The 232340-nt window shown below is 38.3% G+C and overlaps 1 protein-coding gene and 1 long non-coding RNA gene across 2 annotated transcripts; both read left to right on the plus strand.

The window, feature by feature from the left end:
- Window positions 1–30537: 30537 nt before the first annotated feature.
- LOC144002601 (ephrin-A5-like) lies at window positions 30538–197438 on the plus strand. Its single transcript, XM_077497987.1, has 5 exons — window positions 30538–31240; window positions 184756–185048; window positions 194466–194531; window positions 194618–194698; window positions 196633–197438. The coding sequence occupies exons 1-5, from the start codon at window positions 31116–31118 to the stop codon at window positions 196755–196757; spliced, it is 690 nt and encodes a 229-aa protein (XP_077354113.1). The 5' UTR covers window positions 30538–31115; the 3' UTR covers window positions 196758–197438.
- LOC144002371 (uncharacterized) lies at window positions 38472–40112 on the plus strand. Its single transcript, XR_013278715.1, has 3 exons — window positions 38472–38896; window positions 39600–39843; window positions 39944–40112. It is a non-coding gene; the product is annotated as an uncharacterized LOC144002371 (long non-coding RNA).
- Window positions 197439–232340: the final 34902 nt, after the last annotated feature.

The raw sequence follows: 232340 nt of genomic DNA on the forward strand, positions 1-232340 counted from the left end.
GTTAAAAGTACTTTTATATATATTTTTTTTTTTACACACTATTAAACTTGGCGTAAAAACCAAGCAGTTTTTACACGTGTATCCATCTCATGCAAGTGTGCCAGCCCTCATTTGCCCCTCATCCTGCTGGGCTGTTGGCGAGTCAAACTTTCATTAGCTTGACAACCAGTGGGCTGGATCGTTTGGCCCATCTCCTCTTCTGTTTCGCTCGGTGACAAGTGTTTGCGGTGGCATGCTGACTGACAGACCAGAGTGTGAAAAACAAATGAGTGCCCTTAGCTAAAAAAAAAATAAAAAAAAAATAAAAATAAATAAATTTTAAAAAAAATCACGAAGGCGGTCATTCATTCTGTGCCTGTAGCGCATTGACATTTCACCAAACACAAATGCTCCCTCATACAGCCCCCTCACTTTGTCAATGTGATTAAGTGTGATTTATGACAAGCTAATGCTGCTAATCAACATTCATCAACAAGTCACAACAATCATTTTTAGAGTTGCCAACTACCTGCAAAATAAATAATCGACAAGGATGGCCTTCAACCTTGTTGGTGTGATTTTTTATTTATTTATTTATTTTTTGGACTAATTTAAACCTGAGTTAAAGTGGATGCATATTTTTGAACGATATAAACGCGTGGAAAAGTTATTATCCAGAAATTTACTTTAATACAATTTAGGGGTGTGAATTGCCTCGTACCTGACGATTCGATCCGTATCACGATTCATAGGTCACGATTCGATTCGATACCGATTAATCCCGATATGAATTTACAAGTCGATTGTTGTGATTTTTTTTTACTCAATTTAGGAAACACCATTCAGTAAACTTGTACATGTACACTGTAAGATTTGTATGAAAAATTATTATTTATTGATCTCAAACTTCAGTGGTATAACTATGAATCACTGTATTTAACAAACAGGTTGTGACCTTTTTCATGTTAGAACAGCATTGAAATAAAATATTAAGGCTTAATGTTCCATTAATATAACATTCTTCCATGCTTAAGGTGTGAAAGTTAGACGTTTTGTTGAATATTTTTTCATCAAAAATTGATGTTAAAAAATCGATTCGGCTGCCTATTGATTCGATTTGAAAATTGCGTGCTGTAGTATCGCGATATATTGCCGAACACCCCTAATACAAACTAACAATATTAACTTTCCATATATCCATTTTCTGAACCGCTTTCTGAACCAGGGGTGCTGGAGCCTATTTCAGCTGGCTTTCATCAAAATAAATATCTCGCAAACAAAAAACTTTCCTGCTTATCTTAACTGTATAAGTTAATACAAAACAATAAATAATAAGCAGAACATTCATCCTGTAACTTATGAACAGCTCAATGCCACATTATGTGGAATATTTTGCCAATGATTACATTTATGTACTTATTTAACGCACTTGTCAATCAACTATGTTTTCCATTAAACAAAAATATTCATTGCCCATTTCCAAATTAACTTTGATCAGAGGGTTAAAGTGTCATACTTTACATACCATATCTATCGCTGGCATTGCCTGGTGGACAACAATTTTTTTCAGTTCCATTAATTTAATTTTTGTCCCTTTCAATGTGACTCAGCTGGGTGGGAGTGTTGGCATCTTAGCACTCTCTGTTGATGAGCGGCCGCTGCATGGTTTCCACTGGTGAATACATCTGCTCTCCTGTCTGGCTTGTTGTGCTTCCTGTGTTTGTTTTGGTCCAACAACACTATAAGAACTCAGCCAACACAGGTGATTCAAATGATCAGCTAATGAGCGAGCTCTGCATGAAGCTTGATAAGGATCCTCTTCTGTGTTGGCTGAAGGAGAAATGGCTGGATAGGGGTCCCAGAGGACCAGGGTTGAGAACCACTAGTGTTAAGTGTGTATTATTTAGTGCCATCTAGTGGTGAAATAATATAATGCTATCATTTTGAGCGGCAGGAGCCCGAATCACAGGACTCAGCGATGACCAACTGAAGGCTCCAGCTGTAAAAGGTAAGCGATGGTTCATATATTATGTCAGAGACTAGCTGCAAGCACCACCAGTGGCTAACTACGTTCACAAATAAGTGATATAACTAGCGATTACGAGACCTACGATTATATATATTTTTTTAAAAGGGTACATTAATGTGATATAACATGTTTTTTGCATATTACTGAAATAAACAGTGTTTTCTTAACATGAATGAATTATTAGTTCACCACTAGGTGGCACTAAGTATTACCCACTGTCCCTTTAACCACCTTCTTGTTTCACTTTTGACCGTAAGCATGTGCTTCATGTTTACTTCTTAAAAGGAGAATTTTATTCACTTTAATTCAATCTGACGTTCTTTCCCACCGAACTTAATCTGCAGTTATTCTATCAAGTAACAGTAGACACATTAACAAATTCCAAGCTTTATTTGAGAGAACTCTCCGTCCTGTTGCTTGCTTATATTAGGTAACTTCATCCTTGTATTTACATTCTCTGTTCTTTTCACGTGTGAATTTCTACTTGGTCTTGATTCTACTACTGAAGCTTCCACACTTAGACTCATAAACCAAGTGATGACGTCTTGTAGAAAACCCTGACTTTTCTCCTAAACATTTACTGATAACTTCCAAAATAACCCGTCCTAGTTTTTTTCATAGTGTGTTAAATACATGGTGTGTTTTTCTCAAAGTATATATACTCACTCTGCTAGTTGTCCTTCAAATATCTATACATTTTTTTTCTGTTATGATGAGCTCTTATACATAAAAATGACTTGATATTGGTTGCTGCATCTGCAGTTTTACAATTATAGTAATAAGATAATTGTATTTTTATCCCATTGACCGACACACTTGATAGAATATGTAAGTAATAAAATTACAGCTGCCTTATTTCCTACTCGGCCATTTCTCAGGATGCACAATCAGTATGGTTACAACTGATGTATCTGCTGAAAAAGAAAAAAAAAAGTGGGGGGTGAGTCATCCTCTTTAAAGCCTTCGGCTTATGCGTAAGGTCGTGTCCCTCTCCTCCGCTCTAAACAGAGCTGAGTGTTAAGGTTGAGTAAACTAATAGACTCTTTTGAAATGAGGTTGAGCCCCGGCTTTAGGTTCAATCACCAGGATATAAAATGTAACCAATGTCCTCTCATGGAGCTAACGAGAGACAGGCCACGACCCTTGACCCCCATATTCAAAAGGTCACCACGCTCATGTGAAATTAAGAGCTATTAAGAGAAAAGTTCCTGCTAATGAGGACCCCTGTTTGGAGGTCTGTGGCGAGCCCGGCCAGTGGAATGCGGACTCCTCGTGTGAGCCGGGGGGGAAGTTAGCACAGCTTTGCTCTCGTAACGCGAGATAAGGTGACATTACATCGGTACGATTTCACAGGTGTGGAGGGGAAGGGAGCTGACGTGGTATAATTTGACAAACAGCAGCAGTTGGCCGTGTGGTAAGAAAAACTTACTTTTGAATTTTCAATTTTTTATTTTTTTTTGTGAGCCTTCAAATATTTTAAGACTCTAGATAAGCGGTGTGCAAATTTTCTTTCGAGGACCACATACAGGAAAAAAAAAGGTTTTAAGGGCCACTTGGATTTTTTTATTTTTTATTCTAATTTGCCAACTATAGAAGCGTATTGCATTCATTTGAAAAATTAATATTTTTCTGTTCTTCTGAATATTTTTTTTCTGTCATAAAAAAAAAAAAAAAAATTCTTTTATTTTTTTTTATTTTTTACGTGTATGTGTGCGTTGGTGTGCGTTGGTGTGCGTGCGTTTGTGTGCGTTTGTTTGCGTGTGGGGAATTATTCCAAAAACAGAAAAAAAAAAAAAATTCTAAAAAACAGAGCACCGACTTCTGTTTTTCAGAGTATTTTTTTTGGACCTCTGAACTCCAAATGACTTGTTGCAGACCACTGATCTGTATATATGACAGGATAGCCAATAGCCTATACACGCCAGTCGAGTTGAAGCCGTTGAAGTCACAGGGCGGCCATCTTGTTACTCCCACCTCACAAGCAGACTACTGTATAAACTATACGGTATAAAAGATGAGAGATATACAGCTCGTAGGCACTTAGTATAAGGCCAGAGGCGGAGTGGGGGGTTTGTGCTGGGGTGGTCACTATTTTTTTTAAAGAGGAAAAAAAAAAAAAAACGCTATCGGCTTTCCAGTCATATACAGGTCAGTGGTCTGAAACAAGTCACTTGGAGTTCAGAGGTCCAAAAAAATTACTCCGAAAAACAGAAGTCGGTGATCTGTTTTTCTGAATATTTTTATTTATTTATTTATTTATTTATTTATTTATTTATTTATTTTTAAATAATGTTTTCCCCCTGTTTTTCTGAGTACAGTCTTCCCTCGCTATAACGCGGTTCACTTTTCGCGGTCTCGCTGTATCGCGGATTTTTTTTTTAAGTGCAATTTTGCATATTTTTTTACAGTAATATACCCATTTTATCAAAATTTATGAAGTTTTGAACATTATCAATGTTTGAACAAGAGAGAAATGGGAGAACATGTAAATGCCTCAATGAGAAAAGTGTATAAATTGTGCGGTCGGGGATTTTTGAGCCTTAAAACATTTATAAGAGTTGTAAAACATAAAGCTAACTACTTCGCGGATTTCATTTATTGCGGGTATTTTTTGGAACCTAACCCCAGCGGAAAACGAGGGAACACTGTAATTTTCTGAGTTTGTGATAGTGGATGGCTGTAACGTGTTCTAAACTTACCAAGCTTTTATGTAACATTTTTAACATGAACATCAAGCAACTTGTGATTGTGATTGGTTAGCTAGGATCCAATCATGAACCAGAAGTGTTGACATCATCCAAATTATGTTTTATTGGTTTAGACATGCAAAATATGTCATGACCACTGCAATCATCCATGGGTCTGAAGGGGTTAAAAATAAAACTGTTATCTGAACAGATTTATTTGACTTTAAGGCATATAGATCAAGATTTTACAATATTTTGGAGTGGTTGAGACCCTGTAATCCACCAGAACAGCACCCGAATCCCATCTCTACATTCAGAAAAAGAAAAAGGTCATAAGATGACCATTTGTAAAGCACCTACTTGGGTATCATTCATGTTCATTTTTTTTCTGTTTAGTGCTTTTGGATGGTCTTCAATGCTGGTGAACTACACTGCATCATACTGTCATATTTTATATTTTAGTTGCCTTCTCATCAAATTCACATGTGCAAGGAAACCATATGTTCAGACCAAACTACATACCATAAAAAAAACTGGCATACTGCGTGGTTCTTTTATCTGTCTGTGTTATATATTTTCGTGTGTATGTTGTCAATGTAAAAGTGCGGAGTGATGTTTCCAAGCATGTGCGGTTCTGATCTAATTCTCTCCATCTGAGGGTGGCCACTTGTTTGCCTTGCTGATCTGAACTAACAACATTCCACGTGTTTCACCATGAGTACTTAAATTTGTTATCCTGTGTTTTCACAGGCCTATGTACAGAATATGTCACATTAGTTAGGTGCAGATAGCAAGTGATATTGACATTCAAGTTTGATTATTTGCAAACCCACCTTACACATAGAGAAGGCTGGTGGTAAAGTGACTGTGATAGACTGCTTGCCTTGCACCCTGTCTCTTCTTAGTAGGTTAGAACAGCACATGGGTGCTGGCTCAGGGAGCATATGTTCTGATACATTTTCTGATGATATATTCTGTCACTCAAAATAAAACTCTTATTTTATATGTATTATATACTTTAAATCATGCCACCGGGTGGCACAGCTATGGTGGAGCAAGGCAAAAAACAAAAAAACAAACAAAAAAAACAATCCGGTGTGGTTGGATGGTCTCCAAATGGCCACTTAATGGTACAGCTGGTCTTTCACAATGTTAAGATGCTAGCGTGTGACAAGAGCTCCACATTTAAAAGAAATGAAAGTAGCCACTTTGACTGGATATGATTGAGATTGGCTGTGTCATCTCCTACAGCGGTGCAGACCTCCTCACAGATTTGTCAACCGGCATTCATCTTCAAAATGATCAACACCAGGTTTAACCCACCTCTGCACAGGCACATGCCATACGCCATGCAGTATTTACACCGGTCACAAAAATCAAGCCCAAAGTCTCAGCGTATGACAAATGTCATAGACAAAAAATTATTCCAAAATGTTAAATATTACTTTAAAATGACCTGTAAATTAAAAACACTTGTACACTTTAAACTGGATGTGTTTGTTACTTGAAATAAACTAGCATGTTTTTTTCACTCAGAAATTCTAAGTAAATATTACAAGGAAAGTTTTGAGTTCATTTTACCAGTTTATTAAAGAAAAAAAAAGTTCCTAAAGCTTTGAGGAACAAACTCATGACTTTCAGCTTGGGAGACAGCCACTCTACCACCTAAGCCATGCCACTCTTGCTGTTTGACACTACAGGTATACCACATTGCTAGTGTGTCCAAAATGAGAATTAAAAACCTGGCCCCTTGGCGGTACTAAAAATTTCTCAAACACCAGCAATATACAAACATATTGTGTGTTCATTCCTCAAACCTTGAGTAGCTTTTTGTTGTTGTGTTTAAATATACTGGTAAAATGTACTCAAAACTCCCCTTGTAATATTTACTGAGAAATTGTAAGGGGAAAAAAAAACTTTACTGTTTTTTTTTCCCAAGTAAATATTACTCTTTCTTTAAACATTGCATTTAATAGAAGTGATCTTTTCCCAAATTTGGTGAATCGATTTGGATTATTAAAGTAAAAAATGTATTTATGTAGACCTGCTGTTCAAAGTATTCATCAAATCAGTATTCAAAAAAGGTAGCTAGACAATGGAGTTGTTAGGAATAGCATGGAAACCCTTCTCTTGAAATAGTACATTTTCATTGTTTTCTATGGACAAATATTTGACAAGTCCCAAGAAAATGAAAGTCAGCAACATGCCGGAATGGGTTGGGTTCAACCTTGGAATAGTTTATGGCCCGTTGGATAAAGTTAACATGTTGTCCCTATTCAAAGCAAACAGAAAGCTGTGATTTGTGTTTTTTGTCGCTTCAGGTCTGTTCAATAATGGCAGTAAGGCATAAAGTCTCTATCCTTCAACCACTCAATAAGACAATATTTACACTGCCCTTTTTTTTTTTTTTTTTTTTAGTTTTGTCCAGTTCTGAGAGGTCAAAATTGCTTTAGTTATTGTTTTAACTATTCTGGGGTCAAAGCAGATCCGACCTCTGAATGCCCTTCTTTCAAGGGATATGTTAGAACAACAAATTAAAACATAATTTGATTTTTGCCTGCAAAAATAAGAAAACTACTCATCTGTTAAAATAATAATAAAAAAAGCTTATAGAATATATGAAAAACAATATAGGAAATTACAACTAAAAGGGAATATTTGGTGTACACTGTTTGTCGCAATTGTCTCGTAATGGATAGTCGGGCATTAGAATAACCAGTTGAGGGTGCGAGTTGAGTGCAGGGGAGGTCACACATGCTGATTTATGGCCTCTGTGATAAATCACCTCCTATTTCTGGGAGGAGGCCACCATTGGATCCTCCAGTGTGAGGAACATCTGTGGATTCAGCTGTGGCCTCCCTGACCTGCAGGCAGGGCTGCCTGTTGAATCCTCTTCCTCCCACTTGTCATTCATCTCCTACCTATCCTTCTTTGCCATCTATCTGTTGCCGATATTTCTCATGTTCCTTAAGTTGTCGTTCTCTCACATTTCCCTCTTTCTCTCTCTAATTTCAGCAAAACTTTTTTTTTTCTGCTGGTATTCTGTTCCATATCTTCTTACAGCGCTTCATCTTATCTCACTGGCCATTCTTTTTCCAATTATTCGTGTTCCCTCCACCCTCTCCTCATCTTTCTCTTCACCTCTCACGTCTTTTCCATCATTCTGGCTGACATTATAAGATGCTAAAGTCCTTCATGTAGTTCAAATTGGATGTCAATAAATGTGTAAAAATTGTGTTTTTAGCTGTTTTATGCCGTAGATACTCATCACGTTGTTTACGTTAAAGCAAATGTAATTACACCCATCTGTTGAAGGGGAGTCTGTTGGCCAATTACTGCCATTCCTTTTTTGTTGCACCACAAACAACACATATTTGGTCTGCAGGCAGTTGCTGCGGCCACTTAGCAGGTGCACCCAGCATACACCTTGCTCACAGTACTGGATATTTTATGACAAGTTTATCTTGTAAATAACTACTGTATGTGTATTAGTTTTTACACAACTGTATTTGCTTAAACACGAGCAAAAAAAACAATAATAATAATCTTAATTATTTTTTGTGGAATATTTTTGTAACGTAGCAATTTGCACAACAGATATCACCCAAAAAACAAGAAAAAAAAAAACTCCTTAAAATGACACATAGGTGTGAGGAGGTTTTCTGTATCAATTATACAACCTTAAAACATTCAAACCCCCCCTAAAATTAACATTTTTGGACTGGTCACAAAAAATAGCAATAATTCCTCGAAATAGCGAGGTAAAACTGCAATAGATGAAGTTATGTGCACAAATGAAAACCAGTGATGGAGTGAAGCCACAATCACCGAACCGCAAAGTAACGAGGAAACACTGTAGTTGTATTTTTTTTTTGTTTTTTTTTGTTTTTTTGTGTAATCAGATTAATCACATTGTAGAATTCTGATTAATTGCTTAATTAAAAAAGCTTTTTATCAACATATTTTGCCGGCCAAATTTAAAGATCACCTGAAATGAGCTTTGCAGCAATGACACCAAACCATCCTCTGAACGCCCTAATACTGTATCAAAAGAAATGTTCACGAAATTGTACCTTGTTGTAGAGTTGCAGTCTCCACTAGGAAGGTCTACTGTTAGCCTAGCATTAAAACAGCGGATTTTGGTGGGCGTGGCGAAGGCTTGCCAGACTTCCGTGTGTTTTTGACTACAAAATGAGTTGGGTGTGGCCAAGTCTCGTCTTTTCCGTTTACAAACGGAATCTTCACGTCTGCACCTGAAGGAATATTGGCAATGCTTTAGTTTCAATAGTTTGTACCGATCCGGGTTAAGGGCAAGATGTTCTGATAATCCATGTTTTTATTGTCCCAAATTCCTGAAGCAGTCGTCAGTGAAATGTTTGCCACAAACTGTCAGGGCTGCTAACCCTCCGGGTACAGGTATGGGGAGTGACGCCCCCGTACCGGTCGAACCATAAGTCCTACGGGGAAAATGAATACATCCTCAGAACCGAGTCGACCTCGGCTTTCCATCGGTGTTGGTGTCGGGCCACTGCCGGCCCTCCACGACCCTCCGGGCAGGAGATACGGGCCTGCGAAATCGGCCACCTGACTCTCGGGAGATAGATTGACGCCACCGTACCGGTCGAACAATAAGTTCTACGGGGTAAATGAATACATGCCCGGAACCGGGTTGACCTCGGCTTTCCATCGGCGTTGGTGCCGGCCCTCCATGACCCTCCGGGCTGGAGATACAGGACCGCGAAATCGGCCACCCCACTTGCGGGAACTAACTAACAGTTGCTTGGGAGTTGCTTGGGCATATTTAATGCATAAATAAAGTCCAACCACAAGCCTTTCTGTGGCAGAAGAAAAATGTTTTTGTTGTCCTCTGTACAATCTGGTTCAGAGCAGTTCCTATGGGGTTGTTTTGCTGCCATGCTGTCCTCCTGCTGTGAACATTTCATACGAGGGCAACTTCAAAGAGCACCTTTTGTGTTTTAATTCTTTTTAAATTTAATGTTATGAGAACGTCTTCAACATTTTTTCATCCACTGCACACGCTCATCCTTACGGAGTCCCTAAGGTGACATGGTAGAAAAAAACAAAACAAAAACTTTGCGTTCCCTCGCAAAACATTTTGCGTGAACGCAAAGATTGCGTGCCCTCGCAAAAAACTGTGCGTTCCCTCGCAAAACAACTTTGCGTTCGACGGCAAAGATTGCGTTTGCGAGGGAAGGCAATCTTTGCGTTCGAACGCAAAGTTGTTTTGCGAGGGAACGCAAAGTTGTTTTTTTCGCTTACCATGTCACCTTAGCTGCGCTGTAAACACTTCCGGGTCATCTTCCATGTGAACAAAAGCGACGAGGATGGAACGTTTGTAAACATGAAACAAAACAGTGTGAAAGCTTTCCCAAAGCGACTAGGATGGAGCATATATTTTTCCACTGCTTTGTTTACACGTCGCTTTTGTTCACATGCGTTCGAACGCAAAGATTGCGAGGGAACGCAAAATGTTTTGCGAGGGAACGCAAAGTTTTTTTCTATCATGTCACCTTAGGGTCTCCGTACATCCTCCTCTTTTTCTTATCAATTAATTACTTGCATAATTCAAAATGGAAAAAAAAAAGACCCAACAAATATTCTGAATGTCATATGCAAACATATTAAATGCACTTTAATGCATGCAGTATATGTTTATTGCTCAAACACAACCCGTGCTACCTTTAACATAACCATCCGCTGTCAACTAAAGGATCATCTGCGGTCAAAATTGATAGTGTGGTTAATCTGTGCTAATACATGATTAATGCGCTAATTTTTTTGTGATTAATTAATTAGTTTACACACTTTAATTAGTTTACACACTTTATCACTTTATCTTTGACAGCACTTATTATTTTTAAATTAAATAGCCTTACTATTCATTCTTAATGTCAAATATTACAGATGCAAACTTATAGAAATAATGCAAGGCAAGATAAGTCATAGAAGATATCCAATCGATTTGTGTCTCATGCTTGATATTTATCTGGTAGATTTGAGCATGTCAGGAGTAGGTACACGCGTGGTTGTGATGTAAAGCCAAGGGCACAAGCCACCTCCAAACTCTGTGTTTGTATGTTTGTGTGTCAGCAGACCATATCATTGGATTACAGGTCACACCAATCTAATCACCCAGCTGTGAGCTCAGTGAGAAGGCATTTATGAAATGGACTGTAGCCGAGGTGAACACGGATCTCAGGCTGTCACCATCTTACCGTTTGCTCAATGACAAGCTGTGTCTGGCCTGATTCTGATAGCCCGCAGTCGCATCCCAGACTGACTGCAAAGGAAGGAGAGGTCTTCGTTTCATTTTAGACACCTTGCCAGCACCTGTTGGAGTGCTGTTGTTGTTGTCTGCCCAGTCACTCACTAAAAAAAAAAGTCGATTTGACACCTGGAAGGTGTCCAAATAGGATGGAGGACAGAAATGTCTCAGAGATAAAGCTGTTATCAGTGTGGCATAATAGGAATGGATAATGAAAATGACTCCTTGACTTCCGTTCATCGACGTTAGAAGGACATGAACTGTTGCTAACCTTAGGTGAACTGGGCTCTTCCATCATTTTGTGAAATTGCGTGGCTGAAAGTATATTTTCACGGGCTCAATCAGTTGAGCAGCTTGAGGTAAAAAAAAAGATCAATACTTTTCATTTCTAACACCGAGGCAATATGGAGTGCTTGAAACACTTTGAAGTGGGCACAGAGAGGGAGATTGTGTCATATCAAGAAGCTTATTGTATTAATCAACTTAATCTTATCTGTTTGATATGTCGCAACCCTGGGGTTCTTACACATTGGTGTACTGGCTTGTTGGGTTACTGACATAGGACAAGAAGATTCTAAAATATGAATGTTTTTGCCAGGCCTTATGTGTATACAAACTCTGATGAGTATTTGCCCAGCTTTAGGCCCTCAAAAACATTTTTCACATCATTTTTCATTGCAAACGGTGCATCGCCGCGGCAAAGAAATAGAAAGCTTTCAAACACTTCATTTGAAACATCTTTAGAAGATAAACGGCAAAAAGTTTATCCCAGGTTTTAATCCCTCAAAAACAGTATAATCTTTCTTTGCAAAAGGAATATCGCCATGTCAACAGCATGCAAAATAAAAAACTTTCAATAATTTTTCATCTTAAACATGTGTAGATGAAACACCAAAAGTTTGAAGACAATCTGATAATTTGACCTCTATAAATGGCCAGAATTGGCGTGAAAAATACAAAGTAAAGTAAAACTGGCGAACTTCCTGTTAAAGTTTGCCTCCGTATCCAAAAAGCTTTTTTGTTGTTAAGGTCTGTTTTTTTTGTTTTTTTTGTTTTTTAATTTATTTATTTTTTGTGTCTTGTCAAGTTTTGTCATGTCCACCTGTGCTTGTCATCCTGGTCCCTCATGTCATCCAATCAGCTCCCTCAGCCACATGTGTCATATCCAGGTGTCTACCGTTGTCTCGTTAGTATGTGTTTTTTTAGTTCTCTCTTTCTGTTCAATCCGTTTTGGTTAATTGTCCAGTCTTGTCTATGTCACGTCCTTGCCATATCTCCCTCTTTCTGTGTTAATTTTGTTACTTAATATCTCGTTTTGGACTTTTAGAGATTTTTGTGTTTGTTGAATACTCTAGCACCTAGTTTGCCTTTTGTTTTGTTTTTAATTAAATTGTCTTTTTGACTTCACGCCTTCCTTGCGTCCCTCCATTTGGATCCACCACAACTAGAAACTTCACATTGTTTTTACAGACCTGGTGAAAGGTACATCCAAGAATTAATTAATCCGTTTGCACGAACTGCTCCTCGATTACACAAAATGAACAAACCAAAACAAGAACAAACACATGCGATATCTAACTGTTTATTGATCATACTAAAATGCAGCAACTACATTGACATGTATTCAATCATACAACCCCTAGCAAAAAGTATGGAATCACCAGTCTTGGATGAGCACTCACTCAGACGTTTTATTCTGTAGATCAAACTCAGATAAAAAGCATGAAACAGTTGTAAGGTCATTCCGAAGTGCAACATCTTGGCTTTCAGAAACACTAAACGAAATGAAGAAATGTGAATGAAAGAATGAAATGAAAGAAATGTGATGTTTTGATTTTTTTTCTTTGTCTGTTTTTCATGACTCCTTGTTTTGTTTTTCTCCTCAGAATGAGGTGGCTCCATATTTATTTCCCTGCACTTGCTCTATAAAAGTAACATTGACTGACCAGCACAATGATTTTTCTTCATTTCTTTTAGTGTTTCTGAAAGCCAAGATGTTGCACTTTGGAATGACCTTACGACTGTCTCATGCTTTTTATCTGAGTTTGATCTACAGAATAAAATGTCTGAGTGAGTGCTCGTCCAAGACTGGTGATTCCATACTTTTTGCTAGGGGTTCTAAGACCGCTGTGTTTTTCTGAAGTGTCTCTTGACATGACCCATAGAATAAGACACCAATCTGGTTTGGCTGCAAGGCACATACAGACATATGGTGTCATGGCTGGTGAGCTAAGCAGAACATTTAACAGCTTGAAAGCTATCTATCCCCTGTGGGTCAATAGAAAGCCAACACATAGCTAAAAAGGAGTGAAAACTAGACTGGCATGTTACAAATATGGAGACACACAATAAATGGAAGAGTTTGAAAAAAACAAAAAACAAATACTGTGCATTAAAAAAAAAAGTCATTTCAACATTGTTTACCTTTAATTTATACAAGCTATCCATCAATTGTCTGTATTAGTTGTCCACCATTAGCGTTGCTGAATCCGTCCCAGCTGACTGGGTGATGAAATTAATTGTATACTAGGAATGAATTAATAAGATCTTGACTAGTTAGTTTGTTTCAAATCTGGGCACTGGCCTTCCTGTGTGAGGTTTCCATTCTTTCTTCAGTTTCCGTCCACATTCCAAAAACACACAACCGACTGAAACCCGGATTCACCAAAACCGCATTCGATCAGCTGCACCACTATTTAGACATGGTCCAAGCATGGATAACTTTAGATCGACTTTCTGCTATCAAACTGTCAATCTGCCAGGTGTATCTTCAAGGACACATTTTCGCTATGCCAGAATGCCCAGCATGGCACAAAACCATCTGCCAAATTGGCAAACAAACCTTTTTCCACATGTACCACCAATTTCTTCTTTGAGAGACGCCAATGACCATAACAATTTAAATAAATAAATATATAAATTTGTCATAACACTATGCACCATTAATCAAAGAAGCAAACCAGTCTCATGCATCAGTTCTTGATCTTTATCTTAGCATAAAACATGTATATTTATGACGATACGATATGTATTAAAAATCTTTTCTTTGACTCATTTCCGAAGAGAATGTGGCCAACTGTGCAGCACTGCTGGGCTGGCACAGACAACTTGTGATCCATCATTACTAACCACAGCTAATGCCCATCAGTTAAATCTCACACTTCACTGCAGGCTGTCTGCTAATTAGGAGAAGCACCGTTATGCTGTTTTGGTGGTTTACTAAGGCAATGATTCCCAAGCACGGTGTGCTGTGAGAAATCATCAAAGCTGCCACGGGAAATTATCCAGTTTTATTTAATTTGGCTGGAATTAATATATTTTAAATACAAATTTATCTTTGTCCATCCATTAAATTAAAAAAAAAAAAAAAACTGATTTCCATTTGAGTCTATTTGGAAAATTCCACAGGCTTAACTGGAAACAGGTGTTATGATTGGGTTTCACTATTGAATATTTTTTTTTAGAATCGATTAATCGACTAATCAGATTCATTTGAATTTTGTCTTAAGTGTTTTACAAACATTAAAAACAGATTTGGATTAAACACATCAAGAACTACAGAAATCGAGGAAAAATTACTGTTGATGAGAGGTGGACGGAACGATCCAAATATCGATATTATCGATACTGAGTCGGTATCGATATCGGATCGATACTGGCACTAAAATAGCGTTCTAGTAGTTTAGTTACTGTTTGGCTCTTTTATGCCCTGCTTGCAGTTTGGTCAAACATAACGGGCACGTCACAGTAGTGTGTTTCGATCATGTGACAACACGTGACTTAGTATCTTATCTTTGTAGTAGATTGCATGAACATATAAATTATTGTACTTGAAAAATATTATTATATTATTTGGTATGTTCTTTTATGGTTTATATTTGTCGTCGCATGATAATCTTTAACATCTTGTTTATTTAGGTTGAAAAAGAAGTGTTGACGGCAGCTTTTTTAGTAAATTTTTGTATTTGTAGTTTCTGAACAGTATATGATAAAGTATTTGTTTACATTTATTTTCATATGATCACTTTGTGCAATTTGTTTAAGAACATTACAAAATATTTTGTCATGGTTGGAATGTTTCTGGAGGGAAACGATAAGGTATTTTATTTTTATCAATTTTATTTTTATTTTTATCAATTAACTTTTTTTTTTTATTAATTAACAATTAACACAAAAGCACTTAGGGTGAAATTTGATTGAGAATAAGCAATTCAAAGATACAGCTACCATAATTAAAAAAACAAAACTATACTTGTCAAAAAGATATCGGTATCGGCGATACTTGCCCTGTATTTATTTGGTATCGGATCGATACCAAAATTTGCAGTAGCGCACAGTACTACTGTTGATATGCTGAAATCACAGCATTTTAACAATTTTAAATAACGAAATGATGACGAAACGATTACTTACTTATTAAAATGGATCAGATTAATTTAATAATCAATTACTTGTTGATTAATCAATACATTTTCACAGCTCTAATAGAAAGTGCATTCCCGAAAACCTCAGTTGTTTACCAGTTTTCATGTAAAGTGGAAACGTGTGCTGTGGTCTGACGAGTCCACATATCAAATTGTTCTTGGAAATTATTGTTATCAGTTATCAGCAAGTTCAACAAGGGGGAGGTCAACAATCAGCTGGCTTTGTGTTTTTTTTTTCCAAACTTTGCCAATTCTGCATATCCCTGTGTTACAGTCTGTTATTGTATTCATTAATGGAGCTTCAGCCCTCTGTATATTCTATGCCACTACACACTTCAAACAGCTGAAGGATTCTCTGCATCATTTGCAAAATTGTCGCTGTATCATAATTACTACACTACTGGTCACTTTAAATTGTGTGACAACACTGCATCATCTGCATAATTGTCTTTGTATCATAATTACTGCACTGCAGGCCACTTCATTTTGCCCTCCACTCGCCACATCATTTGCATAGCTGTCATTGTTTGATTATTGTGTGTTTTAGTTTGATGTTACATTTTACTCAAAGTGGCTGTTACACAAGTAATTCATTTTCAAAACCAACATTTAAAACCCACCAATTTTATTATATTTTCACTCCGATCTTCCCAGAGGTGGATCAGGTATCTGTTGCAAACACAGCATGACTGACCTGACACTGCCCCGCCGCCCCAAAGCTTAGAGCATGTCAGGTCAAAATCTTGACCTTCCAGAGACATATGAGCTGATGACTCTATCCATCTTTAGGTTTCAATCTATCGTATATTACTTTGCTCTAAATGACCAAAAGTCTAGCTTGAAATTCCTCAGATGAAAGTTGACTTGATAAACGTTCAGACTTGTGTTTACTTTATAGAGGATATCATGTATGAGCCCATAAGAAGTACTTTGAAACGTCTACGTACTGTTAAAATTATCCATCTATTTTCTATACCACTTGAGCTCAGGCATGAAAATTGGCCAGGGGTGAAAAAGGTGAGAAGCACTTGGACCAAAATTTTGCTCATTAACTCTTTGACCGCCAAAAACGTTTAATAAGAATCAGTAAAATCACGCGTATATTGCCATAAACGTTAAATAACGTCAACAATTTTTTTTTATTATTAGTTTTTCTCTGTGCAACGTCCAAGTGCAGCACTGCCTGGTCAATGGGTTGTGGAATCTAAACCACTCTAAACTTTGGCCAGCAGATGGAAGCACTGTATCTCTTTTTGTCAATGATCAAAGCCTCTGTCATATCAAAGTTTTTCTTTGATAACGTGTGGCAGTAAAAGAGTTAATATTCGTCGGGCACTCGTCAAACAGGTTGAGGGCATGCAATGGACAAAGGGAATGGTGAATTTAAATGTTTAAAATTTTACGCCGTTAAGAAATCTTTGGACAACGGATGGATGTTGGAAAAAACAGCATATGTTGTGTTCAAGTACCTTTTGTATTTGAACCGGTTCAGTTCCAATTGTCAGTATTGGGGTATCGATACAGTATTGAACAGTACCGATTTTCGGTACTTTTGTTCTATTGTTTGTGGTAATAAATGTCCATTTATTTAATCATAATTTTTTTTTAAATAATTTTATAAAAGAACATTGACTTTAACAGTTATTTTTTCATTAAATAAAATTCGACAAATAATAAAACATGTTTGTCGAGTAAAAAAAATTAAAAAATTAAAAATCAAGGTTTAACATTAATAAAGTATAAATAATACCAAAAATAAATTAGTACAAAGTGAGAAGCAAAGTTTGAATACAAGAACAGAAGATAAACAATTGTATTAGTGTAATTATTTAGGTTCCTTGTGCAATTGTTTAAACACATTTTCAAGAACGTGGCTGCCGCACATCGCGTGATGAATTCGAACCCAACTTGGAGTAAGATCTCGCGAAAAATGACACTTCCATTCCGACGTGGATCGTAATGCTTGCTAGTGCTACGTTGGCCACAAGATACCCATGGTGAAATTGTAAATATGGGATAAGTATGTGGTAAGTATTCTAAAATTCTATAATGTAAAGATAGTAAAGCCACACACCTTACAACACGTGTCAAGACATTTCGACGTTTCTCTACTTCAGCACACCTGATTCAATGATCAGGATCATTATCAGGCTCCTGCAGAGCTTGCTGATGAGCTTAAATATGAATCAGCTGTGTTGAATGTGGGAATTCCTTTGAAAACGTGCAGGAATGAGGCCCTCGAGGACTGGACTTTGACACCACTGCCTTGCAACATGTTTCAAATCGGTGGTTGAAGACGGACATCTGCCGTGTCTGCGCCGGGGAGAGGCGGGCGACGCGGCTATGCTCCCCGCATGTGGCAGTCGATGTCGCCGACATCCCAGTTGCTGCTCGGCCTCAACACCAACATCAAACCTCGCTTGCTTCCACCGTCCACCCAAAACCGGATATGTAGTGTGAATGAAACACTGCTCTGTATTCGAGGATGGTCAGAAGTCGGACTTTTCCAAGTTCAAACCAGGAAGTGTGTATGTTGAACTCGGAAATTCTACTTGCAAAGTCAGGAAAAAAGAAGGACCCCGACTACACCGACGGACTACAAGTAACGTTACTCTACAATCGCGACTCCTTCGGAAAAACAGGCCGAAAAAGGTAAAACACAATTTACTCAAGTGTAAAACTAGATAGCCTTCTTCATTCATAAATATTCTACATAATTTCACGTAACACAATGTACGTGACAGTATGCCGTGTACAGTTATACAGTGAACTACTGAACTGCATGGAATGCTTATGAAATAAGATAAAAATAATAAATGAAGCAAAATGACAAGAAAGTAAGTTTGCTGGAGTTCAAAATGAGTTTTAAGAACCAAAATAAAAAACATTTACCACGATCCGCCATTTTGGTTGTTTACTTTCACCTCGACCGCTTTCAGGTTGGAACTGGGAAAAACCAACTCGGATATATCCGACTTCCGACCATCCTTGAATGCAGCATACGGAACTGAGCGATAAAAGAAAAAGGGGTTCTTCAAAGCAGCACATACCGTTCACTTGTTTTGTTTTGTTTTTTTAACTTGTTAAAAAATAGTGACCACCTCGGTACAACCCCCCCACCCCACCTCCGGCCTTATACTAACTGCCTACAAGCTGTATAGCGTCTCATTTGTACATATACCGTATAGTTTATGCAGTAGTCTGCTCGTGAGGTGGGAGTAACAAGATGGCCGCCCTGTGACGTCAACGGCTTGCACTGGCGTGTATGGGTTATCGCCTATCCAGTTATATATACAGGTCGGTGGAATGAAAGCCAGCGCGAGTGGGTGACGTCAGCACGCTGGTTGCGCGTACGTTGCTGCGTTTAAGTACGTCATAGAAAATTACCAACACATCTACTTCCCGCACAACTGATGACGTAATTTGGAACATGTTACCGTCTGATTTCATGTGAATCGATGCAGTCTTTGGTAGCCATCCCAACAAGAGTTCACTGACTCTCCAGTCACCGACCCAGCCCAGACGAAATATTTTATCAACAGATCTGCACGATTCACGGAAGTGACCTATTTTGGAACTGTACCCCTCTCATCAGAATTATTATGGAAAAAAAAAAAAAAACTCTTTTAAAAGGTAATAGCTTTCAGAATGCTAAATACTATTTTGAGCCAAAGTGGTTGACTCGTCAAGGCTGATTTGGTTTGTTCGACTGACAACCTCTCATTCTGTCTCTGGAGAAGTCACCCGCAGCTGTGACTTTGGGTCAGCCTGGTTCAGTTCTGCAGGAATTCTGGGCCACACAGATCCTCTCTGGGGGGGTTGAGAAAGGTCATAGAATCCTTGGGCAAATTTGGAGTTTATTTTCAGCTAAGAGAAATACCAAGTGTGAGATAGTTTTGTCAACCAAGGGGGCACTTGGGCTGATCACAAGACATTTACAGACACTTCCTGGATGATGTCAGGGTCACTTAAAGCAAACAGTGAAGGGTTCGGGGAAAATGCTGGTCAACGATAGGGCGACGGCCTCATACCTGAGGACAGATTTATTGATTGAATGATTGGTGGTGTTACCAAGCAAAACAAATTGAGGCCAACTTTTGACTGCTGCAGATACGAGTACGACTTGAAATGAGAATTTTGTCAATCATCAATTTTGAATTCAACCGTTCTTCATCTTGATTTGTGGATTCTTGTGCAATATTATTTTGCTATGTGCAGCACTTTTTTTTTCCAGAGTTCTGTTAATAACAATCACAAATACTCAAAATAGTTATCATACAGTTTGACTACTGTCATTGAAGACAATTTTCTATTTTTCTAATTTCTAACTTCGAGTTCATGATCGTAAAATTGCCACAAGGGGCAGCTGATCTGTGGTCATCATCATCATCATCATCGTTATTATTATTATTATTATTATTATTATTATTATTATTATAGTGGTTTAAAATATCAAATATAGTAAAGGGAATTTGTGTAGCCAGTAGTTTAATGAAAGTCTCGCCCAAATGTCATGTGCCAGCTTTTTGAAATGTTTTGTTGAAAGTAGTTCCATAATACTGCAACCCACAGGTGTCACTAGATTTTATGGACAGGGGTGATTAGCCCCAGGATATCCACAAGGTGCAAACGAATGCAGCGTGCGAGCATAAATATTCACAAGCACCCAACGAAGACAGGTAGCAGTGTGTAAAAGTCAACATTTGAATTGTTGTGTAGTGTTTTTAGTCTTTTTTTTTTTTTAGTGCTACAACCATAATGATAAGTAAGGATGGGAGAGTACCAAAAACAGGTATCAGTATCGGCCAGATTTATTCCAAGGTATCGGTACTGACGACAGGTCTGATACCAGCATCGAACGCTCTCTTGTGGCCGTTTTACAATCTGGAACTTGAAATTAGAAGAATAGAAATTGCCATTAATATTATGCATTTTTAAGGAAAACATTGTTCTATTGTCTTTCTTTAAAATTATCTGTCATTGTCTTTTTGGGGGAAATTTTATTTATTTGTTATTTTTAATTATTAATTTGTGGCATCGGTACTGGTATCGGTGACTATGCATGATTTGAGTACTGGTACTGGTATTTGGTCTGAAAAAAGTGGTATCTGTTGTGTGCTGAAGGGTTGGATCCCAAAGCGCAGACACAAATAAGGTTTTAACTATTTATTCACATAACTTGACTAAATGATAAACAACGAGAATGCTTCGAGAATCACGAGATGCCCCCTTGGGCTGCGGAGAAGCACAGAGGAACAGAGAGCAATAATCCGGCAACACACACATTTCTCAAACAGCTCATATAGACAGTGAATCGATCTCATTGGTTATGGCTCGACATGTGGGTACCAGTACTAACATGGAATTATCTGATTGGCTGTTGACCTGTTGACCCAGTCACGCGATTAAAGATTCTTGACATCACTTAACATCACATAGCATTAAATATTCTTGCCATCACATAGCCTAAAACTAGTTGAAACTAGATGATAGTTACACCAGTACAACACAGACACTTAACCTCATACCCAACAGGTCTGAACTCAACTCAAACTTAACCCAGGCGTGACCCCAGACATGAGACAAGTCCCTAACATTACTCCTCCATGACCCGAGTCATGACAGTATCAAACATCCCTAATAATAAGTTACAAGAATATTTATTAAAAATGATTTTGTGGGAACTTTATATTGGTAAAAAAAAACAAAAAAAAACGCAGCCAAATTATTCAGGACATTTTAGTGGGACTTCAGTTACCCTATAATAGGCATACCAACGCCATTGCTGCAACCTATCAAATCATCCTAACAATACCTCTTGCTGTCCACATTTTCATACAAATGAGTAAGTCTCATTTTCATAGTGCTTGTGATGAGAGGTAAGAACTCATCCATTCAAAATGAGTTGGATGTTTTGGTCTCTGGTTGAGTTTGAAATGTGTAATTGTGCTGCTTTTACTGGCATCGATTGTTTTCATCTGTAATTTGTCTGAATGCCTAACTCAGCTATCAGGCAATCATTTTCCAACATGTAATGAGACGTTTTGACACAGCAGAATTGGAATCGGGCCACCCTGGTTGACCAAGTTGACGTGGCGGCAAAAGGATCAGCAGAGCCAAACGTTGCTCCAATTGGACACAAGACATATTCTACATGCCAATGATCAAAATGTACAAATCTGGTGGTGAAACACCACCCCCGGAAAAACTGCATAGCTAACATTCCGCTGTCCGCAGCCCTTAGCGGTAATGTCATGGCAAGCCCCGTGGGTCATTACTCGGCTACAAACAGGCCCACATTGCGATAAAAAACATAGATGAAGCTAAGAAAGGGTCACGTGAGGTGTGCGCGCATGTGAATTTGCCTGTCGATAGCTTTTGTGTGGATGCGTGGGTTTGTGTGTTTGTGTTTGCAGGAGGTCATATATACAAAAAGAGTTCAACCAGGTGCCGCACACAAACCCACAAGTGCAGATTGGACAAGAATATCTCGGACCTCCCACGTCTTTCTGGTCTCAATCATCCTGCCGTCCTTCATCCTGACCCCAAATCACTATTCCTCATTAATCTGTATCTTTCTATCACTTTGACTTTTTTTTTGGTCTTTTATTTATATTGCCGTCTTCTGAACAGTGCGTCATTTGAGACCAGCTGGGAAGTTTCACGCTGCAGTTTTCAACATGAGATTGAGGGATAAACTAATCCCATGTGAGCGCGATGCACATTTACTTTTCCATGAGGATTTGGCAATAGTGTCTCAAGCAGTTGGAAAATGGGGAACTCAATACAGAGAAGTAAATATAAGGAAGTGAAAAAGGATTGGAAGTAAAACGGACATAAAGGGAAACACACGACTCATCAGACTGTAGCAGACATGCAGCCCATTAGAAAACTTTGATTTGTTTCTCCCTGGAAACCTTTTCAAACCATCCAGTCAACAAAAAGTCAACTGATCTTCAGTTCAGGCTGCTTACCAACACAGATGTCTCTATGGAAGGCATAAAGGCAGCAATATTTTCTTATTAGTTGTCACTGCATTACCGTATCCTCCCAGGGTCACATCCCCAGTTAATATACTGACTCAAATGTTTGTGCCCGTTAGCCTCAATGAGACTAGCGTAGATTTTGTGTTTATTCTTGTTAAAAGAAAACTTAAATGATACTTTTTTGACTTTTTCTTGGTATTCAGTGTTCTGTTTTGTACCTGACTTGACTAAGGGTGTCACGATTTCGATTTTTTATCGAAATCGATCGAAATTACGTCACGATTTCGAGCATCGAAATAGAAGAGAGGACACTCGATTCGATGCCCCCCCCCCCCCGCCGGCGTGCCGCAAGCCTTCCGCAAGGATAGACCTATTTTCTATTTTTGCCGGACGCCGCAGCGGTAGGCCTCCGGCAAATGGCAAGCTAGCACAAAACACATCGAGCGGGACAGGAAGACAGAGGCAGTTTCAAAATAAATTTCCGGTTACCTTTCAGAAAAAAACACTCGCCAGCTCCTATTTCGCAAGCTTATCAGCAGAACGTGACGTGGGCGTCGCCGGGCCATGTGCTCATTCACGGTTTAGACACCAGCGAACATGGACGCGGAGAGGTTTAATAAATTGGAGGTGGAAAACCACAAAATAATATATGACACGGCACTTCCTTTTATAAAGACTGTAATGTATTGTGAGTTTGATGTTCGCGATTGCTTGTTGTGCCCGTCTCGCTTGCCGTACTGAGCGGCAGCCGGACGCGGAAGACAGAAATAAAGAGTGGCGCTCGCCTTGAGCACGCACTGACCCGACTCTCGTTATTAATATACTTTACAAGGACAACCAAAAAAAAGATGCTGCATGGAATCTCATCGCAGAAGAAGCACAGACTTTCTGTATGTTTGTCGTTGTGAAATGCCACATGATCGCGCGCGCGCGGTCCCGCGAGATACGTTGGGAAGTGGGCGGCGACGGAGCTGCCGGACCGCAGCTGTGCGGAGCCGGTGTGGATTGACAAAAAAATTGACCCGTCCGGAGCACGCAGTCAAGACGCACCGCAGCGCAACCGCAGGCAGTGAAAACCCGGGGTTAGCTGACTTCTCCTGCAGTCATGATGGCAAGCGCGGACAGACACAGCAATGGTGCTTCAAGCCGCTCCCGCTTCTCTCGTCACCAGTTTGGAAACATTTTGCGTTCCCGGTGAGTTATGTCGACAACGTTCACGTTGTCGATAAAAAGACCACAGTTTGCAAGATATGCTATGTGCGCGTACTGTACTCGGCCACGGGAAACACGACAAACATGACGGGACATTTACGCAGGCATCACAAAGATTTAGATTTATCAAATTCAACTAGAAGTGGGAAAACAACGGTCCAACCAACTATTTCATCCTCATTTACAGTGAAACTTCCACACACTTCAGCTCGCGCGAAACGCCAGATCCATAGGTCTATTTATAGCAGCAGACCTGCAGCCTTGGAAAACGCTGGATTCAAACATTTAATTAGTGTACTTGAACCACGCTACAGTATGCCCAGCAACTGTAAATGTTGGGATATAGTTTGTTCAGGCTGTATTTGTTCCATGACTTTGGATACAATATATTTTTTGTTGTTGTTGCACATTGCACATTATTTTAAGAGGAACGCACAGCACACTGTTGTAACCAAAAACAGTCAATAGATGGCAGGCACCCACTGTGACTTTTTGTTTTTGTTTTTTTATTTTTTATTTTACACTTCAGTAAGAACAAGACGGTTAACTTTATATTGTAAATAAATTCTTTGAATTTGATCATTCCTGCCTAATGTCAATTATCATATATTACATAAATTTACACAAAAATAATATGGAAATTGCATCACCTATATGTAGCCGATCTTTTGAAATAAGATTTACTGTACAATGAATAGAACCAATGATCATAGACTAGCCTTAGCCTACAGAAGCATATGCCTCTGTGTTATAAAGTGGGGGAGCGGAGAAAAAAAAAAAAAAAAAATCGAAAAAAAAATCGAATCGTGACCCCAAAATCGAAATTTAAATCGAATCGTGGAGTTGGCGAATCGTGACACCCCTAGACTTGACTGATTTCTGCATCTTAGCTGCTGAACTGCTGAGCTATCACAAAATGAATAATATATTTTTAATGAAATAATTTTAAAAAGCATCCCTTTCCAGATTATTTTTGTAGTTGATGTGTTTATTTTCTATAGCTCATTATGGGCGTTACCACTGACATTTAAGTGAGCATCATGCAGTCCATGTCACATATCGCAGGTATCTTTGTTTACTCTAAATTAGCCTTTAGTATGACTTCAAGAAATTGAAATCATGTTAAGAAGCCTAATCGTATTACTGTTGAAAAAAATAAATCAAAGGAAATAATAGAAACATAAATGTGAGGATGGTATGGCCATGTGTAATTTTACAAGTTTCCTGAATGGCCAGTCCACCAAAACAACCAACCCCACCATCATGCATATAAAAGCATAATTTAAATACATCATACATAAATTGGAAGGAACAATGGCATTCCAGTTATTGTACGTCACGGCCATGTTGTGAGTGTGCATGGTAATGAAGCCAGGCCATGGTCCGCCTCCAGTGTCAGAGCTCACATCAAAACATTCACACAAGCCAAACATACTGGACTTTATTGTAGGTGTCAAGTGGGCTGAACACCGTATTGTGAATGTATTTCAACTTAAGACTGATACTATACTTACAACAAGGTAGTAGAGCCATGTAAAATTTCCTAAGCAATCAGCAACAACAAAAAAGTAATATAATAAAAACTTGTTAACAACAATGTTATTACACTGGTATATCATTGTTTTAAATTACTACTAATAATGTGGGGTGAATGTCTCAAAAATTGCAATTGTTTTGAAACAATATGCAGTGCGAGTATAGCAACTTCACATTCAACCACATCTAATATATTAACTCATTTCCTCCCAAAAACTTATAAATACGTTCTATTTTAAATATTACCATGCTCCCAAAGATGTATTTATACGTTTTGGCTTTGATTCAGCCTCTGAACTGAAGAGAATGCTTGACGTAATGGTAGTTATTACAAAAACGGCCAGTAGGTGGCAGCAAAGTATAAGAGATCAAAAAGCTCTTTTCCCCATTATTTTAAACAAATTTGTGAATAATGATGAAACTTAGCCATATTCTAATGCTAATTGATGCAAAATGGAAACAGATAGAAACATGCTTTTTTTCCTGATGAAAGAAAACGCTCTAATCCTTCTTTTGGTAGATTCCATGTTTTTATAGCAATAGGACACAATATTCTATGGGCCTTGCAAAATCAGTCCAAATCCAGTAAAACAGCGAAAATGTCCTCGGAGTGAATGAGTTAAACTATATAATCTCGTTGTAACATTGTTATTACAATGTTATTACAAACTGCAATTCATTAGTAAAACATGACAACTTGTTTACTTTTCTGAAGCTTTTGTGTATTAATTAGATTGGGAATTTTGTTTACAATTATTCAAATTCCAAAACCTTTGCCATATATTGAAAAGTACTATTTAAGCAACCAAGTGGTTCACCAAAATCAATACGAGGCATCATATGACCAGAGAGATGCTGCTTGACAGTTTTTACAGTGTCCTGTTTTCCTAGAGTTTTTAAACAATTGTGTGAACTTACATTATATGTAACTTGTAATCATGCAGTGGATGCACTTGTGTTTAGATATACAGGACTGTCTCAGAAAATTAGAATATTGTGCTAAAGTCCATTATTTTCTGTAATGCAATTATATAACCAAAAATGCCATACATTCTTTTTTTCATTACAAATCAACTGAAATGCAAGCCTTTTATTGTTTTAATATTGATAATTATGGCTTTTTTTTTTTTTACTTGGTCTGAAGAAATATTCTAATATTTTGAGATAGGATATTTGAGTTTTCTTAAGCCATAATCAGCAATATTAAAATAATAAAAGGCATACAATATTTCAGTTGATTTATAATGAATACAGAATGTATGGCATTTTTGCTTTATTAATTGCATTACAGAAAATAATGGACTTTATCACAATATTCAAATTTTCTGAGACAGTCCTGTCGTCACAAATAATATATCACTCTCAGTTCAAAACTGATTCATTAAAAGTACACATTGTGCTTTTCAACACTGAATGTGATGACATTTGGCCTACAAGTAAATAATGGCAGTTAGATGATAGTGTGACAATATAAATGTCTGATAACAGATTGCATTTGAAAATAAAAACAAAGGGACAGTAAAAAGATCAATCTCTCCTGCCACATGGCTTCCCTCACTCCTCAACATAATTTCATATGTACTTCATCTGGAGATCTAATTGCTCTTGTGAGTGTGACGCCCCGATCATGAGAAACATTGGCATGCACTGCTGCGGTTTGTGCTGGCGGACCCACTGACCCTAATTTCTAACGACTCCATTGTCTTGGGGAACACAGACGTGTATCAGGCATAAATGAAGTAGGACAGCCAGTTTGGAGAGGAGATGAGGTGATTATTGCTCATGCAACAGTCTGCCATATCCAGCCGGGTGATCAGCCCCACCTTCGCACACAACACGCACTCCCACACAAAAGAATCACGCATGCAAGCTCATCAAGTGGCGGGGCCGGACTCCATTTATGCATTTACGTGACACGCGCTCATCTGCAAACTGGCCGACACCCAAACAAACACGATGTGGAGTGTAATTTACTGTAAACAAAGCACACGGAGTTCATGCCAGCTTTCGGGTCAGCGGCACACTTTTTTGGCTCTGTGATTGAAATTATGTAAGCGTATTAGGGGTCAGGTGTTCATATGTGAGGTGATCTGAGACACGTGTGGATTCACAAACATTCACAAAAATACTCACCCTAAAAAAGATGGATGTCTATTACACTTGAAAATATTTACAAACTAGCCAGTACTTGTCACTACTGTTATCAAACAATCCAAAACAATAGTTTTTATGGTAATTGGTTCATTAGGACTGTCAGCCACAAGTAGAACTAAAAAAAAATCTAGCTTTATAAAAGTTTTTTCTGGGAGACATTTGTGGGAGTTTGAGACTTCAATGGTAACTGATGTGGGATAAGAAGACTTGGCTGACAACCTCTGAGTGTTAATAAAGAAAAGATGTATCATCTATATCTTTATAGATGGGGTAAAAATAATAATAATGGAAATAAAATTCCCAATATTTTAAAAGTAGAAAGCTGATTCATCACTTTGCAACTAGTGATAACTGAGCAAGCTCAAACCTTACAATCACTTGGCTGTCAGAGTTCTATTTGTGGATATTTATTAGTTTTCATTTTCATTCATTTTTCATAGACTTTTTAAAAATCATTATTATTATTATTATTTAGTTTTTAGAGCAAGTTTTTTTATGGTCTTGTATAAGTTCAGTTTTTGTTAGTTTTTGTATTAGTTTTATTTTTTGTGGCATATTTGTTTAGTGCAAGAGATTAAAAAAATGTCTCTGTTGTGTAATAATAGCAAACTACAATTCTTAAACAACAGATCTTTCTTCAGTTATTTTTTTTTTTAGTTTTTAGAGCAAGTTTTTTTTTTTTAATGTTTTGTATAAGTTCAGTTTTTGTTAGTTTTAGTATTAGTTTTATTTTTTGTGGCATATTTGTTGAGTGCAAGAGATTTAAAAAAAAAAGTCCCTGTTGTGTAATAATAGCAAACTACAATTCTTAAACAACAGATGTTCCTTCATTTGTAGATACAGATGCATTTAAAAAAACAAACATTTAAAAAAAAACTGAAATGTAATATTATAATGTAATACTAATTGACCAAAATGAAAATTATAACTATAAGTAATTTTAGTTAGTTTTATGAACATAAAATGCAGTTTGGGTTATTTATTTATTTTTTTTAAGCATTTTTATTTTCGATTTATTTTGTGAAAGAAGAAGTCAATCCATTTTTTTCCACAATAAAATGTTCTATGCAGTCCAATTAGTCTAAAGACGGTATTCTGATTAATATTTAGTATGTGTAGTTTGACTTAAGCATGAAAATCCACCTGTTTCCATCCATCTCAGAAAATGAAAATGAAATCACAGTTGCACAGGTAACAACTAATCACATCTCACTTGTTGTCTGAGTTTGGTCATGTGATGTTCACAAGATGAGCCATGATTGGTCGTTACATGATGTCATTTTCAGTCGACACCAAGGGACAAAATGAGTTCCAATTCCCATTGCAGCTGATTCCAATGACAGCTAATCAGCCAGCTCTGGAGAAGCCTGATAACGATCCTCACCTGCGTTGCAATTGGGAGACATGGAAAACAAGCTGGCTCGGGGGGCCTGAGGACCGGAATTGAGAAACACTGCTCTAAACCAACATATTGTAATCTACTGTAACACCTCTACGCATGATGCATCACTGCAAAATCACAAAAACTCACTAAGACTGTCAAGTGAAAATGACTTTTAAAGGCCAACTTGATGTACAGCTCTTGGACCGGATATCATTTATTGTATGTGTCTGTGTGCGGCAAAGAAAGTGGCAACTGAGTGTCACAGATCTACCAAATCCCTTTCAGTTTCATTTCACATTGCTGGAACTTGCCCTTAAATATGAAATCTCATTTTCATAATCTATTTTGGTTCATGCGTTCAGTCAGCCCACTTCTGACTGCTAAAACGATGCCACTGGAGGTCATCAAGTGCTTTATTAAGGGTCACCAACATTACTTGGAAGATATTTGGGGGAGAAATTGGTTGCTTGTTGTTGAGGATTAACCAATAAACTGAGTGGTTTATCAATCTGTCCATTTTATACTGCTTGTGGTTGATTAGCATCATTGGTGCGCTAAAGACAAGCTTTATTTGGGCACACCTTGGTTTGGTCACCAGTAAGGTGATTAGACATCATATTCACACCTATTAGCAGGTTAGAGTCTTCAATTAATCAGCATGCTTTTGGAATATGGCAAGATGGCGGACTGCCCAGAAAAAAATATCGATAACATGCAAACCTCGGAACTGTGAAGCGGACGTGCAAACCACCTCCCACTGTGCTGCGTTTATTTTATTTTATTTTATTTTATTTTATTTTATTTTATTTTATTTTATTTTATTTTATTTTATTTTATTTTATTTTATTTTATTTTATTTTTCCGAACCTCACAAATGAATTTGTTGTAGGCTGTTTTACAATTTAATATATTCTACAAAACACAATTCATTACCCCATTCATCAAATCTTGAATTATCCATTTTAGTGAGGAGACTGAATTCATGCAAAAGGCAACTTGTGGATTGTCACACACACGATGCTGTTCCGATGGTCACCACTGCGCGGCGCAGTGAGTCACCAAGCAAAATAGCTGCGTTGCAGTGACGTTCCAGTTCCACAGATATGAAACCTATGGGAATATATTATATTGCATGCTGCAAGGAAAAGAAAAAAATCACAAGGGAAAGAGCAATTAATAAATAAATAAATAAATGTAATTGATTATGTTTGTGTGTGTGTGTTGGAAATGGTAATTGCAGGATGGAAACAAACATACGTAAATATAGTAAATAAATAAAACAAGTTGTTCGTCAGATTCTTGACTTTCATTCAGCTTTACAACAATAAGTGAACATTTAAAAATATGCCAGCGTGGAACCTGTAAATAAAAGTAAAAGCAAACAAATAGAATGGAGAGCTTTGAAAACGAAAAATAGAGCTTACCTCATTTGTTGTGCTATATGAGGCTGTCAGAAGAGTCTCGTTGTGCTTCCATGTTTAGGATATGATCAGTTCGGGAATCTGAGACGCACCCTGCAACGAAGGATGTTCTAGTAATTGAAACCGCCGTAATTCAAAATCTAAACTAGACTGTATACGCTGCAAAAAATAAAAAATAAATCACCGGGGATGCTTCAAAACATATATGTGCAACTTGTGGAGAATGCATTGATTGTACGTGTGGATTTTCAATCCTTTAAATTCGCATTGCTGTATTTTCATTGGCAAACTTTCCGTTTTAATTCGAGGATCCTAATTGAGGAGTGAGACGGTAACAACCACTAGAATGTGGACACTTTTTGCAGCGGGCTATGGTGGTACAACCGTGAGGAGGGAGAGGGATTGTGAAGGTGGGGGGGGGGGGGGTTGGTCCGGGGGAGCATGGCTGCAAGATCCAAAGCGCACACTTGGTCTGCTTCCTTCTGGTTGCTAACACTGCTTCTCGGCCGCTTTCGACCGTGTGACACGGACCGTGGACGTTCCAGCGGGGAGCCTGCGTGCTTGTGAACCATCTCGGGGGACTCGTTTCAGTTGGCATCCGCGCGTTTTGCCGCTTTTCGTGTTGCTCTCGTCGGCTTCTTGGTGAGTAACATCGGCTCGAGATCCACAGCTGAGAAGATTCCAGCTACAATGGCAGCATAAGGACTATTTCCAGTCTAGATTACTACCCAGTGGATGATTAATTGTGATATTCTGTTTTTCGCTCACAAGTGTGCGTCCTCTCAGGGAATTTCGCTGCGCAAGTTGGCCAAACTGAGTTGACTTTATAAACTGGACTTCTCCGCGAAATTTACTTTGTTTCACTTTTCCTGAAGAAAATACAGCAAAGTATTGCTTTACCAGCGAGAGAGAGATTTATGAACTAACTTGAGAGGAAACCGGACTTGACTTCCAGCAGCATCCATCAGAACATTTCAATCAAATCAGGACTGTCGTCGGTTTGGCTTCATTACAAGCATGCCGCAGGTGGAAATGATGTTCTTGCTCGTCCTCATCGTCGGGGTGTGTGTGCACGCTCAGGACCCGGCTTCCAAGGTGGTGTCCGACCGCTACGCCGTCTTCTGGAACCGCACTAACCCCAAGTAAGTGCTTGTCCGTCGGCTTCCCTCGCACGGGCAACACCGGCTTACAGAACTGTGACTTCTGACTTCAGACTTCATTGCAAACAAAACTAACTTGCAACAACACAAAACAATGGTACATTTTGTTAATTGAAGATGCGTCTAATTTAAATTAACATAATGATGAAGCCAATACTTTGAAAACGCGTTACTGCTGAAAAAAAAAAAAAAAGACTCATGAATCGTATTTCCCAACCACTGTTCTTTTTGAAAAGTGTGCATATTGTTAACAGCTGACCCGCAATACTTCTCTCACACTGTGCGCCATTACGCACCATTACACACTTAATATTATGCTTTGTATCGATCACTTCGATCTAATCTATCTATCTATCTATCTATCTATCTATCTATCTATCTATCTATCTATCTATCTTCAATTTTTTTTCCATAAAAAGGTGCTATATAAATCTAGTCTAGCCTAACTTAGTAGGGCATTATTTCTATTGTATTTAAATTTAATTTCCACATTTTCTTCAGAATAATAAATGTATTTTTCTAAGTTAAAAAACTATCCAACAAGGCATCTGCTGTGTGTTTTTAACTAAGACAGGAGAGCTTGATTCTCAGCCCATACATTGACAGGATGTTTGAGATACAAATGCAAACGAGAGTGAGATCAAAGGTAGCCGGTGGGCTGCTAAAAGGCAGATATCTGTGGCTGATAACAGCTCTCGGTTCCTCTCACTGGCTTTCGTCCCATCTCTTGGCCTTCAAACTGTTTCCCAAGTCTGGTTTACACCCCCCTGCTCCCATACCGCCTTTACCCCCTCCACCCGGCTCAAGCTGGGGCAGACAATAAGGGGGCATATAGGGGTATTTTAGTAGCGGCCAAGACACAGCATGATTTTGGGTCTTGTGAGAGATTCACACATGCTGAGGTCACACACTTGGTAGTAACTAGGCGAGCTCCAGGTTAAGCAGCGCGAAGGGGACCCGTTGTCAGGGTCAAAACCGGGGCAGTGCCGCCAACTATGGGGGGGCCCAGTGACGGTTTCTTCACGGCACCCCGCCTGGGCTTTGTCCCGATAGAAAGGCAGCTAAATAAATGAGTAACTCTAAATGACTGTGTCCCTTTCTCATTCATGACTTTAATCTAAATCTGACCCGAGCTGCATAATGTAAGCAAATGCCATTCTAAAAAGCCCGATTCCCTTCTGACCTTCAGTATTCCAAGCATGCTTGCGTTGCCCGTAACCTTGCTACTTAATGTAACCACAGCCGCTGCTGGAGCTCTGAGAACCTGCTGCGTTTGAGTCCCAACTTCTAGATTAGCTTTCTTACCCCCTTCTTCCGCTATCTCTGCCGCGCATTTGTCCAAAGTGAGGAGGAATGGCATCCAGAACAGCAGTCCACACTCAGCCATTCATGAAATTCCCAACAGGAGCTCCGGAATTGAAATGGGAAGTGATTCGTGAAATATGAAAATACAATTTTTTTTTTTTTGGTGTTTACATTGTTTCAAAGGGGGCAACAAAGAAGCCTTATTGTAATTTTGATAAAAATCCATCTTTGTTTGTGATGTTTTGATATGTGGGAAACATCTTTCCCTGTGCTGATGCATGCTGCTGATAAGTCTCAGACAGCAAGACTCAGCGTGCTAGAGGAGGGATTTACAACCCGGGGATGATTCCGCTTTGCCCAGTGTTTGAAAAGCTACCGCAATGATGGCGGAGCTCATAACTGAATGGAGTTATACTGTGCAGAACTCTCAATATCTGGGAATGTTGTTGGGAACAAACTCATGAGACTTGAGTGATGCGACTCTTCATGTTTTTTGATACCAAATGGCCCAAATATAGACTTATTAGACTTTGCTGAACAGTTTGTTCTGTCCACAGGCAGCAAGATAACATGATTTGGAACTGTTTAACATTGTTTGCTCCCCTCAGAGTTGATCTGCCACTCGAGGGATGCCGCACGCAACCGTATGCTTCGCTTCTACTCTAGTTGCTATGCAGATTTCGAAAAGATGGAGATGGTGCTCGTGCGGAAATGTTACAAATGCCGAATGTCAAGAAAAGCTCTCTTTAAAGATGTATTTTCCGTCAAAAATTTGCTTTTACTCACACACACATATTAGTAGAAAAATGTAAATCGTATAATCAAAGAAGTTTTTATTTGTTTTTACATAATTTCAAGTCAATTTGTCTTTATGTTTGTGTTTGAACTCGAAAACATGACATAGCTTGCCAGCTCAATTGTCCTCATTTTAAACACCCTTTACAAAACACAAGCTAAAAATGGGCTAAGATCTTCGTTAAAATCTTTGAAACATTTTTACATAAATGACAGACAAAAATAAGTCATTAGTTGCTCACATCTCAAACGTTTTTGTAAGCGCGTCCTTATAGATCCGACCGAGCAGAAGAATCAAACGCCGTCTTTGATGTCTGACCTACAAAGCAGGTTTTGCTTGCATTTATCCCCGTTTCATTCGGTACAAGTTCCAAACGTCATATTAATGGCCCACCGCTAGAAATTGGAACAAAGACATAAACATCTCAATCAAAGCAATGGAAATAAAAAGTGTTACATTTTGTGGCGGGAACGCTCATGCGAGAAAAATGAGCCGCAGATGTTCCCAGTCAGTTTCGCCGTCTGTTTCAGTAACCAAACGATGGAAGAAATTGTGTGAGTCGGGTATTTACTGCTGCTCTGACAAGGAGCTATTAGTGAATTCCCCTCTCAGCCGCTATTTAGCTGCTTCATTAAAACCCACCTGGGTCCATATGGTCCGCACGTAGGCACCGATGTGACCTAAGGTGTTTATTTGTTGCTGATAGGTGGGATCACCAGGAGAATTCGGGGCCGGGTTCCGTTCCTAATCTCTCAAGCTGTTTGTGTCTCGGACGCCATAGAAACTGATACCGGTACTCATCAAAGAAGCTCATTGGGTGGGACTAACAAGATGACAGCTGTGGAGAGAAGGTATCCCAGCATTCTGTGGGAGCACCGTCACCCCAGGGGTTTTCCCTTAATCCGTGACAATAGTCATCCAAAGCTTTCTGCAGCAGATGCAAGCCAGATCTCGATCCTGTAATCAAAGAATCTTTTCAGTGGCTCGTTTTCATGTTTGATTAGGGCGCTTATTGACCGAAATGACCTCTGATCATGCACTGTTTATTCCCGCTGTCACTCTCAGTGCGGACTTGAGGTTTGTGTTTGTTTGTGTTGGAGCTAATACCCCCACAATGTGAGTCCCTCAATATGACACTCGTTCACTTTTCCTCTCCATCGCGCAATGACCTCCGCTATTTGTTTTCTCTTTTTAATCTTCACTTAAAAGAACAATACTCCACTTTTCACTGGGTGACAGAGTGATATTGTGATAGTTTCCCAGTGGTATTGTGAGTTGGCCCGTTTGCATTGTGTCAAGTGTTTACCCTCGCGTTCCCCCTCTCAGCCTTTCCCCGGCTCCCCGCCGCTTGGTTCCGCTTGGATTAAAAACGGACACAAAAAGGCAACCACGTCCAAATATTGACTGGGTCTCAGGACCGAATCTCGCTCCCAGGGCCAGCACAGTCTGCTTGAAAGACCTCTATTGTTGTCTCGGCAGCCCATAGCCGGCATTTCACTGCGCAGGGAGACGGACCGGGAGAAGGAGACAGCGCAGAGTGTGAATGTGTTATCCGAGGTAGAGAAGGGGAATTATAACAACAGGACAACACAGTCATGGGGGTGAGAGGAGCTTCCTTGGAAGAGGCCAGAGGCTACGCGACGGGGCTGAGAGTCACAGGGTGTGGTCAGAACCAGCGTGTCCACCGAGAGGAAGTGTCAATCTGACAAGGAGGATCAAAGAGATCTGAATGAATGTGATTTCCTGCCCAGGAGGTTTAGAAAGTATCAATAAGTGCAGGTCAAAAGGATAAAGGATTTTTATCTGGGGTTTATCTTCCGTTTTATTAACTTAGTGAAGCGCCATTAATACCCCTCGCTGGGCTCCAGTCTTTTAGGCCCCCAAATTAAAGGCTATCGCATACTTACACAGGGAAAGATTTACACGCATGAGCTTCATTTGAATAGACTGCAAAAACCCGTCTATGAATTAAAAAGAAACTCTGTTTCTATCATGTATTGAAATACATTTCTTATAGAATCATAGTCCAGACAGAACATAGACCAAGTACGTAGTCCATAGTATCCCCACCTCAAATAATCACCATCCTCTAAATGATTATTTTTCTTGGCAAAGCAGTTTTGCAAATATGATGACTTCATTTGAAGAGCAACATTCTAATCTTGTGAATTTATTTATTTATTTTTAATTTTTTTTGCAACCTGGGGACCCAAAGCAAGGATTTACAATAACAATATGATAATATAGCAAATGAACAATATATTTTTCTTTTTTAATATACAGGTATGATTATATATTGCTGGAGCCAAAACTTCATGAGTCACTATTTGGTAAAATTCAGATTTAAACAAAAAAAAAATCCTCACTATTAATCAGTCCACACTGTGTGGGTGATTTATTGACCAACCAATGAAAGTGAATGCAAATTTCTTGGTGTCTTTGATGACGTCATGTTAATGGTTGAACAAACATGCAGTTTATACAATTGTGTCTAACAGCAAACTGCATATTCTTGTTTCAAAGCAAAGCTAAATTAATAGAAAAAAAAAGAAGAACCTACTGTAATGTAATTTGAGAACATTTATTGTGCAGACCTCAAAGGACCAATGCAAAACTCGGGACTCTATTGTCAAAACAAACAAATACTATTAGTGATATTGTAAATACTTTATACTTCTTGTATATTATACTTTCATTCATTCATTTTCTGAACCACTTATTAACATATTTTTAACCTTATAGGGCGCAGCTCTTTGCTTACATACAGCGTAGCGTAGCGTAATTTGTTTCCGGTTCATGTTTAGCAAGTAGACTTTCTCTGCGGAGTCCAAACACTTTTTTGCCTGCTATTTTGTTGAATGTTCTCCACTTTAACACGGTTCCAGCTGGATGTGTGCGAAAAAGGGAGTCAATCACCCCAAATACTAAATCTCAGTGTTCAACACGCTAGCCGTCCCAGCCTTGGGTTAGCTTAGCAGTTAGCATGGCTTCGCCATCTTTTCTCATCATCCCTTCTTGAGAACAATATTTGTTAGATGTGCAGTTTATTTGCCGTCATGGAGGTTGGTGATTCGATTACTGACTCAGGAGTGATTCCAGAATGCGTTTAGCCACACTAGTAGCCAGCAAAGCTTGTTGCTAGCTAGTAGCACCGAGCTTGCCTTGACGGTCGTGCGTAGGTGGCCTTGACGTTGTGGAAACTTTAACGTGTGTCTAGCCCAGTGAAGCTTTTGGGGAAGTTTCTGCATTTCGGAAAAACGTGATTTTCAGTTTTGCTATTCAATGTGTTTTGATGAGGTGTAAATTCCAAATTTTGACTTCAAACTGCATTTCGAACCTTGTAATTTATCGTTAATGCTGCTTTCTAGCACAATTACATATTTGTATCATCTTCCTACAACTTGGTGCAGCGAGCACAATAGTATCTATATTTATTTCGACAGAATTAAACACCATATGAGTTAAACAGTGAATTTCCATTCTATTGGCAGTGTCTGATTTGTAACTCCTTGCAGAGCGGATATCAATGGTCCTGTGGAGACGCCCGTCATTCCTCATGCTCTCGATGACCCTGCCTGCAGAGAGGAGTGACCCCAGCCCTCTTTTTTTACGCTCTGACTAATAAGGCGAGGCCCTCAGGCAGCAAAGCTTTGATTGACAGCCACTAGTGATGAGAGGTTACTATCATGTGTGGCAAGAGTGCAGGTTTACCATAACAGCACTTTCTGGTCTCTTTTTCAGCACATTTTACAGATAGAACTACATTGTAACTTGGAAAAAAAAAAATATTTTTTTTAATTATCTGTTACATACATCGAGAGCAAAAATATATGCAACAGGATTTATACAATTATAATTTTTCATATTTTTTTCAGCAAACTCCAGAAATGCTTGTCATTATCACCTGTCACCTGATAAAACATTAAGCTTCAAATAATTATCTCATCTAGTCAAGACTTTTAAATAATGCCCACTAATTATTTGCAAGAACCATCGATTGTAAATTTCCAGTCATGCAAACTCTACAAACTTTCTTAAACAAAAATACAGGTTGTATCAACAGTTATATTTATCTATAAATGAAAAGTGACATCACAGTAGGTAGCTGCAAATGTGTGAAATTGCTTGACCTTTTCTGATGTGTGAATGCTCCAGTTAAGGTCTGCTGAACTTTCAGTGCACTTGGAAAAGGCAAATTCTTACTTAGACAGAAGTCGAGCGTCGTCCTGCTGCAAAATCTGATTGTCTCATTGGACCTTTTGGACTTGCATTTGTACACTGGTCCTGTATTCACTTTTCTTAGGAATGTAGGGAATGAAACCTATTTTTGGTATATTTGTAGTAACATAATGTAAATATTATCATTTTATTGCGACTGGGCCGATCTGAAGTGTTAGTGTACTGAATCTAGAAAGTGAAAATAAGTATCTCTGTATTTTCTCTTAAAGGAAAACTCAATCCCAAAATGTAAATTCTTTACTAAAGTATGTTCTATGTGGTCCCATAGTCTAATAATGTCATTGTGCTTAATATTGTATTTGTGAAATATGACTTAAGCAGGAAAATTCAACATCTCAGGGGCGGCCATTTTGCCACATTACCGTTTCTCAGGGCTCAGGGAACAACCAAGCACAGCGCACCTGTTTTCTATAGCAGAGCCGTGATTTGTCTTTAACTGAGCCCTGAGCAACTGTGATGTCATTGTCAATCGTCAAGAAGTGGCAAAATGGCTGCCGCCAGAGATGGAAAAAATGTTGCTGCTTAAGTTATTCATATTCCACAAACGCAATGTTATTCAGAATGCCATGATAGGTAAGCTATGGACACATAAAACATTATTGTGAAGAAAAAAAAATGGTTTGACTAATTCCCATTTAAACAATATTGCGGACAAAATCTACTACTCACACTTAATTTTGGAAAAACAGCTACAGTTGTATGCAGTCAACCATTTGTATTCATACCTGGAATCATCAAGTTTCGCATATGATTCAATTTGATGGGACATTCAGAAAAAAAAAAAAAAGAAACGTTAACTTAAAGGTACACTCAGTATTATACAGTGGCATCTAGTGGTGAAACAATAAATCATTCGAAAAAAAAAAACAATTGTTTGTTTTAGTAGTATGTAAAAAGATATGTTGTATCGCATAAACGTACTTTTTTAAAATATAACGGTTAGTCTAGAAATCGCAAATTATCTTACATGTCCGCGCCTCGCCTGCTAGTGTCTGCCATGTTTCGCCGCCATCTTTCTGCTACGGGTGCCGTCAAAGACAAATTTCAGCGCTCCATTTCTTAACGCGTTTTTGGAACGCACTTCCGGTTTGTATGGCGACCGCATGTCCACGAAGAAGAAGAGTTTCCGGTCCCCGAAGAGAGCATTATCAAGCATCACACTTACTTTGGGAATTTATTTTATTTCAGCGCGACAAAACAAGAGTTTATATTGTAGCCGCATTTGCCAGATGGAGAGAAATGAGGAACAGACTAGGTTTGGGACGTGCCGGTGCCTTCGACTGCTTTCTACTTGACCGGTAAGTAAGAGTACATTTGTGTTTACGTTTTGAGAGCGAGAGAAAAAGTATACACTGTACTAATTAATACGATGTTCGTACCTTTGTTTTACGATCACTGTATCTGTTGATTAGCAACTCCGTACCACTCGAACGAGTTCGTTATGTAGCTACTTGCTTTGAAAAAAAAAAAAGATTCCCGCTGGCACGTTATATTTAGAGTAAATGCGCAAGTTATTGTGTAATGTAATGTAACTGTGATTTCGGAGGTATATTTGCCCATAACTTCAATGGAGAATCTAAAGCATACTGTATTAGTGGAGGAGTTGAAAATTATTTTCGTTGTGGTTGGTGAAAATAGTGTTCTCGAAATTAATTTTCGGCAGGGAATAACTTTCTGGACTTAAATGCTGGCTGTACCGTAAGCACTGCTAGAGTCTGAACTCTCTCACTCAAGTGTGTACTGGTCCATTGTGTAATTGGGTGCACAAGAATTTACAGGCTGCCACGTTTTCCACGGAAATTCGACAAGCAAGCAGCCTTTGCATATTCTATGCAGTATGCAGTCAAGTTACTTTTATCTAGCTAATACAATGTTTTGGGCCCAAAAACTAAAGATCTTACCTCTATTTTGGGGGCTTTGTTGGAAAGTTGGTGACATATAGTAGTATCATCAATTATTCTATTTTATTTTATAATTGTGTTTTTGTTTGTGTCACACTAGATCAACAGCCAAACTTGAGGGGTTCCAGAACCATATTCTGATGTATACAAGCATTCATGCACCGTTTAAATACATCACCGACCTGCAAGAAAAAAAAATATCAAGGGGAGAGTCAGCAGCCATATTGGAATGCCCCGAATGAGGACACTTGAATGGAGGACCCCAGAAGGCTTCGGTGTTGTACCACCAGTATCTCCACCTACCATATCTGAGCTGCAACAAACTGAAGTCAGCCGACGTCTTGGTATGTCATTTACATATGGACGGCATTGCACACTACATGAACTTTTTGTGTGAAGCAATACGGAATGGTCACATGTACAAGCACCACTTGTTTTACACAGGACCTGCTGACCAGGTGTCTGAAGCCATGGAGTGACTCCTCCCTCACTTTCCTCAGCAAGCCTTTGAAGAATATGATATCATCGTTGGTGGGAACATGCCCTCACTCCATAACATGTACTTGTGCAGTCAAGGAGCATGTCAAACTTAATAAAACCAGCAAACATTGAAGTGACTTCATTTTTACTGCAGTCTGTTCACGCAATCAATGGACAAGCCTTCCTTAATTTTGCCCCAATAACATCATAGAGTGGGCGAAAAGTAGTGTTACAGATCATACTGTGTTCGGGAGAGTTTGAGGAATGTTGCAATGTTAATGGGGGGCAATGTCAGCACACACACACACACAAAAAAAACAAAAAACATCATGGTATTGAGTTAATCAGATATTTTAGCTGTGTACAACACATACCTGCTCTGTAACACTACTTTTGGCCCAAACCTGTATGTCTCTTTTCCATATTTTAAAATGCACAGCGTATTGGTAAAATTCTGGAACAACTGCAATTCATGTAGCTCATTATATTCTAACAGCATTTTTTTTTTTTTTAGTTAATATGTTCATTTCATGTAGACTTTTATTTTACTTTATTTTATTCATTCATTTTCATGTACTGTACCTTACATTCATTGGCCAATGAAGAATTCCTTGTCATTGCAAGCATTTATAATAATTCTCCAGGCTTTTGATGTTTTACATTTCTGGTCATGTAAAATAGTGTTAGGTTAGGTGTCGAATGAACACTGCATGTTGACGCCAAAGGAAATAGTATTTTTTTAGTTATTCAAAATGTACAAATTAACACACAACAACAATATACAAGTTATACAAACTACAACAACAAGTGTCAGACATGGACTAATTATATGTCAGGTAAAAAACCTTTGTATTGTCCTCAAGGATCTGGGAAAGTGTCACTTATTTGCTACAAGTCCACCAAGGTGCTGCAGTCTGGGATACAGGTACAGGAAATCATGGTGGTGCTGATGTGGGATCCAGGTACAGGAAATCATGGTGGTGCTGATGTGGGATCCAGGTACAGGAAATCATGGTGGTGCTGATGTGTCAAAAAGTATTTCTTGGTGTCAGTCTATCAGCTGGACTTGGATATCTTCATGTTCCTCCATGGTCATTTCCTGTACGAGTCTCTGCAAGAAGGTAACAATTGTATGTCAGATGAGGTACCAAACAATTAACTGAAAGTCACTGAGCCAATGAAGTACATTATTACATGAGCAAGACTATTTGTGAAAGCCATGTAAATTCCTGCACATCGAAGTACAAGGAAGCTGTTGTATCTTCAATCAAAACTAATTAAGTTGCTTAGTGATATTTATTAGGTAAAATTGTTCAACATGGTGACAAATCGATATCTGAGTAAAGGGTTTCAAATGTTTTTGTAAGCAGCACTTTTCTGAGTGGTTAGTAGCAACAAGACACGGGGGGAATTACGAGTCTGAGTTGCAGGTGTGTAGTTCAGTTAACACCATTATTTTTGTACGATATACTAAACATATCAGCAAACGATGTAATCTAAATACCACATATTCCAAGCAAAGGTATGTTTTGAGCCATTCACATGCATGCTCGAATGGAATTATTTTTCCATGATGACATAATTGTACGTTACGAGGCACCGCGTTCTCTTCCTCGTCGTTTCTCTCGCCCCCTTTGAGATGGTCCACATGTCTATAAAACGTATAACATAACTGTGTATTCTCTGTTGCATGGTTTAGTTGCACTAACAAATATGAACATAGATAGCCATTATCATTAGCTGACGTACAGTATTTCCAAACAATGCCGACAAAAATATTAATTCTGAAATTAAATGACTAAATCACAATTATTAGGGATCTGTACAGTATGTCTAACAAATGCAATTCACTTACGTCATCACTCGAGGGAATACCAGAAGTTGTTTGCGTTCTGTTCCGGTGAAATTGGTGGTAGGCTGTTGAAGTAGGGTCTCTCTGGGACGCCGTAGTTCGTGTGCTTAAAATCATTGCATTATCTTGTTTGACCGATAGATGGCGGTCGTGAGCTACACACTGGGGCTTTAAGCTGACTAAAAAAAACAAACAAACGTCTTGCCCTCATTAGTGTCGCAACACAAATATTTTTATCGTTTATTCTTTTGACTCTGATACATCCATGCACAAGGTTGTGTTGAGAAAGAAAAAAAAAAGGTTATTGTTTGTTTGTTCTTTTCCTGGAAGATTATTTATGCTACCAAAAAGGTCTCCTAAGTCCCCCCATGTGTTGTGATAAGAGATTGTGTGACTCCAGCTTTCTTCTGTTTGATATGCGCCCCAGTCAATGGATTAGCGGGAGACTCTTCGGGCCTAATCTCGGTTTCACTCCGCTGCACAGAGATTCGCTTTTCTGCTGTTCGAATCTCTCGGTGAGGCTTTTTGTGAATGCTGTTTAAATGTGAGTGTTGAAATGGCATCCCCTGTGTCTTTGTAGGCACCGGTGAGGGTATTAGCAAAGAGGCTCTAAGGGGCTTAAGAGGTCAGCCCTCCTTTTGTGCGGAGACACAAAACACTTCCTGTGGGACCCTTCACCCCTCTGTGTTCCTCCTTCAGAAAGCCAGGTCCTGCCTGACCATTCACATTAATCAGTCTTACCTCCTAATGACTGCAGTAAAGCTCCTAAAAACTGCTTCCAAGACACTCCTAAAGAGCCACTAAGCTGCTAACAGTTTGCACGATCCTGCTGCACTTTGCAGGGCGGGTAGCGAGGTGGCTGCTTTGCCCTCTCTCGCCCTCACCTTATGTTCTAAAATTGCAAAACATTAGTTTAGATTGTTGCTGAAACTACAACTACAATGTCATTATGTTCTGCGGTTTGGTTTTCGTAGCTTTTACTGTAGCATTAAAGTGTAATGATTGCGCCTATATGTTGATTTGTAAAAAGAGAGATTGCCTCTGGAATGTGAAATTTCTTTAAAATACAATCTCTTGACCTTCATTAAAAGCACAGGGCCAGCTAATTTTATAGCTGGTGAGTTTCAATACAATAGACAATCTTTTCGCCGAATATATCATTTGGTTTAATGGACCACCGTAATTTAGCTGTCTGATTAATTTTCGACCGGAACGTGATTCGTCAGTGTCAGGTGATGAACTCGGTGTGACTTTGTTGGACCTTTCGTGTGACTCCGAGACCCCATTGAATGTTTCCTCCTGGAGGATTTCTGCTCACTTGGTGCTTTGGGACTTGTGAAATATTAAATAGGCTGTTTGTGATCTCACGATAGAGCTTGGACAAACCTTCACACGCAACCAGGAGAAATCCAGGTCAGGACCACCATTACGTTAATCGAGGCTTTGCCGTTATGTCGCCTTTTCTTTTTTTTTTTCCTAACACAAATACTTTTCCGGAACTGTTACTTTGATTCAGGGGATTAAATAGTTATTTTATCGCTAACCAATTTAAGCGCAGGTTCATTTGCTAAACTTTCAGACTGTCAAGAGCTTTTTCCATGACGTCTGACGTCTCTGCTTTGCCTTTTTCTCCACACGGTGCGGCAGAGCCCCCAGCTGAGGCCGCCATTTTCCGACATGGACTCCATTTTGTCTCTAAGAATAAAAAGTAGGTTACGAATCATGTGAGCATTTTAAGATCTGACACTCAACCTAATGCATCTTTAAGTTAGTTATGTAGGACTCCTCTAGTTTTCTAAAATAGTGATACAATTTCTTAAACTAGCCGTGTAGTTTTTAATCTTTATAGTTTGTTGTATTCAAATTGCCATGGATTTTGGTGAGGCATTTTATCATTGATTTTCTTTTGAATTCCTGAAGTAAACTTTCAGCACACTTTTTTTCCCCAGAAATATATATATATATTTTATTGTTTTCATTAAGATTCTAATGCCCATCATACAAACCTAAGTGACTTCACTTATACAATAACAATTGTTTGATTAACTAGAATAAGTGCAATTTCTGGAGAAATTGCGTGGAAATGCTGAAAGCTGAATGCTAATAGCTGAATGCTAAGATTTGAATGCATGTGAAATACTTATGAAGTAAATTGAGAGATATATTATGAACTTATGACCTGCTGGTCACTGAACAATGCACTTTACCAACTGTGCCACCGAGCAGTGTAAGACACCTGGTAATGATGATAAGTTATATGTATGGAAGTGGGCGTGGAAAGTGATACTTAGAAAAAGTTCAATGTCCCATTGAAAATGAATAGGGAAAAGTTTATATTAAATGTTAAATTGTGCAAATACTGTAAGTAATGTGTAATCAGACAATATATACACCGGGAGACATCAATTTTTGAAGCTCGTTGAAATTGGAACAGTGTAAATCGGAAGTATTATGTGAGAGTTGTTATGCATGTTATTGATTTTTTTTTAATGATACAAGCTCATACACGTTAGCACACATGCAAGTTGTATATACACTGTTCAAAAACTTCAAAAGTCAGAACTGTATGTGATGTTTTGTACGGTACAGTTTAAAAACAACAAACGGTGGAGCTAAAAAAATAGTTGTAAATGCTATAAAAATAGTTATAAATAAATGTTATAAAATTGGAATAATCTGGAGTGACTCAGTGACAAAATCTACTGAAAGTTGGTTGGTGTTTTGAACTTACGTTATTGTATTTATATAATAATAACAGAAAATCAATACTAGTTAGCTGAAAAATAATCTTTTGTAATGACTAAAAGAATGCTGTCTTAATTTACGTTCCATTATCTCAATGACATTGTACATGCTGTTTTTGCACAAGCTGCTGTGCGGGTACCTGGTGCACCTATTTGAGTTGGTACCTTGGTGCTCATATCAGTGGTCAGGGCAGCAGCGCAACGGCAGCACGTGGGCCAACGCTACGAGCGCTCACATCCATGATCCCCTTTTATGTCTTGGCTCCATCAGGGCCCAGAGTTATTCTTGTGCATAATTGATGGAGGAGTTAGAATAGCAGAAGTAATGCGATGAGAGGGTGCAGCCAAGCGGAGCGAGGGATCGCGTGCGTGGGGCTGCAAACATTGCAGGGGACGAGAGGAGGGCATCTGGCGGAACAGGTCCCAGCGCTGAGTCGACACAGAATATGTCATCGCGCTAGCCAACCACAGCGCTCCGTTCTCCACCAATGAGAGGCTTCTACTCCAGCGGAGTACTACGGCCTCGGACAAGAGACCCGTTCATTCTCTGATAGTATAATGTTGGCTTCCATTGCCACTTAGTTGTGCCAGCAAGGCTTCGCGGTAGATTCAGAAGCTCATTCACATTTGACTAAAGATTTTGAACAGAAAGCTGAAACGTCAGAATTGAAGTTTTGTTGCTCATAAAGAATTCTTAGGAGGCTTCTTTTTTGTGTGAGTGGTGACAGGGCGGACATCACAGCTTCCACAAAGAGAAGCTAATAGTTCAACAAGCCTGCATTGTCTGTTTAACAAAAGAGACAATGTCACAGAGAGCCAACCTGATAGCAGCAGGGGAGACAGGTTTCACTTTCTGCTCATTTTACAGAAAACTCTTGTTCTGTGTCGCGCTTATCTTTCAGAGAATGTGACATAGCAACGTAACAAGGAATGATACTGAATTCCTCATTTGCTAATTTGAATTTGAATGAAATGGACTTGCAAGCAGGCATATACTCACTATATCATTAACAAAAACAGCTACGGTAACTCATTTTAGACACATGAATTTGATTCCAAAAAATGTCAGACAAAAAAACAAAAGCTTACATACATAAAGTGCTGAAAATATTTTTAGTAGTAAAGTATTACGTTATTTGGAATAAAATAAAAATAATTCTTATTTTTTTTTATTTTTTTTTTAGGGCATAATCATTATTCATATTTATTCTTATCTGTAATGAAACAATAAATGCATGAAAAAGTTCAAAACTAAAAGCAAAATTTACTCTATATATCATTATAATAAATTAGTTGTGTATATATCTGTGAAATTAATATTATATATTATATATCAAATAGTTGTAGAGATTTCAGATTTAATATATTTTTTAATTCAGGAAATTACTGTTTAGTATATTAGAAAAATAAGATCCCCTCACATAATTTCTCCGAGCAGATCAATGCGGGAAAAGTAATGATCATATAAAAAAAAAAAAAATCAAGTATATCTAAAATTTTGCTGTTATAATGAGTCATAATTATCATAATTTAAAAAAAAACATTTAAATAGTAAAAAAACAACAACACTAAACTATTGTATACTTCTATAATTCTTGTACAAGATTTTAAATTTCTAACTTATTGAGTGTCTTCCCAATAATGGTTTAATGATTTGCTACTGTTAAGATATGTAACAGTTCATGTATTGTTTGTTTTTTATTTGATGCCCTTAAGAGTAAAGTACACATTAAATACTGCTAATGAGAATTTATTGTCATTTTGTTGGCAGTCTAATGAGAAGAGTAAAAAAAAAAAAAAAAAAAAAAAAAAAAAAAAAAAGTGACGCTGTGCAGACTTGCAGAAGAATTTGTGTCGACAGTAGCTGGTGTCTAAAGTCTTTTGAGAAAAAGCGACTTGTCCAGCCGAGCACTTAGAGGTCACTGGACCTTGACTCAGCCTATTAAGGTCATAAAAGCAAACTCATAAAGATGTTTTATTTGTTTCCTGAGTATGCTGGCTGCTTAGGTTTCCATCAGTAGTCTTTATGGCTTTGCTGCTCATATTTCTGTCTCGGGAGGGAGGACGAAAAGGTTTCAGTGGACTTTTGTAAGTTGCAAAAACATGGTCAATAATTTTGACAAGTGATTTTCTGTGCCACTTTGGCATGAATCTTGAGTTTTTTTAAAAAGAGAAAGTGTGTGTATTATTCATTGAAAAATACCAAATGTGTGATATTATTTATTTTATTATTATTTTAGTTAATACAATTGTTAGCATGCTTATATAATTTTGGTTTGAAAACATATTAGCTGTATGTTCCACTTGAAAAAAAAAAAAAGTAATTAGCAAATTGTATTGTATTTAATTTCAGGGATCAACGACAATCTTTTAAAAATTTTTGTGAGTAACCAATATTTATACTCATAATGTTAAAATGTTTGAAAAACGTTTATTTAGTGTATTCATTATTTTACTATGAATAATTCTGTACATAACATTTTTTTTTCTGATTTGATTTTCATTCATCATTTGGCCAAACGTTTTTTTTTTAATCATTATTATTTATTTTATTTTATTTTTTTAAATACACGGACTCTTCAGGCAAATGAATCCTCTTTTTTTTTTTTGTCTTACAAAGAATGATATTGAATTTAACAGCAAAAAAAATCTTGTAGGCAAAAATGCCATTTGCATGTGTGGACCTTGCTTTGATAGCACCATGTGTCACTGGCCCGAGGTTCCAATTCTGTCACTCGCCCTCAGTTTCATGATTTCAGTCTGTTTGGTTATGGGCTTGACTAAAGGGGACAAATTGATCGACTGTAAAGATACTCGCGGTCGTTTGGCCGATCGTCGGGTTCGCGTGGTCCTTGAAGAAGTAGTGCAAGTGAGGTCTTGACACACGATACGCTGTGGCTGTGGGGGTGCTTCAAGAAACACGGCAGCTAAGACGTCACACACGTTTACCATACGCCAAGCCATTCCTGTATGGAGGCAGAGCCACTGGAAAGTTTGCCCAGCAACCCAACCGTGTGTAGCGGGAGATGCGGCGGCGCTACGATTGTTTGACACAGTTATGCGGTCAGACCGCAAGAAACTCTATTTAGAATTACAAAAAATAGTATAATTGCCTTTTTAGACAGCACTATATTTTGTCAAGTAGCAAAATATTTTCAATCTGTTTTTTAATTGCTGTACAGTATGAACTACAAACAGTAGCAGTTACTTATATTTACATCGTGTAAAGACTTTACTATCTGGCTCTCAAAATGTACCAAAAAAAAAAAAAAAAAAAGTTCCTGCCCCTCAACTCTGCTGTAAAAAGGGATCGATATGCAAATGATTACCCTTCACTTAAGGGGGGCGAAGGAGTGCCGCGTCTTCTCCGAAAGTCACCAATCAGGATTTAGCTTGCACCCCTAAAAGAACCAATGAGCCATGAAGCAGCTGCACTGTCATTGGCCCGCTCAGGCCGGATCACCAAAACTATGCCAGATACACCAGGGCAGAAATAACCCACAATTCCTTTTGCCCTCCGGGAGCAGGCAGATAGATTCATCCTTGCCGCTTTTCTTGGAGATGGAAAGTAAAAAGGCAATAAACTTTTTCAGTAATTTGTTATTTGTATCATCTGTGTGTGCATCCTGCCAAGGACTTTACAAGGTTACAAAGAGCCGCGGTTTCTTACTTTTCATTTAAATGTGTCGTGGTATTCCCTAGTCCTCCCGATTCCCACCTATCTAGTCCTGATCTCTGTCTCTTACACACACACACACAGACAGAGGAAGGTAAAAAAAAAAAAAAAGAAAGAAGAAAAATAATCTGGAGACAGTTTTATTTATATTCATAGTAATATACTTTTTTTTTTTTTTTTACAAATCTAAACACATAAATAAATAAATAAATAAATACATAAATAAATAAATAAATATGTGTCGATATTATTGTACAGAATATAGTTTGACAAGTTGTTCTCATCCCATTAAATACCAATATTTTGATTTATTTATCTATTTTTTTGTCATTTTGTGAGGCTGACACTGTTTGGCATTTTTATTGTAATTATCTAAGTTTTTGGTTAATGAAACAAATGAAGCATTTAAGTGTAAAATGCTTTTGGTTAATCTATTTAGGTTCAAATTCCTCTGCTTGATTATTGTCACACTGCTGATAGCATCACCATGGGGACCTCTACCCAACTATGCAGCTAATAAAAGTGCTGCTTCTTCAACTCTTTTATTTCAAGTCACACAATGTTTACATACTTTTATCATTAATCCTTTTGAGCCTCTCACAACTTGGTTGTCAATATGTCAGCCACAAACGTCGTGCATACATTATTATATTATATTATATTATATTATATTATATTATATTATATTATATTATAGGAGTGTGAATTGCCTAGTACCTGGCGATTCGATCCGTATCATTATTCATAGGTCACGATTCGATTCGATGAATTTATAAGTCACTTATTGCAATTTTTTTTTTAAACTCAATTTTAGAAAATACTATTCAGTAAACTTGTACATGTACACTGTACATTTGTATGAATTGTATTATTTATTTATCTGAAACTTGTGTCCTAATTGTGAGCTACTGTATTTAATAAACAGGTTGCAATCTGTTTCATGTTTGAACAGCATTGAAATAAAATATTATGGCTTAATGTTCCATGAATATAACATTCTTCCTTGCTTAAGGTGTGAATCCTAACCCTAAGTAGGACGTGTTGTTGAATATTTTTCCATCAAAAATGGATGTTTAAAAATCGATTCAGCTGCCTATTGAATCAATTTGAGAATTGCGATCTGTAACATCGCGATATATTGCCGAATCGATTTTTTTTAACACCCCCATTATATTATATTATATTATATTATATTATATTATATTATATTATATTATATTATATTATATTATATTATATTATATTATATTACATTATATTATAAAACAGTACAATTCTCAAATCTAATCAGGGTAATTCTGCATCTTGCAGTCATACTTACTGTATTGCTTACACTATAACATAATTAAAAAGGACAGGTGAATATGTACTATTTGGGCAGTAGCAAATATGACAACAAACAACACATTGAAAGGCACACAATACTCTATATGAAAAATAATTTATGGTCAAAAGTCGATGTTATGAAACCAACATGAATCCAGAAAATGAGCACAGTTGTAGTCTGAAATAAAGCCAAAAAAAAAAAAAAAAAAAAAAGACATTTTAAATGTCTAATGTGGCGTGCATGTCGCATTGCCCGCCATCCAGATGCTGACTGCTGCTGCTCTGCCATCAGATAGGACAGACTGATTAAGGCTGCTCCGTCTGAGAATTCGCATAGCTCTGAAGAAAAAACAAAACAAAATCCTTCACCCCTGACTGTTCAGAGGACTCTCTGCCAATTCTCACTTGACTAAACCTTTATTATAAGTATTAACCGCTGCCTGATGACACAAAGGGATCAGTTCCACCACAGAATTTGGACCTCTGTGTGACAATAAGATGGGTTTCATCTTTTAAATTAACTGTTTGGGTCAGTGGAATGTTTGATCTTATTCTAGGTCTTTTTAATTATGTCTGCCGCTATAAGGAACAAGAGTGTTTAATGGAACACAAGACACTCATTTGCATATTTTGGTGTCGACACAAACTTTGGGGAGACAGTGTGACCCAAACATGTCACTCGTGCCTGCTCACAAGAGGAAAACCCGCATGGACTCGTGAGCAGGGTGTCATTTGTTGATCCTGTAAGTCAGCTGTTTGATCATAAATTGTGATTAATCAGCCATGAGACAGTCGGAATTAAGCGCGGCTTTTCATGTCAGGAGTAAGTGCAGCTTGAGCCGTCTGGCCGGCCCAAAATGCTTTCTAGTTTAGCCGAGCAGACGGTGACAAGAGGAGGCTGCACGGTGGCGGCCCGTACCTGGAATGTGGCAGGGTTTAGTCTGCCGTTTCTTGAGAACAATCCATTTTTGCCCCTTTGATATGTGCAGCAGACTGAGGGTGAAAAAAAAGAATATCTATTGATATATGAGTTATTCCTTTGATGGAACTTCTTTGTACAATTTTTTAACATTATCCGAAAACAAAATCTGTACCATTACCCAATTTTTGAGTTGCTTGTGTTAAAATTGTGATTATAATATTATTACATTTTGTACTCATTATTCAGTTTAAAAATCATTTTCAAAACATTTTATCTCCATTTAAATGTTCACCAACATGGTTATCGTCATGTTTGCCTTGGATGCAGCATCTGCTTGGGGAATCAGACTTGCAGCTGTTCGTTCAAGTGTAGCCATTTGCCAGACCACAGGCTTTTTCCGCTGAAATACTCCCAGATGAGCAATGGAAATCAAGGCTTTAAGCAAACTGGAAGTCACATTCCTCAACTGGTACACAAACATTCAACTGGATCGTCAAAGCTGTGTGACATCATTGCAGCACAAGACAATGCAAACTTGGAATCAATTAAGAACTTGATATATACATACATTAGGGCTGGACGATATTGGAAAAACATGCGATATGCGATATAGTTGCTGAATATAGCAATATCGATATTATTGCGATATTTAACATGCATCTAAAGAAATAACATTTTTATTATCGAATGAAAGAATTACATTTTTTCATACGGCAAAATAATCTAATTTAATGTATTCTTAATTGTAATTACCTCTCGATAATGTTCAACTATTGGATGGCAGTGCACATTTTAGTTAATTACACTGTGTTCCAACTATTTTTTGCATTATTAGGGCTGGAACTAGGGGCGTGGAAACCAAATAAAAAGAGGGTGAAGATGGATTTTTTTTCAGAGAGTGCAGTAGTGAATTGTATCAGTCGTTTCCTCTCCTCACGAGCTTTGAACTGAGTGTCTTCTCTCCTTTTTTGTTATGTTTAATAAATGTCAAACGGGTAAACCTGATAGTCTGACTGGTCAAATTCAGATAAAAGCATAAAATTCCATTAGCCCGACCGATATGCAATTTTTGAGGCCGATGCGGATACCGATTTGTGGCAGAAAAAAATACCGATTACTGATTAATCTGGCGATTAGTTATTAAAAATATATATAATACAAATAATGCCAGCTAAGGCTGTTTGAAAGTGCAATATAAATCAAGATAACTTGACTGCTCCTGTGCGTTTTGGCCTCTTGAGGGCAGTGTGGTGCCATGCATCCATGGCGTTCACACTTAAAAGTGAGTACAGAAGAAGGTTGCGATTGAATTCTATTAAAATAACTCGTTTTTCACACATTGGGAAGAATTTGTGCCTTTGCGTCTTGTTATCTCATCTGTATGTGTTCCCACAAGATTTGTGCTATTTGAAGGAAAAACACTGTTTTTTTTGGAAGTCAATGCTAACTTCTTGTCTTCCTTTTAGCATTTGCTAACTTCCTGTTCGTGCTAGGCTAGGGATGTTTTAGAAACGAAGCATGTCTTGTATTTAAATATACAGCAGATGTAATTCTTTACGTTGTGTGGTTAGTTTTACAGTTAACTCCAACTGCGCTGTCATTAAAAAGGACACTTAAGGATAACAGAATAACCAGAATAACATACGCTACACACTTGCTAGTTGCTAATGCTACGAAAGCAAAATGGTGCATTCAGGGCACTTTCACAGTGTCGGAAACTTCGATTTTCTTCGATAATGTTTTAAGGGGGAAATAATCGGCCATTTGGCCCAATTCGCCGATTGTTTTGGTCGATGTTTGAAGGCCAATAATCGGCCTATTATAATCGGCGGCCGATTAATCGGTCGGGCCCTAAATTCCATATCAAACTTATTGCATGTCTTTGCGATATGCATATGGCAGAGGCCAATATCGCGATATTGATATTTTTTCGATATATTGTGCAGCCCTAACAAACATACATACAGCGATTAATAATTTATGCACCATATCGCTTTCTGGGACATTTGCATTTGCCAAAACTGGTCTGATACTTACTTTTTATTTAGGTACCATTGACATATTCACTTTATGACACTGGAATACACTAAATTGTAACGCAAACAATTGAAAACCTCATTATGGGGTTGAACTGTAAAGCGTGATAGAGATTTTGCATAAGAAAAAAAAATAGCAAACTGAGAGGGTTGATTATCCACGGGGCTAAATATGAACCTGAAATGTTTCACATAGGACATTTACCAGTACATAGTACCTATAGGGATAAAAAAAAATAAAAAATAAAAAAATAAAATAAAAATAAACTTAACTCAATACTCTTTGCATATTGTAATTAAAAACACATTTACAAGCAGTTAAAAAATAGCTTACCAAACTTACTAAAAGTGCGTACAGTGCAAGATTTCTGAAAACACGATTTTAAAAATACTTTGAAAGACCTTAATCATCACAGGTACAGTATTTATTAATGTTACAGGGGAGTGTATTAGTACAGGATTTTATGGTACATTTCTTCTATTGCTTTGATGCTGAGTTTTAAAAACTAAATAAATAATATAACAGATACAAATGAGGAAAATCAGCTCACATATAAAAAAAAAAAGTGATTTTTTTTTTTTTATTAACGTGTAAGCGAAGAAAATTTGTAAACTTTGGCTTGTGCAAAAAATGCTCAGTCTTAGGTTTAAACGTGGCTAGTTTTGTGCTACATGTACTCACAAGATGAGCTGTCTTCCTCCATCTTGTATTTGATGAGCAACTCAATGACTCCCTACTGGTCAAGAATCATCGTCACAGTCATATCAACTGAGTCAATATGAAGATATTGGGTGGAAACGGTTGTGCACTTATGAACGTCTGCTTTTAATTATATCGCTACAAGTTACACAGTAACCCATCACATCACCTCAGATGATTTTTTTTTTGTTATGTCTTATTTGAGCGAGAAATATTATGAAACAGCATACAACGCTAGCACAAACGCTTTAAAATGAGGTCGACTCACCCGGCACGGCATGTCCAGCGCATGCCGCGCCCTCCCCACCAATGTTTCGTCTACCGCCCTTTTGTTCCGCTCCGGAATGGAGTTGACGCGCGCGAATCCGAACGCGGTGCGCTCGGCAGTTCATTATTTGCCGCTGTTCTCACGGAGGCGAGTGAAAAATCACTCCTTTAATGTCAAAGGTTTGCAGGGCGTAGCCACACCCACTGTTGTCTACAACCGGGTTCCCTTCGTCTCACAGAGCGCAAGGGGGGAAAGAAGCAGCCTTGTTGTAAACAAATTTCCGGCTTCCACCTTTTTATACAGCGCTAATTGGACACTGGCTCCTAAGAGGATCTTTTCTTTTTTCTCCATGTCCACATTATGCATGTTCCATACACTTCCAAACACGCATTCTCTCCAATTAGGCCTCCTTTTAATGGCACTTTAAAGATTCCTTGCATAGAGTGATGGCTCGGGTGCGTCACAGGGCTGTATCGACAAGTCGTTTCCCGACATCACACCTCACATCTGTCTTCAAACGCGTGTTAAAATTCATCTACAGATAGCTGCTCCTTAGCGTCCAAAGGCTAACCCATGACATAATCACCCAGACGAACCTTTTGCGTCGTGTAGCCAAAAATGTAGTTCTACCGTCTCTCTTATCAAAGGGGACGTTGCTATTATTAAGTCATGAGCTATTTTATTTCATTGTAGAAAGTAGTGCGGTGCACGTATTAAAGTGGCTGTTTAGATTGGGACTGTTGGGTCTCCTACTGAGACCGCCGTCGCTAAACAATCAAACAGAAACTTTCATGAGGCACTTGAAATAAAAATCACAAAATGTAGCAGCACAGATTTGAGGATTTTGTCTTCCATTTCTAGAAAGTTTTTGTTTTGATCTATCAATTATTTTGTCTGTTGCCTCATCAATCATACAGATGCATTTTGAAAAGGGAACATTTATAGTAGCTTGTTTGAATTAAATATAATGAGGCTCAATAGTGTAGCACAATTAGATTGAGATGTATGATAAGCCTGACTCGATCACATAATGGAGTTTGGATGGCAAATCCTCCAAACTGTCTGGTATACAATAAGCCACTTTAAAATAGGGATGTAACGATATCCAAACGTCACGATATGATATTATCACGATATGAAGCTCATGATACGATAATTATCACGATATTGTGAGCAGTTTGGCGATATTTAAAAATGGTCACAATATTGTAAAAAAAATGGGCTCATACTAAAAAAAAAAAAAAAAAGTAAAATATTGTGCTTTTGTACATAACAGCAATGTTATGTACAAAAGCAATATTATGTTATTATTATTGTTATGTTGTTAAAGGGATAATTCTGATTTTTTGACATGAATCTCAATTTGATCCTCACCTCCCGTGTGTGCGATCATCACTGACTTACCCCTGACAGCGTTCTGTGACACGAGTTCTGGTCCGGTGTTGGACGAGAGGAAAATAGTCCAGCAAGTTGTCTGGGGTCAAAGAAATAAAGTGTTTTTCTTCTAAAAACAATTTGTGTTCAAAAGAGTGATACATTTCCATTCAAAACTCCCTTCGGAAAAAAAGTCAGACGCCATTACCACCGGGCACTATTTTTCTGTTCGTTTGCATCACTGCATACAGCTGATAGACGCGCACTAATCTACAAGTTGTCAAGCTATCTACAAGCTGTCTTTTCGAAGGCGGAAGGATCAGATGTCTGTAGCGCGTCGATTAGCTGTCTACAGTGCGAGGCGCAGAGATACGAACGAACAGAAAAGTAGTGCCCAGCGGTAATGGCGTTTTAATGGAGTTTAGTGTGCAAATGTATCACTCTTCTCAACGCAAATTGTTTTTAGAAAAAAAACACTTTATTTCCGTGACCCCAGCCAGCTTGCTGGTCTATTTTCCTCTCGTCCAACACCGGACCAGAACTCGTGTGACAGAACGCTGTCAGGGGTAAGTCAGTGCTGATCGCACACACTGGAGGTGAGGGTGAAATAGAGATTCATGTCAAAAAATCCGAACTAACCCTTCGAAGTACGCATACACTGAGTTCCTCCACGTAATAACTTGCTTCACAGGCATATTACGTTCCCCTTCATCTGACAATTAGTGTCGATTTTAAACATAGAAGGGCCAAAACATCCCTAATGAAAATTAAATTGCACTAATGAACTAGCCACTAGAGGGTGCTAGAAATTCACAAATGCAAATCAACCTGAATTTTATAACAGATCCATCCATCCATTTTCTTGACCGCTTATTCCTCACAAGGGTCGCGGGGGGTGCTGGCACCTATCCCAGCTGGCTCTGGGCAGTAGGTGGGGGACACCCTGGACTGGTTGCCAGCCAATCGCAGGGCATTTATAACAGATGTGTTGCATTTAAATATTTTAGTTTTAATATCACAATATCGCGATATTGCGCTTATCGTCACATCCCTACTTTAAAACCCCTTGAGCCTCGAACGGCTTGACCAAGTCCATCCTTTAACAAGGCTGATTATGGATCTCTCGCTGATATTCTCGTTGTCCCACTTGATGTGAAACGGCACATTTCAGCTCAGCTCAACTTTCCATGGGAAATGGTGGCTTCTTCTGTAGAGGAAGAACCGTTAATGGATTAAGTTTCGCACCCGAGGGCCAGGCCTCGAGCGTAGCCCAGTTTATTCAGGTTAAAGCGCACCCACCCACCCCCCTTAATCTGAATGCTGGCTTATAGGCATGGCCAGCGTAGCTCAAATTTATACCCTGGTCCTCTGCCATGAACTTGGCTTTCCTGCCCCTCTTCACCCCATTCGTGTCAGCGGGCCCTGGCATTCTTCTTGAGCTTTTTAAGTGTGTTCACTTTGGATGGCGATGAAAGGAGTAGGGGGAACATGGGATCCTAAATCACTTAATGAGGGGAGACAGGCAACGCTTTTGTCCAGCTTGTTCTTTGGTTGCGTCCAGCCAAAGGCCTCTAACGGGCTCTGACACTTCGCTGTGCTGCAGACCTAAGTGCGTGCGCGCGCGCGTGTGAAATTGTGTCGGGGATTCGCCAGCATCCCTTCAGCTGTCGGCTTTCGCGTCCGTCCAATTTTTGCTTTGAATCTCAACATTTATTCGCGTTTCCGAACTACATCGGCGTATTTGTTTGGTCTCCGGGCAGCAGGAAGCATATTTGTGATTGTGGTGAGGGTTAAGTGGGAGGTGGTAAGAAGCTGCACAATGTGTAAAGAAGGATGGCGTCGCTCCCTGCGGGTGTTTGGCCTTGGCCTGCAGATAGCGTGTGAGCACGTGCTGACTGAGCTGGGGAATGAGGGGAAAACCATAGGGGAACGTATAAAAATGGAAAAAAAAAATCTTCTTATCTAATGCAGTGGTTCTTAACCTTTTTTCAGTGACAAACCCCCTGTGATTTATTTATTTATTTATTTATTTATTCCCAGCCAAGTACACACAAACCAGCGCAAAGCATTTCTGGTTGAGAAAAAAAATAAATAAATGGAACTCTGTATTTATGTGCTCTCCCAAACTGTTTGGAAATAAAAAGATATAACTAAAAAAAAAAAGAAATAATTAATTTATTTTTTCAACACAAAGTGTTCTCCTTAAATAATAAATAATTAACTGAATTTTGAAAGTTGGCAAATACTATTCTCATATTCGCATATGACAAGTTGGGTTTAACCATTCTGGTATGGGGGAGATAGTAGGATTTTAGGACACTGAAAAAGAATAGCCTACTGAATATAAAATTCACATTATGAACTTACATTTTACTCTGAAATATTTGCATATACTATACTTTTTAAATATATTTTAAAATCTCACATCCCCCTGGAGTGCGTTCACGTACCCCCATTTGAGACTGATCTAACGAACAGCTTTTAAACTTGAATTAATAATACTAAAAACTATCATAAAAAAGCATGGTAATTAATTACTCAACATTGTTAAACATTTATTTATTTTTTAACTTTATACATAGTCTACTATCATATTGAATTAGGTTGACTATATTACAGCACATTTCAAAATTGATTTTCCCTTTGCATATGTGACGTGTTTTCACAAAATCAGGCATATGTTAAGGAAATTAGTTTTGAGTAAATAAATAAAACATTACGTTTGGACAAAAATGTCATTTTTGAGATTTCACCAAAAGTAAACCCCTTATTAAATGACGCTTAAGGACGGCAGAATCACATTGATTCGCTCCGGGCTTGCTACAAGCAACATGGTGCATTCAGGGTACTTTAACAACATAGGGAACTAGTAAATGTGCCGCAGTGTTTTGCACATTAAAGAGATACTTCATTTATTTAGCCCATTATAGCAATAAAAAAAATTATATTTTGTCTCTAATTAATTTGATACTTTCATTATTTTTCACATACAATTAATACCTTTCAAAACACATTTTGCAATTTGCTGTCGACTGAAAATGACATCACAAGGGCTCAGGTAACCAATCACAGCTCTCCTGTTTTCTACATTTGGTCATGTGACATTCACAAGCTGAGCTGTGATTGGTTACCTGAGCCCTTGTGATGTCATTTTCAGTTGACAGCAAGTTGCAAAATGTGTTTTTAAAGGTGTACTAATTGTACATGAAAAATAATGAAAATATCACATTTATTATAGGCAAAATATTCATGTTTGACTGCCAAAAATGTAGGGGTGTGCCAAAAAAATCGAATCAGAAAAGAATTGAGATTCTCATTTATGAATCGAATTGATATTTAATATCCAAAAATCGATTTTATTTAAATTAGAAATGAAGAAGAAGGGGAAAAATGTTTTTGTGGAAAAAGGCACTAACAATACAAAATTAATAAATGTTTAAACAAAAAAAAGACACTTTAATGTCTCTCTTTGTCATTTTGTCTTGCAAAGCAGACTGGAGTAAATCATGACAATGTTGTGCATATATGTAAATTGAAGCAGAAATCATTTTGAATCGAAAACCGTTTGAATCAAGAATCGAAAATCGATTCTGAATCGAATCGTAGACCCAAAAATCCTAATCGAATCGAATCGTGAGACAGTCAAAGAGTCCCAGCCCTACAAAATTGGCTAAATAAGTAAAGTATCCGTTTAATTGTTTTTCTTCTATATTACCTTTTTCAAGATAGAAAGAAGCCAAAATCTAAATACCGATAACATTTCGATTGATCGCCCAGCCCGATGTTGCACCACTACTTGAAAGGCATCAGGCAGGCTGAGGCAGTCAGAGGTTAGCTTTGGTGAAAGGCCTCCCCCATCATGACACATTTCTCACCCTTGCTCGCATTAACGACTTGCTCTTTGTCACATGCTGTTTCTCCAGCATGTGAGGTGACCTGTTCCCTTTCTGCTATCCCCTTCATTGCTCGTTCCACTCACCTGAGTCTGTTCGGGATCACACACTGACCGTTCCGACTACTCCCCAACTCACTCTTCCCTCCCCGCTTGCCAATGACATTTCTGCCCGAGGTGCACATTAGTACGAAGATGGCGGTTTGGATTTGACGCTTACACTGCACCCTCTCTCCGTTTCCCTGCCATCGAACCTAATCTTACATGTGCACATGCTGTAAGACTTGTTTAATTACACAACCACCTCTCGTGTTTTCCCCCGTCCTCCGAATACATTTTATGAATGCTTCTTCAACAGAACTGGGCCTGGTGTGGAACCCTGGCACCAAAACTGGCCTCACATGAACCATTAACATATCAGCTGTGAGCAGTTGTTGCCGCAGAGCTGCAATGTGTGCATGCGTCTGCGTGTGTGTGTGTGTGTGCAATTGCGCATTGCTGCCGCACCCTTTAAAGCCAAGATTTATACGGCGCTCTCGATTTAGCTTCGCTGCTACCGCTTCTTGGCTGTGAGACCTCACTGTTCTTTTCATCTGGCCAGAGTCGGGTTCTTTTCAGTGTTGTCTAAAACCAGAAGAATGCAATGAAGTTCCCATGGTAAATCACATTCCCATTAACATTTCAAGCATCCCTTTGAATGCTAACTTACAGCAGCACTGCATTAAAAAACTATTTAAGACCGCCTGCGATGTCATCATATGTACAACTGCAAATGCCAAAGAAAAGTCTGGTTGCATATCAATCAGTTCAGAGGTTTGGCAGAAACAAATGAAAGAAATAAAATTCAAACACTTAAGTGGGACATTTTATGGAAAAGTGACTTTTTAATTGCATGTATACAAATCGCATGTGAGCTGTTTGGCGGGTATTTGACGGGGTTTTTGTGCCTGTTGTATTTGACACAAAGTAACCACGTAAAGGTTAACAAATGACTCCACATGATGATAAAGTGGAGTAAAAAGACAATTGGATGTTTTACGGTCTTTAGCCGCTCACCCTTGCTCAACCACTGGTTGCCAGGTAAAAAAATAAATACAATAAAAAGTATCACGGCAATGATTGAGCAGCGCGTGTGATGTAATACATATGTGGGAAGCGCAGTGTCTTGTGACGCACACATTTCGAGACCTGACAAGTCTTCCCCATGTACGACAACGCTTAACACATTCGTTGCCAGACCAGAAAAAAAAAAAAGCATCATTTGACGTCTTTTTCCGTCAATGGCAGTGAATGAGTTAACCGGGTAATGAGTATTATACTAAACTGCTAAGTAATCAGTCAATAAAGCCCATCTAGGCAGTTTATCAGCGCCCTTTTCTTTAACTTAGCTGTTGGCCTCTGATTACTTCCGAGGGAGCTTCCAAATTCAGACGCTGGACTGAAGAGATGGCAAGAGTAGTGCAAGCAGGCTGTTATGATAGGCACGACACGGTAGGATATAAACCTTTACGAAAAGTGGAAAAAACAAAAACATCCTCAATTCTGTCGTTGGCCAGTGTAAGGGATCCTTGAGGTCAATGCAAGTTATTTTAAATTAATAAGGAAAACCATTCTGTAGGGTGACGTGGCTGTGTTAGCGCATCAACCGCATATGTACGCTCCGAAATGTCCTCAAAGAGTTCTTTGGAGAGAACATACGGACCCCCTTCATGGCCTACGTCACGATGACGTCACGGCGTTAACTGGAGACAAAAACAACTGCAGTTGAAGGCAACAGAAGTGCAGTAGAAGTAAACACCGCTGGTTGTCTGTAGAAAATGTCGTTTTGTTGTGTTTTTGGTTGCCAGAACCGTAAAAGCACCAACAAAAATTTGAAATTCTATCGCATCCCAGCCTCTGCCAGTCAGAGTAATCGCAGACGGCTGTGGTTAAACGCGATTAGGCGAAAGGACTGGACTTTCTGAGACTATCATCAACATCATTGCACACTTCATATCAAGTAAGATTTAAACTATCAGCTTCAGCCTGGACAATGATGTGGGCTAGACTTAGTTGTGATTGAAATTACTTGAGTAAGTCATTATTTGTGGGATAATTTTTACATGCATGGACTTACAAAAAGTCCGTGTTCAGATGCTACATGCGCGAATGCTAACCGCTAGCTAACCAAACGTGAGCTGTATCTTTCAGTTTATATGTCTTGTATTTACATTTGCCTCAACCGCTTTAAGGTCGGAACTGACCCGGTCCGAGTGGGCTAAATCCGATTTCCCACTTTCATTGAATGCATCATTTTTTTCTTCTGTGAAAGGATGCTCTCCACTCATTGAAGAGCATTAGACTTTGGATTGTTGTAATTTGATTTGTGAGTTTTAATTAGGTTTGAAAATATGATAAACTGTTGTTTGACTACTATAACAATATGCCTGGTTTTAGGGCTGCACGATATTGGAAAAACATGCGATATGCGATATACTTGCTGAACATAGCGATACCGATATTATTGCAATATTTAACATTTACCTAAAGAAATTACATTTTTATTACCTAATGAAAGAAAAACATTTTTCATGGGGCAAAATAAGCAACCTTCATGTAATCTTAGTTAATTATTTGTAATTATGTCTTGACCATTTTCAACTATTGAATGGCGATGCACATTTTAGTTAGCATCTGACTGGTCAAATTCATACAAGAAGCATAAAATTCCATATAAAACTTATTGCGTGCCTTTGCGATATGCATATTGCAAGGGCCAATATCGCGATATCGATATTTTTTCGATATATTGTGCAGCCCTACCTGGTTTGTATGCCATTTACAGGAAATAAAAAAAAATAAGTAATATAATTCACCATGGAAATGAAGTGTTGGATTGCGGCAATATGAATAATGCTCGGATGTTCTAAATTGTCAATTCGAGGGTTAAATGGTAAACGAATATGCAAACATACATATGGTTAACATGTTCAGGCTCTAGTAGGCAGTAAATATCACAAAGTAATTTTTAGTGCGGACCTTTCTTCAGGCTGCTTGCCTCCCTCTGATTTTAAAGGCAGAATTGTTTCAGGGAAAAAAATCAAAAACAAATTATAACCATAAAACTGCCTTCAGAATGCATTCATAGTTGTTTTGTTTTTTGTATTTGATTTTTTTTTTGTCCGTGTTTTTATTGTAACAAACTCACCTCCTTTAAGATGACTGACACTGAGCAGTTGAGTAAGTACGTGAGGATGTAGTGTACAGTATACTTAACATAGGAATGTTTCAGAGCACTAAAATATCCCGTCTTGTAAGTCTTGGCATAGATATATTCATTCCGTGGACACGTTTATTTTGTGAAAAGCCCTTAATATAGCATCAGTGAGTGCAGACTTGATGGATACTAATCCTAACCATGTGAGGGTCTTTACTGTGATCATACTGTACAGCTGAGTAGAAAAGTGTATTAAAAGTCGAGGTCATACCATACCACTGTCCAAGCGAAGTGTCAAGATGACATGAGAATCCCCAGCTCAGTCCCAGACAATTAATCCACTGGTTTTACAAATGACCTGACCTCTCGGTTCCTTAAGCTTTCAAATCATCTCTGTGTGGCTTTTCTGTGAAACGAACCTTCCCCTACACAGACAGACATAAGTACAAAATTATTTTGCTGCCATACATACGGATTCACACTTGACCAGACTACACTCCAAATAGACATTGTGTACTTTGTTCACACTTGGTGTGGACTTGAAATGGGCAACTCGATAGTGCATGAGACCATGAGAAACCTCCGACATGAAAGGCGTCGTCTGCACACCAAAGAAAATTCTGCTGACACCTAATCACATAAAAAAAGAGAGAGGAGTGAAAAAAAATCTGTCCGAGCTCACAGCAACGCTGCGGGTTATCTTGAGGGAGCGTAACCTTCGTGACATTGATAGGATTTTGCTCAAAAGATGGTGTTTTTCTTGTGGGCGCCAGCACATACAACTTGACCAACCTTCTTTCATTACTTTTCTTTGGGCTGTGCGGATGCAGAGGGGATGGATGTCACATTGCCTTCTGTCTCTGTTCTACCACACTTGCCTTGTTGGACCTTTTGAAAGAGACTTGAGAAAAACTGATGCAAAATATGGAATTTAAAAAAAATACGATATAAAAAAAATGCTTTTGTGGTTTCTCTATTCTGTTCCCAACAACCACACAGCGCCTTATCAACACCTCATATTTTACACACAGTAAAACTTCCCGAGAAAATGTGGTTCTTTTTAAATCATCTTGCTGAACAACGGCCACAGTACTGGAGGTCAGAATTGGGCCATAAAGGCGGCAACAACTGAAAACAGTTTCTTCTTTCTCTCACACACTTTGTGCTCTTCTGACAGTTTCCTCAAGTAAAGCCAAACATGTGATTCCCTTTAACCGCTGCCTTGTAGCGTCTCAAAGAGTCGGTCTCCTCTAAACCAGCAGAGAGAGAAACATCTGCTTATTTTATTGACTATCTATGCAAAGTGTCTATTTTGTGGTGTTCTTATCACTAAGAGCTTATAGAAAGGAATGATGTGTAGAATATACAGTAAAGTCGCATGGTTTGCCGATCAAACAATTTGGAGTCCGATCTAATTTTCTCTGGGAAACGAAGGGGTACAAAAATCCACAGTCCAAAACCATCATCATCAATCTCATGTTTGGAACACAGCTAATGTACGAGACGCCTTTGCTAGCTAGCCATAGCGCATTTCTCATACCAAACGATTTGTAGCTAAAGTTGGAACGTGTGCTCAGGGATGAACTTCATGGGAGATTATTAATACAGTAATTGCGGAGAGTAGAGACTGAGGTCTGGCACTAATCGCGAAAAATCATTAGCTAATTGAGCCCCCAAAATAAAAGTAATAATTGCCTGTATTAATAGTTGAAACCACAAATTGTGATTCCAAAACAGTTTAATATCATTTCAAACTTTAGGTAAATGACTTACAGATGAATTGATTAAAAAAAAAAAGAAAAAAAAAAGTAAGTGCATATTGCGTTGAGAACGCAGGCTAAACTTCCCACACATACTGTATAAAGTTCTTAGTATCTTTTAGAAAAGCAAATAGATTCCATAAAAACATGACCGAATTTGAGTGAATTGTGAGTATACGGGGATTGCTGTACTCCCCGATGGCCTTATCTTCTTTTGTTTTCCTGCAATTAAACCCGATGACTTAATAATATGAAGATCTACACCTCAGCGATGATCTGTTGAGTCATGCTGAGTCAAGCTTGTATGTCTCGCCATGCACGCTGCTCTAATCTTGCGTCTATCATCGTTCGTGGACCCACGCTGCCGCTGTGTGTGCGCGCACGTGCGAGTTTGGTGACCATCTGTAACACGGCACATCAGTCTGAGGAGTTACATGAATTCTTGCATTTATACATGTGCTGTTATCTTCATGATCTGCCCCTGATTGTTTGACTTTGTAAGCTGGTTTGTCAGTGGCAAAACTGTAAACCACTTGACACTTTTGCAACAAACAATTTGACAGCCTGCGAATAATATTACTTCACCATGAAATGTGTAAGACCGTTTAATCAGCTGATTTTCAGCAACATCAGTAGACTGCAGTACTAAGAGTAGTGTTATATAACAATGTAACTCCATTATATTATAAAATTCTGTGATAAACATTACAGATGAAACTAGATGAAGCAAAAAGTAAAACATATCTACAAAAAACATCAATTGAAAGAGCAGAAGTGCATTGCAAGTGCATAGTACTAGTATTATAATTTCAAAATGTCAAACACTTCAAATGGCGATTAAAAAACATAATAATGCACAGTAAATTTGGTACATTTTACGCTAAAAAGAGTATTTCGTCCCACTCTAAACAGAGTAAAATATTCAGAGTAAGTTTTATTCAAAGTATTTTGTGTGTATGAGAGATTTTTTTTAATCTCCTTTTGGATAGTAGCAAAACAGTAGTAGTAGTAGTAGAGTGGGTGTCTCCCGAGCTGAAGGTCGTCAGTTCATTCTTCAACCCTTGTGTAACTTTTTATTTATTTTTTTAAATAAATAAACTAATAAAATGTACTCAAAATTCCATCTAAAATGTAATTGGAATTTCTGAGTGAAAAAAACTGTAACAATTTACTATTTTTTTTTCCCATGGTATAGGCCAATTCTCTTGTACACAGTATAAATACTTTGAGTAAAATTTAATCTGAATATTTTACTCTCTTCCAAGTGTAAAATTTATTCTGTTTAGAGTGGGTTCCAAATAGACTCTTTTTAGAGTAAAATGTACTCTACAAAATTTACTGTATACAAATTGCAGTTTCTTAGAAATTGCATTACAGTTTAATACATCATAGCCAATGTTGCCACAATTACCTTGAAAAAGTAACTTAGTTACTTTACTGATTATTAATTAGTTGCTTTAAAAAGTAATTAAGTTGGATTACACATTACTTTAATAGTTACATTCAGCAGATAGTGACAAAATGAACTCGATTCTTAAATGTGTTAAAAATAAAATAATGACAACCTTTTGACACGTATAATTATTTTTGATTTAAGAAATAACGAGTCTTTTCAGTAGACTTAAAAATAAATTTGCCATTTGTTTTAATAAAAAAAATAAAACAAAAAGTTTTTTTTAGATTTCACTTAAATTAAAAAAATATATTTTTTATTTGCCATATTAATGTTGTAACTTAAGAGTTGCGTACTCATACTGGTATCGGTCTGAAAAAACCCTGTCTCAAACTCTTTGATTTTTTTTTTTTTCTTTTATGTAGTGTTTGGATATTAGTAGTAGTATCCAGGTATACCACTTTGTCAACAGTACAGAGTGAAGAACAAATCTTAAAGGTACAGCATGTAATATGTGACCACTAGATGTCGGTATAGCATAGAATGCAGCTGAAATACATGCATTTAGAAGGTACCGTACGGTGGCTCACTTCGCAAACCTACAATTGTTATTTTGCATCAAAACCAGCATCTCGGCGAGCAACTGCGACCTGGCAGCCTGTGTGAAACCCAGCGAATTGAAGGAATTATTAGCTCACCACTAGCTAGCGCTAAAGCTTACACACTGCGTCTTTAATATTTGTGTTTTTAGCTAACAAACTCAAAATAGTGACTGTACTACCATCTTGAAAATGAGAATCGATCTTCTTCCTCTTGCTGTTTATAGAGACGTGAGTCATCAATGCTAAGGTATTCCCACAATGCATTTCACTATGTTCAATACCAGCGTTTCCCTTTCTTAGGTGTGCCATATTGTATAGTTATTTGCTTAGAGACTTTAATGAGTTAGTACTATAATGTTAGGAATCAAATTTCCTCCTGTACTTCATTATTCATTAACTATTAGATTTACAATACAATACATGACATGTGTGGCAAAGGCACTAGCCTGTGAAGTACGTGTTATTTAAGTTTAGCTAATTTCTATACTCACTAATGCATTCCACAGTACTGATCACACAATATCCATACCCAGGTACTTTGCACATATCTTGTTTTGGACTAAAGAAATGATTTAATGCCATTACCTCTTCACTGCTTTTCATTGTTTATCCATAGAGTCCAATAATAATTTGAACAGAGAACAATAATGACTTTTCTCTACGGAATGAACTGCACATTCGTGTTGTTTATTAGATTTTTAATCATTTTAGAAATGCCATTCCTTTCACTAAGTGTAAACATTTGGCATTTTATGTAGAAGATAAGCATTAACATGAAAGCAGGACTCTCACTGCATTCTGACAATAATGGGAACATCAGCATCTAGGAAATACTGTTTCCTGCTCATTATGTTTTGAGCCTTGATGTTGACCGTTTTTCACCTCCTGACCCTCTATTCTTCAGCCTTCCACAAAAGCTTCAGACGTTGCTCATATGATCGTCACCAACAACCCCCGTACCACCTCCCCTTCCCTGCAACCGCCCCATCGTCATTGTCTAAATGTCACCCTGCAAACAAAACACTCGTTCATACAGAGCCGGAACAAAACACAGAATCCTCCATTCACACTGCGACTGTCAAACACTTGAATAAACAGTCCAAATTTCTCTAAAAAAAAAAAGAGAAGAAAACCAGCTTGTCTCATTTCTTTTTTAGCATCGGGGGGCTAGACCTTCTCACCCGGGATCAAAAAGGGTATCATAGCAAACGTGGCAGCGATCCCGAACATGATAGCCGTCCTATGAGTATGTGTTGTGCCGAGTGATTTGCGAATGGAGGCCATGAAAAGGTCCATTGTGGCCTGGCCAGTGTGGCTAATTAGTGCGTATACAGCTATGACAGTTGTCCTGTGATCTCTCCTTGTCCTATTGTACGTGGGGCTCTATTGTAATGCGAGTATGAATGCCGCGTCAAATATGTGCGCTATGAGCAAGACCTTTATGAACGTGCGTGTTATTAGAGACACACATATCGGTTCCAGTTTGTGCTGTTGTGGTCTGGTCTCACAAACTGATCTCGGATGCTCTTGATTTACAGCAGTGACTTCCCACAGCACCAGGATCGGGTGACATAGATGCTTGGTGTGCTGCAGGAGTCGAGTTCTGTTTGGCTGTTTACTTCCTGCCCTTTAATAACTTACATGTATGCCCTTATCAACAGTTTGTCGGGACAGATTTTATCATGCAGCTCAGTTGTCTGGTTTTACAAAGATACAGGAGAGTCTCACCTTGGTCAAAACTTGCGCATCTGTTTCTGGGATAGCAATTTTAATATGGTTAAAGTGATGGCATGAGTTCAGTCATTGAAGTCATTGGTCCTTAATTTCCCACATCGTCATTCATTTTGGGTTTCTTGTCATATTTTTGGCATCTTTTTTTTTTTTTTTTTTTATCATAGTGTGCATACTGGTCACTTCCACAAATCAAATACAAATACACATAACAAGTGACTCAAAAATATTTTCATATTTTCATATTTCATTTATTTGATCCAGTGCTCTCCCTAGTTGTGTAACATACGATACTGTTTAAGCCGCTGTGTTACACCACAGTTAACAATCCATTGTTATAAAAAAAAAAAAAAAAAAAAAAAAGATAGACATGTTGCTAAAGAATGAAAATGTTAGCTGCTGTAAACCCATTAATATTATCTTCCATCCAATCCTAGCCTATCCTAGATGACTTGGGCACAAACTGAACTGGCCATCAGACAACTGCAGGTTGCATTTAGAAGATCACCCATTCAGATAAAAAAAATAAATAAATAAACCCACAAAAATATTGTCAGATCATTTTAGCCTGCAAAGTTTGTCCAAGCACTTTTACCATTCTGAACTGAAATTATACATTAGTGCTTACACAACACAATCCTGTCCGGTCCAGCTGTTTAATGCTCTTATGTCACCATATTGCTTTTTCCCCATATTAGAATATATTACAGACCACTTTGTTCTATTTCTAGCATACATGTAAACTCTTTGTCCCAATCCAAAGCACAATTAAAGTCCCTGCAAAGTGAATTTCTTCAAAACACACCACAGAGTATTGTTAATATTGACACATACTGTATATAAAGCAAGGCTTCAAAACTGAAAAATCAAGCTATTTTTGTCACTGTTGTTAGCATGTCCATTGAATATGTGAAGCTATACTCGCTGAAAAACGTCTTCTAGCAACTTCCCTTTGCCAAATATATTTCCTTAAAGCCTCCAGAGGCTCATCTTGGGGCTTTCCATGCTGTGAAAACAGGCACTAGCCACCAGCTAGCTTGTTAGCAAACAGGTTTCCAGGGCTCTTCTTAGTCGGCGAATGTGTGTCAGGCTCGTCCACGGTATTGTAATTGTAATTTGTAATGTGTTATGTATGTTATGAAGGCCTATATGTATTTATATACGAACACTGAGCTGTTCTGTGGCGTTTAGGGATGATGCACATTCAGGTGTAGGCATTGCTAGCTAGCTAAACTCACGCTGCAGTGGAAGAAATTATATTGTGAGGGCCTGGCGCTATGTCACTGGGCTGCTCAAATTCTTACATATTGTTAGTGGGGGAAGGGCAACTTATGCAAAATCAGAAAAATCAGGACAATTAAAATGGTGAAAAACTGTTTAACGTTATATGCAAATCACGCTTGTGCTTTGCAGTGGCAATTCACTTCACATGGGACAACTGAAAGTCACAACTTCACAATTCATTATTTTGTCATTTTCAAACATCTATCTAGAAACAAATCTCTAAATCCACTTACAGGGCCTTTAATGTTCATGATGTGAAGATAATCAATCTCAAAGACAATTGATGCCTTTAAACACAAACATAAAAAAAAAAAAAAAGTGTTGCGAAGATCCTTCAACAGGTGCTGTTTCAACAAAGCACGGCGAGTGAAAACTGTTCAAAGATTAACTTTGGCTACACCAAATGTTTTCACCACCGCCAGCCCTGTTTGCACAGATGAAAGCGTTGATTGAATGGGCTTTGCACTGAATGAGAAATACGACTTTTGTTGAGAGGCTGAAATTCCACCAAAAAAAAAAGTCTGAGATTCTGTAGGATTGTAACGAATGTCTAGTTAATATATCATCAGAATTAATCAGGCTGTACACTCAGGAGTCATTTGCAAACACAATGATGAAAAATTAAATCATTCTTGTGACAATCCAAAAGGATTTTAATGAGTTATTGGTACACAGTATCTCATTGCAAATAATGTAGCATTCAAAAAACAAAAAAAACAAAAAACACACCAGCCATTGCAATAAATGGTAACAGTCATTGTCATTGTGTTTGATCACTTTGATTTACACTGGTCCCATGGAAAAATGAGTACGATAAATACAAAGGTACAGATAAACTCAAGTGTGTTATCTGCCTTTTTGATGATTTGCTGTAGGTGTCAGCATGTGTGCTGCCTGCTTTATCAGCACATAGATGTAATGGGGGACGGACTTTATCAGGGTGTCTCTGCTTTCCATCCCCCCCAACACACACAGGCATTCTTCGGCACATGCAGCAGATGAGAGGAGATGCTCCAAAACAGCTCAATACAGCTGCCTGTGACACTCCCATTAAAAGGATAGCAATACGGTGTGTGGTGATCCATCCAGAGAGCCATCCAGACAAGTGGTATTGACTGGCCGGAACACTGGTCAATGTCAGATATTTGTTTGGGTTGGTGCAACGTGGTCAGCCAGACAGAACGACCATCTGTTGTCAGAGTTTTACTCTCATTGCAACACTGTAAATAAGGTTAAATTCGTGTTTATATCACTTTATTATCTAATACAGTGAGGTAGGTAATGTTCAAGAGTATTCATAGATTTATTCATTCATTCACTGCCCGCCCAGTAAAAATGAATTTTTGACATCTACTGCCGTCAATGGCAGTGAATGAGTTAGAGGAGTTTTACATGTTATGACAGTTGCACTTGTTATGAAATATGGCATTTGTGTTGTGTATTTCATTTCAACTTAAATGCACCCCAAACATGCTGATTTCAGCTCTACACTATAATTTGGTAATGTAATTTATACATGCTGTCAGACTCAACGTGGCTCATAAGAATGGTGATTCATGTCGATTTTAGCCTGCCTTCCTTTTTACATGGAAGCTCACAAATTGCTGTTTAACCGCAGTAACCGACCAAGATAGCTGGATGATTATCCCGGAAATGAGATGTGATTGATGAGAATGTAAATAAAACATTGCTGTATCCTTATACACATAGATTTATTTGATATGTTTTTGGGTCCAACTTCATCTCTGATATATATTGTAGAAGGGCAAAGTGGGTTGTTGCCAGAGTACATGAAAGTTGAAGTCATTTCCATGACTTGGTGTCATGCTTATGCTTATATGAGAAATGGATCCGAGGTTGGCTTGTTCTCATCTGTCAGGATTAACTCCTAGCTGAGCTTTTTGGGTTCCCAGAGTTTGTTCAAGATCTTTCCAAATTTCTTCTAAATCTTTAGGTTTTGTTTTTATAGTGTATGTGTCTGTTATACACTCACAGTGCTCTGTTTGGAAGTACACAGACTACGCTGAGTCAAAGGAAACAAATATGCTGTGTTAAAAAAAAAATAAAATAAAATAAAAATAATTAAAAAAAAAAAGAAGAAGAAAAAAAAACTAGCGTATGTGATTGTATTCCGGACCAATAATTGCGGAGCTGAGCATTTTGTGCTCATGACTATAATTGTCTGCTTTCAAAAAGAGATGTCCCCCTTTGTCACTGACTCTTGATCAGCGTAAGATTTACAATTCAACCTAACTAGAGAAGGTCGTAATGAAGTGTCTAGAATTATACCTATTTGACTTTTCGTGGTACTGATTGCTGTAGGTCAGTGTGAGGGATGCAGTTTGTAATAGCTAGCGCCAAATGCTGTACATATTCTCCATTTAGCTAATGGGTGTGCTGCCATAACAGTCCTTTTAGGGAGGAAGAGTTATTGCCCCATTGTCTCCTTGCTGAAGTTGTTTGTGTGTTTTTGTCTTGGAATGCAGTGGGAGCTGCAGCGTTGCTGAGATATGGCGGATGATTCACAGTTTAGATCAGGGGTGTCCAAACTTTTTGCAAAGAGGACCAGATTTGGTGAGGTGAAAAAGTGGGAGGCCAACCATTTAGTTTAGCCTGACATTCTTTTTATTTAAATTCATTTTCGCTGTGAGTTTGCCTTGCCTGCAAGCTGATTTGTGAGTTCACAAACCCCCGAGAATCAATCTCATCGTGAATCCGCTGTTTTGCACCACTAGGGTTGTTGACCAATCACAAAGCAACAGTGTGCTTGGGGGCGGGATATGCGGCTGTGACGAAAACAAGAAGCCCAAGGCCGGGGGAAACAAATACGTTTTTCTTAGTCGACAATCGACTTGATTAAAATATCGTGTTATTTAAGATGCTGTTTACCTGGATATTTACATTGCAAAGGTTAGCTGTCAGTACCCCATCGTCCCATGCACGATAAAGAAGCGCATGAATGTGCAAAATCGAAGACGGTCACACTGGGTCTTGGAACTAGGTAGAGTGCTGCTTGTCTTCTTGTCTTGTCTTCAACAGTTCTATAGGGCCACATTATTAATTTTATGATAGAGGCTGTGGGCTGGATACATTTCGACCACGGGCCACATTTGGCCCACGAGCCGGACTTTGGACATGTCTGTTTTATTTATTTATTTACTTACCCAATACCCTTTGATGTAGTTATTGTTTTTTTTCCCACATTATTGTTCTTATTGCCAAGCATAGCACATAAAAAACATAATTTTAGCATTGGTAAAAATGAGGGTTCACTCAAATCTTAGTAGCACTACTCCCACTGCGGGGCGAACGTTTGTGAAACTAGCGAAATGCATGTTCAAAATTTCCTCGCGACAAGAAAAAAAAATAGAAACATTCAAACGCTAGGTGAACGTTAAGCAAACATTTGCGAAACTTGAACGAACCCTGTCGGGAGCACACATTCACTTACCTTGGCCAACACTCACAAACATTCGCCCCTCAGCTTATTTTCTTTTTGTAGTTTTCCAGAAATCACTGGAAAATAAGTTATTTTCCACCAAAAGGAACAAAGAATAAAACAAATGATACTATAGACTTAAATATTCAACAATCAACATACTTTATTATTATTTTTGGATGATTTTGGCGGTACTCGGTAGTGGTGTAGATTTGCAGTTTTGCACTGTTCTAAATTCAGTATGTTAATTAAAAAAAGACATAAGGCGCTTTTCCACCGCAGAAGCTTTTGGTAAACTTTTCGGTTTACCTTGGTAAAATTCAGTTTGCGTGTCTTTCCACCAACAACAATTCCCAGGGTAATTAAATTCCCCAGGGGCCGTCCAAGTACTACCTCGGCAGCAGGGTCTTGCTGAGCCAGGCTGGAAGGGGCGGGCTGCAATGACCACAGCTGATTGGTCAAAATTGGTGGAGTTGTTTTTACATCGGCTGGACTCAAACTCATTTGAATTAATTACCGAGAACTGTAAGACGCTGTGGAAACACAATTCTAAATTCCCTGCTGAACTTTTACAACCAAGAACTCCCTTTACACAGAACTCAAAGTTCCTGGGCTTGTTGGTGGAAAAGCAGCTATACACAATAAGGCTAAATATTATGTTTTTAGAGCTTAATTTTTTTGGGGAAAAAAACAACAACTTTGTTTCTCATTGTACATACAAAAATATGTTGGTCATAAAATTTGAATAAAATGAAATAAATTGTTTTATAAACAGGCAGGCAGGTGGACTGTACCACTTTCCCTCATGATTTAATGAAGCTTTTCTTTGATATGTTTCATATCAAATCCACAGAAGTCCCCTCTGCTGTCTGAGCCATTAGTGCATGTGGTCCAAGAGTCAAGAGACATCTGTGCCACATTCCACTCTCGTTCATACGTGTCTGGAGAAGCCAGCTTACCCCCAGCACTTTGCATTCGCAGTGCTGGGATCTCTGTTAGCTTGTATGTGGTGTAACACACTATTTATTGATTAATTAGAGTACACATTCATCATGGGCTCATCAAATTGCCACACAGGCACTACAAAGCCAAATAGGTGCTTATTGATGGAGACGGGCCATGTGCCAGCAGACTGCATGGTCATTAGTAGGAAGCAGACAGTGAAAAAAGATGGAAGAAAGAGGGAAACCTAATCCTCATGGGAGGCATTTCCTGTCTCTAGCTGTGTTTGACATTAAGACAAACATAAAACTTTGACTAGGATAAGGATTTCAACTTTGAATTCTGGCCTGGAATTAACCAGCGGTTTGTCTAAAATAGATCAGCTGAACTTCAGGTCTTTACAGAAAGTGACACCAATTAATTCCTCAGGTAGAGTGACATTGTACGTTCACATAGCTAAAACAGATGTATAAAGTACTTCAAATGTGCAGGTTCACAAAAAAAGAAAGCACTGATTTACCGTATTTTCCGCACTATAAGGCGCACCTAAAAGCCTTCAATTTTTTCAAAAGTTGACCATGCGCCTTATAATCCAGTGCGCCTTATATATGGATCAATATTGAGCCGCAACAGGTCTCGCTGTCAAGACGCTATCAGTGACCCTGCACGATCGGTGACGCGCATACGCAGAAGATTACGCCATCTTGGATCGCTAGCTAATACTAATACTTTACCTCAGAGAAAATAATAAAACAGCTTGTTATTCATTTTTGGCATGAATTGAGTTGTCAGAAAGCTGGTTTGTAATCTATTAAAGTTTGACTGACCTATCTGACTTTTGACATTTCCTTTAGCGCAGCACCATCTAATGGATGCATAACGTAACCCCAGCCTCTACTGTAGTGCCTTATATATGGAAAAAGTTTTGAAATATGCCATTCATTGAAAGTGCGCCTTATAATGCGTTGCGCCTTATAGTGCGGAAAATACGGTACTTCATACTTCTAAAATCATCATTTTTCAGGAGACCCCCAAAATACCATGTTTGTTCAACCATTAACATTGCATCATCAATGAGAGCAAGCCATTTTCATATTTAGATTGGTCAATAATTTAATAATAGTAGACGCCAGCAAAATGTAAAGGGAGACTCTTAAAAGCCAACATGGTAGCAGCTTCAGCTTGCGATCATTGCACATGGTATGTTGCATTTGTGGGAACAGAGATTTCACTTCACTTGGTCTTAAAAAAGAAGCAAGAATGGGAAAAAATACGTTTCACATGTATGCATCTCTTAGGCAACCATTTTGTTAAGGTGCGACCGGAAAGTGGATCCCAGAATCACAGAACACAGAGGAGTAAGCGAGAGGTTTTATTCACCAAAACACGTGAATATGAACATAAAGCGCTGGACACAGCCAGGAAAAAGGTTAACAGAAAGTGCTTGCAAATTGCAAGGAGGGAAATTAACACAACACAAAAAGACCCGAAGGCTACAAACCGCAAACACAAGAAAGCAACAACTTACTATAGCTATAAAACACGCCACATAAAAGTGGGAACAAACAGAGACGTAGCAAAACTTACGTAGATGAAAATCGAGAATCTTGGACTATAAAAATTAGCGAAGGCGAAAAACAGTAGAAACACTAGACGATGGCTGTGAGCAGACGGAGCAACGACCCGACAGTGGCTGCAAGGAGTCCCAGTCCTTATGAAGGCCTAATAGGTGATGCACTGCAGGTGTGGTGCAGGGGACACGCCCCTCTCATTAATCAGGCACTGTGACACAAGGAAACACACTGAGAGCCCAGCAACATGACACATTTATGTTGCCTGATCCAAAACTATTCTGATAGCTATAAATTAAACAGAAAGACATTACTTGACTGTCTCACTCAATGGAATATTGAATTGTGCTATTTGCTTCTGACAATCAGTCTGTAGTACAGTGAAACGTATCAAATTAAGAGGACTGGTTACAGATCCGTGTGCATTGCTTTGATTTGTTTGTGCGTAGAGAATTTATTTAGAAAGTAAATCCCCAGCAGGCAGGGCCGCGTTGTACAATGTGGCGATGTGTCGGTACTTACTCATCTGTGTTTGAGGAAGGGATTATGAGGGATGAGAGACCTACATCTGTGCAGAACATGAAGAAGGGGAGAACCCGGAAAGAGAGAGAGTTCATTTGCTATCAGCAGACGTGCTCTCCGCCTGTCCCTTTTCGTCCTTTCTTTTCCTGCTACATTGAGCCAGCTTTTATGCTAAGTGCTTCTCCATACGGTACGTGCATACATTTTCATGAGGGGGAAGCCCCAAGATCATCCTCACCTGCCCGAACACGCTGCTTGTCTGGCACGTATGCGTAACAGAGGGATGCACACTGTTTTGTCCAATTTTCATCCTAATTTTGACGCCCAGAGCGAAAATACAGACCTTGACATTTTGTACATATCTACATATACGGTGCACATCCACTTATTTGGGTATTTTTGTTATTTTTTTTTTCACTTCAATTTTATTTCCTTTTTGAACACACACTAACAACATTGTTGTATATAAAATACAAACAAACCTTCAACATTAACAGGGGAAGCCACTTTGCTAAACAATTCACTGACTACTTCTCATATTGATCATGTCCATCGCCATTTAAGTCCTTGTATGTTTTCCATTTCCTCCACTTTTGATCTCCTTGAGTAGCCTGCAATCTCATATGGAAAGTTAGTATCTCCATCGTATGGATTTCTTCCACGATTGCCTTCCATTGCTCTTCATTCGGTGGGTCCACTTTATACCATGTTCTTGTTATAGCTTTTTTGCTTGCCACAAGCAATATATTTACCAAGTATTTGTCTTCATGTTGTATCACTCCTTCATTAAAGTCATTCAAATAGAGAGTCATACAGTTGAAGGGGATTCCGTACCCCAGAATCTCCTGTACCAAATAGTGTATTTTTTCCCCAAAATGTCGTATTTTTTTACATTTCCAAAAAACATGTGTATGATCTGCATTCAATTCTCCACACTCTCTCCAACACATAACATTTGTTTTCGGGTATCTATTCTTAATCTTGGGTGTGACAAAAAAACGTACCAAGTTTTTCCATGAAAATTCCCTCCACTTTTGGGACATGGTAGTCATTTGGTGAGCCTTCCACATCCCCAGCCACTGTTGCTCTGTGATTTGTATGTCAAGTTCAGATTCCCATTTTGTCTTAATATAATTGGTTGAGTTTTTGTTTACTAACAAAGCCTTATACAATGTGGAGATAATCCTACACGATCCGCCCTTATACGTCCTGATCAAAAGTGGAGTTACCCCGCTTGTGTTTCTCGAGAGATCCATTTGGACCCTTTTCTTGTAATAGTCCCTTGCTTGTAAATATCTATAAAAATCACATTTCTCCATATTATATACTATTTTCATATCTTGAAAACTTTTCACTTTCCCTTTATCTAACAAGGTGCACCATGCCGTCAGTCCCATATATGTCCACTCTTTAAATCTCCTGTCATATTCATTTGGTTTGAAGTTTGTGTCATATGCCACCCACTTTAATTGATCAATATCTTCAATTTTTTGTTTTCGAATGACTGTGAACCACAACTTCAGAGTAAATAAAGTGATGGGGTCTAGCTTTTCCTGCACCTTCTCATATAATATTTTATCCCCAACTAGGCTTTGAATGGGGAGGCCACCAAACTCTCTTTCCATTCCTTTCCATTTGGCTACATAGTCTGTATTACACCAACAAACTATATATCTGAATTGAGATGCATGGTAATACTCTCTTAAATTTGGGAGACCCATACCTCCTTGTTCTTTAGGTAGTTGAAGGGTTACATATTTCACTCTGGGATGTTTACCTCCCCATATAAACCTTGATATTGTCCTATCCCAATTCACAAACTGTGTTTGTGGGATCTCTATTGGCAAGGATTGGAATAAATAAAAAAGCCTAGGCAGTAGGGGTGTGAATTGCCTAGTACCTGACGATTCGATCCGTATCACGATTCATAGGTCACGATTCGATTCGATACCGATTAATCCCGATACGAATTTACAAGTCAATGGTTGCGATATTTTTACTCAAATTTATAAAATACCATTCAGTTAACTTATACAGTACATATACACGGTAAGATTTGTATGAAAATGTATTATTATCTTATAACTTTGAGCCACTGTATGTAACAAACGGGTTTAACAACATTTTTCATGTTTGAACAGCATTGAAATAAAATATTAAGGCTAAATGTTCCATTAATATAATATTCTTCCATGCTTAAAGTGTGAAAGTTAGACGTTTTATTGAATATTTTGCTATCAAAAATAGATGTTAAAAAAAATCGATTCAGCTGCCTATTGAATCGATTCGAGAATTGCGTGCTGTAGTATCGCGATATATTGCCAAATCGATTTTTTTTAACACCCCTACTAGGCAGCATGTTCATTCTGATTGCTTCAATCCGTGCACTAAAGTCCATTGTTAAAGTAGACCACCTCTTTATATCCTCTTGAATATCCTTATTAATAATATCATAATTTACCTTATATAAATTGTTCCAGTTTTTGGTGATATAGACCCCCAAATATTTAATCTTCTCTTGATTCCAGTTAAACTTATATATGTCTTGAATAGGCTTTGATGGAGTGTAATTCAATGTAAGTACTTGAGTTTTTGATATATTAATTTTATATCCAGATAGGTGACCATATATCTCAAATAGCCTCATTAGTGCAGGTAAGGATTGCTCTGGATGTCTGAGATATGCTATAATGTCATCTGCAAAAAGCCCAATCTTATTTTCTTTATTATGTATTGTTACGCCAGTAATTTCCTCACTTTGTCGAACTGCTTGTGCTAGTGGTTCAATGAAGAGAGCAAACAAAGTGGGAGAGAGACAGCATCCCTGTCTAGTTGATCTTTGTAGGTATATTCTGCCTGTCAAGTTACCATTTATTTTAATTCTGGCATTAGGTCGATGATAGAGCGTTCTAATACATTGCACCGACTTATCGTCAAAGCCAAATTTTCTCATTACTTTATATAGGAAGTTCCAATTTACTGAATCAAAAGCCTTTTCGGCATCTACACTAATTAATAAGGTGTTCTGTTTATCATGATGAGCCTGATCTAATACATGTAGCGTTTTCCTGATGTTATCTTGAGCTTGTCGGTTTTTCATAAATCCTGTCTGGTCCTCATCTATTAGTTCCGTCACAAATTTGTTCAACCTGTCTGAAATAATAGATGTATATATTTTGTAGTCTACATTTAATAGTGAGATAGGTCTATAATTTCCGCATTGTTCTTTATCTTTCCCAGGTTTTGGCAGTACAGAAATTATTGCCTCATTCCATGAGGGTGGTATTTTATTCTCTTCAAGTGTCCAGTTGAATGCTGACACAAGTAAAGGTGTTAGTTCTTCCCTGAATGCTTTATACCATTCTGCGCTGTACCCATCACTCCCCGGACTCTTGTTGTTCTTCAATTTCGTAATTGCAATTTTCACCTCCTCTTCTGTTATTTTGGTTGTTAATTTTCTATTTTGTGAAGGGCCAATCGAAGGTAGTTCCACTGTTTTCAGAAAATTCCTCCATCTCATCTAATCCCACTGAAATGGTTTGACCATAAAGATTTCCAGGGTGGCACGGTAGTCGAGTGGTTAGCACGTCCGCTTCCCAGTTCTGAGGTCTCCGGTTCGAGTCCAGGCTCGGACCTCCATGTTCTCCCCGTGCCCGCGTGGGTCTTCTCCGGGTACTCCGGTCTCCTCCCACATTCCAAAGACATGCATGGCAGGTTAATTGGGTGCTCCGAATTGTCCCTAGGTGTGCGTGTGAGTGTGGATGGTTGTTCGTCTCTGTGTGCCCTGCGATTGGTTGGCAACCAGTCCAGGGTTGCCCCGCCTACTGAAAAAAAAAAAAACAAAAAAAAAAAACAGGTCCGGTGGCTCATGGGCTTAAGCGCTTGCGCCAGGTATTTTTGTTATTTGCCAAAAAACTCATCAATTTTCGATTTTCAGCTGAGTTGTATTTGTAAATGACAGTCACCAAGAACCTAGAATTTCTCAGAGAGGGGCGAATGGGGGAAAACACCATTTCCTTCATGTTTTGGGTGAGCTATTTGCATTTTAACACGGCTAAAAGCTCCAAAAAGTTGATTTTTCATGTTGCTGTCCATTTAATGTTTTTTCTTTAATTAATTCAAAAAAGATATGTGTGATGTACCATATTTTCCGCACTATAAGGCACACCTAAAAACCTTCAATTGTTTCAAAAGGTGACCCTGCGCCTTATAATCCAGTGCACCTTATATATGGATCAATATTGAGCCGCAACAAGTCTCTCGCTGTCAAGACGCTATCGGTGACCCTGCACGATCGGTGACGCGCATGTGCAGAAGATCCCGTCATCTTGGATCGCTAGCTAATACTAATACTTTACCTCAGAGAAAATAATAAAACAGCTGTTTATTCATTTTGGGAGTGAATGAAGTTGTCAGAAAGCTGGTTTGTAATCTATTAATAAAGTTTGACTGACCTATCTGACTGTTTTGTTGACATTCCCTTTAGCGCAGCACCATCTAATGGATGCATAACGTAAACCCAGCCTCTACTGTAGCGCCTTATATAAGGAAAAAGTTTGAAAATATGTCATACATTGAAGGTGCGCCTTATAGTGCGGAAAATACGGTAGTATCCGATCAAAACATGCAACATTTAGGCCTATCCAGTCTTTAACTCATTCACTGCCAGTCCAGGACAAAAATAAATAAATCTTTGACGTCTAAAACCGTCTATGGCAGTGAATGTGTTAAAGTTGGATGTCCGCAAGTTTTGAATATTCTTGGAGACTACACAAAAGTTGATTTTTTTTTTTTAACTGTGTAGTAAACGCTGCAATTTACTGTTGTTGCTTTAATACCAAGTTGATGCATAACGAAAAAGCTTTTTGCACATTGTTTTATTGCGTGTGCAGGAAAAAAATGAATCTTTGACGTCTAAAGCCGTCTATGGCAGTGAATGTGTTAATAAGTAGTTACTTATTCACCAAAACTGTTTCCATAGCCAAAATGCACATTTTCCTTTTTTCGATATGCTTCAAAATCCAACCCCTCCAAGAGTAAAAACGTTTTTGCAAATGTTGGTCCTTTTTTTTCGAATTCTGGCCTTTTTTTCATTCAGCCTCTTTTTCGCAATTCTTGAAAATTGGAATAAAAATAGGTGGATGGAAACCCCACTTATGTATGTTTTTAATACCCAGATTCGTAAAGCAGAGCCTAAAAATCAAAACTCTGGAGGTTAATTTAAATTATTTCAAGGGTTAAAAAAAATTTAACTGTTTTATTTAATTCCTGTTACGACCAATATCCTGCATCCAAACTTAGCCAGTGGCGAGCAGATGGACAGTTTCCAAGTCAGAATTTGTACACTTTTCACAGCCAAATTGAAATAGCATTTTAGACTATGTTATCGTGCATCTTTGGCGCATCATCTCTGCACAAAATACCCTTCTCAAGTTCCCCCCACAGCCCCTCGCAAATCAACCCTTCTGAAGTGTGCTGCTGGTGGGCACAACTAAACCTGGAAGTGAGAAGTTTTGAGAATCATTTCTAGGAGAAAAAAGAAAAAAGCCTGTTAAAGCTGACTCCATTTTGATCTTTTTTTTAAACTATATCTTACAGCAGATGAATGGATGGAATTCTACACAAGGATCAAAGAAAGCTATAGTCTTTGATTCTATATATATACTTTCTATTTGATGAGTTTGCATTCATTTCGAGATTTTACTCAAGAAATATCCGCTACAAGATTTATTGAAAAAAGTAGCAGCAGAAGTATAACAATGTGATTAATTGCGATTAATCATGATTAATTATGGAAAATTGTGCAATTAATTAGTTAAAAAAAAACAATCGCTTGACAGCACTGATTTCATTATTATTGTCCTTTTTGTGGGTGATTCTATGAATTTGGCCGTAGTTAGTTGTAAGAGACAAAAAGTCTATTGTTGATGCCTACTTTTTATAGTCACACCAAATCATAATTAGGGCCCGAGCAGCGATCGCTGCGAGGTCCCTATTGTTTTTCAAGGAATTCTTATTATTAGGGCCCGAGCAGCGACCGCTGCGAGGTCCCTATTGTTCCTGAAGGAATTCTTATTAGGGCCCGAGCAGCGACCGCTGCGAGGTCCCTATTGTTTTTCAAGGAATTCTTATTATTCTTCTTCTTTTTAGGGCCCGAGCAGCGACCGCTGCGAGGTCCCTATTGTTTTTCAAGGAATTCTTATTAGGGCCCGAGCAGCGGCGGCGGCGGTGCCGCTGCGAGGCCCTATTGTTTTTGTAGGAATTCTTCTTATTAGGGCCCGAGCAGCGGCGGCGGCGGTGCCGCTGCGAGGCCCTATTGTTTTTGTAGGAATTCTTCTTATTAGGGCCCGAGCAGCGGCGGCGGCGGTGCCGCTGCGAGGCCCTATTGTTTTTGTAGGAATTCTTCTTATTATTATTATTCTTATTATTATTCTTCTCCGCAAACGATCACATTTTTGAGACACTAAACGTGACCGAAAACTCACCAAACTTTACACGCACATCAGGCCTGGCGAAAAATTTGATATTTTAAAGTCGCCATACATGATAACAGAAAAATGGCTCCTTAGCGCCCCCTACATAGGTTAAACGGATCCCTGTCCCGCTACGATTGTCCGACGGCTATGAAAATTGTGTGGCACCTGTAGCACATCCCAATGAACAAAAACCTCTTTGAAGTGTGTACCCTAAAATAGACAGAAAGTGAGGTATGAGTATTTAAATGTCCAATTTTTGCCAATTTTTGCACATTTACAGGGGTCATACTTTTGCCCGCTTCTCCTACACGGTTAACCCGATTGACTTCAAACTTAGGATGGACCATCTCAACACCTGGGACAACATCATTGTGAAAAATGAAAAGTTTTTGATATAATATATGACGGCGGCGGCGCATCAAATTTAGAGTTTAAAAATTCTTACTTCACGAGGCATTGCCGGTTGTACGTTTAATCTAGAGCTACGAAAATTGGTACACATATGTAACAGACTATGACCTACAAAAAACTCTTTTTGAACCATATGCTAAACCTAACAGGAAGTCCACCATTTTGATTTATTTTGGAACGTGTTGCCATTTTTTTGGCCATTTCATTGGGGCCTTATTTTAACGAACTCCTCCTACAGTGTTTATCCGATCATCTTCAAACTTGGTGTGATTCATCTTAAGATGTTGAAGATGAAAAGTTATTGAAAGCTTTGTATTTCGTCGGACGCTGTTGTCATGGCATACACTGTTTGCAAAGGAAAAAAAATATCCTTAAAGAAGCATTGCCAGTTGTACGAAGCAGCTAGAGCTACGAAAATTTGTAGACATATGTAACAGCCCAAGATGTACAAAAAAGTCTCTTGGTGCCCTGTGCTAAACACAACAGGAAGTCCCCCAGGGGCCGGGCATCACATTTTGAGCTAAAAAAACTCCTCTTTAACAAAGCATACCCGGCTGTACGTTTCACCTAGAGTTACCAAAATTTGTAGAGGTATATAACAGCCCTCGAGGTACAAAAAACTCTTTTTGAACCATATGCTAAACCTAACAGGACGTCCGCCATTTTGATTTACTTTGGAATGTGTTGCCATTTTTTTTGCCCATTTCATAGGGGTCATATTTTAACAAACTCCTCCTACAGAGTTTATCCGATCATCTTCAAACTTGGTGTGATTCATCTTAAGATGTTGAAAATGAAAAGTTATTGAAAGTTTTTTATTTCGTCACACGCTGTTGTCGTGGCATGCACTTTTTGCAAAGGAAAAAAATCCTTCTTAATGAAGCATTCCCAGTTGTACGAAGCAGCTAGAGCGACGAAAAATTGTAGACATATGTAACAGCCCAGGATGTACAAAAAAAGTCTCTTGGTGCCATGTGCTAAACCCAACAGGAAGTCCCGTAGGGGCCGGTCATCACATTTTGAGCTAAAAAACTCCTCTTTAACGAAGCATTCTCGGTTGTACGTTTCACCTAGCGCTATGATAATTTAGAGGCATACATAAGAGCCCACGATGTACAAAAAAGTCTCTTGGAACCATGTGCTAAACCAAACAGGAAGTCCGCCATTTTGATTTATGATGGGATTTGTTGCCATTTTTTGTGGCCTTTTTCAGGGGTCATATTTTAACGAACCCCTCCTACAAAATTTATCCGACTGTCTTCAAACTTGGTATGTTTCATCTTAAGATGTTTAAGATGCAAAGTAATCGAAAGTTTTTTATTTTGTCACACGCTGTTGACATAGCAATGCATCGAATTGCACACCATATTTTGCGTTTTGATTAAACAGACAAAGCATTCCCGGTTGTACGTTTCACCTAAAGCTATGATAATTTGCAGGCAAACATAAGAGCTCAGGATGTACAAAAAAAGTCTCTTGGAGCCATATGCTAAACCAATCAGGAAGTCCACCATTTTGATTTACGTTGGGATTTGTAGCCATTTTTTGTGGCCTTTTTTAGGGGTCATATTTTAACGAACTCCTCCTACAAAATTTATCCGACTGTCTTTAAACTTGGTGTGCTTCATCTTAAGATGTTTAAGATGCAAAGTTATCGAAAGTTATTTATTTTGTCGCACACCGTTGTCATGGCGATGCATTGTTTGCCAAGTAAAATGCTGCTTTTTTGTTTTGGTCTAAACATGTGCAAAAACTCATGAAACTTTACACACACATCAGGCTTGTCATCAGCATGAATATTTTATAGATTTCTTATTCAATTTGCAATAAATGGTTCAATAGCGCCCTCTAGACATTTTTATGAAGCTTTTGCAAATGTTTTGTGTTTTATGATTCAGCTAGATTTGTAAAAATTGGGATACCTATCAGCCTAAGACTTACAAAAAGGTTTCTAAAGCCATATGCTGAATCAAAAAGGAAGTCTGCCATTTTGATTTACTTTGGTATTTGTAGCCATTTTTTGGGGCCTTTTATAGGGGTCATATTTTCAACAGAACTTATCAGATCGTCTTCATTCTTTGGCGTGTTTCATCTTAAGATATTTAAGATGAAAAGTTATTGAATTTTTTTATTTTGTCACACTCCTTTGCTGTAGCCATGCATTGTTTGTGAAGAAAAATGCTTTTTTGAGAGTCTAAATATGGGTGAAAACTCAACAAAACTTTGCACACACACCAGACCTGTCTGGAACATGAATATTTTATTTAGAGATTTGTTGTGCAATTTGTAATAAATGGCTCAATAGCGCCCTCTAGACATTTTTATGAAGTATTTCCGATTATATGATTCAGCTAGATGTGTGAATATTGGCAGGCATGCCGAATATATTCAAAAAGTATTCTATATAGCCATGTGCCAATCCATTTTGATTTTATTTTGTTAATTGTGCATCGTTTTTGGCCTTTCCATGAAACTTTAAAAACACAAAGCATGGCAAAAACGTTTACAATTTAGATGGTTTCCTATTTGACAGTACCCCAACATGCCAGTACCCCGACGTGCAAATACCCCAACGTGGCCCGGGTTGCGAGGGCCCTTTATAGCTGCTCGCAGCTCTAGTTATTCTTCTTTTTCTTCTCCGCAAACAATCGCATTTTTGAGACACTAAACGTGAACGAAAACTCACCAAACTTTACACGCACATCAGGCCTGGCGAAAAATTTGATATTTTAAAGTCGCCATACATGATAACAGAAAAATGGCTCCTTAGCGCCCCCTACATAGGTTAAACGGATCCCTGTCCCGCTACGATTGTCCGACGGCTATGAAAATTGTGTGGCACCTGTAGCACATCCCAATGAACAAAAACCTCTTTGAAGTGTGTACCCTAAAATAGACAGAAAGTGAGGTATGAGTATTTAAATGTCCAATTTTTGCCAATTTTTGCACATTTACAGGGGTCATACTTTTGCCCGCTTCTCCTACACGGTTAACCCGATTGACTTCAAACTTGGGATGTACCATCTCAACACCTGGGACAACATCATTGTGAAAAATGAAAAGTTTTTGATATACTATATGACGGTGGCGGCGCATCAAATTTAGAGTTTAAAAATTCTTACTTCACGAAGCATTGCCGGTTGTACGTTTAATCTAGAGCTACGAAAATTGGTACACATATGTAACAGGCTATGACCTACAAAAAACTCTTTTTGAACCATATGCTAAACCTAACAGGAAGTCCACCATTTTGATTTATTTTGGAACGTGTTGCCATTTTTTTGGCCATTTCATTGGGGTCTTATTTTAACGAACTCCTCCTACAGTGTTTATCCGATCATCTTCAAACTTGGTGTGATTCATCTTAAGATGTTGAAGATGAAAAGTTATTGAAAGCTTTGTATTTCGTCGCACACTGTTGTCATGGCATGCACTGTTTTTAAAGGAAAAAAAATATCCTTAAAGAAGCATTCCCATTTGTACGAAGCAGCTAGAGCTACGAAAATTTGTAGACATATGTAACAGCCCAAGATGTACAAAAAAGTCTCTTGGTGCCCTGTGCTAAACCCAACAGGAAGTCCCCCAGGGGCCGGGCATCACATTTTGAGCTAAAAAACTCCTCTTTAACAAAGCATACCCGGCTGTACGTTTCACATAGAGTTACCAAAATTTGTAGAGGTATATAACAGCCCTCGAGGTACAAAAAACTCTTTTTGAACCATATGCTAAACCTAACAGGACGTCCGCCATTTTGATTTACTTTGGAATGTGTTGCCATTTTTTTGGGCCATTTCATAGGGGTCATATTTTAACAAACTCCTCCTACAGAGTTTATCCGATCATCTTCAAACTTGGTGTGATTCATCTTAAGATGTTGAAAATGAAAAGTGATTGAAAGTTTTTTATTTCGTCACACGCTGTTGTCGTGGCATGCACTTTTTGCAAAGGAAAAAAAATCTTATTAATGAAGCATTCCCAGTTGTACGAAGCAGCTAGAGCGACGAAAAATTGTAGACATATGTAACAGTCCAGGATGTACAAAAAAGTCTCTTGGTGCCATGTGCTTAACCTAACAGGAAGTCCCCCAGGGGCTGGGCATCACATTTTGAGCTAAAAAACTCCTCTTTAACGAAGCATTCCCGGTTGTACGTTTCACCTAGCACTATGATAATTTGCAGGCATACATAAGAGCCCACGATGTACAAAAAAGTCTCTTGGAACCATGTGCTAAACCAAACAGGAAGTCTGCCATTTTGATTTATGATGGGATTTGTTGCCATTTTTTGTGGCCTTTTTCAGGGGTCATATTTTAACGAACCCCTCCTACAAAATTTATCCGACTGTCTTCAAACTTGGTGTGTTTCATCTTAAGATGTTTAAGATGCAAAGTAATCGAAAGTTTTTTATTTTGTAACACGCTGTTGCCATAGCAATGCATTGTTTGTCAAGTGCTGCTTTTTTTTTTTATACACATGAAAACTCATGAAACTTTGCAAACACATCAGACTCGTCATGAACATGAATTTTCAGAGATTTATTGTGCAATTTGCAATAAATAGCGCCCTCTAGACATTTTTATGAAGCCTTTCCGATTGTATGATTATGCTAGACCTACAAAAAAGTATTATGTAGCCATTTGCCAAACCAAAGAGGAAGTCCGCTATTTTGATTTTATTTTGGGAATTATACATCATTTTTGGCCTTTTTCATTAAACTTTGCACTGACAAGGCATGGAAAAAACTAACATTTTAAATGGTCCTTGTTCCATGTAACAGTTGTCAAGTGCTGCTTTTTTTTTTTTTTTTATACACATGAAAACTCATGAAACTTTGCAAACACATCAGACTTGTCATGAACATGAATTTTTAGAGATTTATTGTGCAATTTGCAATAAATAGCGCCCTCTAGACATTTTTATGAAGCCTTTCCGATTGTATGATTATGCTAGACCTACAAAAAAGTATTATGTAGCCATTTGCCAAACCAAAGAGGAAGTCCGCTATTTTGATTTTATTTTGTGAATTATACATCATTTTTGGCCTTTTTCATTAAACTTTGCACAGACAAGGCATGGAAAAAACTAACATTTTAAATGGTCCTTGTTCCATGTAACAGTTGTCAAGTGCTGCTTTTTTTTTTTTTTATACACATGAAAACTCATGAAACTTTGCAAAAACATCAGACTTGTCATGAACATGAATTTTTAGAGATTTATTGTGCAATTTGCAATAAATAGCGCCCTCTAGACATTTTTATGAAGCATTTCCGATTGTATGATTATGCTAGACCTACAAAAAAGTATTATGTAGCCATTTGCCAAACCAAAGAGGAAGTCCGCTATTTTGATTTTATTTTGGGAATTATACATCACTTTTGGCCTTTCTCATTAAACTTTGCACAGACAAGCCATGGAAAAAACTAACATTTTAAATGGTCCTTGTTCCATGTAACAGTACCCCAACGTGCCAGTACCCTGACGTGCAAGTAACCCAACGTTGTGCTCAATAGCGCCCTCTATGCATTTTTATGGAGCATTTCCAATTGTATGATTCAAGCGATACACAACTAAAGATGACTTGACCAATATTTATGAAAACTGGGAGGCATACCTATTAGCTTAAGACCTACAAAAGGTATTCTGTAGCCGTATGCTAAACCTAAAAGGAAGTCCACCATTTTGAATTTATTGTGGGAATTGCACACCATATTTTGCGTTTTGATTAAACTTTGCACACACAAGGCTTGTCAAAAACATTTTAGATGGTCTTGTCCTATCTGACAGTACCCCAACGTGCCAGTACCCCGACGTGCAAGTACCCCAACGTGGCCCGGGTTGCGAGGGCCCTTTATAGCTGCTCGCAGCTCTAGTTATTATTCTTATTATTATTCTTCTCCGCAAACAATCGCATTTTTGAGACACTAAACGTGACCGAAAACTCACCAAACTTTACACGCACATCAGGCCTGGCGAAAAATTTGATATTTTAAAGTCGCCATACATGATAACAGAAAAATGGCTCCTTAGCGCCCCCTACATAGGTTAAACGGATCCCTGTCCCGCTACGATTGTCCGACGGCTATGAAAATTGTGTGGCACCTGTAGCACATCCCAATGAACAAAAACCTCTTTGAAGTGTGTACCCTAAAATAGACAGAAAGTGAGGTATGAGTATTTAAATGTCCAATTTTTGCCAATTTTTGCACATTTACAGGGGTCATACTTTTGCCCGCTTCTCCTACACGGTTAACCCGATTGACTTCAAACTTGGGATGTACCATCTCAACACCTGGGACAACATCATTGTGAAAAATGAAAAGTTTTTGATATACTATATGACGGCGGCGGCGCATCAAATTTAGAGTTTAAAAATTCTTACTTCACGAGGCATTGCCGGTTGTACGTTTAATCTAGAGCTACGAAAATTGGTACACATATGTAACAGGCTATGACCTACAAAAAACTCTTTTTGAACCATATGCTAAACCTAACAGGAAGTCCACCATTTTGATTTATTTTGGAACGTGTTGCCATTTTTTTGGCCATTTCATTGGAGTCTTATTTTAACGAACTCCTCCTACAGTGTTTATCCGATCATCTTCAAACTTGGTGTGATTCATCTTAAGATGTTGAAGATGAAAAGTTATTGAAAGCTTTGTATTTCGTCGCACGCTGTTGTCATGGCATGCACTGTTTGCAAAGGAAAAAAAATATCCTTAAAGAAGCATTGCCAGTTGTACGAAGCAGCTAGAGCTACGAAAAATTGTAGACATATGTAACAGCCCAAGATGTACAAAAAAGTCTCCTGGTGCCCTGTGCTAAACCCAACAGGAAGTCCCCCAGGGGCCGGGCATCACATTTTGAGCTAAAAAAAACTCCTCTTTAACAAAGCATACCCGGCTGTACGTTTCACCTAGAGTTACCAAAATTTGTAGAGGTATATAACAGCCCTCGATTTACAAAAAACTCTTTTTGAACCATATGCTAAACCTAACAGGACGTCCGCCATTTTGATTTACTTTGGAATGTGTTGCCATTTTTTTTGGCCATTTCATAGGGGTCATATTTTAACAAACTCCTCCTACAGAGTTTATCCGATCATCTTCAAACTTGGTGTGATTCATCTTAAGATGTTGAAAATGAAAAGTTATTGAAAGTTTTTTATTTCGTCACATGCTGTTATCGTGGCATGCACTTTTTGCAAAGGAAAAAAATCCTTCTTAATGAAGCATTCCCAGTTGTACGAAGCAGCTAGAGTGACGAAAAATTGTAGACATATGTAACAGCCCAGGATCTACAAAAATGTCTCTTGGTGCCATGTGCTAAACGCAACAGGAAGTCCCCCAGGGGCCGGGCATCACATTTTGAGCTAAAAAACTCCTCTTTAACTAAGCATTCCCGGTTGTACGTTTCACCTAGCGCTATGATAATTTGCAGGCATACATAAGAGCCCACGATGTACAAAAAAGTCTCTTGGAACCATGGGCTAAACCAAACAGGAAGTCCGCCATTTTGATTTATGATGGGATTTGTTGCCATTTTTTGTGGCCTTTTTCAGGGGTCATATTTTAACGAACCCCTCCTACAAAATTTATCCGACTGTCTTCAAACTTGGTATGTTTCATCTTAAGATGTTTAAGATGCAAAGTAATCGAAAGTTTTTTATTTTGTCACACGCTGTTGCCATAGCAATGCATGGGAATTGCACACCATATTTTGCGTTTTGATTAAACACCTAAAGCTATGATAATTTGCAGGCAAACATAAGAGCTCAGGATGTACAAAAAAAGTCTCTTGGAGCAATATGCTAAACCAATCAGGAAGTCCACCATTTTGATTTACGTTGGGATTTGTAGCCATTTTTTGTGGCCTTTTTTAGGGGTCATATTTTAACGAACTCCTCCTACAAAATTTATCCGACTGTCTTTAAACTTGGTGTGCTTCATCTTAAGATGTTTAAGATGCAAAGTTATCGAAAGTTATTTATTTTGTCGCACGCCGTTGTCATGGCGATGCATTGTTTGCCAAGTAAAATGTTACTTTTTTTTTTTTGGTCTAAACATGTGCAAAAACTCATGAAACTTTACACACACATCAGGCTTGTCATCAGCATGAATATTTTAGAGATTTCTTATTCAATTTGCAATAAATGGTTCAATAGCGCCCTCTAGACATTTTTATGAAGCTTTTGCAAATGTTTTGTGTTTTATGATTCAGCTAGATTTGTAAAAATTGGGATACCTATCAGCCTAAGACTTACAAAAAGGTTTCTAAAGCCATATGCTGAATCAAAAAGGAAGTCTGCCATTTTGATTTACTTTGGTATTTGTAGCCATTTTTTGGGGCCTTTTATAGGGGTCATATTTTCAACAGAACTTATCAGATCGTCTTCATTCTTTGGCGTGTTTCATCTTAAGATATTTAAGATGAAAAGTTATTGAATTTTTTTATTTTGTCACACGCCTTTGCTGTAGCCATGCATTGTTTGTGAAGAAAAATGCTTTTTTGAGAGTCTAAATATGGGTGAAAACTCACAAAACTTTGCACACGCACCAGACCTGTCTAGAACATGAATATTTTATTTAGAGATTTGTTGTGCTATTTGTAATAAATGGCTCAATAGCGCCCTCTAGACATTTTTATGAAGTCTTTCCGATTATATGATTCAGCTAGATGTGTGAATATTGGCAGGCATGCCGAATATATTCAAAAAGTATTCTATATAGCCATGTGCCAATCCATTTTGATTTTATTTTGTTAATTGTGCATCGTTTTTGGCCTTTCCATGAAACTTTAAAAACACAAAGCATGGCAAAAACGTTTACAATTTAGATGGTTTCCTATTTGACAGTACCCCAACATGCCAGTACCCCGACGTGCAAATACCCCAACGTGGCCCGGGTTGCGAGGGCCCTTTATAGCTGCTCGCAGCTCTAGTTATTATTCTTCTTTTTATTTGTTATTATTCTTTTCCGCAAACAATCACATTTTTGAGACACTAAACGTGAACGAAAACTCACCAAACTTTACACACACGTCAGGCCTGGCGAAAAATTTGATATTTTAAAGTCGCAATAGGTGATAACAGAAAAATGGCTCCATAGCGCCACCTACATAGGTTAAACAGATCCCTGGCCCGCTACGATTGTCCGACGGCTATGAAAATTGTGTGGCACCTGTAGCACATCCAGATGAACAAAAACCTCTTTGATGTGTGTACCCTAAAATAGAAAGGAAGTGAGATATGAGTATTTAAATGTCCAATTTTGGCCAATTTTTGCACATTTACAGGGGTCATACTTTTGCCTGCTTCTCCTACACGGTTAATCCAATTGACTTCAAACTTGGGATGTACCATCTCAAGACCTGGGACAACACCATGGTAAAAAATCTAAAGTTTTCGACATACTATATGACGGAGGTGGGGCATCAAATTTAGAGTTTCAAAACTCTTACTAAACGTAGTATTGCCGGTTGTATGTTTAACCTAGAGCTACGAAAATTGGTACACATATGTAACAGACTATGACCTACAAAAAAGTCTGTTGGTGCCATATGCTAAACCCAACAGGAAGTCCGCCAGAGGCGGGGCATCAAATTTTGAGTTTCAAAATTCTTACTTAATGAAGCACTCCCGGCTGTACGTTTCACCTAGAGTTACCAAAATTTAAAGACATATGTAACAGCCCTCAAGGTACAAAAAACTCTTTTTGAACCATATGCTAAACCTAACAGAAAGTCCACCATTTTGATTTACTTTGGAACGTGTTCCCATTTTTTTGGCCATTTCATAGGGGTCCTATTTTAACGAACTCCTCTTACAGAGTTTATCCGATCATCTTCAAACTTGGTGTGATTCATCTTAAGATGTTGAAGATGAAAAGTTATTGAAAGCTTTGTATTTCGTCGCACACTGTTGTCATGGCATGCACTGTTTTTAAAGGAAAAAAAATATCCTTAAAGAAGCATTCCCATTTGTACGAAGCAGCTAGAGCTACGAAAAATTGTAGACATATGTAACAGCCCAGGATGTACAAAAAAAGTCTCTTGGTGCCATGTGCTAAACCCAACAGGAAGTCCCCCCCGGCCGGGCATCACATTTTGAGCTAAAAAACTCCTCTTTAACGAAGCATTCCCGGTTGTAAGTTTCACCTAGAGTTACCAAAATTTGTAGAGGTATATAACAGCCCTCGAGGTACAAAAAACTCTTTTTGAACCATAAGCTAAACCTAACAGGACGTCCGCCATTTTGATTTACTTTGGAATGTGTTGCAATTTTTTTTGGCCATTTCATAGGGGTCATATTTTAACAAACTCCTCCTACAGAGTTTATCCCATCATCTTCAAACTTGGTGTGATTCATCTTAAGATGTTGAAGATGAAAAGTTATTGAAAGCTTTTTATTTCGTCGCACGGTGTTGCCGTGGCATGCACTTTTTGCAAAGGAAAAAAAATCTTTCTTAATGAAGCATTCCCAGTTGTACGAAGCAGCAAGAGCGACGAAAAATTGTAGACATATGTAACAGCCCAGGATGTACAAAAAAGTCTCTTGGTGCCACGTGCTAAACCCAACAGGAAGTCCCGCAGGGGCCGGGCATCACATTTTGAGCTAAAAAAAACTCCTCTTTAACGAAGCATTCCCGGTTGTACGTTTCACCTAGCGCAATGATAATTTGGAGGCATACATAAGAGCCCACGATGTACAAAAAAGTCTCATGGAACCATCTGCTAAACCAAACAGGAAGTCCGCCATTTTGATTTACGTCGGCATTTGTAGCCATTTTTTGTGGCCTTTCTCAGGGGTCATATATTAACGAACTCCTCCTACAAAATTCATCTGACTGTCTTCAAACTTGGTGTGTTTCATCTTAAGATGTTTAAGATGCAAAGGGAGCGAAAGTTTTTTATTTTGTCGCACGCCGTTGCCATAGTGATGCATTGTTTGCCAAGTAAAGTGCTGCTTTTTTTTTTTTTTGGTCTATACATGTGTGAAAATTCATGAAAATTTGCACACACATCAGACTTGTCATGAACATGAATATTTAGAGATTTCTTGTGCAATTTGCAATAAATCGCGCCCTCTAGACATTTTTCTGGAGCATTTCCGATTGTATGATTCAAGCGCAATATAACTAAAGATGACTTGACTTGACCTAGATTTGTGAAAACTGGGAGGCATACCTATTAGTCTAAGACCTACAAAAAGTATTCTGTAGCCGTATGCTAAACCTAAAAGGAAGTCCGCCATTTTAAATTTATTTTGGGAATTGCACACCATCTTTAGCCTTTTGATAAAACTTTGCACACACAAGGCTTGTCAAAAACATTTTAGATGGTCCTTGTCCTATTTGACAGTACCCCAACGTGCCAGTACCCCGACGTGCAAGTACCCCAACGTGGCCCGGGTTGCGAGGGCCCTTTATAGCTGCTCGCAGCTCTAGTTATTCTTCTTCTTTTTATTTGTTATTATTCTTTTCCGCAAACAATCACATTTTTGAGACACTAAACGTGAACGAAAACTCACCAAACTTTACACACACGTCAGGCCTGGCGAAAAATTTGATATTTTAAAGTCGCCATAGGTGATAACAGAAAAATGGCTCCATAGCGCCACCTACATAGGTTAAACAGATCCCTGGCCCGCTACGATTGTCCGACGGCTATGAAAATTGTGTGGCACCTGTAGCACATCCAGATGAACAAAAACCTCTTTGATGTGTGTACCCTAAAATAGACAGGAAGTGAGATATGAGTATTTAAATGTCCAATTTTGGCCAATTTTTGCACATTTACAGGGGTCATACTTTTGCCTGCTTCTCCTACACGGGTAATCCAATTGACTTCAAACTTGGGATGTACCATCTCAAGACGTGGGACAACACCATGGTAAAAAATCTAAAGTTTTCGACATACTATATGACGGCGGTGGGGCATCAAATTTAGAGTTTCAAAACTCTTACTAAACGTAGTATTGCCGGTTGTATGTTTAACCTAGAGCTACGAAAATTGGTACACATATGTAACAGACTATGACCTACAAAAAAGTCTGTTGGTGCCATATGCTAAACCCAACAGGAAGTCTGCCAGAGGCGGGGCATCAAATTTTGAGTTTCAAAATTCTTACTTAATGAAGCATTCCCGGCTGTACGTTTCACCTAGAGTTACCAAAATTTAAAGACATATGTAACAGCCCTCAAGGTACAAAAAACTCTTTTTGAACCATATGCTAAACCTAACAGAAAGTCCACCATTTTGATTTACTTTGGAACGTGTTCCCATTTTTTTGGCCATTTCATAGGGGTCCTATTTTAACGAACTCCTCTTACAGAGTTTATCCGATCATCTTCAAACTTGGTGTGATTCATCTTAAGATGTTGAAGATGAAAAGTTATTGAAAGCTTTTTATTTCGCTGCACGCTGTTGTCGTGGCATGCACTTGTTTGCAAAGGAAAAAAATTCTTCTTAATGAAGAATTCTCAGTTGTACGAAGCAGCTAGAGCTACGAAAATTTGTAGACATATGTAACAGCCCACGATGTACAAAAAAGTCTCTTGCTGCTTTGTGCTAAACCCAACAGGAAGTCCCGCAAGGGCCGGGCATCACTTTTTGAGCTAAAAAACTCCTCTTTAACGAAGCATTCCCGGTTGTACCTTTCACCTAGCGCAATGATAATTTGGAGGCATACATAAGAGCCCACGATGTACAAAAAAGTCTTTTAGAACCATATGCTAAGCCAAACAGGAAGTCCGGCATTTTGATTTACTTTGCTATTTGTAGCCATTTTTTGGGGGCCTTTTATAGGCCTCATATTTTCTACAAAACTTATCAGATTGTCTTCATTCTTTGGCATGTTTCATCTGAAGTATTGCCGGTTATACGTTTAATCTAGAGCTACGAAAATTGGTACACATATGTAACAGACTATGATCTACAAAAAAGCCTGTTGGTGCCATATGCTAAACCTAACAGGAAGTCCGCCAGAGGCAGGGCATCAAATTTTGCATTTCAAAATTTTTACTTAATGAAGCATTTCCGGCTGTACGTTTCACCTAGAGTGACCAAAATTTGAAGACATATGTAACAGCCCTCGAGGTACAAAAAACTCTTTTTGAACCATATGCTAAACCTAACAGGAAGTCTGCCATTTTGATTTACTTTGGAACATGTTGCCATTTTTTTGGCCATTTCATAGGGGTCTTATTTTAACGAACTCCTCCTACAGAGTTTATCCGATCATCTTCAAACTTGGTGTGATTCATCTTAAGATGTTGACGATGAAAAGTTATTGAAAGCTTTTTATTTCGTCGCACGCTGTTGTCGTGGCATGCACTGTTGGCAAAGGAAAAAAAAATCCTTCTTAATGCAGCGTTCCCAGTTGGACGAAGCAGCTCGAGCTACAAAAATTTGTAGACATATGTACACATTTGTCCACATATATATATTTACATATGCATGTAAAAAAATTATGTCAGGCTAAACTAAATGGTTGATTAGGCCCCACACATTTTCACCTTACCATACCCGGCCCTCTTTGCAAAAGGTTTGAACACTCCTGGCCTAAACCTAGGTGTATACTCAAACTATGCACGCACATAAAGCCTGGAACAAAATGTGTAATTTAGAGGGTTCTTGTTTTGTTTTTTGTATTCCTTATATTTCATGTCATTATACTTGACACACTATTTTTACTACTCACTGAATCAGTTATAAGAACATTTAATTGATACAATCCAATCACATCCTAGAGAATTGAAAACACATTCAATCATGAGGTTGTTAAGACACATTTACTTCTGTAGCACTTAACCACAAACAAGTTGCGACATCCCCTGATCTAACCCTCCAACCGGGCAAGGAAAAACTTTCAGGGGTCATATTTTAACGAACCCCTCCTACAAAATTTATCCGACTGTCTTCAAACTTGGTGTGTTTCATCTTAAGATGTTTAAGATGCAAAGTAATCGAAAGTTTTTTATTTTGTAACACGCTGTTGCCATAGCAATGCATTGTTTGTCAAGTGCTGCTTTTTTTTTTTTTATACACATGAAAACTCATGGAACTTTGCAAACACATCAGACTTGTCATGAACATGAATTTTCAGAGATTTATTGTGCAATTTGCAATAAATAGCGCCCTCTAGACCTTTTTATGAAGCATTTCCGATTGTATGATTATGCTAGACCTACAAAAAAGTATTATGTAGCCATTTGCCAAACCAAAGAGGAAGTCCGATATTTTGATTTTATTTTGGGAATTATACATCATTTTTGGCCTTTTTCATTCAACTTTGCACAGAAAAGGCATGGAAAAAACTAACATTTTAAATGGTCCTTGTTCCATGTAACAGTTGTCAAGTGCTGCTTTTTTTTTTTTTTTATACACATGAAAACTCATGAAACTTTGCAAACACATCAGACTTGTCATGAACATGAATTTTCAGAGATTTATTGTGCAATTTGCAATAAATAGCGCCCTCTAGACATTTTTATGAAGCATTTCCGATTGTATGATTATGCTAGACCTACAAAAAAGTATTATGTAGCCATTTGCCAAACCAAAGAGGAAGTCCGCTATTTTGATTTTATTTTGGGAATTATACATAATTTTTGGCCTTCTTCATTAAACTTTGCACAGACAAGGCATGGAAAAAACTAACATTTAAAATGGTCCTTGTTCCATGTAACAGTACCCCAACGTGCCAGTACCCTGACGTGCAAGTAACCCAACGTTGTGCTCAATAGCGCCCTCTATGCATTTTTATGGAGCATTTCCAATTGTATGATTCAAGCGATACACAACTAAAGATGACTTGACCTAGATTTGTGAAAACTGGGAGGCATACCTATTAGCTTAAGACCTACAAAAAGTATTCTGTAGCCGTATGCTAAACCTAAAAGGAAGTCCGCCATTTTGAATTTATTTTGGGAATTGCGCACCATATTTTGCGTTTTGATTAAACTTTGCACACACAAGGCTTGTCAAAAACATTTTAGATGGTCCTTGTCCTATTTGACAGTACCCCAACGTGCCAGTACCCCGACGTGCAAGTACCCCAACGTGGCACGCCTTTGCTGTAGCGATGCATTGTTTGCAAAGAATTTTTTTTTTTATATGATTCAGCTAGATGTGTGAATATTGGGAGGCATACCTATCAGCCGAATACCTCGATAAAGCATTCCATAGCAATGTGAACAAACACAAAAAGCATGGCAAAACATTTACAATTTAGACGGTTTCTTATGATACAGTACCCTAACGTGCCAGTACCCCGACGTGCAAATACCCCAACGTGGCACGGGTTGCGAGGGCCCTTTATAGCTGCTCGCAGCTCTAGTTAGGGCCCGAGCAGCGGCGGCGGCGGTGCCGCTGCGAGGCCCTATTGTTTTTGTAGGAATTCTTCTTATTAGGGCCCGAGCAGCGGCGGCGGCGGTGCCGCTGCGAGGCCCTATTGTTTTTGTAGGAATTCTTCTTATTATTATTATTCTTATTAGGGCCCGAGCAGCGGCGGCGGCGGTGCCGCTGCGAGGCCCTATTGTTTTTGTAGGAATTCTTCTTATTATTATTCTTATTATTATTCTTCTCCGCAAACAATCGCATTTTTGAGACGCTAAACGTGAACGAAAACTCACCAAACTTTACACGCACATCAGGCCTGGCGAAAAATTTGATATTTTTAAGTCGCCATACATGATAACAGAAAAATGGCTCCATAGCGCCACCTACATAGGTTAAACGGATCCCTCTCCCGCTACGATTGTCCTATGGCGACGAAAATTGTGTGGCACCCGTAGCACATCCAGATGAACAAAAACCTCTTTGATGTGTGTACCCTAAAATAGACAGAAAGTGAGGTATGATCATCTGACTGTCCAATTTTGGCCCAGTTTTGCACATTTACAGGGGTCATACTTTTGCCCGCTTCTCCTACACGGTTAACCCGATTAACTTCAAACTTGGGATGGACCATCTCAACACCTGGGACAACATCATTGTAAAAAATCTAAAGTTTTTGATATACTATATGACGTCGGCGACGCATCAAATTTAGAGTTTAAAAATTCTTACTTCATGAAGCATTGCCGGTTGTACGTTTAATCTAGAGCTACGAAAATTTGTACACATATGTAACAGGCTATGACCTACAAAAAACTCTTTTTGAACCATATGCTAAACCTCACAGGAAGTCCGCCATTTTGATTTATTTTGGAACGTGTTGCCATTTTTTTGGCCATTTCATTGGGGTCTTATTTTAACGAACTCCTCCTACAGTGTTTATCCGATCATCTTCAAACTTGGTGTGATTCATCTTAAGATGTTGAAGATGAAAAGTTATTGAAAGCTTTGTATTTCGTCGCACGCTGTTGTCATGGCATGCACTGTTTGCAAAGGAAAAAAAATATCCTTAAAGAAGCATTGCCAGTTGTACGAAGCAGCTAGAGCTACGAAAATTTGTAGACATATGTAACAGCCCAAGATGTACAAAAAAGTCTCTTGGTGCCCTGTGCTAAACCCAACAGGAAGTCCCCCAGGGGCCGGGCATCACATTTTAAGCTAAAAAACTCCTCTTTAACAAAGCATACCCGGCTGTACGTTTCACCTAGAGTTACCAAAATTTGTAGAGGTATATAACACCCCTCGAGGTACAAAAAACTCTTTTTGAACCATATGCTAAACCTAACAGGATGTCCGCCATTTTTATTTACTTTGGAATGTGTTGCCATGTTTTGGGCCATTTCATAGGGGTCATATTTTAACGAACTCCTCCTACAGAGTTTATCCGATCATCTTCAAACTTGGTGTGACTCATCTTAAGATGTTGAGGATGAAAAGTTATTGAAAGCTCTTTATTTCGTCGCACGCTGTTGTCGTGGCATGTACTTTTTGCAAAGGAAAAAAATCCCTCTTAATGAAGCATTCCCAGTTGTACGAAGTAGCTAGAGCTACAAAAAATTGTAGACATATGTAACAGCCCACAGTGTACAAAAAAGTCTCTTGGTGCCATGTGCTAAACCCAACAGGAAGTCCCCCAGGGGCCGGGCATCACATTTTGAGCTAGAAAACTCCTCTTTAACGAAGCATTCCCGGTTGTACGTTTCACCTAGCGCGATGATAATTTGCAGGCATACATAAGAGCCCACGATGTACAAAAAAGTCTCTTGGAACCATGTGATAAACCAAACAGGAAGTCTGCCATTTTGATTTACGATGGGATTTGTTGCCATTTTTTGTGGCCTTTTTCAGTTGTCATATTTTAACGAACTCCTCGTACAAAGTTCATCCGACCGTCTTCAAACTTGGTGTGTTTCATCTTAAGATGTTTAAGATGCAAAGTTATCAAAAGTTTTTTATTTTGTCGCACGCTGCTGCTATAGCGATGCAGTTTGCCAAGTGAAGTGCTGCTTTGTTTTTTTATCTATACATGTGTGAAAACTTATGAAACTTTGCAAACACATCAGACTTGTCATGAACATGAATTTTTAGAGATTTATTGTGCAATTTGCAATAAATAGCGCCCTCTAGACATTTTTATGAAGTATTTCCGATTGTATGATTCTGCTAGATTTGTGAAAATTAGGACAGACCCCTATCAGCCTAATACCTACAAAAAAGTATTATGTAGCCATTTGCCAAACCAAAGAGGAAGTCCGCTATTTTGATTTTATTTTGGGAATTATACATCATTTTTGGCCTCTTTCATTAAACTTTGCACAGACAAGGCATGGAAAAAAATAACATTTTAAATGGTCCTTGTTCCATGTAACAGTACCCCAACGTGCCAGTACCCTGACGTGCAAGTAACCCAACGTTGTGCTCAATAGCGCCCTCTATGCATTTTTATGGAGCATTTCCAATTGTATGATTCAAGCGATACACAACTAAAGATGACTTGACCTAGATTTGTGAAAACTGGGAGGCATACCTATTAGCTTAAGACCTACAAAAAGTATTCTGTAGCCGTATGCTAAACCTAAAAGGAAGTCCGCCATTTTGAATTTATTTTGGGAATTGCACACCATATTTTGCGTTTTGATTAAACTTTGCACATACAAGGCTTGTCAAAAACATTTTAGATGGTCCTTGTCCTATTTGACAGTACCCCAACGTGCCAGTACCCCGACGTGCAAGTACCCCAACGTGGTCCGGGTTGCGAGGGCCCTTTATAGCTGCTCGCAGCTCTAGTTCTTATTATTCTTCTCCGCAAACAATCGCATTTTTGAGACACTAAACGTGACCGAAAACTCACCAAACTTTACACGCACATCAGGCCTGGCGAAAAATTTGATATTTTAAAGTCGCCATACATGATAACAGAAAAATGGCTCCTTAGCGCCCCCTACATAGGTTAAACGGATCCCTGTCCCGCTACGATTGTCCGACGGCTATGAAAATTGTGTGGCACCTGTAGCACATCCCAATGAACAAAAACCTCTTTGAAGTGTGTACCCTAAAATAGACAGAAAGTGAGGTATGAGTATTTAAATGTCCAATTTTTGCCAATTTTTGCACATTTACAGGGGTCATACTTTTGCCCGCTTCTCCTACACGGTTAACCCGATTGACTTCAAACTTGGGATGTACCATCTCAACACCTGGGACAACATCATTGTGAAAAATGAAAAGTTTTTGATATACTATATGACGGCGGCGGCGCATCAAATTTAGAGTTTAAAAATTCTTACTTCACGAAGCATTGCCGGTTGTACGTTTAATCTAGAGCTACGAAAATTGGTACACATATGTAACAGGCTATGACCTACAAAAAACTCTTTTTGAACCATATGCTAAACCTAACAGGAAGTCCACCATTTTGATTTATTTTGGAACGTGTTGCCATTTTTTTGGCCATTTCATTGGGGTCTTATTTTAACGAACTCCTCCTACAGTGTTTATCCGATCATCTTCAAACTTGGTGTGATTCATCTTAAGATGTTGAAGATGAAAAGTTATTGAAAGCTTTGTATTTCGTCGCACGCTGTTGTCATGGCATGCACTGTTTTTAAAGGAAAAAAAATATCCTTAAAGAAGCATTCCCATTTGTACGAAGCAGCTAGAGCTACGAAAATTTGTAGACATATGTAACAGCCCAAGATGTACAAAAAAGTCTCTTGGTGCCCTGTGCTAAACCCAACAGGAAGTCCCCCAGGGGCCGGGCATCACATTTTGAGCTAAAAAACTCCTCTTTAACAAAGCATACCCGGCTGTACGTTTCACCTAGAGTTACCAACATTTGTAGAGGTATATAACAGCCCTCGAGGTACAAAAAACTCTTTTTGAACCATATGCTAAACCTAACAGGGCGTCCGCCATTTTGATTTACTTTGGAATGTGTTGCCATTTTTTTTGGCCATTTCATAGGGGTCATATTTTAACAAACTCCTCCTACAGAGTTTATCCGATCATCTTCAAACTTGGTGTGATTCATCTTAAGATGTTGAAAATGAAAAGTTATTGAAAGTTTTTTATTTCATCACACGCTGTTGTCGTGGCATGCACTTTTTGCAAAGGAAAAAAATCCTTCTTAATGAAGCATTCCCAGTTGTACGAAGCAGCTAGAGCGACGAAAAATTGTAGACATATGTAACAGCCCAGGATGTACAAAAAAGTCTCTTGGTGCCATGTGCTAAACCCAACAGGAAGTCCCCCAGGGGCCGGGCATCACATTTTGAGCTAAAAAACTCCTCTTTAACGAAGCATTCCCGGTTGTACGTTTCACCTAGCGCTATGATAATTTGCAGGCATACATAAGAGCCCATGATGTACAAAAAAAAGTCTCTTGGAACCATGTGCTAAACCAAACAGGAAGTCTGCCATTTTGATTTATGATGGGATTTGTTGCCATTTTTTGTGGCCTTTTTCAGGGGTCATATTTTAACGAACCCCTCCTACAAAATTTATCCGACTGTCTTCAAACTTGGTGTGTTTCATCTTAAGATGTTTAAGATGCAAAGTAATCGAAAGTTTTTTATTTTGTAACACGCTGTTGCCATAGCAATGCATTGTTTGTCAAGTGCTGCTTTTTTTTTTTTTTTTATACACATGAAAACTCATGAAACTTTGCAAACACATCAGACTTGTCATGAACATGAATTTTCAGAGATTTATTGTGCAATTTGCAATAAATAGCGCCCTCTAGACATTTTTACGAAGCATTTCCGATTGTATGATTTTGCTAGACCTACAAAAAAGTATTATGTAGCCATTTGCCAAACCAAAGAGGAAGACCGCTATTTTGATTTTATTTTGGGAATTATACATCATTTTTGGCCTTTTTCATGAAACTTTGCACAGACAAGGCATGGAAAAAAATAACATTTTAAATGGTCCTTGTTCCATGTAACAGTACCCCAACGTGCCAGTACCCCGACGTGCAAGTAACCCAACGTTGTGCTCAATAGCGCCCTCTATGCATTTTTATGGAGCATTTCCAATTGTATGATTCAAGCGATACACAACTAAAGATGACTTGACCTAGATTTGTGAAAACTGGGAGGCATACCTATTAGCTTAAGACCTACAAAAAGTATTCTGTAGCCGTATGCTAAACCTAAAAGGAAGTCCGCCATTTTGAATTTATTTTGGGAATTGCGCACCATATTTTGCGTTTTGATTCAACTTTGCACACACAAGGCTTGTCAAAAACATTTTAGATGGTCCTTGTCCTATTTGACAGTACCCCAACGTGCCAGTACCCCGACGTGCAAGTACCCCAACGTGGCCCGGGTTGCGAGGGCCCTTTATAGCTGCTCGCAGCTCTAGTTATTCTTCTTTTTCTTCTCCGCAAACAATCGCATTTTTGAGACACTAAACGTGAACGAAAACTCACCAAACTTTACACGCACATCAGGCCTGGCGAAAAATTTGATATTTTAAAGTCGCCATACATGATAACAGAAAAATGGCTCCTTAGCGCCCCCTACATAGGTTAAACGGATCCCTGTCCCACTACGATTGTCCGACGGCTATGAAAATTGTGTGGCACCTGTAGCACATCCCAATGAACAAAAACCTCTTTGAAGTGTGTACCCTAAAATAGACAGAAAGTGAGGTATGAGTATTTAAATGTCCAATTTTTGCCAATTTTTGCACATTTACAGGGGTCATACTTTTGCCCGCTTCTCCTACATGGTTAACCCGATTGACTTCAAACTTGGGATGTACCATCTCAACACCTGGGACAACATCATTGTGAAAAATGAAAAGTTTTTGATATACTATATGACGGCGGCGGCGCATCAAATTTAGAGTTTAAAAATTCTTACTTCACGAAGCATTGCCGGTTGTACGTTTAATCTAGAGCTACGAAAATTGGTACACATATGTAACAGGCTATGACCTACAAAAAACTCTTTTTGAACCATATGCTAAACCTAACAGGAAGTCCACCATTTTGATTTATTTTGGAACGTGTTGCCATTTTTTTGGCCATTTCATTGGGGTCTTATTTTAACGAACTCCTCCTACAGTGTTTATCCGATCATCTTCAAACTTGGTGTGATTCATCTTAAGATGTTGAAGATGAAAAGTTATTGAAAGCTTTGTATTTCGTCGCACACTGTTGTCATGGCATGCACTGTTTTTAAAGGAAAAAAAATATCCTTAAAGAAGCATTCCCATTTGTACGAAGCAGCTAGAGCTACGAAAATTTGTAGACATATGTAACAGCCCAAGATGTACAAAAAAGTCTCTTGGTGCCCTGTGCTAAACCCAACAGGAAGTCCCCCAGGGGCCGGGCATCACATTTTGAGCTAAAAAACTCCTCTTTAACAAAGCATACCCGGCTGTACGTTTCACCTAGAGTTACCAACATTTGTAGAGGTATATAACGGCCCTCGAGGTACAAAAAACTCTTTTTGAACCATATACTAAACCTAACAGGGCGTCCGCCATTTTGATTTACTTTGGAATGTGTTGCCATTTTTTTTGGCCATTTCATAGGGGTCATATTTTAACAAACTCCTCCTACAGAGTTTATCCGATCATCTTCAAACTTGGTGTGATTCATCTTAAGATGTTGAAAATGAAAAGTTATTGAAAGTTTTTTATTTCATCACACGCTGTTGTCGTGGCATGCACTTTTTGCAAAGGAAAAAAATCCTTCTTAATGAAGCATTCCCAGTTGTACGAAGCAGCTAGAGCGACGAAAAATTGTAGACATATGTAACAGCCCAGGATGTACAAAAAAGTCTCTTGGTGCCATGTGCTAAACCCAACAGGAAGTCCCCCAGGGGCCGGGCATCACATTTTGAGCTAAAAAACGCCTCTTTAACGAAGCATTCCCGGTTGTACGTTTCACCTAGCGCTATGATAATTTGCAGGCATACATAAGAGCCCATGATGTACAAAAAAAAGTCTCTTGGAACCATGTGCTAAACCAAACAGGAAGTCTACCATTTTGATTTATGATGGGATTTGTTGCCATTTTTTGTGGCCTTTTTCAGGGGTCATATTTTAACGAACCCCTCCTACAAAATTTATCCGACTGTCTTCAAACTTGGTGTGTTTCATCTTAAGATGTTTAAGATGCAAAGTAATCGAAAGTTTTTTATTTTGTAACACGCTGTTGCCATAGCAATGCATTGTTTGTCAAGTGCTGCTTTTTTTTTTTTATACACATGAAAACTCATGAAACTTTGCAAACACATCAGACTTGTCATGAACATGAATTTTCAGAGATTTATTGTGCAATTTGCAATAAATAGCGCCCTCTAGACATTTTTACGAAGCATTTCCGATTGTATGATTATGCTAGACCTACAAAAAAGTATTATGTAGCCATTTGCCAAACCAAAGAGGAAGACCGCTATTTTGATTTTATTTTGGGAATTACACATCATTTTTGGCCTTTTTCATGAAACTTTGCACAGACAAGGCATGGAAAAAACTAACATTTTAAATGGTCCTTGTTCCATGTAACAGTACCCCAACGTGCCAGTACCCCGACGTGCAAGTAACCCAACGTTGTGCTCAATAGCGCCCTCTATGCATTTTTATGGAGCATTTCCAATTGTATGATTCAAGCGATACACAACTAAAGATGACTTGACCTAGATTTGTGAAAACTGGGAGGCATACCTATTAGCTTAAGACCTACAAAAAGTATTCTGTAGCCGTATGCTAAACCTAAAAGGAAGTCCGCCATTTTGAATTTATTTTGGGAATTGCGCACCATATTTTGCGTTTTGATTAAACTTTGCACACACAAGGCTTGTCAAAAACATTTTAGATGGTCCTTGTCCTATTTGACAGTACCCCAACGTGCCAGTACCCCGACGTGCAAGTACCCCAACGTGGCCCGGGTTGCGAGGGCCCTTTATAGCTGCTCGCAGCTCTAGTTAGGGCCCGAGCAGCGACCGCTGCGAGGTCCCTATTGTTCCTGAAGGAATTCTTATTAGGGCCCGAGCAGCGGCGGCGGCGGTGCCGCTGCGAGGCCCTATTGTTTTTGTAGGAATTCTTCTTATTATTATTATTCTTATTCTTATTATTCTTCTCCGCAAACAATCGCATTTTTGAGACACTAAACGTGACCGAAAACTCACCAAACTTTACACGCACATCAGGCCTGGCGAAAAATTTGATATTTTAAAGTCGCCATACATGATAACAGAAAAATGGCTCCTTAGCGCCCCCTACATAGGTTAAACGGATCCCTGTCCCGCTACGATTGTCCGACGGCTATGAAAATTGTGTGGCACCTGTAGCACATCCCAATGAACAAAAACCTCTTTGAAGTGTGTACCCTAAAATAGACAGAAAGTGAGGTATGAGTATTTAAATGTCCAATTTTTGCCAATTTTTGCACATTTACAGGGGTCATACTTTTGCCCGCTTCTCCTACACGGTTAACCCGATTGACTTCAAACTTGGGATGTACCATCTCAACACCTGGGACAACATCATTGTGAAAAATGAAAAGTTTTTGATATACTATATGACGGCGGCGGCGCATCAAATTTAGAGTTTAAAAATTCTTACTTCACGAAGCATTGCCGGTTGTACGTTTAATCTAGAGCTACGAAAATTGGTACACATATGTAACAGGCTATGACCTACAAAAAACTCTTTTTGAACCATATGCTAAACCTAACAGGAAGTCCACCATTTTGATTTATTTTGGAACGTGTTGCCATTTTTTTGGCCATTTCATTGGGGTCTTATTTTAACGAACTCCTCCTACAGTGTTTATCCGATCATCTTCAAACTTGGTGTGATTCATCTTAAGATGTTGAAGATGAAAAGTTATTGAAAGCTTTGTATTTCGTCGCACGCTGTTGTCATGGCATGCACTGTTTTTAAAGGAAAAAATATATCCTTAAAGAAGCATTCCCATTTGTACGAAGCAGCTAGAGCTACGAAAATTTGTAGACATATGTAACAGCCCAAGATGTACAAAAAAGTCTCTTGGTGCCCTGTGCTAAACCCAACAGGAAGTCCCCCAGGGGCCGGGCATCACATTTTGAGCTAAAAAACTCCTCTTTAACAAAGCATACCCGGCTGTACGTTTCACATAGAGTTACCAACATTTGTAGAGGTATATAACAGCCCTCGAGGTACAAAAAACTCTTTTTGAACCATATGCTAAACCTAACAGGACGTCCGCCATTTTGATTTACTTTGGAATGTGTTGCCATTTTTTTTGGCCATTTCATAGGGGTCATATTTTAACAAACTCCTCCTACAGAGTTTATCCGATCATCTTCAAACTTGGTGTGATTCATCTTAAGATGTTGAAAATGAAAAGTTATTGAAAGTTTTTTATTTCGTCACACGCTGTTGTCGTGGCATGCACATTTTGCAAAGGAAAAAAATCCTTCTTAATGAAGCATTCCCGGTTGTACGTTTCACCTAGCGCTATGATAATTTGGAGGCATACATAAGAGCCCACGATGTACAAAAAAGTCTCTTAGACCCATATGCTAAACCAAACAGGAAGTCCGGCATTTTGATTTAAGCCTTTTTTAGGGGTCACATTTTAACGAACTCCTACGAAATTTATCCGACTGTCTTCCAACTTGGTGTGTTTCATCTTAAGATGTTTAAGATGCAAAGTTATCGAAAGTTTTTTTTATTTTGTCGCAAGCCGTTGCCATAGCGATGCATTATTTGCCAAGTAAAATGCTGCTTTTTTTTTTTTTTGTCTAAACGAGCGAAAACTCATGAAACTTTACACACACATCAGACTTGTCATAAACATGAATATTTTAGAGATTTCTTGTGCAATTTGCAATAAATGGCTCAATAGCGCCCTATAGACATTTTTATGAAGCTTTTGGAAATGTATGATTCAGCTAGATTTGTAAAAATTGGGATACCTATCAGCCTAAGACTGACAAAAAAGTTTCTAAAGCCATATGCTAAACCAAACAGGAAGTCTGCCATTTTGATTTACTTTGCTATTTGTAGCCATTTTTTGGGGCCTTTTATAGGCCTCATATTTTCTACAAAACCTATCAGATTGTCTTCATTCTTTGGCGTGTTTCATCTGAAGATATTTAAGATGAAAAGTTATTGAAATTTTTTGTCACGCCTTTGCTCTAGCGATGCATTGTTTGCAAAGAAAAATGCTTTTTTTTTTTGAAAGTCTAAACATGAGCGAAAACTCAAAACTTTGCACACAGATCAGACCTCTCAAGAACATGAATATTTTAGAGATTTGTTGTGCAATTTGTAATAAATGGCTCAATAGCGCCCTCTAGACATTTTTGATGAAGTATTTCCGATTATATGATTCAGCTAGATGTGTGAATATTTGGAGGCATACATAAGAGCCCACAATGTACAAAAAAGTCTCTTAGAACCATATGCTAAACCAAACAGGAAGTCCGGCATTTTGATTTACGCCTTTTTTAGGGGTCACATTTTAACGAACTCCTACGAAATTTATCCGACTGTCTTCCAACTTGGTGTGTTTCATCTTAAGATGTTTAAGATGCACACTTATCGAAAGTTTTTTATTTTGTCGCACGCCGTTGGCATAGCGATGCATTGTTTGCCAAGTAAAATGTTGCTTTTTTGTGTGTGTTGGTTTAAAGATGTGCGAAATCTCATGAAACTTTGCACACACATCAGACTTGTCATGAACATTAATATTTTAGAGATTTCTTGTGCAATTTGCAATAAATGGATCAATAGTGCTCTCTAGACATTTTTTATGAAGCTTTTGCGATTGTATGATTCAGCTAGATTTGTAAAAATTGGGATAACTATCAGTCTAATACCTACAAAAATTATTCTATAGCCATGTGCCAAACCATTTTGATTTTATTTTGTTAATTGTGCATCATTTTTGGCCTTTCCATGAAACTTTGCAAGCACAAAGCATGGCAAAAACATTTACAATTTAGACGGTTTCCTATGAAACAGTACCCCAACATGCCAGTACCCCGACGTGCAAGTACCCCAACGTGGCCCAGGTTGCGAGGGCCCTTTATAGCTGCTCGCAGCTCTAGTTATTATTATTATTATTATTATCCGCAAACAATCGCATTTTTGAGACGCTAAACGTGAACGAAAACTCACCAAACTTTACACGCACATCAGGCCTGGCGAAAAATTTGATATTTTAAAGTCGCCATACATGATAACAGAAAAATGGCTCCATAGCGCCACCTACATGGGTTAAACGGATCCCTGTCCCGCTACGATTGTCGTATGGCGACGAAAATTGTGTGGCACCCGTAGCACATCCAGATGAACAAAAACCTCTTTGATGTGTGTACCCTAAAATAGACAGAAAGTGAGGTATGATCATCTGAATGTCCAATTTTGGCCCAGTTTTGCACATTGACAGGGGTCATACTTTTGCCCGCTTCTCCTACACGGTTAACCTGATTGACTTCAAACTTGGGATGGACCATCTCAACACCTGGGACAACATCATTGTAAAAAATCTAAAGTTTTTGATATACTATATGACGGCGGCGACGCATCAAATTTAGAGTTTAAAAATTCTTACTTCACGAAGCATTGCCGGTTGTACGTTTAATCTAGAGCTACGAAAATTGGTACACATATGTAACAGACTATGACCTACAAAAAACTCTTTTTGAACCATATGCTAAACCTAACAGGAAGTCCACCATTTTGATTTATTTTGGAACGTGTTGCCATTTTTTTGGCCATTTCATTGGGGTCTTATTTTAACGAACTCCTCCTACAGTGTTTATCCGATCATCTTCAAACTTGGTGTGATTCATCTTAAGATGTTGAAGATGAAAAGTTATTGAAAGCTTTGTATTTCGTCGCACGCTGTTGTCATGGCATGCACTGTTTGCAAAGGAAAAAAAATATCCTTAAAGAAGCATTGCCAGTTGTACGAAGCAGCTAGAGCTACGAAAATTTGTAGACATATGTAACAGCCCAAGATGTACAAAAAAGTCTCTTGGTGCCCTGTGCTAAACCCAACAGGAAGTCCCCCAGGGGCCGGGCATCACATTTTGAGCTAAAAAACTCCTCTTTAACAAAGCATACCCGGCTGTACGTTTCACCTAGAGTTACCAAAATTTGTAGAGGTATATAACAGCCCTCGAGGTACAAAAAACTCTTTTTGAACCATATGCTAAACCTAACAGGACGTCCGCCATTTTGATTTACTTTGGAATGTGTTGCCATTTTTTGGGCCATTTCATAGGGGTCATATTTTAACGAACTCCTCCTACAGAGTTTATCCGATCATCTTCAAACTTGGTGTGACTCATCTTAAGATGTTGAGGATGAAAACTTATTGAAAGCTCTTTATTTCTTCGCACGCTGTTGTCGTGGCATGCACTTTTTGCAAAGGAAAAAAATCCTTCTTAATGAAGCATTCCCAGTTGTACGAAGTAGCTAGAGCTACAAAAATTTGTAGACATTTGTAACAGCCCACAATGTACAAAAAAGTCTCTTGGTGCCATGTGCTAAACCCAACAGGAAGTCCCCCAGGGGCCGGGCATCACATTTTGAGCTAAAAAAACTCCTCTTTAACGAAGCATTCCCGGTTGTACGTTTCACCTAGCGCGATGATAATTTGCAGGCATACATAAGAGCCCACGATGTACAAAAAAGTCTCTTGGAACCATGTGCTAATCCAAACAGGAAGTCTGCCATTTTGATTTACGATGGGATTTGTTGCCATTTTTTGTGGCCTTTTTCAGGGGTCATATTTTAACGAACACCTCGTACAAAGTTCATCCGACCGTCTTCAAACTTGGTGTGTTTCATCTTAAGATGTTTAAGATGCAAAGTTATCGAATGTTTTTTATTTTGTCGCACGCTGCTGCTATAGCGATGCATTGTTTGCCAAGTAAAGTGCTGCTTTGTTTTTTTATCTATACATGTGTGAAAACTCATGAAACTTTGCAAACACATCAGACTTGTCATGAACATGAATTTTTAGAGATTTATTGTGCAATTTGCAATAAATAGCGCCCTCTAGACATTTTTATGAAGTATTTCCGATTGTATGATTCTGCTAGATTTGTGAAAATTAGGACAGACCCCTATCAGCCTAATACCTACAAAAAAGTATGATGTAGCCATTTGCCAAACCAAAGAGGAAGTCCGCTATTTTGATTTTATTTTGGGAATTATACATCATTTTTGGCCTCTTTCATTAAACTTTGCACAGACAAGGCATGGAAAAAACTAACATTTTAAATGGTCCTTGTTCCATGTAACAGTACCCCAACGTGCCAGTACCTTGACGTGCAAGTAACCCAACGTTGTGCTCAATAGCGCCCTCCATGCATTTTTATGGAGCATTTCCAATTGTATGATTCAAGCGATACACAACTAAAGATGACTTGACCTAGATTTGTGAAAACTGGGAGGCATACCTATTAGCTTAAGACCTACAAAAAGTATTCTGTAGCCGTATGCTAAACCTAAAAGGAAGTCCGCCATTTTGAATTTATTTTGGGAATTGCACACCATCTTTGGCCTTTTGCACTCACAAAGCTTGTCAAAAACATTTTAGATGGTCCTTGTCCGATTTGACAGTACCCCAACGTGCCAGTACCCCGACGTGCAAGTACCCCAACGTGGCCCAGGTTGCGAGGGCCCTTTATAGCTGCTCGCAGCTCTAGTTATTATTCTTCTTCTTCTTTTTCTTTGTTATTATTCTTATCCGCAAACAACCACATTTTTGAGGCACTAAACATGAACGAAAACTCACCAAACTTTACACGGAGATCGGGCCTGGCGAAAAATTTGATATTTTAAAGTCGCCATACGTGATAACAGAAAAATGGCTCTGTAGCGCCACCTACATAGGTTTAACGGATCCCTGTCCCGCTACGATTGTCCTATGGCTACGAAAATTGTGTGGCACCTGTAGCACATCCAGATGAACAAAAACCTCTTTGATATGTGTACCCTAAAATAGACAGGAAGTGAGGTATGAGTATTTGAATGTCCAATTTTGGCCCATTTTTGCACATTTACAGGGGTCATACTTTTGCCCGCTTCTCCTACACGGTTAACCCGATTGACTTCAAACTTGGGCTGTACCATCTCAAGACCTGGGACAACATCATGGTAAAAAATCTAAAGTTTTTGACATACTATATGACGGTGGCGGGGCATCAAATTTACAGTTTCAAAATTCTTACTTAACAAAGCATTGCCGTGGTACGTTTAATTGAGAGCCACGAAAATTGGTACACATATGTAACAGACTATGATCTACAAAAAACTCTTTTTGAACCATATGCTAAACCTAACAGGAAGTCCGCCAGAGGCGAGGCATCAAATTTTGTGTTTCAAAATTCTTATTTAATGAAGCATTCCCGGCTGTACATTTCACCTAGAGTTACCAACATTTGAAGACATATGTAACAGCCCTCAAGGTACAAAAAACTCTTTTTGAACCATATGCTAAACCGAACAGGAAGTCCGCCAGTTTGATTTACTTTGGAACGTGTTGCCATTTTTTGGGCCATTTCATAGGGGTCTTATTTTAACGAACTCCTCCTACAGAGTTTATCCGATCATCTCCAAACTTGGTGTGATTCATCTTAAAATGTTGAAGATGAAAAGTTATTGAAAGCTTTTTATTTCGTCGCACGCTGTTGCCGTGGCATGCACAGTTTGCAAAGGAAAAAATTCCCTCTTAATGAAGCATTCAAAGTTGTACGAAGCAGCGAGAGCTACGAAAATTTGGAGACAAATTTAACAGCCCACAATGTACAAAAAAGTCTCTTGGTGCCATGTGCTAAACCCAACAGGAAGTCCCGTAGGGGCCGGTCATCACATTTTGAGGTAAAAAACTCCTCTTTAACGAAGCATTCCCGGTTGTACGTTTCACCTAGCGCTATGATAATTTAAAGGCATACATAAGAGCCCACGATGTACAAAATAGTCTCTTGGAACCATCTTCCAAAACAAACAGGAAGTCCGCCATTTTGATTTACGTTGGGATTTGTAGCCATTTTTTGTGGCCTTTTTTAGGGGTCATATTTTAACGAACTCCTCCTACAAAATTTATCCGACTGTCTTCAAACTTGGTGTGCTTCATCTTAAGATGTTTAAGATACAAAGTTATCGAAAGTTATTTATTTTGTCCCACGCCGTTTCATGGCGATGCATTGTTTGCCAAGTAAAATGCTGCTTTTTTTTTTTGGGTCTAAACATGTGCAAAAACTCATGAAACTTTACACACACATCAGGCTTGTCATAAGCATGAATATTTTAGAGATTTCTTATTAAATTTGCAATAAATGCTTCAATAGCGCCCTCTAGACATTTTTATGAAGTCTTTCCGATTATATGATTCAGCTAGATGTGTGAATATTGGCAGGCATGCCTAATATATTCAAAAAGTATTCTATATAGCCATGTGCCAATCCATTTTGATTTTATTTTGTTAATTGTGCATCATTTTTGGCCTTTCCATGAAACTTTACAAACACAAAGCATGGCTAAAACGTTTAAAATTTAGATGGTTTCCTATTTGACAGTACCCCAACATGCCAGTACCCCGACGTGCAAATACCCCAACGTGGCCCGGGTTGCGAGGGCCCTTTATAGCTGCTCGCAGCTCTAGTTATTTGTTATTATTCTTTTCCGCAAACAATCACATTTTTGAGACACTAAACGTGAACGAAAACTCACCAAACTTTACACACACGTCAGGCCTGGCGAAAAATTTGATATTTTAAAGTCGCCATAGGTGATAACAGAAAAATGGCTCCATAGCGCCACCTACATAGGTTAAACAGATCCCTGGCCCGCTACGATTGTCCGACGGCTATGAAAATTGTGTGGCACCTGTAGCACATCCAGATGAACAAAAACCTCTTTGATGTGTGTACCCTAAAATAGACAGGAAGTGAGATATGAGTATTTAAATGTCCAATTTTGGCCAATTTTTGCACATTTACAGGGGTCATACTTTTGCCTGCTTCTCCTACACGGTTAATCCAATTGACTTCAAACTTGGGATGTACCATCTCAAGACCTGGGACAACACCATGGTAAAAAATCTAAAGTTTTCGACATACTATATGACGGCGGTGGGGCATCAAATTTAGAGTTTCAAAACTCTTACTAAACGTAGTATTGGCGGTTGTATGTTTAACCTAGAGCTACGAAAATTGGTACACATATGTAACAGACTATGACCTACAAAAAGTCTGTTGGTGCCATATGCTAAACCCAACAGGAAGTCCGCCAGAGGCGGGGCATCAAATTTTGAGTTTCAAAATTCTTACTTAATGAAGCATTCCCGGCTGTACGTTTCACCTAGAGTTACCAAAATTTAAAGACATATGTAACAGCCCTCAAGGTACAAAAAACTCTTTTTGAACCATATGCTAAACCTAACAGAAAGTCCACCATTTTGATTTACTTTGGAACGTGTTCCCATTTTTTTGGGCATTTCATAGGGGTCCTATTTTAACGAACTCCTCTTACAGAGTTTATCCGATCATCTTCAAACTTGGTGTGATTCATCTTAAGATGTTGAAGATGAAAAGTTATTGAAAGCTTTTTATTTCGCTGCACGCTGTTGTCGTGGCATGCACTTGTTTGCAAAGGAAAAAAAATCTTCTTAATGAAGAATTCTCAGTTGTACGAAGCAGCTAGAGCTACGAAACTTTGTAGACATATGTAACAGCCCACGATGTACAAAAAAGTCTCTTGCTGCTTTGTGCTAAACCCAACAGGAAGTCCCGCAAGGGCCGGGCATCACTTTTTGAGCTAAAAAACTCCTCTTTAACGAAGCATTCCCGGTTGTACCTTTCACCTAGCGCTATGATAATTTGGAGGCATACATAAGAGCCCACGATGTACAAAAAAGTCTTTTAGAACCATATGCTAAGCCAAACAGGAAGTCCGGCATTTTGATTTACTTTGCTATTTGTAGCCATTTTTTGGGGGCCTTTTATAGGCCTCATATTTTTCTACAAAACTTATCAGATTGTCTTCATTCTTTGGCATGTTTCATCTGAAGTATTGCCGGTTATACGTTTAATCTAGAGCTACGAAAATTGGTCCACATATGTAACAGACTATGATCTACAAAAAAGCCTGTTGGTGCCATATGCTAAACCTAACAGGAAGTCCGCCAGAGGCAGGGCATCAAATTTTGCATTTCAAAATTTTTACTTAATGAAGCATTTCCGGCTGTACGTTTCACCTAGAGTGACCAAAATTTGAAGACATATGTAACAGCCCTCGAGGTACAAAAAACTCTTTTTGAACCATATGCTAAACCTAACAGGAAGTCTGCCATTTTGATTTACTTTGGAACATGTTGCCATTTTTTTGGCCATTTCATAGGGGTCTTATTTTAACGAACTCCTCCTACAGAGTTTATCCGATCATCTTCAAACTTGGTGTGATTCATCTTAAGATGTTGACGATGAAAAGTTATTGAAAGCTTTTTATTTCGTCGCACGCTGTTGTCGTGGCATGCACTGTTGGCAAAGGAAAAAAAAATCCTTCTTAATGCAGCGTTCCCAGTTGGACGAAGCAGCTCGAGCTACAAAAATTTGTAGACATATGTACACATTTGTCCACATATATATATTTACATATGCATGTAAAAAAATTATGTCAGGCTAAACTAAATGGTTGATTAGGCCCCACACATTTTCACCTTACCATACCCGGCCCTCTTTGCAAAAGGTTTGAACACTCCTGGCCTAAACCTAGGTGTATACTCAAACTATGCACGCACATAAAGCCTGGAACAAAATGTGTAATTTAGAGGGTTCTTGTTTTGTTTTTTGTATTCCTTATATTTCATGTCATTATACTTCACACACTATTTTTACTACTCACTGAATCAGTTATAAGAACATTTAATTGATACAATCCAATCACATCCTAGAGAATTGAAAACACATTCAATCATGAGGTTGTTAAGACACATTTACTTCTGTAGCACTTAACCACAAACAAGTTGCGACATCCCCTGATCTAACCCTCCAACCGGGCAAGGAAAAACTTTCAGGGGTCATATTTTAACGAACCCCTCCTACAAAAATTTATCCGACTGTCTTCAAACTTGGTGTGTTTCATCTTAAGATGTTTAAGATGCAAAGTAATCGAAAGTTTTTTATTTTGTAACACGCTGTTGCCATAGCAATGCATTGTTTGTCAAGTGCTGCTTTTTTTTTTTTATACACATGAAAACTCATGGAACTTTGCAAACACATCAGACTTGTCATGAACATGAATTTTCAGAGATTTATTGTGCAATTTGCAATAAATAGCGCCCTCTAGACCTTTTTATGAAGCATTTCCGATTGTATGATTATGCTAGACCTACAAAAAAGTATTATGTAGCCATTTGCCAAACCAAAGAGGAAGTCCGCTATTTTGATTTTATTTTGGGAATTATACATCATTTTTGGCCTTTTTCATTCAACTTTGCACAGACAAGGCATGGAAAAAACTAACATTTTAAATGGTCCTTGTTCCATGTAACAGTTGTCAAGTGCTGCTTTTTTTTTTTTTTATACACATGAAAACTCATGAAACTTTGCAAACACATCAGACTTGTCATGAACATGAATTTTCAGAGATTTATTGTGCAATTTGCATTAAATAGCGCCCTCTAGACATTTTTATGAAGCATTTCCGATTGTATGATTATGCTAGACCTACAAAAAAGTATTATGTAGCCATTTGCCAAACCAAAGAGGAAGTCCGCTATTTTGATTTTATTTTGGGAATTATACATCATTTTTGGCCTTCTTCATTAAACTTTGCACAGACAAGGCATGGAAAAAACTAACATTTTAAATGGTCCTTGTTCCATGTAACAGTACCCCAACGTGCCAGTACCCTGACGTGCAAGCAACCCAACGTTGTGCTCAATAGCGCCCTCTATGCATTTTTATGGAGCATTTCCAATTGTATGATTCAAGCGATACACAACTAAAGATGACTTGACCTAGATTTGTGAAAACTGGGAGGCATACCTATTAGCTTAAGACCTACAAAAAGTATTCTGTAGCCGTATGCTAAACCTAAAAGGAAGTCCGCCATTTTGAATTTATTTTGGGAATTGCGCACCATATTTTGCGTTTTGATTAAACTTTGCACACACAAGGCTTGTCAAAAACATTTTAGATGGTCCTTGTCCTATTTGACAGTACCCCAACGTGCCAGTACCCCGACGTGCAAGTACCCCAACGTGGCACGCCTTTGCTGTAGCGATGCATTGTTTGCAAAGAATTTTTTTTTTTATATGATTCAGCTAGATGTGTGAATATTGGGAGGCATACCTATCAGCCGAATACCTCGACAAAGCATTCCATAGCAATGTGAACAAACACAAAAAGCATGGCAAAACATTTACAATTTAGACGGTTTCTTATGAAACAGTACCCTAACGTGCCAGTACCCCGACGTGCAAATACCCCAACGTGGCACGGGTTGCGAGGGCCCTTTATAGCTGCTCGCAGCTCTAGTTAGGGCCCGAGCAGCGACCGCTGCGAGGTCCCTATTGTTTTTCAAGGAATTCTTATTAGGGCCCGAGCAGCGGCGGCGGCGGTGCCGCTGCGAGGCCCTATTGTTTTTGTAGGAATTCTTCTTATTAGGGCCCGAGCAGCGGCGGCGGCGGTGCCGCTGCGAGGCCCTATTGTTTTTGTAGGAATTCTTCTTATTATTATTATTCTTATTATTATTCTTCTCCGCAAACAATCGCATTTTTGAGACGCTAAACGTGAACGAAAACTCACCAAACTTTACACGCACATCAGGCCTGGCGAAAAATTTGATATTTTAAAGTCGCCATACATGATAACAGAAAAATGGCTCCATAGCGCCACCTACATAGGTTAAACGGATCCCTGTCCCGCTACGATTGTCCTATGGCGACGAAAATTGTGTGGCACCCGTAGCACATCCAGATGAACAAAAACCTCTTTGATGTGTGTACCCTAAAATAGACAGAAAGTGAGGTATGATCATCTGACTGTCCAATTTTGGCCCAGTTTTGCACATTTACAGGGGTCATACTTTTGCCCGCTTCTCCTACACGGTTAACCCGATTAACTTCAAACTTGGGATGGACCATCTCAACACCTGGGACAACATCATTGTAAAAAATCTAAAGTTTTTGATATACTATATGACGTCGGCGACGCATCAAATTTAGAGTTTAAAAATTCTTACTTCATGAAGCATTGCCGGTTGTACGTTTAATCTAGAGCTACGAAAATTTGTACACATATGTAACAGGCTATGACCTACAAAAAACTCTTTTTGAACCATATGCTAAACCTCACAGGAAGTCCGCCATTTTGATTTATTTTGGAACGTGTTGCCATTTTTTTGGCCATTTCATTGGGGTCTTATTTTAACGAACTCCTCCTACAGTGTTTATCCGATCATCTTCAAACTTGGTGTGATTCATCTTAAGATGTTGAAGATGAAAAGTTATTGAAAGCTTTGTATTTCGTCGCACGCTGTTGTCATGGCATGCACTGTTTGCAAAGGAAAAAAAATATCCTTAAAGAAGCATTGCCAGTTGTACGAAGCAGCTAGAGCTACGAAAATTTGTAGACATATGTAACAGCCCAAGATGTACAAAAAAGTCTCTTGGTGCCCTGTGCTAAACCCAACAGGAAGTCCCCCAGGGGCCGGGCATCACATTTTAAGCTAAAAAACTCCTCTTTAACAAAGCATACCCGGCTGTACGTTTCACCTAGAGTTACCAAAATTTGTAGAGGTATATAACAGCCCTCGAGGTACAAAAAACTCTTTTTGAACCATATGCTAAACCTAACAGGATGTCCGCCATTTTTATTTACTTTGGAATGTGTTGCCATTTTTTGGGCCATTTCATAGGGGTCATATTTTAACGAACTCCTCCTACAGAGTTTATCCGATCATCTTCAAACTTGGTGTGACTCATCTTAAGATGTTGAGGATGAAAAGTTATTGAAAGCTCTTTATTTCGTCGCACGCTGTTGTCGTGGCATGCACTTTTTGCAAAGGAAAAAAATCCCTCTTAATGAAGCATTCCCAGTTGTACGAAGTAGCTAGAGCTACAAAAAATTGTAGACATATGTAACAGCCCACAGTGTACAAAAAAGTCTCTTGGTGCCATGTGCTAAACCCAACAGGAAGTCCCGTAAGGGCCGGTCATCACATTTTGAGGTAAAAAACTCCTCTTTAACGAAGCATTCCCGGGGGCCGGGCATCACATTTTGAGCTAGAAAACTCCTCTTTAACGAAGCATTCCCGGTTGTACGTTTCACCTAGCGCGATGATAATTTGCAGGCATACATAAGAGCCCACGATGTACAAAAAAGTCTCTTGGAACCATGTGATAAACCAAACAGGAAGTCTGCCATTTTGATTTACGATGGGATTTGTTGCCATTTTTTGTGGCCTTTTTCAGTTGTCATATTTTAACGAACTCCTCGTACAAAGTTCATCCGACCGTCTTCAAACTTGGTGTGTTTCATCTTAAGATGTTTAAGATGCAAAGTTATCAAAAGTTTTTTATTTTGTCGCACGCTGCTGCTATAGCGATGCAGTTTGCCAAGTGAAGTGCTGCTTTGTTTTTTTATCTATACATGTGTGAAAACTTATGAAACTTTGCAAACACATCAGACTTGTCATGAACATGAATTTTTAGAGATTTATTGTGCAATTTGCAATAAATAGCGCCCTCTAGACATTTTTATGAAGTATTTCCGATTGTATGATTCTGCTAGATTTGTGAAAATTAGGACAGACCCCTATCAGCCTAATACCTACAAAAAAGTATTATGTAGCCATTTGCCAAACCAAAGAGGAAGTCCGCTATTTTGATTTTATTTTGGGAATTATACATCATTTTTGGCCTCTTTCATTAAACTTTGCACAGACAAGGCATGGAAAAAACTAACATTTTAAATGGTCCTTGTTCCATGTAACAGTACCCCAACGTGCCAGTACCCTGACGTGCAAGTAACTCAACGTTGTGCTCAATAGCGCCCTCTATGCATTTTTATGGAGCATTTCCAATTGTATGATTCAAGCGATACACAACTAAAGATGACTTGACCTAGATTTGTGAAAACTGGGAGGCATACCTATTAGCTTAAAAAAGTATTCTGTAGCCGTATGCTAAACCTAAAAGGAAGTCCGCCATTTTGAATTTATTTTGGGAATTGCACACCATATTTTGCGTTTTGATTAAACTTTGCACATACAAGGCTTGTCAAAAACATTTTAGATGGTCCTTGTCCTATTTGACAGTACCCCAACGTGCCAGTACCCCGACGTGCAAGTACCCCAACGTGGTCCGGGTTGCGAGGGCCCTTTATAGCTGCTCGCAGCTCTAGTTAGGGCCCGAGCAGCGGCGGCGGCGGTGCCGCTGCGAGGCCCTATTGTTTTTGTAGGAATTCTTCTTATTATTATTCTTATTATTATTCTTCTCCGCAAACAATCGCATTTTTGAGACACTAAACGTGACCGAAAACTCACCAAACTTTACACGCACATCAGGCCTGGCGAAAAATTTGATATTTTAAAGTCGCCATACATGATAACAGAAAAATGGCTCCTTAGCGCCCCCTACATAGGTTAAACGGATCCCTGTCCCGCTACGATTGTCCGACGGCTATGAAAATTGTGTGGCACCTGTAGCACATCCCAATGAACAAAAACCTCTTTGAAGTGTGTACCCTAAAATAGACAGAAAGTGAGGTATGAGTATTTAAATGTCCAATTTTTGCCAATTTTTGCACATTTACAGGGGTCATACTTTTGCCCGCTTCTCCTACACGGTTAACCCGATTGACTTCAAACTTGGGATGTACCATCTCAACACCTGGGACAACATCATTGTGAAAAATGAAAAGTTTTTGATATACTATATGACGGCGGCGGCGCATCAAATTTAGAGTTTAAAAATTCTTACTTCACGAGGCATTGCCGGTTGTACGTTTAATCTAGAGCTACGAAAATTGGTACACATATGTAACAGGCTATGACCTACAAAAAACTCTTTTTGAACCATATGCTAAACCTAACAGGAAGTCCACCATTTTGATTTATTTTGGAACGTGTTGCCATTTTTTTGGCCATTTCATTGGAGTCTTATTTTAACGAACTCCTCCTACAGTGTTTATCCGATCATCTTCAAACTTGGTGTGATTCATCTTAAGATGTTGAAGATGAAAAGTTATTGAAAGCTTTGTATTTCGTCGCACGCTGTTGTCATGGCATGCACTGTTTGCAAAGGAAAAAAAATATCCTTAAAGAAGCATTGCCAGTTGTACGAAGCAGCTAGAGCTACGAAAATTTGTAGACATATGTAACAGCCCAAGATGTACAAAAAAGTCTCCTGGTGCCCTGTGCTAAACCCAACAGGAAGTCCCCCAGGGGCCGGGCATCACATTTTGAGCTAAAAAAAAACCCTCTTTAACAAAGCATACCCGGCTGTACGTTTCACCTAGAGTTACCAAAATTTGTAGAGGTATATAATAGCCCTCGATTTACAAAAAACTCTTTTTGAACCATATGCTAAACCTAACAGGACGTCCGCCATTTTGATTTACTTTGGAATGTGTTGCCATTTTTTTTGGCCATTTCATAGGGGTCATATTTTAACAAACTCCTCCTACAGAGTTTATCCGATCATCTTCAAACTTGGTGTGATTCATCTTAAGATGTTGAAAATGAAAAGTTATTGAAAGTTTTTTATTTCGTCACATGCTGTTATCGTGGCATGCACTTTTTGCAAAGGAAAAAAATCCTTCTTAATGAAGCATTCCCAGTTGTACGAAGCAGCTAGAGTGACGAAAAATTGTAGACATATGTAACAGCCCAGGATCTACAAAAATGTCTCTTGGTGCCATGTGCTAAACGCAACAGGAAGTCCCCCAGGGGCCGGGCATCACATTTTGAGCTAAAAAACTCCTCTTTAACTAAGCATTCCCGGTTGTACGTTTCACCTAGCGCTATGATAATTTGCAGGCATACATAAGAGCCCACGATGTACAAAAAAGTCTCTTGGAACCATGGGCTAAACCAAACAGGAAGTCCGCCATTTTGATTTATGATGGGATTTGTTGCCATTTTTTGTGGCCTTTTTCAGGGGTCATATTTTAACGAACCCCTCCTACAAAATTTATCCGACTGTCTTCAAACTTGGTATGTTTCATCTTAAGATGTTTAAGATGCAAAGTAATCGAAAGTTTTTTATTTTGTCACACGCTGTTGCCATAGCAATGCATGGGAATTGCACACCATATTTTGCGTTTTGATTAAACACCTAAAGCTATGATAATTTGCAGGCAAACATAAGAGCTCAGGATGTACAAAAAAAGTCTCTTGGAGCAATATGCTAAACCAATCAGGAAGTCCACCATTTTGATTTACGTTGGGATTTGTAGCCATTTTTTGTGGCCTTTTTTAGGGGTCATATTTTAACGAACTCCTCCTACAAAATTTATCCGACTGTCTTTAAACTTGGTGTGCTTCATCTTAAGATGTTTAAGATGCAAAGTTATCGAAAGTTATTTATTTTGTCGCACGCCGTTGTCATGGCGATGCATTGTTTGCCAAGTAAAATGTTACTTTTTTTTTTTGGTCTAAACATGTGCAAAAACTCATGAAACTTTACACACACATCAGGCTTGTCATCAGCATGAATATTTTAGAGATTTCTTATTCAATTTGCAATAAATGGTTCAATAGCGCCCTCTAGACATTTTTATGAAGCTTTTGCAAATGTTTTGTGTTTTATGATTCAGCTAGATTTGTAAAAATTGGGATACCTATCAGCCTAAGACTTACAAAAAGGTTTCTAAAGCCATATGCTGAATCAAAAAGGAAGTCTGCCATTTTGATTTACTTTGGTATTTGTAGCCATTTTTTGGGGCCTTTTATAGGGGTCATATTTTCAACAGAACTTATCAGATCGTCTTCATTCTTTGGCGTGTTTCATCTTAAGATATTTAAGATGAAAAGTTATTGAATTTTTTTATTTTGTCACACGCCTTTGCTGTAGCCATGCATTGTTTGTGAAGAAAAATGCTTTTTTGAGAGTCTAAATATGGGTGAAAACTCACAAAACTTTGCACACGCACCAGACCTGTCTAGAACATGAATATTTTATTTAGAGATTTGTTGTGCTACTTGTAATAAATGGCTCAATAGCGCCCTCTAGACATTTTTATGAAGTCTTTCCGATTATATGATTCAGCTAGATGTGTGAATATTGGCAGGCATGCCGAATATATTCAAAAAGTATTCTATATAGCCATGTGCCAATCCATTTTGATTTTATTTTGTTAATTGTGCATCGTTTTTGGCCTTTCCATGAAACTTTAAAAACACAAAGCATGGCAAAAACGTTTACAATTTAGATGGTTTCCTATTTGACAGTACCCCAACATGCCAGTACCCCGACGTGCAAATACCCCAACGTGGCCCGGGTTGCGAGGGCCCTTTATAGCTGCTCGCAGCTCTAGTTATTATTATTATTATTATTATTATTATTATTCTCCGCAAACGATCACATTTTTGAGACACTAAACGTGACCGAAAACTCACCAAACTTTACACGCACATCAGGCCTGGCGAAAAATTTGATATTTTAAAGTCGCCATACATGATAACAGAAAAATGGCTCCTTAGCGCCCCCTACATAGGTTAAACGGATCCCTGTCCCGCTACGATTGTCCGACGGCTATGAAAATTGTGTGGCACCTGTAGCACATCCCAATGAACAAAAACCTCTTTGAAGTGTGTACCCTAAAATAGACAGAAAGTGAGGTATGAGTATTTAAATGTCCAATTTTTGCCAATTTTTGCACATTTACAGGGGTCATACTTTTGCCCGCTTCTCCTACACGGTTAACCCGATTGACTTCAAACTTGGGATGTACCATCTCAACACCTGGGACAACATCATTGTGAAAAATGAAAAGTTTTTGATATACTATATGACGGCGGCGTCGCATCAAATTTAGAGTTTAAAAATTCTTACTTCACGAGGCATTGCCGGTTGTACGTTTAATCTAGAGCTACGAAAATTGGTACACATATGTAACAGACTATGACCTACAAAAAACTCTTTTTGAACCATATGCTAAACCTAACAGGAAGTCCACCATTTTGATTTATTTTGGAACGTGTTGCCATTTTTTTGGCCATTTCATTGGGGCCTTATTTTAACGAACTCCTCCTACAGTGTTTATCCGATCATCTTCAAACTTGGTGTGATTCATCTTAAGATGTTGAAGATGAAAAGTTATTGAAAGCTTTGTATTTCGTCGCACGCTGTTGTCATGGCATGCACTGTTTGCAAAGGAAAAAAAATATCCTTAAAGAAGCATTGCCAGTTGTACGAAGCAGCTAGAGCTACGAAAATTTGTAGACATATGTAACAGCCCAAGATGTACAAAAAAGTCTCTTGGTGCCCTGTGCTAAACCCAACAGGAAGTCCCCCAGGGGCCGGGCATCACATTTTGAGCTAAAAAAACTCCTCTTTAACAAAGCATACCCGGCTGTACGTTTCACCTAGAGTTACTAAAATTTGTAGAGGTATACAACAGCCCTCGAGGTACAAAAAACTCTTTTTGAACCATATGCTAAACCTAACAGGACGTCCGCCATTTTGATTTACTTTGGAATGTGTTGCCATTTTTTTTGGCCATTTCATAGGGGTCATATTTTAACAAACTCCTCCTACAGAGTTTATCCGATCATCTTCAAACTTGGTGTGATTCATCTTAAGATGTTGAAAATGAAAAGTTATTGAAAGTTTTTTATTTCGTCACACGCTGTTGTCGTGGCATGCACTTTTTGCAAAGGAAAAAAATCCTTCTTAATGAAGCATTCCCAGTTGTACGAAGCAGCTAGAGCGACGAAAAATTGTAGACATATGTAACAGCCCAGGATGTACAAAAATGTCTCTTGGTGCCATGTGCTAAACGCAACAGGAAGTCCCCCAGGGGCCGGGCATCACATTTTGAGCTAAAAAAACTCCTCTTTAACGAAGCATTCCCGGTTGTACGTTTCACCTAGCGCTATGATAATTTGCAGGCATACATAAGAGCCCACGATGTACAAAAAAGTCTCTTGGAACCATGTGCTAAACCAAACAGGAAGTCCGGCATTTTGATTTAGGCCTTTTTTAGGGGTCACATTTTAACGAACTCCTACGAAATTTATCCGACTGTCTTCCAACTTGGTGTGTTTCATCTTAAGATGTTTAAGATGCAAAGTTATCGAAAGTTTTTTTTATTTTGTCGCAAGCCGTTGCCATAGCGATGCATTATTTGCCAAGTAAAATGCTGCTTTTTTTTTTTTTTTGTCTAAATGAGCGAAAACTCATGGAACTTTACACACACATCAGACTTGTCATAAACATGAATATTTTAGAGATTTCTTGTGCAATTTGCAATAAATGGCTCAATAGCGCCTTATAGATATTTTTATGAAGCTTTTGGAAATGTATGATTCAGCTAGATTTGTAAAAATTGGGATACCTATCAGCCTAAGACTGACAAAAAAGTTTCTAAAGCCATATGCTAAACCAAACAGGAAGTCTGCCATTTTGATTTACTTTGCTATTTGTAGCCATTTTTTGGGGCCTTTTATAGGCCTCATATTGTCTACAAAACTTATCAGATCGTCTTCATTCTTTGGCGTGTTTCATCTGAAGATATTTAAGATGAAAAGTTATTGAAATTGTTTGTCACGCCTTTGCTCTAGCGATGCATTGTTTGCAAAGAAAAATACTTTTTTTTTTGAAAGTCTAAATATGAGCGAAAACTCAAAACTTTGCACACAGATCAGACCTCTCAAGAACATGAATATTGTAGAGATTTGTTGTGCAATTTGTAATAAATGGCTCAATAGCGCCCTCTAGACATTTTTATGAAGTATTTCCGATTATATGATTCAGCTAGATGTGTGAATATTTGGAGGCACACCTATCAGTCTAATACCTACAAAAATTATTCTATAGCCATGTGCCAAACCATTGTGATTTTATTTTGTTAATTGTGCATCATTTTTGGCCTTTCCATGAAACTTTGCAAGCACAAAGCATGGCAAAAACATTTACAATTTAGACGGTTTCCTATGAAACAGTACCCCAACATGCCAGTACCCCGACGTGCAAGTACCCCAACGTGGCCCAGGTTGCGAGGGCCCTTTATAGCTGCTCGCAGCTCTAGTTATTATTATTAGGGCCCGAGCAGCGGCGGCGGCGGTGCCGCTGCGAGGCCCTATTGTTTTTGTAGGAATTCTTCTTATTATTATTCTTATTATTATTATTCTTATTATTATTCTTCTCCGCAAACAATCGCATTTTTGAGACGCTAAACGTGAACGAAAACTCACCAAACTTTACACGCACATCAGGCCTGGCGAAAAATTTGATATTTTAAAGTCGCCATACATAATAACAGAAAAATGGCTCCATAGCGCCACCTACATAGGTTAAACGGATCCCTGTCCCGCTACGATCGTCCTATGGCGACGAAAATTGTGTGGCACCCGTAGCACATCCAGATGAACAAAAACCTCTTTGATGTGTGTACCCTAAAATAGACAGAAAGTGAGGTATGATCATCTAACTGTCCAATTTTGGCCCAGTTTTGCACATTTACAGGGGTCATACTTTTGCCCGCTTCTCCTACACGGTTAACCCGATTAACTTCAAACTTGGGATGGACCATCTCAACACCTGGGACAACATCATTGTAAAAAATCTAAAGTTTTTGATATACTATATGACGTCGGCGACGCATCAAATTTAGAGTTTAAAAATTCTTACTTCATGAAGCATTGCCGGTTGTACGTTTAATCTAGAGCTACGAAAATTTGTACACATATGTAACAGGCTATGACCTACAAAAAACTCTTTTTGAACCATATGCTAAACCTCACAGGAAGTCCGCCATTTTGATTTATTTTGGAACGTGTTGCCATTTTTTTGGCCATTTCATTGGGGTCTTATTTTAACGAACTCCTCCTACAGTGTTTATCCGATCATCTTCAAACTTGGTGTGATTCATCTTAAGATGTTGAAGATGAAAAGTTATTGAAAGCTTTGTATTTCGTCGCACGCTGTTGTCATGGCATGCACTGTTTGCAAAGGAAAAAAAAAATCCTTAAAGAAGCATTGCCAGTTGTACGAAGCAGCTAGAGCTACGGAAATTTGTAGACATATGTAACAGCCCAAGATGTACAAAAAAGTCTCTTGGTGCCCTGTGCTAAACCCAACAGGAAGTCCCCCAGGGGCCGGGCATCACATTTTAAGCTAAAAAAACTCCTCTTTAACAAAGCATACCCGGCTGTACGTTTCACCTAGAGTTACCAAAATTTGTAGAGGTATATAACAGCCCTCGAGGTACAAAAAACTCTTTTTGAACCATATGCTAAACCTAACAGGACGTCCGCCATTTTGATTTACTTTGGAATGTGTTGCCATTTTTTGGGCCATTTCATAGGGGTCATATTTTAACGAACTCCTCCTACAGAGTTTATCCGATCATCTTCAAACTTGGTGTGACTCATCTTAAGATGTTGAGGATGAAAAGTTATTGAAAGCTCTTTATTTCGTCGCACGCTGTTGTCGTGGCATGCACTTTTTGCAAAGGAAAAAAATCCCTCTTAATGAAGCATTCCCAGTTGTACGAAGTAGCTAGAGCTACAAAAAATTGTAGACATATGTAACAGCCCACAGTGTACAAAAAAGTCTCTTGGTGCCATGTGCTAAACCCAACAGGAAGTCCCCCAGGGGCCGGGCATCACATTTTGAGCTAGAAAACTCCTCTTTAACGAAGCATTCCCGGTTGTACGTTTCACCTAGCGCGATGATAATTTGCAGGCATACATAAGAGCCCACGATGTACAAAAAAGTCTCTTGGAACCATGTGATAAACCAAACAGGAAGTCTGCCATTTTGATTTACGATGGGATTTGTTGCCATTTTTTGTGGCCTTTTTCAGTTGTCATATTTTAACGAACTCCTCGTACAAAGTTCATCCGACCGTCTTCAAACTTGGTGTGTTTCATCTTAAGATGTTTAAGATGCAAAGTTATCAAAAGTTTTTTATTTTGTCGCACGCTGCTGCTATAGCGATGCAGTTTGCCAAGTGAAGTGCTGCTTTGTTTTTTTATCTATACATGTGTGAAAACTTATGAAACTTTGCAAACACATCAGACTTGTCATGAACATGAATTTTTAGAGATTTATTGTGCAATTTGCAATAAATAGCGCCCTCTAGACATTTTTATGAAGTATTTCCGATTGTATGATTCTGCTAGATTTGTGAAAATTAGGACAGACCCCTATCAGCCTAATACCTACAAAAAAGTATTATGTAGCCATTTGCCAAACCAAAGAGGAAGTCCGCTATTTTGATTTTATTTTGGGAATTATACATCATTTTTGGCCTCTTTCATTAAACTTTGCACAGACAAGGCATGGAAAAAACTAACATTTTAAATGGTCCTTGTTCCATGTAACAGTACCCCAACGTGCCAGTACCCTGACGTGCAAGTAACCCAACGTTGTGCTCAATAGCGCCCTCTATGCATTTTTATGGAGCATTTCCAATTGTATGATTCAAGCGATACACAACTAAAGATGACTTGACCTAGATTTGTGAAAACTGGGAGGCATACCTATTAGCTTAAGACCTACAAAAAGTATTCTGTAGCCGTATGCTAAACCTAAAAGGAAGTCCGCCATTTTGAATTTATTTTGGGAATTGCACACCATCTTTGGCCTTTTGCACTCACAAAGCTTGTCAAAAACATTTTAGATGGTCCTTGTCCGATTTGACAGTACCCCAACGTGCCAGTACCCCGACGTGCAAGTACCCCAACGTGGCCCAGGTTGCGAGGGCCCTTTATAGCTGCTCGCAGCTCTAGTTCTTATTCTTATTCTTATTATTCTTCTCCGCAAACAATCGCATTTTTGAGACACTAAACGTGACCGAAAACTCACCAAACTTTACACGCACATCAGGCCTGGCGAAAAATTTGATATTTTAAAGTCGCCATACATGATAACAGAAAAATGGCTCCTTAGCGCCCCCTACATAGGTTAAACGGATCCCTGTCCCGCTACGATTGTCCGACGGCTATGAAAATTGTGTGGCACCTGTAGCACATCCCAATGAACAAAAACCTCTTTGAAGTGTGTACCCTAAAATAGACAGAAAGTGAGGTATGAGTATTTAAATGTCCAATTTTTGCCAATTTTTGCACATTTACAGGGGTCATACTTTTGCCCGCTTCTCCTACACGGTTAACCCGATTGACTTCAAACTTGGGATGTACCATCTCAACACCTGGGACAACATCATTGTGAAAAATGAAAAGTTTTTGATATACTATATGACGGCGGCGGCGCATCAAATTTAGAGTTTAAAAATTCTTACTTCACGAAGCATTGCCGGTTGTACGTTTAATCTAGAGCTACGAAAATTGGTACACATATGTAACAGGCTATGACCTACAAAAAACTCTTTTTGAACCATATGCTAAACCTAACAGGAAGTCCACCATTTTGATTTATTTTGGAACGTGTTGCCATTTTTTTGGCCATTTCATTGGGGTCTTATTTTAACGAACTCCTCCTACAGTGTTTATCCGATCATCTTCAAACTTGGTGTGATTCATCTTAAGATGTTGAAGATGAAAAGTTATTGAAAGCTTTGTATTTCGTCGCACGCTGTTGTTATGGCATGCACTGTTTTTAAAGGAAAAAAAATATCCTTAAAGAAGCATTCCCATTTGTACGAAGCAGCTAGAGCTACGAAAATTTGTAGACATATGTAACAGCCCAAGATGTACAAAAAAGTCTCTTGGTGCCCTGTGCTAAACCCAACAGGAAGTCCCCCAGGGGCCGGGCATCACATTTTGAGCTAAAAAACTCCTCTTTAACAAAGCATACCCGGCTGTACGTTTCACCTAGAGTTACCAACATTTGTAGAGGTATATAACAGCCCTCGAGGTACAAAAAACTCTTTTTGAACCATATGCTAAACCTAACAGGGTGTCCGCCATTTTGATTTACTTTGGAATGTGTTGCCATTTTTTTTGGCCATTTCATAGGGGTCATATTTTAACAAACTCCTCCTACAGAGTTTATCCGATCATCTTCAAACTTGGTGTGATTCATCTTAAGATGTTGAAAATGAAAAGTTATTGAAAGTTTTTTATTTCATCACACGCTGTTGTCGTGGCATGCACTTTTTGCAAAGGAAAAAAATCCTTCTTAATGAAGCATTCCCAGTTGTACGAAGCAGCTAGAACGACGAAAAATTGTAGACATATGTAACAGCCCAGGATGTACAAAAAAGTCTTTTGGTGCCATGTGCTAAACCCAACAGGAAGTCCCCCAGGGGCCGGGCATCACATTTTGAGCTAAAAAACTCCTCTTTAACGAAGCATTCCCGGTTGTACGTTTCACCTAGCGCTATGATAATTTGCAGGCATACATAAGAGCCCATGATGTACAAAAAAAAGTCTCTTGGAACCATGTGCTAAACCAAACAGGAAGTCTGCCATTTTGATTTATGATGGGATTTGTTGCCATTTTTTGTGGCCTTTTTCAGGGGTCATATTTTAACGAACCCCTCCTACAAAATTTATCCGACTGTCTTCAAACTTGGTGTGTTTCATCTTAAGATGTTTAAGATGCAAAGTAATCGAAAGTTTTTTATTTTGTAACACGCTGTTGCCATAGCAATGCATTGTTTGTCAAGTGCTGCTTTTTTTTTTTTTATACACATGAAAACTCATGAAACTTTGCAAACACATCAGACTTGTCATGAACATGAATTTTCAGAGATTTATTGTGCAATTTGCAATAAATAGCGCCCTCTAGACATTTTTACGAAGCATTTCCAATTGTATGATTATGCTAGACCTACAAAAAAGTATTATGTAGCCATTTGCCAAACCAAAGAGGAAGACCGCTATTTTGATTTTATTTTGGGAATTCTACATCATTTTTGGCCTTTTTCATGAAACTTTGCACAGACAAGGCATGGAAAAAACTAACATTTTAAATGGTCCTTGTTCCATGTAACAGTACCCCAACGTGCCAGTACCCCGACGTGCAAGTAACCCAACGTTGTGCTCAATAGCGCCCTCTATGCATTTTTATGGAGCATTTCCAATTGTATGATTCAAGCGATACACAACTAAAGATGACTTGACCTAGATTTGTGAAAACTGGGAGGCATACCTATTAGCTTAAGACCTACAAAAAGTATTCTGTAGCCGTATGCTAAACCTAAAAGGAAGTCCGCCATTTTGAATTTATTTTGGGAATTGCGCACCATATTTTGCATTTTGATTAAACTTTGCACACACAAGGCTTGTCAAAAACATTTTAGATGGTCCTTGTCCTATTTGACAGTACCCCAACGTGCCAGTACCCCGACGCGCAAGTACCCCAACGTGGCCCGGGTTGCGAGGGCCCTTTATAGCTGCTCGCAGCTCTAGTTCTTATTATTATTATTATTCTCCGCAAACGATCGCATTTTTGAGACACTAAACGTGAACGAAAACTCACCAAACTTTACACACACGTCAGGCCTGGCGAAAAATTTGATATTTTAAAGTCGCCATACATGATAACAGAAAAATGGCTCCTTAGCTACATAGGTTAAACGGATCCCAGGTCCGCTACGATTGTCCTACGGCTATGGAAATTTTGTGGCACCTGTAGTACATCCAGATGAACAAAAACCTCTTTCATGTGTGTACCCTAAAATAGACAGGAAGTGAGGTATGATCATTTAAATGTCCAATTTTGACCCATTTTTGTACATTTACAGGGGTCATACTTTTGCCCGCTTCTCCTACACGGTTAACCCGATTGACTTCAAACTTGGGCTGTACCATCTCAACATCTGGGACAACATCATTGTGAAAAATGAAAAGTTTTTGATATACTATATGACGGCGGCGGCGCATCAAATTTAGAGTTTAAAAATTCTTACTTCACGAAGCATTGCCGGTTGTACGTTTAATCTAGAGCTACGAAAATTGGTACACATATGTAACAGGCTATGACCTACAAAAAACTCTTTTTGAAACATATGCTAACCCCAACAGGAAGTCCGCCATTTTGATTTACTTTGAAACGTGTTGCCATTTTTTTGGCCATTTCATAGGGGTCTTATTTTAACGAACTCCTCCTATAGAGTTTATCCGATCATCTTCAAACTTGGTGTGATTCATCTTAAGATGTTGACGATGAAAAGTTATTGAAACCTTTTTATTTCATCGCACGCTGTTGCCGTGGCATGCACTTTTTGCAAACGAAAAAAAATCCTTCTTAATGAAGCATTCCCAGTTGTACGAAGCAGCTAGAGCTACGAAAATTTGTAGACATATGTAACAGTCCAAGATGTACAAAAAATTCTCTTGGTGCCATGTGCTAAACCTAACAGGAAGTCCCCCAGGGGCCGGGCATCACATTTTGTGCTAAAAAAAACAACTCCCCTTTAACGAAGCATTCCCGGTTGTACGTTTCACCTAGAGCTATGATAATTTGGAGGCATACATAAGAGCCCACGATGTACAAAAAAAGTCTCTTGGAACCATGTGCTAAACCAAACAGGAAGTCCGCCATTTTGATTTAGTTTGGTATTTGTAGCCATTTTGTGTGGCCTTTTTTAGGGTTCATATTTAAACGAACTCCTCCTACAAAATTTATCCGACCGTCTTCAAACTTGGTGTGTTTCATCTTAAAATGTTTCAGATGCAAAGTTATCTAATGTTTTTTATTTTGTCGCACGCTGTTGCCAAAGCGATGCATTGTTTGCCAAGTAAAGTGCTGCTTTTTTTTTTGTCTTTTCATGTGTGAAAACTCATGAAACTTTGCACACACATCAGACTTGTATTGAACGTGAATTTTTTTAGAGATTTCTTGTGCAATTTGCAATAAATCGCGCCCTCTAGACATTTTTATGGAGCATTTCCGATTGTATGATTCAAGCGCTATATAACTAAAGATGACTTGACCTAGATTTGTGAAAACTGGAAGGCATACCTATTAGCCTAAGACCTACAAAAAGTATTCTGCAGCCGTATGCTAAACCTAAAAGGAAGTCCGCCATTTTGAATTTATTTTGGGAATTGCTCACCATCTTTGGCCTTTTGATAAAATTTTGCATACACAAGGCTTGTCAAAAACATTTTAGATGGTCCTTGTCCTATTTGACAGTACCCCAACATGCCAGTACCCCGACGTGCAAGTACCCCAACGTGGCCCAGGTTGCGAGGGCCCTTTATAGCTGCTCGCAGCTCTAGTTATTATTATTATTATTATTATTAGGGCCCGAGCAGCGGCGGCGGCGGTGCCGCTGCGAGGCCCTATTGTTTTTGTAGGAATTCTTATTATTATTATTATTATTATTATTATTATTATTATTATTCTTCTCCGCAAACAATCGCATTTTTGAGACGCTAAACGTGAACGAAAACTCACCAAACTTTACACGCACATCAGGCCTGGCGAAAAATTTGATATTTTAAAGTCGCCATACATGATAACAGAAAAATGGCTCCATAGCGCCACCTACATAGGTTAAACGGATCCCTGTCCCGCTACGATTGTCCTATGGCGACGAAAATTGTGTGGCACCCGTAGCACATCCAGATGAACAAAAACCTCTTTGATGTGTGTACCCTAAAATAGACAGAAAGTGAGGTATGATCATCTGAATGTCCAATTTTGGCCCAGTTTTGCACATTTACAGGGGTCATACTTTTGCCCGCTTCTCCTACACGGTTAACCCGATTGACTTCAAACTTGGGATGGACCATCTCAACACCTGGGACAACATCATTGTAAAAAATCTAAAGTTTTTGATATACTATATGACGGCGGCGACGCATCAAATTTAGAGTTTAAAAATTCTTACTTCACGAAGCATTGCCGGTTGTACGTTTAATCTAGAGCTACGAAAATTTGTACACATATGTAAAAGGCTATGACCTACAAAAAACTCTTTTTGAACCATATGCTAAACCTCACAGGAAGTCCGCCATTTTGATTTATTTTGGAACGTGTTGCCATTTTTTTGGCCATTTCATTGGGGTCTTATTTTAACGAACTCCTCCTACAGTGTTTATCCGATCATCTTCAAACTTGGTGTGATTCATCTTAAGATGTTGAAGATGAAAAGATATTGAAACCTTTGTATTTCGTCGCACGCTGTTGTCATGGCATGCACTGTTTTTAAAGGAAAAAAAATATCCTTAAAGAAGCATTCCCATTTGTACGAAGCAGCGAGAGCTACGAAAATTTGTAGACATATGTAACAGCCCAAGATGTACAAAAAAGTCTCTTGGTGCCCTGTGCTAAACCCAACAGGAAGTCCCCCAGGGGCCGGGCATCACATTTTGAGCTAAAAAACGCCTCTTTAACAAAGCATACCCGGCTGTACGTTTCACCTAGAGTTACCAAAATTTGTAGAGGTATATAACAGCCCTCGAGGTACAAAAAACTCTTTTTGAACCATATACTAAACCTAACAGGACGTCCGCCATTTTGATTTACTTTGGAATGTGTTGCCATTTTTTGGGCCATTTCGTAGGGGTCTTATTTTAACGAACTCCTCCTACAGAGTTTATCCGATCATCTTCAAACTTGGTGTGACTCATCTTAAGATGTTGAGGATGAAAAGTTATTGAAAGCTCTTTATTTCGTCGCACGCTGTTGTCGTGGCATGCACTTTTTGCAAAGGAAAAAAATCTTTCTTAATGAAGCATTCCCAGTTGTACGAAGTAGCTAGAGCTACAAAAATTTGTAGACATATGTAACAGCCCACAATGTACAAAAAAAGTCTCTTGGTGCCATGTGCTAAACCCAACAGGAAGTCCCCCAGGGGCCGGGCATCACATTTTGAGCTAGAAAACTCCTCTTTAACGAAGCATTCCCGGTTGTACGTTTCACCTAGCGCGATGATAATTTGCAGGCATACATAAGAGCCTACGATGTACAAAAAAGTCTCTTGGAACCATGTGCTAAACCAAACAGAAGTCCGCCATTTTGATTTACGATGGGATTTGTTGCCATTTTTTGTGGCCTTTTTCAGGGGTCATATTTTAACGAACTCCTCGTACAAAGTTCATCCGACCGTCTTCAAACTTGGTGTCTTTCATCGTAAGATGTTTAAGATGCAAAGTTATCGCAAGTTTTATTTTGTCGCACGCTGCTGCTATAGCGATGCATTGTTTGCCAAGTAAAGTGCTGCTTTGTTTTTTTATCTATACATGTGTGAAAACTCATGAAACTTTGCAAACACATCAGACTTGTCATGAACATGAATTTTTAGAGATTTATTGTGCAATTTGCAATAAATAGCGCCCTCTAGACATTTTTATGAAGTATTTCCGATTGTATGATTCTGCTAGATTTGTGAAAATTAGGACAGACCCCTATCAGCATAATACCTACAAAAAAGTATTATGTAGCCATTTGCCAAACCAAAGAGGAAGTCCGCTATTTTGATTTTATTTTGGGAATTATACATCATTTTTGGCCTCTTTCATTAAACTTTGCACAAACAAGGCATGGAAAAAACTAACATTTTAAATGGTCCTTGTTCCATGTAACAGTACCCCAACGTGCCAGTACCCTGACGTGCAAGTAACCCAACGTTGTGCTCAATAGCGCCCTCTATGCATTTTTATGGAGCATTTCCAATTGTATGATTCAAGCGATACACAACTAAAGATGACTTGACCTAGATTTGTGAAAACTGGGAGGCATACCTATTAGCTTAAGACCTACAAAAAGTATTCTGTAGCCGTATGCTAAACCTAAAAGGAAGTCCGCCATTTTGAATTTATTTTGGGAATTGCACACCATCTTTGGCCTTTTGCACTCACAAAGCTTGTCAAAAACATTTTAGATGGTCCTTGTCCGATTTGACAGTACCCCAACGTGCCAGTACCCCGACGTGCAAGTACCCCAACGTGGCCCAGGTTGCGAGGGCCCTTTATAGCTGCTCGCAGCTCTAGTTATTCTTCTTTTTCTTCTCCGCAAACAATCGCATTTTTGAGACACTAAACGTGAACGAAAACTCACCAAACTTTACACGCACATCAGGCCTGGCGAAAAATTTGATATTTTAAAGTCGCCATACATGATAACAGAAAAATGGCTCCTTAGCGCCCCCTACATAGGTTAAACGGATCCCTGTCCCGCTACGATTGTCCGACGGCTATGAAAATTGTGTGGCACCTGTAGCACATCCCAATGAACAAAAACCTCTTTGAAGTGTGTACCCTAAAATAGACAGAAAGTGAGGTATGAGTATTTAAATGTCCAATTTTTGCCAATTTTTGCACATTTACAGGGGTCATACTTTTGCCCGCTTCTCCTACACGGTTAACCCGATTGACTTCAAACTTGGGATTTACCATCTCAACACCTGGGACAACATCATTGTGAAAAATGAAAAGTTTTTGATATACTATATGACGGTGGTGGCGCAACAAATTTAGAGTTTAAAAATTCTTACTTCACGAAGCATTGCCGGTTGTACGTTTAATCTAGAGCTACGAAAATTGGTACACATATGTAACAGGCTATGACCTAAAAAAAACTCTTTTTGAACCATATGCTAAACCTAACAGGAAGTCCACCATTTTGATTTATTTTGGAACGTGTTGCCATTTTTTTGGCCATTTCATTGGGGTCTTATTTTAACGAACTCCTCCTACAGTGTTTATCCGATCATCTTCAAACTTGGTGTGATTCATCTTAAGATGTTGAAGATGAAAAGTTATTGAAAGCTTTGTATTTCGTCGCACACTGTTGTCATGGCATGCACTGTTTTTAAAGGAAAAAAAATATCCTTAAAGAAGCATTCCCATTTGTACGAAGCAGCTAGAGCTACGAAAATTTGTAGACATATGTAACAGCCCAAGATGTACAAAAAAGTCTCTTGGTGCCCTGTGCTAAACCCAACAGGAAGTCCCCCAGGGGCCGGGCATCACATTTTGAGCTAAAAAACTCCTCTTTAACAAAGCATACCCGGCTGTACGTTTCACATAGAGTTACCAAAATTTGTAGAGGTATATAACAGCCCTCGAGGTACAAAAAACTCTTTTTGAACCATAGGCTAAACCTAACAGGACGTCCGCCATTTTGATTTACTTTGGAATGTGTTGCCATTTTTTTGGGCCATTTCATAGGGGTCATATTTTAACAAACTCCTCCTACAGAGTTTATCCGATCATCTTCAAACTTGGTGTGATTCATCTTAAGATGTTGAAAATGAAAAGTGATTGAAAGTTTTTTATTTCGTCACACGCTGTTGTCGTGGCATGCACTTTTTGCAAAGGAAAAAAAATCTTATTAATGAAACATTCCCAGTTGTACGAAACAGCTAGAGCGACGGAAAATTGTAGACATATGTAACAGTCCAGGATGTACAAAAAAGTCTCTTGGTGCCATGTGCTTAACCTAACAGGAAGTCCCCCAGGGGCCGGGCATCACATTTTGAGCTAAAAAACTCCTCTTTAACGAAGCATTCCCGGTTGTACGTTTCACCTAGCGCTATGATAATTTGCAGGCATACATAAGAGCCCACGATGTACAAAAAAGTCTCTTGGAACCATGTGCTAAACCAAACAGGAAGTCTGCCATTTTGATTTATGATGGGATTTGTTGCCATTTTTTGTGGCCTTTTTCAGGGGTCATATTTTAACGAACCCCTCCTACAAAATTTATCCGACTGTCTTCAAACTTGGTGTGTTTCATCTTAAGATGTTTAAGATGCAAAGTAATCGAAAGTTTTTTATTTTGTAACACGCTGTTGCCATAGCAATGCATTGTTTGTCAAGTGCTGCTTTTTTTTTTATATACACATGAAAACTCATGAAACTTTGCAAACACATCAGACTCGTCATGAACATGAATTTTCAGAGATTTATTGTGCAATTTGCAATAAATAGCGCCCTCTAGACATTTTTATGAAGCCTTTCCGATTGTATGATTATGCTAGACCTACAAAAAAGTATTATGTAGCCATTTGCCAAACCAAAGAGGAAGTCCGCTATTTTGATTATATTTTGGAAATTATACATAATTTTTGGCCTTTTTCATTAAACTTTGCACAGACAAGGCATGGAAAAAACGAACATTTTAAATGGTCCTTGTTCCATGTAATAGTTGTCAAGTGCTGCTTTTTTTTTTTTTTTTATATACACATGAAAACTCATGAAACTTTGCAAACACATCAGACTTGTCATGAACATGAATTTTTTGAGATTTATTGTGCAATTTGCAATAAATAGCGCCCTCTAGACATTTTTATGAAGCATTTCCGATTGTATGATTATGCTAGACCTACAAAAAAGTATTATGTAGCCATTTGCCAAACCAAAGAGGAAGTCCGCTATTTTGATTTTATTTTGGGAATTATACATCATTTTTGGCCTTTCTCATTAAACTTTGCACAGACAAGCCATGGAAAAAACTAACATTTTAAATGGTCCTTGTTCCATGTAACAGTACCCCAACGTGCCAGTACCCTGACGTGCAAGTAACCCAACGTTGTGCTCAATAGCGCCCTCTATGCATTTTTATGGAGCATTTCCAATTGTATGATTCAAGCGATACACAACTAGAGATGACTTGACCAAGATTTATGAAAACTGGGAGGCATACCTATTAGCTTAAGACCTACAAAAGGTATTCTGTAGCCGTATGCTAAACCTAAAAGGAAGTCCACCATTTTGAATTTATTTTGGGAATTGCACACCATATTTTGCGTTTTGATTAAACTTTGCACACACAAGGCTTGTCAAAAACATTTTAGATGGTCTTGTCCTATTTGACAGTACCCCAACGTGCCAGTACCCCGACGTGCAAGTACCCCAACGTGGCCCGGGTTGCGAGGGCCCTTTATAGCTGCTCGCAGCTCTAGTTATTCTTCTTTTTATTTGTTATTATTCTTTTCCGCAAACAATCACATTTTTGAGACACTAAACGTGAACGAAAACTCACCAAACTTTACACACACGTCAGGCCTGGCGAAAAATTTGATATTTTAAAGTCGCCATAGGTGATAACAGAAAAATGGCTCCATAGCGCCACCTACATAGGTTAAACAGATCCCTGGCCCGCTACGATTGTCCGACGGCTATGAAAATTGTGTGGCACCTGTAGCACATCCAGATGAACAAAAACCTCTTTGATGTGTGTACCCTAAAATAGACAGGAAGTGAGATATGAGTATTTAAATGTCCAATTTTGGCCAATTTTTGCACATTTACAGGGGTCATACTTTTGCCTGCTTCTCCTACACGGTTAATCCAATTGACTTCAAACTTGGGATGTACCATCTCAAGACCTGGGACAACACCATGGTAAAAAATCTAAAGTTTTCGACATACTATATGACGGCGGTGGGGCATCAAATTTAGAGTTTCAAAACTCTTACTAAACGTAGTATTGCCGGTTGTATGTTTAACCTAGAGCTACGAAAATTGGTACACATATGTAACAGACTATGACCTACAAAAAAGTCTGTTGGTGCCATATGCTAAACCCAACAGGAAGTCCGCCAGAGGCGGGGCATCAAATTTTGAGTTTCAAAATTCTTACTTAATGAAGCATTCCCGGCTGTACGTTTCACCTAGAGTTACCAAAATTTAAAGACATATGTAACAGCCCTCAAGGTACAAAAAACTCTTTTTGAACCATATGCTAAACCTAACAGAAAGTCCACCATTTTGATTTACTTTGGAACGTGTTCCCATTTTTTTGGCCATTTCATAGGGGTCCTATTTTAACGAACTCCTCTTACAGAGTTTATCCGATCATCTTCAAACTTGGTGTGATTCATCTTAAGATGTTGAAGATGAAAAGTTATTGAAAGCTTTTTATTTCGCTGCACGCTGTTGTCGTGGCATGCACTTGTTTGCAAAGGAAAAAAATTCTTCTTAATGAAGAATTCTCAGTTGTACGAAGCAGCTAGAGCTACGAAAATTTGTAGACATATGTAACAGCCCACGATGTACAAAAAAGTCTCTTGCTGCTTTGTGCTAAACCCAACAGGAAGTCCCGCAAGGGCCGGGCATCACTTTTTGAGCTAAAAAACTCCTCTTTAACGAAGCATTCCCGGTTGTACCTTTCACCTAGCGCTATGATAATTTGGAGGCATACATAAGAGCCCACGATGTACAAAAAAGTCTTTTAGAACCATATGCTAAGCCAAACAGGAAGTCCGGCATTTTGATTTACTTTGCTATTTGTAGCCATTTTTTGGGGGCCTTTTATAGGCCTCATATTTTCTACAAAACTTATCAGATTGTCTTCATTCTTTGGCATGTTTCATCTGAAGTATTGCCGGTTATACGTTTAATCTAGAGCTACGAAAATTGGTACACATATGTAACAGACTATGATCTACAAAAAAGCCTGTTGGTGCCATATGCTAAACCTAACAGGAAGTCCGCCAGAGGCAGGGCATCAAATTTTGCATTTCAAAATTTTTACTTAATGAAGCATTTCCGGCTGTACGTTTCACCTAGAGTGACCAAAATTTGAAGACATATGTAACAGCCCTCGAGGTACAAAAAACTCTTTTTGAACCATATGCTAAACCTAACAGGAAGTCTGCCATTTTGATTTACTTTGGAACATGTTGCCATTTTTTTGGCCATTTCATAGGGGTCTTATTTTAACGAACTCCTCCTACAGAGTTTATCCGATCATCTTCAAACTTGGTGTGATTCATCTTAAGATGTTGACGATGAAAAGTTATTGAAAGCTTTTTATTTCGTCGCACGCTGTTGTCGTGGCATGCACTGTTGGCAAAGGAAAAAAAAAATCCTTCTTAATGCAGCGTTCCCAGTTGGACGAAGCAGCTCGAGCTACAAAAATTTGTAGACATATGTACACATTTGTCCACATATATATATTTACATATGCATGTAAAAAAATTATGTCAGGCTAAACTAAATGGTTGATTAGGCCCCACACATTTTCACCTTACCATACCCGGCCCTCTTTGCAAAAGGTTTGAACACTCCTGGCCTAAACCTAGGTGTATACTCAAACTATGCACGCACATAAAGCCTGGAACAAAATGTGTAATTTAGAGGGTTCTTGTTTTGTTTTTTGTATTCCTTATATTTCATGTCATTATACTTGACACACTATTTTTACTACTCACTGAATCAGTTATAAGAACATTTAATTGATACAATCCAATCACATCCTAGAGAATTGAAAACACATTCAATCATGAGGTTGTTAAGACACATTTACTTCTGTAGCACTTAACCACAAACAAGTTGCGACATCCCCTGATCTAACCCTCCAACCGGGCAAGGAAAATCTTTCAGGGGTCATATTTTAACGAACCCCTCCTACAAAATTTATCCGACTGTCTTCAAACTTGGTGTGTTTCATCTTAAGATGTTTAAGATGCAAAGTAATCTAAAGTTTTTTATTTTGTAACACGCTGTTGCCATAGCAATGCATTGTTTGTCAAGTGCTGCTTTTTTTTTTTTATACACATGAAAACTCATGGAACTTTGCAAACACATCAGACTTGTCATGAACATGAATTTTCAGAGATTTATTGTGCAATTTGCAATAAATAGCGCCCTCTAGACCTTTTTATGAAGCATTTCCGATTGTATGATTATGCTAGACCTACAAAAAAGTATTATGTAGCCATTTGCCAAACCAAAGAGGAAGTCCGCTATTTTGATTTTATTTTGGGAATTATACATCATTTTTGGCCTTTTTCATTCAACTTTGCACAGACAAGGCATGGAAAAAACTAACATTTTAAATGGTCCTTGTTCCATGTAACAGTTGTCAAGTGCTGCTTTTTTTTTTTTTTATACACATGAAAACTCATGAAACTTTGCAAACACATCAGACTTGTCATGAACATGAATTTTCAGAGATTTATTGTGCAATTTGCAATAAATAGCGCCCTCTAGACATTTTTATGAAGCATTTCCGATTGTATGATTATGCTAGACCTACAAAAAAGTATTATGTAGCCATTTGCCAAACCAAAGAGGAAGTCCGCTATTTTGATTTTATTTTGGGAATTATACATAATTTTTGGCCTTCTTCATTAAACTTTGCACAGACAAGGCATGGAAAAAACTAACATTTTAAATGGTCCTTGTTCCATGTAACAGTACCCCAACGTGCCAGTACCCTGACGTGCAAGTAACCCAACGTTGTGCTCAATAGCGCCCTCTATGCATTTTTATGGAGCATTTCCAATTGTATGATTCAAGCGATACACAACTAAAGATGACTTGACCTAGATTTGTGAAAACTGGGAGGCATACCTATTAGCTTAAGACCTACAAAAAGTATTCTGTAGCCGTATGCTAAACCTAAAAGGAAGTCCGCCATTTTGAATTTATTTTGGGAATTGCGCACCATATTTTGCGTTTTGATTAAACTTTGCACACACAAGGCTTGTCAAAAACATTTTAGATGGTCCTTGTCCTATTTGACAGTACCCCAACGTGCCAGTACCCCGACGTGCAAGTACCCCAACGTGGCCCGGGTTGCGAGGGCCCTTTATAGCTGCTCGCAGCTCTAGTTATTATTCTTCTTCTTCTTTTTCTTTGTTATTATTCTTTTCCGCAAACAACCACATTTTTGAGGCACTAAACATGAACGAAAACTCACCAAACTTTACACGGAGATCGGGCCTGGCGAAAAATTTGATATTTTAAAGTCGCCATACATGATACATGAAAAATGGCTCTGTAGCGCCACCTACATAGGTTTAACGGATCCCTGTCCCGCTACGATTGTCCTATGGCTACGAAAATTGTGTGGCACCTGTAGCACATCCAGATGAACAAAAACCTCTTTGATATGTGTACCCTAAAATAGACAGGAAGTGAGGTATGAGTATTTGAATGTCCAATTTTGGCCCATTTTTGCACATTTACAGGGGTCATACTTTTGCCCGCTTCTCCTACACGGTTAACCCGATTGACTTCAAACTTGGGCTGTACTATCTCAACACCTGGGACAACATCATGGTAAAAAATCTAAAGTTTTTGACATACTATATGACGGTGGCGGGGCATCAAATTTACAGTTTCAAAATTCTTACTTAACAAAGCATTGCCGTGGTACGTTTAATTGAGAGCCACGAAAATTGGTACACATATGTAACAGACTATGATCTACAAAAAACTCTTTTTGAACCATATGCTAAACCTAACAGGAAGTCCGCCAGAGGCGAGGCATCAAATTTTGTGTTTCAAAATTCTTATTTAATGAAGCATTCCCGGCTGTACATTTCACCTAGAGTTACCAACATTTGAAGACATATGTAACAGCCCTCAAGGTACAAAAAACTCTTTTTGAACCATATGCTAAACCTAACAGGAAGTCCGCCATTTTGATTTACTTTGGAACGTGTTGCCATTTTTTGGGCCATTTCATAGGGGTCTTATTTTAACGAACTCCTCCTACAGAGTTTATCCGATCATCTCCAAACTTGGTGTGATTCATCTTAAAATGTTGAAGATGAAAAGTTATTGAAAGCTTTTTATTTCGTCGCACGCTATTGCCGTGGCATGCACAGTTTGCAAAGGAAAAAATTCCCTCTTAATGAAGCATTCCCAGTTGTACGAAGCAGCTAGAACGACGAAAAATTGTAGACATATGTAACAGCCCAGGATGTACAAAAATGTCTCTTGGTGCCATGTGCTAAACCCAACAGGAAGTCCCCCAGGGGCCGGGCATCACATTTTGAGCTAAAAAACTCCTCTTTAACGAAGCATTCCCGGTTGTACGTTTCACCTAGCGCTATGATAATTTGCAGGCATACATAAGAGCCCATGATGTACAAAAAAAAGTCTCTTGGAACCATGTGCTAAACCAAACAGGAAGTCTGCCATTTTGATTTATGATGGGATTTGTTGCCATTTTTGTGGCCTTTTTCAGGGGTCATATTTTAACGAACCCCTCCTACAAAATTTATCCGACTGTCTTCAAACTTGGTGTGTTTCATCTTAAGATGTTTAAGATGCAAAGTAATCGAAAGTTTTTTATTTTGTAACACGCTGTTGCCATAGCAATGCATTGTTTGTCAAGTGCTGCTTTTTTTTTTTTTATACACATGAAAACTCATGAAACTTTGCAAACACATCAGACTTGTCATGAACATGAATTTTCAGAGATTTATTGTGCAATTTGCAATAAATAGCGCCCTCTAGACATTTTTACAAAGCATTTCCGATTGTATGATTATGCTAGACCTACAAAAAAGTATTATGTAGCCATTTGCCAAACCAAAGAGGAAGACCGCTATTTTGATTTTATTTTGGGAATTATACATCATTTTTGGCCTTTTTCATGAAACTTTGCACAGACACGGCATGGAAAAAACTAACATTTTAAATGGTCCTTGTTCCATGTAACAGTACCCCAACGTGCCAGTACCCCGACGTGCAAGTAACCCAACGTTGTGCTCAATAGCGCCCTCTATGCATTTTTATGGAGCATTTCCAATTGTATGATTCAAGCGATACACAACTAAAGATGACTTGACCTAGATTTGTGAAAACTGGGAGGCATACCTATTAGCTTATGACCTACAAAAAGTATTCTGTAGCCGTATGCTAAACCTAAAAGGAAGTCCGCCATTTTGAATTTATTTTGGGAATTGCGCACCATATTTTGCGTTTTGATTAAACTTTGCACACACAAGGCTTGTCAAAAACATTTTAGATGGTCCTTGTCCTATTTGACAGTACCCCAACGTGCCAGTACCCCGACGTGCAAGTACCCCAACGTGGCCCGGGTTGCGAGGGCCCTTTATAGCTGCTCGCAGCTCTAGTTATTCTTCTTTTTATTAGGGCCCGAGCAGCGGCGGCGGCGGTGCCGCTGCGAGGCCCTATTGTTTTTGTAGGAATTCTTATTTTTATTATTATTATTATTATTAGGGCCCGAGCAGCGACCGCTGCGAGGTCCCTCTTGTTTTTGTAAGAATTATTATTATTCTTCTTCTTCTTCTTCTCCGTAAACGATCGCATTTTTGAGGGCCTAAACATTTACGAAAACTCACCAAACTTTGCAGTCTCTTCGGGCCCGGCGAAAAATTTGATATTATGTAGTTGTCATAACAACGCGACTCTATAGCGCCACCTAGCGTAGAAAAATAAAAACCAATCCCGGCCCGTTTGAGCTAGAGCTACGAAAATTGGCAGGCACGTGTAGCACTACGAGACGCACAAAAAAGTCAGTGGAAGCCATTTCCTAAAATGTACAGGAAGTGAGCTATGAATTTTTTAATGTCCAATTTTGGCCTATTTTGGCACATTCACTGTGGTCATGCTTTTTCCCCCTATGCAAACATTTTTCATCCCATTGACTTTAAACTTGGCATTTATCATCTCAAGACTTAAGAGAAAAACTAGGCAAAAAATCTTGCGTTTTCGAAATACTATATGACGGGGGCGGGGCATCAAATATTGCCTTTAAAATTTCATTTGTCCAGAAAGAGCAAATGCTGAATAACTCCCATGTACAAGCTCCAAAAAATCTCAAACTTCTCAGGCAACGTAATAGTCACGGCCTGAAAACACCTATATGAAAAAATTCAGTTATACATATAGCGCCACCTAGTGGTTACAATAAATGTCATACTTTACGTTTTTAGCTACTGTGCTGAGCTCGTTGAAGGGATCCAGTTGAAAATTGGTCAGAAAAGCCTTAAGATGTTGATGATGCCCCACACCGAATATTGTAACTTTTCGCCAAAGGGCGTGGCCGCTACGGTGACGCAAAGTCTGAAGATTTTTCGTGACAATAAAAGCTGCATGAACTTGACCGAGATGATCCTATCTTCTCAAAATTTCACACATTTGATGAGAGTCCAGCCCTAAATACATCTACGAACTTATATTTCATCTAACTGATAGCGCCACCTAGTGGCAATTTTTTTTCTTACGAATTTTCTTGTACATTTTTCTCCAAACACGTTAACTGGACCAACCTCATATTTGCTCAGATGGGGGTTTCGGCCTTCATGATGTCACAACACGAAGTTTGTGAGTTTTCGCGAATCGCTGTGGGCGTGGCTAAGCACTGTTCGCCAAGAAAACAACGCTAGTTTTGATAGTCTAAACATGCGCAGAAACTCATGAAACTTGGCACACACATCTGGCCTGGCAAAATGAGCAATATTTTATCATGTATTGTCCTATTTTTACAAAAATGACTCAATAGCGCCCCCTAGAAATCTTTAACGAAGCAGCCCCGATTGTACGTTTAAGCAAGATCTACGAAAATTTTTAGGTGTATGAGGGAGTCCAAGACCTACAAAAAAGTCTCTTGGACCCATGTGCTAAAATGAACAGGAAGTGAGCTATGAATTTTTGAATGTCCCATTTTTGACGATTTTTGCACATTTTCAGGGGGCATACTTTTGCCCACTTCTCCTACACATTTCATCCGACTGACTTTAGACTTGACCTGGACCATGTCAAGACCTGAGCCAACTACAGGCAGAAAAATCTTGACTTTTGGAAATACTATATGATGAGGGCGGGGCATCAAATTTTGTGTTTCGCACTGAAAAAGGATATGCTTAATAACTCCCCGGTACATGCTCCAAAAAATCCCAAACTTGACATGTATGTTTATAGTCAAAGCCTGAAGGTATCTCTATGACAAAATTCAGTTATATATGCAGCGCCACCTAGCCCTTCAGGCGTGAAAAAAAAATACCCCACATACGGTATTTTGTACAAAAAATGTCAACTCATTCTAAGTGTGATAACTCCCATGTTCAAGCTCCAAAAAATCTCAAACTTCTCAGGCAACGTAATAGTCACGGCCTGAAAGCATCTATATGATAAAATTCAGTTATACATATAGCGCCACCTAGTGGTAACAATAAATGTCATACTTTACGTTTTTAGCTACTGTGCCGAGCTCGTTGAAGGGATCCAGTTGAAAATTGGTCAGAAAAGCCTTAAGATGTTGATGATGCCCCACACCGAATATTGTAACTTTTCGCCAAAGGGCGTGGCCGCTACGGTGACGCAAAGTCTGAAGATTTTTCGTGACAATAAAAGCTGCATGAACTTGACCGAGATGATCCTATCTTCTCAAAATTTCACACATTTGATGAGAGTCCAGCCCTAAATACATCTACGAACTTATATTTCATCTAACTGATAGCGCCACCTAGTGGCAATTTTTTTTCTTACGAATTTTCTTGTACATTTTTCTCCAAACACGTTAACTGGACCAACCTCATATTTGCTCAGATGGGGGTTTCGGCCTTCATGATGTCACAACACGAAGTTTGTGAGTTTTCGCGAATCGCTGTGGGCGTGGCTAAGCACTGTTCGCCAAGAAAACAACGCTAGTTTTGATGGTCTAAACATGCGCAGAAACTCATGAAACTTGGCACACACATCTGGCCTGGCAAAATGAGCAATATTTTATCATGTATTGTCCTATTTTTACAAAAATGACTCAATAGCGCCCCCTAGAAATCTTTAACGAAGCAGCCCCGATTGTACGTTTAAGCAAGATCTACGAAAATTTTTAGGTGTATGAGGGAGTCCAAGACCTACAAAAAAGTCTCTTGGACCCATGTGCTAAAATGAACAGGAAGTGAGCTATGAATTTTTGAATGTCCCATTTTTGACGATTTTTGCACATTTTCAGGGGGCATACTTTTGCCCACTTCTCCTACACATTTCATCCGACTGACTTTAGACTTGACCTGGACCATGTCAAGACCTGAGCCAACTACAGGCAGAAAAATCTTGACTTTTGGAAATACTATATGATGAGGGCGGGGCATCAAATTTTGTGTTTCGCACTGAAAAAGGATATGCTTAATAACTCCCCGGTACATGCTCCAAAAAATCCCAAACTTGACATGTATGTTTATAGTCAAAGCCTGAAGGTATCTCTATGACAAAATTCAGTTATATATGCAGCGCCACCTAGCCCTTCAGGCGTGAAAAAAAAATACCCCACATACGGTATTTTGTACAAAAAATGTCAACTCATTCTAAGTGTGATAACTCCCATGTTCAAGCTCCAAAAAATCTCAAACTTCTCAGGCAACGTAATAGTCACGGCCTGAAAGCATCTATATGATAAAATTCAGTTATACATATAGCGCCACCTAGTGGTAACAATAAATGTCATACTTTACGTTTTTAGCTACTGTGCCGAGCTCGTTGAAGGGATCCAGTTGAAAATTGGTCAGAAAAGCCTTAAGATGTTGATCATGCCCCACACCGAATATTGTAACTTTTCGCCAAAGGGCGTGGCCGCTACGGTGACGCAAAGTCCGAAAATTTTTCGTGACAATAAAAGCTGCATGAACTTGACCGAGATGATCCTATCTTCTCAAAATTTCACACATTTGATGAGAGTCCAGCCCTTAAGACATCTACGAACTTATATTTCATCTTACTGATAGCGCCACCTAGTGGCAATTTTTTTTCTTACGAATTTTCTTGTACATTTTTCTCCAAACACGTTAACTGGACCAACCTCATATTTGCTCAGATGAGGGTTTCGGCCTTCATGATGTCACAACACGAAGTTTGTGAGTTTTCGCGAATCGCTGTGGGCGTGGCTAAGCACTGTTCGCCAAGAAAACAACGCCAGTTTTGAGGGTCTAAACATGCGCAGAAACTCATGAAACTTGGCACACACATCTGGCCTGGTAAAATGAACAATATTTTATTGTTGATTGTACTATTTTTACAAAAATGACTCAATAGCGCCCCCTAGAAATTTTTAACGAAGCAGCCCCGATTCTACGTTTAAGCAAGATCTACGAAAATTTTTACGTGTATGAGGGAGCCAAAGACCTACAAAAAAGTCTCTTGGACCCATATGCTAAAATGAACAGGAAGTGAGGTACGAATTTTTGAATGTCCCATTTTTGACGATTTTTGCACATTTTCAGGGGGCATACTTTTGCCCACTTCTCCTACATGTTTTATCCGACTGACTTATGACTTGACCTGGACCATGTCAAGACCTGAGCCAACAACAGACGGAAAAATCTTGACTTTTGGAAATACTATATGATGAGCGCGGGGCATCAAAATTTGTGTTTCGCACTGAAAAAGGATATGCTTAATAACTCCCCGATACATGCTCCAAAAAATCCCAAACTTGACATGTATGTTTATCGTCAAGGCCTGAAGGTATCTCTATGACAACATTCAGTTATATATGCAGCGCCACCTCGCCCTTGAGGCAAAACAAAAAAATACCCCACATACGGTATTTTGTACAAAAAATGTAAACTCATTCTAAGTGTGATAACTAAGTCATTTATGAATATTCTTTTACTTTCCACCACTCAAAATGTTCACTGGCATTAGACTTATCCAAACATGTACTTTTTTATTTATTTTTGATAGCCTCTAATGGACATTAAAAGCAATATCGTGAATGAAGGATATGCTTAATAACTCCACGGTACATGCTCCAAAAAAATCCCACACTTGACATGTATGTTTAGAGTCAAGGCTTGAAGGTATCCCTATGACAACATTCCATTATATATACAGCGCCACCTAGCCCTAGAGGCATAAAAAAAAATACACCAACTTAACGGTATTTTTACAAAAAAAAAAAAAATCCACATGTCAAGGTTTATCATGCCATTTTCAAAGAAATTCTGCTTCCAATGTGCCGTACCTAAACTTGCCAGTACCCCAACGTGCCAGTACCCCAACGTGCAAGTACCCCAACGTGCAAGTACCCCAACGTGGCCCGGGCTGCGAGGGCCCTTTATAGCTGCTCGCAGCTCTAGTTATTCTTATTATTATTCTTCTCCGCAAACAATCGCATTTTTGAGACGCTAAACGTGAACGAAAACTCACCAAACTTTACACGCACATCAGGCCTGGCGAAAAATTTGATATTTTAAAGTCGCCATACATGATAACAGAAAAATGGCTCCATAGCGCCACCTACATAGGTTAAACGGATCCCTGTCCCGCTACGATTGTCCTATGGCGACGAAAATTGTGTGGCACCCGTAGCACATCCAGATGAACAAAAACCTCTTTGATGTGTGTACCCTAAAATAGACAGAAAGTGAGGTATGATCATCTGAATGTCCAATTTTGGCCCAGTTTTGCACATTTACAGGGGTCATACTTCTGCCCGCTTCTCCTACACGGTTAACCTGATTGACTTCAAACTTGGGATGGACCATCTCAACACCTGGGACAACATCATTGTAAAAAATCTAAAGTTTTTGATATACTATATGACGGCGGCGACGCATCAAATTTAGAGTTTAAAAATTCTTACTTCACGAAGCATTGCCGGTTGTACGTTTAATCTAGAGCTACGAAAATTGGTACACATATGTAACAGGCTATGACCTACAAAAAACTCTTTTTGAACCATATGCTAAACCTCACAGAAAGTCCGCCATTTTGATTTATTTTGGAACGTGTTGCCATTTTTTTGGCCATTTCATTGGGGTCTTATTTTAACGAACTCCTCCTTCAGTGTTTATCCGATCATCTTCAAACTTGGTGTGATTCATCTTAAGATGTTGAAGATGAAAAGTTATTGAAAGCTTTGTATTTCGTCGCACGCTGTTGTCATGGCATGCACTGTTTGCAAAGGAAAAAAAATATCCTTAATGAAGCATTCCCAGTTGTATGAAGTAGCTAGAGCTACAAAAATTTGTAGACATTTGTAACAGCCCACAATGTACAAAAAAGTCTCTTGGTGCCATGTGCTAAACCCAACAGGAAGTCCCCCAGGGGCCGGGCATCACATTTTGAGCTAGAAAACTCCTCTTTAACGAAGCATTCCCGGTTGTACGTTTCACCTAGCGCGATGATAATTTGCAGGCATACATAAGAGCCCACGATGTACAAAAAAGTCTCTTGGAACCATGTGCTAAACCAAACAGGAAGTCTGCCATTTTGATTTACGATGGGATTTGTTGCCATTTTTTGTGGCCTTTTTTAGGGGTCATATTTTAACGAACTCCTCGTACAAAGTTCATCCGACCGTCTTCAAACTTGGTGTGTTTCATCTTAAGATGTTTAAGATGCAAAGTTATCGAAAGTTTTTTATTTTGTCGCACGCTGCTGCTATAGCGATGCATTGTTTGCCAAGTAAAGTGCTGCTTTGTTTTTTTATCTATACATGTGTGAAAACTCATGAAACTTTGCAAACACATCAGACTTGTCATGAACATGAATTTTTAGAGATTTATTGTGCAATTTGCAATAAATAGCGCCCTCTAGACATTTTTATGAAGTATTTCCGATTGTATGATTCTGCTAGATTTGTGAAAATTAGGACAGACCCCTATCAGCCCAATACCTACAAAAAAGTATTATGTAGCCATTTGCCAAACCAAAGAGGAAGTCCGCTATTTTGATTTTATTTTGGGATTTATACATCATTTTTGGCCTCTTTCATTAAACTTTGCACAGACAAGGCATGGAAAAAACTAACATTTTAAATGGTCCTTGTTCCATGTAACAGTACCCCAACGTGCCAGTACCCTGACGTGCAAGTAACCCAACGTTGTGCTCAATAGCGCCCTCTATGCATTTTTATGGAGCATTTCCAATTGTATGATTCAAGCGATACACAACTAAAGATGACTTGACCTAGATTTGTGAAAACTGGGAGGCATACCTATTAGCTTAAGACCTACAAAAAGTATTCTGTAGCCGTATGCTAAACCTAAAAGGAAGTCCGCCATTTTGAATTTATTTTGGGAATTGCACACCATCTTTGGCCTTTTGCACTCACAAAGCTTGTCAAAAACATTTTAGATGGTCCTTGTCCGATTTGACAGTACCTCAACGTGCCAGTACCCCGACGTGCAAGTACCCCAACGTGGCCCAGATTGCGAGGGCCCTTTATAGCTGCTCGCAGCTCTAGTTTGTTATTATTCTTTTCCGCAAACAATCACATTTTTGAGACACTAAACGTGAACGAAAACTCACCAAACTTTACACACACGTCAGGCCTGGCGAAAAATTTGATATTTTAAAGTCGCCATAGGTGATAACAGAAAAATTGCTCCATAGCGCCACCTACATAGGTTAAACAGATCCCTGGCCCGCTACGATTGTCCGACGGCTATGAAAATTGTGTGGCACCTGTAGCACATCCAGATGAACAAAAACCTCTTTGATGTGTGTACCCTAAAATAGACAGGAAGTGAGATATGAGTATTTAAATGGCCAATTTTGGCCAATTTTTGCACATTTACAGGGGTCATACTTTTGCCTGCTTCTCCTACACGGTTAATCCAATTGACTTCAAACTTGGGATGTACCATCTCAAGACCTGGGACAACACCATGGTAAAAAATCTAAAGTTTTCGACATACTATATGACAGCGGTGGGGCATCAAATTTAGAGTTTCAAAACTCTTACTAAACGTAGTATTGCCGGTTGTATGTTTAACCTAGAGCTACGAAAATTGGTACACATATGTAACAGACTATGACCTACAAAAAAGTCTGTTGGTGCCATATGCTAAACCCAACAGGAAGTCCGCCAGAGGCGGGGCATCAAATTTGGAGTTTCAAAATTCTTACTTAATGAAGCATTCCCGGCTGTACGTTTCACCTAGAGTTACCAAAATTTAAAGACATATGTAACAGCCCTCAAGGTACAAAAAACTCTTTTTGAACCATATGCTAAACCTAACAGAAAGTCCACCATTTTGATTTACTTTGGAACGTGTTCCCATTTTTTTGGCCATTTCATAGGGGTCCTATTTTAACGAACTCCTCTTACAGAGTTTATCCGATCATCTTCAAACTTGGTGTGATTCATCTTAAGATGTTGAAGATGAAAAGTTATTGAAAGCTTTTTATTTCGCTGCACGCTGTTGTCGTGGCATGCACTTGTTTGCAAAGGAAAAAAATTCTTCTTAATGAAGAATTCTCAGTTGTACGAAGCAGCTAGAGCTACGAAAATTTGTAGACATATGTAACAGCCCACGATGTACAAAAAAAGTCTCTTGCTGCTTTGTGCTAAACCCAACAGGAAGTCCCGCAAGGGCCGGGCATCACTTTTTGAGCTAAAAAACTCCTCTTTAACGAAGCATTCCCGGTTGTACCTTTCACCTAGCGCTATGATAATTTGGAGGCATACATAAGAGCCCACGATGTACAAAAAAGTCTTTTAGAACCATATGCTAAGCCAAACAGGAAGTCCGGCATTTTGATTTACTTTGCTATTTGTAGCCATTTTTTGGGGGCCTTTTATAGGCCTCATATTTTCTACAAAACTTATCAGATTGTCTTCATTCTTTGGCATGTTTCATCTGAAGTATTGCCGGTTATACGTTTAATCTAGAGCTACGAAAATTGGTACACATATGTAACAGACTATGATCTACAAAAAAGCCTGTTGGTGCCATATGCTAAACCTAACAGGAAGTCCGCCAGAGGCAGGGCATCAAATTTTGCATTTCAAAATTTTTACTTAATGAAGCATTTCCGGCTGTACGTTTCACCTAGAGTGACCAAAATTTGAAGACATATGTAACAGCCCTCGAGGTACAAAAAACTCTTTTTGAACCATATGCTAAACCTAACAGGAAGTCTGCCATTTTGATTTACTTTGGAACATGTTGCCATTTTTTTGGCCATTTCATAGGGGTCTTATTTTAACGAACTCCTCCTACAGAGTTTATCCGATCATCTTCAAACTTGGTGTGATTCATCTAAGATGTTGACGATGAAAAGTTCTTGAAAGCTTTTTATTTCGTCGCACGCTGTTGTCGTGGCATGCACTGTTGGCAAAGGAAAAAAAAATCCTTCTTAATGCAGCGTTCCCAGTTGGACGAAGCAGCTCGAGCTACAAAAATTTGTAGACATATGTACACATTTGTCCACATATATATATTTACATATGCATGTAAAAAAATTATGTCAGGCTAAACTAAATGGTTGATTAGGCCCCACACATTCTCACCTTACCATACCCGGCCCTCTTTGCAAAAGGTTTGAACACTCCTGGCCTAAACCTAGGTGTATACTCAAACTATGCACGCACATAAAGCCTGGAACAAAATGTGTAATTTAGAGGGTTCTTGTTTTGTTTTTTGTATTCCTTATATTTCATGTCATTATACTTGACACACTATTTTTACTACTCACTGAATCAGTTATAAGAACATTTAATTGATACAATCCAATCACATCCTAGAGAATTGAAAACACATTCAATCATGAGGTTGTTAAGACACATTTACTTCTGTAGCACTTAACCACAAACAAGTTGCGACATCCCCTGATCTAACCCTCCAACCGGGCAAGGAAAAACTTTCAGGGGTCATATTTTAACGAACCCCTCCTACAAAATTTATCCGACTGTCTTCAAACTTGGTGTGTTTCATCTTAAGATGTTTAAGATGCAAAGTAATCGAAGGTTTTTTATTTTGTAACACGCTGTTGCCATAGCAATGCATTGTTTGTCAAGTGCTGCTTTTTTTTTTTTATACACATGAAAACTCATGGAACTTTGCAAACACATCAGACTTGTCATGAACATGAATTTTCAGAGATTTATTGTGCAATTTGCAATAAATAGCGCCCTCTAGACCTTTTTATGAAGCATTTCCGATTGTATGATTATGCTAGACCTACAAAAAAGTATTATGTAGCCATTTGCCAAACCAAAGAGGAAGTCCGCTATTTTGATTTTATTTTGGGAATTATACATAATTTTTGGCCTTCTTCATTAAACTTTGCACAGACAAGGCATGGAAAAAACTAACATTTTAAATGGTCCTTGTTCCATGTAACAGTACCCCAACGTGCCAGTACCCTGACGTGCAAGTAACCCAACGTTGTGCTCAATAGCGCCCTCTATGCATTTTTATGGAGCATTTCCAATTGTATGATTCAAGCGATACACAACTAAAGATGACTTGACCTAGATTTGTGAAAACTGGGAGGCATACCTATTAGCTTAAGACCTACAAAAAGTATTCTGTAGCCGTATGCTAAACCTAAAAGGAAGTCCGCCATTTTGAATTTATTTTGGGAATTGCGCACCATATTTTGCGTTTTGATTAAACTTTGCACACACAAGGCTTGTCAAAAACATTTTAGATGGTCCTTGTCCTATTTGACAGTACCCCAACGTGCCAGTACCCCGACGTGCAAGTACCCCAACGTGGCACGCCTTTGCTGTAGCGATGCATTGTTTGCAAAGAATTTTTTTTTTTTATATGATTCAGCTAGATGTGTGAATATTGGGAGGCATACCTATCAGCCGAATACCTCGACAAAGCATTCCATAGCAATGTGAACAAACACAAAAAGCATGGCAAAACATTTACAATTTAGACGGTTTCTTATGAAACAGTACCCTAACGTGCCAGTACCCCGACGTGCAAATACCCCAACGTGGCACGGGTTGCGAGGGCCCTTTATAGCTGCTCGCAGCTCTAGTTGTTTTTGGTACCCGGTGTTTTTTCTCCATCGCACTGTCACTGCAACACCGAAGCTCACTCGAAGCTGTCAGGCCCAAATCAAAGGAACAGATGAGAAACAAATGGGTTTTGTCTGGCACACACGAGTGAGGGAGATACGTTTATCGGACCTCAGTGGCAGTCTTTACCCACACAGCTCCACTGGCCTTAACCCCCTTCAACAGTCTCTCTTCCTCCTCTCCTCTCCTACCAGCCATTTTATCTGAGGAATGCGGGAATGAAGGGGAAACGGTGGAGGATGTTGGCGCTGACAGGATGACACTCCAAGCCGACACCTTCACTTGAGCCCATGCAGATTAGATCCCAATTTGAGGTCCTAACAGCTCCTCCTCCATGGAGCCCATCATTTCTCACCAACCCTTTCAATATCTTGAACCAGCCTCCATTTTTCGCTCGTAGGAGTGTGGTGCAACTTATCTCACCTGTCACACTAGCAAAAAAAAACAAACAAAAAAAAACTCCCTGGCATTTTGGTGATTTTCATCTGAATGGAAACTGAAGTTGGCACTTCTTGGCTTAAATTATGGATGGCTCAGCAAGTTTCTAGGAAGCCAGAAGTCCCTCAAATATACTAGTATATGTGTCCTGTTAGGAAGAAAAAACTTTCTGCAATATTTACTTGGGGACAGTAATTCTTTGCAAGGGAGGAAATGTGCGCAAGTATTTTATAAATTTTGGCAAATGAAGAAAATAGATAAGGTGAGGTTAGCATGTTTGACTCTGCTCTGAAAAATCAGCACATTTTATCTTGGTATCCTGAAGCTGTACTCGTAACATTTGAGTTTAAAAGTTAATAGCTTTATTCTTCAAAAGGTTTTGATAGAATCACAAACTATAACTAGTATTTTCTCATCTCCCCACTATCATTATGCAGCAAACCAATTATATACCGCTTATTAGCGCTGTGCAGAAATGCGTGGTAATTTGGACCTTCATTCGAATGGGCGTGGCAAATTAAAAATCGAATCATAATTTACGGACTCGGGTCAGATGGTGTGACGTCACTGGAACCTGTATTTTATTCGCACTTCAACTATGTGCATGGAGTCCATACACATGAAACCATACCTGATGTTCTTTTGACAATGCTTGGAATCATTTCACAACACCCTTCAAATGTCCGTTGATTTGACGAAAAGAAAACACAAGTGTGTGTTGATCCCCGTGTTTCTTCTTCCTGGTTGTTAGTTGAAATGACAACAGTGCAACAAGTTGCCAAGCTGCACAAGACATTTTGAAATGCTATGCGATGCAAAATAACACACATTTCAGGCAAGTGAATACATATGAATACATAGAGCCTTCTCTCTGAGTGGCTACCATGTTGAACAAGTCCTGTGATGGTCTGTGTTAAAGCCACAATTCTAAATGACACAGTGGCTTGTTGGGGTGTGAATTGCCTCGTACCTAACGATTCGATCCGTATCACGATTCATAGGTCACGATTCGATTCGATACTGATTAATCCTGATATGAATTTGCAAGTCGATTGTTGCGATTTTTTTTTTTTTACTCAAATTTAGAAAATACCATTCAGTAAACTTGTACATGTACACTGTAAGATTTGTATGAAATTGTATTATTTATTGATCTGAAACTTCAGTGTTATAACTGTGAGCCACTGTATTTAACAAACAGGTTGTTTTTTCATATTAGAACAGTATTGAAATAAAATATTAAGGCTTAATGTTCCATTAATATAACATTCTTCCATGCTTAAGGTGTGAAAGTTTGACGTTTTGTTGAATATTTTTCCATCAAAAATGGATGTTAAAAAATCGGCTGCCTATTGAATCGATTCGAGAATTGCATGATGTAGTATCGCGATATATTGCCGAATCGATTTTTTTTAACACCCCTAGCTTGTATCATAGCTGCATGTCTGACATTTGTAATAAACCAATCCATGTCAAAATCACGAAAGAATTCAACGAGTTATTGTGAACTTATTGGATACAAACACATGGCTTGCTCTATAACTTGTGTATCTATGGTCTCGACAGCTAACTCTTGTAGCAAGTAGCATGCAGGCTAACCCATACAGCATTCACAATGTTTGCGTGAGCCTGGAGGGCCACTATTTTACAACACTGAGGGGTAGATTCACTAAAGGTTTGTGTCGCCTTTGCGCGGTGCTAACCGGTAAAAATGGAGCAATCCGGGAGCGCCCTATTCACTAAACACGCGCAGATGGGGAAATCCGTCACTAAGTGCGCTGCCAACCAGATTGCGCCCCGGTGCGCCGGTGTTATTTGCGCGTATGTAAATTAGGTAATTTGCATACATTTGATGCAAAATATGCCCACCCCAATGCAAATGAGACTCTTTGATATGCAGCGTCTAATTCACTAACGCCAGCGCTAATAGCCACATGGAGTTTGCGTGACGCAAATAACGTTTATGGAAAGCATATATAAACCTGCCACAACCTCGATCCCGGGATCATGACAGCAGTGCATGCCATTTGCGGCACAACATGCACGGCAGAGAGAGAGAGAGAGAGAGAGAGAGAGAGAGAGAGAGAGAGAGAGAGAGAGAGAGAGAGAGAGAGAGGGAGGGAGAGGGAGAGGGAGAGAGAGAGATAGGTTTTTCTGTGTTGGTGTAGGACACATAACGTAACCAGGGCTGATCAGCAATGTCGGGGAGGCATTTTTTATGATCATTTTTACGTGCCAGATGCATACTTTACCCACGCCAACCTCTGAAAATATATATTTTTTTAAAAACGCTCGCACCAATAATTTGTACTTTATGAATGAATGATGTCGTTGTGGTCCTATCTGTTCTGTACAGCTTAATGGCTCTTTTAACGCTTACTCTCGGTCCAATGTCATCTTTCTCGCAACTGTTAACAACCATGTTCTTGGCACAAATTCATTGCCGGGTGTGGTAAATCAGGTGCAAATTTGCTCCAAGCTGTTTTGTGGGCTTGTTTGCGCCGGTATATGATTAGAGCAATATCCTTAGTGAATGTCTGGGTAACTGCGGGTGCAGTTGTGGTGCAATATTTCGCGCTATTAGCGGACGCAGCACATTCTTAGTGAATCTACCCCTAAGTGTGCAATAACTGACGCACATACCCTTGGCCACAATGCAGTGCAAGATTCTACCGATTGAAACCATTTGAAATGTAAAAGAATAACTATTCTGTAGTTACAACAATGCGGCAGCAATGCGGCTTATTTACCATTAAGTATGTTTTTTTTCCCCCCCGGAAATATGTCGTATTAAGTTATGAACCCAATCCGATCACTGACATCTTATCCTCATTAGCCGAGCTGGAGCCTATCCCAATTGACTTTGGGCTAAAGGTTGGCATACACCCTGGACTGGTTGGTCACCAAATGCAACTTTTCACACATTAACACCTCAGTAACATGCAAATTTTTTGGGAGATAGTTGACGCACGTAGAGGAAACCACGCAAGGATGTTAAAAACAGGAAGACCAGTGTCCAGATACAAATCTCCAACCTCAGAAGTGGAAGCTGGATGCGCTAACCACTCAGGCACCATGCCACCTCTCCACTATCTTAATCCTTCAAATCAATAATGATGTCAAGTCACACTTTCAGTTTGTTCTTTACTCTTGGGTTCATGTTGGTGTTAGAGCAACCATTCTGTGCTTAGAAACCACTTGGGCCCATTTAAAAACTCATCCGTGGGATTATTATCCAATTGCGCTGCGTTCGCTGTCAGCGCCACCCACTTAGCATGGCCACAGATGTGCCTATCAGCCGTTGCTGAGTCAGAATCTATGACTTGTCATTTTAGTGTAGCGGGCCCACTAAGTGCTTGACCACCCTGATGCTTTGCTCCATTTATGGTGTGGCTTTGAGTGGTTCACTCGTGACGAGAGGTCCCGGGGCTGAGCTGGCAATGCCCAAGAAGGTTTTAGAGCACAAGCTAGCGAGTGATTGAATGCAGCCTCGTTTGAAGTGTGTGGCACTCCCAAAGAATTATGTCAAATATGTGACGATGTGAGCTCTGATGGAGGAAAGACATTTGGTTTGTGACCGTTTTTAACTTTACGCTTACGTGCGTGCCTGTGTATGCATTCGTCTGTGAACTTCAGTGTAGTGCTAATGAGAAGCAGAACAGCCCGAGGTGTGTGTGTCTCAGGGTGTGCACGCTCTCACCAGTTTCACATCATTGCTGCAACGCGATAGCAAAGAAGTGAATATTTATTCCGCAGTGACATAATGTGTCTTTACGAAGACAAATATGGGATGAAGTGGAAATATAAAGGATGGCCTGAATAAAACGATTCATTTGCACTCATTAATATGTACTTGTCTTGCTTCGATAATTCTCCATGCCGCCGATCTTCTGATCTCAGTCACATTTTTAGGATAATGAAATGCAGAAATGCGGAATAACGAAGGGATTTTCATCAAAAATCAATTAATCACCAGGAAACTCTGAATAGGGAATAATTTGTCTGTATGCTGCTGCTAACGGCACTTTGTGAATAAAAAAAGTTTGTAAAACACATATGTGACAAACAAGACCTTGTTGATACACTGACTAATTATGTAAGTGCTCCAAAAATGTCATAATGTGGATTTTGTGCTCCAGTGACAGCACTATTATTGTGAGATGACGCAGACATCTGATTTTCCTTAATGTTCTGTTTTGTGTTCTCCAAAGTGACACGGAACACAGCTGGCGTGTGACCCATCAGTGAAGTATTAGCTCACTTCCTTTGCTCTTTGGGCCAACTGGGCTTAGGAGCCCGTACAGAAATTTGATACAAATGACTAAATGTAGATGTATTTTGTAAAGGTGAAATTAGAGAACGCAGAATGAAGATACATGAAAAGGGACATTTTTTGCCAATATAGTCTTAAGTTTTTGCATGAATATTAAGCTTGGGCAGAAGTGCTACAGAAACTGCGAAGACAGAAGTGCTATAGAAAATTGAAATTTTGCAGTGTCGTTGAGCCATTATGTTGAACGTATTTAGAGTGTCAGCTGTAAGGATTTTCATTAAAAAGTTATCAATTTATCGCAAATGGGGCCGGGCCCATTTGTCGGCTGCGTGACGTCACTCCCGCGGCAACTTGACAGCACGCATGGATTTTTTTTTCCCACTCACTCACTCACTCACTCACTCACTCACTCACTCACTCACTCACTCACTCACTCACTCACTCACTCACTCACTCACTCACTCACTCACACACACATGTAACTCACTCACTCACACATGTAACTCACTCACTCACACACTCACTCACTCACACACTCACTCACACAAGCTTACATGTGTGAGTGAGTGAGTGAGTGAGTGAGTGAGTGAGTGAGTGAGTGAGTGAGTGAGTGAGTGAGTGAGTGAGTGGAAAGGGAAAAAAAATCCTTGCGTGCTGTCGTTGCCGCGGGAGTGACGTCACAAAGTCACAAATTTGAACGCCCCCCGCCGATACAATACCCCCCGCTCTGCGATTGGCCGGAGGGGTAAAAACACTGTCTGTCCAGAAAAACGTCCCGCTATTTACTAAACAAACACAAAATGGCAAATATACAGACTGTTTAGGAAAAAAATCACCACCAAACATTAACATAAGCCCAGATGTGTAGACTGAGAAAAAGTTAGTGTGTACATCCTGTATTTAAAAAGTGCATTTTCCGGAGTGAAAACGACAGACCCTGCCTTTAATGATTTTTATTAAAGAAAAACTTTTTTTGATTTAACCATAATTGTTTTCATATAAAAGAGTCTGCAAAAACCTTCTGTCATGTAGTGGAAGAACATTTGATTGTTCTGACTTTTGCTCTGCGTGGTTGGCATAGATCAATTAACAAATGTATGTTTTTTTTAAATTGAAAAGAACTTCTTTTTCATCCAAATAATTGACAATGGATAATTTCCCATGACACACCTAATTATCTGACAATGTGTGCCCATGTTTAGGAATTTCTGTTTTACAGTGCTCTCAAAGAGTATACTGGCTAAAAAAAATATAGATTGCAATCAGAGGGAGACTCTTATGTGCTTAACTGGTAGAAAGTGAAAGAAAGAAGCCACTTCATGGCAAATTGAAGGAGTAACATAGGGCGGGCCTTGTCCAAAATATGCATTCATATCACCATTGCAGCTTCGTGCGTTCAGACAATTCGATGTGCAGCAATGTCAGCATGATAGCAGCTTTAAGAGGAGTGGGCAGTGAGTCTACACACTGGCGGTGTTACGCCTCTGATACAATCATCGGTATTTTACTCATGGGTCAGAGGTTAGCAGAAGTATCACATCACTGCAACAATTTGACAGTATGACTGTTTGCCATTACTGTTTTGGGTGGCATTATTTTCACTTTTTTTTTTTTTGAATGATGAAACATGAAAAGATGTAATGCCACAAGCCACACAAATTCACTGAAGGTTTTTCCAGACATGCTAATGCAGGATGTTGAATTTTAAACATAACCAACCTACTTTTGCTCTTGTAAGACAAATCTGGAGTCTGGCTACAGCAGCCACTTGCCTCCCATCTGCACGCTGCTACTCGGGCTCTTGTCACCTGACACCGGCTGCATGCTAACGGGGCCTGTGAGAGGCTCTTCAGGCCGGCAGGCGTATTCACACACACGCACGCTCGCGCACACACACGCTGTCCTGCGCTTCCTGGTGACAAGTGTAGAGGGACGAGAGCCAGAAGGCACACAAGAATGTCGTTTCACTCCGCCGGTGTGCGGGTCGTTGAATTAGTCTTCCTCGTTTATTGGGGGCAAGTCTTTTTTTATTTTTTATTATTTGCCTCTGGCATCTGAATCTTGACTAGCTTGCTGGATTAAAAAAAAAAAAATCTAATTAAGTTTGTAACACCACTGAACTGTTGATATCTTAGTCATCCTGTGAGTGAAACTAAGAGCTTAATTTAATAACATAGAAACAACCAATCAAGTTCAAATAAAATGAGTAGCATTGAAGATTATCGTTGTCTTCATATCACATTATTAGAAGCAGCACATCCATTAAAAAACAAAAAACCAGGTGATTTCCATTTGTACAATTCCAGCCCATTCTGGCAGTTAGTTTATTAGAGAAGTTTAATTGTAATTAAGCATGTTTTGACCTCCTATGTTTAAGAATTATGCTAATCGCCAGAAGAAGTGGAACGTAACACATTTGAGTTACTCCACAAATTGAACCCACAATGTAGTACTGCAAGTACTGAGTCTCAATATTAAGTGTTTGTCAGTTGTTTATGTGCATTGAGATTGTTATGTGTACTATTTGAACTATTTGACTTCAGCTAATTATATAGATGAGACATTTAAAACAACAGGACTGGCTAAGCCTATTCATTTGTCACTGCTGTTATGTACAAAAACAATATTGTCCTTCTTTTTACAATGCCGTGAGTTTTTAATACAGTATTGTGAGCTCGATTGAACCCACCCCAGGCACACAAAATATCATGATAATTATTGTATTGTCAGGTTCATATTGTGATAATATTGTATTGTGACATTGAGATATGTTATAGTGATAATAACGAATCATAATACACCCAAAATATGTTTGAAGATATTTGTAAGTATGATCAAACATAGTTGTGGACTAAATGCTAAAAGCTTTTTACCCATAATCCCCTCGTTTTTCCCATAATAATAATAATAATAATAATAATAATAATAATAATAATAATAATAATTGTTATTATTATTAATTTATTTATTATTATTATTTTATTTTAGCATTAGCCTACATGGTACTTATATGTTTGGAAAGTAAGTTAGTTAATATTGTTTATTTGTAATTTTTCTGATTTATTTTTATGTCCATAATGCATGATTTCCATTCAGCATTATGTTCCTACATGCAAAGGGGTACTGACTTGCGCATACATTTGTTTACACAGTACAATGTTTATAATGGCAGTTCCACACTTCTGTAGTTGAGCATATTTGCACCTCAAACAAAAGAATAAACCAATTCAAAATGAGAATTGTTTTTAAAGTTGGAATACAGATTTGTATTGGATTAGATCCAAGAGTATGGTATGTAGATTGGTTGGCGGCGTCACGAAGCGAACACTGAGTAAGTCATGTTTGGGGGAGACCAGGATGTTGTGTATGTGTGTGTAAGCGGGCGTGTGACTTGACATGAACGTAATCATATGAGGGATTATGGGGATTTGAGTTTTTACCTGCCGTGAGAAAAGGCGATCTAATCAATCTGCAGGCGAGCGATGTATGTACCCTCAGGTCCGGGCATGTCACACACGTATAGCCACAAAAGCAAACAGGCGCAATGTTTAAAATGTGTTTCCTCCTCTCTCCATCCACTTGAATACACACACAAGTCCACACCCATAGCCTACATTAAGTGGTCAGTAAAACCACCTGTGTGTATGGTCGGATCTGAGCAGTTTGCTTTACCTGACTGATGATGGCTTTGACTGCCAGGATAGCAGAAAAGCTTTGTTGGGGTGGATTAGCCGCCTGTAGCGCCGCACTCGGGTTACGCTCAGGGTTAGGCTCAGCAAGTGCCAGATGATATAGAAATGCAGCACGCTGTGACCTCTCCTCAACTCAGATGGACCTGAGGTTGAATGTGTCACATGACGTCTTCAGTCTTGGCCAAATTGACTTGTTTTCCACATAAATATGACCATATGAATACGCTAACAATCTATTTATTATTTCCACAATGAGATGTTTGTTGACAGTGACGTAAAATTAATTTAAACGTTGAAGCAAACAGAAAAAAAAGTGGAAATGGAATATTTCCAAATGTTTGCGTCCATATGTGATTATAATGGCTCGGAGTCAGCTGCGGAAAGCCTCTGTGTCAGCGTAATTGGCTGTTGTTCACAGGGTAAACGCTATCTGAGAAGTGTTGATCCTCTGAAGTGTTTTATGTGTGTTTTAGCACGCCGAGTGCTGAGAGCAGTGTGCACACTGTGTATTTGACCGTGCGTTTGTGAGCAAGTGTGTACGTGTGTGCTGATTGATCCAGGTTCCAAGTGTTTTCAACTACAGCTTTCTATCCTTGGTATATTTTATGCAGAGTGGCTGCGTGTTGCCTGCTCCATCCCTTTGGCCTGTATGGAAAAAAAACAAAACAAAACAAAACATACAGTACATTTGTGTTGTCGTGAAAATTAAACTCCCAACTGTCCAATAATGTATTTGCTGCACTTCCTTGGTCAAATGGCTTGACAAATGAGTTCTAATTGTTGCACACATCAAACTTGTGGCTCTTTTGATAACCGGATGCCCCACCCCTTACTCCGACCTCTTTGGGTTCAAATGCAATGAGAGGAAGGATGTACATTAAGGGCCACAGTACTTAAAGTCATAAAAAATAATGATAGTTGATGATTGTGAGCAAGCCACAATCCAACCAGTGCTTAGGTCCATTATGTGAGGACTCAGTGAGTGCTCATTTCTTTTTACAGCCTTTCTAATGATTATGGATGAAAAAATATTGCACATAAGATGACGGTGCTCTTTCCAAAAGGTAATAATGGTGGTCAAATGCCATTGAGAAGAGAGGAGTGTCCAAAGTGGTGGTATAAATGTGGACATAGAAAGAGGAAAGGGTTGTGTCCAGCATTATGAAGGGTTAAAATGGCTGCCCCTTGATTGAAATAAAGAGCAGGTGGAGAGTTGAAGAAAGTCATGTGGGTATAAAATGAGATGAAGGATAAAGATGACAGGTCCACCCTGCTCCTATCTTTTTGCTTCCCTTGGGGCAGTAGATGAGAGACGAGGGAGTCATTCACTGTAAGGCTGTATATTTTTCTTAACCTGACCTCTACTCACTCCCACTGAATACCATTTTATATCAGATTTATTTTTATTTACTCTTCTTTTTATTTATTATAAATGGCCAACATCAATACATGACTCAACATGATCAGATATGTGACGTTGCGGTATTAAAAATTGTACTTTATCAGCTGGATTTGCAGATTCATTACAACAAAACATGTTGGAATTGTTCAAGTAATTATTCCTGAACTTTCAATGCTTTAACATTGAAGTACTTTGTTTGTCTTTACATAAATATAACAGTATAGGCTATACTATTTTACAATATATGAATTTGTTTCCACCAAAACCATTTTGCACCTCTCATAATTGAATTTGCTTTATGTGTAAGTAGGGCTGGGCGATATGGCCAAAAAATAAAATCTCGATTTTTTTCTGTCATTCTGGATGATTACGATTTTAATCGATTTTAATCAAAAGTTAAAAAAGACATTTAAACAAGGCTTGATTTATTCAAAAAATAATCTTGTGCAAAATGTTCAGACAAAAATGTACAATAATTTTTAATCATTTTTAACGTAAATTTAACATAGCTTGTTAAAAAAAAGCTACTCACAGATTTTGCTCAACTTAAATGCCATACATAGCTTATACAAAAAAATAAAATAAAATACTACTTATGGCTTTTGCATAACCTAAATGCCACAAAGCTTGTGCAAAAAAAAAAAAAAAAAAAAAAAAAAAAAAAGCTACTCATAGCCTTTTGTTCAACGTAAATGCCACATGCATAGCTTGAGCAAAAAAAAAAATTCTCATAGCTTTTGCACAACTTAAATGCCACAAGTAAGTAGTTCTAACAATTGTAAAAAAAAAAAAAACAACGAGCGTAAACAGAAGCGTGCCGCTCAAGGTAGATTATGTGTATTTATTTATAAGCACCTCGATTTCACGATTGAGCTCATTTTCACACCGTGGTACTTTAAATGGACGAATTAATCGAATTAATTCGATTTATCGCCCAGTCCTATGTGTAAGTCTTTTTTTTAATATGCCATATTTGTGCACCTTTTAGCTACATGCATTCTCCCATCCAGAGTTAACCTGGAAATTTGTGCGTAGCCACCAAAGAGGCACCAATCATTGAAGTCTGGGGCTGGCTGTAAATCATGAAGCATGGAGATTTGCTGAGACTTGTGAAGATAATATTTTGTCTATAATTAATGTAATAACTTCATTGTTTTTCATGAACAATTAATACCTTTAAAAACTTTTTTTTTCACTTGCTGTCGACTGAAGACGACATCACATGTGCTGAGGAAATATTAGCGAACAGTCATAGCTCAGTTTGCTGACCAAACCCAGAAAACAGGTGAGCTGTGATTGGTCGTTACCTACTTCCTCAGCACAAGTGATGTCATCTTCAGTTGACAGCAAGTGGAAAATGTGTTTTTAAAGCTATTAATTATATTTGAAAAATAATGAAGTTAGCAAATTAATATTAATTATCAGCATTTTACTGCTGAATAGTATCCATTTAAAAAAAAAAAAATGGCTGCCGTTTTATATATCAGAAGTATCCTGCAAATTTCCTTATGCCTCAGACCAGGCAAGTCACTTTAACTTATTTAATGACCGACCTTTTGTCATTTTTACAGGTGTGTGTGAACATCTTTTCAGTAATGTTTATATTATAGAGGTTATAGGCTAAAAAAATAAAATAAAAAAAGAGATTTTTTTAATGATATTCTACCAAAAAAAAAAAAAATGTAAATCTGCACTCCCTTCACAGATCAATTATACAGAACAGTTTGTTTGTATTTTAATTTACTTCATACATTTTCCGATATTCTACGTCAATATTCAACAATGAAAAACTTTATTGTGATATCCAGGCTATGTAGTAAAAGGGTGTCAAACTCATAAACCCAAATTTGATCTAAAGAGGGCCCAACCAGCATGTCCGTGGTCCAATAAGCTATGAATAACTCGACTTAGTACAATTTCTGCAGAAATTGCATGGGAATGCTGAAAGCTAATAGCTGAATGCTAAGCTAAATGCTAATAGCAGAATGCTAATGAAGGAAATAGATAAATTTGGTGAAATTAGAAAGTAATTAACTATTAATTTCTAGTAAAAAAAAACAAAACAAAAAAACATTTATTAATGAATTATTATTATTTTTTTTTTATTGGTGTGAATAATTACAAGTACATTCTGAAAATATTCCCATTTATTATCATCTCATTGCAGAGTAATGTGAAATTTCTTTAAAATTTTAGCGTCAAATATTGACTAACAGACAAATTTCAGAATGTCCTTCAAGTGGTCGTCAATGCCCAGTGAACAAAATACGCATAACAGTTAATGTTTGTGAAAAGTTACTGCAGTTTGTGTTCTGTCCTAACGGGCCAGATTGAACCCCAAGTTACACTTGATCTCTCTCTCTTTTTTTTTTTTTTTTTTTTTTTTTTTAAATACCCGCTTGTTTTTACTCCAGCACTGATGGTGCCGCCACTCACTGTCAAGAGACAGGTCGGAGGGTGAGAGCGGGTGTGCTGCGGTGTGGACTACTATAACAATTATATCAAGCGCTGTGTTAAACGAGGCGGCACACGGTTCAGCGGCTGAGGCTAATCATTGCAGTCTGTTTCCCTAAAACAGGCCGAGTGAAGGAATCGACTGCCTGAAAATGCCTTTTTTAACCCAGGCAAGCAAAGAACACTTGCTGACTAAGACATATGAAAAAGAGACGCACATGTGTCGTACGTCTCCTCGCATGTGTTTTTCTGAGAGATGGCAAGCGGCCTGAAATGAGGTGATCTATCAGCACTAGTTCCATCACTTCTTTATGACCTTCTCCATCAGCACATCCAGTTGTAAATCCTTCTTCAAACTAACGTGCATCTGCTGACATGGTTCCTTTTTTTTGTCATCGCCAAAATCTTGATCCAAGGGAGGACACTCATCACAGTGAGAAACAGATTGATAGCTGATCCAGGGTCATTTGTGCACTTCAGAGATATCGGTCATGAGATATGAGGAGCAGGAGGTGTGCATAGTGTGTCTTGGATGTGAGTGGCCAGCACCTGGTGATATTACTTTTGGCCAGTCTTCCCTATCAGATCCAGATTTCTGTTGCTCTCTGTGGTCCCCCTGCTCACACTAATACTCGACATAATGTGCTCCATTTTCTCAGTCAGCACTCATTCGGTCGTGCGTAAAAACTGCCGCATCTTGATGGTCATATAAGTTCAAGCCTCGTTTAGCGTGTTCAGGAATTTGGCAGACTGCGCTGAGCCATGCTGGGCATTCCGGCAGACCGAGGGTGTTTTGTTTACACGCCCCGGCGTACCTGCCAAGTTGGTGGTTGAGTGTAGACTCGATGTTTTGCCTGCTGGAAGCAGGTCTAAGTTGTGGCGCAGGTAGTGTTATGTGATTTTGGTGAATTTGATCGAGGGGCAGGCAAGATTCTGCGCTCCGGGCACGTGTGGTGGATGATATCCCATTTCATTCATTAAATATAACAGCTTTTATCTATTCACTGAATGCAATATTATTATTATTATCATAATCTGTAATATATTTTTAAAATCACACACTAGCTACGGCACAGTTTTGTGGAGGGGATCACACGCGGACATGAACGATCGGGGTAGACACTTCCAAGTGCATACTTCACAGCGGTGATCTTCCTGGCTAACTTTACATCATCCGCAAGTAGAGATCTTTTTGGTGTTCCTTATAAACGTACTTATAAATGCCGTATAAATGTTCGCATGTCGATCGCGTGCATTGACTCCAGCTTGTCAGTTTCTGCTTCCGCCATTTAAAGGGAATAAGAACACATGACCTAGTAAACCAATCAAGACGCAAGACGTCATGTCTGCGACGGCGCATGTGTTTTGTTACGGACAAACAAAAGCGATCAGGCACCCCGTGGTGCATTGCGTGGTTATCCAAAGCCCCAAAAAAATCAATAAAAATGGTTAAACGCTTTAGTTTGTATAAGAGTGATAGCCGTTATCCTGATCAACTAATCGGCGTCCTGCGGTAGTGTAAGAGAGACACAAGAGAGACACTGTCTGGTTTATTCCCTTCTCTAAACCCTCAAACAACTATGAAAAATATCTGCACTGGATCAAACTTTGTGAAAGACCACACGACCAGTCGAATCCCTCCAAAATGACCAGAACCTACTACGTCCGCACTAAGGTAATGTTCTCCATTGTTGTTTTTAGCCAAAAGGCTAACAATAGCTCCGAGTAGCTAACCGTCCACACGTTTGTTGACTTACTATTTACTATAAATGCCAACAGAACATTGAAACTATGAGTATGAGTCTTGATATGCTGGGGGGAAAAAAAGATCTGAAAGCGAAAAAAGTTTTGAAACTGAAAAAACACATTTTAAAACTGTAAAGAGAGATTCTCGTTCTCTCGTCAGTTTATGTGTATTTTCCCCTTGCTTTCTTTCAGTCCTTGTTGGTTCATTGTCCATGTTGTCATTCTCATGCCTTTTTGTTAGTCTTACGTAAATATTCAGGGTGTTTGTTTAACTCATTCACTCCCAGCCGTATTCTCAGAAGCAATCCCATTCGCTCCCGGCTGGATTTTGACTGTTTTTGCCCACAGAATATTGTGTTCAATTGCTATAAAATCATGGAACCTACCAAAAGAAAGATTAAAGTCTCTTCTTTCATCAGGAAAAAAAAGTATGATTCTATCTGTTTCCGTTTTGCAGCAATTAGCATTAGAAGAGAGCTAAGTTTCATCAGTTTTCACAAATCTATTTAAAATTGTAAGTAGTTGAGCTTTTTTTCTACATGGCCCTGGATGATCTCCTTTGCTCTGCTGCCACCTGCTGGCCGTTTGTGTAATGACTACCATTCCTGCAACCGTTCTTTGCAGTTGAGAGGATGCATCAAAGCCTTCTGTATGCTCTACCATTAAAAAAAAAAAAAAAAAAAAAAACGTATAAATACGTCTTTGGGACACTTACAACATTACACATTATTGGGAGTAAATGAGTTAATTACCTTGTAACTTAGACTTCGGTTGGGTTAGTATTTTTTGAATGACACAATACTTTCATGAAATTATTAATATTATTTATTTAGTTTTACTTGTTTGTTTGTTTGTTTGTTTGTTTGAGTCCACGCTTACCTTGCCGCCATATTTCCCTGCGTTTGGGTCCATATCAACACGAAACCTAACACAACTGGGAGCACACTGACAATTCATACTGTATGTTGAAAACATTTAAAGTTTTCTGGACTAAAAAGTTTTTGAATTTTGTTTATTTGGCTCAACTGTCGTATAACCCATTCTGATAAAAACTGGAAACGTCTGTTTTAAATTACTGATGTACATTAGTTCAGTGTTTGGTGTGATAATTTCTATTTATACAGTATTTGTCACAAATTGTCCCACTTAGGTACAGATTCACAACAAGTAAACCCCTGTAGCTCCCTTTGCCTTTATGTTGGAGTGTGTGCACATCTGTAGGTACAATATCACATAGTATGTCATGCCTCTCAGGCCCATTTATGTTGGGCAACAGTTTGAATTATTTTGTATGCATTGAAATTTGCCCACAAACAGCGAAGTTGCTACATTACTATGACTGCTTTGCGCATTGGGGAACGGGAATAAAGAACCACCAGCAGCCTTGAACTGGCATACCTCAGCGGGTGTGAATATGAAACGCACCATGTTACTTTTAAAATCTCATTTACAAATCGGAGCCGGGTCTCAACTTTTTAGCGGCATGCACAGATCAGAGACGGTCTCTGATTTGCTGACTGATGGACAAGACTTTGACAGACACCCGGTGTGGTGTTATGAGGCCCGGCAGGGGCAGATTGAGCGGACCAGGTGGCGTTACAGCTCCGTACTGGCATGCGGGGCACTTCTATGTTTAGCCCTTACAAGATGTTACATGTGCTGTTTTTCTGAGCCCGCTGTGGGAGTTGAAAGGGAAGGAACTGTAGCTACTAAGTGGTTATTGAATATTTTAGAGTCGGCTGACAACAATAATCATATTATTAGATTTGCCCTCATTTTTGCCATTTGCCATTCACTCAATATATTGTAAACCTGCAAAGCAACATGCCTGCACCAATTTGACCCTTGGTCTGCTTAAACACCCTCAAGAGGGGGATCGAGAGGAAACAGGCATGTGGCTATGGTGGAACTTTTTCCAGAACCTTATGAGTGAGTTTTACTTGAAACTCAAGGACAGTCACAGTGGCCTCCTTTCAGCATATTGCTCTTATAGTTATTTTCTACCAGTCGCATTAACCTACTGATGCCCTTACCTGCCGCAGTTAACCAAGTGGCCCTCAGTATGCATGAATTAGCAGACTCCCTGCGGAACACCCCAGCTGTGCTGCCATGCTGCAAGTTACAAGATGGCTTTTTTGAATAACATTTATTCAAATCCTCGTGTTGTTACTTTTGTATTTTGCGACACCGGGGTTTTAATTCACAGCCGAACTGCCTTGCGCACAGACAGACAGGACCTACAGGAAGCCTAAATCGCACGCGCACTTTCCCACTCACTCCTTCCTGAGCTCTCAAATTTTCTCACATCATTCCGGCTTCTTGTCTTTCACATTCCTCACTCCTCAATGGTTGATTTGCCACTTTACTGCTCTCTCTCGTGTTCTCTTCTTGTTCCTCCTATCTGCTCTAAACTTCCAACTCGTGTTGTTCCGATACCGATACTGGTATCGGCAGAGGTGCCGATACTGCATAAAAACAGTGGTATCGGTATCGGTGACTACTCACAAGTAACATGCCGATACCATTAATTCCAAAGCTAATATAGGATTTTGGATGCAGCATGTTGTGTCTTGCTCATGCAGGACATTCACTGATATGTGACATGTTCACTGCATGCCGATCTAAGATATCTTATTGCCCCTTGAATGCTCTGAAACAGTGGCAGGACAGCTTTTTCATGTTTAAAAAAAAAAATTAAAGTATCGGTACGGTATCGGTATTGGCCGATACTGCAAAGCTGGGTATCGGTATCGGCCGATACTGCAAAGCTGGGTATCGGTATCGGTATCGGGAGCCAAAAAACGGTATCGGAACAACACTACTTCCAACACAACAGTTTCGGTGATTTTTTTTATTTTATTTTTTAGGCTCTCCCCATAGAGTACATATTACTCAACCAAGACAGCTCTACCACACTTTGAAGTGTGTGAGACCTCACTCGTGGATAAGTGCTAGTGTTATAATATGTGTGCGTGCACATGTGAGTGTGTTGGAGGGGGCAGTTTTGCTGGCTTGTCATGGGCGGGTGATTGACTCCAGATGTTGTGGGTTCTTCTCTTTTGCCGCCGTCCCCCTCCTCCCATGGTTGCGGCTTTAGAATGTGTGGGGAGCGGCAGCATGAGGGGCGGCCGGAGCTCCCTGGGGTGCAGTAAAGTGATAGGGGAGGCCGGGGAGCTGCGATCGCCCCTGGGGAGAAAGGTCAGGGGTCTGAGTCTGCACTGTGGTGATCAGGGCCATGCTCGTCAAACACACTTCAGGTGTGAACCACTGTGTGTGTGCGTTTGTGTGACTAAATGTAGTCCTTGTTTTTACCCCAGCTCACAGTTTTATGCCATCGCCCGAGAAGTTCAGCTCAATTAACTCAGGAGACAACAAAGGTATATGATGTATGACATGTATACCCAAATCGACATTTTAATGGACTATGAGATAGCTCAATCAATTAATAAAGTTAACCCCTCTTTTGTCCTCTGTTAACTACAAATATATCTTATATATCTTATATATATATAAGTCTTTACGAGAATTTAAGTATATAAAATTTTTTGGAACGTTAAGCTTATACTGTAGTGTAACCTGATAACTTCTTAGTTTAATGCAGTTATATATTTGTCCCAATATACATTATAATCATAAGCCTCATATATAATGGTAAATGTACATATCCGTATGTAATTCTCACACTGCTACATTTTAGTAATAAACAACTTTATTCTTGTAGCATTACATTTATTTTCTCTAGAAACGTAAGCTCATATCCAACTAATCAGCGGTTTTAATGGTCGCAAACAGTTTTTCTTGTCACCAAGAAATTTTGAAAATGTTCCAAACTTCCCTTGATATTTCTTTTTTGTTAAAAAAAATTCATTTAAAATTTGAACATGTTCAAAACATCTTTGAAATCTTGAAACCTTGTCTTGAAACTTTGAATGTTCAAATCTTTCTTGAAATCTCTGAAGAAATTTTGAAAATGTTCCAAACTTCCCTTGATATTTCTTTTTTGTTAAAAAAAATTCATTTAAAATTTGAACATGTTCAAAACATCTTTGAAATCTTGAAACCTTGTCTTGAAACTTTGAATGTTCAAATCTTTCTTGAAACCTCTTTGAAATTCTGAACATGGTCGAAACTTCCATGAAATGTGTTAACAAATTCCTTGAAGTTTTGAAAATGTTCAAACACTTCCTTGAAATATTCAACATATTCAAAACCTTGATTTTTTTTCCCATCAAAACTTTGTTGAAATTGCTTTGAAATTTTATCGTGATACTTTGTCCCCCAATAGATTATCGATACGCCTACGCAAGTATCGCGATATTTGTTGTTAATATATACATTGGTCATGACTTATTGAGCAATTACTTGGAGGGCCACTAGGGGGAGCCCCTAATAAGCGTGGCGAGGAAATGGAAGTCTTCAGGCGAAGAAGATTCATCAGCTTAGTTTTTTTAAATAATAATAATAATAATAATGACAATTATTATTATTATTATTATTATTATTATTATTATTATTATTTGTATTTATTATTATAATTTTTTTTTATATATATAAAATATATATTTATGTATTATGTATTTATTTTATATTAATATTTCTTTATATTTTTATAATAATATAATGAATTATTGTTTTTATTTATTTTATTATTATTATTATCTATTTTTTATTATTTATTCATATGGATTTATTTATTTATTATAATTATTATTAATATTATTATTATTATTTTATGATAAGCTTTATCGTAGATTATCGTGGATTTATTACCTGAGCAATAAATATATTGATAATCGTGGTAACGTCATATCGTGAGATAATCGTTATCGTCAGCCTTTATCGCATATCGTATCGTGAGGTACCCACAAGTTCCCACCCCTATTTTAGATCAGACTTAATTGTATATGCGACTAAAAATAGCATTTTATGGCATTGAACCAGGTTGAGAAATTCCCAGGGAATTAATGTGGAAGTGAATGGAGGCCAATGTGTTTTGCACTTCACCTTTGATTCATCAGCAACTGTGATGGACGGCGGTGAGGTCAGTCCATCACCTGGACTCAGAAACTGACCAAAGACCGTCTCTCAAGCTGAATAATGGACTGTCACTAACCCTTGACCTCAGCTCACAGTCTTCGGTGTCAGATCAATATCAGCTTGCTGAGCAGCAGCGTGGGATGCTCACTCGTAGAGGTTATTTTCTGCAAGCTCAAAAGGAACGGCTATCACACCAACACATTCAGAACTAAAACGTGGCTTTTAGCATTCCGCAGCACACTTGAAACCCGCAGGTGATGATGGGACATTATTAATGGGGTTATTTTAACGGCACCTTCTCTGAGCCTCCTGAAGTTATTTTGGCATTAGGGTGCATGTTCTTGTATGTCATGTATGGACTTCAAGTATGAATACTATTCGCTGGCCAAAAGCGGAAGCTTTCTTTGATGAGCATTTGTCCTGTAAACTGGTGTCATGGCAACCGCGACAAGCATCGTTGATACAGAAGAAGGTTTATGACTTTGGCTTGTAGACCCTTGCGGTTTTACACCAGCTGAATGAGAGTACCCTGTTGTGTGTGCGTGCGTGTACGTGTGTGTTGACTGACACCAACCTCATGCTGCTATTGCGGCTTTGACCTCCTTGCTAGTGCATCATAATGTCAGTGATTAAAAGTGGACAGACAGGTCTCCACCAGTTTTAGAATTATTATTTGAAAATTCCCTTAATTTCATGGAAATGTTATTTATCTTTAAGCTTAAGATAATTCATTCATCATTATCCCAGTCGTGAGCTACTAACTTTGATTATTTCATGAAAGTAAATTTGCATCTTAAAGGACTTTAATGATCATAAAAAAAGAAACTGAAAAGTGGTCCCACAAGTAAGTATTTTGCCCTTTTTTTCTTTTCTTTTTTTCTCCTAGAAAAGTATAACTTAACATTGTTTGAGAGTTGCATGTAACGTCAGGGCTCGTTTTTTTTTTCTTTTTTTTTTTTTTTGAATCAATGAGTCAGCAACTTCAATTTTTTTTTTTTTTTTTTTTTTTTTTTTTTTTTTTTTTGCAGGTTAATTCCAGGGAACAGAAGCAAAGGGTTTATTAAAAAAAAAAAAAAAAAAAAAAAAAAAAACGACAATAAAATGAATAAACAATCGGTTTATTTTATTTTTTTATACAATCAGTGGTTTTCATTTCTTAAATTCGCATTATATATAACAGCAAACATAACACAAACATTTTCTTGTCTAGAAACAAAGCTAAATAGGTTTAAAAAAATACAAATAAAAAAAATTATAAAGCTCTGCTGTAATGTAATGTAGCATGATGTAATGTTAATGTAATATAATCTTTAATCTCATGGGCTACTCCTGGCTGACGTACAGTATAATGGAAGTTAATTCCTTTCCGGTTAATTTCCTTTCAATATTTTTTGTTAAAACTTGGATATGCTCAGTCTAATCGATCACCCAAGCACTTTAATTCAGGTGTTAAATACGCTAGCTAATGTTAAGTTAGCTTAGCATTTAGCATCACTTCTCCATCTTTTCTTGCCATTCCTTTTGTGACTATGACACTCGTCAGAAATGTAGCTTGATTGCCGCCACACAGGAGATGATTACTGACTTAGGTGCGACTCTGCAATGTGTTTATCAAAATCTGTTGCTATTGAGCTTTCTGCGTAAGTAGCGCAGAGCTTCCTTTGCCCGGGAGGCTTTTTAGGCCCCTCACATTACTTCTCGTTTTTCTTCTACTTTCTTTTGATGGTTGTCTCGGCAGTCAGCATTTGATTCTCAGTTTTTCTATTCAATATGTTGAAATAAGCCGCACAGTACAATATTTGCCCCACAAACTTATTTTGAGCCATGAACCTTAAATAACATCACTTAAGACAGTGGTGTCCAAACTACGGCCCGGGGGCCATTTGCGGCCCGCCGTCCGTTTTTTAGTAGCCCGCGACATATGCTAAAAATGGCATTTGACTCAGTTCAAATAAAATAAACAAAACAAAAATGTTTGGAGATGGTCAAAGTAAGAAGGGAGGGTATCGAAAAACAGTAGCTATTAAAGGTTATTTTAGTTAACTAAAACTAATGAAAAAAGTAAAATTCAAAAAACAATTTCGTTAACGAAATAAAACAAAAAACGAAGATGCTTTTTAAAAAAAGAAAACTAACTGAAACTACATTTTAGGTTTACAAAATAACTAAAATAAAACTATAATTATTAGGGGTGTGAATTTCCTAGTACCTGACGATTCGATTCGTATCACGATTCATAGGTCACGATTCGATTCAATACCGATTAATCCCGATATGAATTTATAAGTCGATTGTTGCGATTTTTTTTTTTTTTTTAATTTAGAAAATCCTAATCAGTAAATTTGTACAGTGTAAGATTTGTTTGAAAATGTATCATTTATTTATCTGAAACTTCAGTCTTATAGAGGTTGTAATCTGTTTCATGTTTGAACAGCATTAAAATAAAATGTTAAGGCATAATGTGCCATTAATATAACATTCTTCCATGCTTAAGTTGTGAACCCTAAGACGCTTTGGTGAATATTTTTCCATCAAAAATGGATATTTAAAAATCAATTCGGCTGCCAATTGAATCGATTCGAGAATTGCGCGATGTAATATCGCGATATATTGCCGAATCGATTTTTTTTAACACCCCTAATAATTATAGCAAACGTCCTTCGTTTTAGTCTTTGGTAATTAATTGAATGCATGAGCCTTTGAGGATGATTTTAAATGTGACTTTTATTAGATTTATTTTGATATAAACTGGAATAATGACGTCGTGCCCATGGTGTTTTTTTAAACGTTGCGCACGAGTAATACGAGTAAAAAAACAAAACTAACTAATACTGAAACTAACTAAACTAAAACTAAGCATTTTTTAAAGAACTGTCTAAAACTAATAAAAAAAAAAACAACTAACAGAACCACCCTGAAAAATAATGAAAACTAACTAAATTTAAAAAAACAAAACTAAACTAAAATGAAAAATTCCAAAACTATAATAACCCGACTGCCGTATTACAAATAAATTGGTTTATATACTGTAGCATTTTTCTAAATATGCAAAAGCACAAATAAATTATTTGCACAATTTTTAGGACTAAACACAATTTCTCTTCATAACATTATGTGGCCCTTGCGTCCTTCTGATTTTCTGTATGTGGCCCTCAAATGAAAAAGTTTGGACACCCCTGACTTAAGATATGTAATGTATGATTGACAAGTGATTTTTGCATAATCTTGTGAAAACACACATTGTGTATACGACTTGGATGCAGACAACTGAATGATGCATACGGATAGAGAACTGTACACACAGCTTTGCATTGCACATAACACACACACACACACGCTGGAGCCAGCTGTATTCAAAGAGAAGTGATTTGCACAGAGAGGACCACCAGCTTCCATAAACAGACAGCACTTGCACATTCTTCCTGTCTGTGTTTCCTCTCGGTCGCTCCCCGGCCTCACTTGTATTTTTTAGGTATCTTAGGTGCCTTCCCACAAGCGGCAATGTGTTTTCAATCTGAGACCAATTATTCATCTCCTTTGGCTTTGTTCCCAGCAGAGAGAGACGGAGGAAAAAAAACAAAAAAAACAGAAGACTGTCTATACTTTACAAGCTCCATTTTCCCATCTTACTGCTGTCAACTCCACATCGGACTGAGTCCCTTGACAGGAACATTATGTGTTTAATAACTGTACGTGTGCATGCGTATGCGCACACATGAGCAAAAAACCCACAAACAGATGTGTGGATGTAATTCGCTAACTCAGTAATAATGACTTTAATTTCCTTGCGGCAATGCTACGAATGATGGGCCGTGCATAGAGAGGGAGCGAGCTCGATGGAGACTATCCCAACCCCGTGGGCAGATTGCCTGACCTCATTTAGTGACATCATGTCACAACCTTTGCCTTCCTCCCCTATTTGCGCAGACCACCCCCTAGTGGGAAAGCCGGCGAGCTCATGGTTAGAGTAAGTCTGTGGGAATCCTTAACTGTAGTCATGAGGAAAACAACACGAGTGTTTTAATTCCTCTCCTTCACACCATCTTTTTTCGATTCTTTCCCCTGTTTCTGGTTCACATCAGCGCTTTACACAAGAACGTTCTCCAGCAGATCATCTAAAAGCACATTTAGAGCATGATAAATGAAATAGAAATATTTTCCTCCCAATGCTTCCCTCCATTGCTTTTTATTGGTTACCTGTTCCAAAACTTTCCTGTCTCGTAATTTCTTTTCATCACTCCCTCTGCAGTTGTTTTCCTTCTCTCTCTATTTTTTTTTATCACTTCCATTCTCCAAAAACACTGTTCGTCTCCCCCCATACTGGCTCTGCCATACCTTAAAGGTGCCAGGCCAACACAACAGATGGGGATAAAGAAAGCAAACAAGGTAGGGAGTTGACTGAAAAGGGGGATTATCTGTAGTTGCCTTGCTAAGAGCTCCAGTTACAGATTCATTGATAAACACCTTTTACTGGTTGAGTCATTCACCCAATCCGAAATCATTAATCCCCACAACAAATGGATTTAGGATTCTAGAGTCTTTTATTTACAGAGGGCTCATTATAATATGAGTGGTGAACTGTTGTGTTGTTTTTAAAGTTAAGGTTTGTTTGTTTTCCAACCACCCTCTCCCTCCCCCAAAAAAACTAAACTAAACACTACCACCCGCAGTTGTAAAAAAAAAAAAGAAAATCCCCTCTTGAAATAACCTGTGAATGCTTAATGTGTCATCAAGTTGCCACAAAAAAAAAAAAAACTAAGCGATCTAAAAATACTGGTAAATGAAAGTTGTTTTTAAAGTTTCTATGGAGTTGATGCTTTCAAAGTAATCTGCTCTCACATGTCTCTCACGTAGCTCTCGCATCGTATTGGTACGAGGTGTAAATAAACTTCGGCAAATATAAACTTCTATCTGTAGTCAAAGATACCAAGTAGCCAAGTAAACCAAGTAATACCCAGAATTGGGCAAAACCGTCAATACATTGGTCTGTCATTGATGGATGCCCACCTTTCGGCAAATGTTTCCACATTTTGGAGGAGTGCTTTATGATGCAAAACCTAAAAAAATAAATAAATAAATAAATAAAAAAATACACAAACTGAGCCTCAACTGAAGTTTACGTCCATCAATCAGGATCAGTACAGACGGTCCTTCTCGGTCTGCGTATTCTGACGTGGCTTTGCGTCATAAAGTGCTCACAGAAAATTGCCTAAGCACTCGCCATGAATTCCCATTCGCACATTGTCTCAAATGCGTTTAGTTTTTGGTTAATTGACATCTTGGTGTGTCTCACATTACCGCCAGCGGTTCACTTTTACATCTGTATTTGATGACCTGCGAGGAAAACTGTCTCGAGAAGGCACAGTGGGGGATGCCGGATGCTCTTAGGGCAAAGATAGTCAACATCAAAGTAGACGTCAGCAGAAAGAAAACTCTGATCAGCTTCTTCCTTAATCGAAACCAAAGGACAATAAAAACGTAAACTCTATTTAAATACATCTTGAGTCAGGCTCTGCTTTTGTAGATTTGCCATATTTTATTTCTGTTGCTAAAAAGTGTCATCATACGTTCATCTGGCCAACATCTGGGGCACCCTGTTGTGCTCATTCTTCCCACCCCACACTGTCTATTGCAATATTATCCACCTAATGTGATTTTTTTTTTCCCCAATGTTTCCTCTTTCTCACTGCCCTACAAAACAATTATTAAATACAGTAAAGTAACATTTTATTAACATCTATTAAATATTAACAATATTATCAATATTATATATTATAATATATTATATATATATATATATATATATATATATATATATATATATATATATATAGAATTGATATTAATTATGATATCAATATTAACAGTAACATCTTTATTAAAATGGATATTTGTAAAATTGGAATGGTTTGAATCGGAAAGTCAAATTGTTCTACTTTAAAATATGTCAAGAGACGAGTAATTTTTTTTGTTAAAGATATATTTCAGAAGGAAATGGCATGATATAGCTTAAAAAATATATCACAATATTTCAAGGCCATTTGCGATGATATTTTTGACGATATGCAGATTCCATGAGTCATGTCCAATATTTTCTCCTATGTAATTGATCCTCGTATAGTGGCGTAAAACTTCTCTAATGATATGGCAGCAGCCATTTTGTGGCATCATGCTTGTTTCAGGCAAATTTGTTGTTGAAAAATGTCCCCCTAACGAGTGTTCCAGCAATGCTAAGTTGAAACTTTTGTTCACTTTTATGCTGCATTAAAGATCTAGCTTGTGTTTCATCTTAACTTTAGGGGTAACAGTTTTCCCGCGTAATTTGCAAACGATGGTAGTTTGCATCATATCTGACTTTTTGTAACCAAACAACCTTCACACGACAAAGGTAGCTCCCAATTGAGGCACTAAATCCTCTTTTGAGTCAGAACTGGCTGCTCACCATCTCCGACGTTGTTATGCAGTATCGAACATGTACATCCAAATGAATGCAATGATGTTTAATGTTACGGATTACATCATCACATCCCTACAGTGTCAATTTTTTGCCATATTTAACATTTTTAATCACCAAAAATTAAATACAGTAACATCATACAAGATAAGATATGGCACAACCTTACTGACAAGCTCATTGAAATATATGTAAAATGACACCAAAATAGTAATTGCATCATAGCCTACCCCCTCAAACTGAGCCGTACCATATCGAATTGATCGTAAGAGTTGAACCGAATTGAATCGTTCCACCTTTAACTCAAACATTCCTTGAATTGTTTCACACCCCACGTATCGAAAACCGTATCGAATCGTCTTTTGTGGAGAGATGCACACCCTAGAAAACGGCATGAAATTATACAGTTTAAGACACAACCATGAGTGACAATGGGCTGTCTGAATGTATAGATTATATGCACCTCAAAAGAGTGTATCAGCACTCTGAAGACATGTTTTGACCCACATCTTGAAACAAATCATTCAGTGATCCCCGCAGCTAAGGTCAGTGGTTGTGTTGGCCCCGGACTTCCTCCCATTATGGTTGATCTTGCTATTGCTGTCATCAACTGATGGAAATAAAAGTCTGTACAATCCTCACTGGGAAAGCATTTTTGGAGTGCTTTTTCAAAAACTGAAGATGAATCACTTCTTTTCATTTTCTTGCCTGATCTTTCTTTTTACTGTTCCCTCAATTCCTTGTCATATCTTTCACATGTCTCTTGAGGCATTTGTATTATGTTTTGGTGTGTTGTGAGATACTGTCTTTGAGCTTCCAGCCTTGCTGTAAAAATCAAGTCAAATTTGACGTGACATATATTTATATTTTTGTTTCCAAAGTATTATCTGTGGCAAAAAGGGCCAAATTCTTAGGCACAAAGCAACTTACCTACAGTATTTCTAAACTTGACTGCAAGACTCAACAATGGCCCCTGACTGTTTGACTTCTCATTTGCTGATGATAAATGCATTTGTATGCAGAGGAAGTCTGAATTGTTCACTAGAGACTACTTTTGTAGGAGCTTGTTGAAACCCGGAATAAACACTGTCCTCACTCCAGACACAATCTTAGTGTGAGTACGAAGAGGTTGATCATCATTTTCGAAGGCTGGTTGCAAATGTTATCATTGATTAAGTTCTTCAGTTTGGGTCAGGTTTGATAGACAGCTGCTGACACTAGCAGTGTTAATGCTGACATATGTGGTTCAGTCAAGACAGAAGGACAAAGCAAGACCATCCACTGCTTCTGGCTAAGGTCATGATGCTGTGGAGCCGCTTGACCCCTGCTAGTCATAACATCAGCAAGCCATACTGAAACCACGGAAGACATTTTGTGTTTGCCTGAAGCCAAATCACTCTCGGAGGTGATGGGGGTTTTCTGGGAAAAACAAGGTCTTTGGTTTAAAATGTGACCAGACTGTAATCAAAGAGACAGAAAAAAAGATTTGAATGTTGATGACAATGCTACAAAACACACATCCCTTCATCCGTGGTCACTAATCCTGTAGCACGTGTCCAATCCGTGTAGTGACAACCTGAAACCCTCAACACCTCCCATCATGCTACTCATGTCTCACGTAGCCTTTCCAGTCTCACTTGTCTACAGATGAGCTCCTGTTTCTCCAATAGGAACAGTCCTAATTTTCTGATCTAGAGACAGCTAATCGCAGTCTTACCAACTAAGCAAACCTGCTGTGTTGTTTGGCAACAGCATTGGCCCATTCCGTTGGATGCTTGGACACAGTCGCCGGCCTGTTCCCCTTCTTCATGACTTCTGTGTCAGCGAACAGAGGAGTATTCAAGACATCTGTAGCATGTCAGTGATACTGATCCAAGGCCCATTAGCAGCTATAGTGACACAACCAGACGCTATAGCTTTAATCGCCCTCAAACATGCAAGCTTATATGGCGCCTTTGGGAATATAACGTATATTCCAATCATTCCTGTCTCGAATGAATACCTGTCTGATCCCTGCTGAATTTTTCCTCCCTATCTCTTTTCCACGCAATTTACAGTAGGCAAAGTTGGGGGGCATAGTTAAGCTTTAACACATGTCTCATTTTCCAACACTTCTGCATAAGCTATCTTCAAGGTTTCTTCGTTGCTAATGAAAATCACATTCCAGAATGGGATCCTCTTAAGGTGAATGCTAACCAGACAATTAACCCTGCATGGGGCCTTCATTTCTGCATCAGCACACGTCATCACTGCTTAGCACTGACACTGATACATGGCTTTCGACTGATGAAGGGGTATCACAGGAGGATTTCTGCCAGGGCGCTGGCTTGTTGCAGAGGGATTCAGTGGAGTCTTGTGGGAGGGTTTGGGTGATTGAGTCTGATATATTGAGATGTTATAAACACTACAGAGACGTAGCCTGGACACCACCATGTACACGAACTCCACAATAACTTTTTTTCAAGAATATCCTTTTGTCATCTGGTTTGACATTTGGAGGCTGATAATTGTATAAGCCAGTGTTGGGCAAACTCGTGTGTTTTCCTTCTCTAACACAGCTGATATATGATCAACTCATCAGCAAGCTCTGCACAAGCCTGATAACGATCATGTTGATTGGAATCAGCTTGTGTTGGAAGAGGAATACCTCCAAAACATCCAGGACTTCAGCCCTCGACGCACGCCCCTGGCATAAGCATTAGCATTAGCATTAGCATGAACAACATCACAAATAAAGTCTTGTGCATAAATCATCATTTTTTTATCTTATTTGTGTTTTCAACTTTATTGGTACATTTCGTGAATGTCACTTTTCTAGCTCAGCATGTATCTCATCAGACAAAGCGGTTTTCAAAGGAATGAACAGATTAAGTTTCGAGTGGTGAAACCTAACTTGTACACACAGAACCTGACCAAAAACCAATCAAACACTTATGGGATAAAATATTATATTATAGTGTTATGTCCCCTGTCGGTTACCACAAACATCTTCCAAATTATTGTAAGAAATCTTCACAGATTGCGTTCAATTTTTAATGTACATGTTTACTTTTGTTAATTACCTATAAAACTTGTCATTCTACATTACAGTACACCATTAGCATAGCCTCTCGTCTTTGTTTTTTACAGTTGTTAGAATTTAAATTGCAGGTATGACTGTGAATGTAGTGGATACATAAAGGCACACCGTCATCATGCGTCAAGCAAAAGCTAAAATGCATGGGATATTAACTTATAGACTTGTTGGCACAGGATGTCTGATTTTTATTGTACGCGTTAAACACAATTTAAATCACATTACCTTCCTTAGATCCCTCGTCACTGCCCTTACCTGCCTATCCTCGTCGAAAAATAGTCCCAATAAAATCTTTTAAATGCTTTTTTTTTTTTTTTTTTTTTTTTTTTTTTTTTTTTTTAAAGAAAAAATAAGTTGTAGACTAACGAAAACTAGGGTGACCAAACTCCCTCTTTTGCATGTCCACTTTCTATATCCTGTCTGGGCATCCATTTTTATTTATTAATTTATTTTTTAAGTCACGAAAATGTCCGGTTTTCATCGCTTGACAAAAGGGAAGCGAGTGCACCATGTTACCACAATCGTGAGGGGTGGAGGGAAACAAGACAGGCGGGTTTTGTTTGTGTTTTATTATTTATATACTGTACCTCACTTCCTAAGCATGCAAATAAAATGAGATGTGTTGGCAGCCCAAAACATTTAGCTCACTGGCATCGCTTTGTACTGCCAAAGTGGAGGGCATGGGATCAATCCCTGCTTGGTCCATTAAATAAAGAGGGTCAACCGCGGGAGCAATAAAGTTTTAGGCTTACAACATTATGGCAAGAGAGAGTAATGTTCTGTTTTATTTCATACAGTGGAGTCATACTGTAATATGGTTAAAAAACCTTGAGTATCATTAAAGTATTTCGAGGCTGGACCGAGTGTCCTCATTTTTTGTAAATGAAAAGATGTTCGCCAATGTATACAGTAGCTAAAAAGATGATAAAGATGTGCACATTTGGTTTAGTTCCCCTTCAAGACTGTCACTTTCTCGAGTCTCCCCCCTGACCTGACTTCAGATAAATCCAATTGCAAGGTTTGACTAGATAAAATTCAACAATCCCAGAACGTCATCTCCAAATGCAAATTCACCTGAAAGAAAACTTGGTGATTTGACACTTGTTCTGTACCGTCCCTTCTAGATATGCTAATATTTGATGGGGTTTTTTCTGTCTTTTCTTCAGGTTTTACCGGGGGGATTACCACATTGACGTCTGCATAAATGACTACCTTGACGTCTACTGTCCGCATTACATCAGCCCGGTGTCGGATGAGCGGGCCGAGCGCTATGTGCTCTACATGGTGAACTATGATGGCTACAGCTCATGTGACCACACCGCCAAGGGCTTCAAGCGCTGGGAGTGCAACAGGCCGTTGTCTTCAAATGGACCACTCAAGTTTTCCGAAAAGTTCCAGCTCTTTACACCCTTCTCATTAGGCTTTGAGTTCCGTCCTGGCAGAGAGTATTACTACATCTGTGAGTATGGCAGTTACAGTACTCATCTGCATCTAATGCTTTGCAATTAATCGAAATTCAATTACAATTTCAATGGGCTCTTTGCACAGCTCGACTACTTCCTGAATTAAATACCGCGTTTTAGTTTCCTGTCTTTCATGAGTGGACAAACTTAATCCAGGTGTGTCTGGCCAATGTCGTTGTAGTTACTGAGATCAGGCACACCTGGATTAATCAGCTTGTCCACTCATGAAAGACAGGAAACTAAAACGCGGTATTTAATTCAGGAAGTAGTCGAGCTGTGCAAAGAGCCCATTACTACATGCCACAATTACAAAATCAGCATAATCGTAAAAAAAAAAAAAAAAAAAAAAAGATTAATGCTAAGTTTTGAGTTGTTTACATTTATACATTTGTATCTTTTCAATTTTAAAATGACAAATTGAATAAATTTTGTTCCATCCAAAATTAACTTCCATAATTATAGTGTTTCAAAGAATTTTTATTTGTGTTAATATTTTTTGTTTTTTACATTTAAACATTGTCATCATTGTACTACACAGTGCACATGCTGCACTTATATAGTGAGAAAAATACTTCAACAGTTTAGGTTTTGGACTGAACTGACTTTTGTTGCTGACTGGCTGAGCTCAGCTTTCTTTTTTGTCCTTGTGAGAAGACTCAAGAAAACAAGCAGCTGGAAACTTCTGTTTTCATAAGTGATGTCACTGCCCTGCAGGGGTAGAAGAGAGGGACCAAACCAGATACAGTGGCTCCCGATGGTAGATTTGAGGTATTTTGTTAACACTTCCAGTCAAGGACAAGAAAAATGAACCAATAATAATTTGTTTGGCAATCAACAACAGACATGTAACATTAAATTGTAACAAGAAGCATGGAATATTCCTGTGGAAAGTGAAATGTTTTGTTTCTTACAGATCCGTTAAAATTGACTGTCTCAAATTTAAGTCTATAATATTTTTGCAAGATTTTGGTATTGTGATGTATTATAAGATGTTTGGGTTTTTTTGGCTCTCAGTATTTCATGTGCACTGAACTTTACTGTACTTGTATGAATGGAACGACATTGTTATATTGTTTCCTGCTTTAAACTGGGTCAACATACGGTGCAGCCATTTTTTTTCTCATTCTATATTTGTTTTGAAAGCATGTACAGTTGGTTATGAAAGGGAAAATACCCATAAGCCTTAGCTTAAACTGTTGTTGACAGGAAGCCCATCAGATGTGCTGCGCTTTACAAAACGGACAAGAAAATAATGTGACACGGCTGTTGAATATCTCAGAGATGCAGAATCAGATAGTGAACTCAGACTGGATGTTTGTATTATGCTATGCTTATGCTAATTGTATACGCAGTAAAGTAAGTTTTAGCAGCTGCTGCTATTGGTCCCGCTGCAGACTGTGTCGTATTGGGACAAAGCATAACAATAGCTGATAGCTCATTGAAGCATTACGCGTCAACTTCGGGTTGGGATTGTGTAAGTGACAAAGTGGAGGTGGGGGGTGGGGGTCATGTCTGCCTGCCTCAGTGAGACAGATACTCCTTTATCCTCCTCCACGGTGATTGTCACTGGCCCCAGGCAGGAGGGAAGTGGAGGCGGGGTCACGTCAAATAGATGACACCTGCTGTTGGCTACTGGCCGTCTGGCAGACAGGCATAAAAGGCCAAGCAGTATTGCCGGCTGGTCCAGCAAGGCCAAAGGTTACTAAGATGACTATGAAGTCATTGCTGCTGGCTTCTCAAGGCCTCGGAGGGCGGCATGTTTTTCTTCTAGAGCTGTAGTAGAGCAGGGGAAGCCTGATCCTAATCTCAGGGGATAGAAATCCAATTTTCAGCGGAGACAGTTGAGAGTCTGGCTTCTCGCCGTGTGAGAGAGATGACTGACTCCCCGTAAAGCCCCCAACGCTTCAAACGGCCAGGCTCAGCGCTTGTGTATACTCAGCGCAGATCTACATCGATAATGACGCAGCACCAGCAGCTTTCCCTTTAACTTCTCACACAGAAACAAGCACAAAAGGCCCTGACAAACCGATCCTTACACATCTGATCCCACAGTATTTATATCAGGGTCGGCCTAATTCCCCTTACAAAGAGACCTTACACGTCTCACTGCTATGCTCTGTTGGCACCAAACCTGAAATAATAGTCGTTATGAGGCCGCAACTGCGTCCATGCAAACAATATATTTGTGTATTATTATTACCTTCTGTCAGACAAACATGTTTGCCCCCTGAAGTTTTTACTTTTTGTTGCTGCCACATTTGTAAACTTTTACATTGCTTTTAGATCTGCAAATGGGTGTCTAAAAGCAGCATGCCAACTAAAAGTCATTGTCCTTCATTCGATTAGACAGCGACTACATTTTCATGCCGTCAAGATGGCGAGACGGCCCCGCAAAAAGTTATTTTTGTGCTCAAAAAAATTGGATTCCTTGCGAAATAAGCATGCACAGAAGGTAAACCAATACCCCGTTCAGTCAAGGTATACTGAATGTATACATTTGACAAAATAATTCCAGTTAGAAAAGATTATAAAGGTTAAAAAAAAAAAATTAAGAGCATATTTTTGCACGTTTACATGGCCTTTCAAAACTTGAATATTGCCATTTATAGGCATTTTTGACTGCATGTAAAAATGCTCAGTGCATTAATGATGTAAACATCAATAGAATCTGATTCCCAGAAAAACAAGTTTAATTAAAAATATGTAAATAATGACATACCCTGTGCAGAACCATCTTGACTGAGCAGTTCACGTCATCACTATGAGAGCCACATACAGAAAATTAGAAGGATGCAAGGGCCACATAATGTTATGCAGAGAAATTGTGTTTAGTCCTAAAAATTGTACAAATAATTTATTTGTGCTTTTGCATATTTAGAAAAATGCTACAGTATATAAACCAATTTTTTTCTAATATGGCAGTAGGGTTATTATAGTTTGGGAATTTTTCATTTTAGTTAGTTTTTATTCGTTTTCAGGGTGGTTCAGTTAGTTTTTATTAGTTTTAGTTCTCTAATAAATGCTTAGTTTTAGTTTAGTTTTACTTAGTTTCAGTATTAGATTTAGTTTAAAAAGGTGTATTGCGCAATTTTAAAAAACACCATGGGAGCGACGTCTACTGAAGGTGCTTTTCTTTTGGCTGCTGCTAGATGACGTCACTTCTGTGTGACACACTTTCAAACATCATTATTCCGGTTTACATCAAAATAAATCTACTAAAAATCACATTTAAAATCATCCCCAGAGGTTCATGCATTAAATGAATTACCAAAGACTAAAATGAAATACATTTTTGCTATAATTCTAATTAGTTTTAGTTTTGTGAACATAAAAGTTTTAGTTTTCATTTTTTTTAAAAAGCATTTTCGTTTTTATTTTATTTCATTAACAAATTTGTTTTTTGAATTTTAATTGTAGTTTTTTAGGTTAGTTTTAGGTTGGGTTAGTTTAAAATAACTTTTAATAGCACCTGTGTTTTTCGACACCCGCCCTTGTACTTTGACCGTCTCCAAACATTGTTGTTTTTGTTTATTTTATTTGAACTGAGTCAAATGCCATTTTTAGCGGCCACTGAAAAATGGACGGTGGGCCGGAAATGGTCCCCGGGCCGTAGCTTGGACACCGTTAACGTAGTATGTGTGTTGTATGATGGGACTGTTCATTTTTTACTTGTTTCCTGGTCTATTTTGCAATAAAAATGCCATAAAATTTTGTCAAGTATTGTCATCATGTAGATAACATTCCTAACCATCTCAGGATTTATATTCTCCTTTTGAGACCAAAAAAAAAAAAAAAAAAAAAAACATTTATAGCGGAATGAACTGGTGAATGCATTCAGCCTGAGAGCTTCCAAAAGGCAGTTTATGAAAAGCTCAACGACGTATAAAGCGTGATTGATAATCCTCAAAATTTATGTGCACTTGTACTGTATTTGCAGAACCAAATAATGAAAGTCATATTTTTTATTTTATTTTACGGACAGGAACCGACCCCCAATGTGTGCTTTTCATAGGCAGATCAAAGACATCTATAAATAAACTATATAATTTTGCTAAGCATATACACGCGCACATAAATTCTGGTGACAATCAATCAAAGTTTTTGTACATTAAGTGACATAATGTTTGTTCTCTGAGAGGCATATGAAGGTAATAATAGAATCAAAAAGGTTGTAGCTTCCGTTCTAATATTTTTAGATTATGATTTTGGCATGCATATACCTGTTCATATACATTTTGGTGAATCAGTCAAGGGGTTTGTCCATTGATTTTTTTTTTTCTATAGGCATATGAAGTGGCAACCTTAAGATGCCAATGAAATAAAGAATATTGTGACTTTTGTTCTAATATTTTGAGAGTATGATTTGGCCAGGCTGAACAAACTGCTCAAAAATGGCCAAGATGGCGTTCCACAGGGTAATTCATTATTTTCATACTTAATGGGCTTTTTCCCCCCAAGAAATCAGATGCAGATAATATTGTCATTATAAATGCTTATACACGCTGCCTAATTGAAAGAAGGACAATAACTTTTCAAACTTTAAGGTAATGCTTAACTCTAATAACTTAGAAATATGTTCTATTTTATATATTACCATGCTCCCAAAGACGAATTTATACGTTTTTTGTTTGTTTGTTTTTTTTCCCGCTTTTTTTATGCTAGAGCATACAGAAGGCTTCGATGCAGCCTTTGAACTGATGAAGAGAATGATTATAGCAATTGTAGTAATTACAAAAACGGCCAGCAGGTGGCAGCAGAGTATAAGAGATCAACCAGCGCCATGTTGCAAAACGCTCTTTTCCACACTGTTTTAAAAAGATTTGGGAATAATGATGAAACTTATCTATATTCTAATGCTAATTGCTGAAAAATGGAAACAGAAATATACTTTTTTTCCTGTTGAAAGACGAGACTCTGATCTTTCTTTTGGTAGGGTATAGCAAAAGAAAACAATATTCTGTGGGCCTTGCAAAATCAGACAAAAATCCAGTAAAGCGGTATTTAAGTGTGAATCTGTGAGTCAGTGTAATATTTTAAACATTGTTGTATATTTTTTTGCGCTTTACATCTTCAGGTTACGCATGCTAAAATGGCTTTAACGTTACAGCTTATAGTAAACTGTAGCTTCGGCATTCACTTGACACTAAGAGTGGTTCCTAATGTATTTTTTACCAGAGTATGAAAGTAAAAGAAAAAAGTTCCGAGTAAACTGTTTGTGTATGCCTATGATTAAGTCATGTGACAGACCATGTAATACTGGTCTGAGTGGTAATTGGAGGTCGAATGGTTGGTCGAGCTGTTGTTTCAGTGAGTGGTGGTGGAGCTCAGCCGTGTCGCTCCAGGATAGAAAAGCCAGACTGTGACCTCAGCAGCAGACATGAGCAAAGCAAAGGAGACACTCGCGTAATTGCTGGTGCGTTCTGAAGGGATGTTTGCATTTGCTGAGAAAGTAACTCAACAGAGTACACGGGAATGAAATGTGAGTGACTAACTTAAAAAAGTAAATGTGAATAAACTTTTGAAGCAATCCTTGATAAGAACACAGGAACATTTTTCTTGATACTTACATGACAAATGTAAATGTGATCACAGACAAAACAGAATCTGTCATATGACACCTCACAGTGCATAATTGCACCCCCAGTCATATTTATCACAAAAAAAAACAAGAACAACTGTGTGTTTCCCACTCTTTCTGTTGAGGTTTATTTTCTTGTATTTTAAAGTGGTTTGGCCTTTTTAGCATTCAAAAACTTGACAGCAGCCTCTGTTATGGTTGATGCAAGTTAACAGAACTAACGGCAACAATGCAGATTATTTTTTTTTGTTGATGTCCTCTGCGGCATTTGAATGTGTTGGACATGCATAGACTGATTGCCTATTGGTATTTACTGTATTAGTAGCCATAGTAGTAAGGAAGTGATTGAATGTGGACTCTATTAATTTCAGTGGGCTACTAGTAGTTTAACATTTTCAGGCATGTGACACTAAATTCATCGAATTCAAGCTGGTTTAGTGGACTTCTCTGTGAAGTTCAGAAATTAAATAAACATAACATTCAACCGCTATGTTTTATGCTTTGAACTGCAATTAAGCACTTATAATTTGTTAGCAAAATCAAGAAATACAAATGTACATTATAATATCATTTTTTTTTTAAACAGGTTTCTACATACTTGTGTATTATCCATTACAGAAACTTGAACAAATACTTTCATAATCATAATTACCTAATTAATACTGTTAATTTAGGGCAGGTGTTGCATAAATTTATTTTTGTAGGCTTTTATTTACTTTTATTTTTGTTGGTGGTCAAATTAATTAATTAAGTACTATCAATTTTTGTTGTATATCTGTTATGTGCTGAGAAGTTTGGATCCCAAAGCTCAGACAAATACGGTTTTAACTATTTATTTTAACTATTAATTCACATAACCTGACTAAACGAAAAACAAGGAGAATGCATCAAGAATCACGATACGCCAAGCCCCCTTGGGCTGCGGAGATGCACAGAGAACAGTGAGTAATAATCCGGCGAACACACATTTCGCAGGCAGCTTATATAGACAGCAAATCGATCCCATTGGTTGTGACTAGACATGTGAGTACCAGTACCGACATGGCATTATCTGATTGGCTGTTAACCCAGTAATTACAGATCGTTCCTGACATCGCATAGCATAAATAATCCTTAACATCATATAGTCCTAAACTAGTTGAAACTAGATGATGATTACATCAGTACAAAATCGACACTTGACCTCGGTCATGACCTCATGAACTCAAACCTAACCCAGGCGTGACCCCAGACAAGAGACAATACCCAAACACTACTCCTGCATAACTCGAGACGAAACCCAAACATACCTCCTGCATGACTCGAGTCATGACAATATCAGTCCAAGAAATGCAAAATTAATTCAAGTCAACTGAATAAGACCACACTGTGTCTTTGATGTGTGTATCTGTGATCTTACGAAGTGAGACTACTGTAGTAGGTTTTGTCTGGCTGTGAGTTGTTATTGGATATGGTTGACATGGACAGACACAGCGTGATTGACTTTGTTTCTTCCACGTTTATATCCTCCTCCTGCTACTTGACATCCAATATTCCACTCATGGTGAGGTTTACGACGACGTTTTATCTCCTTTCACGGCCATACAGCATCTGATATTGCACTTTTTGAAATAAGAGCCTCAGTCATGGGTAAGAGTTGAAACGCTGGGTCAGAATCTGGCACACTAGATGTGTGCGGTTGAAGCGTTTTTTGCAGGCTCATGTGAACCGTCGCTATCTAACATAATCTACAATAAACACAAAGGAAAACCGTTGCCGGTTTTAGTAGATCTTTGTTTTGTAAATGTACCCTTTAAACAGGTTGAGGCACCAGGAAATGACCGAGGTCAGTCTTTCTATGCTTATGAGAAGTCAGAAAGAGGGGAGACTGTCAGATGAAGATCGTGCTTGACGACACATCAAAATATTCCAAACAATAGCGAAAGCACAAATGAAAGTCAGGCCAGTTAACGAAGAAACGCAAAAGTTTCTGGAAACACATTTACTGCTGTAGATTTTGAAGGTGAGCCTAACAGAAATGAGGAATGGAAATGTGCAGATGACATTGAGTTGCTTTATGGGAATGTATATGGAGTCTAAATGCTTTTCCACCACGATGAGGGAAGGAAGTTCAGAAAGAGAGATAAAGCTCCTCTGGGGTGGATTATTTTGAAAGAGATAAAGTTGAATTCCTCCCCTGAAAAAAAACATCGACCTTGTCAGCTTCATTTCTTGAAGCTAAACTTGGAGAAGCCTGTAGTTGGCAGTTAATGACGGAAAAGATTGTGCACATTTTGAAAAAGCACAAGCACGGCAATTATATATGTATTTACTGTATTAACACCAAGGCAACATAATCTTAAACAAACAATATATATATTTTAACTTGCGTATTCTAATTTTCATTTTCATTCATTAATTTAGTAGATTCTAGTCATGTACAAGGAAATTTATGTTTGGTAAGGTAGTTATATGTCTTTTTGTATAGTGACAGACAGTGAAGATGATGAGGTAAAAAATAAAAAGTGACTGCTGTGATTAACTCATTCACTCCCAGCCATTTTCACAGAAGCGAAGTGTTCGCTCCCGGCTGTTTTACTGGATTTTGACTGATTTTGAAAGGCCCACAGAATATTGTGTTCTATTGCTATAAAAGCATGGAACCTACCAAAAGAAAGATTAAAGTCCCTTCTTTCATCAGGAAAAAAAAGTATCCAAAAAAAGCTATCCGATTTGCAGCAACTAGCATTAGAAGAGAGCTAAGTTTCATCAGTTTTCACAAATCTTTTTAAAATTGTAAGTAATTTAGCTTTTTTTCTAGATGGCCCTGGTTGATCTCCTTTGCTCTGCTTCCACCTGCTGGCCGTTATAATAACTACGATTTCTGCAACCGTTCTTTGCAGTTGAGAGGATGCATCTAAGCCTTCTGTATGCTCTAGCATAAAAACAAATAAAAAAAAAATTATTTATTTTTTAAACGTATAAATACGTCTTTGGGACACTTAGAACATTAAAAAAAAAACATTTATACGTTATTGGGAGTAAATGAGTTAAGGGTGAAAAAAAATGCAATGTCTCGGGTACCTCGGGTTTATTTGATGTGCATTGTTGGGAAGACAAGTCAAGCTAGCTATAGCAATGCTGTGCATGATGATAGTTGGAGCCCAGTTTAAATTTAAATTGTTGTCACAAATTGTTGCCCCCAACATCAACACAGCATCATCCTGAAATCATGTTCAATCGCTAATTAAGGATAATTCCCCAGAAAAATTAATAGAATATGCTGACTTTGTAAAATGTAGCGCTCGTTCCAAGCATTAGCGGCTAGTGGCTAGCAGATAGCCGCTAAGTGAGTGCTCCATATAGGCTGGCAGGTCCATTGAACTTTTTTTCAAAGGCAGTTTAGACAAAAAAGCACAAAGCACACTTTGATGATAACAGTTACTGATCCATTTTTAACAAACCTGGCTTACTCAAAGGTGCTGTTTTAGGCAGCAAAATCGCAACTGTGGTTCTGACATCACTTTGCCTCATTGCCCAAAATATCACTAATGTTTCTAGATAGGAAAATACAGTTTGCTGCTATGCACAATTTAAATTTGGATGTGGAAATATGTTCTTTTCATAATTGTTCATCAACCAAGCAAAAATCTATATTTCATTTTATCTGAATATGCGATTGATTGAATTTTCAGTAGGATTTCTGAATACTAAAATATTCAATAGCTGCAGCCATTAAAATGTAAATTGTTGGTTGGTTGGAAATGTACCAGAATAACGAAAAACTGGAAACATGTATGCTTACTATGTGTACTATTTAATAGTGGACGTTTATTATTATTTTCCCCCCCAACAGCTTCCCTCACTGACGCCAAAGGAAGAAGGAGCTGCCTTCGACTCAAGGTCTTTGTTCGGCCCCAAAGTAAGTTGCGCATTGTTGGAACTGGAGATGAGTGACGTCGGATTTCAGTAATCACACGTCTTCTTCTGTCCTCTTTGTGTTTCAAGACAATTGTGTGCGAAACTCTGGCAGCGTACAGGAAGGGGTCGACTTTGACGAAAACAGTCACAACAGTCTAGAACCCAGAGGTTGGTGGGGTTTGACAGAAATGTGCATGTGTGGTGTGGGGAGGGGTTTTGCTACTCTCTTGAGAATTAGTGAAGTATGTACTTTATTGACGCTGTTTAGCAATTAAAAATGTTAACTATTTAAAATATGTCATACAGTGCAATAAACAAAATATAGACATATTTAAAATAGAGATTTTTTTTCCTGTGATTTTCTTTATTTGAATTGCTCATAGCTCAACGCCAAAATTATTTACTCATATTAATTTGTTTTTATTTTTGTTCAACCAGTTTCAACACCCCAGATTTACCGTTACTTGCTTTCCTTTGTGTTTAGTCTAAACCCAAATTATATATCAATACACCATCAGTAAATTATAATTATGATGGTTTAGCTTTTTAATACAAATAATTAAGTCATCATTATGAAAAATACCTGATCACATGTACAATACAAACTATGCATTCTATATTTGTATTTTACACAATTCTATAAAAATAAGAAATAAATACAAGTTTACATAATAAATACAAATTTTTTGAAAAGATACATAAATAAAATAAAATAAATAAATAAATAAATAAAATAAAAATAAATAAAACAATTCTATAAAAAAAAAATAAAATAAATTTTCCTTTTATTATTTTTTTGAACATATAAACAGATGAACAGCAGAAATAAAACAGAAAACAACAACAATCAAAAGAGAAGAAAATCCCAATAAAATAATCATTCAATCAATCATAACTTACATGTTCAAAAGGGAGTAGGAAGAAGTTAAAAACTTATCTAGTCCTACCCCTTTTACTCAATATATTTAAACTTATTTCATTATTAATACAATTTTAATTTACTAATTATTAAAAAAAAAATTAAAAAAAAAATGAAAAAATAAATGAATGAATGAAAAATAAAAAGAAATAAATACATAAATTAAATAAATAAATAAAAATCTATAAATAATAAATTAAAAAGAATTCTATAAAAAAAAATTAAAAAAAAATGAATAAAAAAATATATAAATTAATTAATTAATTAAACAAAATGAAATCAGCCTAACAGCAAACGCAGTAATTTACAGTAATTTGTGGTATGCAAAATATACAAAAAATATCTAAATTAATGTTGTGTGTGCATATTTTGTTCTAATGTACATTATTGTGTACATCACAGTGGATGCTCTTCCAACCATGTCTCATAAAAATTAAGACATAAAATGAAGAACTATAAATCTCTCTGGAGTCACTCATTGTACAAGATTTGTCGTTTTTTTGTTTTTTTTTTAATCCCTCCAAATTATGAAAAGAACTGTAACTGTAGTGATTCGCTATTGATGCACTATTTCCCCAGTGGCAGTGACAATCTTTTGCCTTTTATTCTGACAGCCTGACTGACACATGGCTTCACGCTGTGACTCGTAACCTTACTACATGATTTTACAATATTTGCTGCTGCCACTTTGTCACATACCAACATTTCTGTCGTCTTTTTTTTAAAACACGGAACAATTATTGCTTCTTTATAAGTGGGTGCCTGAACAGACCCAGCATGCCTCATTGTGGAAAGTTAAAAAGAAATTTTAAGAATGCAGTTCTGATCACAATCGAGTACTGTATTAGAGTTCTGTTTAACCAAGTGCCTTATAAAGACTTAATGGTTGACTATTTCCCTTAATGTAAACTATGTGAAGTAATTGCTTTAGTGGTTTTGAATTCCCTTTAAAGACCACAGACCAGCCAAAATCATCATTTTATTGGCACCACAGATTTTTTTGATTTTTTTTTTGGTTGAGGTTTATGGGTGTTTAACCTTTTCATGCTCTCATTACTATTTCTAATATAAATACACACTCACAGTCTGTTTAGTTTAACAATCAATCGTCACTTACTTCCAAGCTTATTAAATAATAACAATATTCAATAATAACAATTAATGTCATCTTTTTTGCCTTCAGATGACATCAGCCACGAGTCACCGGAGCCTTCTAAAACGGACGTGAATTCTGCCGCCCGCTGTCGCAGTTCTGCGCTCCTGCTTAGCTCCGCCCTCATACTCCTGGCAGCCATCTTGTCTTTATAGCGCTCGTTCTGACAAAACAGGAATTGACTGTCCTGATTGGACCAGAGGCTGCCCTATCCTGCAACTCCACCCCTTTATTGAGCACTTTTTTTATTACATAAAAAAAAGGAACAAGATAAACACTGACAATCTCTCTCGGTGAAAGAGGAAGGGACCATGAAAAACTTCATTTTGCCAACTTGTGTGATTGTGGCAGGTACCAGTGGCCCATGGGGAAAGATGCAGAATCTCTTACTGTTCACCTCCCAGATTATTAACCGTTCATTTGTGTTGAAACAAACACACGCCAGTGTTGACATTCTTTTCCGAAGCGCTGCAGGATCACTCAAAAGTTTCCCGACAAGTAACATGACGACATCTCGCACCAGAAGATGACACATGGATCAGAAGAAAGGATGTTTTTGTTTGCATGGGGAGTTGAGGGCAAGCCTCTCACAATTTGTAACCTTCCTCAGGTTAGAAAGGTGTTCATTCATTTCTTGAGACTGTGGAGTAGTAGCCTTTGTTGGAAATATATTGAGACCATTTAAAGAAGCACTCGTCTTTAGTGTCTGAATTGAAGCAATTTAGTGGCGTTTTTTTGTTTGTTTGGTTTTTTTTTTGTACGTTTTAATAGATCACATACTTCAAGTGTAGCAGCCAACACGGGTGTACAGTAAAATATTGCAGTGACCTGTGCAAGGTATGTTTTGCTTTGTTTTTTGTCCTGGCAACATGCCATTTATTTATTGTGATTTTTTGGTCTGGTTAGCTTGTAGCTCTGGTAAAAAGGCAATAAAAACATATTAGCACAATAGCTCATCAGGTTAGATATCATAACACACATTTCATTTGGGAACATCATACAATACTGAATAGTTTGTGCATTTGTTTTAATCGGAATGTTTTTAGTGGTTTTAACAAAGTCCAGGAAAGGAAGAAAAAAAAAGAAAAGTTTGATGTGCTATCAGGGTGTACAAATCGTGGAATACGTATGTGTTGGATAATGTTATTAATGAATGTCAAAGTTATAGGTGTCCTCTTGCATTATTCCTTTTTGTGAATCACTGACATTACACAATTATTGTATATAGCGACACACGTGATAAAGAATTCAGGGATGTTTCAATGCCGAAATTGAAGTATGTAGATAGCAACAGTGAGCTGAGTCTTTTTCGTATTAAGCAGCACAGATTTGGACAAATGATCATGATGTCATCCAGTTCGTCAATCAATCTTTTGTTTCTTGTGAATCAAAATAATTCATCTTACCAAGGCATGTTGGCATTTGTGGGAACAATTTGTTTGGCACCACCAATGATCAAAGTAAGGAAGTATAGGATCATGCTGATTTGGTGTGGAAGAATTTACACAGAGCCCAAACATTGTCCACATGGTGCAATGTATAAAGCATTTATTCAAACTACACTGCACTGTTGTGCCTACTGGCTGGTTGCTGCCATGAAACGTCAACTACATCGAAAGAGAAGAAAAAGCAGAATTGTGATCGTATTGTCAGCTGAAATTCAACCACCTACGGCAGTGGTGTCCAAACTACAACCCGGGAGCCTTTTGCGGCCCGTTATTCATTTTGTAGCGCTGCTCAGTGTATATAAAAAATTGCTATTATCCTGTGTTGATAAAGTCTGGGGTGGGGGTGCAACACACCAGTGAAAAAATGCATCATGAAGAAGGAGAAAAAAAAACAAACATGAAAGTCGCACAAGTTGCATTTTGGGGGGAATTTTAATTTATAAAAATCGAGAGAAAAAACATTGAAGATTGGACCCTCACCCAAAATCCATGTTTCCTATTTGTGTTAATGGAAGCTATCAAGTTCTGGTTGGATTCTATACTTCTACTTCTAACTACAGAAAAGTTTTTCTTTTTAGTTTATAATGGCTTTAACTGGAATCTTAACTAAAGTAAAAGAAATATAAATAGAAAGTTATCATACAAAAGTAGCAAAAAATGTGTGACATGTCGATATTTTAGCCTGCACCTTCTGCCACAACAAGGATTTACTATTTACAGCACCAAAATGAGCAATAACCAACCAGGGTATTATTTTAGACCATAATGTATGAAGTAAGAATCATGCCAAAGCCCCGTTAACACAAAAAAACGTGATCTACGTACACAAAACGTGATCTATGTACACAAAACCTGCTGTACGTGCACAAAACGTGATCTACGTACACAAAGAAGCATATCTTCAATTACAAAAAAAAAAACAAAAAAAACTTTCAAGTGCAAAATAATGTTTTGCTTATGTAAAAAGCAATTCCTAGCAATTTGGCACATAGAACTGCTCGGCAGAGTATCACTGCCAAAAGTCACGTGACTTTCATCTGTAGTTGAAGAATTGCTTATTAGAAGATTATCTTTTTTTTTTTTTTTGTAATTGAAGATCTGCTTCTTTGTGTACGTAGATCACGTTTTGTGTATGTAGATCAGGTTTTGTGTACGTAGCTCACATTTTGTGTATGGAGATCAGATTTTGGGTACGTAGAACAGGTTATATGCACGTAGAACACTTTTGTGTTTACGGGGTTTTGGCATGATTTTAACTCCATAACAATGTATCACTATGAGAAAAAAGTGTGACTTATAGTCCGTAAAAAATGTTGCTACTAATAAATTTGACTATTAACAACTCTTTATAGTTTCTGAAGCAAAACTATTTTCCTTCCTCCACTTTCTGCTCCGAATGATATTACCGCACCATTTTGTCTTTCTCCTTCTTGGTGTCCTGCTGCTCCCACTACTGCTGCACTTAATCACTTAATCAGTTTTCAAAATTGTCATCTTATTACTCATTACTCTTGCTTTGGTTCTGAATGTGCAGATCTGCTCAAGACATGGGTGGTTATCTAGCGATAGAGTGCTGTGGGCCACCTCATAATCATGAAAAATCTTCACGTGTTTGCTTTATCAACTTTAAAATAACCCTAGAAATAGTAAATGAAGTAAAGTCGGACAATGTTGAAGTGGCAATTGCATCCTTCGATTCTGCTTTACGTGACCCTCGACAGAAAAAGCTTGGACACCCCTGGCTTAAGGAAAACAAGAGCTAATTTCTTTTTGTCAAGCAAGCAGCTATTATAGCTCAGTCCGTTTTGATTTAGTCAATTGTCAGTACAGTGAAATTAAAGATTAGTGACAGATATTCTGTAGGTAAATACAAATGATATAATAAAAATAATAGTCATATAATGTCAGAGTCAAAGCTTTTTTACATACAAAAAACATTTTATGGGAGTGAACTTGTAACTGTATATTACACAAGTCAGAACAATCTCACAAAGTTTTCATTTGTCTGATGTTTCATGTGAATAATCTTTTTCTTTCTCAAGCGCATATTTACTGCCCGAGTGCTGAGAACGCTGCTCAATGTGGGTGCTAAACACATTCATAGGTCACATGCATGTTCAAGTTTGATGTTTTGTAACACTGCATTCACTAACTTATTTGCATTATTGTATTGCATGATGTCAGATTCACTAAACTAGCTTTCAGTCTTTGTCTTTTGTGGATGTTTTTGGGGGGTTATTCGCATCCCTGCAGATTTGTGCAGATAAGAAAAGATGGATTTATTTGTTTCATTTGACTTCCCGACATCAAAAATCTCTGTACATCAGATTTCAACCAATATTAGAGTACTCAGTACTCACCCTAAATTTTTCACCTCCGGCGATGTCACCATAAGAAAAACAGCCAGTTTCCTGGATACTGTGTATCCAACAATGAATCTATTGTAACATACTTTGTTCACACTCCTCTTGATGGGTGATCAGTAAGAAAATAATGTTTGATATTATAGAAAACTCTTTCATTTTATATGTATTTTATATACAACATAGCTACATAACACCTTTAGAAAAATGTGGAGTATATTGAACATGCAGTGGTCATCTTACACTCATGAATCATGAAAAGGGCCTTAATGAAGACCAGATGGATCTTAAGAGCTGCAAAATCATCTATTATTTGTTTTTCATAGTCACACCAACTCATGCAGGTGTTGGATGAAAGTACATCGTGGTGGTTCTTTGTTAATCATCACCTCTGGCTGTATGTTAGCTCGCTGTGACGATGTTCCAGGAGATGCATTTAACTTCTATTGCTAATGTTTTGTATGTTCTGAACAAATGCTGTCGCGAGGGGTGTTGGTCCGAAGAGTTCTGTTTCTGTTTCACCTGAATTTGCTCCCATGTAACCGGCAGACAAATGCAACTCAGATTGCAGAATCATTTTCTCATCATTTGCACCTATTGAAGCCGTGGTGCGTTTTGCCTGGGAAATGATTTTTGTTTTCCCAAACTCCATGTTTGTTTTAACCTTGTATTGCTTGTACCCTTTACCCCACCCCATCTCCTCTAATGTTTCCGTGTCCCTGCTCTGTCTCTCATTAGATTTTTCTACAGAAAGGGCGTTTATTTGTAAATACACGTGTTGGAGCAGCTATAACTAATCAAAACAATCATGGAAAAAAAAGATGTAATAAATATTTCTTTGTCATTGTAAGTATGGTGTGTGATTTCTGTCATAATGAGTGACGAAAATAACAGAGGCTCACTCGGATCCTGTTTGTCTAGGTTGCCGTGATGCCTGATCACACAGACATAAGTTCAGAAGAAGTGGGGGAACAGCTTCGATTAATGTTGCAGGAATGTGGAGCACTTCTAGGAGATTCACCACAAAAGTTTGTTTTGAATTGTAGTTCCACACTGCATGGCTTCTGTATTTTAAATTCAAATTAATAAGCACATTTTTACCATGACAACAGTAAGCTTCTGCAAGTCTCTAACATATATATGTATATATATATATATATATATATATATATATATATATATATATATATATATATATATATATATATATAAACATAAAAAAACTAATACCAAAACTAAGAAAAATCTAAACTAAAACAAAACATTTTCTGAAAAAAATACAACTAATAAAAATTAACAAACCTGTTCGGAAAACTTATTAAAACTAATTTAAAAAAAAACACACACACAGCTTCCTATATGTCCCCCTTTCGTTTTTTTCTTTTTAAGAGTGAAATAAAACAATTGAATTGAAAATGAAATCAAAACAGACAATGAGAACCCACAACAAATATAACCCTCTGGAGTACTCTGTAACAGAGAAAAGGTCAATAATGCAGTTTTGACAAAAGGGACAATTTTGTTCCTAGCAACAGCAATTGCACCGTTTTGCACAAAAGTGAATGATAAATAAGGCTAACAAAACTAAGGTGAATATGCAAAGACCGGATCAAGATCTGCCTGCCTGCTCCAAGATCAAATACACCAAAATCATGTTACCTGTGCCACAATTTAGACCTGTTTTTAGCTAGTCTAAAATGTAGTCTGCTGTTGGGTACCAAATTGTCCACATTGTGTGCAATGGAATATGGCAGAACACGTATAGAGACATAGTGCGGTCTACCAAATATCCAAACACGATAAACTAGACTTAACACGTCACGAAAATGAAATGAATGTTCTCATCTTTACACTGAGCATGTGCGCCAGTTTACGGAACTAGGGCCCTGTATGGAATTTGGGGGATCTGGATGTATCAGGGGGGAGGTAAAATCGAACAAAAAAAGTTTCAAGAAAGTGATTTAGTACATAATAGGCAATTATTATTTTTTTTTTTCTGCTGCTTGTGATTGGCAATCCAGTGTATACCCCACAACCCAAGTGAGGATAAGCGGTGCATAAAATTGATTGATAGAATACACTTTTTAACTTCGCACCTTTTTTCTCAAGATGCAGGAAAAATATGAATATCATTGCTGAAATAGTTACAATCTTCAGCTAAGATTTTTTGAAATTATCGAAAGTCTGTTTCAAGCATAAGAGCATTTTTTTTTTTTTTTTTTTTTTTAAAGCCCTCTCAAGTCCTCCTCCGTCTGTCCACACATCTTGTCTGAAGGTTACCCTCAATGAAAACGTCAACCATCACCAAAGGAGAGATGCCTCAATGGCTTTTTTTTTTTTTTTTAACCCTCCTGATATGTCCTAGACAAGGCAGAGTGAGTGGAGAAACAATATAAAACTGCCTGTCCTGTCTTTGAATGTAATTACAAATCATTTCAAGGTCAATCTGACTTTGACCATGTGTCTTTTTGAAAGGCACACAAGCTATTGCTGCAACTGGAGCCAGATTGCCAACAAACTAAAGCAATCTGAGTCAGGTCCCCATTTTATGGAGTGTTTTCATGATCAACAGTTGTAATTTGTAGACTGCGTTTACATTATGTTCCTGGCAGCCCCTGGCAGCCCACTTTTGACAAAAGGGGAAGGCTGTGAGACAACGTTCGGGGCATGATGTACAAACTGAGCAGACCATAATTGCTGTGGATGCTCAGCAAGATTTTTAAACTGTCAAAAAATTTGGCGCGGCAATCATGAGAAGGTCATGAGAAACCTTGTTAGCTCTAAGTAAGTAATGTGAGGTGAATGCAACTAAATCTGACTACATAATATCTACATAATATGGCATATCCAAACTTGGAGGCGGGCCATAGTGGGACAGGTATACAGTATTTACCTGGCATCTCAGAGACCTTTCAAATTGTGTCAACATTCTGCCGAATCTGGTGTACATTTTGTGCGGCTTGGGTTTTCTGGCAATATGAGCATGATATCTATCTATCTATCTATCTATCTATCTATCTATCTATCTATCTATCTATCTATCTATCTATCTATCTATCTATCTATCTATCTATCTATCTATCTATCTATCTATCTATCTATGCTAGCAAGTTAGCTCTGCAGCTATCTATCTATCTATCTATCTATCTATCTATCTATCTATCTATCTATCTATCTATCTATCTATCTATCTATCTATCTATCTATCTATCTATCTATCTATCTATCTATTGTCGATCGATCGATTGATTAATTGATGATAATTTTGTGATAACAGACAGCACATACTTCCAATCACTAAGTCAGGTATCACCGAGGATACAAACACAATACAGCCAGAAGGCTTATTTCCATTGTGGTCCTCGACACATAGCATGACAAAAAAAAAAAACATAAAAGGACAACATCATTTCAAGTCAAACATTCAAATAAAAAAAAATAAAATACGAATAAAAATCTATCTATCTATCTATCTAGCTAGCTAGCTAGCTAGCTAGCTAATTTGTCTGTCTGTCTGTCTGTCTGTCTATCTATCTATCTATCTATCTATCTATCTATCTATCTATCTATCTATCTATCTATCTATCTATCTATCTAGCTAGCTAGCTATCTATCTATCTATCTATCTATCTATCTATCTATCTATCTATCTATCTATCTAGCTAGCTATCTATAGCTATCTAGATAGCTGTCTAGCTAGCTTGCTACTTTGACACTTGTAAATGGCAATAGGATGATTGAAGCCCTTTCACCCCTGAACCATTTCTATTACTTTGACCACATCCTGTAAGTATGTTTCACGTTGATTGATGGTGGATTGTGGGAATGTCTTGACCTGGACTTCCCACTGATAACCAGTCTCTTGTTATCTGCGTATTTGGGCTGTCGAAAATATATATCAGCCTGACACTTCCCGTCCGCTGTGCTCCAAGCACTGAATGGGTGACTCAATGATTTAAGAAGCTGGATGATGAGAAATTGTTATGCAGTCTTGACATTGATGCATCGCTGCATCTTTAAGGATCTTGAGATTATGTGATTTTCGGATTTTGATGAAATAAAGTGTCAGGAAGTATACATTAAATCAGTGTAATCCATGAGGGATGTACTTAATTTTAACACGTGCGACTCCTTGTGTGTATCTGCCGATTACAGAGACTAAAGCCAGAAACATGCTCACAGCTCAGGATTTGCCACTCACTGTGTCTGCTCTACTGAATCAGTTTAAGACTAAAATATGCAGATTATCTTGGGGATGTAATCCTTGACAACCCATCATTAAGTCACAAAAGAGCCATTATTTAAATAATTATAACATTTGAATATTGCGATGATTCCCCATTTATGTAACAGTATTGACCATCTCACTGCAAGGGGGAAAAGACTGGAAGGAGGAAGTTTTTTTTTCTTTGAAAGAAAAAAAAAAAACAGTTAACCCAAAAGGCTGTTTTGTGTCAGTTCCTTCATGTGCAGTGCAACCCTCGCAGCAGACTACATGGCGGGTGGTTCGAGGCTCGTCACTTTCATTAAGTCAGCGGTGATGAAACTTGCCACCTCGGGAGAATGTCACAGGGAGCAGGAAGCGTGTCCGCTGTTGTTTTGGTCTGAGAGAGGAGATAGAGTGTCGATTGACAAAGCAGCTGCAAGCTAACACCGCCGCCAAACTGCAATGAAATGTAAAACATAGAACAAGTACAAATGAAAAACACTTGTTGTGCACAGTCGAAGAGCCCCCCAGCAAGAAGGTTTTGGGTTCAAATCACAGATGGGACATTTTTGCATGTTCTCCCTTTGCTTACACGGGTTTCTCTGTGGGTACTTCCTGCCACAGTCCAAAACCACATACTGTATATGTGTGACAGGTTCATTGAAGACTAATTGCTCATATGTGCTAATAAATGTGAGCGTGCATGAACAAACTCCCAACTTGGGAAATTCTGTGATGAGAGTGTGTTGTAACTTGGATGTTTTAATTGCACATCATTTTGAGTTGCATTTTTATGTATGAAAAGTATATCAGTCAAGTTTGATTTGATTTGACTAAATTCCAAAAGAAAAAGAAAAACTTACCCATAGTTAGACTGCACTTTGGGCTTAGTTTAAGAACGAGGGTCCTACGTAGAGGAGTTGGAGAATTCCTTAAAGGACAGTTGTGTTGTGGTTGTGTTTCTACTTTCAGATGCACAGTCTGTAACCTGGCATCCCTTAGGAAAAAGTAGTATATCTTAAGTATACTTTATAAAGTATACTGGAGTATAAGTATATAAAGTATACTCTGAACTTTATACTTTAATTTACTAGAAAGTACACTAATTTAATACTTGTTCATACTAAATTGGAACAAATTAAGTTTATAAAAGCATTCTATAAGTATACTCATTCAATATACTTCTAGTATTCTATTTGTATACTTCTAGACCACAGTTTAGTTTACTGGTTTATACTTGAAGGGTACTACAAGTACACTCATTTATATACCACAAGTATACAATTTGTATTCAGTCCTTCTACTCCACATTTTAGTTTACTAGTCACTAGGGATGTAACGATATCCAAACATCACGATACGATATTATCATGATATGAAGGTCACGATACGATAATTATCACGATATTGTGGGGGTGTTGTCGATATTTAAAAAAAAGATCACAATATTGTAAAAAAAGAGAGCTCATACTAAAAAAAAAAACAACAACAACAAAAACAACAAAAAAACAATATTGTGCTTTTGTACTTAACAGCAATGCATATAAACCACGTACAATCTCTAATAACAATATTGACACACTTATTTGCTAATACAAGCATACATTGATTGCTTCACACGAAAATTAGGTTCCCCTTCATCTGACAATTAGCATAGATTTTAAACATAGAAGGCAAAAACATCCCTAATGAAAATTAAATTGCACTAATAAACTAGCTGGGTGCTAGAACTGCATAAATGGAAATCAATCTGACTTTTTTAACAGATGTGTTCCTTTTAAATATTGTGAACGTGACGACGACGATATTGTGGCAGTGTTAATATCACGATATCACGATATTGCCCTTATTGTGACATCCCTACTAGTCACTACCAAACAAATATTATAAAAGGGACTAAAACCTGGATCAAGAAAGTCAAGTCATCCATCCATCCCTTAACTAAACCACTTTTCCTCACAAGGGCCATGGGGGTGCTGGAGCCTATCCCAGCCGGCTTCGGGCAGTAGGCGGGGTACACCTAGAACTGGTTGCCAGCCAATTTCAGGACACACAGAGACGAACAACAATCCACACAAGCACACCTAGGCGCAATTCAGAGCACCCAATTAACCTTCCGTGCATGTCTTTGGAATGTGGGAGGAGACCGGAGTACCCGGAGAAAACCCACGCAGGCACAGGGAGAACATGCAAACTCCACCCAGGAAGGCCGGAGCCTGGACTTGAACCCGAGTCCTCAGCACAGGGAGGCGGACGTGCTAACTAGTCAGACACCGTGCCGCCATAAAGTCAAGTCAATTTTTTCGAATTATTTTTGTGGTTTTAATGTACATAAAGATGCAGTTGAGCACACTGTGCAATTGTAAACCTGTAAACTTCACCACTATGATGTTGATGTTGAAGTTAAGGCAAAATCTGCTTGTCAATAATGGTTAAAAACATTTTTTTGTTCATTCTAAATTGAATGGAAGCATGAATCAATTTCCTTTTTCTGTAATTAGGACAAGATTGACTAGGCTATTAGCCTGTGACAGAAAGAAGTAGCGAGTAAAATTTATGGTTTTATATAAGTTTAAGTCTTAGTATTACCTATTTAAAGCCTTAGATACTTCTCTGTACTTTAAAGAACTAACAAGTATATTTTAAGCTTCCATATAAGTACAAGTTTTATCTCAGACTTTTCTGTATACTTGTGTGAAGTTTATAAAATAGGCCTATAATATTTTAAAAGTAAACTTATACTGCCATGATTTTAGTATTTAAAAAAAAAGTATACTCACAGTATACTTGAATAAACTACTTTTTGCTAAGGAATATGTCAATCACAGTGCAATTAAAAAAACAGATTCCTGTGAAAGAGAGACAGTTGAGAAAAATAGCAGTGGAATAAAAAAAAAAATGCAAACAATGTGATAATAGAATTTCAAGCGGAATAAGATTCAATACATTGATTGTCACTAGGATAAAAAATGTGATGTGAGTCTGTACTGGAAAGTCAAAATACCCAATATATTTTACAGACTGGTATGTTACCAGTTTGACACCCACTTTATAATCCTTCATTTAACTTGATTAATTTTCCTGTCATGTCGGTCTTAAGAATGTCTCCTGTGGCTTGTGTTAATTTGATCTCACAAGGGGAGCCTCCTGTAAAATATCCACTTCAATTCTCAATGCTTCTACTTCGTTTTTTTTTCTCTCTCTCTCTCTCTCTCTCTCCTGTCTGCTTCAATTTAGTTGAATGCTTAAACAGATGGAATTTGGCTGGAGCCTTTGCCAAACGAACCATTTAGGAGAAGAATAAGAGATAATATCAGTAACCAAACAATTGCACTGCCTTCTTTAGTAGCAGTGACCTTTGACATTGTGGGAATTCAGACCTAAACCTTGAGGCGAAAGCCTTTTTTTTGAAAGCATCTTGAAAAATCACCTCGTTTGCCATCTGTGGACAGCCTGTATTACTAAACTCCCCCGTATTCCATAATAGAGACCACACAATGGCACTCCGACCACATCTATGCCCCGCTGTTAAAATGAAGCCCCATTCAGCTTTATGTAGGCCATGTGCAATTCTACTCAACACTAAATATAAAGACTGAGTGGAAGAGAACACATTAATTCCTGGCTTTCTCCTCTCGCTGCCGATGGCTCGAAGCTGGATGAGATCTGTGAAAGGAGAAATTTTTGTGAAATTCTGTGATTGACTCAAGGCCATTGAATTTGTCGAAATCTTTTATTCAGACACAAGAGGACTGTACTGCCCTTATCTTTGTATAAAACAATCAATGTCTTATTTGTGTACTGCACAGAAAAGAAGTAAAATGACTATCAGGGTTTTGAGTAACACTGCAAAAGTACATTAACGACTGTTAGAGAAAATATTCAAATCAGGCTTGGCGACTCAAAAGTTAACCTTGAATGTTTCATTTTCATTAATAATTACGGTAGTCAATATCTCTCATTGGGTAGCTGTCAGGTTTACCTGTTTGATATCTATTAAAAACAACACAAAAATGAGAAAAGACACTCAGAAAGGCGAGGAACTGATTGATACAATTCACTCCCTCACTCTCTGAAGATTCCTCTCCTCACCCTCTCTATTTATTTGGTTTTCCACGCCCCTAGTTACATGGGTGTTCCAACCCTAAAAATGCAAATTGCAAGGCATAGTTGGAACACAGTGTACTTGTTTGTCTATGTGTTGTGCATGTGAGTGGAAGATTGCTGAGTACGTGTGGTCAAGTTTGCAATCATTTCTTAACCGAAAACAGACGACCTCAGCAGACTGGCTCGAACCATTCTGCTGTGTTAGATGCAGTTCTTCAGCTTCTTGAGCAAAGCATTCTTCATTGCAAGCAGAAGCAGTTCTTCATTGCAGCAAATGTATGATAACGTATTATTTACAATTATTCCTACATTTCCCTCCTGTTTATCCTACATTTGTACAAATCCTCACATCATCGAATAGAACATCCTTTCAGCTTTATTCTACAGAATCATACTTGAAAAACAAATATAGTTACATACTTATGAAAACAAATACAGTTACATTCTGAGGAAAATATAGTACTAATTACTCGTAGTCTGCTGGGTCAGGGAACAGGTCTGGAAGAGAAGTCATAATGTTTAGCATCATCGTGGTCAACAATATCATTGTCATTACCTTGCTGTGCCAATAGTGGATATATTTCTGCCAATTTTGAATTTGTGGGCAATAGCAGTGGTTATAAGTCGGTTAAGTAATGCCCTTATGCAGGGAATACAACAACATCCACACAATGTATGTATGTTAAGTGCAGGTATCTCAGTGAATCCTTTGACAACGTGTTACAGTAACATAACAACAACATGAAAAAAAAAAACGCTGGGGATTCAGGGACATTGCAGACAGAGCAGAGGCTGGTGTTCTTCCCACCCAGGAGGCCACCTGGCACACAAATACACGCACATCGTTACTGCATGCATACACACACTTGTAACCTCATGGGATCCGGTGAGCCAACTCACTGACAGGGCAGCGCAACACACTTTCTTTTAACATGCGCAAGCAAATACACGACCTGTCACTGGAGGAACAATCTCGGCCCCAGTAGAATTAGTTAAAAAATAAAACAATTTTGTTTTAACCCTCAGCTGTAGCACTTTGAGATTTCTTTGAAAGGTAAAGTTCATTACAAATTAAATGTATTATTATTAAATCACATATGTGCATATGCTGAAGCATTCCCACATATGTTATTGTGATTTTTATTCTCCACACATTTTTGCTGCTAAACAACTCCTACATAATACTTCTGATTTTCATTGTTCAAATTTCAACTAGCTTAAATAATGCACGCCTCCTGGGGTATATATCGTCTGATTCCACATTACTTACAGTATTTGCACAATTTAACATTTAATATAAACTTTTCCCTATTCATTTTCAATGGGACAGACATTGAACTTTATCTAAGTATCCCTTTCTGCGCCCACTCCCATACATATAACTTATCAACATTACCAGGTGTCTGATACTGCTCGGTGGCACACGTGGTTAAGCGCATTGTCCAGTAACCAGGAGGTTATAATTTCATAATTTATCTCTCAATTTACTTCATAAGCATTTCACATGCATTCAAATCTTAGCATTCAACTATTAGCATTCAGCTTTCAGCATTCCCACACAATTTCTCCAGAAATTTCACTTAGTATAGTTATTATTATTATTATTATTATTATTATTATTATTATTATTATTATTATTATTATTATTATTATTATTATTATTATTAAATATGTGCCACCTCTGCAACATGTTTCAATATGTAACTTCAAGCAAAAGATGTTAACTTTTGAAGCGTGAATTATATTCAATTGTAAAATTTAGGGGGGGTAGAAAGTTTAAATATTAAGCTCATAGGTTTTTTTTTTTATTTCCAAATCAAGTTATAAGTTTACACATTAAAAAAATATTTTTAGACAGGTGTGTTAGTAATTTAATGGAGCAGTAGAGGCTCAATTGAATGATTGTAAAGGTTATAAAAAGAAAGAGCAAAACGTTTTGCAAAAAATCTAGTGCATTGAAGGTCGACCTATAAACATGCGTCACAGAAAATTTCAGGATATTTTGTGAGACTTCAAATCAGTAAGCATACCAATAATTAACTCCGTTTCTTTGGCTATTTTGTTTGTGAAAATGTACTAATGACCATAGTAGCAATAAAAACATTATAACTAATATTGATTGCATCAGAACCAAACTACTTTCATTCATTGCACTTTTTTTTTTTTTTTTTAAATAATGAGTTGACAGGGTTATGTGATGCACTGCAAATGTAACTACTGTATCTTTGTTCTCATCACACTGAGATTTCTTCTTACTTGAAACTGTTTTTTCAACCCCCATTTTTTTCTGCATTCTGTCTTTTACATTCCTTAAATGTGTGACTGGTAATTTGAGGGACCTTCCTCCTCCTCCACTGTGTTTGACATTCCTCTCTTTTTAAAAGCCTTTTCTTTGTTAATTAGCTTGAATGTTTTTATTGGAGGGCCAATTAGGATAACTTTAGAGTGAGGCAACACCTGAGTCTGTTTCCCATGCTGGGAATCGGGTCTGCATGTTCTTGTGTGTGGACACATTTACAGCGTTTGTCAATTAGATTAATACTGCAGTGTGACAAGACAAGTCCAAATTGGTGTTGAAATGTGGTACTGCATTATGTTTTTGTTTTTTTCCCCTTCACTGATAATTTGTTTTGCTGCATTTGTTTATTGTAATTTATCCATGGCTGCAGACATTTTTTAAATGTTTCATTAACTTGTCACATGCTCGACTTGTTTTGGGGCATTTTAGAGATGAGTTGAAGTTTTTACGCATTAGTGTGTTGTTTACACTTGTTTACACTGTGCTATATGGAGAGTTAATGTAATAATAACTAAACATTATGTACCGTATGTACATACACAGGCGCACATGTTGTGATAAATGTGCAATGCCAGAAGGTAGACCCGCATCACATGTTCTTGTTGTTTCGAACTTTACAACACTGGTTGTCAGTTGTGAGCTGATCCTTCTCAACCCTCAATCAGGGTCATTGGCGGGGCACATTTTTAACTAAATTACAGAAGTATGACTTATGAGGATTTTAATGGTATACACTCAAATTCTTTGCATTTTTCAATAGTTGGTACAAAGTTCACCTCCAAGCTCACTAGGACACTTAATCACTGAAACTACAAAAAGATTGTGAGAGTATTGATTGAATTTTTCTCATTGCCCTCAACAGCGCAGATAACCATTTCTAACAGTGCCTATGAAAATACCAAAAGAAAAAACATGACATTATCTCGCACCTTAATGCACACATAGGGCGACTGATATGCTCCTTAGTATGGAGTATTGAGAAGCTAGGAAATTGTGACGTGAGATCCAGTTTTCACTATAAATCATTTATTTGAAGTACGGCAGTTGTGCTCTTCACGAGTTGTCAACAAAGGAAGTTAATTAAAGGCCATTTTTGGATGATAAATGTGCCTTGATTAATTTGTTATTTAAGACATTTATTTATTTTTGTTTTAGAGAGACACTGTTAAAGTTCCATATTCTTATTTTATTGTTTATATTTGACACTCATGCTCAGTTTGAAAATATAATAAATCAGAAGTTAGCAATTACTCAACATTTATACAGTTTTGTCACAAACACATCTTTACTGTTACTCAAGTAATCCTATTTATTTTTACTTAAGTCATACATATTTTGACTCAATACCCAATAAAATTTTTGGTTACCTTAACCAAATCTGCTTCTCCGAAGGAGCCACTCCTTATGTGTTTCCCTTTGTGTGATAACACACACTCCCAAGTGTTCATGTGTTGTGTGGATACAAAAACAAAATATCCCATAAGGCCAGAGTGAGGGTTGGTGTATTACACATGAGACCTTTCGTGTAATATAGCATCTCCTCCAACCACCAAGCATGCTTGAGTCAGCATTGTGTATTTTGAATGATTTGCTTTATGAGTTGTAATGGTTGTCCCACATTCAGAACTGTTAGCTGTCGTGCATTTCTGTCCGTTTACACAGCCCAGCGAGGCGTAATGTTCCATGCCTGAAATGTTAAAGCGGCGTTTGTCTCTCTGTGTCTTCTGGAGAAGAGGTGGAATTGACTCAGATACTTGTGGAAGTTTATAGAGCATAATAGAGCGCAAAGTCACTCAAGTGAAATTACTGCTCTTTTGTGCTTCATATGAAACACACAAGGCAGAAAATTGTTCCACAGTATGAGAATCATCATTCATTGTTGTAGTGAGATAGTAGAATACATTCTTGAAGTAAAATTGGGATAAATGTAATGAGTGGTAGTTCAAATTTTTCGGTAGAGAGCAATGAGCCCAAGCTGGAATGTGAATAGTGAGTGTTTGCATTGATTCATGGATACATCCACGTCTCCTTTGGCAAGTCAAAATAAACTTTTTGTCCAGTGCAATGTTTGTTTTTCTTTTGAGTCCTAACAGTGCTCCTGTGAAGCAAAATGTTCCAGTCTGCTCTTTCCATACTGTTCAGTCAAGTCGCTGATTGCAAATCCAAATTCAAACAGGACAAAGAAAGAGAATATTTGTCCTGGATTACGGTGTGTCAAGAAGAAAATTATCCATGTGCTGAAATAACAGTATGTGTCAGACTCCTGCAGTCATGCGCAGGTCTGCTCTGTGCAGGAGACAGGGGAGGTGTGTTTGGACGGACGAAGAAACGTGTTGTGCGATGTCAACGCTCAAGCAGCGAATTAGCGTGGAGGGGGGTCAAAGGCCAGCCACTTTCAAAACGAAACACATTCACTGCTGAACAGTTCCACATCCCCCCTCCAATTCAAAACTGAGGTTTACTTGGGGTAAAAAGAGGACAAATAAACATGAACATTTTATGTCATTGTAAAACACGACAAAAGGTTTGTGCACACGCCTCAAAAGCAAAAACACTTTTATTCATTTATTTGCTCTTATTAATGTTGGAACCATCTATTTGTACAAATGCATTTCATAACATTTGTTTTATTATAGCTGCACTAAAGGGTCACTCATTCTGGTCTTGGTTGTATTTGATGCACATGGAATAAATCTACTCATTTAAATTTTCTGTCTAGTTCGTGTCTGTCTCGGTAGGTACAGGCGGTTTCTATTAGCAGGTGTCAAGTTGTTATTTTTTAACCCCCCAAATACCCGAAAGTTTTTTGATCACTATATCTAAAAAAAAAAAATCCGCCGTCGACCTCAAAGGATATATTGTGTAACATGGACTTTAGTGTGAAGGCTTCACACGTTATTTTACACTTTCGACTTTTTTACTATTCCGCTGTTTTATTCCTCACACTTTTTTGACATGCTACTCCTTCTACATTATTCGACCTATTCTCACCATTCCAACTTCAACATGCTACAAAAACTCACGCCAGTTGTGCTTTTATTTTATTCATTCCAAGTATTCACAGCTTTCCTACAATTTCATGTTTTTCACCCAAATATTTCCCATTCATTTGTAATGGCATGGTCAACAATTTGCTCCCATTCGAAATTCAAAACGTTCAGGTCATTCGGTTTATGTTGGGATTAATTTTCAGAATTCATCCAATTCCCAAATAACAAAAAATCCCTATTTTTCACCAGCTTAATGCATGTTTTTTTTACTCCAAAATTCCTCATTCATTTCCAAGGGTGAAGTTAAGGTTAGGATTAGGATCTAGGCTCGGGCTCGTATCATTCCTCATTCAATTCACCTTACCATTCAATCAGACCCCTAAATTCCCCATTCATTGTTCATGACACATTAAGCAATTTGTTCTCATTCTACATTCAAAATGTTCAACTCATTGAATTCACCTTCAGTTCACATTGAGTTCATCACTATCATTTCACCTAATTCTATATAGTATAGAGAATGAATATATACCTGTAATATAATATTATATTATATAGACAAATATAATTTTATATCATTCACATCATTGCATATCATTCGTCTTTAAATTTCATTCCATATCATTCAACACTTTATCACACAGCTCTTGCATACTGTCACCACTATCATTCAAGATCATTCTTCTATATTATTGAATATCATTCCAAATCATTCATTACATTTGACACCATTCCATATCGTTCAACATTCCAACTCATTCAATGTCATTCCACATTTCTATATTTTTTCATTCAGACTCTTAGCCTTCAAATGTAATTTCTCCAGAAATTGCATTCTATAGTTAACAATATAACATTCCTCAGGCCTAGTTTTATAGATTGAAAGATAGACAGACAAGCAGGGATATTATTGTACAGGGTTGAAAGGCATACTGAGTTCCCACATAGGACGATTTAGGTAAAGGACAGGAAGTGTTACTCTTACCACATGTATACTCAGTAAAAATGCAGCGCAGTCCTGCCTATGGCCAGCAACGACTTGATTTTGGAAGCATGCCAAATGCCATCCATCCATCCATCCATTTTCTTCCGCTTATGCGGAGTTACGTCGCGAGGGCAGCAGTTTCAGCAGGGAAGCCTTGACTTCCCCCTCCCCGGCCACTTAGTCCAGCTCCTCCGGGGAAATCCCAAGGCGTTCCCAGACCAGCCGCGAGACTTTCCATCATCACCTGGGTTGTTCCCGGAGTCTCCTCCCGGTGGGACGCCTCACCAGGGAGCGTCTAGGAAGATCCTAAACAGATGCATGATCCACTTCATCTGGCTCCTCTCGTTGCAGATGACCAAGCTTCTCAGCCTACCTCTAAGAGAGAGCCTGGACAGTTACCGTGCAGAGGAAACTCATTTCAGCCACTAATAGTCGGGATCTTGTTCTTTCGGTAACGACACACAGCTTCTTACCTGCCAGAGAGGTGACATTCCACGTCCAGAAAGCTTTTGGCACCAGATCCCTTTGGCCCTTCTCAAAGCTGGTAAGCCCATGAGAAGGGGAACCCACATTGCCCATTCGATCTAATCAACCATGCACTCAACTTCACCGGGACACACGTGGCGCACACAGACGGAAAAAAACAACAAAACATGGATGGCCACGTCCACCTTTCTGTGAGATCCAAAAAGCTGCTTCTAATTTAAAAGCACACGTGGAAAAACTTTGGCTTCTACAATGTTAAAAGCGGAAGTGAACTGGACAACAGCCACGCGCTGAAATGAAATACTTTCGATTGGAACGTAACAAACATGAGAAGTCAAATAACTCAATTATACCCGACAGAGGAGTCTGGGAGACGGCTGTCGTGCGGGTACCGCCGGAGAACAATCTAAGAAGCAATTCCAAATCAAAAAAGACAAAGCAAATTATGAAGGCCCTCGTGTTATTTATTGCCAAGGATTGGCGTCCTTATTCCATCGTGGAAATGAGGGATTTTGAGCACTGCTGCAAACGTTGGAGCATAGGTAGGCCCACGCCAAACCATCCAGACACTATTTTACAGTACACTATTATCTGAGCATGTTGATCAAGTTTTGATCTTAGACAAGAACTTTTACATACAGCATAACTGCAGCAACGGCCTGTTGAAAGCACTTCCATCCATCCATCCATTTTCTTGACCGCTTATTCTTCAAAGGGTCGCGGGGGCTGCTGGCGCCTATCTCAGCTGGCTCTGGGCAGGAGGCAGGGGACACCCTGGACTGGTTGCCAGCCAATCGCAGGGCACACAGAGACGAACAACCATCCACACTCACAAGCACACCTAGGGACAATTCAGAGCGCCCAATTAACCTGCCATGCATGTCTTTGGAATGTGTGGGGAGACCGGAGTACCCGGAGAAGACCCACGCGGGCACGGAGAGAACATGCAAACTCCACCCAGGAAGGTCGGAGCCTGGACTCGAACCGGAGTCCTCAGAACTGGGAGGCAGACGTGCTAACCACTCGCCCACCGGTGGGAACTTAATTTAAACAAACTAACACTGTCCTTTCATGGAGGGGCTTGTCTAGAATTATTTTCTGGGGCTGTTTAGCTTGTGCTACATACGCCACACCAGCTACGACCTTCGGCTGGACATAAGTGCAGCTAAACATGTTGCAGAGGAAAAATGAACTACACATAGATTATGACGTGTATAATATTCTCACAAAGGAAATATGTCGAAATCATGCTAATCGCTAAGCTAACCTAAGATTGACATATAATTGGAATTAAGTGCTTAGGTGATTACACTTTTCACTAAGGAATGCACTTTTAAAAGGAATTTATGTTTTGTCATTTGAATGCATTCTGTGCCAAGCATTTAGTCTGAAGTAAAGTTCATATTTTTGTAATAAGGGGCCATATATATATTTTTTGTGTGTTGCAATTTGAAAATAAAATTGAGCTTTCAGAAATTTGCAAGTGATTAAAACTTACTGAGACCAGTAGAAATGTGTGTTGTATATGCAAATGACAGAGTCAGAGGAGTGATTACCAAATTTCAAATAAACAGTAAAGCTAACGCGACATAGATTTTACAAGATAAACAGACAGTAAGCAAAATCTGCAGTCAAGTGTCCCCGGAACACTTGCCTCCACTGCTGAAAAAAAATCCTCTAGGAAACACTGTACCATTCTACCAAAACTAAATGAAGGAGTAAAAAGTAAATTGATTAAAAAAATCAAATGCACATGGCATCATTCAATTCTATAACAGCAGAAAATGATGGAAGATTCCATTACATACTAGAGTCCGGTATCTGCGTTCAGAAACTCATCAATTTTATTCTCCAGGCGATGGACAGCCACTTTGTGTCAGGTTGCTTTTATCCGACCACACAGAAAAGAGGCCAAATATATGACAGCAGGTCTTTCCAACTCTATGATAAATGCTGCTATCTTTGCTTGACAAAGATATAATGAGATCTTTTGAGTCATTCTGTGAGAGCCCCCCTCCCAGCCAAAAACATCCAGGGGCAGCTGCAGGTCAAACCTTTCTGAGTGATTTATGTTCTTCCTTATCAGCCATAATGAGTGTTCTTACAATTAGATGGAGACACGCTATCAGAGCCAAGCACCATGTCAACGTTGACCCTCACGGAAACAAGTCTCCATAATGACGACCGGGGTGAGCTCAGGGTTTGTGTTTTTAATAGGCGGAAATCACAGTTTGGTGCGCCACAGCCGACGCTTGTTACGCGGCATCAGGAGTACACCTCTCACCTCGTTATTGTCAGGAGTCAACTTCTCTTCGTTTTTCTCCTCAAACAAACATATATTGCTGCACACTTTGAAGTTTCTTAGTAACCTTGTAAATCGTGCTTCTTAGTACCAGCACACAGCTTGCGGGTGTCAGTTTTTACAGAAAAGGTGACCTGTTCTGTCTGGTTTGTAATACAACAATAAATAAATACGGTAAGTAAATTCAAATAAGTTTTGCAAAAAGACATGTTTGTTTATCATAATTAATACTTTTGATGGCTTATTTGTCCAACAAATGTGGTCATCACACTCAAAAAGTGATGACTTTACTTGAAAGGGTGTTTTCATGCCCAGTGTGAGGTGTGGTCTAAATGAGCCAAGAGGCAGACTAGACCTTGTTTTAGTGTTTTTGCAGACATATGGAAGCTGTACTTTTTTTTTTTTAATTAGTGTTGTCATGCATTTAATTTTTAATCGTAATTAATCGCACGACTTCAATAATTAACTCACGATTAATCACAAATTTTATATCTGTTCTAAACATACAATAAAATGTACAATAAAATCTATTTTTTCTAATTTCTCATACTCTTGTTTACATAAAAGTGGAAAAAGTTCTTTTAGATCTTTAAGTCATTGATACAGTAATTTCATAATAATACATGAAATTAAATTAAAATTAAAAAACTATAAAAAACGAGTATGAGATATTGATTTGTTTTGAGGTCATTTTTCTGCCACTAGATGACATAATTGCGTTTGTAAGACATTGGTGATAGCTCAGTGCATTTGTTCTTTTCATATAAAGAGCTACCTAATCTTTAACATGTAGTACCTTTTTTAAAATTTTAAAATACAACTTGACCCCAGTCTCCACAAATACATGCATTATTATTACATTTTACTGCTAAATTTTGATGTGGATTTGTCTGCTGCATTGCGAATTCCAGTACAGGCTTTCCAAGTAAGAGGTCATTAATCGTGCGTTTAAAAAAATTGTGGCATTAAAGGAACTTTAAATTAACTCAAAATTAAAGCACTAATTTTGACACCCTTATAATAATAATAATAATAATAATAATAATAATAATAATAATAATAATAATAATAATAATAATAATAATAATAATAATAATAATAATAATAATATACTAAACACGGGGAACCACCAAGTGCATTTTGGTTGTTATTGCATACATGTGATATTCCAGACAGGATAGAGATTCTGATTAATAAATAAATAAATAGGACAACTAAATCAGACAGTGGGTATTGCCTCATAGTAATAGCCTTAGATTAGTCTTAGAATCGGCAAACATAATTAGATACAGTAGGTGACTTGAGCTAGCTCACTGTGACTTGCTTCTACTTGGCCTTCCGTCTGTTTACTAGTTGAATCCAGTCAAGACAGTGTGCAGTCACACGTTGGTACACGGATTAGACGCAGATCACCATCGTTTGTAACATGGCCAATTTTTTCTGACTTTATTGTGACCATCCGTGGCCACTGGAGTCAAAATCATTTGTGTGTATGTGTCTGATGACCATTCCGATCATCAATGTGTCAACAACTATGCTGGGATGATTCACGTATTCAGTGAATGATTAATAACACATACAGGCATATCCAAAGTCCCTGGCATGCCTTTGTGCGCTGTAAATACATTAGTTGTATAGTTTGGTGTGTTTTTTTTTTCCCCCTCAATGCTCAATAATGTGATTTAAATATGTACGATGTCGTTTTGCTTGAAATATGATGTTTGAGTTTATGTGCGCACCAAGAGAACTGAGCTCCCATGGAACTAATAATTCACAATATATTTGAAGAAAATGTTGTTAATAATACACCACCACCCCCAAAAAAACATTACTTCTATTTTAAATATTGTCATGATTCAGCATTACAACAAATGCAATTCCATGATAAATGACTTTGGTGAAGTTTTCTTGAAGCGCCACCACAAAGTAAACTTTATTACCTTCTATTGACTACTGAATATTTTGAAGTTATATTTTGAGAAAGTTGATACATAAATATGTATATGATGCTAGAATTAATGATATTGGTAACTTTGGCCGGCAGCATAAATCATTCTGTTGTGGTCTTGGACTCTATTCCCCGAACTTCAGGCCACGGTTGCCCTTTGATAGTCAGCAAGCAATTGTTCCTTGTATAATAAGCACAGGATGTTTTTGGCCACATTAATCATTGTACTGCGTAGTCCGTGACATCCCGTGCAATTTTCCAGCTTCAGGTAGTACTGCTGCTCATCTGACCAATGAGTGCATAAAGCAAGTGGATGGAGAAAAAAAAAGAAAAGAAAAAAAAGCCAAAAAGGGATCATCTCAAGGAATAACTCTCAAAGTCTCAAAGTGTGTTTTTCTTCTTCTTCGGCTTTTTGAATTTTTCGAGATGGCAACAGATTAGGACATCAGTGATGAGCAAGCGAGAAAAAGTTAATGACAACATAAAGTCAGAAATGAAACTTTTCTATGGCATAAGAGGGCTTGATAATCACTATGTTTATATTTTTACATAACACTTTCTGATATTAAAATCATTTTTGGAGAAAAAGTGGCCAATAGTGCAACATGTGATCTGCATATAGGAGTGGTGGGCCATGCAATTTGGTACCTGGACCTTCAATCGGGACTAGTGTTGACACGCTAAAACAATTGTGACAGCTCTAAATGTGCTTTAAATGTGCAAATCGTACTATTTAAGCTAAAGGGGAAGTCAACGTTTAACATTTCTTGACAATAATATGTTATGTGTGACCTCACTAGTCCAAATATGACATTCTGATTAACATTACATTTGTGGAATGAGTTATGCAGCAAAATCCAACCGTTTTGATCCATCTTAGTGGGAAGCCATTTTGCCACTTGCTGTCGACTGAAGATGACATCACAGTTGCTCAGAGCTCAGTCAACGACCAATCACAGCTTACCTGTTTTCTGAAGCTGAGCTGTGATTGGTTGTTACCTGAGATCTGAGCAACATTGATGTCATCTTCAGTCGACGGCAAGTGGCAAAATGGCTGCCATATGATATTGATACAAATGGCTGCATTTTGCTGCTTAACTCATATTCCACTGTCAAAATATTAACCAGAATACCATACTTAGACTAATGGGGCTGCATAGAACATATTGTTGTCAAGAAATGTTTTGGGGGTTGACTTCCTCTTTAATGTGAACAGTGTTGCCGGTAACGCGTAACGCGTTACTCAAAAAAGTTGCTTTCTAAAGTAACTAATAGACTAACGCGTTACTTTATTCTACAAAGTAGTCTGATTAAAGTTACTGTCCAGAGAATCAATGCGTTACTCCACATTTTCATGAAGAAGGCAAACTATCTCAGTGTTGTAACAGTCACAAACAACTACTGCTAACTACGAAGATGAGGCAGAAGTCATTGATCACCACACTGAATTCAGCCATGGTCTGGTCATGAATGGTTTGCACATTCAAAACAAAAGTGATGATACTTTTACTACTAGTTTTATTAACCAACAGGCACACAACACAACAAAAAAGTGTGCATTATGGACCATAAAAGTGGTAAAAAAAATAATTTATTTCCATCCTCAACTGGTCCATGAAGCATTATGGGATGAGGTCGTCTCCGCCCTCTCGCCAGGGGGAGTGACGTCAGACAAGTTACGTTTTCAGTAGGGGTGGAACAAAAAAACGATTCGACCGAACCATCGTTCGTCAAGGGGAGCTAAACGACCGTATCGGTTGCGAGTGAGGCTTTATGGTTTTCATAACAACAGCAAGAGTTCTGCGCCGTGCTCTACTTGTTTTGTTTACATTTCAGTAGCATCACCATTCAAGCTACTTCCGTGTTTCCGTGCTCGCGACACGGCGCGCGCGCGCGCAACGAGTGACAACATACAAATGGAGACAGTTAGCAGAAGCCGGTGCCGTACATCTCGGTATTTCCCATGGCTATCGAGTCCTCTCGGTGCACTTGTATGTCCCGGGCCGGCGTTGGTACTGCGCGCGAGCCAAAAAGAATAACTCCCGTGACGATCCAATGCATGGATTCAAACGACACAGGTATGTCCCACAGCCAACACACCAGCTAAGCTAAAAGCACACTGCAAGTATCTCATTTCTCAGTTTGTGGCTCCCTGTCAATGTCTACAACTAGCATGAGCAGCAGATAGGAGAACTGAGACGTGCCCGCGATTACGACAGCCCAAAAAACAAAATATAAACAGTAGTGATTCTGTGGTCATCATCGTGTCTCAGATTAAAAAAACAAAAAAAGATGTCATACATTAACCAAAAATGAAAGTGATGACAAAAGAAAAAAAAATTGTTAAATACAAAAATTGTTGATTAAAAAGGGAAATGAACTTTTGGAAATATTTTTGCATATATTAAGTGGTTAAAATGTGTTTGATAGATTTATTGTTCCATAAGGTGGCTTCATATTTCTTTTGGCTGGACGGTAGGTTTATTTCATGTCTTAAATTTATGTTTCTGAAATACTTCACAATGTGCAAATATTCTGTTTAATTGTGTTGGTGTCTGTCTAAAGGTTAAATATTTATATTTAACATTAAATGATCAACCTTTTGTTTTCCTGATCCTTATTTTGAAGAGAAAAAACAAACAAACCAAAAAACAATTATAACTGTCAATAACTACTAATAAATATTTAAACTGATACATGTGTACACACTGGAATAGCGGAACAAACAAACAATAGAGGAATTTAGGGGATTTTCATTTTCAACCTGGATAGATTTTTATTTTTTGTTTTATAAAAAGTATTTACGTTACAAGAAGTCAAGAGAGACTGCCTATTTTGTTTTTCATAAAAAAAAACTTTATTTTCATGTTAAAAATGCACTTTCAATAAAGTATTTGGAACTCCGTTTCTACTGCATTATTTTTATGTTGAGATGGTGTTATCGGCAGCTGCTGAAAGTAACTAAAAAAGTAACTTTTAATCTAACTTAGTTACTTTTAAAATCAAGTAATCAGTAACGCAATTTAGTTACTTTTAAAACCAAGTAATCAGTAAAGTAACTAAGTTACTTTTTCAAGGTAACTGTGGCAACACTGAATGTGAACATGGCAAAATAGAGATCTAGACACCGATAGTTATTTATTATGGTCAAGCCTTTAAAATAATGTGTAAAGAATGAGTGATGCTGTAAAATTTAAGCTGATAAAATTTGCCCTGACACGTTCACCTTTTATCTTTGCATTTGTGTGACTTGGATACTTAATTGCATGTCCTTTCTGACACATTTAGAGAGCAACCATTGCATTTTTTTTTAAGTATCAGTACTTAGAATTTTGGTATCGGCTACTTTTGCTAGCTAAATATCATAGTAGGGTACTAGTACCAGCACATAACAATAGTGGGGACTTCCCTAACTTCATCCACTTCTCAATAGTGCCACTATCATGTCACAACAATAAAAACATTAATTAATACTACACAAAAACACATTATTTGTAGCAGTTCAGAATCAATATTTATTTACCTAAAATAAACAAAACACATGATTGCAAGAGATGTTGATTGAACGTAATGTGTGTAAGTTGCCACAGCTGTTTTTGCTAATCAAACTTGGCCTGTAAGGCGACTTTGAAATCTGATTTGCTATGGAAACAATCCCATTGCTTATATAGTTTAAGGTAACATCAGCCAGCACTACTGTTTCTGAAGGCCGCGGGGCAGATTAGATTGACACGGCAGCACATAGTACTTGAAATGTGATTGGTCAAAAATGACTACATCTAGCATCTGCGTTAACTGGAAGCAGTGCAGCCAATAGGTTAATAACATTTCATTTAAGAAATACCTGCATTAGAGTTAGTGTTGTTCCGATACTGTTTTTTTGGTACCCGATATCGATTCCGATACCCAGCTTCGCAGTATCGGCCGATACCGATACCATACCGATACCTAAGGTTTTTTTTTTCCTCAACATGAAAAAGCTGTCCTGCCATTGGTTGAGAGCATTCAAGGGCCAATAGGATATCTTAGATCGGCATGCAGTGAACATGTCACATATCAGTGAATGTCGTGCATGAGCAAGACACAAGATGCTGCATCCAAAATCCTATATTAGCTTTGGAATTAATGGTATCGGAATGTTACTTGTGAGTAGTCACGATACCGATACCACTGTTTTAATGCAGATACCAGTATCGGTATCGGAACAACACTAATTAGAGTATAGGTAAAAGTATGTCCGTTGTGCTGATAGTGTTAGGCCAGCAGAAAAGACCTTGCTGGTTCTTAAAATGTAAAGTCAGTGCCATGTAAACAACCTTTTAGTGTGTTGAATATACACAAATAAACACAACATCCCATATCTGCAAATGTGAAACACTGCATGACAAAAACATGGTGCAATGAAATCATTATAAAGGCCCCGGGACTCGGGAGAGTCACCTTGTGAGTTTGTCTTTATCTCTGGAGAAGTAAAAGTATGATCTGGGTGGACAAGAGCAAAATTACATTACATTGATGTATGTCATGTCTCTTCTGGCTTTCATGTGGGGATTTCGACATCCTCCTGTGACTCTCCGCCGCCCCTATCTCATATTTCCTGAGTTTCAAGCCTGTAGGAGCCACAATGCTCAAAGCTTGCGCCATCTATTATAGGGCAGTCAGACACAGCAGATATTTGGTCATAACTCACACCGAGGCAGTTAACTCCTCCAACAGCATTTAGCCAGCTAATAATGATTTAACGGACAGGTTTCGACAAAGACAAACAGTAGCCTCATTCTTGACAATGGAAGCTACTAATTACAGTACATCACAGAACACAGCAAAGAGGTGGTTTGTCTGTACATAAGTAACTAACCACCACGTGCACATGTCTTCCATATGGCGTGCTGAGCCCCCAGGCGACAAGACAAAATCATTGCGGGAACTTCCTGCGGAGATGTGCATGAGTCAACTTTGATCATTTTGGGCAAGCAAACTCATCCTAATGAGCTCCGATTCCAGTCCTGATCGTAAGAGAAAGCATCCCAAATGTGCACTGCATATCCAAAGCTTTAGTTATTATTATTATTAAAATGTATTCCTCATTTTTTATGATGTACACTGAATTTGTGTCATGCGTACAGCAATAGGTTGTGCTGTATATGTACTGTATCTTATTCTCACTTTCACACTATTTGTATAAGCAAAGGTTCACCAGCAGGATGTCCCCCAAAGATTTATAATGTGCAGTATTTACCTTAGGATGTTTATCGTAAAATGCCGGATAGCTGAGCAGCACAGTGGTGCGGAATCTCTGTTTTCTCACAGTATGAGTCTTTCTGTGAAGACTATGCACGTTCTCCATTGCTCCTGCATGTTTTCCCTCCAAGTTTTGTCACTTTCTCCCACGGCCCCCTCTGTGTGTCTAAAGCAACAAGGGTGCCATATAGTAAAAGAACCTGAATGTCAAACCAGCAACAGGTTACTGGCATATTGTATACGTTCACCTGTCAAAACATGAAGTGCAGCTGCTCCAATGAGATTTGATCGTGCTAAAGAAAGTAGACATAAATCAAGTGGTTTACAAAAAAAAAAAAAAAGGATTATTGTGGGTGTGATTAGCAGATGTGCGCAACATCATATTAAGAGCATGTGTTGACTTAACTTGACTTGCTTAGTTACTATACTGCAAAGTTTTTATTGAAAATGCAGTCTGTAAAGTTTCTACCTCTGTTAGCTAATAAGTGTGGAGAAAGTATCGGCCACTCCTCTGTCAGGTGGCGCTAGCTTAGCATTAGCTTTATCTGAGCAAGAGTTCAACCTCACAAAAGCTCGCTATTGTGTTAAATTTCAAATTCAAAGGCCAGTAGGGCCACTTTCGTTATTTCTAGCATGTAAAATTAGACTTATTGTAAACTGCAAGAAATACTACAGCTATATTTTGAAATGAGTTGGTGTGGCAAAGAGAGAAAGATGATCATTTATTGTTGTTTTAGAGAGAGAGAGAGAGAGAGAGAGAGAGAGAGAGAAATGTCTCCATGCCCTGTCAATCAAAACTGATTTTGCACACAAGTGATATGCATAACTGTACATTACTATATAAGAAGTACCAGTATTAATTCCTTAATTCTACTGAATTTCTTTTCTTCCTTCATTTCTACTAAATGTACTTATAATTTACTTTCATTGTTTTATTTTGTTGGCTATTCTCATTCCCAGCCTGTTTTTCTTGTTTCGATTCCATGTTTCCACTCATCATGTAACATCTTTTAAATCAAGATCAAAATATTGATGAAGCTAATACCGAGAAATGAAGACCACATACATTTATATTTTTATTTCAAACGTACTACCATGCTGAACTATTAATTTTAATAGTCCCATGACAGTGATTAATCACAGCTCACATGTCTTTTATGGATGTGGTTGAAGTGAAGACAATCTCGAAGAGGCTGTGCAGAGGTTCCCTGCTGGCTGCTCTTTCTCCACACACATTCCTGGTTAATGTAGTCGTGTTTGCCTAGATAAAATCATTTAGCCCATGTGAGCTGGCCCAGAGCTTCCATGCTGTGATGGAGCAATTTGAGAAGAGCAGTAAGTGAACAGACTAATATATCCAATGATGGAAGTGAAATGTATGCTTTCCAGGAGCTAACCTGAATGCTCCAGACTTCAGAATCTGTTATTGTAGCGTTGAAAGGAGTTGTAGCTGGACTTCCCCGTCAACAGAAAGGAACGAATGTGCTGTATTCTAATCTAGCTTCATGCAGTCAGTAACAAGACAAGAGTGAAGAGGGGATTGCACGTTTCGAAACATAGCTCTTAGTGCAATTAATTCTACCTGCTGAGTTCAGGGCTATCCCAGGTGTTAACTATATATGAAAATACCATCTGGCTCATTAATTGGAGGTTCATTTCAGACTATTATTGTTAGTACATAGCCCACCTCACCCTGAGGAGCAGCTCAAATGGCTCCTAGAACCACCACAAGTATTGATGAGCAGCACTTGAAGCAAGTCTAGGCGTAATCCAGAAAATTTAGAGTTGACAATATGATATGATGCCTAACAACCTACCACTTCTCGACGTTGGTCAATCGCTGTTACACAGGAAAAACTGAAAATAGAAGGAATCTATTCCAGGGTGCCATCATAAATCCTATAGTAAATGCACGGTCAATGTTTATATTGATTTAATTAAAAAAAATTCTAACACTATGAATGGTCTGCGATTGGCTAACAACCAGTTCAGGTTGTACCCCGCCTACTGCCCGAAGCCAGCTGGGATAGGCTGCAGCACCCCCGCAACCCTTGTGAGGAGCAAGCGGTTAAGAAAATGGATGGATGGATTATGAATGGTGAAACATGGTAAGTGAGTCGCTGGTCCATAAAAAGACACAAAAGGAAAATGACGAGACGTAGGCTTCATTCTTTGATACTTGTTGAACTGAAGTTGTGCTGACGTCTCATATTCTGTTACATTCTGAGGTTGAATCCCAAAATGCACAGACACAAATAAGATTTTAACTCTTTATTCGCATAACATCGAGAGGCATAGAACAAACTTGACTAGACGAGAAACAATGAGAATGCATCGAGAATCCCGAGACGCCAGCCCCCTTGGGCTGTGGAGATGCAGAGAGGAACAGAGGTAATAATCCAACAAAACACACACTTCTCAGTTTGGCTTAAATAGACAGTGAATTGACCGGATTGGCTGTGGTTAGACATGTGGGTAACAGGACTGACATGAAATTATCTGATTGGCTGTTGACCAGAAAAAGAGATTAAAGATTCTTGACATCACATAGTTCATGACCTCACATAGCTTAAAACCAGTTGAAACAGTTCAAAACAGACACACGACCTCACCGTCATGACCCAAACTTAAACCTGGCGTGACCCAGTCATGACATATTCAGACTCCAAATGTACAAAGTGCAGTACGTATACATACATAGCATGCTGTCCCCAACAAATTTCAGCAAAAATCCAAATTGTACAATCTTAGTGGCCTTCAAAGCCTTCACAGTATTAACGAGAAATAATGTGAAACTGTTGGCACACTCAAACTTGTAAACAGTACAGTATTTTGTCACTAAATATTAAAATGTTGTAATAGTAATCTTGAATCTCTTCAGTAAAAAGTTGAAACCATTTTTTGTTGGTGGTTGTTGTTGGTTTTCCTGCTTTGAATTGGCCTTTGTTTGGAGAACAGTCCAGTAAAATGTATTTTCCTTTTGATTGTAAAAAGTGTTTCAAAACATATACATACATGGACAAAATCGCTGGTAACCATCTGTGAATGAAACAATAATAATAATAATAATAATAATAATAATAATAATAATAATAATAATAATAATAATAATAATAATAATAATAATAATAATGCTGTAATGGGATTGGTTTGGGGAAAAAGTGGTATTGAATATCCTTAGTGAAAAGTGTAATTACCTCAGCACTTAATTCCAATTATATGTCAATCTTAGGTTAGCTTAGCGATTAGCATGATTTCTACATCTTTCCTTTGTGAGAATATTATACATGTCATAATCTATGTTTGGTTAATTCACCGCTATGGAGGAGATGATAACTGAATTAGGAGTGACTCTGCAACATGTTTAGCTGCACTTATGTCCAGCTGAAGGTCGTTGCGAGTTAGCTGGTGTGGCGTACATAGCACAAGCTAAACAGCCCCAGAAAATACTCTAAACAAGTCCCTCCATGAAAGGACAGTGTTCGTTTGTTTAAATTAAGTTCTCGTTTTGTCTCATCTGTCCGACATTCTGCCAAAAGCTCAATAAATAAATGATTTATGATTACATTTTCAACAGATGTGTTTTCCTTGGTTGTCTCCCACGACATCCACTTTGGCTCAATCAAGGGCGAATGATACAAGCTGAGTTCACCTTTATTTTCTTTGGAGGTTGTATAGGACCCTTTAGTTACATTTTGTATTATCCATTCCTTCAATTTGTCATCAATTTTTCTCATGTTGCCACGTCCAGGATGTTTGGCACCAGTCCGGTGGATCTTAAATTTCTGACTAATAAGTGTGATCACAGGAACATCAAGCTCTTGGAGATGGTCATGTAAACTTTACCTTTAACATGCTTTAACAAACAGGACAAATACGTCAACGTTGGCGTGCGAGTCATGTACTACAAGCTTCAAGTTTTTTTGTTGTTTGCTTTTGTGCACTGAAGCAAGGCATGTCTGTATAACATGTACACAGTTGTAAATAAGGAGTTCCGACTCACACGACCAGCGTACGACAAGTGAGGAAGGACATACTACGATAAGTGTTGGCAACTCAAGAATCACTTGAAAAAAATAACCCACGATAGCCACATATCATTTGGGCATCTAAAATGAGGTTGGATTTTGCTTTCCTTTTTCTTTTAAAATCTGCTGCGGATACGGTTCAAACAGGTGGCCCGTTCCAAGCGATATTACAGCGCATCCGCCATATTGGATGTGTCAATTGTATTCGCCATTATATCGGCAAATAATTAGTATGATTGAGTTAGAATGGGATAACACGATCAAAGGTAATGGTTCTTTATTAATGCAATGAGTTGTGGCTTGATGATACATCTCCAAGGAGAAACTGAACGAGGCATCTTTCCAAATAGCTTCAATTTGGCTGCTGTGTGAACGTACTCACGATGCGTTGCCGTCTACTGTATGTTATGTACTGTAAATGCTGTCTAGTGCTATGTGAATTAATCCAAATATATGGGGCAAGTTAATGCTGTCTGTAGGGTATTGATATTAAGATTATGCTTTTGCTACTTTTTGAGTTATTGTTCAGTGTGGTTAGGTGATTGACTGATTTAAATGTTGGTGGTTTACAGATTTCCCCCAGTGGGATACAAATAATCAAAGTTGATTATAAATTTTGAGAATCCTCTTTGTCGTCTTGCTACATTTTTTTTTCCCTGTCTTTGAAGTCAAATTATCATTGATTACAGAGATTCTTGCCCTCGGCCTCTAAAACAGAGGGCAGCCTGGTTCTCTGGATCTTTAACCCACACTACTTAAGTGTGACCCCAGGGGCCAAAAAACAGATCACACCATGATTGTGGATTTGCTGCAGCAAATGTGGGTTAATGCTTTGCTCATTATCATTGTCAATAAGCACATGGAAGAAAACTTTTTTCAAAGCATATTTTAATTAGTGATAGATCAATACGTGTTTTTTTGGGGGGGTTTTCAGGGCCAATAGCGATACCAATTATTAGTTGTCAAGGAGGCCGATAACCGATATTTCAAGCCGATATTCATTTGCAGTAAAAGAGAAAATAATAGCGTTAAAATAAAAAACCTTTTCTTTTAATTTTAATTAAACTTTGTTTAATTAATAATTTTAACAGAAAATGTAGGGAACTTCCAGGGTCGTCAGCATGTGTTAAGCTAAATTCAAAACCAAGCAAGTAAATAAATAAATAAATAAATAGTTTTCTACTGTAAATATAGTTTTCCAAATTTTCAACATAATTTCTAAATGTATTTTTTTTATTATTATTATTTTATAAATTAAAAAGTGTTGAGACGTCCCAGTGTTTGCAGTGAATAAATAAATAAATAAATAAGTAAATAAGTAAATAAATAAGTAAATAAATAAATAAATTAATTAATTAATTCATTAATAAATAGTTTTCTAAAGTTTTCTACTGTAAATAAAGTTTTCCAAAATTTCAACATAATTTCTATTTAAAAAAAAAAATATTTTTATAAGTTAAAAAGTGTTGGGACTTCCCAGTGTTTGCAATAAATAAATAAATAAATTAATTAACTAATTAATTAATTAATTAATAAATAGTTTTCTACTAGTCGAGTGGTTAGCACGTCCGCTTCCCAGTTCTGAGGTCTCCGGTTCGAGTCCAGGCTCGGACCTTCCTGGGTGGAGTTTGCATGTTCTCCCCGTGCCCGCGTGGGTCTTCTCCGGGTACTCCGGTCTCCTCCCACATTCCAAAGACATGCATGGCAGGTTAATTGGGCGCTCCGAATTGTCCCTAGGTGTGCGTGTGGGTGTGGATGGTTGTTTGTCTCTGTGTGCCCTGCGATTGGTTGGCAACCAGTCCAGGGTGTCCCCCGCCTACTCCCCAGAGCCAGCTGAGATAGGCTCCAGCACACCCCGTGACCCTTGTGAGGAATAAGCGGTCAAGAAAATGGATGGATGGATGGATAGTTTTCTACTGTAAGTAAAGTTTTCCACAATTTCAACATAATTTCTAAATTTAATATTTTTTTAATTATTAGTTGTTGTTTTTTTATAAATTAAAAAGTGTTGGGACTTCCCAGTTTCAACAGTGACAAATGTATGCAAAATAAAATGTATCTAATTTGGGGTTTTCATCAAGGTTCAAAAGATCTTCGCAGACAGTGACAAATTGTCTGAATATGTTCGAAATGCCTTTGCAACAAGTAAGAAACGTTTGTCAACATCTTACATATCCTGATGAAAACACAAAATTTGCTATGTTTGCAAGCATTCACTGCTCGGTGAGATTCCAGCTTTATCGGCCTTCAGATTCGTAAAAATATTTGTCAACATGCCAAACATCGGCACCGACAATCGGCCCGGCCGATAATCGGTCTACCCTAATTTTAATATGTATGTGTATATGTTTACAATATAAAGCTGTCTTCAAAATACTCAAATAATTAAGAAATGCAGCACAAGAAAATTAAAAGGCATGCGCAGATTATGTTACTATGATTTATTACCAAGAAACAAATACATATCTGACATTCAGCTGATTTTCTATTGGAAAAAAAACAAACAAACAAACAAACAAAACTTGAGGTGAAAACTGTCATCTTTGGCTCATCAGTGGATGTGCACAGGTAATGGAGGCAATTAAATAAACCTCTCGTGTGCCTCCAGTGTTTAACAATTCTCATGTGACATTAATTGATTGGTGCAGCATGCATATCATCAATACAGTTCCCTCTTAGCAATCTATAAATTGTCCTTTTTTTCACTCCATCAGCAAAACTGAGCGATGGTGACGCATGTAATGGGATTCACTCTCAGGAACGCACAAGCTGAGGAGTGGTCCAGGAAAAATGAGACAATATTCACAACACGGTAATTTGCTCCATGTCATATTTAGACAAATTCATAGTCATTGGAGAGAGACTAAGTGAGGCAGAAAGTCACACTCCTCTGAGGTCTTTTATTGAATTATTGTGTTTGTCAGGCTGTTTCCTTCTCCAGGGCCCAGTCATTGCCTCTATCTGTTTTATCTATGATAAACACACCCGCGCTCATTTGACCCCAATGACAGATTCAGTCTCACACATGATGACCAGCTCTGACAGTGAGAGAAAATATGGCGTGGCGGGGAGAGTGGGGGAGTGTTAGGTGAAGAGTTGGTGCTGTGGGGGGTCGGGATGGTGGGCTTCACTGAGAAGTACTGACAGACTAATTAGGGCTTTCCTGTGTGATGCTTTATTTTTATATTTTCTCCAGAGCATCAGAAGGCCAAACCACCCTCTGACCAGGCACACGCACACACACACAGGTCATGAAAAATATGTTGAAAGCTGAGAAATATACAAATGGACACGTTACCAGAGAAGTGGTCATTTGTGGCGCCCTCTGCTGGCA

Source organism: Festucalex cinctus, chromosome 15, assembly GCF_051991245.1.
Source record: "Festucalex cinctus isolate MCC-2025b chromosome 15, RoL_Fcin_1.0, whole genome shotgun sequence".
In the NCBI taxonomy this organism is placed as follows: domain Eukaryota; kingdom Metazoa; phylum Chordata; class Actinopteri; order Syngnathiformes; family Syngnathidae; genus Festucalex; species Festucalex cinctus.

What these genes read in the sequence shown, in the direction of transcription:
- LOC144002601 (XM_077497987.1), top strand. Translation starts at nt 31,116, where the DNA reads ATGCCGCAGGTGGAAATGATGTTCTTGCTCGTCCTCATCGTCGGGGTG. An exon ending in TGGAACCGCACTAACCCCAA is followed by an intron (nt 31,241 to 184,755) that starts GTAAGTGCTTGT and finishes TCTTTTCTTCAG; the next exon opens with GTTTTACCGGGGGGATTACC. An exon ending in GGTCTTTGTTCGGCCCCAAA is followed by an intron (nt 194,532 to 194,617) that starts GTAAGTTGCGCA and finishes TTGTGTTTCAAG; the next exon opens with ACAATTGTGTGCGAAACTCT.